Consider the following 207,500-nt stretch of genomic DNA (forward strand, 5'->3'; position numbering starts at 1 on the left):
AGTTTTGGCTTAATCTTCCCGATACTGATACACTGTACATACATTATTTCTACTTTATATAGGCTGTGTATTTATCATATCATTCCTGCTTTTACTATATGTTAGTGTTATTTAAGGTTATATGTGTTATTGCTATGATTTGGTAGGTTATTTTTCTGGGTCTGGGAATGCTCAAAAATTTTTCCCATATAAATTAATGGTAATTGCTTCTTCGCTTTACGCCATTTCGGTTTATGGAAGGTTTCATGGGAACGCTCTACCTTAGCAGGGGAAATACGGGACAAGGGCGGTCCCATATGGGACGAACCAATTTAGCCCAGTATACGGGATGTCCCGGCAAATACGGGACAGTTGGTAACCCTACTACAGGCTCGGAATCAGTTCAGCACAGAGCCGAGTAAACATCATGGAACCCGGAGGAGGCCTACAAGCTCGGAATCAGTTCAGCAAAGCGCAGGGGAAAGTCATACATTGAAGGACACGCACCCTGTGGCCGCTCTTGTGGCCGTAGTATTTACACGGTTGATTCTGTTGGCTGGGGTTTGAACAAACGTCAGTAACACAAGGAGAGAAAACATGGTGGAGCGATGTCACCTTCACAAAGGATCATCAAAGATCCCTATCATCCACGCCATGCCATTGTCCAGCTACCGTTGGGCTGGAGCTACAGAAGCCTGATGTCTCAGGCCATCAGGTTCAAGAACAGATATTTCCCTTCAACCATTCAGCTCAAGAACCAACTGCACAATCCAAATCAATAACTCAATATGGCAACGCTATGACCATCTCGATCAACACGCACAAAGTGCTGGAGAAACTCAGCAGGTCAGGCAGCATCTATGGAAGGGAATATGTGGTCAATGTTTTGGGCCGAGACCCTTGATCTAGACTAGAAAGGAAGGAGGCAGAAGCCAGAATAAAAAGCTGGATAGGGGTGGGGTGGAATACAAGCTGACAGGTGATAGGCAAACGTAGGTTCAAAGTTCAAAGTACATTTATTATCAAGTATGTATATATTATACAACCTTGAGATTTGTCTCCTTACAGGCAGCCACAAAACAAATAAACCTAAAAAAAACCATAAAAAATAATGTCAAACACCCAATGCACTGAGAAAGAGAGAATAAAAAAACAGATTGTGAGGGGTAAGGTGGGTGGGTGCAGAGGGGGATGAGGTGAGAAACAGAAGATAGTGGAAGAGATGAGTTCCCAGGCAGGACACGAGGCTGCAGTAGTGAACCTGAGCAGCCACACAGTCAAAGAGTTGGAGAGCAGTAGAGATCACAGAGGGGAAACAGTGAGAGAGAGTCTCACCAGCCTCCCCACCATCGAGGACACCTTCAAAAGGCGTTGTCTCAAAAAGACGGCATCCATCATTAAGGACCCCCGTCACCCAGGACAAGCCCCTCTCTCATTGCTACCATCATGAAGGAGGTACAGGAGCCTGAAGACACACACTCACTGATTCAGGACCAACCATTAGATTTCTGAATGATCTTTGTACCCATGAACACTATCTTGTTATTTATCTTTTTGCAATATTTATTATGTAACATAAAGATGGCGGGGTGGAGATACATCTCTACCAAAGGAGGTGTAAGGTGCTCCTTCCCTCCGCTAGCCTGTAGGTCACCCTTGGGCAAGGTGTAGCACCTGCTTAGCCCCCCCGATCAGGATCACATGAACCCACGAGAGCAGGTGGTGGACGGTCGTACGAGCAGCTGGTGCACATCACAAGTCCTGGTTACGCGACCACTGACACCAGGCAGACAATCTCTGAAGAGTATTGATAATGGCTGGGGTCACCCGTCTTGTAAAGTCACTGCCCAGAAGAAGGCAATGGCAAACCACTTCTGTGGAAAACTTTGCCAAGAACAATCATGGTCATCATGATCGCCCACGTCATACGACACAACACATAATGATGATGTCATACAACACAGTACAAAATAATGTCATATGACACAGCACATAATGATGATGTCATATGACACAGCACAAAATGGTCATACAACACAGCACAAAATGATGATCTCATACGACACAGCCTATAATGATGATGTCATATGACACACATCATGATGATTATGTAACCTAGAGCAATTTATCTGCCCTTCACTGTACTGCTACTGCAAAATGGCAAACTTCACGACATACAGTGGTAATAAACCAGATTCTGATTCTGCACACTGTTCACCTCTTGCCCTCACACTGGTCTCTGACAACACAGGACGTATTGTATTCATTTCACCGTTTGAGAAGCAACACTTGATAAACAACGACAGGGCAGGCAACCCAAATGCTCCAGTGATGGAATTCCTTTAATGGTGTGCGGAAAAATTAGAACTTTTACTGTTCAAGAGACGATGGAATCGAACTAAGTTCGGAAAAAATGCACTAAAGATAATCGAGGGATGTTAAAAAGTAAATGTTTAATGTAGACTTAAGAGTAGTGTGCACTTTTCTTTTCAAATTTTAGAGTCATAGATTACTACAACACAGAAACAAGCCCTTCAGCCTATCTAGTCCGTGCTGCAGTATTAATCTGCCCACTTCCACTGACCTGCACTGGGACCACAACCCCCCCCCATACCCCTCCATCTATGTACTTATGCAAATCTCTTTTAAATATTGAAATTGAACCTGCATCCACCCTTGCACTGGCGGCTCATTCCACGCTCCCACCACGTAGAAAGATTGCAGACAGTTGCAAGAAACATAAGCTGCACAGTATGGAGGAATTTAGGGTGGGGGGGTTATATGGGAGGCAGGGTTTAAGGGTCGGCACAACACTGTGGGCCAAAGGGCCTGTACTGTGCTGTACTGTTCTATGCTCCATGTTCTACAACGCTTTAATGTACCAGGGACCCAGGTTCAACTCCCCTCGCTGCCTGCAAGGACTGTGTACTTTGTCCCTGTGACTGTGTGGGTTTCCACCCAGAGTCCAAAGACATACCTACCGGTTGGTAGGTTAATTCACCATTGTAACTTGTCCTGTGACTCGGCCAGGGTTAATTCAACGATCGCTGGGCGGTGCAGATCAAAGGGCCAGAAGCGCCCATTCCTCGCTGACTCTCCATAAATAAATAAGGTTGTGATAGTAAGTTGTTTTATTTTTCCACATTTCTTCGTCGAGCACCTTTGCTCCATCCGCCACAAAAGTCGGGATTTCCAGGTGCCCACCCATTTCAATCCTTCTTCCCATTCCCATTCCGACATGTCAGTCCTTGACCTCCTCTGCAGCCACGATAAAGCCAGACTCAGGAACAACACCATATATTCTGTCTGGGTGGCCTTCAACCTGATAGTATGAACACCAGTTCCTCTAACCTTTGGTTATTTCTTCCCCCCTTCTCTCTTTTTCCATTCCCCATTCTGGGTTCCCTCTTACCCCTTCTCCTCATCTCCCCACCACCTCCCTCTGGTGGCCCTCCTCCTTCCCTTTCTCCTCTCCTATCAGATTCCTTCGTCTTCTGCCCTGTACCTCTCCCACATGCCGAAAGGGTTTTGGCCCAAAATGTTGACTCTACTCTTTTCTATAGATGCTGCCTGGCCTGCTGAGTTCCTCCAGCATTTTGTGTGTGTTGCTTAGATTTCCAGCATCTGCAGATTTTCCCCTGCTTGTGATTTGACCATGTATCACCATAAGCATAAGACAAAGGAGCAGGAGTCGGCCATTCGGCCCATCGAGTCTGCTCCGCCATTTTATCATGAGCTGATCCATTCTCCCATTTAGTCCCACACCCCTGCCTTCTCACCATAACCTTTGATGCCCTGGCTACTCAGATACCTATCAATCTCTGCCTTAAATACACCCAATGACTTGGCCTCCACTGCCGCCCATGGCAACAAATTCCATAGATTCACCACCCTCCGGCTAAAAAAATTTCTTCACATTTCTGTTCTGAATGGGCGCCCTTCAATCCTTAAGTCATGCCCTCTCGTACTAGACTCCCCCATCATGGGAAACAACTTTGCCACATCCACTCTGTCCATGCCTTTCAACATTCGAAATGTTTCTATGCAGTCTCCCCTCATTCTTCTAAACTCCAAGGAATACAGTCCAAGAGCGGACAAACGTTCCTCATATGTTAACCCTCTCATTCCCAGAATCATTCTAGTGAATCTTCTTCTCCTAGCCTCTCACTTCAAGCCCCTGCCCCACCCACCCACCTGGGCTTTTCACTTCCCCCTCAGCCAGTCTCGCCTATCACCTTCCCCTCCACCCCCCCCCAACCTTCTTATTCTGGTTTCTTCTCCTCCCCTGTTTCCAATCCTGATGAAGGGTCCCAGTCCGAAACGTCAACTGTTCATTCCTCTCCGTAGATGCTTCCTGACCTGCTGAGTTCCTCCAGCCTTGTGTGTGTGTGTGTGTGTGTGTGTGTGTGTGTGTGTGTGTGTTGAAGTTAGGATGAGCTGTGGGCATGGGTCTCCTTGCAAGATAGCCAAACCAGTGTCTCTGCTCTCCCGGTGAGGCAGGACAACAACAGACCCACGAACAAGGCACTGATCTGAACGGTTGGTTTCTGACAAGACATTGGAAGGACTTCAGGGGCGTTCTCCATCTCTCTGAGAGACTGTCACGTCTTCACCAATCGCTGGCTTAAAACGCCTCCGTCTTGGCGCCAAGCAGAATCAGGAGCAGGTTTAGTGTCACCGATGCGCGCTGCGAAATTGAACATCTTGTGTTGGCAGGTACGTAAAAATTGCTCAAAGTCACAAAAAAATAAGGAAGTAGCGTAGACGTGGTACAGTGACGCAGTGAATCACAAACGGAAAAAGAATCTGCAGATGCTGGAAACCCAAAGCAACACACACAAAATGCTGGAGCAACTCGGCAGGCCAGGCAGCATCTGTGGAAAGACAGTCAACTTTTCGGGCCAAGAGCCTTTTTCAGGACTGAGAAGGAAGGGGGAAGTAGTCAGAGTAATAAAGTGGGGGGGGGAGTAGGGGAGGAAGTACAAGGTGGCAGGTGACAGGTGAAACCAGGTGAGGGGGAGAGGGGGAAGTAAAGAGCTGGGAAGCTGATAGGTGAAAGAGATAAAGGGCTGGAGAAGGGGGAATCTGACAGGAGAGGACAGAAAACCATGGAAAAAAGGGAAGAGGGAGGAGCACCAGAGGGAGGTGATGGGCTGGTAAGGAGACACAGTGAGAGAGGGAAATGGGAATGGGAATGGTGAAGGGGGTGGGGAGGATTACCAGAAGTTTGAGAAATCGGTGTTCATGCCATCAGGTTGGAATGAGAGCAGAGTGTTCATCGGTTCATGGACCATTCTGATACCTTAGGGGAAGAAGATGTCATTAAAACTGTTATTAAGTGTGAGCCCAGTTTGCTGTACCTTCTTCTCAATGGTAATAATAAGAAGAGGGGATGTCCCAGGGGACTGAGGGCCCTTAAAGCTGGATGCTGCTTTGTTGAGACACAGCCTCTTGAAGGTGTCCTGGATGGTGGGAGGCTGGTGCCCATGGTGGGGCTGGCTGAGTCTACAGCCCTCTGCAGTATCTTGTGACCCTGGGCATTAGAACCTCCATAGCAGGCAAGCTTGCAACCAGCCAGACTGCTCTCCACCGTACACCTATAAAAACCGCAGTCATCCCCATTCTTCTCAAACTCCTACTGAAGTAAAGATGCTGGTGTGCCTTCTTCGAGATTGCGTCAGTATGTTGGGTCCAGGATAAGATCCTCTGAGATGTTGATGGCAAAGAACTCAATGCTGCCCATTCTTTCCAGTGTTGACCCCTCAATCTGGACTTGTGTGCGTTCTGCCGACTTCTCCCTCCTGGCATCGACGGTCACTTCCTTCACCTTGTTGGTGTTGAGTAGAGACCGTCTCAAGCCTCTACTATTGGAGATTAAAGAGATGAAGGAAATCAACTTCATTTGTCACAAAGGAATGTCAGAGAGATTTCAGATCTTCTCTCGATTCAAATTCCAGATTGGGGTAAGGTAACAAAAGTCAATACTCAACACTTGTAATGAGGAACTAACAGGAAGGATGGAGTAAGAACTGATCTCACTACGAAACAACCTTGAGCTGAAGACGAGGTTCAAACAATTATACCAAGACTTTTGGTTGCAGAAATAAATCTCTGATCGCTATCCTGCAGTGTGGAAAAAGGTCAAGATGTTCTTTATTGTCTTTAAACATTATGTTTAGTGGAGCGCGGTTTCAGTGCAGTTGTCCAACTTCTTTCAAAGCAACAGAACAGACTGCAAGTTACTGAGCGTGGGGATCTGAGACTGTCTGAGTGACATTCGGCCTGACGTTGAGCCGCTGATATCACTGTACCAAGCCCATCCATCTCATTGAGAGTTGAAAAGGCAATGAAGTAGTGAATATGTAAACACGAGGAAATCTGCAGATGCTGGAAATTCAAGCAACACACATCAAAGTTGCTGGTGAACGCAGCAGGCCAGGCAGCATCTCTAGGAAGAGGTACAGTCAACGTTTCGGGCCGAGACCCTTCCCAGGACTACTGACGGTCTCGGCCCGAAACATCAACTGTACCTCTTCCTAGAGATGCTGCCTGGCCTGCTGCGTTCACCAGCAACTTGGATGAAGTAGTGAATAGTTGGACAACTAATGTACCTTCTAAAATTGTTGATGAAAATTACTTTTCTTGTAATTAAGTAAAGAAATAATTTTGTTTGTAGCTTTAACAACATGTAGATTTGCATAATTTTTACAATTATTTGTCACTGCTTTGAATTTGCAGTTCCTGTTTCTTTCATTGTAAATCAAAATTCTTTATGGTGTTTACGTAATGGCTGAAAATGGTGAGGAGAGCGCTGGGGATGTCGTCCCCACCGATTTAAACGGTCTGATTGCACTTGCCTCTACCACTTCCCCTGGCAGCTCACTCCACTTCTCCCAAATGTTCAAATAAAAAGTTCAAAGAAAATTTATTATCCAAGAACTGTCATGGGCCTTGCTTGGCTAGGAATGTTGATCAGATGGGCCGAAGGGCCTGATCCCATGCGGATTAACACTACGACTCTTAGCTTTCTGATCACTCCCAGCCAGTAGACACTGCATCAGAATCTGATTAGATCTGTGTTACATTTGTCTATTTGAGATAAGGTGCACCACCCAGCAATCCCCCGATTAACCCCAGCCTAATCTACTAACCTTGCAGGTTAATTTACTAACCGGTACGTCTTTGGACGATGAGAGAAAACTGAGGCACCCGGAGAACATGCACGCCTTCCAAGGGGAGGACGTATGGACAGAATTGAACTCTAAACTCTGACGCCGTGAGCTGTAATCACTGCTACGGTACCGTGGCGTAGAACTCCACCGACAGCCCCAGGCCCATGTTGGATTGTACTGTCTAATTCCTGTTTCCTTCCAGTTTCACTCTCCTAGTTTTAGGCCTTTCCGGCCCTTTGAGCTACACTGCCCAGCATTCCCTCGATTTCGTTCTTTTTAAATCTCTTTATTAATTTTTCCAAAGTTATAAACAAAATAACAATGTTGATACAGAGATTGGAATAGTCTTATTGTTAATAAACATATACCGAAAAGATTTCAGATAACACAGGTATAATATGATGTAATTTGACCTTTCTGAATCCTTCTTATTAACTTAAAATATACGAATAGAGGAGCGGAGTTGACGACATTACTGAACGTGTTCGATTAAGATATTGGTCTAGCCCTGTTTTGTTCCATTTGCTTTTTTGGGTTTAGTATTTAGTTCTTTTTTTTTGTTTCTTTTTGGGGTTTTTCTTTGTTTTTTTATTCTTTTTATTTCTTTTCTCTCTATGATTAATTACATCATGAGTTTGGAAGTCCATTCCCTCGATTTAATGGGACAATTTACAATGACCAATTAACCTACCAACCAGTGGGTCTTTGGACTGTGGGAGGAAACCAGAGCGCCCGGAGGAAACCCCCGCGGTCATGGGGAGAACGTACAAACAGGCAGCAATGGGAATTGAACCCCGGTTGTCTGTACTGTGAAGCGTTGTACTAATCACTATGCTACCATGCCAAACTATGCTTTTTTGTGTTTTTATATAATTACAATTGTATAGTGTGTTTCTGGTTATTACAAGTCTTCTGTATTTTTTTGGAAACTTTGTGGGTATTGCATTATTCGAATAGGGGCTACCTGATTCGTTAACTCTTATCTTTGGAAGTTCAATGTAATTAGCAATCTGGTATAAGAAGACCACACCACGTGGGCTCTCTTTTTTTTTGTTCCTTTTCTATCATCGTTTTTAGGCTCTTCTCTCGCCACTTTCCTTTCCCAATTCAGTTGTTCTTTTTAGCGCTCAATAAACGATCATGAGTAATGAGCTTTACGCCTCGTTCTTGCCCTCTGCGAGAGCCTCGGATCAAGAGCATCAGACTCCTACAGCCGGCTGTGAAAGGAGGAGGGGTTGGCCTGAGGCTAGCAACCCCATCCCATAAAAACCCAGAGCTACAGAGCCGCCGACAGAGGCTCCAAACACCTCATTCCTGGGAGAGGAAGGACTTTCACCCAGATCCTTCGTGTGGTGAAAGCAGAGGCCACAGGACCAATCAGCCTTCGAGCCAGGACAGAGGACTCTGTCAAGCTGCAGGCGGGCAGATGGGCTGAAGAAGATGTGACTTGGAGTTTGTTATTTTCCAGCAGCAGTTCAGTGCAAAGCTATAAAATTACTATAAATTCCAAAATAATGACTAGTGCAAACAAAAAGCAAGGTAGTATTTAGGGGATTATCAAGGATCAACTTTATTTCCCAGATACATTAGGAATTTGCTCTGATGAATTGGTCAGGGCACAACATGCAGCTAAAAACAACACTCATAAACCCATAAGACCATAAGATATACTTTATACTTTATTGTCACCAAACAATTGGTACTAGAACGTACAATCATTACAGCGATATTTGATTCTGCGCTTCACACTCCCTAGATTACAAATATTAAATATATTTAAAAATAATTAAAATTAGTAAATATTAAAAATTTAAATTATAAATCATAAATAGAAAATAGAAAAATAGGAAGTAAGGTAGTGCAAAAAAACCAAGAGGCAGGTCCGGATATTTGGAGGGTACGGCCCAGATCCGGGTCAGGATCCATTCAGCAGCGTTATCACAGTTGGAAAGAAGCTGTTCCCAAAACTGGATGTAGGAGCAGAATCAGGCCATTTGGCCCATCGAGTCTGCTCTGCCATTTCATCATGGCTGATCCATTTTCCCTCTCAGCCCCAATCTCCTGCCTTCTCCCCATATCCCTTCATGCCCTGACCAATCAAGAATCTATCAACCTTAAATATAGCTAATGACTTGGCCTCCACAGCTGCCTGTGGCAACAAATTCCACAGATCCACCAGTCTCTGGCTAAAGAAATTCCTCCTCATCTCCATTCTAAATGGACACCCCTCTATATTCTGTGTCCTCTGCTCTTAGACTCCCTCACCATGGGAAAATCCTCTCCACATCCACTCTGTCGGGGCTTCTCACCATTCGATAGGTTTCAATCAGGTCTCCCCTCGTCTTTCTGAATTCCAGTGAATAGAGGACCAGAGTCGTCAAACGATAAGTCTTCCAATCCCAGAATCATTTTTATGAACCTCCTTTGAACCCTCTCCAATGTCAGCACATCCTTTCTTAGATAAGGGGCCCAAACCTGCTCATATTACTCTAAGTGAAGCCTCACCAGTGCTTTATAAAGCCTCAACGTTACATCCTTGCTTTTAGATTCTAGTCCTCTTGAAATGAATGTTAACTTTGCATTTGCCCAGGTGTTATAAAGAATAAATAATTCCATAAAAAATAAACTTAGAGGTTAAAGTAGAGATATGGAATAAAATGTACATAAATATGTACATTTGCAATGTAAACAGCATTATAACATGTATTTACAATGTAAACGGCATTATAAAAATCATGGACTGTTCAGAAACCTGATGGGGGAGTGGAAGGGAAGGATCTTAGCTCTACCAGTTCAGGGGAATTTACCAATGAAATTCCCATCGTTTTCCAGGATTCCCCAATCTGTATCAGCAGATAATGGAAAAAAATCTCAGAGCAAAATTAATTCAGTTTGCAACATAGTCCAACATTGTCTTCAGAAGAGATTACGCGTTTATCTATTTCTTCGTGGTATTGGGGCACCATTAGCAAGGATGAACATGACAGTCTGCTCCTAATTCTCCTCGGACCAAGTGGCTTTTCAGGTCACTTCAGAAGTCCCCTTAGCCAAACTTTACTGTGAGTCTACGTATCATCCATGGCAGGACCCCCAGACTCAGAAAGAGTTATTTTCCCAAGCAGTAAGGCTCATCAGCACCTCCAGCCACTAACACACCCCACCGCCGCGTCTTTATCATTTCCGGTGAGAGTCTACTTATGTACAGACACTCTGTCATTTTATAGACGTACAATCAACCTACAGTATATATATCTCTTACTAACTCTTCCTTCAGTTAGTCCTGACGAAGGGTCTCGGCCCGAAACGTCGACTGTACCTCTTCCTAGAGATGCTGCCTGGCCTGCTGCGTTCACCAGCAACTTTGATGTGTGTTGCTTGAATTTCCAGCATCTGCAGAATTCCTGTTGTTTGCATATGTATTTACATTTATTGTGTGTTTTATCATTATTGTGTTCTACAAAGATTCAATGATTCAAGTAAATTTTTTTTATCAAAGAATACATAAATTATACAACCTTGAGATTTGTTTGCTCACAGGTAGCCAGAGAGCAAAAAAACATGAAAGAACCCAATTAAAGAAGAAAAAACAAAAGACCAACACCTGATATGCAAGAGAAAGAAAAAAACACAAATCATGCAAACAACAACCTGAATCAAAAATTGAGTGGTCAGATCTGAACTCCAGAGCAGCCCAGAGTAGGCCCAAAGCTCACTTATCAGTTAGCTAATTTTATTGTGTGTGGTTTTTTTTGTGTTGCATCGGATCTGGAATAACAATTATTTTGTTTTCCTTTACACTTGTGTACAGGAAATGACATTGAGCAATCTTGAGATACGTCCTAGGACGCATTGGAACACATCATCAGTGATGTAAGCTGGATCATCGGGCATTCTGGGTCTTTCAACATCAGACACTCTTGCCCAGGTGTTGATCAGACCCCGGCTAATGTCCCAGCAGCAATGGTCCACGGGTCCCACCTGTGATGATCCATAGCCATCTGGAGGCCCACCCAGCAGCCTCTGTGACAATCCTGATGGTGTGTTTCTTTGCAGCCCCCATAATGCCAAGGAGGGAGTAGGTTCTGCACTGTGAGCAGCCAGTAAAATCTCTACACCCCACCTCTATAGGCTGGCATCGTGCCCACCACCCCTGTCTTGGGCACTGCTCTACCAGCTCCTGGTATCTGGCTCTGTTTCAATCTTGAATCTTGAGCCTGTAGTCATGTTAGACCAGAGAGTAGACTTCTCTGAGTGAAGGGCACAAGTGAAAGAGATGGTTTCTCAAAGGTCAGTTATTTCCTGGTCATCATTCTCCCACTAACTGAATACTTGCTGTGCTGGAATTAAAACACGGCAAGTGGTCGGCTCAACGTTTGAGACGGACAGCGAGGTTTGATCGGTCTAAGTGGCGGGCCGATATGGAAAGGTCGGGGACGGACCGGAACCGTGGCGGCAGGATCCAGGCCCACGGCGTACCGATGTGACAGGGTCCAGGTCTCAGATTGAGGAACGACCCGACGTTGGGACAAGTTAAAAGCCTGGCCGGATGGATTGAAAAGGCAGGGTGTCTGGACCAGGGGCAAGGCCCAGGCTATTTCTTCCTGCTACTCTGCGACGTTTGCCCTGCTCTTTGCTGCACTGAGGCTCGAGGCTGTGGGCCGCCCCCGCCTGCTCCAGCACTTTGTGTCCATGGACTCACCTTTGCTCTGAATGCTCTTTGCTTGCTTTTATTGTTTGCACAGTTCGTTTTTTCTCTCTGTCTGCGCACTGGGTGGTAGTTGGATCCTTTTTTTATTGGTTCTTTTGGTTTCTTTGTTTTGTGGCTGCCTGTAAGGAGACAAATCTCAAGGTTGTATAACGTATGCATACTTTGATAACAAATGTACTTTGAACTTTGAGATGAGCCCTGTACAACAATGCACCCTTACCCAATAGTTGGACTGCATAGAATAATGAGAAAAAAACGCTTTCCTGTCAGCAGTTCGTAATGGCCAGTTTCAAAGTTCAAAGTAAATTTACCGTCAAAGGCTATGTCCAAACTTCAGATTCATTTTCTTGTGAGAATACGCAATAAATCCATAGAATAATAACCATAATAGAATCAATGAAAGACTGCACCAACCTGGACGTTCAGCCAGAGTGCAAAACACAACAAACTGTGTGAATACAAAAAGAAAGAAATAATAATAATAAATAAGCAATAAATATTGACAACTTGAGATGAAGAGTCTGAAAGTGAGCCCATTGGTTGTGGGAACTTTCAAGTGAAGTTGAGTGAAGGCGTCCTCTTCGACAGCCTGATGGTTGAGGGGCAGTAATGGTACCGGAACCTGCTGGTGTGAGCCCTGAGGCTCCTGTACCTTCTTCCTGATGGCAGCAGCGAGACGAGAGCATGGCCTGGGTGGTGGGTCAGTTTGAAACTGTTTCCATATTTCAGTCCTGCCTGACGACTGACCTTAACTGGAATCTGAAGCAAATCACTTTAACCTAAAAGTTGCCGCTGGCTGCCTCAGGCAAGGTTGTTTTGCAGAAATTAGCATTTACATGAGACCCAAGGATCTGGACTGAGAAGTACAAAGCAGTGCCATATATAAACAGGTCAATTTTCCCTGCTTATCCTGACAAAGTTTCATCTGAAGGCTTGATGGTTCTAGGCCAATACTCAGTGGAGTTCAATAGAATGACGGGGGAGAATCTCATTGAAACCTATCGAATATTGAAAGGCCTCGACAGAATGGACATGGAGAAGATGTTTCCAATGGCAGGTGAGTCTCAGAATGGCTGGCACAGCCTCAGAACAGATGGGCGTACATTTATAACGGAGGTGAGAAGGAATTTCTTTAGCCAGAGGGTGATGACTCTGTGAAGTTCTTTGCCACAGACGGCTGTGGTGGCCAGGTCATTGGGTGCATTTAAAGTGGAGGCTGAGAGATTCTTGATTAGTCAGGGTATGAAGGGATACAGGGAGAAGGCAGGAGAATGGGGTTGAGGGGGATAATAAATCAGCCATGATGGAATGGGGCAGCAGACTCAATGGGCTGAATGGCCTAATTCTGTTCCTATGCCTTATGTTCTTATAGGCTTATAGTATATGTAGTAGAGAATGAAGTCTGAATGGTACATCGTACAATTAGTTTTTATTTCTTAAAAAAATACTGGTTAATGATTCAGAATCAGTCAGAAGTTCCCATCTACTTCAAAGGGCAACGATTGTACCAGTGCCCAAGACGAGCAGGGTGAGCTGCCTTAATGACTGTTGCCTGTAGCACTCACATCTACGGTGATGAAATGCTTTGAGAGGCTGGTCACGGACAGAATCAACTCCTGTCTCAATAAAAACCTGGACCCATTACAATTTGCAATAGGTCTACAGTGGATGTGATCTCACTGGCTCTCCACGTGGCCTTGGGTACACTGGGCAATACAAATACCCATGTCAGAAAGCTGTTTATTGATTACAACTCACTGTATAACACAATCATTCCTATAGTTCTGATTGAAAAGCTTCAAAAACTGGGCCTCTGCCTTCAGGGAGGAGATACAGGAGCCTGAAGGCCCCTCTTCTCATTTCTACCATCAGGGGGGAGGTACAGGAGCCTGAAGACCCCTCTTCTCATCACTACCATCAGAGAGGAGGTACAGGAGCCTGAAGACCCCCCACTCAGTAATTCAAGAACAGTTTCTTCTCCTGTGCCATCACATTTGAGAATAATCTCTGAACACTACCTTGTTATTCCTTTCTTTTTGCATTCGTTATTTAGTTTGTAATTAGTCGTAATTTTATTACTCTGAACTGTACTACTGCCACAAAATTTCTCATCATCTACAGTATGTCAATGAAAATCAATCTTATACTGATTCCAATGTCCGCACCAAACACGATGCTGAATTAAGTTAACCCCTTCTGCCAGCACAACCTCCATATTTAAGTTCAAAATTCAAAATATATTTATTGTCAAAGTATGTACAGTACTGTGCAAAAGTCTTGGGTATATATCTAGAATATAGCATCTACCAAAAGTCTTAGGCATATATACAGAATATAGCTTCTCGCATCTACCAATAGGCAGGAGGTACTGAACCAGCAGGTTCAGGAACAATTATTACTCTACAACCATTGGACTCCTGAACTAGTGTGGATAACTTCATTCACCTCAACACTGAACTGATTCTACAATCTATGAACTCACTTTCAAGGACTTTTCACAACTCATGTTCTCAATATTACAATTTGTATTTGCACAAGTTGTCTTCTTTTGCAGATTGGTTCTTGTAAATATTTGTTTATGCATTGTTTTCATGAATTCTACTGTATTTCTTTAGTTTCTTGTAAATGCCTGCAACAAAAAGAATTCAATGTACATTTATTATCGAAGTATATCACCATATACAACCCTGAGATTCATTTTCTTGTGGACATACTCAATAAATCTATAGCGTAATCACCATAACAGAATCAATGAAAGACCACACCAACTTGGGCATTCAACTGGGATTGGAAAATGGACGTGGACTTGGAAAAAAAGCTCGTGTTTCCCCCAGACATTGCGGCTACAACACTCCGGCCAGACATGGTCCTGTGGTCCACAACAGCCGAGCTGGCATATGTTGTGGAATTGACAGCACCATGGGAAGATGGTGTCGAAGAAGCTTGTGAGAGGAAAAAGACCAAGTACTCTGAACTGGTAACTGAAGCTGCCCAGAACAGCTGGAAGACCAAGATTTTCCCTGTAGAAGTGGGATGCAGGGGATTCGTGGCTACATCTACAACCAGTCTATTGAAGAAGATGGGGGTGAGGGGTTATTCACTCCAACAAGCGATCAAGTCCTTGTCAAATGTAGCAGAAGAAAGCAGTAATTGTATTTGGATTAAAAGGAAAGACAACAACTGGGCTGCAAGATGAAGACCGGAGGGTATAGAACTGAGGGGGGTGTACCTGGGGTGCCAGGTAGCACCTTTGAGCCATCTGGAGACATTGTGGGCTTATCAACGAAATGGAGGGTGCCCACCTGATGACCCTGATGACGTACCTACCCTCCCTCCTTGTCACCACTCCAAGCCCACTGCCAACATCAAGAGTGCTGACTTACCAAAGGGATTGAAGCATCAAGAACTAGTAGCTGTACTACATAGCATAATCACCACAACAGAATCAATGGAAGACCACACCAACTTGAGCTTTCAACCGGAGTGAAAAAGACAACAAACTGCAAATACAAAAAGAAGGAAATAACAAATAAATAAACAAACAAACAAACAAATAAGCAATAAATATTGAGAATATGAGATGAAGAGCCCTTAAAAGTGAGTCCACTGTTTGGGGGAACGGTTCAATGATGGGGCAAATGAAGTTATCCCCTTTTGATTAAAGATCCTGATGGTTGAGGGGTAATAACTGTACCTGAATCTGGAGGTGTGAATCTTGAGACTCCTGTACCTTCTTCCTGAAGGCAGCAGCGAGAAGAGGGTTTGTCCTGGGTGGTGGGGGTCCTTGATGATGGATGCTGCTTTCCTACAACAATACTTCATATAGAAGTGTTCAATGATGGGGAGAGCTTTACCCATGATGGACTGGGCAATATCCACTACTTCTTGGCGACACACACCAAACGTCGGAGGAACTCAGCAGGCCACTCAGCATCTATGGGAAAGAGTAAACAGTCGATGTTTCGGGCCGAGACCCTTCATCAAGACTCCTGAAGGGACTCGAGTCCCGGTAAAAGGATCTCTCTGCTTGAATCCTGGACTGTTTACTCTTTCCCATAGATGCTGCCTGGCCTGCTGAGTTCCTCACACGAAATGCTGGAGGAACTCAGCAGGCCAAGCAGCATCTGTGGAAAAAAAGTACAGTTGACGTTTCAGGCCGAAACCCTTCACTTGTACTTTTTTCTGTAGGTTTTGCCTGGCCCCTGAGTTCCTCCGGCATTTTGTGTGTGTTGCTTGGATTTCCAACATCAGCAGATTTTCTCTTGTTTCTGCTAAGTTCCTCCAGCACTTTGTGTGTGTTGCTTTGGATTTCCAGCGACAGCACATTCTCTTGTGTCGGTGGGTCCAGGATTTTCCATTCGAGGTAGTACATGATAACATATGTACTTTGCTTATAAATTTGACTCCACTATTTGACGTTTCAACCCCCGTGTAAAAGATTCTGACTCTCCTACCAATCCCAATGGAATAATTCGCAGCTCGTTCTCAGCGCTGGCGGGGCACGGCTGCCAGAAGCGGTGCTTGGGCCCCAGTTTACATCCAAGAACGTTAAGGTTATTACCTTCAACCATCAGGCTCCTGACCCAGTGTGGACAAATTCACTCACCACAGCACTGAACTGATCACAGAACACAGCCTATGGACGCTGGAACTCATGTTCTCAGTATTGATTGATTGATTTATCTATCTATTTATGTATTTGCACAGTTTGCTTTCTTTTGCATATTGGTTGCTCATCAGTCTTTGTGCTGGTTTTTCACTGTTTCTATTGTATTTCTTTGTGCTACTGTGAATCGTGGCACGAAAGTGTATCTCAGGGTAGTACTTGGTGACATACATGTGCCTTGATAAGAAATTTACCTTGAACTTTGAATTACAGAAGTAGCTAGGATCATGAATAGCGACGCAAAGAGACTTCAGGGGCGTGAAGGACTGGTCGAGGACACAGCCGATGGACAATCATGTTGAAAAATGCGAAGCTCTCCTCTTTACTACACACTACGGAGAGACAGAGTATTGGTAAGATAATGAGAGATTGGCTAGTGCTGATGTTCAAAGGCACTGGGTTGTCCTTCAACACAAGTCACTGAAAATCAACGCATGGCGACAGCAGGTAATTAGAAAGGCAATTAAAGTGTTGGCCTATCTTACGAGATAATATGAGTTCAGATGCGTTACTGCAATTATATCAGGCCTTGTGGAGACTGCAGCTGGAATATTGTGTACAGTTTTGGTCTCCTTGTGGAAGAGATAAGGAAGAGATAAGCTTACTGCAGAGGAATGCGGCTAAGACTTAACAAGAGGAGAGACTGAGTAGCTTAGTCTGCGCTCACCAGGGTGGGAGATCTCATTATAACTCACAAGATCCTTGCAGGAATTCTGTAAGTTTCACAAAAGGGTAGATGCAAGACCAATCCTTTAGTTGAGGGATCTAGAACCAGAGGGCCTCAGAATAAGTGGGTGGGACATTTAGGACTGAGGAAAGCAATTTCTTAACAGGGTGGGTTTTGAAATATCATAGTTCTTAAAATCACAAGGAAACCTCAAACTTTGAAAAGTAGTGTGAAATAATAAACAGTCACACCTGGTTAAATGCACCTCCTTTATTCCTAACTTCTTGCAGTAGGGTAGGTTGAGTGAGTTAGGGCTTTTCTCTTTGGAGCGAAGGAGGATGGGAGGTGACTTGATAGAGGTGTACAAGATGATAAAAAAATATTGATTGAATTGACAGCCAGAGACCTTTTCCCAAGGGTGGAAATGGCTAACATAAGGGGGCATAGTCAAAGGTGATTGGAGGAAAGTATAAAGTTCAAAGTAGATTTTATTAACAAAGTATATACATGTCACGATATACAACCCTGAGATTCATTTTTCTGTAGGCATACTTGGCAAATTTATAGAAAAGTAACCATAACAGGATCAATGAGAGATCAACTAGAGTGCAGAAGACAACAAACTGTGCAAATGCAAATGTAAATAACTAGCAATAAATAACAAGAACATGAGATAATGAGATAAGAGTCCTTAAAGTGAGATTATTGGTTATGGGAACATCTCAATGGATTGGCAAGTGAGTGTAGTTATCCCCTTTTGTTCAAAAGCCTGAAGGTTGATTAGATTATGAGGACACTCAGTCCTCGTTTATTGTCATTTAGAAATGCATACATGAATTAAGGAACGATACAATGTTCCTCCAGAGTGATATCACAAAAGAACAGGACAAACCAAAAACTAACACTGACAAGACCACATAATTATAACATATAGTTACAGCAGTGCAAAGCAATACAATAATTTGATAAAGAGTAGACCATGGGAGTGGTAATAAAAAGTCTCAAAGTTCCGATTGACTCCCAATAGTCCCCGATAGCAGGCAGCAGAAGGGAGAAACTCTCCCTGCCATAAACCTCCAGGCACCGATAACTGTCGATGCATTGGAAGCACCCAACCCTGAGTCCGTCCAAAAACTTCGAGCCTCCGACCCCCTCCGACACTGAGCACCGAGCACCATCTCTGCCGAACGCCTCGACCCCGTCCCGGCCACCGAGCAACAAGCAAAGCCGAGGATTTGGGGCCTTCGCCTCCGGAGATTCTGGATCACACAGTAGTAGCGGCAGCAAAAAAGGCATTTCAGAAGTTTCTCCAGATGTTCCTCCGTTCTCTCACATCTGTCTCCATCAAATCAGGATTGTGCACGGCACCCTACTTAACAGATTACAGATATCATTCACCAGTTAGAAACTGTTCCTGAACTTGGTGGTGCGGGTCCTGAGACTCTTGTACCTTCTACCTGATGGCAGTAGCGAGAGGAGAGCATGGCCTGGGTGGTGGGGATCTCTGATGATGGATGCTGCTTTTCTACGACACCAATTCACGACGGCGCTAGTGATCATCGGCAACATTCTGTGGGCTGCAGAAAATTGTTCTAAGTGTACGGGGAATGTCAGAGGTACACAGAGAATGGTGGGTGCCTGGAACGCCCTCCTAGGGGTGATGGAGAGCCAGGTACATTAGGCATATTTAAGAAACTCTTAGATAGGTACATGGATGGTAGAAAAATGGAGGGTTATGTGGGAGGGAAGGGTTAGATTCACCTTAAAGTATGTTAAAAGGTGAGCACAACATCGTGGGCCCGAGTGCCTATAAAGTGCACAATCAAATTTTCTCACACAGATACAGTACTGCCGTGTCTCTCAAAGTCCAACCCTACATCCCCGTCTTGAGCGATGGAAACGGGTAAGGCCGGCCAACAGGGCTCTGCCGAAACTCAACAGGCCAATGCTTATGTGCAGTGGACGCACGGATTTCAGAAACATTGATGAACGCCAACCAGCCCATCGCCTTCGGACGACGGAGGCAGGAGGTCAGAATGGCCTACGCTCCACCGGGAGCGAAGGGCCCAAGAAGAACAGCAGCATTCCTGTACCCAGGTGAAATAACAAACGGCCAAGTTGAGACTGTGGCTAGTCAGGCTCCCTCTTTTCTCTTCCGAGTTCATAAATGCTGGTTCTGGTTAACAACAGATGGTGCAATCCGGGTCGTATTACGATGGAGGAACGTGTTTGTAGACCGGATATTGAACTTTTTACTGTTGGACTTCAGCCATATTCCACCGTGATACAACACTGGGCATCATGGGAGGTCGCTCCTGCCTGTGGCCATCGAACTTGCAGCTCCTCCCGTGAAGGGTCAGACACCCTGAGCCAATAGACTGGTCCTGGACTTATTTTCCATCTGGCATAGTTTGCATATTATCGTTTGATTGTTTGTGGTTTTTGTATTGCTATATTTATGCTCTATTCTTGGTTGGTACGGCTGTAACGAAACGCAATTTCCCTCGGGATCAATAAAGTATATCTATCTATTGTTTGTATTTGCACAGATTGTCGTCTTTGCTGGCTGGTTATTTGTCTGTCTTGTTGGGTGCGGTCTTTCATTGACTCTGTGGAGTTTCTTTGTATTTACCGTGAATGCCCACAAGAAAATATATCTCAGGGTTGCGTTCGGTGACGTGTGCGTACTTTGCTTTATTTTAACTCAGAGCGGTCGGACACTGAGGAGTGCGGTAGGACAGAGGGATCTGGGAATACAGCCCCTGACGTTGAAAGCAGCATCAGCTTCTGCACATTGAACTTCATAAGTCAAAGTGTTGAGTACAGGAGGTGGGATGTTATGTCGAAGTTGTATAAGACAGTGCTGGGGCCAAATCTGAAGTATTGTGTGCAGTTCCAGTAGTGAGAGTGTTCATGGGTTCAATGTCCTTACAGAAACCGGGTGGCAGAGGGCAAGAAACTATTCCTGAATCACTGAGAGGGCAAGAAGCTGTTCCTGAATCAGGCTCCTGTATCTCCTCCGTGTTGGTAGCAATGAGAGCAGGGCATGTCCTGAGTGATGGGGGTCCTTAACGATGGACGCTGCATTTTTCAGCCATCGCTCCTTGAAGATGTCCTGGATACTATGGAGACTAGTGCCCACGATGGAGCTGACTGAGCTTACAACACTGGGCAGCTTATTCCAATCCTATGCTCTAGCAACCCTCCACACACACACACACACACACACACACACACACACCAGACGGTGCTCTCCACAGTACATCTGTAGAAATTTGTGAGTGGTCAATCATTACAAATCAGGGCATATCAAAGTGAGTGAGCACTGCACATTTAATTTAGTGAAATGAAATACAAAACTCATTAACAGAAATAAATACAACTAATTAACGAGAGCAGATGGCAGGGCAAGTGATGTTTCGTGGCTCCAGCACGTGAGAATTAGCATTGCTCCCTGTGGTAAGCGGTGCTCATATCTGCCGGCTGCGTAATGCACTTGGACTCAAGGTGAACGTGTTGGAGTCTTATCTCCAGGCACGGAGATGCCACAGGGAGGGGGGAGAATTACCCAGACATGGTGTTTCGGGAGACAATCACACCCCTTCCTCCGAACTGGAGAATATTCAAGGATGTCAAATATGTTTGTATAGAAAAGTCAGCAATCTCATAACAGATCCCACCCACCCTGCTCATGGACCGTTAGTCAGAATCAGGTTTAATATCACCAACATATGTTGTGAAATTTGTTGTCTTTGCAGCAGCAGTACAATGAAATACAGGGGTGGATGGGGTGTCAGGGAGGGAGGGGTAGCACCTCTGGTGGGGGAACATGTCACGTCCTTTTCAAGGCGGTTTGTCCACCTTTGGTCCCCACCTGGCACTCAGCTCTCACCTGTGGCTCCCTGTAGCTGTTTGCATGCGACAGCGGCCACACCCCGGGCAACGGCTTCGACAAGCCGGCTAAACCAGGTGAGGGTAGCCGACGGGTCTCAAACCCTCGGTGAGATAGGGAGTTGTCTATCCCAGCATGTGAAGGCAGACTCTGGCGGATTGAGCGGACGAGACCAATGGAAGGTCCAACGGTCAAGAAGGCGGTCTCTGCAAGCGTCGTGGAACACGTAGAGCAGGACAAGACACAGAAGACGTCCTGTCATCCACTGTGCCTAATCCCATCTCCAGCCATCTCGACTCTGTCTTGCCACTGGATCCAGATGGGAATTGGGAAGAGAGAGTGAGGCTGACGCCGCGCAACTCTCCCTCACTTAAATCCAAATCACGCGCTAGTCTCGACACCATCAAAAATGGTGTCGAGGTCCTTGTCGACGTCTACGATGGATGAACAACAACAACAATGAAATACATAATAATAGAGAAAAGAACATGAATTACTGTAAAAAAAATATATATATATATATATCTCAAAGAGTTAATTAAGTAGTGCAAAAAAGACAGATATAATAACGTAGTGAGGTAGTGCTCCCGGGTTCATTGTCCGTTCTGAAATCTGACGGCAGTACTGAAGAAGGTGTTTCTAAATGGTTGAGTGGGTGCCATCAGGCTCCTATGACTTCTCCTGGATGGTAGCAATGAGAAGAGGGCATATCCTGGGTGATGGGGGTCCTCAATGATGGACGCCGGCTTTCTGAGGCACCGCTCCTTGAAGATGTCCCGGATACGAAAGAACACCTCTCATCAGGGAGGGAGCATCCACGCCAGGAACACCAAACTCAAAACAAGCTACGTTCCCCAAGCAGGAAGGCCGACCAACACCTCCAAAGGCTAACCAACCTCCTGCACCATTGCATACACATCACCTAGCATCACTTTAAAATTCAAAGTTCAAAGTAGGTAGAAACATAGAAAACCTACAGCACAATACAGGCCCTTCGGCCCACAAAACTGTGCCAAACATGTCCTTACCTTAGAACTACCTCGGCTTACCCATACCCCTCTATTTTTCTAAGCTCCATGTATCCATCCAGGAGCCTCTTAAAAGACCCTATTGTTTCTGCCTCCACCACCGTTGCCGGCAGCCCATTCCACGCACTCACCACTCACTGCGTAAAAAAACTTACCCCTGACATCTCCTCTGTACCTACTCCCCAGCACCTTAAAACTGTGCCCTCTCGTGTTAGTGATTTCAGCCCTGGGAAAAAGCCTCTGACTATCCACACTCTATCATTATCTTGTACATAAACTTATTATCAAAGTATATATATGTCACCACATTCAACCCTGATGTTCATTTTATTGTAGACATCAATAAATCTATAGAATAATAACCATGACAGTATCAATGAACACTGTCCCAACTTGGGCGTTCAACCAGTGTTGCAAAGATAACACACTGCACAAATACAAAAGGAAAGGAATGATAATACTAAATATTGAGAACATGAGATGAAGAATGTGAGTCCATTGTCTATAGAAAGTTATAGAAAAGTACAGCACTGAAACAGGCCCTTCAGCCCATCTAGTCTGTGCCAAACCATTTAAACTGCCTACTCCCATCAATCTCTACTTTGCTGTGATGGGAACGTTTCAATGATGTTATGTACGTACAACACACATAAAAGTTGCTGGTGAACGCAGCAGGCCAGGCAGCATCTCTAGCAAGAGGTACAGTCGACGTTTCGGGCCGAGACCCTTCATCAGGACTAACTGAAGGAAGAGCTAGTAAGAGATTTGAAAGTGGGAGGGGGATGGGGAGATCCGAAATAATAGGAGAAGACGGGATGGGGAGGGATGGAGCCAAGAGCTGGACAGGTGATTGGCAAAGGGGATATGAGAGGATCATGGGACTGGAGGCCTAGGGAGAAAGAAAAGGGGGAGGGGGGAAAAGCCCAGAGGATGGGCAAGGGGTATAGTGAGAGGGACAGAGGGAGAAAAAGGAGAGAGAGAAAAAGAATGTGTGTATATAAATAAATAACGGATGGGGTACGAGGGGGAGGTGGGGCATTAGCGGAAGTTTGAGAAGTCAATGTTCATGCCATCAGGTTGGAGGCTACCCAGACGGAATATAAGGTGTTGTTCTTCCAACCTGAGTGTGGCTTCATCTTGACAGTAGAGGAGGCCGTGGATAGACATATCAGAATGGGAATGGGACGTGGAATTAAAATGTGTGGCCACTGGAAGATCCTGCTTTCTCTGGCGGACAGAGCGTAGGTACAATCAGGTTATGTATAGAATGGTTATGTTTATATTCTGTTTTATAGCTTTGCTTTTCTATTTGTACAGTATTTATTGTGTTTTTATGTTTATTGTGTTTTTTATGCTGCATTGGATCCTGAGTGGCTGTCATCTTGTTCTCCTTAACGCTCGCGTACTGAAGAAAGACGGTTATTGAATTTTGAAACTTGAATTCAGGGACTGCAGAAGAGACAGGTAGGGGGTGTCAAGAGGATAATTCCATCAATGCCTCATCCTTTTGCCTTGCCCGAGAGGAAGCAGTTCCCTACCCCCTTTGTCGAGGAGGATGGGAACCGCAGGGAGGATGTGCTAATTGTGCATAGCACCTTGACAAGTAATACCACAGAATCTAGCTTTTTTTAACATTTTTATTTTATAAATAGACATCTTCTTTCAGTGTAAATTGATCAAGCAGATAGACAATCACAAACAAGAGAAATTCTGCAGATTCTGGAAAACCAGAGCAACTCACACACAACGCTGGAGGAACTCAGCAGGTCAGGCAAGATCTATGGAAAATAATAAACATCGATGTTTCGGGCCGAGGCCCTTCTTCAGGACTGAGAAGGAAGAGAGAAGATACTGGAATAAAAAGGTGGGGGGAAGGAAAAGAGGGCTAGCTAGAAGGTGATAGCTGAGGGTGGGTGGTTGGGAAAGGTCGAGGGCTGGAGAGGGAGGAATTGAATTGGAGAGGAGAGTGGACTTTAGGAGAAAGGGAAGGAGGAGAGGTCCCAGGGGAAGGTGATAGACAGGTGAGAAGAGGTCAGAGGCCAGAGTGGCAAACAGAGGAGGTGTGCGGGCATTTGTTTAGAAGGAGAAATCGATATTCATGCCACCAGGTTGGAGGCTACCCAGATGGAATATAAGGTGTTGCTCCTCCACCCATCAAGGCACAGGAGGAGGTAGACAAACCCGTGTGGCAAAAAGTGCTGCCAGAAAGCAGGGATTGTAAACATTTACACTCAAACACGGGGAAATAAAACCTGATGGAAATGAGGCCTGAGGAAGGCTCCGGGCCTGAGCTTGTCCTAGGTGATGGTGTGGGGGAGAATCGCAGATGATGGATGCTGCTTTCCTGTGACACTGATTTGAACCCAGCCCACTGCACACTGGCATTAATCACCCAGCAATACTCCTGTAGCTGGTGCAGACCCAAATACTCCTGTAGTTGGTGCAGACCCATATTGTCCTGTAGTTGGTGCAGACCCATATAGTTCTGTAGTTGGTGGAGACTCATATAGTCCTGCTCGGACTGCATGGGGTGGGGGGAGGTCTAACAGGGAGATGTGGTGGCCACAATGGATTGCATGGTTAGGGGTACAGGGACTGCTAAATGTCTGTTGTTGGCAAGATGCTGGAGTCATTCTTCAAAGAGGAGTAACTAATAAGATCAAATTTTGTCAACATGGTAAATCACCCCCGTCATCTAGGAGATGCACTTTTCTCATTACTACCATCAGGGAGGAGGTACAGGAGCCTGAAGACCCCTCTTCTCATCACTACCATCAGGGAGGAGGTACAGGAGCCTGAAGACACACACTGAACGATTCAGGAACAGCTTCTTCCTCTCTGCCATCTGATTTCTGAATGGACATTGAACCCATGAGCACTACCTCACTACCTTTTTATTTCTATTTTTGCTTCTTAATTTAACTATATATATATTCAGTTTTTTTCTATGAATTGCATTCTACTGCCGCGGCAAGGACAACAAATTTCACGACATATGCCGGTTCTAAATCTGAATCATGTTTGGCATATTTCTTGCACAAACCAACCACTGCTGATGCTGGAGATCTGGAGAAACGGGCGGTGAGCGGGCTTGGGCTCAAATGTTAACTCTTCATTTCCCTCCTTCGACTTCGTGGCCTGTTGATTTCCTCCAGCTCTTAGTGCGTTGCTGCTGACAAACTCCCCGAAATTGTTTGACGAAGTGAAAGGGAGAGTTGGGTCATTTTTAGGATGGGTAGATACAACTACTGGGTGATAGCGGGACCGGTTCTTGGCTCTCAGTGGCTTCATTTTGCTCTAGATTTCTGCAGAATCTGTTGTTCCTCTGACAATAATCTCGATTTTTGACTCCGTCCCATTTCTTACGCCCTGCTGCCTTTAAGGATTCATAGACAGGATCTCCCCTGCTGCACTTGTTTCTGAAGACACTGTGAAACGGCGCCTTTAAGCCAGTAAATGTTTCTAATCATCTGTCAGATTGCATTTTCCTTTGCCTTGATTGCTGCCAGACCCTCCCCTGCCCATTCTGCGAGCGTAGGTCCTGTTACAACTTCAACCCCACTAAATGGTGCGGCCCCAAGTCAGGTATAAAACCAGAGTACGGGTTCTAGGAGACGCCACTTCTTGCTTAGGTGAAAGTATTTGCGGCTAATTCAGAGGTATCTTCAACTCACTCATTCACTCAGCCGGTTTATTGCCGGGAGGGCTCTGATTGGTTGCTCTGCGGGCGGTGGGCGTATCCCTTTACCCTTGTCAGCGCGGTGCACGCCGGGAGGCTGTGTTCCCTCCGGCGAGGGCTGCGCCTCTAGAGCCGCCAGGGGCACTACAACCCCCAGCTGCCTTTGCGGCCGCGGCGCACGCGCAGTGGCTGCGCGATGTGTGTCAAAAAGTTGCGTCAGCTGAGATCCCTGAGAGTCGGTGGTGGAGGTTGTTAATATTTTCTGAAGTAGATGCAGCTCGGCTGAAGGAGTCCCGTTATCGTCAGAGTGTTGGTAAAGTTTGCAAATGTTGTAATAAATCTGTGTACGGTTACTGCCAGAGAGTTAATTAAATCCTTATTCCCAATGCTAAAAGTTTCCGCCAGTGTTCAGGTGAAGTTTGCAATGTTATTGTTAATGCAGATACTTAACTTTTTCATGTAGTATTTCATTCTTGAGAGTGAACGTTTAATGCGTGGTAAGGCAACGTTTGGAGCCTTTAATGCAACACTAGGTTTCATGTTTCCGCTGCAGTTTCCGATGAGGTGTGGGCATTGATTGAGGAGCTGCGATGTCGCTGGATCGGGCGAATAATTCGGGTTGCGCCGGAGTCGCGACCGGCCTCCAGGAGTTGAGGAAGTGCAGCGAACTATTGCAGAGCCGGCGGCGAGAGAGCCGGGCAGCGGCGATGGACAACGCCGCCCATACCGTGCTCGGCTGCTTGGACTCGCGATGGCCGGAGCGGCAGGGAGGCGGGCAGTCGCCGCCGCCGCCCCTCCGGGAGCCGCCGGCCGAACTGAAGCCGCTGCTGTTGCTCTTGCTCCGGCTGTCCTGCAGTTGCCCGTTCGACGACATCCGAGAGAGAAGTGCAGGCATCCTGAAAACGGTGCAGGTAAGTGCGCCCAGCTGACCGCTGTTGGCCCAGTCTAGTCACACCAAACTTGAAGAGCTTTGTGTGCAGCTCTGGTCTTCCTACCCACTGAAAGCTTGAAAAGAGCGCAGAGAGAAAGTTGCCGGGGCTTGAGTTAGAGGGAAAGGTTGAGTAGGTTAGGACTTTATTTCCAGGAGTGTAGAAGAAATTTTGTGTACGTCCACCCTACACAAAATTTCGAAGGGTATAGATAGCATACGGGTGGTTTCGTGGAGATTCTCCTTTACCAGTGGAGGTGTAGGGCGTTCCTTCCCTCCGCTAGCCTGCAGGTCGCTCCAGCTTAGCACCCGCTTAGCCCCCAAATCAGGGTCACATTAAACCATGGGAGCAGGTGCTGGATGGTCGGACGAGCAGCTGGTGCACATCCCCAGTCTTGGTTATGTGACCACTGACACCAGGCAGACAATCGCTGAAGAGTATTGATAATGGCTGGGGGATCACCTGTCTTGTAAAGACACTGCCCAGAAGAAGGCAATGGCAAACCACTTCTGTGGAAAAATTTGCCAAGAACAATCATGGTCATGTGACTGCAATCACCTGTGTCTTATGACATGGCACATGGTGATAGAGAGAATGAATGCAAGCACGTTTTCACATTTTCCCCTCAGGTTGGGTAAAACTAGAAGGTGGAATATTTAAGGGGAAATTTCTTCACTTAAGGGGGGTTGAACTGCCAGTGGAAGAGATTTTGATTGTAACATTCAAGAGTATTTTGGCTAGGTAGATGGATGAGGTGTCCGGAGGGCCAGGGCCCAGCTGCAGGTAGGCAGGCCGGCCAAGGCAGAACGTTGGGTCCCGATGGACCAGATGGGAAGAAGTGTCTGTTTCCGTGACTCTGCACAGAAAGACGGTGGCAACCTCTTTGCACGTTGTACAGAGATGCACTGAGATAAGAAAACCACACAATGAATATAGTGTTACAAAATGGACCTGTGCAGGTAGACAAAGTGCAGAGGTGTGATGAGAAAGGTTGCAGACTCGTCTGTTCAAGAGTCTGATTGACGGGATAGAAACTTGACTTGAACCTCGTGGTACATTCACTGAGTTCTTGTATCTTCTGCTGGATTGTTTGGGGGGGGTGGGGGTAGAGAAAATGACCCGTAAGGGATTGGTCTTTGATTACGATGGCTGCATTAACCAGTCCTAATGAAGGGCCTCAGCCCGAAACATCGACTCTTTATTCCTTTCTGTGGATGTTGCTGTGACTGTCGATGAGATCCACTGGAAAGACATGCAGCTGGTGCTATGAAAGTCTTTATTCGGCACACGCAAGCTGGCAGCCTTTGGAATCACTCTGGAAAGAGTCTTCCTGACCCAACATTTTCGTATGATAAAGATCACAGTTAGCAGCAAGTTGATTCTGCTGTCACAATGCCTCCTTTGAATTATAAATAATTTTCAAACACCTAGATCTTCACACCACCCAAGGTGAATGTTAATCACTCCTTTCTGTTTTTTTTTGAGTTGCTTTCACGCATATGCAAACATCTCAGGTCAATTGGGTGTTTCCTGGTTTACAATCGCCCTCAATCTGCAGCTCCAGGAAGCTCATTGTTCTGAGCAGCATTTTGTATTCGATCTACAATCCACATTCAGATCTGTGGACTGGTTGTTGAAATTAATGTGATATTCCATAACAGGTGATGCCTGACTTGCTGAGTGCCTCCAGCATTTGTGTGTGTTGCTCAAGACTTCCAGTGTTTACAGGATCCTGTGTTTCTGAGAAGTGCTGCAAGGATCGTCTAGAGAAATAGGTGTCACTTTCTCCGGAATGGCTGACGGGAGTTCTGATAGACACTTAAGATTGAGACACGTAGATAGACGACCAGTGTCTTCTTCCCAGGGTTGCATTTAAGGTGGGGGGGGGGACAAGTTCAAAAATGTATGGGGCAAATTTTTTTTTACCCTTAGTGGATGCCCGTAAATTGCTGCCAGAGATGATGGCGGGTGAGGATCTATCAGAGATGGTCAGGGTGGAATGTTGTATAAATATCCAGAGGATGGTTTTTATAAGGCCAGGAAGAAATCTCAGATTGCAGTGACACTGTGGCAGCAAAGGGAGCAGGACTGGCAGCATCTATGGAGAGGAATAAACAATCTAGATCAGTGGTTCCCAGTCTGGGGTCCATGACATAAGGGTTGGGAGCCCCTGAAGTAGAATGATATTGATAAACATGAGGGATGCTGGAGATCCGGAGCAATGCACACACAATGCTGGAGGAACTTGTCCGGTCAGGCAGCATCTCTGGAGGGGAATGAACGGTTGACGTTTCAGGCAGAGACCCTTAAAGAATTGTGGGCTGAAATGTCAATGGCTTATTCCTTTCCATGGGTGCTGCCTGACTGAGTTCCTACAGCTTTTTATGAATGGTGTTGATGTCGGCATTGAACAACAGAGATAGCTGTAGCAATTTCAGTGATTAGGTTCCAGTGCTCTACTTCAAAGTAGTTTTTAGTCCTGGACTGGGGAACCGCATGTTAATTCTCACCTCTGTCTGATTTATTGTTTGACCCTTTAGCTAATGGAGAAGAGTCGAGATGACTTGATTCCAAGGTAGGATTGTCGAGGCTCCTGAGGGTAATGTTTATCCACTCAGCTGGAGACATTAGGAATTACAGGTGCAGGAATCTGGAACAAAGCACAAACTTGTGGAGGAACTCAGCAAGTCAGGCAGCATCTGTGGAAAGGAATAAACAGTCTAGATCAAGGGTTCACAGACCCCTGGGTAATGGTATAGGTCCATGGCATAAAGGTTGGGAACCCCTGGCCTAGATGAAGGATCTTGACCCATACCATCAACTATCCATCTCCCTCTCTGGAGGCTCTTTGATCTGCTAAGCTCCTCTAGCACAAGGGTTCCCAAACTGGGGTCCATGGACCCCTTTCTTAATGGTATTGGTCCATGGCATTTAAAAAAAAAAAGTTGGGGATCCTTGGTCTTGATGAAGTGTGTCTCAACCCAAGTCATCAACCGTCCATGCTGCTCCTTGATCTGCTAAGTTCTTCTAGCATAAGGATTCCCAACCTTTTTTATACCATGGACCAATACCATCAAGCAAAGGGTCTGTGGAACCCCTGCTCCATCGTTTTGTGTACTCATCCACCTAGTTACTGGCCTAATGTTATCCAGCTCGTCTTTGCTTCTGTCACCTTTGGTTCTGTTCCATAGAGTCACAGAGCACCACCACACAAAGAGTCCATCTGGTCCATGCCAAACCATTTAAACTGGCTGGTCCTATCAATCTGCACCGAACCATAGCCGTCCACACCCCTTCCCATCCACATACCTATCCAGACTTCTCTTAAATGTTGTGATCAAATATACACCTACCACTTGCGCTGGTAGCTTGTTCCACAGGCTTACACCCTCTGAGTGAAGAAGTTCCCCCTCGGGTTCCCTTTAAATATTTCACCTTTCACCCTTAACCCATGTCCTCAAGTTCTAGTCTGACCCAACCTCAGTGGGGGGGGGGGGACCTGTTTGTATTTGAACCCCTCAATTTTGTATATCTGTATCAAACCTCTCCTCATTCTCCTTCAGTCTAGCGAATAAAGTCCTAACCTGTTCAAACCTGCCCCAAAAATCGTCCTGGCAAAATCCTTATACATTTTCTGTATTTTTTTCAATATTATTGATAACTCTTTTGTATGTAGGTGACTAGAACTGCATACGATACTCCAAATTTGTCCTCAGCAAGATGTTATACATCTCTGCCCAATGAAGCAGTGGAGGCTACCTCAGTAAATATACTTAATACAAGGTTGGATAGATTTTTGCACAGTAGGGGAATTAAAGGTTATGGGGGGAAAAGGCAGGTAGGTGGAGATGAGTCCATGGCCCGATCAGCCATGACCTTATTGAATCGCAGAGCAGGCTCGACATGCCAGATGGCCGACTCCTGCTCCTGTTTCTAGTGTTCAACATAACACCCCAACTCCTGATTTGTGAAGACTGATATGTCAAAAATTGATTATGGCCCTATCTACTGGTGATGGCACTTTCAAAGAATTAGGGATCTGTGTACCCAGGTCCCTTTGTTTTACCACAGCAAAATTCATCAGTTAGTTTTTGAGTGGTGTCCATTTGGTTGGTTTGGTTGTTCGTCCATCGTTGACGTCGATGAGGACCTCGACACCATTATGATGGTGTTGAGACTAGCGCGTGATTTAGATTTAAGTGAGGGAGAGTTGCGCAGCGTCAGCCTCACTCTCTCTTCCCAATTCCCATCTGGATCCAGTGGCAAGACAGTCGAGATGGCTGGAGATGGGACTAGGCGCAGTGGATGACCAGGACGTCTTCTGTGTCTTGTGCTCTACGTGTTCCACGACGCTTGCAGAGACTGCCTTCTTGACCATTGGACCTTCCATTGGTCTTGTCCGCTCAATCCACCGGAGTCTGTCTTCACATGCTGGGATAGACAATCTCACCGAGGGTTTGAGACCCGTCGGCTACCCTCACCTGGTTTAGCCGGTTTGTCGAAGCCGTTGCCCGGGGTGTGGCCGCTGTCGCATGCAAACAGTTATGGGGAGCCACAGGTGAGAGCTGAGTGCCAGGTGGGGACCAAAGGTGGACTAACCGCCCTGAAAAGGATGAAAGCTATCCATTTATTGTCACAGTGAAAGTAGGAAAGTGGAAGGGGGTTTGTGTATGGGGAAAAATATTAAAATCACAACCTTGTAACGTGTATGGTAGGGGAATTGATGGCATCAGTAGAAATGGGTGGATGTGATCCTTGTCGCTGCTAGATCATGGCTGTGGAGTGATTAAAGACATGCTGTACAGTTGGTGGCCACTTTATTGGATACATATGCTCATTAATGCAAATATCTAATCAGCCAATCAAGTGGCAGCAACTCAGTGCATAAAAGCATGGTCAAGATGTTCAGTTGTTCAGACCAACCTCAGAATGGGGAAGAAATGTGATCTAAGTGACTTTGATTGTGGACTGATTGTTGGTGCCAGATGGGGTGATCTGAGTATCCTAAACTGATCTCTTGGGAGGTTAACAGTCTGTAGAGCAGGGGTAATGGTAAGGATCCATGGCATTAAAAAGTAAAGTTGTAACCCCTGCTCTAGAGTTTAGAGAATGGTGCAAGAAACAGAGTCAGAGTGGCAGTTTTGTGGGTAAAAATGCTTGTTTAATGAGACAGGTCAGAGGAGAATGGCCAGACTGGTTCAAGCTGTTAGGAAGGTGACAGTAACTCAAATAATGTGTTTGCTGCAACAGTGGTGTGTAGAAGAGCATCTCTGAATGCACAACGCGTTGAAATTTCAAGTGGATGGGCTTCAGCAGCAGAAGACCGTGAACATGCACTTAATGGCCACCTTATTAGGTACAGGAGATACCTGTAGTGTGGACACAGATTGTATATTCCATCTGACTAGTATTTGGGTGGAACAGCAAACAAGGAAACTTCTCTTAAACAAGGTAGGAGATCAGAGCAGTGCTGAGCAATTCTGTTAGCATCCGCCATTCTGAGTTTAAAAAAAAATTCTTGCCCCTCACATCCTCTTTGAACCTACCCCCTGTCACTTCAATGTATGCCCTCTGATATTAGACATTTCTACCCTGGGAAGCAGATACTGTCTGTCCACTCTATTTATGCACCTCATTCCTTATAAACCTCTGTCAGATCTCTGCACATGCTGGTACACCAGAGGAAACAACCCAAGATAATCCAGCACCTCATTGTAGCACATGCTCTCTAAACCAGGTAGCATCCTGGTAAGTCTCTCTTGCACCCTCTCCAAAGTTTGTGCCCATGATGAAGCTGGTTGAGTTTGTTTGGTTGCCTCTATAGAGGTGTGTGTAATAATTTTAGTAATTTGGAGATTTTCAAGTCACGTTTATTGTCATTTATCTATATACGTGTATACTGTCAAACAAGACCGTTGGTCTGAATCAAGGTGCATTTGCAAATGAACCAAGTTTCATTAAAGGCCAGATAAGTCTAATCTTGCTGTAACAAAGGAAATTCATGGAATGTGTGAGAGTTTTTTCTTGATTGTTGTTGAAACAATAACTGGGCAAAGTTGATCTTCATGCGCTGAGCAGACTAAACATCCTTATCAAGGGGAAGAGTGATCATAACATGATAAAATTTAGAGTTCGAAAGTATGAAGCTAAGGTTTTGCATTTGAACCCAAGTAACTAAAGGCATGAGATGCTGCCTGCCCTGTTGAGTAACCCCAGCGTTTTAATTGTTGCTCTGAATTTCCAGTATTTACACATTTCCTTGTTTGTTAAAGCTTGAGGGGAATTGGTTGGTTGTGGTTGCTGGGAAATCTACATTGAAAAGAATGCTTTGTGGGAAGTGATTTAATAATATGCAAGTTGCATTAATGTGTTCCTTTTAAGGCATGAAAATCCAGAAGGATGATTCATTTCAAGTTTACTGTCAATGAACCATGTAAATGCATACGTGAAAACTGCCACGTAAAAGAATGTTTCCCTGAGCCAAGGTGCACAATCCAGTCCATATGACTCGCACACAACAAGGTGATATTACCATACCTTAACAAATAACGTGCAAAATTTGTGCCTTTGAAATCGGAGTGTGCAGAAGTGACAATGTCTGTAAAGGAGGTGTGAGGTGCTCCTTCCCTCCACTAGCCTGCAGGTCACCCTTGGGTAAGGTGTAGCATCTGCTTAGCTTCTCTCCCCCCCCCCCCCCCAAAAAAAAAAATCAGGGTCACGTAGGGCCATGGGGGCAGGTGGCGGATGGTCGTATGAGCAGCTGGTTCACATCACAATTCCTGGTTATGTGACCACTGACACCAGGCAGATAATCTCTGAAGAGTATTGATAATGGTTGGGCTCATCCGGCTTGTAAAGACACTGCCCAGAAGAAGGCAATGGCAAATCACTTCTGTAGGGAGAGAAGATTGCCAGGAACAATTGTAGACAAACACCATGATCGCTCACGTTATATGGCACAGCGCATGATGATGATTACATAAAGAAAGAGGCTTAAAGTTACCAGAAATGGCAATTAGTCTGAGGATTGAGATAGTTTTTGAATTTGGTGTACTTCAGGAGAGCTCGCACTCCCCCTTTTTATTGGCAGCACAGCAGTGGAAGCTGTAGGCAGTTTCAAACTCCTAGGAGAGCACGTTGCACACACTCTAATGCTCCTAAAACACATCCTACACAGTCAGGAAAGGTGACCAATGCCTCTACTTTCTGAGGAGGCAGAAGAGAGCTGGACTTTGCTCATCCATACACACATCATTCTGCAGATGCACAGTAGAGAGCATCCTGACCCCTGCACAGTGGTGGCCAAGCTCTTCAAATCTCAATCTTCTGAAGGAACCAAATAAGAATGAAGGAATATTGTCTTCAAATGGATATGGGTAACCTTTTGTATACATGAGGTTTGCACAATGTTTATGAGAAGGATTCCGGGAATGAAAGGGTCAACACATGAGCTTTTGATGGCTCTGGGCCTGTACTCACTGGAGTTTAGAAGAACAAGGGAGGATCTTATTGCAACCTATTGAAGGGCCTTGATAGAGTGGATGTCGAGATGATGTTTCCCAAGTTGGAGGAATTTAAGACCAGAGGGGACAGCCTTAGAATAGAAAGACTTCCATTTAGAACAGATAGGTGGAGGAATTTCTTTAGCTAGAGGGTGGTGAATCTATGAAATTCATTGCCACAGGCAGCTGTGGAGGCCAAGTCACTGGGTATATTTAAAGTGGAGGTTGATAAATGATGATTAGTCAGGGTGTCAAAGATTATGGGGAGAAACGAGAATAGGGTTGAGAGGGAAAATAAATCTGAATGGTGGAGCAGACTCAATGATAAATGGCCTAATTCTGCTCCAATGTCTTGCAGTTTAATATAACAGAATATAAAGCTGAAAACGTGAGCTCATACAATTTTGTGCAGAGGTGTATCTGTTAAATGGTAAGAGATTGGCCGGTGGTGTAGTGGTGTCAGCACTGGACTTCGAGGCGGATGGTCCTCGGTTCAAATCTGGCTGGGCCCCAACCTGGGCAGCAACAGTATCTGTGCGCAGGAAAGGCCTGGCAATCTGCTTCTGTATCTTGCTACGAAAATCCACGGACAACTAGACAATCCAAAGGGTTGCCATGAGCCAACAATGACTTGACAGCACTCAACAAGACATTGAGGCCCACCCTTGGGCCCAAGTACCCAAAGACCACCTTGCAGGTGACTAGGAGAGCAAGTAGTATTTTAAGAATTTGGTGAAAAGGGTGGTTCCACTTCTTAGATCCTTCAAAGTTCCCACACAATTTGTTAGGGTGTTAAAAAGGCATATGGTATGTTGGTTTTAATTAGTCAGGGGACTGAGTTCAGGAGCTGTGAGATAATGTATGTAGCCCCCCTGGCCACCCTCAGGGTCGCTTGGCTTGCTGTCGTCTAGGGAAACAGCCTCGGCCCCGCCAAACTGGGTGATTCGTTTGTGTGGATGCTGTGTGAGGTACCCTACCCCGCCCAAATAACAGACAATACACCAGATGCGATTAAATGATATACAGTTTATAGATATTACTGGAACTATATAACTAAAAGAGAATAAAATATAAAAGGTGCCACACTTATCAAAGTTCAATCTCTTCGTGCACAAACAGTTGGAGCTCAAGGACCTTCTTCTTCACCCTGCGACCCCTCGGACCACCTCGACCGGCCGCCTGGGACCAACAACGGTGGTCGACCAGACGCTCCACACGAATCCGTCTCCGTCTCCTTGCCGAACGTCCCGCTCGGGGTCCGACCCCGTTAGCGGACTCACAGCACCTCGTCCATCCTCTGTCTCGCTCTCCCGCCTTCTGCCCCCAAACCCCCTCGCAAACAGTATCTTCAAATACACCAAAACCATAACAACTATCCCAATTGGTTAATAACGTATTTCTTATCACCCTCTAAACCACAACAAGCTGCTAGCGCAAACTTTCTCAGCGTTTAAGACAACAAAGCTGCATTCCCCAGATTAACATAACAAAGATGCCATTTTAATTAGCCTCCGCAGTAAGATAAAAATCAAAACCCCCTTACATGTAGCTTGAAAAATCCTGGTTAGACCACACTTGGAATATTGTCTTCAGATCTGGGCGGCTCATGATGCAGAAGCTTTAGAGGGTGTAGAGGAGATTTACCAGGATGCTGCCTGGATTAGAGAACGTCTTGCTAGGACTTTTCTCTTTAGAGTGAAGGACGATGAGAGGAGACTTGACAGATGTATCGATTTGATAGAAGTGTACAAGATGATGACAGGCATAGAGGACAGCCAGAGAATTTTTCCCAGGGTGGAAATGACTAATATGAGACCGCATAATTTTAAGGTGATTGGAGGAAAATATAGAGGGAGTGCCCTGCCAGGGGTGGTGGTAGAGTCAGATTTGATTGGGAGGTTTAAGAGACTCTTGGGCACATAGATGATAGAAAAATGGAGGGAAGGTTTAGACTGATCTTCGAGTAGGTGAAAGGGTCATGGGACAAAGAGTGTGTGCTGTCCTGAAGTGGCTTCTGCCGTCTATGAGTGAAGTTGTACTGCACTTGTGTAAGGCCTTGGTGAAGGTATGCCCAGAAGATGAGTGAAGTTGTATAAACCAGAATATATTGTGCCATTCTGAGCTGCTTGCCTGAGAAAGGACATGCCATTGAGGGGATATAGCAAAGATTCACTTAACTAGTGATGGCAGGTTCTCCAAGAGGAGAGAGTAAGTAGATAGGGTCTGTATTCTTCAATATTTTACTTTATACAGTGGGGAATCCTTAAGTGGTAGACCAAGCTGCTTTAAGTACAGCTTGAGCCTCTTCTAATCCTGGGGAGAATTAATCATGTATGCTTTGCCAAAGAGGGGCATGGCATTGGGTTTGAGAGGGATAATAAATGATTGAATTATCAAGCAAAACTCAAGGGGCCGAATGGCCAAATCCCACTGTTTTGGGGCTTTGCTTAGTCTCTGACCATTCAACTTTTGCTGAGACATGAATTGCTAGCCCAAAACTACGTGAGCTATTATCGGGGAATGGGAGGCTGTCTACCTGTGACATTGATCGAATCAGAATCGGGTTTAACATCAGCGGCCTACGTTGTGAAATTTGTTGTCTTGCGGCAGAAGTAGAAAGCAATAAATAACTAAACTACACTAAAACATTTATAATTTAAGTACAAAGTTCAAAAGTAAATTTATACTTTTGTTACCATATACAACCCTAAGATTCATTTACTTGTGGGCATACCCAGCAGACCTATAGTGTAACAACTATAATAATCAATGAAAGGTCACACAGTGCAGAAGATGCCAAACTGCAAATACGTAAAGGAGAAATAATAATAAGCAATAAATATTGAGGACACGATATGAAGAGTCCTTGAAAGCAAGACCATTGGTTGTGGGGGCATTTCAATGATTGGGCAAGTGAAGTTATCCACTCTGGTTCAGGAGCCTGATGGTTGAGGAGTATTAACTGTTCCTGAACCTGGTGGTGTGAGCCCTGAGGCTCTTGTACCTTGATGGGAGTAGTGAGAGGAGAGCATGTCCTGGGTGGTGGGGGTCCCTGATAATGGATGCTGCTTCCCTGCGATTTCCGGCAGGAGATTGGGTTTGAGAGGGATAATAAATCGGTCATGATGCAATATTGGAGAAGACCTATAAGACCATAAGATATAGGAGCAGAACTAGGCCATTTGGCCCATCGAGTCTGCTCCACCATTTCATCATGGCTGATCTAATTTTCCTCACAGCCCCAATCTCCTGCCTCCTCCCCCTATCCCTTCATGCCCTGACCAATCAAGAATCTATCAACCTCTGCCTTAAATATACATAAAGACTCATCTACAGTGATGAAATGGTTTGAGAGGTTGGTCAGGGCTAGAATCAACACCCATCTCAGGAAGGACCTGGACCTACTAAAATTGGCCTATCACCACAATAGGTCTACAGCAGATGTAATCTCAATGGCTCTCACGCAGCCTGAGATCACCTGGACACCTGTTGGGATGCGGTTTATTGACTATAGCTCAGCACTTAACACCATCGTTCCTACAGTCCTGATCGAAAAGCTACTCAACTTGGGCTTCTACCTCTCTCTGCAGCTAGATCCTCGACTTCCTAACAGGAAGACCACAATTGGAAATAACATCTCAACTTCACTGACAATTAACACTGGCGCTCCCAAGGGACGTGTGCTTGGCTCACTGCGCTACTCGTTACACCCATGGCAGTGTGACTAGGCAAGTGCAAGCAGCATCTGTAAACTTGCTGATGATGCAACCATTGTTGGCGCAATTTCAGATGGTGACGAAAGGGGGTACAGGAGTGACATGTATCAGCTAGTTGAGTGATATTGCAGCAACAGCCGTACACGCAAGACCAAAGAGCTGATTGTGGACTTCAGAAAGTGTAAGTTGAGGGAACACACTCTAGTCCTCATAGAGGGATCAGAAGTGGAGAGAGTGAGCAGTTTCAAGTTTCTGGGTGTCAATCCCTGAGGACCTGACCTGGTCCCAACATATTGATGCAGCCACAAAGAAGGCATGACAGCAGCCATATTTCATTAGGAGTTTGAAGAGATTTGGTTTGTCAACTAAAACACTCAAACTTCTACAAGTATATCGTGGGGAGCATTCTCACTGGCTGCATCAACATGATGGTTGCATGCACTGGTTGTAAAATCTCGTAGAGTTAATCAGCTCTATCAAGGGTAGCAAGACTGTAGTAATTTTACGTATTGCACTGCTCTGTTGTCACAGGAAAAAAAATTTCATGACATCTAAGTGATGAACCTGATTCTGATATGGGTCTCTATTGAGAGTGGGAAAGGGAGAGGGGAATTATGGTTGAGAAAAGGGGAAGGGAGAGGTTAGGGTGTGGCAGAGAGTTGATCTGTAATTACCAATAAACCAAATTTTTAGAATCAAATGACCTTGGCTGAGTGTGTCTGCAGCTGTGCCAAACCCTGCCCCTGGCAGTCCTCTGCCACCTGTCCCACACCCCCCCCCCCCACGGCGCTCCACCCTCACCATTCCAAACATCCTTTCCTCCCACCATATTTACAAACTCGCTGTCTGCTCCACATTGACAAATACAGTGCTGTGCAAAAGTCTTCAGCACCCTAGCGCGATATATATAAACCTTTGTACAGTACTGAGCTTTGATAAATTTACTGTGAACTTTTGAATGTTTGGGGTAAATGGAATGAGCTGCCAGATGGAATGGTAGAGGCAGGTGCAATCAATGATGTAAATCTGGTTCCCAGACTCTTGGGTTATTGCCCCCTAGGATGCCAGATCATATCTCCAGCATCCCCCTCTCCCCATACATAAATATAGCTGGAGTGACTTAAGATTTTTAGTGATAACTACTGAAGTTTGTAGAGCAGAGTGTGATAATCGTAAAGTCCTCCACTATCACCCTTGTTGTGTACTCAGACGTATTATACAGAAACTAAAGCTGCATACTCTCATTCCAGTGTGGTTTCAAGGCCTCTTAGTAACTGTAGCAAGACTTCCTCGCTCTTCTCCCCCAAAACCTTGTGTTTTTTTTGTGTAGTGAAGGCCAGTGCCACATTTGCCACCTTATCTCCTCATAGCAGATGTTGTGGCTGCTCCTAATTGATGAGTGGGTACCTCTGTAGATCAACATTTCAAACCTTATCACTCTACATAATTTTATTTTTGTCTTTTGTACCAGCTTTACATTTCAACACATTAACTAATTGGCCCAATTAAATTGCCCTGAAATCAGACTCTCCATCTTGGCATTTCACAACACCAATCAATTTTCACATTGTAGACAACAAGCATCAAAACCACGTTTACACTAGTTGTGTATTGAAAGTGTGCTAACCTGATCTTTCAAAGGAGGCTCGTCTACACTGCTCCCAAGCCTTGGCTTTGCTGCTTTTTTAAAAATTAAGAGCTAGTATACGTCTGGTAAGCCATGATAGTCACGCTTCCTTTTTAAGCTAGAGAAGTGTACAATTGTTGCATTTCTCTGTCTCGTGTGCATATAGCAGTGACATGCGCTGTTCTCATTGCTGCCACTGGGGAGCTGGTACGGGGTCTTGGAGACGGTCAATATTTCATGAATAGCTTCTACCCTCTTCACCATCAAACCTCTCTCTGAATGGGCAATGGACCCACGAACACTGCCTCACTTTTTTTTGTTCTTTTGCACCACCTAATTTTTATATTGCAATTGATAATTTTATTATTGCACTGCACTGTTGCCGCAAACAACTAATTCTACAACATATGCCAGTGATATTAAACCTGATTCTTTTAATATTGGCCCTTGCTTATCCACCTTAAATTCCTTTACGTAGCTCCCCAGTGTATCAGAGCCAGCCTGTCATTTCCCCTTTTAGAGAATCCACTAGTTTTGAAGGGGACGACTTCGCTTGATGAATCTTGTATCATGTTGGATATTTGGATTCTTCAGTTGTTTTTATTTTATTGACATCTTGCCCGTCTCCCATTGATTATTAATAGAATTGCCTTTATAATCTTTTGTTGCTGAATGTTAAGAAATATGAGTGGTCAGTATTCTGGCACCTTGTGCATTGCTGGAATCTACTGTTTTTAAAACTTTTAAAGATATTAGATAAATTAATGTAAGACTAAAGCCAAGTTTAATCATTTGTACTTTTTTAAACACTTATTTTTCAGTATGTTGGTTTATCCCCACTTACTGGCATCAAGCAGTATAGCAGTCGCACAAGTTTTTATCAGCTTTCTCATTCTTCATTGGTTAAGTGTTAGCACGCTACCCATGTGATGTAATTGTGCAACTGTTGATTTGAGGAATTTCTGTTATCTGGATTATAAAGCTAATGGATTTTTCAGAGAAACCATCTTCTTTGCTTCTCAGCTCTTCACTTAGTTTAAACTTAAAGTGATCATTAAGAATTAAAACTCCTCTCATTGTTCACCCAAGGATCTGAAAAATATCAGATGCAGCAGCACATAGTTTTCCTTTGTATAATTTTCAATTGCCAGGGTTTTGATAAAGTGGAGTGGTCGTGGTCAAAGACACCACAGTTTCCAGCTCTGCTTGCCGTTAATTGGCAAGTGCCGGTGACACAGATGACAATTGACTGGACTCTGAAAACTTGCACTCCTTCCTCAATCACACTTTACTCGTGCAAACGAGAGAAAATCTGCAGATGCTGGAAATCCGAGCAACACAGACAAAATGCTGGAGGAACTCGGCAGGCCAAGCAGCATCTATTTGGGGGGGCGGGGGGAGAGGAGGAGTACAGTTGACGTTTTGGCCCGAAACATTGACTGTACTTTTTTTTTCTTTCCCCATAGATGCTGCCTGACCTGCTGAGTTCCTCCAGCATTTTTGTGAGTTATTTACTTGTGCTCAAGGTGAAAGACATGGCCTCTGTCAACAAACTGTTTAAGTTTGAACTGCAATGCCACTTCTGTACAGAACTGACTAACAGATGGCTGGCTGGTGGTGCAATGGCATCAGCACTGGACTCCAGAACGAAGGTTCCCGAGTTCGAATCCAAGTCGGGCCACCCCCGAGCACGCTTTCCATCCCTGCCGGGTTGAGCGCCGAGCTAGCCGCTTGGCCTCTTTTGGAAAGAAAGGGTTGAGTCAGGAATGTTCATATTGTGACCTGGTTAATCCAAAAGACCGAACCTGACACTATGCGCCCAACCAGAATGGCTGACTGTCTGGTGCGACCCACTAGGAAGGAAGGACTAACAGATGTGGATATTGGCCATTTGGTAAATTATGTTCTGATTTTGTATTTGCCTGATCGAGCACCAGTCACGATCGTTTGTTTGTTTGTTATGTACTGTGTCACATGATATGGGTGATCATGGTCTTTCCGTGGCCATGATTGTTCTTGGCAAAGTTTTCTACAGAAGTGGTTTGCCATTGCCACCTTCTGGGCAGTTTTTTACAAGATGGCTGACCTCAGCCATTATCAGTATTTTCAGTGATTTACGGGGATGTTGCCAGGTCTGGAGGATCTGAGTTATAAGGAAAGATTGAATAGGTTAGGACTTTATTCCTTGGAACATAGAAGACTGAGAGGAGGTTTCATAGATGTATACAAGATTGAGGGGTATAGACAGGGTAAAGGCAAACAGAGTTTTCCACTGAGGTTGGGTGGGAGGTGAAATATTTGGAGGGAACTTGAGGAGAATCAACTTCACTCAGGATGGTGAGAGTGTGGAATGAGCTGCAAGGCAAGTGGTGCATGCGAGCTCTCTTTCAACATTTAAGAGAAGTTTGGATAGGTACATGGATGGGAGGGGTGTGGAGGGCTGTGGTCCTGGTGCAGGTCGATGGGAGTAGGCAATTTAAATGGTTTGACACAGACTAGATGGGCCAAAGAGCCTATTTCTGTATTTCTCCATGACTCTATTGTCTGCCTGGTGTTGCATGATCACCAGGACTTGTGATGTGCACCAACTGCTCATACGACCATCCACCACCTGCTTCCACGGTTTCATGTGACCCTGATCAGCTGGGGGGGTGGGGGAGAAGGGTAGCGGGTGCTACAGCTTCCCCAAGTGTGATCTGCAGGCTAGCCGAGGGAAGGAGCACCTTGCACCTCCTTTGACAGAGACGTATTTCCACCTTTGCTACCCAGACAATCAGATCGGGTCAGTGGAAACTGCAGGCTAATGACCAATGATTCTTTGAAGTTAAAGTAATCGTCCCATGTTTGGAGTCTGCCTTGCATCCATCGATTATGTCTTGTATTGTCTCTGTATACCAAATGGCTCCAGTCCCCCCGCTGTGCAAAAGGGAGCTCTGCTCTTTAAAGGCCTCCCTTGCCTGCACTGACTGCACGCTCTGAACGGTCCTTGCCTGGACCTTGTCTTACCCCTTGCCTTGCTGCAGCTTCTGCAGAACATTTCATTACCTGTTTCTCCTGTTCCCGGATGTAGCTCCAAGTAGTTCTGAGCTTGTAATTCATGTCCCAATGAAGGTTGCATGGATAGAGACGTGAGCCACATCTTTAATGCTGTGCCTTTGGGGGCCACGCATGCCGGAATGAAGAATTCTCTCCCACGTGTATTAGAGAAGGCTGAAGCTGTATTTGAACCCACTTGCTCTACTGGTTTTGTAAGGTAGCGAAGTGGTTAGCACAATGCATTACAGTGCAGGCGACTTGGGTTTAATTCCCACTGCTGCTTTGTAAGGAGCTTGTACTTTCTCCCCATGACTGTGTGGGTTTCCTCCGGGTGCTCTGGTTTCCTCCTAGAGTCTGAAGACCTACTGGTTGGTAGGTTAACTGGTCGTTGCAAATTGTCCTGTGATTAGGCTGGGATTAAATCAGGGAATTGCTGGGTGGTGCGGCTTGAAGGGCCTGTATCTCAGTAAACAAAGGTTTGCCTACTGCCTAAAGTAAAACACTATTTTAACATTCTGCATGGGTGTATTAGTTCCAATGGGATGGTTTGGAATTCTTGAGCTAATGATTCATGGTTTCTGACTGTGGGAGCAATTAGTCAAGTTTATTATCACTAGCATGTTAAATTTATTCTGTGACAACAGGAAAGTGCAAGATGAAACTGCTGTAATTTACAAGAAATGGTTTAAAAGAATAGAGGTAGTGTCTATTGCCCACAGTGAGGCTACACTCAGGTTGGAGCAACATCGTGTAGTCTGTCTGGGTAGCCTCCAACCTGATGGCATGAACATGGATTTCTTGAACGTCTGGTAATTGCCCCCGCCCCCTCACCATTCTCCATTCCCATTTCCCTCTCTCGCCTTATCTCCTTAGCTGCCCATCACCTCCCTCTGGTGCTCCTCCCCCTTCCCTTTCTTCCATGGTCTTCTACCATCTATCAGATTCCCCCTTCTCCAGCCCTTTATCTCTTTCACCAACTGACCTCCCAGCTCTTTACTTCACGCCCCCTCCTCAATTGCACGGTTTCACCCCTCACCTGCTGCCCTGTATTTCTTCATCTCCACCCCTTCACCTTCTTACTCTGACTTTTCTCCTGGTGAAGGGTCTTGACCTGAAATGTTGACTGTTTACTCTTTTCCAGAGACTCTACCTGGCTACTTAAGTTGCTCCAGCTGTTTGTGTGTGTTACTGCTGTAGTGTTTCCATGGACCGTAGAAACCTGATGGCAGGAGGGTAGCAACTGTTCCTGAAACATTGAGTATGGGTCTTCAGGCTCCTGTATCCCTCAGATAGTGGTACAGCTTGTGCCCTTTATCTGCAGTGCTTGGGGCCAGAAGTGTTTCGGATTTCTGATTTTTCCCTTTGGATTTTGGAATATATAATGAGATAGCTTGGGATCACTATCATTTCCGACTGAATTTGTGTTCTAGTGAGCAGTCTTTCTCTGCACTTGTTCATCACACGTACTTGGAAAATGAGGCCTCTATCGGTCAGGGTCGACTGTGGGTAGTGCACTCTAGCTGTCTAGATATTCAAGCAGGGCAGTACGGTATGGAGAGCAAGCTGCCCCTCCCCATGCAACTAATGAACCCAGAGGAACGGCAGAGACTGACGACAGCCAGGCAGCATCGCAGGAATTGAACCTGACGTAGGACTGCCTTGGGGGTTCCTGGTCTGGATTTTTCCCTCTGAATTTACTCCCGAAGCCTTCCCCGTGAGTGGGTATGGCTACCAGACAGTGGAGATTTGAGACCAGTTTTCCTTCTATATGACCTGCCTGTGGCTAATGACCCCATCTGCCCGAAGCGACTCGTTTTGAGGCGCCAGTAACCCACCTTTGCTCCTGTCAGTTCGTTTGGTTCTCCTGGGCTTGGTAACTAAGCCCCAGGTGAAGGCCAGGAGTTGGACTTGGTTGTCAGAAGCTAATTGAGGCACACGCCTTTGGGCGCATCTAATAGCAGAGGAAGCTTGTCCGCATTACCACCTCCAGCTATGACCTCCATGAGGAGCCATATGTACTTAACAGCAAAAATTATTGCATGCCATATACAGAATGTGTGCAGGGTAACAAAAGCTGCAGAGCAGCAGTGGGAGAATACCTGAATCAGTCTCCACCTACGATGCTGTTACAAGTTACAGTACCCTGTATTTGTATTTTACTTGGGTTTTATGTAAGGTATAAAAACAATATGCATTGCAGACATGTTCTGCTGTTAGATTTTCATCAATGAATTTCTTCACAATCTCATCAGTGAATTTCTCTGCTCCGTGATCCGCAGACGCTACAGCAGTGACTTACAAAACAAAGGAAGACTGCTGAGAGACTGAGGGGATTGACACTGGCACGCTTCCAAATAACTGAGTTCCAAGTCGGGGGAAAAATTACGGTCAATCCTTTATTACAAAACCAGCAAAGGGGAATGAACACAGATGGCAGTAACAAAATTAATATTAACAGTTTGTGGAATTAGCTTTAAGTGAAGTTAGCAAAAAAGTTCATCCCCTGCTCCATCTATCGCTAACTAAACTTATGGCAGAAATGGTGACTACGTGACTGTACTTGTTACACCTACCATGCCCTACCTAGCCTGTGTGACAAGTTACTGTCACGCATGATAAAGAGCAACACAAAATACAATAAAGACAGAAAATAAATATGTGGCTCCTACATATGCTTTTTTCTTTAAAATTGTTTAAGCCCTTAAAAAAATTAATACTGTGCCTTTTTAAAAGTTCTGCAACCAGCCCTGCTGAATATTCACAATTGCCTTCAGTTTTTGCTTGCTTCATGATCAGCACACTGTTAAGCAGCTATGGTTCACTCCGATGCTGATGAATCCACTCTTTCAATACACAATTGAGATCTTCATTTTTTGCTTGATGGAATGTTCTACTTTTCACTAACTTCTCTTCATTATTTGTCTGGAGTGACTTCTGGGAACTGATTGAGACGCGCAGGTATCGCCTGGGAATGTTCCCAGTGGCTTGTGAAATTTTGTGGTTGTGGGGGCATGTCAGTGCTCAATTACACCCTATCCTTGTTATATGCGGGGGATACGTTCCTAGAAGTCGACGCATAATGTGAATATTATTTAAATGGAGAAAATGGGGATGCATTCTTGAGGGCTTCCTAAATGTTTTATCTGTAATTTATTCACATTTTCATAGCAATACGACGCAAAAGCAGTACCACAAGGCAACATTTGTATTATATTTCATCAATTTAAGGTAATATTCAATGTAACAAATCATAGAAAGTTAGCATACTAGGGTGTACAGTACTCACCAACAGTGGTAGGCGTGTTCGCTCTGGGAGATGAGTGGTTGTTGTGGTGTCGGGCAGCTTTACATGGATGAGGTGGATGGTTGTGTGTCGTCAGGATCATCAAGGACAGCAAGGGGTGAAGGAAGACTCTCAGAACTCTCAGAACTGCTGGGAGCAGGAGATGACACCGGTTTGAAGAAAGTAGTGAGGATTGTTTGCTTGGCAGCATTTTGTTTTTCAGCATAAATTTGCTTGCAGGGAACGACTGAAATGCTGACTCCAATCTAAACCTGGGTCCATGTCCATCGCCATTTGTGCCAAGTGTTCTGCAGCCTTAAAAAAATTCTGCCAGTTGCTTCAGAGTGGAAGACCTGACCTCTTTCCAGGATTCATCAGGGTTGTTGATGGCATGTCTGATGTTGAAGGACTTCCACCATTCCCTCACCGTTGGTAAACTCCTGGGATTTTCAAAATCGTCTGTTGCTTGCAGCATCTGAGAGACTGTTCGCCGTTTATATATTAAAAAAACACGCCTTGAATGAGGATTTCACACCTTGGTCGAGTGGTTGAATCAGCGATATTGTGTTAGGCGACAGGAAATGCACTGTTAGGATGAATGCTGTCCAAATGTTTAGGATGGATTGGCGCATTGTCAAGCAACAAAAGAACTTTAAAGGCAAGATTCTGTTCTCGGCAGTAGCGTTCAGCTTCAACAGCAAAATGATTAGCAAACCAATCTTCAAAGATTTGACCAGTGACCTATGCTTTCTTGTTAGCTGCCCAGTGGACAGGAAGCATATTCCTACTCGAACCCTTAAGAGCACGGGGGTTCAGTGAATGGTAAACTGAGAGGCTTCATCAGCCCATTACTGGATGTATCAAACTCTGGAAATGAGGCCGGTAATGTTCCAGGCTGGAAACTTTGCATATTCTTCCTGTTTCTGCATGGGTTTCCTCCAGGTGCTCTGGTTTCCTCCCAAGTTACAGCTCAGTGGTCTGGAGGGTCCTGTTCTGCACTGTTTTTGCTCTCTGCACAGTGGCTGTTTGACATTTTGAATGGGTTCGACTGTTTCTTTGTTCTGTAGCTGCCTGTTGGGAGATGATCCCAAACTTGTATGTAGTATACATACTTGTACTCTGAGCGTGTCTCTTCAGGCTCCTGTACATCTTTGAAGTTGCTAATGAGAAGAGAGCATGACCATAAGACATGGGAGCAGAATTGGGCCATTTGGCCTTGCGATAAACTATACACACACACACACATACACACACATACACACACATATACACACACATACACGCACACATACACGCACACACATACGCACACACATACGCACACACATACGCACACACACACATACACACACATACACACACATACACACACACACACATACACACACACTCACTCTGTCTGGACATGCCTGGACATCTGCTGACTGTTCCTGTGGCTCCTCCCACAGGCTCCTGAATAAAGGCGATTGTGTCACTGCTCCTCCCTCAGTCCAGGACAGATACTCAGCATGGACGTTGGTCCATTTACTGTTAATAAAAACCTTTCAGTAATTACTCTACTTCCAGTCTTTTGGAGTAATTGATGGTGCATCAGGTCTATTGAGTCTGCTTCGCTGTCAGTCACGGTGACAAGAGTCCTGGTTAATAGTTGCCATGTTTTGGGGCATTGCCTTTTGACGATGTTGTCAGTGTTGGGGAGACGAGTGCCCGTGCTGGAGGCCTACCTCATACATCCCATAATAAGTGAAAATTTGAAAGACTGCAGACACTGGAAATCTGAAATAAAAAAAAAACAAAATGTTGGGAACCCTTCGGTCAGACAGTCTGAGGAAGATGTGTTTAAAATTAAGTTCCAGACTCAATCAGAGCAGGGAAACGAGGGTGGGAAGGGTGTAGAAAACATTTCTGCTAGCGAGACCAAAGTTCAATGCAAACTTATTGCCAAAGTACATGTACGTCAAGCCGGCCGGTGGTAGTGTAGCATCAGCACCGGACTACGAGGTGAGCGGTCCCGTGTTCGAATCCAGTCTCCATCCGTGCTGGGTTAAATGTCGAGTTGGAAACTCAGTATCGTTTATATATTTAAAAAAAAAGAAAGTCTGCTGCGCCTCAAGACACAAAGTGTGTAACTATAATCCAACACGGATTAATTTCTTGCAGGCATTCACAGTAAATAAATTGAGATATACAATTTTTTTTAAAAAAAGCAAGAAATAACAAGCATGTTGTAGAGTCATTGAAAGTGAGTCAGTAGGTTATGGAATCAGTTCAGAGTTGAGGTGAGTGAAATTATCCACATCTGGTGGTTGAGGTGTAACCACTTTTACTGAACCTGGTGGTGTGGGGCCTGAGGCTCATGTGCCTTCTTCCTGATGGTGGTAGTGAGAAGAGAGCATGACCTGGATGGTGGGGTCCTTGATAATGGATACTGTTTTCCCAGTGCAACTAATTTGAGTTCCTGTTTCCAAATAATGCCGTGGCTCCATCTGCTAAAAGTGGAACTCCCTAGTGGCCAAACATTTTAATTCCGATTCCCCTTTCCGTTCTGGCACGTCGGTCCATGGCTCCCTTGTGCCAAGATGAGGCCACCCTCGGTGGAGGAATAATACCTTGTATTCCGTCTGGGTGTCCTCTAGCCTTATGGCATGAATATCAATTTCTACCTCTGGTTTAAAAAAAAAACCCTCCCCCTCCCTCCTTCTATTCCCTACTCTTCGTCTTGCCTCTTCTCACCTTGCTATCACCTCCCCCTGGCTGCCCCCTCCCCTTTCTCCTATGTTCCACTCTCCTCTCCTGTCAGAATCCTTCCTCTCCAGCCCTTGACCTTTCCCACCCACCAGGCTTCACCTGGCTGTTTTCCTTCTGCACACCCCACCTTTTAGTTATGGCCTCCCCCCCCCCCCCCCTTCTCAGTCCTGACGACAGGTTTTGGCCCAAAACGCTGACTGTTTATTCAGCTCTGTAGATGTGTGTGTGTGTGTGTGTGTGTGTGTGTGTGTGTGTGTGTGTGTGTGTCCCCGTTGTGGTATTTTATCTGTATTCTGCACTGCCATGGATGTGTGATCATTAGTTGCTATCTAATCTGCTCTTGGTAACATTGAGAACTATTGCTGCTTCAGCTCAGTCCGCTTAGTGTTTATTTTGGAACATCTTACTTCTGTTAAATAGAACATCTGTGGAGTGGGTGAATTTTCATAGGGCTTTCCGACTGCAATAGTCTATCAATTGTGAAACCAGTCACAGTGTACAGTGCTCATTCCAAAAATGATTTACAGTGGATTCTAATTAACTGGCAGCCGCTTATTTGGGCCAACTCTTACTTTTATTTGTATATTAAAATCTAATTGTTGAAATGGCTGTGATTCCCTTCCTATTATTTGGGGCAATAGACTACTTTCTAACTAGTGCCGCATGTACTTATGTGGCTGCTTGACACTGCCTGTGCTTAGAGTGAATAGTTTTTAAATAGTTTCATTTGCATGTGTTTGTTCACTAATAGTTATTGAGAAATAACAGCAAGACCTTTAGAGAACTGTTTTGCTCGCTGTGTTTTCAAGCATTTGGGCTTGGAGATGCTCAGAAGCAACAAGGAGTGAAGTTGAAACTATTTCAGTACTTCAGGTTGAGAACTATGACGAGTTTGACGGTATCAACGATCATCTTGAATCTTACAATAAAATTGAAGATTTGCAGGATGCAATCACCATGGCGTGCAGTCAGTCCGTTGCCTGCACTAGATGTCTCTGCTGATTTTGTTCATTTACAGTAAGTCAAAAGAACATGGCAGCGTACACCAGATCAGTTCCCCTGATAACTGGGACTAGTACAGTTTTATCATACTGTAATATTGATGGTGCTCTAATTTGTTCTGTACTTCATTTAAATATGTGATTTGTTACTCAGTTAAATGGTAGATTGTCTGTCTTTTCATATATCTTAACTATTTCCATGACACTTATGCCAATTGGGGCAACTGCTTAATTGAGCTAGAATGTGTCCCAATTAACCAGCATCTACTGTATTTTAATATTGAAGATGCCTCCTTTGTCACTCATTTCTGATGTCCAAGTGTCAGTTTGATCAATGGTAGTGTAGTGCAGATATTTCTGGAAAATGTTTGTCTTTTTAATTAATTTCTTAATAAGATTCTACAATGCAACAACAGAAAAACCCCAGAAAGGTTTATACAATGCAAAACAAACAAATCAAATGTACAGTTCATAACAGCTAAGGAAAAGAGCACATAGTTTAAAGTTAGTTAGCACCCCACCCTCCCACTACCCAACTCCAAGCCAACCTTACGATATATAGAAAAGTTGATTAGAACACTTATCACCACAGAACTGTATTTATTTTTTTTAAAAAAAGGTATATTGCCTACTACCTGAGCTATAATATGTTTACACATCAAAAAAAACCGTGTCTTAACCGAAAGAAGCTGGAAGTAAGGGATTTAAATGCAAAAGAAAAACCAGAGGGATAAACCCTTAATCTAAACAGGAATTCTGAAAATATTCAAGAAAAGGCCCCCACACCTTTTGGAACTTTATGTCCGAATTAAGAAGTGAGTAATGAATCTTTTCAAGTTCTAAGCAGGACATAATGTCTCCCAGCCATTGAACATGAGTGGGTGGGGCAATATCTCTCCACCAAAGAATGACTGCATGTCTGGCCAGAAGAGAGGCAAAAGACTATGTACAATGTTTAGTGGGACTCAGATGCGTGTCAACTTCTCCCCAGGTGCCCGTGTTTTAAATGCAAACTTCCAAGACTTGAACTGGACTTAAAGACTGTAAAACATGGGGGCAGAATTAGGCCACTTGGCCAATCGAGTCTACTCTGCCATTTCATCATGGTTGATTTATTTTTCCCCCTTAACCCCTTTCTCCTACCTTCTACCCATAACCTTTGACACTCCTACTAATCAGGAACCTATCAACCTCTGCTTTAAATATACCCAGTGACTTGGCCTCCACAGCCTTCTGTGACAATGATTTCCACAGATTCAACACCCTCTGGTTAAAGGCACTCATCAATGTTCTAAAGGGACATCCCTCTGATCCTACACTCCCCAATAATAGAAAACATTCTCTCTGCACCCACTGAGCCGTACCAGTACCGCGGGGGGGGGGTGGGGGGGTGGGAGGGGGAGGGTTGTGGATCTCGGTTGGGGAACCCTTCGTGTATATGTTTCCTGTAGTGGCTCATACTGAGGGGCATAATTTTAAGGTGATTGGAGGGAAGTATTGGGTGGATGTAAAGAGTTATGTTCTTTACATGGAGTGTGGTAGGAGCGTGCCAGGCTGGTGGAAGAGGCAGATACATTAGGGCATGGACCAATACCATTAAGCAAGGGGTTTGTGGACCACAGGTTGGGAACCCCTGCATTAGGATCACTTAAGAGAGTCTTAGATAGGCACATGGATGATAGAAAAACGGAGGGTTCTGTGGGAGGTAAGGGTGAGATTGATCTCGGAAACAGGTTAAAATTGATCTTAGCACAACATTGTGAACTGAAGGGCCTACACTATGGGGTAGTGTTCCACATTTCCCAGTGCTTGCAATTTTGAGTTTTTTAAAAACTTTTTAACTGATGGGATGATCCTTTGATCATAGAGAAACTGTGACTGCATTAAAGTTGCGTCAATGCCAGTAAAACACCTGGGTAGTGATTGTCACATGGAAGTCTCAATGTAAGCAAGCCACCTTAATTATAAAGAGGAGAGTCTGCTTTTGTGCAGAGGTTTCATCACTAATCATGGCACTTAATGTATTGCAGTCTAATCTGAAATGGTTCAAGGTTCAGAGTAAAATTTATTAGAGTGCATGCATGTCATCACACACAAGCCTGAGATTCATTTTCCTGTGGGCATACTCAGCAAATCTATAGAATAGTAACTATAACAGGATTAATGGAAGATAGACCAGCGTGCAGAATACAAACTGTGCAAATGCAAATATAAACAAATAGCAATAAATAATGAGACCATGAAATAACAAGATAAAGTCATCATAGTGAGGTCGTTGGTTGTAGGAGTATCTCAATAAGTCAGTGTTGTTATCCCCTTTTGTTTGAGAGCCTGATGGTTGAGGGGTATTAACTGTTCTTGAACCTGGTGGTGTGAGTCCTGAGGCACCTGTACCTTCTACCTGATGGCAGTAGTGAGAAAAGAGCATGGCCTGGGTGGTGAGGATCTTTGATTGGATGCTGATTTCCTACGACAGTGTTCAGTGGTTTGGGAGGGTTTTACCTGTGATATACTGCTGAATCCAGTACCTTTTGTAGGACTTTCTGCTCAAAGGCATTGATGTTCCCGTACTCAGGCAGTAATGCAGTACTCTACACTCGATTTCCGCACCCACCTCAATGATTTCGATCCTCGGCCCTCTTAATGGGCAAGATTGGTGAGAAACGAAGTCTTTCGTGGAATTATGCCCTATTTCCTGGCCGCCTTGCCCCATGCTTTGCTTACAGCCTCATGGAACTGACCCACATTTCTGAGGCAAAAGTCCTCGACTTTCACGGTGACTTTTCCCTTGGTCAATACGGGTGGGGAAGAGGTTAACGCCTCTCTGCTTGGCTTCTAGAGGAAGAAATCTTTTTAATATAAAATGGATCGTGAACCCCAACTTCTAGGGGAGTTTACGCCGCCTCTAAGTCCTCAAGCCGTGGGTTGAAACCTCAAGTCCATGACTTTCTAAACGTACTGCACAAGGTGCTATCTTTTGGATGAGCTATTAAATGAAATTTTGTGGCACCATTTGGAAAAAGATCAGGGGTATTGTCACTATTAGCTAATTCTAATCTCTCAGCCAACATCACTTGAAAGATTTAACTTTTTTAGTAATTGTCTTATTTGTTTTTCAGTATTGACATGTGGACACTAATGCTCAATCAGTAGGACTTGTCTGAAACAGTTGATAGTTACCATTGTGTAAGACCAAAATTAATCTTCACTGAGATGGTTAAAGCTAAACTAGAATTAGTCACCATTTTGCATTGATGTGTCTACCCTCCTGTAAGGAGGGAGAGTTATTTTCTGATGTGGATTAGGTCAGAAGCAGTGGGTTTAAAGCGGATCTTGGACCATCAGACATGGGAGCAGAATTAAGCCATTCGGCCCTTCGAGTCTGTTCTGCCATTCCATCATGGCTAATTTATTATCCCTCTCAACTCCAGTCTCCTGCCTTTTCCCCATAACCTTTTACACTCTTACCAATCGAGAACCTGTCAGTCTTCGCTTTAAATATACCCAGTGGCTTGACCTCGTTGCCTGTGGCAACGACTTTCACAGATTCACCACCCTCTGGCTAAAGAAATTCCTCCTAATCTCTGTTCTAAAGGGACATCCCTCTATTCTGAGGTTGTGCCCGCTAGTCCTAGACTCTCTCACTATAGGAGACGTCTCCATGTTCACTCTAGGAGACGTCTCCATGTTCACTCTATCGGCCTTTCAATATTTAGTAGGTTTCAATGAGATCCCCTTTATTCCCCACCCATTCTTCTAAACTCCAGCAAGTACAGGCCCAGAGCCATCAAACACTTCTCATACATTAACCCATTCAATCCTGGAATCGTTCTTGTGAACCTTCTGTGTATTCTCTCCACTGTGCAGGCCCAGATCTTTCTATTCCCTTCATGCACTCCAATGTTACCGTGGCGCAGAATGTCTCATTTACAAAATACACTGCAGTTCTTCAGAATCACTGACCAAACCTTGAGACCCCAAGGTGGTGACACGGCCACGCGTGCACATCTATCCTCGCCTGCAGGTGCCTTCAAGTCACACAACCTGACTTGGGGGTATATCACCACTTCTTGAGTATTAGAGTTACAAAGCACAGAAACAGGCCAATTGATCCATGCTGATCAAGGTGTATATCTAATCTAGTCCTACTGGGACCCATCACTCTAAACTTTTTTTGTCTTGTTCTTTTTGCATTAAATTAATGTATGTGTGTGTACACACACACACCTCATTGTAATTTTATTTTGTATTGCAATATACTGCTGCTGTAAATTGGGTGACAGTGTGGAGATATGTCTCTACCAAAGGAGGTGCAAGGTGCCTCTCCCTCACTGCAGGTCACCTTTGGCTAAGGTGTAGCACCTGCTTAGCCCACCCCGATCAGGGTCACATGAAGCCATGGGAACAGGTGGTGGATGGTCGTATGAGCAGCTGGTGCACATCACAAGTCCCGGTTATGTGACCACTGACACCAGGCAGACAATCTCTGAAGAGTATTGATAATGACTGGGATCACCCGTCTTGTAAAGACACTGCCCAGAAGAAGGCAATGGCAAACCACTTCTGTAGAAAAATTTGTCCAGATCAATCATGGCCATGGGACCATGATCACCCACATCATACAATATGGCTCATGATGATGCTGCAAATCAACATGACACATGCCAGTGTTATTAAACCCAATTCTGATAGTGACCTTTCTGATCTATTTATCTATCCAAACATCTTAAATCTTAATTCAAAGTTCAAAAGTGAATTTTATTATCAAAGTGAATGTATCTTGCCATATACAACCCTGAGATTCATTTTCCTGTGGGCATACTCAGCAAATCTATAGAATAGTAACTATAACAGGATCAGTGAAAGATCAACCAGAGTGCAGAAGACGAGAAACTGTGCAAGTGCAAATATAAATAAATAGCTATAAATATCGAGAGCATGAAATAACAAGATGGTCCTTAAGGTGACTCTATTGGTTGTGCGAGCATCGCGAGGGTGGGGCGAGCGAGTGTAGTTATAAACTTTTGTTCAAGGCTGTAGGGTAGTAACTACTTGAACCTGGTGGTGTGAGTCCTGAGGCTCTTGTACCTTCTCCCTCGTGGTAACAGTGAGAAAGGAGCATAACCCGAGTGGTGGGAAGTCTCTGATAGATGCTGCTTTCCTACGACAGTGTTTCATGTAGATGTGCTAACGTTACCTCCCTCACCTATACGTGAGGCAACTCATTCCATATTCCAAAGTCCACCACTTTCCACATGAAGTTACCCCTCGAGTTCATTTAATAGTTTTTTTTTCTCCTCGCCCTAATCCTATGCCTCTAGTCTTTATTCCCTTTCATTTGGGGTGGGGAGGTGAGGGGGTTCACTCTACCCATGTCCCTCATGATTTTGGACATCCATTGGCCTCCTATGCTGAGGGAAGCCCTAGCTCGTCCCTATAACTCACATCCTTGAATCCCTTCTCATCGGTGCACCCTGTCCAGTTCAATGATGTCTGTCTTCTAACCGAAACTGTTCTCAATATTCCATCACTGGGTCCAAATCCTGGACCTTCTATGAGCAATTTTGTCAGGTTGACTCGATGGTTGGGAGATGGTTCAACGCCAGCTAAAGACACACACTCAACAATTCAGGAACGGCTTCTTCCCCCTCTGCCATCCTATTTCTGAATGAACATTGAACCCATGAACACGACCTCACTACTTTTTTTATTTCTATTTTTTGCACTAATTTAATGTGTGTGTATATCCAGTTTTCTCTTTCTCTCTGCATTGCATCGTACTGCTGCTGCAAAGACAATAAATTTTATGACCTGTGCAAGTGATGGTAAACATGATTCTGGTTTCGACAACCTGACAGCAGTTAGACTGGACCATAAATGCTTGCCTTATTTCAGCATGTACTCATTGCTTTTTGTAAGCCTGCTGACCACTGAATGGTGCCGGGGGTGGGGGGGGGGTGCAAGGTGGATTTGTTCTTGTTTGTGCAGCTATTTTAAGCAGACTGAACCCTATATCACTGTTTACACACAGATCTTTACCTGCTATCTACCCTGCCACCTCACTGGAGTAGCTGGTGATTAGATTGCTGGTAATCTGGAGCCCTGGGCTAGAAACACTCATTTCAAGGCCTTGACAACAGGGTATTGATTTAATCTGGTGCTCAATTTGCATTAGTGGTCAGGGATTACTTTTCTAACGTTACTTATGGCTGGATTTATGTCCTGTATTTCCCCGGGCAGAAACTGGGCAACAAAACATTAAACGTGAGAGTTCATTTACTTGGGGTGCACGATAACATCTGACAGTAAGGCTGGTGTTGAAATTGGAAGCATTGCTTTTGCTAAATGCCCATTTGAGCAAGATGCTAAAGAGTAACTCATTCCACAATAACCCATGGAAGCGAATGTTGGACAATATCAAAGGGAGGGAAGACTCGAAGCTGCAGAAATGTGGTTTTTGAGAAGAATGATGAAAATATTGTGGAAGGACAGGGTAACAATGAGTAAGTGTTGTGAAAAGTGGGAATAAGAGGTGATATCATCAATCAGGAAATGGCAGCTTGAATTTCTGGGACTTTTACTGAGGAAAGGAGAGCTCAAATATCTTGTAGTGACGGTAAAAATTGATAGAAGCAAAAGTCGTATGACATAAGTCGTATGACATGAGTCACATCAGGGGCTGGGCAGGCAAGCTTCCCATTCCAACATGTCAGTCAATGGCTCCTCTTCTGCCATGATGAGGCCACACTCAGGTTGGAGGAGTAACACCTTGTGTTCCATCTGGGTAGCCTCCAATTTGATGGGGTGAAAATCAATTTCTTAAACTTTCAGTAATTGTAGCCCCCCCCCTTCCCCATTCCAGTTTCCTTCTCACCTCATCTCCTTACCTGCCCATCACCTCCCCCGGTGCTCCTCCTTCCCTTTCTTTCATGGTCCTCTACGAATTCCTGTCATGTTTCCCCTTCTCCACCTCTTTATCTCTTTCATGAACCAACCTTCCAGCTCTTTCTTCACCCCCTCCTGGTTTCACCTATCATCTACCCCTTTGTACTTCCTCCTCTTCCTTCCCAGTCCTGGAGAAGGGGCTCAGCCCAAAATGTCGTCTAGCTATCCCTCTCCATAGATGCTGCCTGGGCCTGTTGAGTTCCTCCAATATTTTGTGTTGCAAAAGTTTCTAAGAGTTTACTAGAACTTCTGAGATTAAACATGGAAGATCATGATTTTGAATTTGTACAAGGCATTGGTAAGGCCAAATCTGGAGTATTGTATACAGTTCTGGTCACCGAATTATAGGAAGGATGTCAATAAAATTGAGAGAGTACAGAGGAGGTTTACTAAAATGTTGCCTAGGTTTCATCTCCTAAGTTACAGAGAAAGGTTGAACAAGTTAGGTCTTTATTCTTTGGAGCGTAGAAGGTTGAGGGGAGACTTGATAGAGGTGTTTAAAATCATGCGGGGGATTGATAGAGTTGACGTGGTTAGACTTTTTCCATTGAGAGTGGGGGAGATTCAAACAAGAGGGCATGGGTTGAGAATTAGAGGACAAAAGTTTAGGTGTAACATAAGGGGGAACTTCTTTACTCAGAGAGTGGTAGCTGTGTGGAACGAGCTTCCAGCAGAAGTGGTTGAGGCAGGTTCGATGTTGTCGTTTAAAGTTAAATTGGATAGATATATGGACAGGAAAGGAATGGGGGGTTATGGGCTGAATGCAGGTTGGTGGGAATAGGATAGGGTAAGAGTTCGGCACGGACTAGAAGGGCCGAGATGGCCTGTTTCCGTGCTGTAATTGCTATATGGTTACATGTTTGACCACATCATCCGACATGGCACGTGATAATTTTCCAGAGGAAATGATCCAGAAAGTAGAGAGCATAGGGTTAAAATGGTGGGAAAGATTTTAACGGAACCCTGGGCCGGCATTCAGGATCTTGGACCCAGTGACAGAATATTGAGAGATCTGGTTACCCTGTTAAAGGAAGAACACACTGTAAGCACCCCCACCTTTATGGAGTGACCTGCAGAAGAAGTTGAGGCAGGTTCAGTAATGACAAAGACTTGAAGAAGGATAGGAAGCGTGTTGAGGGTGTGGAACGGCCGAGTAGCGGTTAACAGAGCACTGTTATAGCACCAGTGACTACGGTTCAATTCTGCCACTGTCTATAAGGAGTTTGACATAAAACATAGAAATCTATAGCACATTACAGGCCCTTCGGCCCACAATGCTGTGCCTAGAATTTCCCTACCGCATTGCTTTCTATTTTTCTGAGCTGTATGTACCTATTTAAGAGTCTCCTAAAAGACCCTATCGTATCCATGGTGACCACATGGGTTTCCTCCAGGTGCTCGACCCACGGGTTAGTAGGTCATTGCTATATTTCTAAATAAAATGAGCTAAATGTGGGGAAAGCTTTTTTAATTATTGAGATACTGCGCGGAGTAGGCCCTCCCGGTCCTTCGAGCCATGCTGCCCGGCAAACCCCCGATTTAATCGTGTCCTAACCACAGGATTATTGACGATGATCAATTATCCTACCTACCGGCACGTGTTTGGACGGTGGAGGAAACTGGAGCACCCGGAGGAAACCTCCGCAGTCACTGGGGGAGAGCGTGCAGACTCCTTATAGACAGTGGCTGTAAGATTGGTATGAAGTATTCGCAGTTCTATTATTTGTGAGGGTTTTTTTGCATTTGTACAGGTTGACATTTGCACATTGGCTTGTCAGACTTTGTAGTTTTTCATTGATTCTATTACATTTCTTTGTAAATGCCTGCAAGAAAATGAATTTGTAGTATATGGTAACATCTACAGTATGTACTTGGGTCATTAGTTTTGAGCCAAGAACTTTGATAAGGGAATGTCAGGTAGGTTTTTTTATGGAGTGGTGGGTACATGGAACATGCTTCCAGATACATTGGGGAAGGAGTTCCTAACCCTTGTTATGCTGTGGACCGATTCCATTAAGCAAGAGGGTCTGTGACCCCAGGTTGGGCACCTTTGCACTGGTGGCATTTAAGAAACAAAAAGGCTCATGGATGTTAGAAAAATGGAGGGGCTACGTGGGAGGGAAGGATTAGATCCCGGATTTCTTTTTTTGAGTACCATGGACCATTGCCATTAAGCAAGAGGCACATGGACCCCAGGTTGTGATCCTCAGGGTTAGCTTGCTCTTGGAGTCTGTTACAAGGCCAGCACAACATTGTGGGCCAAAGGGCCTGTACTGTTCTGTTTGGTTGACATTAAAGCAACCGTCTCAGTTAGAGAGATATCATCTAGGTTCCCTGTGTGGAACTAGTCTGTTCCTGATAAATGCAACCAGGTTTCTGTGCCGACAGCAGTAAACCGTTGCCCTGCCGCTGCTGAGTAAGGATTCCTGATAGCAATTCGAGTAAAACATTTCCTTAAAACCAGTTGTTACCACATTTTGTGTAAACAGTGTCTATTCCATTCCAGTTCATTTTGTGACCTATTTACATTTGGGCTGTGGCTGCGGTGTCTAAGGACGTACTTTATTATTCCTCAGCCCCTCATTTTCTTATCAATAAACAACTTTTGGTTGTATGAAATGAAGAACTTCCAGTACTCGTATTTATTGAGAAACCGCAATAGTAAAGTTGGGGCAAGTGTTCAAAAGTCTGGTCAAAGTTTTATGGATGCTCATGAACAGACTTGGAGACGAGGGACATTGGAGCAAAGTTCCTCAGCTTGGGGAAGGACCTCAGGGTAGGGTTCTTCTCCTGCGGGAGTGGGAGGGGTTGGGTGGCGAGGAGGTATACCCCTCAACAATGGTGAACCAGTGGAGTGCCACGTGGGTGGCCGGAAGTGTGGATATGTATAGACCATAATGGAAACATCTGTTAAGGATTGACAGACGTTGAATGGTTTGTTGTACATAATTTTATCTTTGAATAAAGTATATTTTGGTGAAAAAAAATTCCTCAGCTTCAGTCTTGGCAGCTGAAGTCATGACTACCAATGCCGGTTTATTTACATTGTTGAGGTACACCGCAGAGTAGGCCTTCTGAGCTGTGCCAGATGGGCATCCACCAATTTAACCCTCACCTAAACACAGGACAATTAAGAATGACCAATTAACCTATCAGAATCAGATTTACTATCACTGGCATTTGTTTTGAAATTTGACTTTGTGGCAGCAGTACAATGCCATACATCATAATCGGGGTGGGGGGGGACAATTGTGTGTGTGTCTATATGTAAAAAAAATTAGTGAAATGAGTGTTGCAGAAAGACTGAAATAAAGTAGCGGGGTAGTGTTCAATGTCCATTCAGAAATCCAGCAGAGGGGAAGATGCTGTTTCTAAATCGTTGAGTGTGTGCCTTCAGGCTTCTGTACCTCTATCTGATGGTAGCAATGAGAGGGTGGCGTGCCCCAGGTGACGGGTGCCTAATGATGGGCACTGCCTTTTTGAGGCATTGTTCCCTGAAGATGTCCTGGATACTACGGCAGCTAGTGCCTGTGATGGAGATAACTAAGTTTACAACCAACCGGTGTGCATGCAGCCTGTTACAGCTGTTCTGACTAGTTTTCTTACTTTTTTCTTCTTTCTTTAACTTGCGTTATTTGTTGTATTTTTTTCACGGTAACACGTTGAAGCTGCACCCTCTCTCACATGCTGGTGGAGAGAGTTTTATTTGGTTTTTTAGCGCTGGAAGTAGTTACATTCAGACACGTCTCATTAGCGGGGCAGCAGTATGGTCGCATTGTTTATTCCAGGGACCAGCTGATGGCGCTTATGCCGGCCGGTTTTAGCGAACAGAGCGGTGGACACCCCTGCTGAAATCTGGAGGAAAACACTCAGAGATTGCAGAGGGGGATCAAAAAGGCGAGGAAAGAGGACCGGGTCGAGACAACAGAGACTTATGGAGAAGAGGAGTTCTCCACTTGAACTGCATGTGGACATACCCGACCAAAACTTTTCCATGGAGGGCTTCCAGACCGTTCGGGCTTTCCGGAAGTGCACTGAGAGCGGTAAGCGTAAAGGAGTTGGGGGCTTGCTGTTCTGGTTAACAACGGATGGTGCAATCCTAGTCATATTACAATCGAGGAACGTGTTTGTAGCCCGGATATTGAACTTTTTGCTGTTAGACTCAGGCCATATTCCACCGAGATACAACACTGGACGTCATCAGAGGTTGTTCCTGGCCATCGAACTTTGCAGCTCCTCCCGTGGAGGGTCAGACACCCTGAGCCAATAGGCTGGTCCTGGACTTACTTCCATCTGGCATAGTTTGCATATTGTTGTTTGATTGTTTGTGGTTTTTGTATTGCTATATTTATGCTCTATTCTTGGTTGGTGCAGCTGTGACAAAACTCAATTTCCATCGGGATCAATAAAGTATGTCTACGTCTATGTCTACATCTACAACTTTAGACTGTGGGAGGAATTGCACACAGTCACCAGGAGAGCGTACACACTCTGCACAGTCAGTGTCGGCAATCGAACCCGGGTCACCAGTACTGTAAAGTGTTGTGCTAGCCACTATGCCACTGTGCCACCTGTTGACATTACTCAAGTTGTTTGGAGAGAAGAGAATCAATATGTATATTGGTTTAATTTCATAAGAACTGAGAAGCAGTAGAAAGATTTGAGATTTAGCTATGTCACTTGTACATCAGTTTCAGGTTTGATATCATCAGCTTATGTTGTGAAATTTGACCTCTTTACAGCAGCAGTACATTACAATACAGAATAGAGGAAAATGAATTACAGTAAATATATAATAGTTAAAGTAAGTAGTGCAAAAATAGAAATAAAAAGTTAGTGAGGTAGTGTTTATGGGTTGAATGTCCATTCGGAGATGGCATGGCAGAGGGGAAGAAGCTGTTCCTGAATAGTTGGGTGTGTGTCTTCAGGCTTCTGTATCTCCTCCCTGATAATAGCGATGAGAAGAGGGCACGTCCTGCATGATAGGGGTCACTAATGATGGACGCCGCCTTTTTGAGGCATTACGCCTTGAAGATGTCCTGGATACTACGGAGGCTAGTGCCCATGATGGCGCTGACTGAGTTTACAACTCTCTGCAGCTTATTTCGATCCTGTGCAGTAGCCCCCACCCCACCCCATACCAGATGGTGATGCAACCAGTTAGAATGCTCTCCAGGGTACATCTGTAGAAATTTGCAAGTGATTTTGGTGTCAGACCAAATCTCCTCAAACTCCAAATGGAATCTAGCTGCTGTTGTACCTCCTTTGTAGCTACATCAGTATGTTGGGTCCAGGATATTGACATACAGGAATTTGAAATTGCTCACTCTCCCCACTTCTGATCACTTTCAGGACTGGTACGTGTTCCCTCCTCTTACCCTTCCGGAAGTCCACAATCAGCTCTTTGGTCTTACTGACATTGAGTGCAAAGTTGATGTGACACCACTCATCTAGCTGGTATATCTCGCTCCTGTACGCCCGCTCGCCTCTACCTGAGATTCTGCCTGCAATGGTTGTAATTGATTGAGGCCTCCGTCGGTCAGGGTCGACCATGGATGTTGTGTCCTGGCTGTCTAGATACTCAAGCCAGGGCAGTATGATATGGAGAACAAGTTGTTGCCCATGTAGCAAGCTCCCCCCTCCACACATCTGATGAACCCAAATGAACGGCAGAGACATAGTTTGGCACCAGCAGCATCTCAGGAATTGCCAGTCAGCGTTGAACGCAATGTAGGGATTCCAGCTCTGGACCTTTCCCTCTGGGTTTACTCCCGAAGCCTTCCTTACGAGTGGGTATAGCCGCAAGGCAGCGGAGGTTTGAGACTGGAAATTTCCTTCTCCCGGGTGAGCTGCTAACCTTTATGGACAGCATCTGAGCTGTGCCTAGTTGGCGTAGAGAGAGAGTAAAGCATTGGGCTAGGGGCACATCCCTGAGGTGTGCCACTGTTGGTTGTCAGCGAGGTGGAGGTGTCTCAATCCCCACAGATCGAAATGTGCACTGAAATGCGTCATTTTCATCAGTAACCAGCATAGCTCCAGGATGTGCTGGGGGCAGTTCGCCAGTACCACCAACAGAACATGCCCACAACTTGCTGTCCCTTAATAGATCTGAAAAGCCTGTCTTGCATACTGTTTAGAGGTTAATGTACTTGTTAAATGATACGGCACAGAGTGGGTCCTTTTGAGCCAGGCTGCCCCAGCAACCCTACAACCCCGATTAACCCTGACCCCACCACGGGACCATTTGCAATGACAAATTTACCTCCCCGGTACGTTTATGGTAGATGGAGCTCGTCAGCCTGGGATGGCAGTCCATCTAAGAGAGGGAAAACTCTGATTTCAAACCTCTGCTGCCTTGCACTGATGGGAAAGGCTTCGGGAGTAAACCCTGAGGACAAATCCGGAGCTGGAGTCCCTAAGGCAGTCCGACGTTGCCTTCAACCTCGTTCTGGCAACTCCTGCGACGACACCGGTGCCAAGCTGTATGGGTCCTAATGCCCTTCCCTTGGACAACACCGGTGTCGTGGAGAGGGGAGACTTGCAGCATGGGCAACTGCTGGTCTTCCATACAACCTTGCCCAGGCCTGCGCCCTGGAGAATCCAGGCACAGATCCATGGTCTCATGAGACTAACGGATGCCACCACCGTGTTTATGGGCTGTGGGAGTAAACCGGAGCACCTGAGGGGGGGGGCAGGGTGGTGGGGAATGTCTTACAGAGACTTCTCACATAACGGCCATGACATGATGGTTGGACCGGGACGGGCTACTTGTTTTGCTTATACCTAGGAACTTGAAGCTGCCACCCTCAACACCTTTGTAGTGATGGTCAAGTGCACTTCTTCCCCCCCCCCCCGAAGTGTTGGGGTTTGGGTGGGGGGGGAGGAGGAGGAAGGGGCAAGTGAGCCCATGGTGGGATCTAGGCCAGCATGTGACTCATTGAATTAAAAAGGCAGCTCAGTAAAACTTTTCTGACATATCGATCCATGGCCTCTTGTGCCAATATGAGGTCTCCCTCAAGGTGGAAGAGCAACACTTTGTATTCCATCTGGGTAGCCTCTAAGCTGATGGCATGAATGTCAATCTCTCCTGGTGAACAAAACTCCCCCAACCCACACCTTCCTCTATTCCTCACTCTGACCTTTCGCTTCTTCTCATCTGCCTATCACCTCCCCCTGCATCTCCATCTGCTCCTCCTTCCCTTTCTCCTAGGCCCACTCTCCTCTCCTGTTGATACTTTCTTCTCCAGCCCTTGACCTTCCCCACCCACCTGTCTTCACCTATCACCTTCCAGCTATCCTCCTTCCCCTCCCCCCCCCCCCACCTTTTAATTCTGGCGTCTTCCCCTTTCCTTCTTAGTCCTGAAGAAGGGTCTCAACCTGAAACATCAACTGCTTATCCATTTCTATGGATGCTGCCCGACCTACTGAGTTCCTCCAGCATTTTGTGTGTTGCATTAAAAAAAAACAGGTGAAGCTCTTTAATCTTCATGGGAATGCCTTGATTTCTCTTCCACCTTTTGTAAAGAAATTGTAATTGACTTTTCCAGAGGGTTTGTCCTTATCTAAAACTTGAGCAAATTTGAAAAGACTATCAATATTTGATACACCTAAGCATCGATGTATAATCATACAGTGTATGTCAACAGAGATAACCTGTGCAAACACTTGTTCTGGAGCAATGTTAATGTGGGAGAGGTTACTCAAGAGGACGTACTAGTCAAACTGCTTTTAAAAAGGGCCTAAAAGTGAAATATTTTAGCATTTTGAGTGGGAATATCTCTAAAGGCATTACATTTCATTTTGTGGTGGCAGGGTTCAGAAGGCCCAGCCTGACCTTTAGTTTTTGAGTACCTTGTTTGTGGACTGTTTGGATTTGGTTTTCCAATGAGTTAATTCTCTTGTCTCCCGGGTATCGATATCTCTGAGGATCGAACCTGGTCCCAGAATATCGTTGCAGCTACAAAGAAGGCAAGACGGCGGCTATATTTCATTAGGAGTTTGAGGAGATTTGGTCTGTCACCTAAGACACTCAACCTTCTGCAGATGTACCATGGAGGGCATTCTAATTGGCTGCATCACCATCTGATATGAGGGGTGGGGGTACTGCACAGGGTCAAAATAAGCTGCAAGAGAGTTGTAAACTCAATCAGCTCCATCGTGGGCACCAGCCTCTGGTGTCCAGGATATCTTTAAAGAGCGATGCCTCGGAAAGGCGGCGTCCGTCATTAAGGACCCCATCACTCAGGACAGGCCCACTTTTCATTGTTACCATCAGGGAGGAGGTACAGAAGCCTGAAGACACATACTCAGTGATTCAGGAACAGCTTCTTCCCCTCTTCCATCCAATTTATAAATGGATATTCAACGTGTGAACACTGACTCACTTTTTGTTTGTTTTACACTACTTAAATTTCAATTTAGTATACTTACTGTAATTCAGTTTTTTCCTTTATCATGTATTGCAATGATGTAAAACTTGTTCTGATTCTTGGTGGCCTTACCAGGGAAGGCTATCTGTCCACACCACCCCCCACCCCCAGTGAGGGTGCATTCTATAGGGAAAGAGGGACAAGTCTATTCTTTCATGCGCTGAGAAACGGAAAAACATGCAGATAATTTCAAAACCTGAGAGCAGTGCGGAACTACATGGGTGGCTTGGTGGCGTGGCAGTTACCACGACCCTTCACAGTCCAGGCGATCCGGGTTCAATCCCCGCAGCTGGCTGTAAGGAACTTGTATCTTCTTGTGACTGCCTTTGTTTCCTCCGGGTGCTCTGGTTTCCTCCCACAGTCCAAAGACGAACCGAATAATTGGTCATTGTAAATTGTTCCATGATTAGGCTGGGATTAAACTGCTGGGGAACGTGGCTTGAAGGGCCAGAGGTGCCTATTCCACACTGTATCTCAATAAATAAATAATTTGTTGATCTGGGAGAAATTCCTTCCAACTTTACATATTGGAAAATCAAAGCTCTGAACAGGGTTTTTTATAAACAAGAGATCCTGCAGATTTTTTTTGTTTGCTTTTGTACCTGTTCCAAACTTTATTCCCAGATGCTGCTGAAGCCCTCTCTGATGTCTGCATTGAGCTGGTGGGCTTGAATCCGTGTCAGTTCTAAGGCCCCCGTTTCCACCTGGAATATAACTTGCAAAATGGGGGGGGGGAGGTGGGGTTGCTTAACAGAGACTGAGCTGATGGGTGTTGAGACTGTAACAGAGTTGGGTCATTGATAATTGTAAAGTGCTATCACACTGAAAACAGGCCTTTCATCCTCTTCAGTCTATGCTGAACTGTTTAGTCCCAACGGCCTGCACCATAGCCCTCCAAATCTATAACCCATGTGCCTATCCAAACTTAAAAATGTTGAATCAAAATCGCATCGACCACTTCTGCTGGCAGCTCATTCCACACTCTCTCCACCTCTCCCCTTAAACATTTCACCTTTCACTCTTAACCCCTGACCTGTCATAGTCCCACCCAACCTCAGTGGGGGAGTGGGGGAAGATTGCTTGCATTTACCTTATCTATATCCCTCATAATTTTATGTACCTCTATCAAATCTCCCCTCATTCTCCCATGTTCTGACCTCCAGTAATCAGTGAATGAAGGGGAATTTTGAAGATTGACACAATCCTGTCATTTTGAGGCTGTGGAAATCTGCACCTTGAAACAGTACCTGCTTACAGATGCTGCCTGCATTACAGTATTGTGTGTAATCTTTAGTTTCATATCCATATAATACAACCACAGTGACATCAAGTTCCTGGCCTAAGCTACTAAGCCCTGCAGAATGTTCTGACCAGAGACGGGGCAAAGGTGAGTTCCTGGTAGCTTCGGGCAGATGGGGCTTGCCAGCCATGTTTGGCAGTTCATCTAGGAGAAGGAAAACTCTGATCTCAAACCTCCGCTGCCTTGTGGCTGTACCCACTCGGGGAGGGCTTTGGGAGTAAACCCTGGGGCGGGGGGTGGGTAGAAATCGAGCTGGAATCCCTAAGGCAGTCCTACCCAGAGTTCAACACTGACTGGCAACTCCAGTGAGACCGCTTATGCAGATGTGTAGTGGAGAGTATATTGACCGGTTGCATTGCAGCCCGGGATGGAAATGCCAGCGACTTTGAACAGAAAATCCTATGAAAAGTAGTGTATTCGGCCAAGTCCATCACAGGTAAAGCCACTGAGCACACCTACATGAAACACTGTGGTAGGAAAGCAGCATCCATCATCAAAAATCCTCACCACCCAGGCCATGCTCTTTTCTCGCTGCTGCCATCAGGTAGAAGGTACAGGAGCCTCAGGACTCACACCACCAGGTTCAAGAACAGTTAATTTGCATTTGCACAGTTTGTTGTCTTCTGCACTCTGGTTGATCTTTCATTGATCCTGTTATAGTCACTATTTTATAGATTTACTGAGTCTGCCCACAGGAAAATGAATTGCAGGGTTGTATATGGTGACGTATATGTACTTTGATAATAAAATTTACTTTGAACTTTTGGTGCCAAACTGCATCAGTCTCTGCCGTTCCTTTGGATTCAGCAGCCAGGAGGAGAGCGGATTGCATGGGCTACAAGTCGATCTCCATATCGTGCTGCCCTGGCTTGCATATCATGTAGGCGGTTATGGGAGTGCAGTACTGTGCAAACGTCTTTGGCACATATCTATAGGTAGGGTGCCTAAGACTTTTGCACAAAACTGTATATGACAACGTGGAGCAGAGAATGAGTTTGTAAATCTGGCGCCAGCAAAGGAGATTAGGAATGTCGAGGGTGGAGTGCCATGGGAAGAGTGTGGGACAAGTGGCAGAGAAGGAGTGCCCAGGGGCAGGGTGTCATGCGGGTGCAGACGCACCCAGCCCCAAGGCACCAGGCAAGGTCATTTGACTCCAAACAATTGGTTTATTGATCATTACAGAATGTCTCTCTGGTGCTTCCCACTCCCCCCCCCCACCCCCTTCCAAACCATGATTCCCCTCTCCCTGCCCCCTTCCCACTCTGTCCACAATAGAGACCCATATCGGAATCACATTTATCATCACTCATAGGTTGTGAAGTTAGTTTTATTTTGTGGCAGCAGTACAGTGCAATGCATAAAATTACTACAGTACAGTGCAAAAGTCTTGGGTACCCCAGCTATATATATGTGCCTAAGACTTTTGCGCAGTACTGTAATTTGATAAAATTATTTGACTTTGGATTAAAATTCCTACAGTAACATTTTCTGCTGTGTGTTCTGTTTGTGCATCTGTTGTTGGTGAGATGCTACACCAGGGATTGAACACTGTTCAGTAGACACATGCGTTTGCTTTTGCATTTGGTCACTGACTTGTTTACATACAAATAAAGTTCTGTACACCTTGTAATGTTACTGCAAGGCCGTGTATCGTTGCTCTGTTAGTAATACAAACAGTTACAGACCTGTTTTGTTACAGACCTGTTTTGATACAGACTTGTTCTGAACCAGGAATGGGTTCATTTGGTCCTTGAGATTGCTAGTAGGTTCATCCAATCTGCCGCCACCTCTATTTCCCCCGCAGATCCCTTATTTCTGTTTCATTTTGCACGGGGGGGGGGGCGGTTTAGCGTTTGATGCTCATGTTGCCATTTGCGCGATTAGTTTTGCGCGAGTGGTTTTGAAGTCTTTGAACGGGTTCCATGGCTTTCTGTGTTTCGTGGCTGTTTGTGAAGAAGATGAATCTCAGGTTGTATACTTTGATAATAATTGTACCTTAAACCTTGCTTCTGTGTCCAAAAATCCACTAATCCCAAACCTGACTTGAGAATCTCATCTTGGCCTTGTGGAGTATAAAATTTAATCCAGTGTCCAGTTCTTTCTGATGGTGTCTGAGTTGAGACTGGACCTGATTTTGGAGGCTTGGTGTACGGATTATAACGGAGGGGAGGCATCTGTGATGGACTGAGTTTTCCCAGCTTGGCGAGTTCAGTGTGCAGAATTGGAATGACGTGCAACAGAATGAAGAGCTCTACAGGCCCTTCGGCCCGCAATGCTGGGCCAAGCCATGCCAGCGGCTATATTTCATTAGGAGATTGAGGAGATTTGGTATGTCACCAAAGACTAGCCAAATTTCTACAGATGTACCGGGGAGAACATTCTGACTCACTGCCTCACTGTTGGGTATGGGGGGGGTGGGGGGGGGAGGGGTGTGCCACTGCACAGGATTGGGAGGGTTGTAAATTCAGCCAGCTCCACCATGGGAACTAACCTCCCCACCATTGAGGACATCTTCAAATGCTGCGCATCCATCAAGAACCCTCACTCTCCAGGACATTCCTCTTCTCATTACTACCATCAGGGAGGAGGTACAGGAGCCTGAAGACACACACCCAACCATTTTGGAATAGCTTCCTCTATGTAACCATATAACAATTACAGCACAGAAACAGGCCATCTCGGCCCTTCTAGTCTATGCCGAACACTTACTCTCACCTAGTCCCACCGACCTGCACTCAGCCCATAACCCTCCATTCCTTTCCTGTCCATATAGCTGTCCAATTTAACTTTAAATGAGAACATCGAACCTGCCTCAACCACTTCTGCTGGAAGCTCGTTCCACACAGCTACCACTCTCTGAGTAAAGAAGTTCCCCCTCATGTTACCCCTAAACTTTTGCCCTTTAACTCTGAACTCATGTCCTCTTGTTTGAATCTCCCCCACTCTCAATGGAAAAAGCCTATCCACGTCAACTCTATCTATCCCCCTCATAATTCTAAATACCTCTATCAAGTCTCCCCCCCCCCCCCAACCTTCTACGCTCCAAAGAATAAAGACTCAACTTGTTCAACCTTTCTCTGTAATTTAGGTGATGAAACCCAGGTAACATCCTAGTAAATCTTCTCTGTACTCTCTCTATTTTATTGAAATCTTTCCTATAATTTGGTGAGCAGAACTGTACACAATACTCCAAATTTGGATTTGCCAATGCCTTGTACAATTTCAACATTACACCCCAACTTCTATACTCAATGCTCTGATTTATAAAGACCAACATACCAAAAGCTTTCTTCACCACCCTATCCACACGAGATTCCACCTTCAGGGAACTATGCACCATTATCCCTAGATCCCTCTGTTCTACTGCATTCTTCAATGCTCTACCAATTACCATGTATGTCCTATTTTGATTAATCCTACCAAAATGTATCACCCCACACTTATCAGCATTAAACTCCATCCGCCATCTTTCAGCCCACTCTTCTAACTGGCCTAAATCTCTCTGCAAGCTTTGAAAACCTACTTCATTATCCACAACCCCACCTTAGTATCACCTGCATACTTACTAATCCAATTTACCACCCCATCATCCAGATCATTAATGTATATGACAAACAACATTGGACCCAATACAGATCCCTGAAGCACACCACTAGTCACCGGCCTCCTATCTGACAAACAGTTATCCACCACTACTTTCTGGTGTCTCCCATCCAGCCGCTGCTGAATCCATTTTACTACTTCAATATTAATACCTAACGATTGAACCTTCCTAACTAACCTTCCATGTGGAACCTTGTCAAAGGCCTTACTGAAGTCCATATGGACAACATCCACCACTTTACCCTCGTCAACTTTCCTAGTAACCTCTTCAAAAAAATTCAATAAGATTTGTCAAACATGACCTTCCATGCACAAATCCATGTTGACTGTTCCTAATCAGACCCTGTCTATCCAGATAATTATATATACCATCTCTAAGAATATTTCCATCAATTTACCCACCACTTAGGTCCAGTGTGATGAAGTGTTTTGAGAAGTTGAGAATTTATCAACTCTTGCCAGAGAAGTGTCTTGGATCTACTCCATTTTGAGGACCAGCACAAAAGGACCACGGCAGATGCAATTTCATTGGGTTTTCACTCAACCCTGGAACATTTGGACAGTAAAGAAACATACTCTTTATCAATTACAGCTCGGCATTCAATACTACCATCCCCTCAAAAATAATCAAAACCTTTAAGACATTTAAAAAAAAAACTTTGACCATAAGACATAGCAGAATTAGTCCATTTGGGGATTAAAGTCTGCTCTGCCATTCAATCATGGCTGATCCTTTTTTTTTCCCTCTGCAACCCCAATCCTCTGCCTTCTTCCCGTAACCTTTGTTGCCATGACCCTCCACCATCACATTTCTGAACAACCAGTGAACACGACCTCACTACTCCTGCTCTGTTTTTGCACTAATTTAATTTTGTATGTGTAGTTATAATACATTTTATTGTACTGTAGTGCTGCTACATAGCAAATTTCACCACGTGTCAGCAGCAGTGGGCCAGTACAGTGACGTAGTGGTTAACACAACATTTTACAGTACCAGAGACCTGGGTTCAATTCCCACTGCTCTCTGTGAGTAGTCTGTACGTTCACCCTGTGACTGTGTGGGTTTCCTCCGGGTGCTCTGGTTTCCTCCCACAGTCCAGAGAGATATCGGTTGGTGGGTTAGTTGGTTATCGTAAATTGGTCTGTGATTAGGCTCAGATTAAATTGGGAGTTAGCTGGCTGGCGTGGCTCAGTCAGAAGGGCCTACACTGCTCCGTATCTTAATAAGTAAATTAAAAAAAAAACTGGTTCTGATTCAGATTTTGACTTATTAACCAACTCCAAGATCAATATAAATCTTCCCTCCCACATAGCCTTTTTATCCATTATCCGTGTGCCTAAGAGTTTCTTAAATGTCCAAAATATATCTGCCTCTACCCGTTTTGTACACTTGCCACTTTTTTTTTAAAAAGTACCTCAAATATTCCCCTCTACATTGTCTAATGATAAAATTATGCCCTCTAGTATTGGCCATTGCCATCCTGGGGTGGAGGAAACTCTGAATGTCCACTATCTATGCCTCTTGTTATTTTGTACATCTCTATCAAGTCACCTCTTGTCTTCATTCATCCTAGCTCACTCAACCTACCCTCATAAACCATGTGCTCTATTCCAAACAGCATCCTGATAAACCTCTGCACCTTCTCTGAAGCTTCCACATTTCTGCACTGAGTTGACCAGAACCAAGTGTGGTCTGTAATATTACCTCATGGCTCTTGAACTCAATCCCCAACCAATAGATAGATAATACTTTATGATCCCAAAGGAAATAACTGTCACAGCAGCATTATAAGTGCACAGGTATAGAAATATTAGAAGAGAAGTAAGAGAGAATTAAAAAATAAGTTACCTTAAACAGTCTAATGGGGGGGGGGGTTCACACTTCCCCAACTATAGGTTGACTCATTATATAGCCTTACAGTGCGCTGGAGGAACTCAGCAGGCCAGTCAGCATCAGTCGAAAAGATTAGTCGACGTTTCGGCCCGAAACCCTTCGTCAGGACTGAAGGAAGAACTTTGGGGAGGGTTTGAAGAACGCTGGTAGTTGAAAAAAACAGTAATTTGAAAGTCAAAGGGGTGGGGGAGGGGAAGCAGGGAGGTGATTGGCAGGAGAACAATGCCTTTCTCTGTCCCTATTTCACATCACCTCCCTGCTTCCCCTCCCCCACCCCTTTGACTTTCAAATTACTGTTTTTTTCAACTACCAGCGTTCTTCAAACCCTCCCCAAAGTTCTTCTTTCAGTCCTGACGAAGGGTTTCGGCCCGAAACGTCGACTAATCTTTTCGACTGTTGCTGACTGGCCTGCTGAGTTCCTCCAGCGCACTGTGAGTGTTCCTTCGACAACAGCATCTGCAGATTATTTTGTGTTCATTATAGAGCCTAATGGCCGAGGGTAAGAATGACCTCATGTAGCGCTCTTTGGAGCAACCCAGTTGTCTCAGTCTGTTACTAAAAGTGCTCCTCTGCTAAGCCAAGGTGGCATGCAGAGGGTGAGAAACATTGTCCAGAATTGCCAGGATTTTCCGTAGGGTCCTTTTGTCTACCACAGCCTCCAGAGTGTTTTGCTTGACTCCTATAACAGAGCCAGCCTTTCTAATCAGTTTATTGAGCCTGTTGGCATCACTCGTGTTGATGCCATTACTCCAGCACACCATCACGTAGAAGATTGTGCTGGCAACAACAGATTGATAGAACATGTGAAGGAGAGACCTGCATACTCCAAAGGACCTCAGTCTCCTTGGGAAGTAGAGGTAACTCTGGCCCTTCTTGTACACTGCCTCTGTGTTGGTGCTCCACTCAAGTCTGTCATCCAGGTGCACTCCCGGGTACTTGTAGGTCCCCACCATCAGTAGTAACAGGGAGTGGTGCAGTCTTGGTCTTCCTAAAGATCATCACCATCTCCTTTGACTTGCTGATATTGAGCTGCAGATGATTCAGCTTGTACTATTTGACAAGCTCCTCCATGTATTCATCCTTCTGTACTCCTTTTATACACCCAACTATTGCTGAGTTATCAGAAAACTTCTGCAGATGACATGACTCAGTGTTGTAGCTAAAGTCTGAGGTGTACAGGGTAAACAGGAAGGGAGCCAATATAGTCCCCTGTGGGGCCCCAGTGCTGCTAATAGTCATGTCTGACACAGCTGTGAAGCCGCTCAATCTGTGATCTGCAATCAGGTAGTCCATTACCCAGGCTACAGTGGAAGTGCCAACCTGCATTGAACGGAGCTAACGAAGGCCAATACTCCATATGCCTTAACCATCCTATGAACTTGAATAGCGACTTTGAGGGATCTATAGACGTGGACCCAGTAGTTGTGACCCTTAGCGTTGAGCAGGTCCAGAGCGACAGTCTGTTGATTAATAATGAGCATCACATTGAGATACGGTGGGTTACTGGGGCTCCTTTGGCCTTGGATCCAGAGTCAGAGTGTAGTTCATGGAAGCTGCACTCGAACTGCTAAAACTGCAGGAAAATGTAGGGTAGTCAAATACCAAGCAATTGACATGCCTCCACACCCACATGATACTTGTCATCCTCCCTCCCTCCCTCAACATCTATGGAATGGAATAAACAGCTGATGTTTCAGTTCGAGATGGTCCTGATGAAGGGTTTTGGGCTGAAAAGACCACTGTTTAATCCTTTCTGTGGGTCATGGACTCCCAACCTAGGGGGTCCACAGACCCCTTGTTTAATGGTATTGGTCCATGGTATAAAAAAGGTTGAGAACCCCTGCTTGTAAGTCAAGATTATTGTCATGATTTGTATACACATACATAATGTATATAAACCATATATATATATATATATAGAGAAATGCGACAACTTTTCTCTAAACCAGGGTGTAAAGCATATTAGTACACGTAACACATAACTTATGAAAGTAAGGATAAAATCTACAGATGAGTTGCACAAGTAACAACCTAAAGTGTATAAATTAAATATTATTCAGTAAAAATTTAAGGTTCATTTATTATCAAAGTATGTATCCATATCCAACTTCTAGATTTGTCTTCTCCAAGTAGCCACAAAACAGCAAGCCCTCCCGTCCCCCCGTCCCCGCACAAAAGAACAACAACATCCCGATCATCAACACCAAAATTCCCCTCCCCCTGCATAAAATGGAACAAAAACATTGACTCCACCCCCCCCCCCAGTACAAATATTGTAAGGTGCGAAGCTGCCTGGCCTGCTGAATTCATGCAGGCTACAATCTGATAGTTCAGGTATTACTTTTGACATTGTTTCTGTTGTGGTTGACTGAACAAATCATGGCACCACACCAAGTACTGATACAAGAGATGCCAGAGAGCTGCATTCTCTTGTGTCAGTACTTGGTATGGTGTCATGATTTGCTTAGGCAACCACAACAGAAACGATGTCATAACTATCAGATTGTAGCCTGCGACGTGCAAGTGGAGAGGTCATTACCCAGGAAGGTGAACTTGTCTCCACTTGTAGGCTTTAGGCAGTTTGCATTGAAGTGGAAATTTCAATTACAGAAGTGTAAGTGATTATAAATGAGCCATAATATCTCCATCTGTAGAATGGCGCATTAAACTTTAGGCAGGCGTTCCACCCAGATACAAGGCTGGTCCTTGTGCACCATATTGAGATGTTGCTGCACTTTGATTTCCTTCTCTGACCACAACGTGGAGTTTCACGAACACACTGTTGGCTTGAAGGCCCGTGTCTTAACATTTCACTTCATGAAGATTGATGCTTCAAAGTGCATTTATTATCAAAGTATGTATTCAGTATCTAACCCTGAGATTTGTCTTCTCCAGATAGCCACAAAGCAAAGAAACACCATGGAACCTGTGCAGAGAAAACATGAACTTAGCCCCCTCCCCATTGGGGGGGGAACAAATCATGCAAATTGTAAAATAACTGAGCCAATAACACAGAATATAAAACACAAAATGAAGAATTCGGGCATGTTCAGTTCTGTTCAGTCTAGCGCTGTGTCATTCGTTATCTGCAGGCCACCCCGATCAAAATCGCCCAAAATAGCACCGAAGAAAGGAGAGACCAGAAACACATCACAATGTGAGCTACAGTGTCCAATCTACGGCAGATTCAGGTTTATTAGTACTGACTTATGGGGTGAAATTTGTTTTGTGGCAGCAGTACTTTGCAATATATAAAAAAAAATACTAAATTGTAATAAGAAATTTATTAAATTTGTGAAAAATAGTGAGGTAGTGTTGATGGACCATTCAGAAGTCTGATGGCAGATTGTTCTGTCCCTCTGTCCCTCTGTCCCTCTGTCCCTCTGTCCCTCTGTCCCTCTGTCCCTCTGTCCCTCTGTCCCTCTGTCCCTCTGTCCCTCTGTCCCTCTGTCCCTCTGTCCCTCTGTCCCTCTGTCCCTCTGTCCCTCTGTCCCTCTGTCCCTCTGTCCCTCTGTCCCTCTGTCCCTCTTCCCCGATGATAGTAACAAGAAGAGGTCATGTCCTGGGTGCTGAGGGCCCTTCATGTTGAATGCTATCTTTTGAGGTAGGAGCAGCTCTTGAATTGTTATTTTAAATCCCTGTTAGACAAGTTTGTTTACAGATGGCTTGCTTTGGAGTGAATTTCCACTTCAGAAGGTACTTCTGTCCCAGTGCTAACATTGCATGGACGGTGGTAGGTGGCAGATTGCCAGGACTGCCTGACCTCAAAGGTTTATTTATTATCAAAGTGTGTATCCAGATACAACTTGGAGATTCTTGTTCTCCAGATAGCCATGAAAGTCATTCAGAGAGAAACATTGACCCCTCCCTCCACCCCCACCCGCACAAAAAAGAGCGGCATCCTAATCATCAACCCCAAATCCACTCCCCCTGCACAAATCACAACAAGAGCTTGCCCCCGACCTCCTCTCCGCAAAAATGAACAAAAGCATGAACTCCTCCTCCACACAAAACTCGCCAAGTACGTCAACCCTCAAACAATCCCTCCCCTATACAAAGAAAACAGAAAAGGAATGGGTGATAACAAAATACAATATAAAAACCATAAACCTTAAAGTCCACAGTCCATGAACACAATAGTCCAATCCATAAATGCAGAAGCACGATACCATCCACCAATATCATTGACACCGAAAGAGAGGGACCCCACACGAGGCAGAGAGGCCTACCCACCTGTCACAGCGAGCCACACAGCGATAGGCTGCTCACAGACTCCTCTGGCAACGATTAAGAGGCAGGCAGTTGGCACGGAAACTCTTGCTCGCCTTCCACGTTCGCCTCGATGTCGCAATCTTCTTCGACCCCTTAATGGGCGATTAGTGGACGCTTTAACTGGCAAAGTAGTCAGAACACCGGCTCGCGTCCCGTTTTCAAGATTCTTCGCTGGTGGATGCGAGGTTCGTGAGGACGTGTATCTGTAATCCTTGTTAAGGTTGCAGAGCTGGGGTTCCAGCGGCTCTGTGTGCTCTCCGACAGCCTACCAAGTCCCTGCCGCTCCTGTTCCGGGTTTGACTGGAGTCTGCAGGCGCCTTCTCTGGAATTAAACTTGGGTAATTGGACTGAGATGTAGGTTAGGGTTAGTACAGTACGTTGTGGGCAGGCTATGTTAATGCTGCACTTGCAGACCACCCCTCGTGCGTATTCAGACTGTGAGTATCGATGAAGACGATGTATTTCACAGTACGTTCAAAGTAAATTTTATTATCAAAGTACATATGTCACCATATTCAACCCTGAGTTTCATTTTCCTGCGGGCATACTCAGCAAATCTATAGAACAGTATCTATAATAGCATTAATGAAAGATCAACTAGAGTGCAGAAGATGACAAACTGTGCAAATGCAAATATAAATAAACAGCAATAAATAACGAGAACATAAAATGAAGAGTCCTCAAAGTAAGATTATCGTTTATGGGAACATCTAAATGGATGGGCAAGTGAATGAAGTTATCCCCTTCTGTTCAAGAGCCTGATGGTCGATGGGTAGTAACTGTTCTTGAACCTGGTGGTGTGAGTCCTGAGGCTCTTGTACCTTCTACCTGATGACAGCAGTGAGAAAAGAGCATGGCCTGGGTGGTGAGGATCTCTGACGACGTTTCAAAGTACAGGTGACAAAGTTAATCCTGTTCACCTATCTTCACTAAAGGAAGCCTTGTGTTCCTTCCCATCAATAATTGCCAACCAGTAGTCAAGCTATAAGAAGTAGCAGAATTAGGCCATTTGACCCATCAGGTCTGTCCCACCATTGGATTGCAGCTGATTTATTTTCCCTCTCTACTTTCTGCTTCTGCTGCCTTCCCCTGACCTTTGACTCCCTGACTGTGCAAGAATTTGGCAACCTCTGTTCTGAGTATACCCAGTGACTTGGTCTCCACTGCTGCCTGTGGTAATGCATGTCACAGACCCCACAAACTCTAGCCTTGGTAGATAGCAGCTTCCCCGCTGAGCGGGTGTGTGGGGTAGTTTGTGTAACATCAAGCAGGGGTTATTGTTTTCCAAATAAGTCTTTCTCAATGCAGGGAAGACACAGTTTCATGGTTATGATTATCTGAAATTCTATCCTCAAGTTCAGTACAGAGATTTTTGGACTCTGAGAGGGTGGCAGGTTGTTCTGAGATCAACTAATTTGACTTGCAGTCAGATTTCGGACCAGGGATAGGTTTCATTTGGTTTATACTTGATGATTTCACCGGTTATCTTTGTGGGAAGTAGCCAGGAATACTTAAATACTTGTAGAAAACAACGGCACAGAAACAGGCCCTTTGGCCCATCTCGGCCGTGCTGAACCATTTACCATACCGAAGTGGTTGATTTGTTCTGTTGAGATGAGATCTCCAAGAGATGGATTAAGGGTGATGAGTGAAAAGTGAAGTATTTTAAGGGGAACCGGACAGGGAACTTTTCACTCGGGGTGGTAGGTGTGTGGAACGAGCTGTGGGAGTGGCGGATGCAGGTTCAATTGCAGCATTTAGAGTCATGGAAAAGTACAGCACAGAAACAGGCCCTTTGGCCCATCTAGCCCATGCTGAACCATTTAAACTGCCTAGTCCTATCAACCTGCACCGGGACCATAACCCTCCATACCCCTCCCACCCGTGTACCTATCCAAACTAATCGTAAACCTTGAAATCGAGCTCGCATGCACCACTTGCACTGGCAGCTCATTCCACACTCTCACCACCCTCCAAGTGAAGAGGTTTCCCCTCGTGTTCCCCTTAAACTTTTCACTTTTCACCTTTCACCCTTAACCCATGACCACGAGTTGTAGTCCCACCCAGAATGTTGAAGAGGTACATGGACGTTAAAGTGTGGTGGCTTATGGGACTAATCAGAATAATATGGCACGGCCAAGATGGGCCGAAGGGCCTGTTTCTATGCTGTAGTGTTCCATGACTCGAAGTACTTCAGGAAGTTTCATGTTGAAGATGCCACGCGAGGTGCTGCAATTACGCAGTACGTCTCCATTCACTCATTGCAGGAAATGGTCTTGGGTCTGGTCCATGTGAGTAAATAGAGACTGGACTTGCACTGTGGCCAGATTTTCCGGTCACCCCTCCATCCACCATTCAGGTGGTTCAGTGTAATAATCAGAGCAGACTACAGCATGGGGGCAGGCGACTCAGCCCACAATCTTGTGCCGAGCCAGCTAAAAGGAAAATCCAAAAACCCAAACAGTAATTCTTCCTGCACCATGTCCATAATCCCTCCATCTTCCTTACATCCATGTGCCTATCTAAACATCTCTTAAAAGCCTCTAATGTATTTGCCTCTACCACCAGACCGGGCAACATATTCCAGGCATCCACCACTGAGTAAAAAAATGTGCCCCTCGCATTTCCTTTGAACTTGCCCCCTCTCACCTTCAGTGTATGCCCTCTGGTATTAGACATTTCAACCCTGGGAAACAGATACTCTCTGTCCACTCTATCTCTGCCTCTTATCTTGTAAACCTCTCAGAACTCACCTCAGACTGCCGCTCCACAGAAAACAACCCAAGTCTGCCCAGCCTGTTTGATAGTACACTTCCTCTAAACCAGGCAGCGTCCCTGATAAACCTCTTCTGCACCCTTTCCAAAGCCTCAACGTCCGACTTATCGTGGGCCGACCAGAACTGTATGTAATACTCCAGATGTGGCCTAACCAGAGTTTTATAAAGTTGCAACATAACCTCCTGACTTTTGAACTCAGTTCCTCGACTAATAAAAGTAAGCATTTCATAAGTCTCCTTAACCACGTATCGGCCTGTGTGGCTACTTTCAAGGAGCTGTGAATTTGGATTCCAAGAGAATATCAGAGAATGCATACAATCTGAAATTCTTACTCTTCACAGACATCCATAAAACAAGAAAATCCAAAGAATGAATGATAGTAACATCAGAAACCCAAAGCCTCCCCTCTCCCTTCCCACACACAAGTACCCATTTGTCCAATGGCCCAAGTTTTGACCATATTTAAGACCAATGAAATGATGGAAAGCATTTCAAAGCTGTGCGTCTATGTTTTTGGCATGTACAATTAGAATGCATTTAATTAGCACAGCTTTCTGTAAACAGTCGTTGGAATTTTCAATCTTGATATTTTACTAGTTGTTAAATTTTCACCTACAAGAGCACTGGGGAGTGGTAGAACAAAGGGACGGGGGAATACAGGTCCATAATTCATTGAAAGTGGTGTCACAGGTAGATAGGGTCGTAAAGAAAGCTTTTGGCATATTGGTCTTCATAAATCAAAGTACTGAGTACAGGAGATGGGATGTTCTGTTGAAGTTGTATTGGGTATTGGTGAGGCCTAATTTAGAGTACTGTGTACAGTTTTGTTCACCAACCTACAGGAAAGATGTAAATAAGGTTGAAAGAGTACAGAGAAAATTTACAAGGATGTTGCTAGGTCTGGAGGACCTGAGTTATAAGGAAAGATTGGATAGGTTAGGACGTTATTCCTTGGAATTTAGAAGATTGAGGGGAGATTTGATAGAGATATACAAAATTATGAAAAGTTATAGATGGGATAAATGCAAGCAGGCTTTTTCCCCACTGAGGTTGGATGGGACCACAACCAGAGGTCATGGATTAAGGGTGAAAGGTAAAATATTTAAGGGAACATGAGAGGAAACTTCACTCAGTGGGTGATGATTGTGGAACGAGCTGCCAGCACAAGTGATGCATGTGAGCTCTATTTCAACATTTAAGAGGGGTTTGGATAGATACAGGTGTCCCCCGCTTTACGAAACCTCACTGTTACGAAAGACCTACATTAGTACCCTGTTTTCGCTTTCAGAAGGTGTTTTCACTGTTACGAAAAAAATCAGCACGCGATAAAAGGCAGAGCGCGCCCCGAGCAGCCGCTCTCCCCCGGATTGGGAACTGCTTTGCTTTAACACGTGCCTGTGAGCAGCCGTTAGCAAGATGAGTTCTATGGTATTGGAAAAGCCTGAAAGAGCTCTTAAGGGTGTTGCACTTACGGTAAAACTAGACATAATTAAGCGTTTTGATCTTGGTGAACGAAGTAAGGACAACATGAGTTTGGCTTGTGGAAGCTGACAAACATGATGTTGAAGAGGTTTTGGCATCCCATCACCAAGAACTGACAGATGAAGAGCTAATGCAATTGGAAGGAAGAAGGATAACAATCGAAACTGAATGAGTAATGATAAAGTACGACTTTAATTTTGAAAGGGTACATTGGTTTAGGAGATATTTGCAGGATGGTTTGAGTCCTTAATAAAGAACTGTGTGATAGAAAAATGCGCGAGGCTCAGCAATCAAGCAAGCCTTCCACATCAGCCGCAGCAGACGACGAACCTCGGCCTTCGACATCGAGGCGGGCAGTCATAGGAGAAGATGAGCTGCCTGCCCTGATCGACGATGAGATAACCCCCCAGTGTCCCACCACCCCAACCCCCAGGCCATGGACAGATACCGATTCGTGGAAAATGCAACAGTAGCCGGGACGCGCACAGCACATCTTTAAGAAAAAAGCCGAAATAAACATGCTAATTAATTAGGTACCGACTAGCACGTAATTGTCGGCCCAGATCAGTGCCGATGCAATCGGCAATCGCCTCTGATCTGTGCCGACATTTACGTGCTGGGCAGCACCTAATTAATTAGCATGTTTATTTTGGCTTTTTTCATAAAGATGTGCTGTGTGCCTCCCGGCTAACCCCTGTGTTCTTCACAGCAATGTATCAGTTGGCGGCCTGGAGGGTGGGGGCCACTGCACCACCCAGCCTGCGACGACTCAGCCTAACTCACCATCATCAGTGTGCTCGATGTCTTCCCAATTCTGGTAAGTGATACTACACTGTACATACATTATTTCTACTTTATATAGGCTGTGTATTTTTACATGTTATTTGGTAGATTTGGCAGCTTCATAGTTTAAAGGTTACTGGAGAGCGCATTTATGCCAACAGCGCTTGCGTGAGATTTTCGCTACGGAGATCTGTGCAGGCAATTGTTGTAGAGAAGTATTTCTACTTTATTATAGGCTGTGTATTTATCATATCATTCCTGCTTTTACTATATGTTACAGTTATTTTAGGTTTTATGTGTTATTTGGCATGATTTGGTAGGTTATTTTTGGGTCTGCGAACGCTCACAATATTTTAACATATTAAATGGTAATTGCTTCTTCGTTTTATGATGTTTCGGCTTATGAACAGTTTCATAGGAACGCTCTACCTTCGGATGGCGGGGGAAACCTGTACGTGGATGGTAGAGGTATGGGAGGTCTGTGGTTCTGGTGAAGATCAATGTGAATGGGCAGTTTAAATGGTTTTGGCATGGTCTAGATGGGCTGAATAGCCTGTTTCGGTGCTGTACTTCTCTATGACCCTGGCTCCATGAACTAGGCTTTGATTCCTGCAAATAAAATAGGCTTGGTAATATAAACACAATAGTTTCTGCAGATGCTGGAAACTCAGACTGCCACAAGAACTGGTTATTTTAGACAAGGGTGGTTTCGTGGTTGCTAGAAGACAAATCGAAACCTCATTGAAACCTGTCGAATGTTGAAAGGCCTCAATAGAGTGGATGTGAAGAGGATGTTTTCTATGGTGGGGGTGTCTAAGACCAGAGGACACAGCCTCAGAATAGAGGGGTGTCCATTCAGAATGGAGATGAGGAGGAAATTCTTTAGCTAGAGCGTGGTGAATCTATGGAATTCAAGAAGCTGTGGAGGCCAATTCCTTGGGTATATTTATGGCAGGGGTTGATAGATTCTTGATTAGTCAGAGCATGAAGGGATACGAGGAGAAGGCAGGAGATTGGGGCTGAGAGGGAAAATGGATCAGCCATGATGAAATGGCAGCAGACTTGATGGGCTGAATGGCCTGATTCTGCTCCTATGTCTCATGGGCCATTTGCTCTATTTTTAAGCCCTTGTGTACTGAATAGCTGCTTGCAAAATAGTTGATCTGTGGTAATCCACATTAAAAAGTATTGCTGTGCATCTCGGGGTGGGGGGGTTTGTACGTAAATGTTTCATTGGACCATTTACTGAAATAATAAATCAGTGCTAGCTATTACAGATTTTCTCTCCTCCCCAAGGATTTCCACATTCAGATTAAATCTTGCAATACATCCCTTTCCCAGCATTGACACTTGTTGTCTGGCAAAGTTTGTGTATGATATAATTAAGCTAATTATTGTTTGTGTTTTGGTAATGTATAATTCCTGTGACTAGCGTTTTCTTTTCAACTGTTTGCCAGTAAAATGGATCTCGTCATAATCATCATTTTGTGCCATGTCCTACAACGTGGGTGATCGTGATCTTGGCAAACTTTTGTACAGAACTGGTTTGCCATGGCCTAGTTCAGGGCAGTGTCTTTGCAAGGCAGGTGACCACAGCCATTATAAGACCATAAGATACAAGAGCAAAATCAGGACAGTCTGCTCAGCCATTTCATGGCTGATCCACTTCCCTTCTCAGCCCCAATCTCCTGCCTTTTCCCTGTATCCCTTCATGCCCTGACTAATCAAGAATCTATCAACCTCTGCCTTAAATATACCCAATGACTTGGTCTCCATAGCTGCCTGTGGCAACAAATTCCACAGATTCGCCTCTCTGGCTAAAGAAATTCCTCCTCATCTCCATTCTAAAAAGACGCCCCTCTACTCTGTGGCTATGTCTTCTGGTCTTAGATTCCCCCACCATGGGAAGCATCCTCTCCACATCCAGTCTGTTGAGGCCTTTCACAATTCAGTAGTTTTCAATGAGGCCTCCTCTCATTCTTCTGAATTCCAGTGAGTAGAGGCCCAGAGCCATCAAATGCTCGTCAGGTGACAAGCCTTTCAATCCCAGAATCATTTCTGTGAAGCTCATTTGAACCCTGTCCAATGTCTGTACATCCTTTCTCTGATAAGGGGCCCAAAACTGCTCGCAATGCTCCAAGTGAGGCCTCACCAGTGCTTTATAAAGCCTCAACATTACATCCTTGCTTTCATCAATACTCTTCAGAGATTGTCTGCCTGGTGTCAGTGGTCACATAACCGGGACTTGTGATGTGCACCAGCTGCTCGTACAACCATCCACCACCTGCTCCCATGGCTTCATAAGTCCCTGATCTGTGGGGAGGGGTGAGGTGGGGGGGGGGCTACGCAGGTGCTACACCTTGTCCAAAGGTGACCTGCAGGCTAGCGGAGGGAAGGATCACCTTGCACCTCCTTTGCTGGAGACGTATCTCCACCCCGCCACCCAAAAAAAGGATAACCTATCTTGACTTCTGTGTTCCTCCAGCATTTGGTGTGTGTTGCTCGGATTTCCGTCATCTGCATATTTTCCCTTGTTTGTGACCAATGTTCCCTCTAATTTTTAGTAGTCAGTGTGCGCAAAAAATCTTATTTTGTGCAAATTTTTTTCCTGTTACAAAAGTATGTGCGCACTGAATGCACACATGCACAGTTTATGTAGGTTTACAAAATATTTGACATGAAACTGCACAAAATAACATACATATTTAAGTCACTCAGTCATTCTTTTCTCTCTCCTGTCTTTGGCATTTACCCATTCTTTGTAAACTCTGTCTCGACTAATAGAACTTCCATCCAATTGATAGCTTTTGATTCTCATTAACATATCCAAATGACGTTCACCTAAACTGTTTCTCGGCTTGTTATTGAGTTGATTCATTAGACTAAAGCCTCACTCACAGTCCGCACTAGACGCAAGAAAGGTTCCCCCAATGTCCATCAACTGTGCAAGGTCACAAAACTGTTCATTTTGAAGTACAAATGCCACCGTTTGAGCAAAGTTTGAAATCAGCTTGGATTTAATTTTTTCTCTGCATGGAAAATTTGAAATCATTAAACTGTCTAACTATTACAGTATTTTCAGCTAGAAAATTATGATATGTTAGACCCAAGGCATTAACTTGTTCATCGGCAAATGTGAAGTCACAATTTACAATTGCGGAGAAATCAAAAGCTGACCATTCTTGTACCTCATCTTCAGGAAACCTTTCTTCTAAATGAACACAAAGACTATTTATAAAAGTCAACAGCAAACTGTGACGTTTCTTCACGTTGTTGGCTTAGCAAAACTTTAATTTTGTCACTCCACGAAACATTGTCTCCCAGATACTGCTTTCTTATCTTGTTAATTTTGCCTCGTGCAAAATGAAGTGAATCAATCAGTGACATGCATTGTGGTATTTGAAAAATCGACTAACTAGTTAATAGAAACATTTAGCTAAAAGATTATTTTCAATAAGTATTAATTTCTACGTTATTTTAGGTAACTAACCCTTTGTGCGCTGGTTGAAAAACGTGTGTGCGCATGCACACGCACACAGCTTAGAGGGAACATGACGAAGGGTCTCGGCCTGAAACGTCGACTGTACCTCTTCCTAGAGATGCTGCCTGGCCTGCTGCGTTCATCAGCAACTTTGATGTGTGTTGCTTAGAGGGAACATAGTTTGTGACCCTCCTCAGTCCTAAGATGTACTGCTTAGTAGGTTAATTGGTCATTGTAAGTTGTCGTGTGAACCTAGGCGAGGGTTAAATAGGTGGGTTGCTAGGCAATTCAACTCATTGGCCTGGACGGGCCTGTTCCCCACTACATCTCAAAAAAAAAATAAAAATAAGGCCCTTCAGCACTCAAATCTATCAGTGGTTCAATTTAATATCAGATAATGTATCCAGGACACAATCTGAAATTCTTACTCTTCACAGAAATCCATGAAACAGAGAGGGAAAAAATACCCAAAGAGTGAATGACCGAAAACATTAGAACCCCAAAGCCACCCCCCCCCGCCTTTTTTGTGTTGCATGTCAGTGATTTGGATGATGGAATTAACGGCTTTGTTGCAAAGTTTGCAGACGATGTGAAGATAGGCGGAGGGGCAAGAAGTTTTGAGGAAGTAGAGGCTGCAGAAGAACTTGGATTAGGAGAATGGGCAAAGAAATAGCAGATGGAATACAGTGTCGGGATTTGTATGGTCATGCACTTTGGTAGAAGAAATGAGAGGTTTGACTTTTTTTAAATGGAGAGAAAATACAAAAACCTGAAAGGCCTCACTAGAGTGGATATGGAAAGAATATTTCCTACAGTGGGAGAGTCTAAGACCAGAGGACAGCCTCAGAATGGAGGGTGTCCTTTTAGAACAGAGATGAGGAATTTCTTTAGCTAGAAAGCAGTGAATCTGTGGAATTCTTTGTCACAGGCATCTGTGGGGGGCCAAGTCTTTATGTATCTAAGGCAAAGGTTGATAGATTCTTGATTGGTCAGGGCATGAAGGGATACAGGGAGAAAGCAGGACATTGGGGCTGGGAGGAAAATTAGATCAGCCATGATGAAATGGCAGAGCAGACTCAATGGGCCAAATAGCCTAATTCTGCTCCTATATCTTGTGGTCTTATACTAGCCGCTTTATGCTACGGTGTCTGGGCCCAGCACATAGATGCAATGACAAGTAAGGCACATTAGCGTCTGTATTTTCCTAAGTCAGCATTTAAGTAGTTCAGCATGGACTAGATGGGCTGAAGGGCCTCTTTCTGTGCTGTACTTTTCTATGACTTTAAATATACCCAATGACTTGGCCTCCGCAGCCAGTGAGGCAACGAATTCCACAGATTCACCACTCTCTGACCAAAGAACTTACTCCTCACTCTGTTCTAAAGGGGGTGTCCTTCTGTTCAGAGGCCATTAAACCTCAAGGCCATAATTGGACAGATGGAGGGTTGTAGGGAGCACAGTTGAGTTGTGCGAGACCTTTTTTAAAACAAAACGCTGCAAGATTTTGGAGGGGTTGTTGTCGAGCAGCTGAAGGGTGATGGTAAAGGAACAAGGAATACCAGTTTGCAGTAAGTGGGTATTGAACCTGCATCTTGAAGGCTTCTATTACCTTGCAAATGAACATGAAAGTGAGTGCTGGCAAGTGATTACTCTGTCACAGTGTAGACCTGTGATCAACAATTGTCCTCCGCCTCCTAAAATTCCATGTGGATTCCCTCGTCCTTCACTTCAGCAAATGAGAAGGGAATTAAACTGGTATTCAAAAATATATTTTTTTGAAAGGTATAAACACAAGAGATTCTGCAGGCGTTGGAAATCTAGAACAGCACACACAAAATGTTGGAGGAAATCAGCAGGTCAGGCAACATCTAAGGAGAGGAATAAGGAATTGTACAGGGCCCTGGTGAGACCACACCTGGAGTATTGTGCGCAGTTTTGGTCTCCAAATTTGAGGAAAGACATTCTAGCTATGAGGGAGTGCAGCGAAGGTTCACGAGGTTAATTCCCGGGATGGCGGGGCTGTCATATGTTGAAAGATTGGAGCGACTGGGCTTGTATACACTGGAATTTAGAAGGCTGGGAGGGAATCTGATTGAAACATATAAGATTATTAAGGGATTGGACATGCTAGAGGCGGGAAACATGTTCCCGTCATGTTGGGGGAGTCCAGAACCAGAGGCCACAGTTTAAGAATAAGGGGTAGACAATTTAGAACAGAGTTGAGGAAAAACTTTTCACACAGAGGGTTGTGGTTCTGTGGAATGCTCTGCCTCAGAAGGCAGTGGAGGCCAATTCTCTGGATTCTTTCAAGAAAGAGTTAGAGCTCTTTAGATAGCGGAGTGAAGGGATATGGGGAGAAGTCAGGAACTGGATATTGATTGTGGATGATCAGCCATGATCACAGTGAATCGTGGTGCTGGCTCAAAGGGCTGAATGGCCTACTCCTGCACCTATTGTCTATTGAATAGACTGTTGATGTATCAGGACTGAAAAGGAAGAGAAGTCAGAGTAAGAAGGTGGGTGGAGGGCAGGGAAGGAGGACAAGCAAGCTAGAAGGTGATAGGTGAGACCAGGTGGGTGGGGGGGGGGGAAACGAAGTAAGAAGCTTGGGAGGTGATAGGTGGAAAAGGTAAAGGACTGGAGAAGAAGGAATCTGATGGGAGAAGAGAGTGGACCATGGGAGAAGGGGTAGGAGGAGGTGATAGGCAGGTGAAAAGATGAGTTAAGGAAACGAGGAAGGGAAGAGAGAAAAATTACCAGAAGTTGGAGAAATCAATGTTAATTTCTTCAGTTTTTATTTATTTAAACAGTGCCCGGCAATCCTCCAATTTAATCCTAGCCTAATCACAGGAAAAACCCATGTGGTCACGGGGAGAACATACAAACTCCTTACAGGCAGCGACAAGAATTGAAGCCGGGTCACCTGTACCGTAAGGCGTTGTGCCGCCCTGTCTCCCTGTTTGGAGGCTCCCTGGATGGGTTATCCATTGAGAGTTCACATCATCAGGCTGTTGAACAGTGTCTGTGTTCTAGCCCAAAAGCACATCAGTGGAAGAGAATGGTATAGTTTAAGCAGCCAGTACAGGTGTCCCCCGCTTTTTGAACGTTTGCTTTACGTAACCTCACTGTTACGAAAGACCTACATTAGTTCCCTGTTTTGGCTAACAGAAGGTGTTTTCACTGTTACGAAAAAAGGCAGTGCGCCTCGAGCAGCCGCTCTCCCCCGGATTCAGAACGGCATTCTCGCCGGCATTGCTTAAACACGTGCCTGTGAGCAGCCGTTTGCAAGATGAGTTCTAAGGTATTGGAAAAGCCTGAAAGAGCTCGAAAGGGTGTTACACTTAGCGTAAAACTAGACATAATTAAGCGTTTTGATCGTGGTGAACGAAGTAAGGACAAAGTGAGTTTGGCTTGTGGAAGTTGACCAAGATGATGTTGAAGAGATTTTGGCTTCCCATGACCAAGAACTGATAGATGAAGAGCTGATGCAATTGGAAGAGGAAAGGGTAACAATTGAAACCGAATGAGTAATGATAAAGTACTACTTTAATTTTGAAAGGGTACATCGGTTTAGGGCATATTTGCAAGATGGTTTGAATCCTTACAAAGAACTGTATGATAGAAAAATGCGCGAGGCTCAGCAGACAAGCATACTGTCGTTTTTCAAGCCTTCCACAGCAGACGATGAACTTCGACCTTCAACATCAAGGCAGGCAGAGATGGAAGATGACCTGCCTGCCCTAATGGAAACAGACGACGATGAAATGACACCCCAGTGTCCCACCACCCCAAGCCCCAGGCTGCGGACAGATAGCGATTTGTGGAGAATGCTGTAGTAGCTGGGAGGTGCACAGCATGTCTTTAAGAAAAAAGCCGAAATGAGCATGCTAATTAATTAGGTGCCGCTTGGCACGTAATTGTCGGCCCGGATCAGAGGTGATGCAATCGGCAATCGCTTCTGATCTGGGCCGATAATTACGTGCCGGGCGGCACCTAATTAATTAGCATGTCTATTTCGGCTTTTTCTTAAAGATGTGCTGTGTGCCTCCCGGCTACCGCTGTACCCCTGCATGCTTCGCGGATCGGTATCGTTCGGCAGCCCGGAGGGTGAGGGCCACTGTACCACCCCAACCTCCGACTCAGCCTAACACACCATCAGTGTGCTCGGCAAGCTGTCTTCCCGATTCTGGTAAGTGATACACTGTACATACATTATTTCTACTTTATATAGGCTGTGTATTTTTACGTGTTATTTGGTATGATTTGGCAGCTTCATAGTTTAAAGGTTACTGGCGAGCGCTTGTGCTGTGTTTTTGCCGAAAGCGTTTGCGTGAGATTTTCGCTACGGAGAACAGTTCAGTAATGATTGTGGAAAAGTATTTCTACTTTATATAGGCTGTGTATTTATCATATCATTCCTGATTTTACTATATGTTACTGTTATTTTAGGTTTTATGTGTTATTTGCAATGATTTGGTAGGTTATTTTTGGGTCTACGAATGCTCACAATATTTTCCCATATAATTAAATGGTAATTGCTTCTTCGCTTTACGACATTCCGGCTCACAAACCGTTTCATAGGAACACTCTACCTTCGGATGGCGGGGGAAACCTGTAATGACTTTGGGGATTGGCAACAATTGGTGATGTTAAAGTTGCGCTTTGAGTGAGGGGGAAGGCAGCTTGTTTCAAACAATGTCCATTGAAGTAACACTGCAGCATTGACAATATGAATCAGCTCACATTTTGTTCAAATGGCGATAAAATGTTCTACTTGAAAGATAACAGTAAACCTCTAAAAGATTATTGTGTAACTTTAAGATTAGCCAACTACATTTTCTTCCCAGGCAGTGCAGAATGACTTTTGTCATGGTGAAACCAGACGGTTTCTGATAAACACACACCCCCCCCCCCCCAAAGAAGAATCTTGGCCCCAGACCTCGACTGTTTATCCTTTTCCATGGAAGCTGCCTGACCTGCTGGGTTCCTTCAGCATTCTGTGTGTGTGTGTGTGTGTTGCTTTGGATTTTCAGCATGTGCAAAATTTTGTGCGATTATTAATAAATCAGTTATCTACGTGATGTGAGGACTGCCCCGGCTGCTGTGCTCCGTGCCTGCTAATATGATGAACTGATGAGTGAGGCTTTGGGCCTACTCCGGGTTGCTCCAAGATTTGAATCTGAGGACTCAGTTTCATTCAGAATGCTGATCTTCGCTTCAGTAGTTTGCACGATTTGTATTTTTATCCTTTCTCTTCCGCACCAAGTGATGGTATTTTAATTTTTTCTTTTAATTGGGTTCTTCTGATTTTCTTGCTTTGTGGCTACCTGTGAGCAAGTAAATCTCAAGGTTGTATAATTTATACATTCTTTAATAATAAATGAATATTGAATCTATTAATAGGCCAAGTGTTTGACTCCACCTGGTTCTCCAAGCTTCATTTTTGAAACAAGCCAAATTAAATAATCCAAACACAAGGAAATCTGCAGATGCTGGAAATTCAAGCAACACACACAAAAGTTGCTGGTGAACGCAGCAGGCCAGGCAGCATCTATAGGAAGAGGTACAGTCAATGTTTTGGGCGGAGACCCTTTGTCAGGACTAACTGAAAGAAGAGCTGGTAAGAGATTTGAAAGTGGGAGGGGGAGGGAGACAAAGGGTCTTGGCCCGAAACATCGACTGTACCTCTTCCTATAGATGCTGCCTGAACTAAATAACCGGTTGTCTTGTGCGTGGCAGGGTGGAGATACGTCTCTACCAAAGGAGGTGTCTGCCCTAGTTTGTATGTCCAAAATGTATCACTACACACTTAACTAAGATGAAATCTGTTTCCCATCTGTTCCTCAGTCCATCTCCCTAAATGATCAAATAAACTTTCAAGACCTGGTGAAGGGTCTCTGCCTGAAACATTAACTATTTATTCATTCCCATGAATGCTGCCTGACCTGCTGAGTTCCTCTAGTGTTTTGTACAAGTTGCTTTGGATTTCCATTGTCTGCAGACTTTCTGATGTTTGAGTTTCTGTGTTGAGCGGATTTACCCCCACCAGTCTTTGCTGGAGAGAGTAGACCCTGGTGTGTGTGTTATTGCTGTCCTCCTGCTTGGTTCTTGTTCAAGAGTGTGAAGTGAAATTAAACCAGTACATCTCGGACCGTTAAGACTCTATCAGTGGCTTCCTCGTGGTTTTCACTACTGTCAGCCATGTGGGGTGTACCCACACCTCAGGGACTGCAACGGTTCCAGAAGGCAGATCATCACCACCTTCTCAAGGGCAACTAGGGATGGGCAATAAATGCCAGCTCAGTGGGCGACGTCCACATCCCGTGAATGAATAAATAAAAAGTCCTGAGCGGAGACTCAGGAATACCGTTGCCCTCAGATGTAGAAGGATTCTTCATTGCTGTTTCCGTAACAATTTTGTTTGACCAGTCAGGGTTGTTAGCCCTGAGCTGAGCCACCAAACCAAAGGATTGGTGGACCACTCTTAATCTGGCCTCTACCCTTTGACCTATTTGGCATGGGTGACCCTGACACCAGCCAGCATAGCTCTCCAGGTCATTGAGGCATCCAAGCATCCAAACCCTACGTCAAGGTCGTGGTCCTCTCAGAGGCCCACAATGTTGTGCTGACCATTTAACTTCATGATCAATCTAATGCTTCCCACCCACCCCGCCCCATAGCCCTCTATTTTTCTTTCATCTATGTGCCAATCCAAGAGTCTCTCTTAATCATAAAAACAAGAGATTCTGCAGATGCTGGAAATCCAGAGCAACGCACACAAAGTGCTGGAGGAACTCAGCAGGTCGGGCAGCGTCTATAGAAATTGAGGTTTTTGGTTGAGACCATTCTTCAGAATTGGAAAGGAAGGGGGAAGATGCCAGAATATAAAGATGGGGGGGTGGGGAGAGGAGGAGGAGGATAGCTGGAAGGTGATGGGTGAAGCCAGGTGGGTGGGAAAGGTCAAGGGCTGGAGAGGATGGAATCTCATTGGAAAGGAAAGTGGACCATGGGGGAAAAGGGAAGGAGGCGCAGTGGGGGAACAGGTAGTCAGGCGAGAAGAAGACAGACTGGGGAATAGAACAAGAGAGGCGGGGGGAGTATTTTTTTACCGGAAGGAGAAATCGATATTCATGCCATCAAGTTGGAAGCTACCCAGATGGAATATAAGCTGTTGCTCCTCCACCCTGAGGGTGGCCACTTCATGGCACGAGGAGGTCATGGACCAACACGTTGGAATGGGAATGTTCGGCCGCCAGGAAGTCGCGCTTGTGCCGGATAGAGCAGAGGCGCTCGACAGAACAGTCCCCAGTTCTCAACGGGTTTCACCGATGTACGGGAGGCAGTATTGGGAGCACGGGGTGCAATAGATGACCCCAAGTAAATCTGCAGGTATAGTGTTGCCTCACCTGGAAGGACCACCTGGAGCCCTGAATGGAGGTGAGGGAGGACAAATGGGCAGGTATAGCACTTAAGGCCTCTTGCAGGGTATATCTTACAAATCCCTCACTTATCAATCTCTACTGCACCCCTGCCGGTGTGTTCCATGCACCCACCATCGTGTATAAATGTACCTCTGATATCCCTCCACCCCTCCCAATATACATTACCACAGTGTATATTAACTTAAAGTTATGCCTTCTCATATTAGCCATTTCCGCCTTGGGGAAAAGTCTCTGGCTGTCTACTCAATCTCTGCTGCTTCTACACCTCTATCAAGTCACTTCTTGTCCTCCATCACCCCAAAGAGAAAAGCCTGAGCTCACACAACCTTTCCTCATAAGACATGCTCTCTAATCCAGGCAGCATCTTGGTAAGTCTCCTCGTCACCCTCACTAAAGCTTCCCATCTCCTATAATGCTGCAAGCGGAACTGAACGCGATTTTCTCAGTGTGGTCTAACCAGGGATTTGTGGAGCTGCAACATTACCTCATAGCTTTTGAACTCAATCTCCCGACAAATGAAAGCCAACACCCTGTCACCTTGTGCAGCAACTTTGTCGTGGGCCCCAAGATCCCTGTGCTCTAACATACTGCTGAGGGCCCTGTACTCTGCCTGCCATCAGGCGCAAAATTCCAAAGTGTCTGTTCTACACTCTCCACAATTTCACCAACCTTTGTGTCTTCTGAAGACTTCGTAACCCACTCTTCCACTTCCTCATCCAAGTTGTTTATAAAAATCACAAAAAGCACAGGCCCCGGAATGGATCCCTGCAGAACATCACTAGTCACCAACTTCCAGGCAGAATGCACTCCTCCTGCTACTACTGATGCCTTCTGTGGGCAAGCTAATTCTGAAACCACGCAGCCACACTTTCCTACCTGCGATGCTTCCTGACATTCTGAATGAGCCTACCACGGGAAACCCTGTCAAATGCTTTGCTGAGTTACATACGCATTGCCCTACCCTCATCAGTCTGCTTTGTCACTTCTGAATTCCGTCAAGCTTCTGAGGCATGACCTGCCCTTCCCAAAGCTGTGCTGACCATCTCTAATCAGATTGTGCTTCTCTAAAATGCTCGTAAATCCCATTTCTCAGAATCCTCTCCGATAGCTTGCCACCACTAAAGGTCTATAATTCCAAGGTATAACCCTACTCGCTTTCTTGAACATGCTTGCCAACTTCTAATCTTCTGGTAATGCTCTTGTAGCCAGTGAGAGTGCAGAGATGATCATCAAAGCATAGCAATCTCTTCCCTCGCCTCCCGCAGCAATCTGGGACATTTAAGGTGCGTGTTTCCCGATAGTAAGGTGAGCAACGCCGTGGAGCAAGAAGTTACTAACTTGACTATTCTAGGGCAAGGGTGACACTGAAAGTTCAAAGTAAATACTATCAGCAGGGTACATGTCACCACATACAACTGAGATTCATTTTCCTGTGGGCATACCTAGCACAACTGTGGAATAGGACAAGACCCACCCAGCGCATCACACAAACCAACCTTCCGTCCGTGGACTCACTTTACACCACACGCTGTCGGAGCAGTGCTGCCAGGATAATCAAGGACAGGACCCACCCAGCCAACAGACTTTTCGTCCCTCTTCCCTCCAGGAGAAGGTTCAGGAGCTTGAAGACTCGTACGGCCAGATTTGGGAACAGCTTCTTTCCAACTGTGATAAGACTGCTGAACGGATCCCGACCCAGATCTGGGCCGTACCCTCCAAATATCCGGACCTGCCTCTCGGTTTTTTTGCACGACCTTACTTCCCATTTTTCTATTTTGTATTTATGATTTACAATTTAAATTTTTAATATTTACTAATTTTAACTATTTTTAATATTTGTAATCCAGGGAGTGGGAAGCACAGAATCAAATACCGCTGTGATGATTGTACATTCTAGTATCAATTGTTTGGCAACAATAAAGTATAAAGTATTACTATAACAGGATCAATGAAAGATCAAATCGAGCGCAGAAAACAAACTGTGCAAATGCAAATATAAATAAATAGCAATTAATAATGAGATAACAAAATTAAGACTCTTTAAAGTAATCTCATCTCAATAATGGAGCAGGTGAGTGTAGTTATCCTCTTTTGTTCAAGAGCCTGATGGTTGAGGGGTAGTAACTGTTCTTGAACTTGGTGGTGCGATCTTGAGGCTCTTGTACCTTCTACCTGATGGTAGCAGTGAGAAGAGAACATGGCCTGGGTGGTGGGGATCTCTGGATGCTTTTTTCCTATGACAGTGTTTCACGTAGATGTGCTCAAAGGTTTGGAGGGCTGTACCTGTCATACGCTGGTCCGAATCCACTACCTTCTGTAGGATTTTCCATTCAAAGGCGTTGGTGTTCCTGTACTCAGGATATGTGGCAGAGGGAATAAGAGTGGGGAATGAGTATAGAAAAACTTTGAATGGAAGATTAAACTTTTTTAAAAATCTTTGCCCCATCCATTTTAATTCCAGTCATTTCCTACTTCACCTTGTCTCCTAATCCAGTGTGATGCCGAATGACATTGTTTGGGAGCTGCAGCTGCCCCCGTGGTGTCTCATTATCTGTTGTTCTTACAGATACGGAACTCCCGCTCGGTTATGTGTCCCTGTTCTCTCTGTAGCAGCACAGACCACACTTTTCACTATCTGCTCACCGGATATATTAAAGTACACACTGTCCTCGCTGCAGTGTTTAAGTACACAAGTCTTTTTGCCCAAGTACTCCTTAATTGTACAGTGGAAGTTTGTACGAAAAGTTGTGTTTTATAAGATCATAAGACCATACAGCATAGATGCCGAATTTGGCCATGAATGTAGAATCAGAATCAGCTTGAATATCTCTGGTGTACGCCGTGGTAGGAGGCAGCGGTGCAATGCAAAACGTGATAATATAGAAAAAAGTAAATCAATTACAGTAAGTATATGTATATTAAATATTTAAATCAAAAAATAGTGCAAAAACAGAAATAATTAAAAGTAAAAGTGAGGTAGTGTTCATGGGTTCAGTGTCCATTCAGAAATTGGATGGCAGAGGGGAAGAAGCTGTTCCTGAATTGCTGAGAGCATACCTCCTTCCTCATGGTAGCAAAGAGAAGAGAGCATGGCTGGGTGGTGAGGATCCTTAATGATCGACACCACTTTTCTGAGGCATCATTTCTCGAAGATGTCTTGGATACCACGGAGACTAATACACACGGTGGAGCTGACTGATTTAGAACTTTCTGTAGCTTCTTTCGGTCCTGTGCAGTAGCCCCCACCCCACGCCCCCATTACCAGATGGTGATGCAGTCTGTCAGAATGCTCTCCATGGTACATTTGTAGAAGTTTTCGAGTGTTTTTGGTGACAAAACAAATCTCCTCAAACTCCTAATAAAAATATAGCTGTCTTACCTTTTTAGCTGCATCGATATGCTGGGACCAGGTTAGATCCTCAGGTATTGACACATAGGAACTTGAAACTGCTCACTTTCTCCACTTCTAATCCCTCTGAGGATTGGTTCATGTTCACTTGACTTGCCCTTCCTGAAGTCCACAATCACCTGGTCTTACTGATGTTGAGAGCAAGGTTGTTGCGGCAACACCACTCAACTAGCTAGTATCTCTCGCTCCTGTACGCCCCCTCGTGAGCATCTGAGATTCTGCCAACAATGGTTGACTCAATTTATAGATGGTATTTGAGCTGTACCTAGTCACACAGTCATGGGTATAGAGAGAGTAGAGCAGTGGGCTAAGCACACACCCCTGAGTTGCACCAATGTTGATCATCAGCGAGGAGGAGATATTATCACCAATCCACGCAGATTGTAGTATTCTGGTTAGGAAATTGAAGATCCAATTGCAGAAGGAGGTACAGAGGCCCAGGTTCTGTAACTTCTCAATCAGGATTGTGGGAATGATGGTGTTAAATACTGAGCTATATCATCCTGACACAAGTGTTTGTAATGCCTAGGTAATCTAAGCCATGTGAAGAGTCATTGAGATTGTGTCTGCTGTGGACCTATGTGGCGATAGGCAAATTGTAGTGGGTCCAGATCCTTGCTGAGGCAGGAGTTGATTCTAGCCATGACCAACCTCTGAAAGCACTTCATTGCTGTCGATGTGAGTGCTACTGGGTGATGGTCATTAAGGCAGCTCACACTACTCTTCTTGGGCACTGGCATAATTGTTGCCCTTTTGAAGTAGGTGGGAACTTCCAACCGTAGCAGTGAGAGGTTGAAAATGTCCTTAAATATAAAATATTACAGCACAGTACAGGCCCTTTCGCCCCTGGTATTGTGCTGACCTTTACACCTACTCTAAGATCAATCTTGGGTGACAGGGTGGAAATATGTCTTTACCAAAGGAGGTGTAAGGTGCTCCTTCCCTCCGCTAGCCTGCAGGCAACCCTTGGGCAAGGTGTAGCACCTGCTTAGCTGCCCAATCAGGGTTACATGAAGGCATGGGAGCAGGTGGTAGATGGTCGTACGAGCAGCTGGTGCACATCACAAGTCCTGGTTATGTGACCACTGACTCCAGGCAGACAATCTCTGAAGAAGATTGATAATGGCTGGGGTCACCCATCTTGTAAAGACACTGCCCAGATGGAGACAATGGCAAACTACTTCTGTAGAAAAATTTGCCAAGAGCAATCTCGGTCGTAGACCACGATGGCCTATGTCATATGACATGGCACATAATGATGTCATATGACATGGCACCTAACGATGATGAAGATCGATCTGATCTTTCCCTCCTGCAAATTCCTTCAATTTCTATCTTTATTGGTGGAGGCAGCTTTGAAACATGTGGAAAGTTTTCCTTAAGTAGATAGGACGATAAGACATTGGAGCAGAATTAGGCCAACAGCTCATCAAGTCTGCTCTGCTATTCGATCATAGAACATAGAATAGTACAGCACAGTACAGGCCCTTCAGCCCACAATGTTGTACTGACCCTTAAACCCTACCTCCCATATAAACCCCAACTTAAATTCCTCCATATACCTGTCTAGCAGTCATGGCTCATTTATTTTCCCTCTCAACCATTCTTCTGCCTTCTCCCTATAACCTTCGTTGCCCTTGGTAATCAACAAACTATCAACCTCCACTTTAAATATATCCAATGACTTGCCTTCTACAGCTGTCTGTGGCAACGAATTCCACAGATTTGCCTCCTTCTAGCTAAGGAAATTTCTTGCCTCTGTTTAGACTCCAATGGGACGTTCTTCTTCTCTGAGGCTGTGCCATCTGGTCCTAGACTCCCTCAATCTAGGAAACATTCTCTCTACATCCACTCTACCTAGGTGTTTCAATGAGATCCCCCCTCATCCTTCTAAACTCCAGCGAGTACGGGCCCAGAGCCTAGTTCCTTTCACAACGCTTACAGGTATCGCTCAACCACGGAAAAGCTTAGCAAGTGTTGTCAATACCCGTGTCCCCCGCTTTTTGAATGTTCGCTTTACGAAACCTCACTGTTACGAAAGACCTACATTAGTACACTATTTTCGCCTTCAGAAGGTGTTTTCACTGTTAAGAAAAAAATTCAGCGTGCGAAAAAATCAGCATGCGATAAGATAGCGTACGCCCCGAGCAGCCGCTCTCCCCCGGATTCGGAACTGCTTTGCTTTAACACGTGCCTGTGAGCAGCCGTTTGCAAGATGAGTTCTATGGTATTGGAAAAGCCTGAAAGAGCTCATAAGGGTGTTACACTTAAGGTAAAACTAGACATAATTAAATGTTTCGATCGTGGTGAATGAAGTAAGGACAAAGTGAGTTTGGCTTGTGGAAGCTGATGAACATGATGTTGAAGAGGTTTTGGCATCCCGTCACCAAGAACGGACAGATGAAGAGCTGATGCAATTGGAAGAAAAAAGGATAACAATCGAAACCGCACGAGTAATGATAAAGTACGACTTTAATTTTGAAAGGGTACGTCGGTTTAGGAGATATTTCAGGATGGCTTGAGTCCTAATTAAAGAACTGTGTGATAGAAAAATGCGTGAGGCTCAGAAGTCATCAGCCACAGCAGACAACGAACCTCGACCTTTGACATCGAGGCGGGCAGAGATAGGAGAAGATGAGCTTCCTGCTCTAATGGTAACAGACGACGAGATAACACCCCAGTGTCCCACCACCCCAACCCCTTCAAATCCCTTACTCACTCTTCCTTCAGTTAGTCCTGACGAAGGGTCTCGGCCTGAAACGTCGACTGCACCTCTTCCTATAGATGCTGCTTGGCCTGCTGCGTTCACCAGCAACTTTGATGTATGTTGCTTGAATTTCCAGCATCTGCAGGATTCCTGTTGTTTGACAGATACTGTACCGATTTGCGGAGAATGCAGCAGTATCCGGGAGGCACACAGCACATCTTTAAGAAAAAAGCCGAAATAAACATGCTAATTAATTAGGGGCCGCTGACACGTAATTGTCGGCCCAGATCAGAGATGACGCAATCGGAAATCGGCACTGATCTGGGCCGATAATTACCTGTCAGGTGTCACCTAATTAATTAGCTTGTTTATTTCGGCTTTTTTCTTAAAGATGTGCTGTGTACTTCCCGGCTACTGCTGCATTCCTGCATGCTTTGCGGCAATGTATTGCTCGGCGGCCTGGAGGGTGGGGGCCACTGCACCACCCAACCTGCGACGACTCAGTCTAACACACCATCATCAGTGTGCTCGGCAAGGTATCTTCCCGATTCCCGTAACTGATACTACACTGTACATACATTATTTCTACTTTATATAGGCTGTGCATTTTTACGTGTTATTTGGTATGATTTGGCAGCTTCATAGCTTAAAGGTTACTGGGGAGAGTGTTCTTGCCAACAGCGCTTGCGTGAGATTTTCTGCCGACGGCGCTTGTGTGAGATTTTCGCTTCGGCGAACAGTTCAGCAATGATTGTGGAGAAGTATTTCTATTTTACGTAGGCTGTGTATTTATCATATTCCTGCTTTTACTATATGTTACTGTTATTTTAGGTTTTGTTATTTGACATGATTTGGTAGGTTATTTTTGGGTCTGCGAACACTCACAAAATTTCCCCATATAAATGGTAATTGTTTCTTTGCTTTATGACATTTCGGCTTATGAACCATTTCATAGGAACGCTCTACCGTCGGATGGCGGGGGGAACCTGTAAATGGGAAAGATGCCGTTAATGTGGAAAGAGCATAGAGGAAATTTGCAAGGATATTGCCACTGGTGGAGAGATTGAACAGGCTGGAAATGTTTCAGCATTTGAGTATAGGAAAATGAGGGGCCCAGGTTAGATCCGCAGATGTTGACACCCAGGGACTTGAAATCGCTTACTCTTTCCACTTCTGATCCGCCTGTGAAGACTGGTGTGTGACTGTGAGCAAGGTCAGAACACTAGAGCCACAGTACCTATCTAATCTGTGATGCCTTGTTTTACACTGTCATATCCAATATCCATTCTGATTTTTTTTCTTCTATTTTGATGTAATCCATGATTCCCTCTGTTTGCTTGGTCTGGATTCTTCTTGATCTGCCCCCCCCCCAACCAGTTTTTCATTTGTTTCCTCAAGTAAATCTTTGACAAACTTACCAGTTTGATTTAGATCTTGTTAGAAGATCAGACTTGTAAAATGGGTGTTATATTCCTTTTTAATAATCAAATATAAAAGCACTTTTTAATGTCCTTGGAAAACTTGGCTCTGCACTGAGCTGAGGCTGTGGCCTCCTCTGGTGGCACCGGGCTCCGAGTCTGAGGGCTACGTGGCATTTACTCGGTTTTGTGCTGAGCTGAGGCAGGGGCTGTGGCCTGCTCTGGGTTCCATAACGTTTACCTGGCTCTGTGCTGAGCTGAGGCTGCGGCCTGCTCTGGGCTCTGTAACGTTTACCTGGCTCTGTGCTGAGCTGAGGCTGCGGCCTGCTCTGGGCTCTGTAACGTTTACCTGGCTCTGTGCTGAGCTGAGGCTGCAGCTGTGGCCTACTTCAGCTGCTCCGGACTCTGTAACATTTACTCGGATCTGCGCTAGGCTGAGGCTATGGCCTACTCTGGCTACTCCAGGCTCTGTGTATGGACTCACTTTTGTTCTAAATACTATTTGCTTACTTTAATTTTTTGCATAATTTGTTTTTTCTTTCCCCTGCACTTTGGGTGTTTGAAATCTTTTTTTATGGGTTTTTTGGGTTTCCCTGTTTTGTGGCTGTCTGGGAAACGAATCTCAAGGCCATACCATGTATATTGATAATAAATGTACTTTGAACTTTTGAACTTTGAAAATTCTGGAAAGATTGTACATGCCCAGAAAGCTGAAATTCCCCCAGAGGCTGAGTCAAAAAATGTTGGTGCAGGTTATGGTTACTGGAGTTGACATGTCCAGTCAGACAAATGCCAGCTGATTCATTGCCCATATTTAAGATTCTAAATCTGCAAACACTGCAAACTTATTCTGAAGCCAGAAGCTTTTAAACAGCCAGGTTATTTGCTGTCGAGGACATCTTCAGAAGGTGATGCCCCATGAGGGACGTGCTGTCTTCTCATCGCTGCCGTCGTGGAGGAGGTGCAGGGACCTGAGGACACTCAGTGTTTCTGGAGTGAATTCTTCCCCCGAACAGATTCCTGAATGGTCCAAGAACGCTACCTTGCTATTTTGCTTTCTTGCATTAGTCATATACACTAGATGTTTCTTATTTTAACTTGTAATGTTTTAGGAAGTAGTGTTGCAAAGAGGTATGTTTCATGACGTTTGTTATTGATAATCAACCTGATTCTAAATCTAGGTGCATGGATAAGAAGGCCGCACCATCTTCGGCATTCAGTCAGTGTGCAAAAGACAAACTGTGCAAGTATAAAAAGAGAAGAATAATGCATATCTGTGTACATACATCTACTGATGCTTCTGGACACATCTTCAGTGATGTTCCTGGAATCATCGGGTGTTTCGGGTCTTTCAATATCATACAACCTCCAGGTGACCCAGCTGGGGCTGATCAGACCCTAGCTTGTATCCAGATGGCTAGCTACTTATGACAAATAAGCAATAAATATCAAGAACGGGAGTCCTTGAAAGTGAATCCGTGGGTTGTGCGGTCATTTTATTGATGGGCCAAGTGAAACGATCCTCTTTTGTTCAAGGGCCTGATGGTTGAGGGGTAATAACTGTTGTTGAACCCGGTGGTGTGAGTCCCGAGGCTCCTGCGCCTTCCTGATGGCGGCAGCGGGAAGAGAGCCTGAGTTGGGTGGTGGGGGTCCCTGATGATGGACGCTGCTTTCCTGCGATGTTTCATGTAAATGTGCTCATTAGTGGGGAGGGCTTTACCCACAATGGACTGGGCCGTATCCCCCCCTTTCCGTAGGATTTCCCGTTCAAGGGCATTGGTGCTTCCATGCCAGGCTGTGATGCAACCAGTCAATATACTCTCCATTTCATCCATAGAAGTTTGTCAAAGTATTAGCTAACAAGCTAAATCTTTACAAACTCCTAAGGAAGGACAGGTACTTTGTAATTGCACTTGCGTGCTTGGCCAAGAACAGGTCCTCCAAAGTAATAAAATTGAGGAATTTGAAGTTGCTAACCCTTTCCACCTCTGATCCTCCAGTGAGATTGCACTTGATCAAAGACTTCACAGCAAGCTTCTTGGAGACAGATTCCAGATGCTGGAAACCTTGCGGAACAGTACTGGAGGTACCTGTGGAGGGAAATGGACAGTCAGCATTTCAGGGCGAGACCCTTCATCTGGACTGGGGTTCCTTGACCCAAAATGATACCTGTCCTGCAGAGTTCCTCCAGCACTTTGTCACAAGTTTCTTTTACCAGCGTGAAGGCAGAATCCAGCTGTGGCAGTGAAAGCTTTGTAGGTAACCCAGAGGGCACTGGTGAAAGGTTAAGTTGGTACCATAGCTGGTATAGAAGATCATTTAGTGAGCACATATGGTGACTGAAATATATTGCACAGGGAAGATTTGAAGTGTGCAAGGTTTCAAATGGCTACATTCTGTTTATCGGTGATTAAAGGTCCTGCAATGAAATTCCCTGAATGTGAACTGGTTACAAACTCTATCCTAGATAGAAAAGGATTTACAAAACCTGATCAAACTGGGCAGCTTTATTCTGTTTTGTTTAAGTGTTCCAAGAGCCATGTTTACGGCTCCCTGGTGTCAGTGATTCAAGTCTTCTGGTAAGGAGCTAGCGCATGGTAGAGGGCAGCAAGTTTTATCACTCAGTCAGAACTGTGTCATAAATGTAAGCAGTGTCTAATTATATGGAGCACTTGCAGTTAGTAGTTTCAGTAGCTTCTGAAGAATAATGGGGAGAGAACAAGTTTTAATTGATTTGGAGATGCAGTGTGGAACAGACCCTTCTGGCCCTTCGAGCCACGCTGCCCAGCAACCTCCAGTTCTGGTCCTATGTCTTGTAGGTCACGGGGAGAAGGCAGGAGAATGGGGTTGACTGGGAAATGGTGCGGCAGACTCTTGAATCTTCTCTGATGGTCTTGCACGCTTCCTCCTTTGCAGTTTGAGCTGTGCACAAGGTACTTGCAGTAAGTTATGTGCTGAGCAAAGTGGCACCTAGAAGGCCTAAGGAACTGTGTCAGGGAGTTGTGTGCTCCTTAGCTCTATCACCAAGCCAAAAAGTGTGTTTTGGCAAGACTGGAAGGCTGTTGAAGACCAGATTAGCAGAATATTGAGAACAGAATGAAGTGGGATTGCTGAACACTGCCTAAAATGCTCATGTAGACCGAGGTTTGTTGAGACCAACATCCTTGGCAAGGAGGGGAATATCTACAAGAGAAAGACTGGGGAATCACTGGAGATGCATGTGGGGGGACCTAAATGTAGGTTCTAAGAGTGTAGGGATAATTCCATTCTGAGGCCACACGTTCCTAAAGATGGTTTGACCTAACAATTGACCAGTCAGAACAAGGCCAATTAGGAAATCAGATCTAGCCAATCAGGATCAAGTATTAAGCCCCATCTATTCCCTGCTCACAGGAGAGGGTATATAAGGAGGTGCCTCTCCGGGGACGTCACTTGATTAACTTGCGCCCGAGGAAGATGGCCGGGTTTACCGGTGAAACGTTGCAATCAGTACCTGTAAGTATGTCAAATCACAAACAAGAGAAAATGTGCAGATGCTGGAAATCCGAGCAACACACACAAAATGCTGGAGGATCTCAGCTGGCCAGCCAGCATCTAAGAAAAGAGCACAGTTGACATTTCGGGCATTTGCAGGAAAAACATGTTATACCAGGGGTTCCCAACCTGGGGTCCACTGACCCCTTGGTTAACTGTAGGGGTCCATGGCATAAAAAATGTTGGGAAGCCCGCATTGTACACTTTCCACAATAAGACACAGTCAGAACAAAGTCCACTAAGTGCAGCGTTCATTGACCTGCTAAACTGATTTTTCCAGTTCGAGAACTGAATGGTTGAAGGGGAAGTAGGCATTCTTGAACCCGGTGGTGTGGGACTTCAGGCTTCTGTGCCTCCTGCCTGATGGTAGCTGTGAGAGGATGGCATTGCCTGTAACATGGTGATCTTTGATTGATGATGCTGACAGGAGACAGCACGTCCTGCAGATACCACCAAGTGGTGGGGAAGGATATGCCAGTGATGAATTGGTCACAGTCTAGGCTTAAGATGGCGCTGGTGATGCCCAGCGATTACTTATTGGCGGCAAAATACAAAACAAAGAGAACTACTAAATACCTTATTAATGACACTTCATTAATAACGATCGATGCTAACCATAGAGAGGCAAGTGGAGTTGAGAAGTGGTCGAGGCGAGTGGTGGCGGTGATGGAGGCACAGGGAAGGCCTGGTCGAGCAAGTGAAGGCGGAGTTGGGGTTGATGTCTGATGGAATTAAGCAAGCGCCAGGCCAAATTAGGAAGGTTGGGTATGAGCTGAAGCGCGGCGGCTCCGAGAGCGAGGAACGACTTGATGATTGACCGATTTAAGCGTTGGGCCAGATTGAAAAAGTCAGGGTGTCGGGACCGAAGGTGAGTTGAGGGCTGGTTCTGCTCGCTGCTCCTTGACGTTTACTCGGCTCTGCGCTGAACTGGGGCTGTGGTCTGCTCTGGCTGCAGTGATGCCTGGCTTCGTGTCTTTCAGAAAACTCCAGTTCTGCTTACTTTTATTGTTTGCATACTTTGTTTTTTTTTTCCCTCTGTGTTTTGGGTATTTGACGGTCTTTGTTTTAATGGGTCCTTTTGATGTTTCTTTGTCTTGTAGCTGCCTATAAGGAGATGAATCTCAGAGCTGTATAATGTATAGGTACTTTGATAATAAATGTTTATGGAACTCTCTACAACTTCTTGCATTCCTGCAAATTTGAGACTACTGTACCAGACTATAATGCAACCAGTCAAGTTGCTTTCAGTGGATGGTTGAAACCTGATTGGCAGTGTGTCTTTCAATGTTGGTCTCTACTTGGCAGGCTGAGCCTCAAATATCGGATATGAAGGGTTATTAGTAATTAGAGATTAATGTTTATTAATGCTTGTCACTCTACTTGGGAGTTGGGTACTCTTGGGTTCCTGCAGGGGAAATTCCAAGAACCAGGCAGGATACAGGAAGTGTTTTTTTTTAAAGTATTGATTTTGTTGACTTTAATGCCAGCATGTACAGTTTCATGAGCATGAAGAAATCTTTCAAAGCTAATTTTGGAGCAAATACTTCCTTGGCTTGAAGAAGTTCAGGATATCCTCAAGGAACGATGCTTCAAAAAGGTGGCGTCCATCGCTAAGGCCCCCCCTCCCCCACCACCCAAGACGTACCCTCTTCTCATTGCTACCATTGGGAAGGAGGTACAGGAGCCTGAAGGCACACACTCAGTGATTCAGGAACAGCTTCTTCCCCTCTGCCATCTGATTTCTGAATGGACATTGAACCCATGAATACTACCTCACTACTTAATTTCTATTTTCACACTACTTATTTAATGTATTTGGTATATAGTTACTGTAATTCAGTTTTATTTCTAATGTTGTGTTGCAGTGTACTGCTGCCACAAAGACGGCAAATTTCATGACACATGCAGGCAATATTAAACCTGATTCTGATTCTAAACTGTTAATGATATTAAGTGCTAGAGGGGGAAACTATAACCGCCTAGGTCTTGTCATTTGCTGGGGAGGTTCTTGAATGTGTGACTAAGTATTTGTTCAAAGTTGGGCTGCTTGGGGTGTGCCAGTGTGAATTTGTGAAGGGCACTTTATTATGGAATAAACCTGCTGAATGCTGAGCGAATCAGTTCACTGTTTTGGGGAGGATGATATTCACTGGAATTTTAGAGGTTTTCACAGGAAAACTATTTTTTGCTAATCAAAAGGATGGGAATAATGGATGTGTAAGACATAGCAGAATTAGGCTATTCAGCCCATCAAGTCTGCTCCACCATTCCATCATGGCTGATACATTATAGTCATAGTCATACTTTATTGATCCCGGGGGAAATTGGTTTATTATCCCTCTCTACCCTATTCTCCTGCCTTCTCTCCATAATCTTTGACACCCTGACTAATCAAGAACCTATCAACCTCCACTTTAAATATACACAATGACTTGGCCTGTACAGTCACCCATAGCAATGAGTTCCACAGATTCTCCACTCTCTAGCTAAAGATTTCCACTTTGTCCCCATTTGTGGTGTGTTTGTGACGCAAACCGAGCTGGCCCTAAAGTGGCATAGGAGATGGTAAAGTGGTGTGGGGCTGCAGATGGGCCACAGCTGTTGTACTTCTTTCAGATAATCAGATGGGCTTCGGAAAAAAGGGCTGCGGAACTTGAGATTAGTTTGAGGAAGTTACGGTTGACACAAACAAAAAATACTGGATGCCAGCCAAGAGCAATGGTGCAGGAATGGCAGGGTCAGGGAAACTGAACAAGTTGGCATTAGTATGCTAGAGAGTTCAGGAGCTGAAGTAATTTTTATAAAACTTGTACAATTTTTATAAAGCTTTATAAAACTGTGTTCAATTCTGGTCACCTCATTATAGAAAGGATGAGGAAGCTTCAAAGAGGGTTCAGAGATATACCAGGATGCTGCCTGGATTAGAGAGCATATCTTGTTATGAAAGTTTAAGCATGCCAGGGTTTCTCTCTGTGGACTAAAGGAGGTCAGAGAGGTGACTTGATTTACAGCAAGTGTAGGAGAGACACAGGTGGAGTGGACAGTCAGACTTTTTTCCCCAGAGTGGAAATGGCTAATACAAGAGGGTATAATTTTAAGGCGATTGGAGGAAAGTTCATAAATCTCTAAGGTGTATTGATAATGGCTGGGCTCACTTGTCATGGGAGCAGCTGGTGCAGACCACAAGTCCTGGTGTTGTGACCCTTGATGCCAGGCAGACAACCTCTGAAGAGTATTGATAATGGCTGGGGTCATCCATCTTGTAAAGACACTGGTCAGAGAAGGTGATGGCAAACCACTTCTGTAGAAGAATTTGCCAGGAACAGTCATGGTCATGGAAAGATCACGATTACCTATGTCACACGACACGGCACAGCAGATTCTGTGGATGTGAATGGGACACCCGGATGGTATGTTGGCTCCCAGATGCCATGATCAGGGACATCTCAGATTGCATCTTGGAATGGGAGGGAGAGCAGTGAGATGTCTTGGTACATGTTGGTACCAATGACATAGGAAGGAAAAGCAAGGGGGTCCTGAAGAAAGAATTTAGAGAGCTAGAAAGCTGAAAAGCAGGCCCTCCAGGGTAGTAATTTCTGGATCGCTACCTGTGCCACGTGCCAGTGAGGGTAGAAGCAGGATGATTTGACAGATTAATGCATGGCTGAGAAGCTGGTGCGAGGGTCTGGCTTCAGGCTCTTGGATCATAGGGATCTTCTCGTCTAGGGGAAGTATGACTGGTACAAAAGTGACAGGTTGCACCTACTCCCAATATTCTCGCAGGCAGGTTTGTTAGAGCTGTTAGGGAGGGTTGAAGCTATTTCGGTGGGGGGTGGGAACCAGAGTGAAGGGACTTAGGATAGGACGGACGGTATAAAAGCAAAGATAGCGTACAGTCAGACTGTCAGGAAGGGTAGGCAGATGATAGGGCAAAATTGCAGCCAGTAGGGTAATTATCAGTGCATTAGGGATTCAGAATCAAAAAAGGTAGCAAATACCTTTGCGAATGGGGGAGATTTAAACAAGAGGACATGAGTTGAGAGTTAAAGGGCAAAAGTTTCGGGGTAACATGAGGGGGAACTTCTTTACTCAGAGTGGTAGCTGTGTGGAACGAGCTTCCAGCTGAAGTGGTTGAGGCAGGTTCGATGTTGTCATTTAAAGTTAAATTGGATAGCTATATGGACAGGAAAGGAATGGAGGGTTATGGGCTGAGTGCAGGTCGGTGGGACTAGGTGAGAGTAAGAGTTCAGCACGGACTAGAAGGGCCAAGATGGCCTGTTTCCATGCTGTAATTGTTATATGGTTACACAGTACTCAAAGTGTTATACCTCAATAAATGGAGTATACAAAATAAGGTGGATGATCTTGTTGCACTGTTACAGATTGTCGAGTATGATGTTGTGGGATGGTTGTAGTTGGGAGCTGAATGTCCAAGGTTACACATTATGTCGGAGGGATAGGAAGGTAGGCAGAGGGGGTGGCATCACTCTGCTGGTAAAGAATAGCATCAAATCAGTAGAAAGATGTGAAGTAGGATCAGGAGATGTTGAATCCTTGTGGGTTGAGTTAAGAAACTGCAGGGGTAAAAGGATGTTGATGGCAGTTATATACAGGCTTCCAAATGGCTGGAATGTGGACGACAGATTACAATGGGAAATAGAAAAGGCGTGTCAAAAGGGCAATGTTATGATAGTCATGGGAGATTTTAACATTGTCACGTACCTCGTGATGGGTTAAAGATTCAGCAGAAGTGGAAAACAGTTTGGAGTCCAGTATTGCTATTAACTAATGGTATTTATTAGTAACTATGCAATACAGCAATATAAATCTGATATATCAAACAGGTTAGCAATGATTAGATATGTATAAGTGTGGAAATATATGAAAACCAAGCTTCAAGTCTAGGGGTAAATAGATAGTCTTACAATGATGAGTAAAGTTCAGTTCGTGGTATTGATTTGAGTAATGATGGGGACAGAGGGAGGGATTTGAGTCTTCGGGTGAGCTGACGCTGTCGGTCTTCCCGTTGTCCTCCGAAATCCTTTAGAAGTCACCGAATGGGACCACAACAAAGGGGACCGTTCTTCTGTGGTGGAATAATCAACCCAAGCAAGGGTTGGACACACGAATAACTCCCCACCGGTCATACCTTTTTCACACTGCGAGAGCCACTGTTCGATCCACCTGATCGATCCTCCAAAACCCACCTTTTCTGTGGGCACAACAAAGCTCATTCAGTGTCCAAAACCATGTGTCTGTAGGTCTAACAGCTGATCTTCTATTTATCTCACCGTGCTGAACACCAGCTGTCCATCAAGTAGCTCCTCAATTCTCTCTCTCTAAGAACTTGGAAGCTGCTAGCATCCTTGTAGAAAGTATAAACAAACTGTGAGCAGTCTTCACCTCTCTCTCTTTCTTTCTCTCTTTCCATGGCAACCCAAAAGCTGACAGCAGTAGTCAGTGTCCTTGTAAAAGTGTAATCACAAGCTGAAAGGTAGACTCTGTCCCCTCTCTCTCTCAGCAGAAATCCAAAAGTTAGTCTCAGTTCTTTCTTGTGCCTTAAAATGACAATCCACAGCAAAAAGGAACCCCAGGGGTACATAAGACTAAGCAGCTTGATTGGGGAAAAATCAGGTGGGTAATGGATCAAGAAAGCGAGTTTGTTGAATGCCTATGAGATGGTCTTTTTAAAGCAGCTTGTTGTTGAGCCTACTAGGGGATCAGCTATGCTGGATTGGGTGTTATGTAATGAACCAGAGGCAATTAGGCAGCTTAAGGTAAAGGAACCCTTAGGCAGCGATCACAATATGATTGTCAACTTTAAATTTGATGGGGTCAAGTAAAGTCTGACATAGCAGTATTTCGGTGGAGTAAAGGAAATTACAGTGATATGAGAGAGGAGTTGGCCAAAGTAAATTGGAAGGCAATACTGGCAGGGATGACAGCAGAGCAGCAATGGCGTGAGTTTCTGGGAAAAATAAGGAAGTTGGAGAACAGGTGTATTCCAACAACAACAAAAAAAAACTCATGGCAAAATAGTACAACCGTGGCTGACCAGGGAAGTCAAAGCTAATGGAAAAGCAAAAGGGAGGGCATACAACCAAGCAAAAATTAGTGGGAAGATGGAGGATTGGAAAGGTTTAAAAATCCTACAGAGAGCAACTAAAAGAATCATTAGGAGGCAAAAGATGAAATATGAAAGCAAGCTAGCAAACAATATTAAAGTGGATAGTAAAAGCTTTTTCAAGTATATATTTTAAAAAAAGAGAAATGAGAGTGTATAGGACTGCTAGAAAATGGTGCCAGAGAAATAACGGGGGGCAAGGAAATGGCAGATGAACTAAGTGATTATTTTGTATCAGTCTTCACTGTGGAAGACACTAGTAGTGTGCCAGATGTTGAAGGGTGTCAGGGACAAAACTGCACTGAAGTGACAATAATGCAAAGGTCAAAGTAAATTTATTGTCAAAGTACGTATGTCACCATATACAACCCCCGAGATTCATTTTCTTGCGGGCATACTCAATAGAACAATAACTATAACAGAGTCAATGAGATCAGCCAGTGAAGAAATACAGTTAATGGGCTTGAATGTCGTAGTACCACCAGGCAGGAGTTGGACCATATGACAATAAGACATAGGAGCAGAATTAGGCCATTCAGCCCATCGAGTCTACTCTGCCATTCCATCATGGCTGATCCCAGATCTGACTCAACCCCAGTCACCTGCCTTCTTGCCATAAACCTTTGAACTTTTCAACAATCGGTAGGTTTCAATGAGATCCCCACGCATTCTTCTAAATTCCAGTGAGTTCAGGCCCAAAGCTGCCAAACGCTCCTCACATGTTAACCCCTTCATTCCTGGAATCATCCTCATGAACCTCCTCTGGACTCTCCAATGACAACACATACTTTGAGATATGGGGCCCAAAACTGTTGCCAATACTCCAAGTGTGGCCTGACTGGTATCTTATAAAGGCTCAGCACTATATCCTTGTTTTTATATTAGATTCTGCTTGAAATAAATGCCAACATTGCATTCGCCTCCTTTACCACAGATTCGACCTGTAAATTAACCTTTTGGGAGTCTTGCACGAGGACTCCTGAGTCTCTGATGTTTGAACCTTCTCCCCATTTGGATAATAGTTTGAACTATTGTTCCTAGCGTGAAAAAGTTGTGAAAGGGGGGATTGGTTCATAAGTCTGTTAATCAGAATCAGATTTAATATTACCGGCGTATGTCGTGAAATTTGTTTGTCTTTGCAGTACAATAAAGGGGAAAAAACTAAATTATAGTGAGAAGTGTATGTATGTAAATATATATAAAATAAGGAGTGTAAATATAGAATGTTTAAAGCGTAGTGAGGTAGTGTTCAAGGGTTGAGTCCACTCAGAAATCGCATGGCAGATTGGAAGCTGTTTCTGAATTGACAAGTGTGTGTCGTCAGGCTCCTGTACCTCCTTCCTGACGGTAACAGTGAGAAGAGGGCATATCTTGGGGTATGGTGGATGCCGCCTATCTGAGGTATCGCTCCTTGAAGATGCTGGGGAGGCTGGATCCCCTGGTGGAGCTGACCATATTTACGTCTTTCTGCAGCTTATTTTGATCCTGCGCTATATCTACCACCCCCCCCCCCCCCAATACCAGACGGCTAGCAGCCAGTTAGAATGCTTTCCACGGTACATCTGCAGAAATTTGCGAGTGTTTTAGGTGACAGACGAAATAAGAGCGGGAAAAGTGTGCGGACGTTTGGTCATTCGAGGTACAATACTGTGGGAAAGGAACTAGCCATGGTGACACGCACCCTTCAGGGCACTGTTCGCCTCGCTGCTGCACCGCGCGTTTGAAGATGGGCTGGGTGGTCGTGAAATATTAAACGCCGGACACTCCGTTCTGAGTTGGGATGTAATGTTGAAATTGTACAAGGCATTGGTGAGGCCAGATTTGGAGTATTGTGCACAGTTTTGGTCACCGAATTATAGGAAAGATGTCAACAAAATTGAGAGTACAGAGAAGATTTACTAGAATGTTACCTGGGTTTCATCACCTGAGTTAGAGAAAGGTTGAACAAGTTGGGTCTTTATTCTTTAGAACGTAGAAGGTTGGGGGGGGGGGGTGACTTGATAGAGGTATTTAAAATTATGAGGGGGGATAGATAGAGTTGACGTGGATAGGCTTTTTCCATTGAGAGTGGGGGAGATTCAAACAAGAGGACATGAGTTGAGAGTTAAAGGGCAAAAGTTTAGGGGTAACATGAGGGGAACTTCTTTACTTAGAGAGTGGTAGCTGTGTGGAACGAGCTTCCAGCAGAAGTGGTTGAGGCAGGTTCGATGTTGTCATTTGAAGTTAAATTGGACAGATATATGGACAGGAAAGGAATGGAGGTTTATGGGCTGAGTGCAGGTCGGTGGGACTGGGTGAGAGTAAGAGTTCGGCACGGACTAGAAGGGCCGAGATGGCCTGTTTCCGTGCTGTAATTGTTATATGGTTATATTGTTAAACAGTACGCTTGGCAACCCTATGTGACCTCGGGTCGGCGTGAAAAGATTCAGTACGCTGTGACCTTTATGATCTCTGTCCTGGCCAGAGAAAGGTCGCTGGGAGTACAACACTGCAAGAATGGGGAGCTCGCCCCGCGGATTCCCCGCAGCATCGCCCTTCCCCTGGACTGAGACAGCAAGGATCTCAATGGAAGAGCGAGTCTCTCCGCGCTCTGCTCCTGTGAAGAGCAGGCACCTACAAGAAAAGATGTTGCCAACAGGAAATCATTGGCTGACAGCGACGCCAATGAGAAGCTTGATCGGCCTTGGCTAGCTGATGGGTTGGTTACGATGTTGACCCGCACATTATATCTATCGCCAGCCAGTCCTTATTGGCAGAAGCGGCAATGTGCTTAACCAATCAGCTGCAAGACATACAAATCGGAAGGCTTGTTGCTTGGTTGTAATTTTAACTCTTTTCGGTCTTTTAGTATTTTCCCCACCCCCTAACTAACAATAAAATATCAAACTACATTATGCCCTCTATTACAATAGTTGCGCAAAACTATTTTTAAATTGCAGTTACCAAACAAAAACTTTTTTTTTTAATTTGAAAGGCAGTAACAACCCGTTTAAGAAACCGTTCAGTAAGTTAAGTGACAAAACACGAGGAAATCTGCCACTGCTGGAAATCCCACACAAAGCACGCGCTCAATGCTGGAGGAACTCAGCGGGTCAGGCAGGGTCTATGGAAATGAATTTTCGGTCGACATTTCGGGCCGCCGAGACTCGTCAGCAGGACTCGGGGTCTCGGCCCGAAACGTCGACCGTTTATTCATTTCCACAGACCCTACCTGACCCGCTGAGTTCCTCCAGCATTTTGCGCATGTTGTAGGAAGTGAAGTGAGATCGGTGCAAGTAGTTTGGCGTTTGAAGCAAAGTCCACAGATTTCTCCTGTGAATGTTCTCAAGTGACAAAATACACCGAATAATTTCCGTTTTCGGCAGATTTATTTCTCTCTTCCCCCGCTCCACCCCTCCTCCTTCCCCCCACCGCGAGAACATCTCTGGACAAACCCGATCAGGGTCTCAAGTTCTTAAAACATCAGTTTCTGCAACTTTTTTTGCAGCTCTGCAAACATTTCAAAAATTTTTTTTTTTGGTCTGCTAATTCACTGATGTTAAATACTATCCTCTCCCACCCCCCCCCCACCCCCACACACACACGCATAGAAAAGGTTGCATTAGGAAAAAAATTTCGTTAGAAAAAAAATAATTGTGTTAAAACCACTCGTGATGTTGTTTGCCGCGACCAGCCGGGGGATGGGGGCGGGACCAGTCAGGAGAGACTGACCACGGAACGCCGATTGGCTGCTGGCGGCAGGGAGGCGTTTCCTATTGGCCGAGGGGTGGGGGGGTGGGACTTCGCTGCCCTATATCAGGCCGGCGCAGCAGCTGGAGGGTCGCCGGCTCCGGGAGTTTCCTCTGCTGCGGACAGTAGGGTTTCTCCGGCCAGCCTGCCATGAGAGTGGCGGCCGCTTCCCTGCACGGTGGCGGCATGGACTCCGTGCTGGAGGACTATCTCACCTGTGACCATTGTAAGCGGGTCCGCCTTAAGGTGAGTCGCTGGTTCGGGGCTCACCTTCTCCAGGTGAGTTTCCTCGCCCGACCCCTTTGCCGCGGCTAGTTTCCTGCTCTGCATACCCGGGTCGTCGCCAGTCCAGCTGCACACGCCAGACTAACTCAGCAAACTGAACGAGAGAGTCTGCAGATGATTGAAATCGTGATTTAAACTGTTTTTCCCCCTCTGTCAGTGCTACCTGGTGCTGACTTCCTCCAGCTTTGTGTGTGTGTGAACGCACTCGGTCTGCGGGTTGGACTCGGCCGGTCCAGCACGCAGTGGGATACGGAGACCGCAGCACCCTCCGACTCTCGTCTCCACTTCTCCCGCGGAACTTGCGCTGCTCAGTGGGGGGAAGTGAGCGAGTACCCGTGTGATGTGCTGATAAAAAAGCAGTCTACCTTCAAGATCTGTGCTCAGCCCTGTCTCGGCGGTAGGTTCGGCTGTCCACGGTGCAGTGCAGGGACTCCGCCGCCCCGACTCAAACTCTTCCTGTAGCCCGCTGGCCGCACCAGCTTCCGCCCGATTTCGGATACAAGTTCTTCTTTTTGGTTTCCGGTATTCCTGTTACTGCATCTTGACTTGTGAGTGATCCTCTGGGTCTTTCCCCGCTTCACTTCCAACATACTCTGGTCGGGGACGGGGGGAAAAACCACTTCTCTCTCGGCTGTCCGGTGAGTTGTGTTTTCTGGACGATGGGGATTACATTTCAACTGTGTTACGGGTCAGCACGGGCGTCTGTTCGCCGAAAGCTGTTACAAAGCGGAGAATTATAAAGTTGTGTTTATGTCAGTAGGCGGACACGGGTAAAAATAACAGTATAATGTATATTATTGCTATTCGGTTATATGTATTTATAAATTAAATAAGTAGTGCAAAAATACAAATAAGAAGTAGTGAGTAGTGTTGGTGGTTTCAATGTCCACTCAGAAATCGGACGGCGGGCTGAAAGAGCTGTTCCTGAATTTTAGCCCTGCGAGCAGCTTTCAAGATGCTTGCTACGCTTAACAGCGGCGCAGTTGTCAGCTTCATCCACCCTGATGTTGAACATCAGTGGGCCAGGCACCTCCGCTCCGTCCGCCGAAAGCACAATTTCCCGGTGGCTGGCCGTCTTGATTCCGGTTCCCATTTCCGATCTGATATGTCGGTCCACGGCCGCTCAGGCTGGAGGAGCAACACCTCGTATTTCGTCTCGGTAGCCTTCAGCCTGATGGCTTGAACATCGATTTCTCCTTCTTGGCAATTTTCCCCTTCCCCTTCGCTCTTCTTCAGTTCCCCACTCTGGTATCTAAACTTTTCTCCTTACCTGCCTATCACTTTAACATCCTACCCCCTCCTCCAGATTCCTCTCCTATCGGATTCATTCCTCTCCAGCTCTTTACCTCTCCCACCCACCTGGCGTCACCTATCACCAGCTATCCTCCTTCCCATCTGCCCACCTTTTCTATTCTAGTGTCTTCCTTTCCAGTCCTAATAAAGGCTCTCTGCCTGAAACGATGACTATTTATTCCCCTCCATAGATGCTGCTTGGCTTGCTGAGTTCCTCCACTTTGTGTGTGTGTGTGTTGCATTGCCCTGGGTTTCCAGCATCTGCAGGATCTCTGGTGTTAAAGATCAGTCGTGCATTTAGGCTGTGCAATCTCTGAGTAACATCACGGAGCCCCCACCACCACCCAGGGCAAGCTGTCAGGAGGTACAGGAGCCGCGCCACCAGGGTCAGGAACAGTTATAACCCCTCAGCCATCAGAACACTGAACTGATCCACAACTTTTGGCCTTGCCTTCAATGACTCTATAACTCATGTTCTCACTATTTGGATAATTTGTATTTTACACACATTGGTTGTTTGTCCATCTTTGCTTTTCATTGATTCTATTGCTTCCTTGCGTTTACTATGAATGAATCTCAGGGTAGTATATGATGATGTGTGTGTATGGTGATTTGATAAATTTACTTTGAATACTTTGAACTTTATTGTTGATCAGGAGACTCCTCCATCCTGATCAAAAAGGCTCAACAGCACCTTTATTTCCTGCAGAGCATCAAGAAAGCTCACCTCTGTCCCAGGATACTGACGGACTTTTACCGCTGTACCATTGAGAGCATACTCGCCAACTGCATCTCAGTGTGGTATGGCAATTGTCCCAAATCGGACCGCAAAGCACTCCAGTGTGTGGTGAAAACTGCCCAGTGGATTATCGGCACCCAATTGCCCACCATTGAGAACATCTACCATAAACACTGCCTGGGCAGGGCGAAAAGCATTATCAGGGATGCATCTCACCCTAACCATGGACTTTTTACTCTCCTCCCATCCGGTAGGCACTACAGGAGCCTCCGCTCCCGCACCAGCAGGCACAGGAAGAGCTTCTTCCCTGAGGCTGTTTTCCTGCTGAACCCTTCATCACAGCGCTAAGCAGTATTGCACCCATATTGTACTGTCTCAGTACTTTTATATTTGTGTGCTGTAGCACTTTTTATTTGCAGTTATTTTCTAATAACACTATTCTTTGCATTTCTGGTCAGATGCTAAATGCATTTCATTGGTTTTGTATCTGTACTCGGCACAATGACAATAAAGTTGAATCTAATCTAATCTAAATTGGCAGCATGATTAGCCTTTCAGCCTGGGGCTTCATTTTCCCAGTATCTTGTTTTCTCTGCTTGCTTCCTGGGTGATTCCTGGAACTTTGACAGCTCAGCAACTTTGAACGCAGCTAAAAGTTTGGGTTGAGACTAGACGTTGTGGGAATTGGCAAGTCCAATGCTTTCCATCTTCCTGGGAGCTACTTCAATTCTGCTTTCTTGAACCAGCTTGATCCTGGACTTTGTTATCAGTCACAATATTAGTGATGTAGCTAAGTTGCTGCTTGGCAAAACCATTGACCCAGTACTAGTGTGATCACTTTAGTCCATAAGACATGGAAGCAGAAAAAGGCCATTCGGCCTATCAAGTCTGCTCCGCCATTCCATTAAGGCTGATCCCAGATCCCACTCAACCCCATACACCCTTCTCACCGTAACCTTTGATGCCCTGACCTAATCAGGGAACTATCAATTTTAGTTCTATACACACCCAAGGTCTTGGCCTCCACAGCAGTATGTGGTGGAGCATCCCACAGATTCACTACTCTCTGGCTAAAAAAAAAATTCCTCCTTACCTCTGTTCTAAAGGGTCACCCCTCAGTTTGGAGGCTGTGCCCTTGAGTTCTGGACACCCCCACCACAGGTAACATCTTCTCCACATCCACCTTATCTAGTACTTTCAACATTAGGTAGGTTTCAATGAGATCCCCACGCATTCTTCTAAATTCCAGTGAGTACAGGCCCAAAGCTGCTAAACACTCCTCATGTTAACTCCTTCATTCCCAGAATCATCCTTGTGAACCTCCAATGACAACACACCCTTTCTGAGATATGGGGCCCAAAACTTGACAATACTCCAAGTGTGGCCTGACTGGTGTCTTATAAAGCCCTCAGTATTATCTCCCTGTTTTTACCTTCTATTCCCCTTGAAATAAATGCCAACGTTGCATTTGCTTTCTTTACCACAGACTCAACCTGTGAATTAATCTCCTTGGAGTCTTGCAGGAGGACTCCCAAGAACCTCTCCACATCTGTAATTTGAATTTTCTCCCCATTTAGGTAATAGTCTACACTGTTGTTCCTTTTACCAAAATGTATTATCATATATTTCCCAACACTGTATTCCACCTGCCACTTTTTTTGCCCATTCTTCCAATTTGTCTAAGTCCTGCTGCAATGGCTTTACCTCCCCCCCCCCCACCTATCCTCGTATCATCCACAAACTTTCCCACAAAGCTGAGTGGAGTGTGATGTTCTCCGGGGTTTGTCTTTTGACGGCTCCTCAGGTGGCTTGTAGAGGGCCATCTGGGATCCACATACTCCGGTGCAGTTGGGCAAGAGCAAGTGGTGTCTGTTGTTAGCGGCTGGGCCTTTTCGCTGTTCAGTTTTTTCCTTTCGGAGCTGCCACTTGTTCTCTGCGGCACAGTAAAGTTAATTCTTGTGTAGCGCAGCTCTCTCTCGAACAGAGTTCCTCCAGGTGTATCTACTGAGTGTGATGGCTTCCCAGTTATTCAATCTAAGAGTCTGAATCCACCACAGTTGCTGGGGAATTTAAATGGAAGTGATTTAAAATGAAAGCAGCATATATACTTTCTGCAAGTCTAGGTTGACAAAGTAATTAACTAGTAACTGCCTGAGGTAAGGACAGTTGGATGAACAATATGTCTTGGCATCTTCACAAAGGAAGAAAAATCTGTTATATCGAACGCAGAACATTACGGCACAGTATGGGCCCTTCCGCCCACGATGTTGTACCGATCTTTTAACCAATCTAACCCTTCCTTCCTACATAACCCTCCATTTTCTGGGGGTTGGGGGACTTTGGGGTTCTCAGGTTTAACTGTTTTTCATTCTTTGGGGCACTTCTGTGTTTTTGTGGATGTTTGTGAAGGAAAAAACATTTCAGGATGTATATTGTATATATTTCTCTGACATTAAATTGAACCTTTGAGCCTTTGATTTTCCTATCATCCACGTACCTGCCTAAGTCTCTTAAATGTATCTAGTGTATCTGTCTCGACCAGCACCCCTGGCAGGGCGTTCTACACACCCACCACTCTCTGTGTAAATATATTTAAAAAAAAACACTGACATCCTCCTATCCTTTTCTCCAAACATTTTAAAATTATGCTCCGGTATTAGTCATTTAATCTCTACAGTTCTTGACTTTAAGGACCTTTACCAGATCCTTTTGCAGCTTCTGTTCCTGGAAAAGAATGGTTCTGACTTTTCCAGTCTGCCCACACAACTGAAGTCTTCCTTTTTTGTTATAAAACGTAAATAAATCTCTCATCCTCAAACTTGATTTTTCCTTGGGACTTGGAACCGGATAGAATCTTCTATTTGAGTGGCTCTGTCACATCCCCAAGGGGCCCCGCTACGAGAACGCAGCATCCATCATGAAGCGCTCTCGCCAACCAGGCCACACTTGCTTCTTGCTGCTGCAGTGGGGAGAGAGACACAGAAGCCTTGGGTCCCACATCAGGTTCAGGAACAGTTACCCCTTAACCATCAGGCTCGTGAGCTAATATAGATAACCACTTGCCTCAACACTGAACTGATTCCACAAATTACAGACTTACTTTCAAGGACTCTAGAACCGCATGTTCTCAGTATTGTTTGTTTATCATGTTTTTTTAATATATATATCTGCACAGTTTATCTTTTGCACACTGGTTGTCAGTTTGTGTGTTTAGTTTTTCATTGATTCTATTGTATTGCTTTGTTCGGCTGTGAATGCCTGCAAGGAAATGAATCTCGGGGTAGTATATGGTGACATAAACGGTCCATTCTTTGATCATCTACCTTGAACAGTCTGATTTTTAAAACTTGATATGAAATGTGTTTGGTGGCAGCAGTTCAATGTAACACATAACAAATAGCTATAAAATATTAAATTCAATAAGTAATGGAAAAATTGAAAAAAAGTAGTAAGGTAGTGTACAGGGGTTCATTGTCCATTCAGAAATCGGATGGCAGAGGGGAAGACGCAGTTCCTGAATCATTGAGTGTGTGTTTTCAGGCTCCTGTATCACTTCCCTGATGGTAGCATTGAGAAGAGGGCATGTCCTGGGTGTTGGGGGTCCTTAACGGTGGATGCTACCTTTTTGGGTTATCACCTTTTGAAGGTGTCCCCAATGCAATTGGAGCAAATGGCGGTGTTGGAATTTGGGAACAAAGCAGAAGGGGAGATTCCTCAAAGTGACTGGTCTCCACCCAAAGGTTACTCAGTCAATTTTGTGGGCAGCACTTGTCGGTCAGAAGGTTGTGGGTTCAAATCTCCCCCAGGGACTGGAGCCCAAAGATACTTTATACTTTATTGTCGCCAAACAATTGATACTAGAACGTACAATCATCACAGCGATATTTGGTTCTGCGCTTCCCGCTCCCTGGATTACAAATCAATAGTAAATATTAAAAATTTAAATTATAAATCATAAATAGAAAATAGAGAAATGGAAAGTAAGGTAGTGCAAAAAAACTGAGAGGCAGGTCCGGATATTTGGAGGGTACGGCCCAGATCCTGGTCAGGATCCGTTCAGCAGTCTTATCACAGTTGGAAAGAAGCTGTTCCCAAATCTGGCCGTACAAGTCTTCAAGCTCCTGAACCTTCTCCCAGAGGGAAGAGGGATGAAAAGTGTCTTGGCTGGGTGGGTCGTGTTCTTGATTATCCTGGCAGCACTGCTCCGACAGCGTGCAGTGTAAAGTGAGTCCAAGAACAGAAGATTGGTTTGTGTGATGCGCTGCGCCGTGTTCACGATCTTCTGCAGCTTCTTCTGGTCTTGGACAGGACAACTTCCATACCAGGTTGTGATACACCCTAGAAGAATGCTTTCTACGGTGCATCTATAAAAATTAGTGAGGGTTTTAGGGGACAGGCCAGATTGAGGCTGACGAGTGCTGCTTGTTGGGGGTGTTTGGAGACAGCTTCCACAGGTGACTAAATTAGACTATCGGAAGAGATTGGGTTCCCTGGGATTGTACTTGCTGGAATTCAGAAGAATGAGAGGAGATCTTGTAGTAAGAGATAAAATTATGAAAGGGATAGATAAGAGGGAAGTTGTTACCACTGGTAGGTGAGACTAGAACTAAGAGACATGGCCTCAAGATTCGGAGGAGTAGATTTAGAACGGGGAAAAGGAGGAACTGCTTTTCTCAGAAGGTGCTGAGTCAGTGGAATTCTCTGCCCAATGAAGCAGTGGAGGCTACTTCAGTAAATATATTTAAGACAAGGTCGGATAAGTTTTTGCACAGTAGGGGAATGAAGGGTTATGGGGAAAAGGCAGGTAGGTGGAGATGAGTCCATGGCCAGATCAGCCATGATCTTATTGAATGGTGGAGCAGGCTTGACGGGCCAGATAGCCGACTCCTGCTCCTATTTCTTGTGTTCTTAAAAGATTGGAGCTGTTTTGAACAGGAGTAAGGGAAGTTCTCTGGGCCGATGCCCTCACCCTAGGGTGACATCAACAGTCTTACCATGCTGTTATTGTGCATCTGTTCCTAGCATCACAGCAGTGAAGTTCAGAATCACCGAGACCATTGTTGTTGTTTGTCATCTGGATGATCATGTGGTGAACTGGATCAGCAAATTTGAGGATGACACCAAGACTGGGCGTATTAGTGGACAGAGAGAAAGACTATCATAGCCTGCAGTGGGAGCTGGACCAGCTGGAAAAATGGGCTGAAAAATTGATGATGGCATTTAATGCAGATAAGTGTGAGGTGTTTCACTTCAGGAGGACAAACCAGGGTAGGACAAGCATGATGGATGTTAGAGCACCGACTGATGTGTTAGAACAGAGGGATCTAGAAATACAGGTCCACAATTCATTGAAAATGGCATCACAGGTTGGTGGGGTCATAAAGAGAGCTTTTGGCACATTGGCCTTCATGAATCAAAGTCCTGAGTACAGAAGATGAGATGTTATGTTGAAGTTGTTTAAGACATTGGTGAGGCCTATTTTGGAGAGTTTTCTGGGCATCTGCCTACAGGAAATATGAGAGTGCAGAGAAAATTTACAAGGATGTTGCTGGGACTTGAGGATCTGAGTTATAGGGAAAGGTGACTAGGTTAGGACGTTATTCCCCTGGAGAATGAGGGGAGATTTGGTAAAGGTATACAGAATTATGAGGGGTATAGATAGGGTAAATGCAGGCTTTTTTGGCACTGAGGCTGGGTAAGATGAGAGCTCGAGGTCGTGGGTTAAGGGTGAAATGTTTAAGGGGTACATGCGGGGGATTTTCACTCGGGTGATGTTGGTGTGAAACGAGCTGCCTCAGAGGTGGTGGATGCAGGTTCAATTTCAAAAATTACGGCAGATGTTCCCAGCCCGGTGTCCATGGACCCCTTGCTTAATGGTAAGGGTCCTTGTCGTTAAAGAGGCTTGTAAACTTCGGTGAGTACATGAATGGGGGCGGGGGGGTCATGGTCCAGGTGCAGGTGGATGGGAGTAGACGGAATAATATTTCAGCATAAACTGAATGGGCCAAAGGGATTGTTTCTATGCTGTCGTGTTGTCCGACTTGGAGGCACTCCAAAGTGGACGTGGAGGGGTGTTATAAAGCACGGTCTATTCCCGTTGTGAATTAAGCAACATCGGAATGGACAAACAAGTCACATTTAACCACAGAGCAGGGAGTTTCTCAAGTTGTGGAGAATGAACTCAAAGGGTTCCAGCAGAGCCATGCTGACATGTTTAAAGGTAACAATAACACCTAGTTCTGTCTGGGTAGCCTCCAACCTGATGGCATGAATATAGATTTCTCCTTCCGCTATTAAAACAAAGTTTTCTCTTTTTCCCCCCTCCCCACTTCTTCATTTCCCCACTCTGGCCTCTCGCCTCTTCTCACGCTCTCTATCACCTCCTCCTGGGTCCCCTTCTTCCCTTTCTCCTCTCCTATTAGAGTCCTTCCTCTCTAGCCCATTACTTTTCCTACTTGCCTGTCTTCACCTATCACCTGCTAGCTCGCCTCCTTCCCCCTCCCTCCTTTTTATTCTGGTGTCTTGCCCCTTCCTTTCCAGACCTGATGTCCTGATGAAGGGTCTTGGCCCAAAACATGGACTGTTTGTTTATTTCCATAGATGCTGCCTGACCTGCTGAGTTCCTCGGCATTGTGTGTGCGTGTGTGTTGCTCTGGATTTCCAGCATCAGCAGACTTTCTTGTGTTAGTAATCCCCAGCGTGCGTCTGAAGCTTCCTCAAATGTGCACTGACATGGGACTGCATATTCCCTGTCTTTCCCAGAATGTGGGAGAAAATCGGCCCCGAAACTGAAAGGACAGCAAGGCCACATGATCTAACCACGGTGCTGTGCTTCTGGGTCATGTATCAGCCAAACCTAATGATGATGGTTGATTTTTCTTCCTGGCATTATTAAATCAGAAACTAAGTTCTGCAATGCAGAATCGAGCTTTATGATTTATTTCTTAGATTTTTGTGTGTGGCCACCTATCACCCTCGCTGCTATATCTCAGCGTTTGCATGGTCTCTCTATCCCTTAATGCTGTTGGAGGATATTACTGAAGGTCTGCTATTTATGAATTGGACTGCACTTCTTTCTGTTTTATATCGTTTATATTCTGTGTTTTTGTGTGTCCTTGTTGCCATTTGAGAGATTTAATTTGGCGCGATTTTAAGTTTTTTGTGCGGGGGGGGGTCGGAGTTTGATGCTCTTATTTCTGTTGTAGGATTTTTTTCATGTGGGTGGGGTTGATTGTGTTGTCATTCTTTCTTGTTGCAGGTTGGGGCAATTTGTTAGGTTTTAGGGTTGGGGGGAGGTAGACATTTTTCTTTGAACAGCCTCTATGGTGTTCTTTGTTTCTTGGCTATCTTGAGAAGACAAATCTCAGAGTTGTCATACATACTTTGATAATAAATGGACCTTTGAACCTTTGCTCTGCTGCTGCTTGCTCCCACAGTAATACTTCAGTCTTCAGGTAAGAACCCGCATCAACACTCTGGTCACCTCACTACGGGAAGGATGTGGATACTATAGAGAGAGTGCAGAGGAGATTTACAAGGAGGTTGCCTGGATTGGAGGGTGTGCCTTATGAGAATAGCTTGAGTGAACTTGGCCTTTTCTCCTTGGAGCGACGGAGGATGAGAGGTGACCTGATGGAGGTGTATAAGATGATGAGGGGCATTGATCGTGTGGGTAGTCAGAGGCTCTTTCCCAGGGTTGAAATGGCTAACATGAGGGAGCATAATGTTAAGAAGCTTGGAAATAGGCACTGAGGGGAAGTCAGGGGTAAGTTTTTTCACACAGAGTGGTGGATGTGTGGAATGCACTGCCAGTGGCGGTGGTGGAAGCAGGTACAATAGGGTCTTTTAAGAGCCTCTTATATAGGTACATAGAGATTAGAAAAATAGAGGGCGATGCGCTAGGGAAATTCTAGGCATTCTCTAGAGTAGGTTACAAGGTCAACACAACATTGTGGGTTGAAGGGCCTGTAATGTGCTGTAAATTTCTATTTTCTATATGCTAGGTTCAGAATTCATGGCTAGTATCTTGACCTCAATGAGTTGGCTCCTGTAGAGGTTCTGCAGATGCTGGAAATCAGAGTAACCCTTGCAAGTGGCATCACAGTACCTGCACAAGGCCTGGAGATGTTAAAGAGTAACACATATAAAGTTCGGCAGGTCAGGCAGCATCTATGGACAGGAATAATCTCACTGGAAAGGTCTCCGTCCAAAATATCGACTGTTTATTCCTCAACATTCCATCACCATGGATGTGAGTGCTACTGGACGATAGTTGTTAAGGCTATCAGAGGTTAAGAGGGACTTAGGAGTCCTCGTGCAAGACTCCCAGAAGGTTCATTCACAGGTGTAGTCTGTGGTAAAGAAGGCAAGTGCAATGTTTGCGTTTATTTCAAGGGGAATAGAATTTTAAAACCAGGAGATAATGCTGAAGCTTTATAAGACACTAGTCAGGGTGCTCTTGGAGTATAGACAACAGTTTTGGGCCCCTTATCTCAGAAGGGATGTATTGTCACTGGAGAGAGTCCAGATGAAGTTCACGAGGATGATTCCAGGAATCAAGGGGTTAACATATGAGGAGCATTTGGCAGCTTTGGGCCTGAACTCACTGGAATTTAGAAGAATGTGAGGGGGATTTCATTGAAACCTACCAAATGTTGGAGACACACTCAGTGTTTTAGAAACAACTTCTTCCCTTCCGCCCCCAGATTTCTAAACTGACCATGAACACTACCTCATTTTTTGCATTACTTGTTATTCTGTCTGTTTATTTATTTATTGAGATACAGCGCAGGGTGGCCCTTCCAGCTCTTTGAACCACGTTGACCAGCAATCCCCCAATTTAATCCCGGCCTAATCACCAGACAATTTACAATGACCAATTAACCTACCAGTCGGTAAGTCTTTAGATTGTGGGAGGAAACCAGAGCACCCGGAGGAAACCCATGCGATCAGAGGGAGAACGTACAAACTCCTTACAGGCAGCAGCGGGAATTGAACCAGGGTCAGCAGTTCTGCAAAGCGTTGTGCTAACCACTATGCTACCCTACTGCCTTCCTTATTGTAACTTGCAGTAATTCATGTATTTTCCTACAGTGGGGGAGTCTAAGACCAAAGGGCACAGCCTCAGAATAGAGGGGCGTCCTTTTAGAACAGAGATGAGGAATTTCTTTAGACAGTGGTGAATCTGTGGAATTCATTGCCACAGGCGGCTGTGGAGGCCAAGTCATTGAGTATATTTAAGACAGAGGTTGATAGATTCTTGATTAGTCAGGGCATGAAGGCATACGAGGAGAAGGTAAGAGATTGGGACTGAGAGGGAAATGGATCAGACATGACGAGATAGCGGAGCAGACTCGATGGGCCAAATGGCCTAATTCTGCTCCTATATCTTACGGTATTGCACTGCACTGCTGCTGCATAACAACGAAACTTCACAAATATCAGGATCGTAAACCAGATTCTGATTCTAGTCCTTCCCTTCAGTGTTGCCGTGTGAATGAGTGGTTAAGTTTACCGTCTGCGTGATTTAAAATTTCTGCCTCACCGAATTAAAGTGTGGCCAAGCTGCCGGCGAAATTTTGTCAGATGTGTAATAGAACAGAAAGGCAAGTTGGAATTGGTTTCCTAGAGTTATGTGAGAGTGCAACATCCCTGTGACTGATGTCATAAGCAGGAAGGCTGATGCATTAGCTACCAGAGTAATGAACCATTGACTAATACACATTCAGGAAGTCTCAGTTCACAAAGGCACTGCAATCTGATGAAATAGTATGTGCTTCTGAAGAGTGCTTTTGGGTTTCTTAAATATGAAGGGAAAGCTGTTGGAAATGGTGAGTTCTGTAGTGCTAATATCGCTATGTATTGTGTATGTGTTCAGAAATGGGACACAGAAGACAGCTTAATTGTCAACCCTCTTGTTCCAACACTTTGTGGGGCAAATTTTCCATTAACAAAGCAAGCTTGTAACTGTGATTTATTTGCATTTAGGATCGGAAGGTGAAGATACCTCGCCCTATTGGTCTGGGTCCAAGTTCCTTCATTCCAGCCAGAGAGGTATGCGAATTAAGTTTGAATTTTGAAGTTTCATTGGAATAATCCTTTAGGCACCTCAGCAACACAGTCAAAATGCCGGAGGAACATGTCTCTGTGTCTCTTTGGATTTCCAGCATCTGGAGACTTTCTTGAGTTTTTGTCACGTACACCTCTGTGCTGATCTGTTTACAAAGTGACAGATTTTAAACGGGAGATTCTGTCACTTTTTTTTTAAAAAAGATGTAACTTTCAATAGCCCTCGATATTGGGTGGCACGGTCCTGTAGCATAATACTATTGAAGTGACCCAAGTTTAATTCCCATCACTGCCTGTAAGGAGTTTGTACATTCTCCCCGTGACCGTGTGGGTTTCCTCCGGGTGCTCCGGTTTCCTCCGGCAGTCCTAAAACGTGTGGGTTAGCAGGTTACTCGGTCGCATGTGTGTAATTGTATGGAGGCATAGGGGCTTGTTGGGACAGAGGGCCTGTGTCTCTCCATAAAATAAAGGACTGGCTGGGTGCTGCCTGTCTCACAACTACAACAGAGTTCCACTCTAGTAGCTCAGAATGAGATCACTTGGCCCTGACTACCTGCATTTGTCTTTGCGGGGTGGGGGGGTGGGGCACGGTAGCATAACTGTTAGCATAGCACTAATACGGTCCTAGAGATCAGAGTTCAATTCCTGCCATTGCCTGTAAGGAGTGTGTGTGTGTTCTTCTTGTGACAGCGTGGGTTTCCCCCGGGTGCTCAGATTTCCTCCCACAGTCCAAAGACGTACGGCTTAGAGTTAGTAATTTGTGGACATGCTGTGCGGTGACACTTGCAGGCTGCTTCAGGCACGTCCTTGGATTATGTTGGACATTAACACAGACTGTTTTTAATGTACATGCGACAAGTAAAGCTAATCTTTAGGTACAACCGCAGTGATTGTGCCACTGGACCAGCTGGTAGGGGCCTGGACTATTGATGTCAAGGTAAGGTCAAATCCTGCCTTGGAGCTGAGGAGTTGTAAGAGTTTATTAGAATCAATAAATTCAAGGTCTGTCTTTACTGAAGGAGATGTAAGGTGCTCCAACCCTTCGCTAGTCTGCAGGTCACCCTTGGGCAAGGTGTAGCACCTGCTTAGCCCACCAATCAGGGTCATGTGAAGCCATGGGAGCAGGTGGTGGATGGTCGTACGAGCAGCTGGTGCACATCACAAGTCCTGGTTATGTGACCACTGATGTCAGGCAGACAATCACTGAAGAGTATTGATAATGGCTGGGGTCACCCGTCTTGAAAAGACACTGCCCAGAAGAAGGCAATGGCAAACCACTTCTGTAGAAAATTTTGCCAAGAACAATCATGGACATGTCTTCAGCTTTCTGGTTGATTTTTCACTGATTCTGTTCCAGTTACTGTTCTTATAGGTTTGCTGAATATGCCCACAAGCAAATGAATCTCAAGGTTGTATATGGTGATGTATGTACTTTGATAATAAAATTTACTTTAACTTTGGAAACATCATGAATGCCTAATTTTTACAGCATGGCCCATAAAGGTTGAGCGATAAGAATTATGAAAAATCTTAGTAATGAAACAACCAAACAAAAAAAATTATGCTTTGGCTGCTGGTCCTATACCAGCCAGGCCAAAGGGTAGAGGCCAGACCGAGTGGTCCAGCGGTCCTCCAGGTTTGGAGGTTCAATCCGTACCCGTTCGGCACTGAAGAAGTAACTCTTAACACTTCTCCTGAGGGCCTCTATGATCTTTGTTTGAGTCTCGGGAACAATTATGAATGGACAGTAGATGTTGACATCACCAGTAACATCCACTTCCCATAAACGAGGAGCAAACAGCTACAAGCCAAGATGCTGAGGAACTCAGCAGGTCAGGCATTGGAGGGAAATGGCAGCTGCTGTTTTGAGTGCTAGTGGGTGTCCACCATGTCCGACGATGACAGGAAACCTGTGCGGGAGAGGTTTTAAAGTGGAAACGCCATTGTACTGGAGCAGCCCCAGTCTCTCGATCTCAGAAGTCCGGGTCCAGTGGTACGAACAAGTGTCACAAAGTGGGGTCTTTCTTGGTTGGAGCAACACACATCAAAGTTGCTGGTGAACGCAGCAGGCCAGGCAGCATCTCTAGGAAGAGGTGCAGTCGACATTTCAGGCCGAGACCCTTCGTCAGGACTAACTGAAGGAAGAGTGAGTAAGAGATTTGAAAGGATCATGGGACAGGAGGTCCGGGAAGAAAGACAAGGAGGGCAGGGGGAGGGGAACCCAGAGGATGGGCAAGGGGTATATTCAGAGGGACAGAGGGAGAAAAAGGAGAGTGATAGAAAGAATGTGTGTATAAAGGTAAGTAACAGATGGGGTACGAGGGGGAGGTGGGGCATTAGCAGAAGTTAGAGATCCTCTCGTATCCCTTTTGCCAATCACCTGTCCAGCTCTTGGCTCCATCTCTCCCCCTCCTGTCTTCTCCTATCATTTTGAATCTCCCCCTCCCCCTCCAACTTTCAAATCTCTTACTCACTCTTCCTTTAGTTAGTCCTGACGAAAGGTCTCGGCCTGAAACGTCAACTGCACCTCTTCCTAGAGATGCTGCCTGGCCTGCTGCATTCACCAGCAACTTTGATGTGTGTTGCTTGAATTTCCAGCATCTGCAGAATTCCTGTTGTTTCTTTCTTGGTTGGGGTTGATGACCGTGACGTCTTCTGTGCCTTGTCGTGCCCTTCGCTCTCCACGGAGCGTTGCAGAGCCACCTTCCTGGCCGTTGGATCTCACTGTAGATCTCATCACCCAGACTGCCAGAGCTGGCTTCACATGACCCTATCTCACCAGGGTGTGAGCCCGCCTGTCGTTTTGAGTCTTGCTTACTTATTGCCCTTTATGCCACTGGCATTCAGGGCAACAACGAAGGCCCTCCGTCCCTGGCAGTGTTCAGGGCTTCCTTCGTCATGTCAGTAGCTTCCTCTCACTACTGTCAGTCATACAAGTCCCGGGTGGAGACTCAGGAATACCGTCCCATTCGGATGCAGAAGGATTCTTCATAGCTGTTTCTGCCAAAGGATCTCGGCCTGAAACGTCGACTGTACTTTTTTCCGTAGATGCTGCCTGGCCTGCTGAGTTCCTCCAGCATTTTCTGTGTGTTGCTTGGATTTCCAGCATCTGCAGGTTTTCTCTTGTTTGCTGTTTCTGTACTAGTTTTGTTTTTACCAGGCAGAGTTATTAGCCCTGAGCTGAACCCCCGAACCAGGACCACTCTTCGTCTGGCCTCTACCCTTTGACCTGTCTGGCATGGGTGACCCTACCAAGAGCCAAAGCATAAAGCCCTGACTCCAGACAACATAGCTCTCCAGGATATTGAGGCACACAAGCTTCCAAATCCAATGACAAATTTGTGGTCCATTTGGAGGAAGTTGAGACCTTTCATCCAGCCCGGTTCATGCCACAGATGCTGCCTGGCCTACTGAGTTCCTCCAGAACTTTTGCTCCAGATTCCAGCATCTGTGGTTGCTTGTCTCTCGTCGAAGCAGCCGGTCACCTTCAAGCTGCAATGCAAAGCAGAAAGGTGTTTTGTTTAGTCACATCCTGTTTTGAAGAGTTGCTCAGTGTCTACCTTTTTGCCCAGCAATTGCATCATATAAGGGAGTCGTTTGGCTGACACGTACAAAATTGTGGGCATGTTATGCTGGTTGGGATGTGTTGTGACTCTTGCAGGCTGCCCCTACACATCCTTAGGGTGTGTTGCTGGTTAATGCGAACAATGCATCTCGTGCTATGTTTTAATGTGTGATTAATAACTGAATCAGAAATGCTGGAGGAGCCCAGCAGCTCAGTCAGCATCTGTGGAAGGGAATAAACAGCCGATGTTTTGGGCTGAGACCTGTCATCGGGACTTGGATAGGAAAGGGAGAAAGATGCCAGAATAAGAACTTGTGGGAAGGGAACGCTTACAAGCTGGCAGCTGATAGGTGGATGGGTTGGGGAGGGACGATGAAGTGAGAAGCTGGGAGGTGATTGCTGAGACCGTGTGAGGGGAGGAAGGTGTGTGGGATTGAGGGGTGATGAAGTGAGAAGTTGAGAGGAGATGGGTGGACCGAGTAAAGAGATAAAGAAGGAGGAATCTGATAGGAGGGGAAGTGGACCATGGGACAAAGGGAAGGCGAGCCAGAGGGAGGTGAGGAAAAGAAGGGTGAGAAGAATTGGGAATGGAAAGAGAGGGAGAGGGAAGGAATTACTGTAAGTTAGAGAAACCGATTTTCATGCCATCGGGTTGGAGGCTACATAGACAATATCAGGTGTTGCTCCTCCAGCCTGAGCTTGGCATCTTTGTGGCAGTCGAGGAGACGATGGACAGACTTGTCAGAATGCGAATGGGGAAGTCACATTGAGCTGGGTATATTATTTTGGGTGTTCCTTAAGATTTGCACCATCAGCAAAATCTCTTGCTTTTTGTGTAGCTTGGCAGACCCAGTTTAGAGCCGAGCCTTCTGCTGTGCGCTGTTTTCCTTCTGTGTTTTATCATCCGATAATGACGGAATTCTGGAATAACTATCAGATCAGAGTCTTTCAGAGGAGGGAAAACAACACTGTGTATTTACAGAGTCTCATCACTACTGTTCTCGTTCAAACTAGTGCAATACTTTGCCAAGATGAGCCACCCTCAGGGTAGAGGGGCAACAGCTTTTATTCTGTCTGGGTACCCACCAACCTGATGGCATGAATATCAATTTCTCCTTCTGGTAACAAATTAGCCCTCACCCCTCTGTTCCGCACTCTGACTTTCTCACCTGCCTATTACCTTCTCCTTGGTCCCCTCCTCCTTCCCTTTCTCCCGTGGTTCCCTCTCTTCTCCTATCACATTTCTTCTTCAGCCCTTGACCGTTCCCACACGCCTGGCTTCACCTATCACCTTCCAGCTAGCCTCCTTTCCCTCTTCTCTACTCCCCCCCCCCCCCACCTTTTTATTCTGGCATATTCCCTCTTCCTTCCCAGTCCTGAAGAAGCGTCTTGGCCCAAATCATCAACTGTTGATTCTTTTCCACAGATACTACCTGACCTGCTGAGTTCCCCCGGCAATTTGTGTGTCATGCTTTGCTTGCTTTCTTCCCACTTGCTGCAGGTGCTGATCTAATCTTAAATGCGGATGCAGCCTCTCTTGATCGCTAGCTTTGGTTGCACCCTCAACACTCCGCCTTCTACTAATGCATACAAAATGCTGGAGGAACTCAGCAGGTCAGGCAGCAAGAATACAGCCTTCATCAAGAACCCCTCCACCCAGGTCATGCTCTCTTCCTGCTGCTGCCATCAGGAAGGAGGTACAGGAGCTTCAGGACTCGCACCACCAGGTTCAGGAACAGTTATTACCCCGAGGCTATCAAGCTCTTGAACCAGAGGGGATAACTGTAGTCACCCCAACACTGAATTGTTCCCACAACCAATAGACTCACTTCAGAATCGGCTTTAATATCTCCGGCATATGTTGTGAAACTTGTTGTTGTGCAGAAGCAGAATATTGCAACACACAATAAAAAAACTAAATTATGATAAGTATTAATATATTAAGAAAAGTTAAATAAGTGCAAAAAGGAGAGCGGGGGGGGTAAAAAGCTGTGAGGTAGTGTTCAGGGTTCAATGTTCATTCAGAAATCAGATGGCAGAGGGGAAGAAGCTGTTCCTGAATTGTTGACTGTGTGTCTTCAGGCTCCTGTACCTCCTCCCTGCTGGTGGCAATGAGAAGAGGGCATCTCCTGGGTGGTGGATGCCACCTTTTTGAGGGACCGCTGCTTGACAATGCCCTGGATGCTCCGGAAGCTAGTGGCCAGGATGGAGCTGACTGAACTTACAACTCTCTGCAGCTTAGTTCGATCCTGTCTGGTAGCCCTCACCACCTGCCGCCATAGCGGACGGTAATGCAGCCAGTAGGAATGCTCTCCATGGCACATCTGTGGAAATTTGTGAATGTCTGTGGTGACATACCAAATGTGCTCAAACTCATGAAATATAGCCGCTGTCGTGCCTTTTCTGTCGCTGCATCGATCTGTTGGGTCCAGGATAGATCCTCTGATGTTGACCCCCAGGAGCTTTCAAGGATTCTTTATCTTGGGGTATGTGTCCACAGATCCCTGAAAGTTGCCTCACAGGTGGATAGGGTAGTTAAGAAAGCTTATGGGGTGTTGGCTTTCATAAGTCGAAGGATAGAGTTTAAGAGTCGTGATGTAATGATGCAGCTCTATAAAACTCTGGTTAGGCCACACTTGGAGTACCGTGTCCAGTTCTGGTCGCCTCACTATAGGAAGGATGTGGAAGCATTGGAAAGGGTACAGAGGAGATTTACCAGGATGCTGCCTGGTTTAGAAAGTATGCATTATGATCAGAGATTAAGGGAGCTAGGGCTTTACTCTTTGGAGAGAAGGAGGATGAGAGGAGACATGATAGAGGTATACAAGATATTAAGAGGAATAGATAGAGTTGATAGCCAGCGCCTCTTCCCCAGGGCACCACTGCTCAATACAAGAGGACATGGCTTTAAGGTAAGGGGTGGGAAGTTCAAGGGGGATATTAGAGGAAGGTTTTTTACTCAGAGAGTGGTTGGTGCGTGGAATGCACTGCCTGAGTCAGTGGTGGAGGCAGATACACTAGTGAAGTTTAAGAGACTACTAGACAGGTATATGGAGGAATTTAAGGTGGGGGGTTATATGGGAGGTAGGGTTTGAGGGTCGGCACAACATTGTGGGCCGAAGGGCCTGCACTGTGCTGTACTATTCTATGTTGTATCTCATGTTCTCGTTGTTTATTTATTATTTTCTGTTTTGGTTTTGAACTTGCACAGTAGGTCGTCCTTTGTACATTGGTTGTCCGCCCTGCTGAGTCTGGTCTTTCACTGGTTCTACTGTGTTTCTTGTATTTACTTCGACTGCTGACAAGGAAATGGATCTCAGGGTTTTATACGCTGCCATATATATTCTTTGATAATAAATTTACTTTGAACTTCGAGCATCAGTGGGGCAGAGTCAACAATCAATGTTTAGAGCCAAGACCTTTATCAGGACTGGAAAGGAAGAGGACAGAATCTCCTTGTGTTTTGAACCAGTGACATCCTTGGCTATTTAAAAGTCATTGCCCGACTGACTACCTTGAGATTAAAAATAAATCTCCAGGTTGTATATGGCGGCATATACATACGTTGGTAATAAGTATACTTTGGATTGTGATTGTTCTAAAGTTGCATGTAAGGCAGATTTGTCTTAACTGATTGAGTTTTATAACAAGGCAGCAATTGTTTGTTTCAGGTTTTTCATTGGATATGCCTGCCAGTGAGACCTCCCATGAGTGTCTGGTTACTGAATCATTGTATGCTTTACCATCAATCCTTACGACTTGGCTATTGACACATGAGAGGGTCCTTCAAAATTCTAACAGGCACAACTAATTGTTTATGTGTTTACAAGCTAGCTTGCCAAAGGTGTGCTTAACCCTTTAATATTTTATGGTTTTAAACTACATTCATTGCTGATAAAATGGGTCTTCCGTGGGGATCCCTGTATTTAACCACTGGCTTGCAAGGAGTTTGTACGTTTTCCCGGTGGCTGTGTGGGTTTCCTCCGGGTGCTCTGGTTTCCTCCCAAATCCAAAGACGTACGGGTTAGAGTCAGTGGACACACTATTATCACAGGAAGTTCTGCAGATACTGGGGGGGTGGGGGCAAGGGGGAAAAGCAACACACACAAAACGCTGGAGGAACTAAGCAGGTCAGACAGCATTTGTGGAAATGAATAAACAGTCAACGTTTTGGGCTGAGGCCCTTCTTCAGAACTGGAAGAGAGAGCAGAAGTGGTTATGTTTTGTAACTTCAAAACATTAAATTAATTCAAAGGATGCAAACTCCTGCCACTTGCCTGCAAAGAGTTTTTATGTTCTCCCTGTAACTGTGCGGGTTTCCTCCGAGTGCTCAGGTTTCCTCCCACAGTCCAAAGATGTACCAGCTGGTTGGTCATTGTAATTTATCCAGTGATTAGGCCAGGGTTGCTCAGTATCTCAATAAATAAATAGCAAGATGGGGAATGGAGCCTGTTTTGCCCAAGTAGGCAAGATCATGGCAGTGAAAAGACACAGCCCTCCAAAGAATTTCAAACTATTTTATTGGACCAAGTCAAATGATGTTTCAATCGTAGGGCACTACAGCACTGAAACAGGCCCTTTGGCCCATCTAGTCTGTGCAAACTGTTGTTCTCCTGGTCCCATTGGCCCACATCCTGACCATAGCCCTCCATACCTCTCTCATCCATATATTTAAATTTCTTTTCAATATTGACATTCAACCTGCATCCACCATTTCTGCTGGCAGTTCGTTCCACACACTCTACGCCAGAGTGAAGAAGCTCCACCTAAATATTTCACCTTTCACCCTTGACCTATTTGGGTGGCAGGGTGGCAAAACATCTCTACTGAAGGAGGTGGAAGGTGGTCCTTCCCTCTGCTAGCCTGCAGGTCACCCTTGGGCAAGGTGTAGCACCTGCTTAGCCCCCCGATCAGGGTCACGTGAAGCCATGGGAGCAGGTGGTGGATGGTCGTATAAGCAGCTGGTGCACATCACAAGTCCTGGTTATGTGACCACTGACACCAGGCAGACAATCTCTGAAGAGTATTGATAATAGCTGGGGCCACCTGTCTTGTAAAGACACTGCCCAGAAGAAGGCAATGGAAAACCACTTCTATAGAAAAATTTGCCAAGAACAGTCATGGTCATGGACAGAGCATGATCGCCTACATCATAGGACACGGCACATAACGAGAAAACCCTTAACCAATGACCTAACCTTCTAGTGTGAGTATGTGAGACACCTCCTAAGTACTCAGTCACTCCTCTCAACCCTGAGATTCATTTTCCTGTGGGCATACTCAGCACATCGAAAAGTAACTATAACAGGATCAATGAAAGATTAAGTAGAGCATAGAAGACAACAAACTGTGCAAATGGAAATATAAAGAAATAGCAATAAATAACGAGAACATGAAATAACAAGGTAAAGAGACCCTAAAGTGAGATCATTGGTTATGGGAATATCTCAATGGATAAGTGTGATTATCCTCTTTTGTTCAAGAGCCTAATGGTTGAGGGGTAGTAACTGTTCTTGAACCTGGTGGTGTGAGATCCTGAGGCTCCTGTACCTTCTACCTGATGGCAGCAGCGAGAAAGGTGCATGGCCTAGGTTTTGAGGATCTCTGATGGTGGATGCTTTTCTATGGCAATGTTTCATGTAGATGTGTTCAGTGGGTGGGAGGGCTTTACTGGTGATATACTGAGCCGAATCCACTACATTTTTGCAGGATTTTCCATTAAAAAGGCATTGGTGTTCCCATACCAGGCCATAATGCAGCCAGTCAGCACACTTTCCACCACCTGTCAATAGAAGTTTGCCAAGGTGTTTGATGTCATGCCAAATATCCGCAGGCTCTTGAGAAAGTAGAGGCGCTGTCATGAGGCATTTATGTGAGGCGATTACATTTACACAATTACATTTATATCCTGATCTGCCAGCTGCTGCCTGCAGGACAGAGGGGCCAGGACATCCCATTTCTACCCCCCCCCCCCACTCCCATACTGTTTGTATTGCTGGAATCTGGCATCTGCGCTCCTGAACCCTGTGCTCCTTAGTGACTGCAATTCCAGTTTTGAATTTAACCAGTGGTTTTGAGCTCGACTGCTCCCAATTCGGTTCTTCCCGGACCATTCTTGTAAATTGCCTGACAGGAGCTTTCCAACCCCTTTTCTCGAAACCCTAATGCGTTGTGACTCAGTTTTGTATTTTAAAAAAAATATCCTGCTGTTCCTGTGCTGAAGAAAGGAAGTAAATAGATGATGTAATCGTGGTTCTGGTTTGCATCAGCTGAGTGCCTAGTTACTGGTTACTTGTCAATGCTACCTAATGGAGCTCCTGGCCCTGAATAAAATCAGACACTGATTGTTATCTGGATGCTTTTGCCAGTTCTGTTCAGTTATTTTTTTACGTCGGAGGAAGCCTTAGGAAATCTGAATCGGAATGGTAAAACAAACTGGCTGTGGCGAAGTGCCGTATCATACCTCTGAATTCTGCTGATTAATGTCTCTTCCTTGTGCAGTCTGAAGGGGTGCTTATCTGCAAACCGGTTTTTCCACCGAGGTTGGGAGAGATGAGAACCGGAGGTCATGGGTTTAAGGGTGAAAGGTGAAAATTATTTAAGAGGAATCTGAGGGGGAGCTGCTTCACTCAGAGTGCGGTGAGAGCTCGGAACGAGCTGATAGAAGTGGTGAATGTATGTTTGTTTGCAACATTAAAGAGAAGTTTGGATAGGTACGTGGATGGGACAGGTGTAGAGGGCTATGGTCCAGGTGCGGGTCAATGGGACTAGGCAGAATGGTAGTTCAGCTACAAGATATTGAAAGGCCGGCGTAGAGTGGACGCGGAGAGGATGGTTCCTGTAGTGGGGGGAGTCCAGGACCGGAGAGCACAGCTTCAGAGTAGAACGAAGTCTGTTTTGACAGAGATGAGGAGGAATTTCTTTAACCTGAGGGTGGTGAATCTGTGGAATTTGTTGCCTCATGGCTGTGAAGGCCAAGTCATTCGATATATTTAAAGTGGGGTTGATAGACTCTTGATTAGTCAGTGCGTCAGAGGTTATGGGGTGAAGGCAGGAGAACAGCATTGAGAAGGATAACCAATTGGCCAAGATGGAATGATGGAGCAGACTCGTCTAGACGGAAAAGCCTAATTCTGCTCCTGTGCCTTGTGGTTTATGGAAAATTGGGGGGGGTGGGGGGGGAGATGTCAATTGTCCATGCTTATCACCTTGTACACCTCTATCAAGTCTCCTCTCCTCCTCCTTCACTCCAAAGAGAAAAGGCCTAACTCACTCAGCCTATCCTCATAAGACACGCTCTCCAATCCAGGCAGCTCTCCTGGTAAATCTCCTCTGCAACCTCTCTGAAGCCTTCCACACCTTTCCTATAATGAGGTGACCAAAACTGAACACAAGTGTTGTCTAACCAGAGTTTTATAGAGTTGAAACATTACCTTGACGTTCTTGTATACCATTTGCGATTCCAGACCCAAAGATATATTATGCTGACCCTTCAGCCTACTGCTAGATTAATCTAGCATTTCCATCCTACATAGTGCCTCTTAAATGCCCCTAATGTTCCTGCCTCTACCACCACCCCTAGCAGCACGTTCCACATAACCCCCGTTCTCTATGTAAAATTGCTACCTCTGATAATCACCCTTTGCTTTCCTCAAACACCTTAAAGTTATGAATGGGGCAGCACGGTGAAGACCATTTGGCCCACCACGTTGGACTGACCTTTCATAACCTACCCTGACAAAAATCTTTCGTCCATGTGTCTAACTAGGGTTTCTAAAATCTCCCTGATGTGTTCACCTCTACCACCACACATGGCCACACATCCACAGCTCTGTACTGCTCTGACCTTTCAACCTTCTCCAAGGTCAATCCCTGCCACACAGTGCTTTATTTTTCAATCACCCACGCACCCACGTGCCTGTCCCTTCAATGTTCCCAATAACTCTGCCTCTACCATCACCCCTAGCAGAGCAATCCACACACCCACCACTTTCTGTGTATTTAAAAAAAATAACAACTTGCCTCTGACAGCTCCCTACGCTTTCCTCCAGTCATCTCGAAATTATGGCCCCGGTATTAGTCATTCCTGCACAGGGAAAAAGTGTCCATTCGATCTCTGTCTCTTATTACTTTGTACACCTCTGTCAAGTCGTCTTCACCGTCCTTCGCTCCAAAGAGAAAAGCGCCAGTTCGCTCAACCTTTCCTCATAAGACACGCTCTCTAATCCAGGCAACATCCTGGTAAACCTCTGCACCCTCTCTAAAGCTTCCACGTCATTCTCATACTGATGTACCCCTCTGGCTCGGCCAGAATGTGTTCGTCTAGGGGGAAACAACTCCTGGCCCCGCCAAACTGAAAAATCTCGTTTGTGTGGCTGCTGCGTGATGTGTTACCCAGTTACAAATCCGCACAGCAAAATATCAAACAGTACACCATATGCAATTAAATGATTGAACTTTATAAATCTTAATCTGGATAGAGGGTTAGTAAAGAAAATAAAAAGTAAAAGGGCCCATTTTAAGGAAAACGTCTATTGCGCATCATTGGAGTTCACTGTTCGTTCATTTGTTCCCGTCAACCTCCGAGCGTAGCCGACCCTTGGACCCTCGCTCCTCAGTCCACTCAGTCCGGGGGCGGGGGGGGGGGGTCTTCCGACTCTCTCCATTCGCATCCTCTGTCTCCATTGCTCCCTGACGAAAGATCTGAAACTCTCTCTTCCAGACTCACAAGAACAACATTTCTCCCATTGGATAACATACATTCCAAAGCCCCGTTATCTCTAGTCGTAACCCAAACATTGCTGCTACAGAGAAACCATTACATTATCAGTGGAACATTATATAGAAGCCATTGCATTAGCCCTAGCAGTGAAACCTTGCAGTGTGTTACAATGAAGTGACCAGAACTTAGCAAAATAGTCCAGATTAGTTTATCATGTGCAGCAGGTTGCAATGATACTTCTTGCCCACTCAGTCCTGAGCGACTCCAGTGAATAAATGGAGACAAACTGCAGAAGCTGGAAGTATAGAGCAACGCAGGTAACACTGGACGATATTGGTCTATATTCTTGAGAAGGTGGGCCAGGCAACATCTACAGTGGGAAATGAACAGTTGATATTTTGGGCCAAGGCTCTTCAAGACTTGAAAGGAATGGGGCAGAAGCCAGAATAAAAGTATTTGTGGGGAGAGGGGAGAGCACCAGCTGACAGGTGATAGGTGAATCCAGTGGGAGATGGGGAAGGTGGTGTCAACTACTATTCAACCAGGTCTTCTAAATAGACAGTAACAAGCTCAGTGGATCAGATTATAAGCATGTTTATTACTTGCAATAGATGTCCACCTTAAGTCGTTGGTAGGTAGCTTCAATTTTGCAGCTCAAAACAGATCATTTTTATACGTTTACAGAGTCTAGTAATTCATCAACTTCATGTCTTTTAGTTCGTTCCATCCCTTAATTACATTCCCGTCTTTTCTTGCATCCATCTTGAATGAGCTACGTTTGGCTTTGAGGCTTCTCTCCCCCCCCCCCCCCATCCCAACAGCAGTGCCCTGTTTTTCTCTGCTTTCAGTTGTGCAATGCCAAAACACTCCCTGCTCCAAATCGCAAACTCTTGCAAGCTTCTTAGAACAACTACGTCAGCAAATTAGCACAGCACTCTGGGATCACACAGGTTCCGTTTTGCTGCATTGCATTTTACAGAGGTAATAAATTCATAGAGACTTCAGGGCTACAGTTGAGTGGTGGAGGGTTTACTCTTGTTCAAGGGTTTCCTATCTGGGGTCCACACAAACGAGAAAGGTAAGGGTCCACGGCATGAAAAAGGTTGGGAACTCAGGCTCTAGTACGTAAATGGTGTGGCGGCTGGTCCATGGAGTATATTTGAGGTAAAATGAGAACAGGTTTTTAGAGGGGCATTGGGTTAATGGTGCTGAAGGCAAAATATTAGCGACAAACTTGTCAAATGACGACCGTAGTGTGTTCTAACATCCTTTACTGTCTAGATTCTGAAAGATTTTGGTTTTACAGCCACACTGCTGAACACGAATATGAGTTGTTTGTTTGGACAGTGTAACGTGTTTAATTCTATTCTGTTCCAGATTCTACAGGACAGCCTAGAGGAAACGGAACGACAACTCTTTATTGAAGCCTTTGTGTCCACTGGCCGACTGGACAATGTAACTATGGTGATGGGCTTGCACCCGCAGTATCTCGAAAGCTTTTGGAAAACTCAGTACTATCTCCTGCAAATGGATGGGCCGCTGCCCTATCACTATCGGCATTACATCGGTTTAATGGTACGTTGGCCTTGCCATTCTCGTCTGTCTGTATTGGCAACGCTTTATGTGCTAACTGATAAACGTTAGAAAAATCGCCATTGTGTCTTTGTTTTTGTAATACCAAGATTAAACGTGATATGAGGTTTATGGTTGGGCAGCAAGGTAACACACACAAAATGTTGGAGAGACTCAGTAGGTCACAGCATCTATGGAAGTGAATAGATAGTCGACTTTTCGGGCCGAGACCATTCATCAGGACTGAAAAGGAATGGGGGGGGGGAAGCGAGATACCAGAATAAAAAGGTGGAGGGGTGAGGGGAAGGAGGACAGCTGGAAGATGATAGGTGAAGCCAGGTGGGTGGGAAAGGTAAAGGGTTGGAGAAGAAGGAATCTCATAGGAGAGGAGAGTGGACCATAGGGTAAAGGGAAGGAGGAGGGGACCCAGAGCAGAGGTGATGGGCAGGTGGGAAGAGGTAAGTGGATAGATTGAGGAACAAAAGAAAAGGGGAGGGGGGAGAGAATGTGTTTTTCTTTTTAAGCAGAAGGAGAAATGGGTATTCATGTCATCAGTTTGGAGGGTACAAAGAGAAAATGTACAAGGCGTTGCTCTTTCTACCCTGCGGTGGCCTCATCTTGGCACATGTCAGAACAGGAATAGGAATTGGAATTAAAATCCTTGGCGACTGGGAAGCTCCGCTTTTGGCGGTTGGAGCGGAAATGCTTAACCTAATTGATAATTGGTTTGTTAAAGATTGCATTTCATAGAATATTACAGCACCATGCAGGCCGTTCAGTTAACAATGTCGTGCCATCCTTCCAGCCTACTCCGAGATCAATCTAACTCTTCATGTTTCTATCATCCATGTGCCCATCTGCTCTGCACCCTCTAAAGCTTCCACATCCTTCCTATAATCAGGCAACCGGAACGCCAAGAACAATATTCCAATTGTGGTCTAAGGTTGTTGTAAAGCAGCAACTGTACTTGGTAGCTCTTGAACTCAAACTCGCGCAGGGGAGCGGGGATGACTGGAAGAATTGGATCAGCCCGTGATTGAATGGCAGAGCAGACTCGATGGGCCGAATGGCCTGCTTCTGCTCCTGTATCTTATGGTCTTGTATATTGGTTTCTTTTCCTAGGCAGAAGTGAGTGACAGTGGAGTTGTTGTATCTCTGATTGTTTTCTCATCCTTGTGGTTCTTCTGGGAGTCAGGGATGCCCATTCCAAGATTTCAGTTTATTTTAGAGTACAAACAACGGTACAAATGCTAAGCAAACTAAATAAAGAGCTGAGAAACGATGCTGAGACAAAAGAATAAAGATGGCACTTGTGAAAAATCTATCACTTTTATAGTAAGTAAGAGAAATTCTTTAGATAGGAATGAGCTAGTTAATAGGGCTACATAATTAAAACAATTATATCATGCGGGCAACATGCTAATAGTTAGCCAATAAAAGAATTGGGTGATAAACCGTTAGTTTAGCTGCTATACTGCCTTCTGCCAGTGAGTGTGAAAAGTACATGAGTTTGTTTTAAAAAGTACAAATCTTATAAAAAGTATTATTTTAAAAAAAATATGATTTCCAATAGAGTTGGGGGGGTGGCTTGATTTCGTGATGGTCTGAGTTGCATCTTTGTGGGTGGTGGAGGTGGGAGGGGAGGTGTGGTTTATGAAGTGATATGTTGGAAAATAGACTAGGGTTTTAGATGCAGGATTGGCACTGGTTTCAAGTTGAAACAAATTTCATATGGAATCGGGAGGCTATTCAGCCCTTCAGTCTGCTATGCCATTCGAAGTTTGTGTGTGTGCTTTTACCTCATTATTCTCCACTGGCATGGGAGCATAGTGGTTAGCACACTGGTTTCCAGTTCCAGCGACCCGGGTTCAATACCTGCTGCTGCCTGTAAGGAGTTTGTCTGTCCTCCACATGGGTTTCCTCCCACAGTCCAAAGACCTACTGGTTAATTGGTCATTGTAAATTGTCCGGCAAGTCACAGATACTGGGGGTTACTGGGCAGCATAGCTCAAAGGCCGAATCTCAATAAATAAATCTCCATGGATTCCTGAGCTATTTGGAAATCTAGTGATCCCTGGTTAGTGGATTCAATACGACCTCCAAGAAATGCTGTGTAGAATTCTGAAGTTCCTATTTCGTTATTTCACGACGCAGCACGGTAACAGCCTCGAGCCCTTGTTGCCTAGTTACACCCATGTGATCAATGAACCCTTCTGCCTGTACGTCTTTGGACTGTGGGAAGAAACCAGAGCACCCAGAGGAAACCCACATGGTCATGGGGAGAACGTGCGAACTCCTTACAGACAGCGGCAGGAATTGAACTTGGGTCACTGGAACTGTAATGGTGTTGCGCTAACCTCTGCGCTAAATTTGTTTGGTCTGTTTCGGGGTTGGTGTTGGAGATGCTGACAACTGCTTGTAGAGCCAGGGTGTGGTTTTTGTTTCTTAAATCGACGGTGAAATGTGCGGCTGACTGCCTCCTCCCCGCGTCTCACTGCAGGCCGCCGCCCGACATCAGTGCTCCTACCTCGTCAGCCTTCACATCAATGAGTTCCTCCAAGTCGGTGGCAGTCCCGAGTGGCTGAACGGGTTGAACTTCGTGCCGCAGAAGATGAGGAACCTCAACGAAATCAACAAGATCTTGGCGCACAGACCCTGGCTGATCACAAAAGAACATATAGAGGCAAGTCACCAGCAACATATTCAAGTTAGTGTATACTAATGAACAACTGTCTGTTGAGTCCTGATTAAATGTGGAGGTTAGTAATTAGCAAGTGGTTTCATATTTGGAACAATTCTGGAAGATGTTGCTGTTCCCACCTTGCTCGTACATGCTCCAGACTAATTGGAAGCAGCACACACAAAAAAATGCTGGTGAATGCAGCATCTTTAGGAAGAGGTACAGGTTTAGTATCACTGGCGTATAGGACTGGAGGACACAGACTCAGAAAAGAAGGGTGTCCTTTCAGAATGGAGATGAGAAGGAATTTCTTCAACCAGGGGGTGGTGAATCTGTGGAATTCATTGTCACAGGAGGCTTGGAGGCTAATTTGTTGGCTATATTACAGGCGGAGGTTAATAGGTTCTTGACTAGTCAGGGAGAAGACAGGAGATTGGAGCTGAGAGGGAAATGGATCAGCTACGATGAAATGGCGGAGCAGACTCGATGGGCCAAATGGCCTAATTCTGCTCCCGTATCTTATGGTACGTCGTGAAATTTGTTGTTATGGCAGCGGTACATTGCAGTACCTAATAAAAACTGAAATCACAGAAAGAAGTATGTATATATATTTTTTTTAAATGTTAAATTAAGTAAGAGGGCAAAAAGAGAAGGGGGGAACCAAGTAGTGAGGTAGTGTTCAAAGGTTCAATGTCCCATTCAGAAATTAGATGGCAGAGGGGAAGAAGCTGTTCCTGAATCACTGAGTGTGTGCCTTCAGGCTCCTGTACCTCCTTCCCAATGGTAGCAATGAGAAGAGGGCATGTCTTGGGTGATGGGGGTCCTTAATGAATGGATGCCACCCTTTGGAGGCATCGCCCCTTGACGTCCTGGATGCAGGGGAGGCCAGTGCCCATGATGGTGCTGAGTGAGCTCACAACTTTCTGCAGCTTACTTTGATCCTGTGCAATGCCCCCCACCCCCCATACCAGCCCATTAGAATAATCTGTCATGTAACAGACCATACTTCTTGATAGCATTAACGGAATGCCTGCAGTGTCCTCCTTGTGCTGCTTTGCCTATTTGAGGGAGTAAATGCGGCTCCCACTAAACGGAGAGCACACTGAATGGTGTCTGCGACTCTTCGTGCAGTCCCTTGCGGTCACGGGCCGAGCTGTTGACGTACCAACTTGTGATGCATCCAGATCAGATGCTTTCCACAGTGGATCAATCGGAAATCAAGGGTCAAGGCAGCTTGCCAAATTTCTTTAGACGTACTTAGCATTTCACAGACACACCGTCCGATAAGCAAAAATAAACGAGATTCTCCAGATGCTGGATACCCAAGCAAAGTGCTGGAGGAACTCAGCAGGTCAGGCAGCATCTGTGGAAATGAATAAAGAGTCGACGTTTTGGGCCGAGCCCCTTCTTCAGGACTGAGAATGAAGGGGGCAGAAGCCAGAAATAAGAAGGTGTGGGGAGAGAGGAAGTAGTACAATCTGGCAGGTGAGGTGTGGGCGAAGGTGGTTGGGTGGTAGAGAAGCTGGAAGGTGATAGGTTGAAAAGGTTAATGGGCTGAAAAAGGAATCTGACAGAAGAGGACAGTGGACCATGGGAGAAAGGGAAGGAGGAATGGTGCCATAGGGAGGTGATGGGTATGTGAGGAGAAGAAGGGGTAAGGGAGGAACAGGAATGGGGAAAATAGGAAAAAAAAGAGGATGAGGGGAGAAATTACCACAGCCGCCCCTTAATGGTATTGGTCCATGGCATAAAGTTGGGAACCCCTGAACTAAATGTTGAGCAAACTAAGGCTGTTTTCTCTGCAGTGCCCAAGGTTGAGAAGAGACTGAAGTTTATAAAATCAGGCATAAAAGTAGGTAGCTGGTGTCTTCTCTCAGGGTCAGTGTCAAAGACTGGAGGGTGTACATTTAAGGTGAGGGGTGGAAATTTCAAAGTTGTGCCGGGCAAGTGATTGTCTTTCGTGACGGATGCCTGGAATGCAGTGCCGAGAGGGCTGGTGGAGGCAGATTTGACAAAGCTGCTTGTTATGAGGAAGCAGGTTCTCGGGTTTGGTGAGCGAGGCAGAAGACACAGATTACAAATAAGCAGATTAATCACTTATTTACGATCAGTAAAACATTCGAGCAAACGTTCAAGCCGGGAGTTTGAGAAACCGATGTTTATGCCGTCGGGTTGGCGGCCACCCAGATGGAATATGAAGTGTTGCTCCTCCATCCTGAGTGTTGGGGTTTTTTTTTGCTCCAGATTCCGGCATCCTTGTGACAACAATCTGCTTTGTGTCCCTCCAGAACCTGCTGAAGACCGGCGAGAGCAGTTGGTCACTCGCTGAGCTGATCCACGCTGTGGTCCTCCTCTCACACTACCACTCACTGGCCTCCTTCGTCCTGGGCTGTGGCATCAGGCCGGAACCGGACCAGGATGGCGGCTACACGTTCAGACCTCCCTCTCCAGGCAGCTGTCACTCAGACAGCCCCTCCAGCAGCAGCTCAGAGGAGGCTATAAACTACACCGTAGTAAGTGAACCTCTACATACAACTACACTCTACCCCGAGCCCTGTGTAGACCAGATTCCCAGCACCAGTGTTCTCCGACACTTTGCAATGGGCTTGAATTTGGTTCAAGATTGGCAACAGATTCTCTTGGAGAATATTGGACATATTTTGAGATAATTTTAATGTACATTTAAGAAACTCTTAGCTAAGCACATGGATGATAGAAAAAAAAATGGAAGATTTTGTGTTGGAAATAACTTGTAGCTTGGGTGGCGGACGGTTTGAGTTGGTCTCTGATCTTGACAATCCATTTGCAAATGTTTCGTCTCCACCATACGAGGAGGCGATCATCAGTGCGCTGTTCGCTTGTGGTGTGCCCTCCGAATGCCTGGCCTTTATATACTTACCTATCAGCTGATTGGTCGTCACTACTCAATTGTGACCTAGGGAGGCGGTCTCTTTGCTGATTGGTTGCGTGGCTACGTCTGTCACTGTGGCCTGGAATTCTGCCTGCATTGGCTTATAAGTAGGATCGAGGCCTGCATGTCTGTTACAGGACTGTTCGCGGGAAAACAGCGCTTCCAGGAATTCTTTTGCGCGTGTTTGCTTGTGCCATAACTTTCACTGAGGGCGACGTGGGAGGGAAGGGCTAGGCTGACCTTGGGGTAGGTTAAAAAGCCGGCACAACTTTGTGAACTGAGAGGCCTGCACTAAGGTGTAGCATTCCATGTTCTGTCCCATCTCTTAACCAAAACTAACCTTACCTGGAGGCATAATTTTAAAGTGATTTGAGGAAATTAATTGGTGGGGGGAATGTCAGAGCCAAGTTCTTTTACACAGAACGAAGCAAGTGGTTGGAATACCCTGCCGGGGTGGAGGTAGAGGAACTTAAATGAGAGACACTTTAAGAGACGATAGGAATAGGCATGTGGATGATAGGAAAGTGGTTGGATTGATCTTGGAAGGGGTTAAAAGTTCAGCACAACTTTGTAGGCCGGAGGACCTGCACTGTTCTGTCTTCTGAATTTGCACAAGTCACTTAGTGAATTGTGAAGCTCAGCCTTTGCTTAAAGGAGAGGTTGAACTAGATGGGTTCCCAGTCAGGGGTCCACAGCCTCTGTGCTTAATGGTCCATGGCATAGAGTTAAGGACCCCTGGATTAGATGTTGAACAGACTAGGGCTGTTTTCTCTTGTTACGTACCCCGTAACTGGGTTGCCAAACCAGCAGAAATGGATCACTCAGTTGGAGTCTGGAGTACTAGAACTAAGAAAGTTTTATTAAAGAAACAAGCAACACAGTAATCGAAAGGATAATAAATGCAACAGTTCAGTGATGATAAACACACATGTGCACAGAATTAAGATAACAGCATCAATCAAGCTCTATCGTTGTCTAGGGGTAAATGACCAATTTCAAAATGACTCAAAGTTCAGTCCAGTTTAGTAGTTCAGTTCGCAGTAATCGTTGCCATGGCGGTGGACAACGTGGGGGAAGAGAGAGATAGAATAGGAACAACTCATCATTCAGAACGGCTTCACTCACAGACCAGCAAGATGGCTCACCGACCAGCGAGATGGCTCACAAACAGCTTTTGGGCAGGTCCTTGGTGATGTCACCTGAGGTCACCGACTGTGACCCCTCCTCCAGATGCGGTCGATCCTCTGCAGTGAACCCGGCACCCAGGCAAGGGCGGACACACACCGGGTTCCCGCTGATCGTACCTTTCCACCCTTGTCGTTGTCTGGGACTTCTCACCCACTCGTGAGAAGCGCACCGCTTCCAGGGTCTCGTTACCTCGGGTGGCGTGTGTGACTGTCTTAGCGAACCTGTCCCTTTTTATCCCCCTGCTGGGGTATCGCCTGTCCATCACTTCAAACAGTTCAGGGCTCAAAGGGGGGAGCCGCTCCAGACAGCTCTTCCTCCCACATCCCTTCATTACACATCTCCAGACGCTGCTCCATTGTTCCTTATCTCTCCTTCCCCTGAGGGCAGGTGGCAGACCAACTGCTGATGCCACTGATGCTAGCCCAGGCCAGCAAACATCTTAATTTTATGTGTATTCTCGTAACACTCTGCAGTGGCCAAAGTTGAAAAGAGACTGAAGTTTACAAAATCAGGCATGAAAATCTACAGCTGGTGTCTTTTCCCATGGTCAGTGTCAAAAGATTGGAGGGTGTACATTTAAGGTGAGGGGTGGAAATTTCAAAGTCATGCCGGGCAAGTGATTTTCTTTCGTGACGGATGCCTGGAATGCAGTGCCGAGAGTGGTGGTGGAGGCAGATTTGACAAGGCTGCTTGTTATGAGGAAGCAGGTTCTTGGGTTTGGTGAGCAAAGCAGAAGACACAGATTACAAATAAGCAGATTAATCACTTATTTACAATCAGTAAAACATTTGAGCAAACTTCCAAGTCCCCCCAAGTGACACGAGCTACAAAACTAAACATTCAACGACCAGATAGGGTCTTTTAAGAGCCTCTTAGATGGAATTTAGTAAAATGAGGGCCATGCACTAGGGAAATTCTAGGTGGTTTCTAGAGTAGACATTGTGGGCCAAAGGGTCTGTAATGTGCTGTGAATTTCTATGTTCAGACACCTGGCTAAGAGCACACGTCAGCTACATCTGCGACATACTTTCCCAATGGTCCTTCAGCACTGGCCGTGACCTCTGCCTAAAGCAGGCCTGGGGATGGAGAAGAGGCTGAGCCTCCCACACGTGCTATTCTTGTGCCCCTGCGGTGCCTGAAACTGGACACCGGTTCCATAACAACCGAGGCAACCAATGAGAAACAGCTTTGGCTTCCTTCAAACAGGCCAATCGATGACTAGCTTGGTGGAAACTGCTTTTGACTGACAACTAAACTCACCCCGTATGTGACACTGTTTGAGGCTGTTAATTAGATGAATATTTAAAAGATGAAAAGATTGGTTCATGTTCAGATAGAGTGGATGTGGGTTAGTTTAATCGGGTGCCAATTACTGTAATGGCACCACATGGGACAAAGGCTTTGTTCTTACTGTTCTGAGGAAAAGCACATTGAGACAAGATGGCAGCAACCTGAACTTTGTTTAAAATTCACATGATTCAAAGGTTCATTTATTATCGAAGTATCTATACAGTATGCGACTCTGAGACTCGTCTTCTCCAGATAGCCATGAAACAAACAAAACCATGGAAGTTGTTCACAGAAAAACATCAAGGCCCCCCCCCCGCACGTACAAAAAATCTTACAAATTGACCCAAATTTAAATCACGCAGTGGCAGCAAAAGCATCAAACCTGTTCTCCACCCCCCCCCCCACACACACACACACACACGCGCGCGCAAATTGGGTGAACTGTGAGAACACCAAACCCCCAACCCCCCCCCTCAGATTAGATCGTTCTGATGGCAACAAGAAAGAACGGGTGAAAGCACAGAATGTAAAACCCATAAAACCGAAAGAATCCAGACCAGTCTATTAATCATAGAACTCCGGGAACATCCTCTGGCAGCCTCGAGGGAGAGGGAGACCACTTAAACGCAGAGGCAGAGAAGGGAGGAGGTAGGCAGCCATACACAGCCGCCTTATCAGGCAACAGTGAACGACAGTAAAGTGGGATGAATTGTTCAGTTTATCATTGTGATTTAATTTCATGTTATAAAAAGAACTTATTTATAGAGCACTTTTCATCCAGATGACGTAGTTCAAAGTGCTTTTCAATGAGATAAAGTGCAAACATTAAAAAATAACTTCAATTGCCCCGTCATTGAACTGTTCCCACAACCTGCAGACTCATTTTCAAGGACTCTTCGTCGCATGTTCTCAATATTTGTTGTTTACTTATCGTTATTTCATTCTTTTTGTATTTGCACAGTTTGTTTTTGCAGTTCGGTTGAATGACCTAATTGGACAGTCTTTCATTGATTTTGTTATGATTATTATTCTATAGATCTATTGACTATGCCCGGAAGAAAATTGATCTTGGGGTTGTATATGGTGACATATATGTACTTTGATAATAAAATTTACTTTGAAGAGACAAAAAAAAGTTAGTTAAAAGCAAGGTTAAATAGATAGACACAAAATGCTGGGAGGAACTCAGCAGGCCAGGCAGCATCTATGGAAAAGAGTAAACAGTTGACGTTTCTGCCGAAGGCTTTCAGCCTCTGTGGCCTGTGTGTGTGTGTGTGTGTGTGTGTGTGTGTGTGTGTGTGTGTCTCAGATTTCCAGCACCTGCAGATTTTCTCTTGTTTGTTAAATAGGTTTTGAACTGGCGTTTATTAGTGTCATCTCAATCCACATCCCTTATAGTTTTAGGTGTTGGATTCCACAGTTTAGGAGCTTTGGCTATTCCCAAAGGTACTGAAGGAATTAAATTGCGCCTATAGCATAGACACCGTAAGATATAGGAGCAAAATTTGGCCATTTGGCTCATCGAGTCTGCTCCACCATTTCATCATGTCTGATCCATTTCCCTCTCAGCCCAAGTCTCCTACCTTCTTCCTCTATCCCTTCACGTCCTGACCAATCAAGAAGTATCAACCACAGCCTTAAATATACATGTAGACTTGGTCTCCACAGCTGCCTGTGGCAATGAATAGCACAGATTCACCACTCTCTGGCTAAAGAAATTCCTCCTCATCTCTGTTCAAAAAGGGTGCCCCTCTATTTTGAGTCTGTGCCCTCTGGTCTTAGAATCTCCTACCGTAGGAAATATCCTCTCCACATCCACTCTATCAATGGCCTTTCAATATCCAATAGGTTTCAAAGAGATCACCCCTCATTCTTCAGAATTCCAGTGAGTAGAGGCCCAGAGCCATCAAACACGTCTCGTATGAGAGACCTTTCAATCCCGGAATCATTCTCGTGAACCTCCTTTGAGACCTCTCCAATGTCAGCACATCCTTCCTTAGATAAGGGGCCCAAAACTGTTCTCAGTACTCCAAGTGAGGCCTCACCAGTGCTTTATAAAACCTCAACATTACATCTGCGGTCAGTTATAAATTACGGCAAAACTTCCAAAAACTGAAATAAAGAAAATAAGCTAACAGCGATGGACAAACAAGTTCGTGTACCTAGAGTTAATCTGACCTTCTTTTCGGCTACGTCGATCAAGATCAGGTCATCTAACAGGTCTCCATAGTTAGCTTCAATCTAGTTAACTGGTCTCTGTGTTTATCGATAGAGAGAGAGAAGGAGTCTGAGATCTCAAGTGCCGAGTTGTGGACTGTAGTTTGGGGAATTTCGCTATTTTTATATGGTAGGGGTAGAGGGGGAGGGGGTCGGTGCTGGTGCGACTGGGGGGAGGAGGAGAGGGGAGTCAATGCTCATGCGTGGGAGGGGGAGAGGTTTTTGGGGTTCTGGTGCTATATTTCATTCTAGGGGTTACTTGTTTTGTGGATATCCCTGTAAAGCAAGAATTTCAGGCTGTATACCGCATACATTCTCTGATATTAGATGGAATCACTGAAACACAACCGCACAGTGTTGCCCCGTTTCCTGGTCTTCCCTAATGCGTGCTTTCTGAACCCCTCTTAGAGCAGGGAAGACCTGCGCGAGCTGGAGGCTCTCATCGAGAGAATGAAGTTGCTGCAGGAGGGCCGCCAAAGTGAAGAAGCGAGCCAGGAGGAGAAGGCAACGCGCTTTGAAAACGAGAAGCGGGAAAGTTCGTTTGTAGCACCTGCAGGTAAAACCTTGGTGCAGCTGCACGGCCGATGACCGCAGGGTGGGCCGGCTCGGCCAGTACTGCGGCTGCTTCTCAGCGCTGGTGAGCCGCCTCACCGCTGACCTGTGCCCCCCTGTCTGTCTGGAGTGTGCACGTTCCCCTCGAGACTGCCTGGGTCCTATGTGGATGGAGCAGGCTCAATGGGCCGAGTGGCCTCATTCTGCTCCTACGTCTATGCCTTGTGGTCTGTGATTCCTCCCAGTTTCTCTGGATCTCCCCCCAGATCCCAAACACGTCAATCATCTTCTCACTTCTCTGTCCAATCGTCTCAATGCCTCAGTAAAGCAGCCGGCATAATCAAAGACCCCACCTACCCCAGACATTTTCACTTCTCCCCTCTCCCATTAGGCAGAAGCCTTTTTTTTTAAAAAACACACATACCACCAGGCTCAAGGACAGCTTCTACCCACTGTTAACTGACTCTTGTGTGATAAAATGGGCTCTTACCTTCGCAATCTACCTCATTACGGTCTTGCTCTTTCCCGGTAGCTTTCGCGCTTTATTTTGCGTTGTTATTGTTATACCTTATTCCAGCTTAATGCCCTGTGAAATGATTTGATCTGCATGAACGGTGCTGCAAGGCGAGCTTTTCACTGTATCCTGGTACACAGGACAATAATTAATTCCAGCTGAACGTTGTAAATTGCTCCCAGTGTGTGAGTGAGTGGAATCTGGAAGGTGCATTGAACAATACAGCACAGTACAGACCCTTCAGCCCACATTTGTTGTGCTGACCCTTTAACCCACCCATGATTAACCTGATCCTCCCCTCCCACATAGCCCTCCATTTTTCCATCATTCTTGTGTAACCCCACCCCCCCCCCCCGGCCAGCCTCAGGGTCGCTCGGCCCACTGTCGTCTAGGTAACCAGCCCTCGGCCCCGCCAAACTGGGTAATTAGTTTGTGTGGATACTGTGTGATGTACCCCACCCCGCCCAAATAACAGACAACACACCAGATACGATTAAATGATATACCGTTTGTAGATATTACTGGAACTATATAATTAATAGAGAAAATATAAAAGGAAAATCAAAGACGCCACACTTACCAAAGTTCAATCTCTTCATGCACAAGCAGTTGGAGCTCAGGACCCTTCTTCACCCTGTGACCCCTCGGACCACCTCGACCGGCCGCCTGGGACCAACAACGGTGGTCGACCTGACGCTCCACACGAGTCTGTCTCCGTCTCCTTTCCTCGCTGAACGCCCTGCTCAGGGTCTGACCCCATTAACGGACATCACAGCACCTGGTCCATCCTCTGTCTCTCTCTCTCTCCCGCCTTCTGCCCCAAAACCCTGCACGTACAATATCTTCAAATACACCAAAAATATAACTATCCCTATTGGTTCGTAACATATTCTTATCACACTCTAACCCAAAACAAGCTGCTAGCGCAAGAACTTTCTCAGCGTTTAACATAACAAAGAAGCATTCCCAAGTATAACATAACAAAGAAGCCATTTTAATTAGCCTACGCCGTAACATAAAAAACAAAACCCCCTTATGCTTGTGCTTATTTGAGATTCATTAATGCCCCTGATCTAGCTATCTCTAATATCACCCTGGGCATCCTAGAAACCAAATCCCTGCTGTGTTTCTATCAGTTTAAAATAATACTCCCTCATATTAGCCACGTCCGCCCTTGCGCGGGGGAACTGTCTCTGGCTGTCTACTTGATGTATGTCTATCAAGTTATCTCTCATCCTACTTCACTCCAAAGAGAAAAGCCCCAGCTCACTCAACCTTCTCTTCATAGTGCATGCTCTCCAAACTAGGCAGCATCCTGATAATTCTCCTTTTTTTTTGTCGGTGCTATACAATATTTACAAAACCAGTAACTAACATATTTACTACACTACAAACAGACAATACATGTTAAACCAATATATTGCCATCCTCATCAATGATGGCATTTACACCCCGCGGAGCCCAACGGTCCCGGAACACCTCTACGGTCGCCGTGGACTGTGCGTATTCCTTTTCAATGTTCACCCGGGCACGAACATACCCCCTAAACATAGCCTGATAATTCTCCTGTGCACCCTCTCTAAAGCTTCCACATTTGGCATGGACCAGATGGGCTGAAAGGCCTGTTTCAGTGCTTGTAGTGCTCCTTCCTTCCTACGAGGAGGTGACCAGAACCGAACACAATATTCCAGGTGTGGTCTATCTCTAGTTTTATGGAGTCACAGCATTACCCTGCAACGGTAGTAGGGGGGATATAGGGAGTTGGTGTAAGGTCAGTGTGATGAGCGCTGGGCGGTTAGCACAGACGCGAGGGGCCGAAGAGCCTGTTTTGTTCCTGTATGTCTGATTTTTCCTAATGGCCGCCATTCTTCCTCAGCGGATGATAATGAGTTGCTGCCATCGACCAACTTGTCGTGCTTTGTGGAAGATGCGGACTTCGGGTACAAGGATTTCAGCAGGCGTGGGGAGCAGCCACCTCCAACGTTGCGTGCCCAGGTAACCTCCGTCTGAATGGGGGGAGACAGACACCTCTGATCCCGCTGGGATTGGTGAAGGTCCGGGATGGTAGAGGGATTGTGCGCGCGTTTTCCCCCCAACTAGGAACTGCGCGTTGAGGATAATTATTTCAGAACATCGAGTGAGGGAGGATCTCATTGAAACCTTTGCAATTCTGAAAGGCCCAGACAGAGGGGATGTTTGCTATAGGAGGGAGAGTCAAGACCCAGAGGGCACAGCCTCAGAATTGAGGGTGTTCCTTTAGAACAGAGGTGAGGAGGAATTTCTTCAGCCAGGGGGTGGCAAATCTGAGGAATTCATTGCCACAAATAGCTGTGGAGATGAAATGATTGGGTATATTTAAAGTAGAGCTTGATGGTTTTCATTAATAATGGCAGTAAAGGATACAGGGAGAAGGCAGGAGAATGGGGCTGAGAGGGAAATTAAATCAGCCCTGATGGAATTCACAGAGTCATAGTCATACTTTATTGATCCCGGGGGAAATTGGTTTTCGTTACAGTTGCACCATACGTAATAAATAGTAATAAAACCATAAGTGGTTAAATAGTAATATGTAAATTATGCCAGGAGCTAAGTCCAGGACCAGCCTATTGGCTCAAGGTGTCTGACCCTCCAAGGGAGGAATTGTAAAGTTTGATGGCCACAGGCAGGAATGACTTCCTATGACGCTCTGTGTTGCATCTCGGTGGAATGAGTCTCTGGCTGAATGTACTCCTGTGCCCAACCAGTACATTATGTAGTGGATGGGAGACATTGTCCAAGATGGCATGCAACTTGGACAGCATCCTCTCTTCAGACACCACTGTCAGAGAGTCCAGTTCCATCCCCACATCATCACTGGCCTTACGAATGAGTTTGTTGATTCTGTTGGTGTCTGCTACCCTCAACCATGCAGACACAATGGTCCGAATGGCCGAAATCTGCCCCAGTGTCTTGTTGTGGAGTCCAACTCTTCGTGACCTCATGGAGCACGGGTCCATAGGGTCTTTATGGCAAGATACGGAAGTAGATTGCCCGGCCTTCCGCACGGATACTGCTGCTGCCCAGGTTGGGACCTGGCTGGGTTTGAACTCAGGAGCGTCTGCCTCGAAGTCCAGTGTTGATGCCACTATACCACCAGCCGGCCCAATGTCTTGTGGTCTTGATATTGGTTATAATATAAGATTATTAATCCTGTGATCATTTTTGAGGATTAAAGATTAGTTTTATTTGTCACATGTACATCAGAACATACAGTGAAAAGCATTGTGTGTCAACAGTCAACGCAGTGTGAGGACGTGCTGGGGGCAGCGCGCAAGTGTGGCCACGCTTCCGGCACCAACGTAGCGTGTCCACAACTTACCAACTCTACCCCGTGTGTGTATTTTGAGCATGGGAGAGAAAACCTACGTGGTCTCGAGTAAACCATCCAAACTTGTAGAGCATACGATGGGGAATTTCACTCCAGTCACTGGTGCTGTGTAGACAGAAAGGACTGCGTCAGGAACGAGATTCTGCAGGCGCAGGAAATGCAGAGGAACACACAATGGCGGGGGGAGTTCAGCAGGTCAGGCAGCCTCTATGAAAAGGAAAAAAGGTCATTCTTGCAGTCAAGACTGTTCATCAGAATGATGTTGTAAGGGTTACATAATATATAAGGATTTCATAAACATTATGTTAGTTCAGTATAACTCTGTGGGCTGAAGAGACAGTTCCTGTTCTGTTATGTATATGTACACCTGTCTATTATATTGAAATAGCATTCTTCTGTTCTTCAGGATTACTCCTGGGAGGACCATGGATACTCCTTAATTAATCGGCTGTACCCCGAAGTTGGACAACTCTTGGATGAGAAGTTTCAGGTTGTGTACAATTTAACGTACAACACCATGGCGATGCACAATGGCGTTGACACCTCCATGTTGAGAAGAGCCATCTGGAACTACATCCACTGTGTGTTCGGCATCAGGTTTGTCACTTCACAGTTGGAATCGCTTTTCCGGATGAGAGACACTCCAGCTGCATTTAGAGCAAATGTGTCTAATGGCTTTCCCTCCCTCTGGAACAGATACGACGATTACGATTATGGAGAGGTCAATCAGCTCCTAGAACGTAGCTTGAAGATCTACATCAAGACCGTAGCTTGTTATCCAGAGAAGACGACCAAGAGGATGTATGTAGGCTTCTGGCGACACTTCAAACATTCAGAAAAGGTATGTCCGAGATGCGGATTTCACGGGTTTTAGTCATTATATTCAGAATCTGGTTTAATATCCCCGGCATATGTTGTGAAATTTGTTGCCTTTGCAGTAGTACAATGCAATACATAATAATAGAGAAAAAAAATTGTGAATCACAGTTGTGTGTAATAGTTAAATAAGTGGTGCAAAAACAGAAATAAAAATAGTGAGGTGTGTTCATGGGCTCAATGTCCATTCAGAAATCCGATGGCAGAGGGGAAGAAGCTGTTCCTGAATCGTTGACTGTGTGTCTTCAGGCTCCTGTACCTCCTCCCTGATGATAACAATGAGAACAAGGCATGACTTGGGTGATGAGGGTCCTTACTTATGGACGCTGCTTTGAAGATGTCCTGGACACTACGGATGGAGCTGATTAAGTTTAAAACTCTCTGCAGTTTATTTTGATCCGGTATCGCGCCCCCCAACTCCCCCGTACCAGACGGTGATGCAGCCAGTTCGAATGCTCTCCACGGTACACTTGTAGAAACTTGTGAGTGTCTTTGGTGACATACCAAATCTTTTTAAACTCCTAACGAAATCTAGCCACTGCTGTGCCGCCTTTGTGGCTGCATCGATATATTGAGTCTAGGATAGACCCTCAGAGATGTTGGCAACCAGGAACTTGAAATTGCTCACCCTTTCCACTTCTGATCCTGGTCTCAGCTTTGAGTTGAGATGAAAAATGAAAATAATTCGATTTGCTTTGTGTAATGACTTGGATTTTGGAGTGTCTGAGACACCTGGAGATAAAGTGTACTCTGTTGCCATATATCCAATGGTCACTGTGGAGAGAGGTGTTACTCGTCCCTGCACACCCCAGGGAATGTGTCCATTCTGGGGCAGCTCACTCACCTTTGGTCCCAACCGGACACTCGGCTCTCACCCGTGGCTCCCAGTAGCTCTCTGCCTGCGACAGCGGCCGCACCGCGGTACACCGCTTTGGCGGGTGGGCTAAACCAGGTGAGGGTAGCCGGCAGGCTTTGTACTCCAGTGAGATGGGTCATCCCTGTCCCAGCATGTGAAGTCAGCTCTGGTGGACTGGGTGATGAGATCTACAGTGAGATCCAATGGCCAGGAAGGTGGTTCTGCAACGCTCCGTGGAGAGCGAAGGTCATGACAAGGCACAGAGGACGTCACGGTCATCCACCGCAACCAAGGAAGACCCCAGTTTGTGACGCTTGTTCGTGCCACTGGACCCGGACTTCTGAGGTCAAGGGAGAGTGGAACTGCCCCCGTGTACTTCTTAAAAACTCTCCCACACAGGTTTCCTGTCATTGTCAGATTCGGTGAACAGCCACCACCCTGGTGAGAAGCTGCCTCTGCATCTCTAAGGTCAGGAGATCAGATCAACCCTGGTGTCCAACAACCCTGAAGTCATCTGGTTGGCTGAACAGCGGATCACACGTGGATTTTCATAAACATAAATCAGAAGGGGGAGAGGATTTTTAGCATTAAAGATTTGAGATAACTCATACACCAAATACTGTATATTTCAAAAAATGTAAAGCAGTTACCATGCATGTTTTGTGACCAAAGTTTCCAGACCAGTAGTTAATGATTGCAAGCATTTTTTTGGTTTTTTGAAAAGACTTAAACCACCATAACACAAAACTTTTCGGCAAATGATAAACTGGGACTCTTTCATCAGTACCTAGAGAAGGTTTCAATTTAACTAATTTGCCTTGGCTACAATGACAAAGTAGGTGGTTGGAGATAGAGATGCGTCTCTGCCAAAGGAGGTGTAAGGCGCTCCTTCCCTCCGCTAGCCTGCAGGTCACCCTTGGGCAAGGTGTAGCACCTGCTTAGCCCCCCCGATCAGGGTCACGTGAAGCCATGGCAGCAGGTGGCAGATGGTTGTACGAGCAGCCGGTGCAGACCACAAGTCCTGGTTATGTGACCACTGACGCCAGGCAGCCAATCTCTGAAGAGTATTGATAATGGCTGGGATCACCCACCTTGTAAAGACACTGCCCAGAAGAAGGTAATGGCAAACAATTTCTGTAGCAAAATTTGCCAAGAACAATCATGGTCATAGAAAGACCATGATCGCCCACGTCATATGACACGGCACATAATGATGATGTCATATAACATGGCACATAATGATGATCATGACAGTGACAAAGGGTTCAAACACCACAACTGGGGTTTGCTGCAAATTAAAGTTTAACAATATGAAGTTAAATATAGCATTTGCTTTCTGCCGCTTTGAATTGGTCGTCGTGTAATTTATTTTCCAAATAAGCACAAGTAAAATTGTTTAACTGTTCCCAGCTCCTGACTTTCTTCCCATTATTTATCTTTGAACACAGAGTGTTACATCACAGCCCAGTCCTCTCAGCCCAAAGTGTTGTGCTCCCCTTTTGTGCTTGTGATTTATTTTCCCTCTCCACCCCATTCTCCCCCTGACCTTAGGTTCCTTATCTACAAGGGTGTCAATCAGCCTCCACTTTAAATATACCCACAATGTCTTGCCCTCCTCGCCCAACTGCGGCAATGAATTCCACAGATTTGCCACTCTCTGGCCAAAGACATTCCTCCTCCAGAAGTTTATTGATCTGCTTTGAGCCTCTACGGCTCCCTAGGGTTGAAAATTGGAAAGGTTTGTCCCCTCTAGTGAAGGTATTTCTCCTTTCTAAATGGCTGGACCCTTGTTTTTATTCTAGCGGACTATCACCGTGGTAACAAACGTTTTTCTTTTCCTGCCACCCTTAGGTGCACATAAACCTGCTCCTACTCGAAGCTCGGATGCAAGCCGCCTTACTGTACGCGCTGAGGGCCATCACGCGATACATGACGTGACCGAACCAAACTGCTGGATGTCAGCGGCTCCACCAGGTTGTCCTTGCCTCCGGGATCACTGCGCTGGAGTGTGAAGCCCTGTACCATCCAGCCAATAGCTAACGTTTGAAATATATTTTAGGGAATAAAGTTGTCTGAACTCTTGTGAGCTGGTGGTAAGGAGGGGTGGGGGGGGGGAAATCGGGGAATAACTTCAGTATTTCTTTGCTGTGTTCTGTGCGTGCTGAATGGTGCTGAGGGTTTGAGTTGTAAAATCTCCCTATACCCAGTGGCCCCCAAGAACACAGCAGTCTTGAATGTATTCTATAGAACTTAGTACTGTGAAACCAGGGCGTTGTGACGCAGGCTATCTGTATCAATACTGCCCACTGGTCTTGTATTTATTTATATTGTTGCTATTTGATTATTCAGTTTTTTTTTCATTTCATACTTTGAATTACCAAAGCTGACTTTAGCATGTCATATCTGGGTGGCGGGGGTGGGGGGGGAGTGTTGTGACCAAAAGTGGGGTGAGGGTTAGAGAGGACTTGCATCAGATTACAGGTGACAATTGTCCAGTTTGAACTCGATTCCCTCCCAAATGGATTCCCCTGTCACCAGGGTCATATCATTGTGCAGAAAGCTGGTCTTCTCTCCCCCCCCCCCCCCCCAAGGGCAACTTTCCAACTCTTGTCCTGGCCCAGTAGGTCAAAAGGTGACCAGTTATGGAATATTGAGCTGTTAACAGATTATGGTACTGTTTCCCCCTACCCCACCCATACCCCCGAAGATGCTAGCAGCTGTTTTTTTCAGTACTTTGCAGTGATAGAAAAGGCATCGCAGCGAAAGTAAAGCCCTGCTTTCAGACCAAAGCTACACAAAAGCATTATAGTTGGCATTCTCTCATTTATATCTGGGGGTTTTTAAAAATGAACAAAATATTTTTACTCAAATGTAAATGAAGAAAATGTTTAAGCCATTCCCAAAAATCCTGACTTCTGTGAAGAATTGTTGATGCCTTGATTTGCACACTTTGTCCTGTTTCTAATATTATTTTGCACATATGGATATCTGGATGGGTATTGTTACTGCACTGAACAGTGTTCCTACTTAAAATTCTGTACTTTAACAATGACCTTTATTTCTGTGTAGTAGGATTTCTTGGCCAACATCAGCATAAGTTTTTTTTCCCTTTTTCTTTAAAACAAAATGTTTGTCTTATTTGAGGGTACGGGGAAGAGTCTTGTGCTGAAGGCACAATCGTATTTTTCCCCTGCAATATTGTGTGTCCTTAAAGCAGTGCAGATTAGTAAAAGGTTGTTCTGAATCCTTGTATCAGTGGGTTTCTCAGATGGTAGTCTGAGGGAATATCACTGGAGAGAGGCAAGAAGTTTGTGCTGTCATTTCTAGACTTAAGTTCCTCTGAAATTTAAGATCAGCTTTGCTTTGAACGTTGAAGCCTAAAGCGAGTGTAAGAGAACTTGGCTTTTGGTGATATGAAAAACGCCGATAAGAAACTTTGCAGGCAGTGAAGGGTTAACAATCTGATATGTGAGATCAAAATCTGGATTGTTCAACATTTTAAAAAAACCTGTAAAATGATGGCGACAAACTAAATAATAGAACAATTTTTGACTATTTGCCAATAATTTAACACTAAAGTTATTAGCTGGCCCAGTACCCCTTTTTTTAAGCGAAAGAATTTGTTGAGAGGTTTCTTAGTTCTGTTATCAGTTTTAGCATCTCCCTGTACAGAATTATTCATCACTGGAAATAGTACCAGCTTGGGATATTTGTAGGTGCTGGGGCACAGTTTCCAACCGAAAGCTTCCTCCAAGTCCTCGAGCAGCATGGAAACCACCTCGATGACTGCCACTTATGAGGAAGAGGTGGACGTTCCTTACAGTTTGTCTGGTGTTGAACACCAATCTCTGCCTTTTCGCAACTCAGTGGGCGCTAGTCTCATCCAGTGTAGTGTTAGGCAATGAGAAACCCTCAAGCATTGGTCTTGCACATAAACAGATTTTTGCTCCTTAATTGAAGGCGTCCCCTTGCCTTAGGTGATTGAGAGAAGAGAAGCAATTTGTGTGTCAGTGAAGTGAGCACAGATCCGGTCTGTATATTGAAGACAGACTTTCAGGTTCTACCATTTGATAGTGTGGAAGTTATTTTCTGTCTGTGAACATCAAATTGTGCTGTGTGATTCTCCTATCTTTTGTAAAGATGTTTAAAGATGCACTGGGCTTTAATGCACTCCCGTCATGAGAAAGCTGCTTTAAATTGAATAAATCACTTTCCAAAGTGCAGGCATTGAGATGCAATCAGCATAGATGCACTGAACTCATTCCATCTAAGTTTTTCTTCTCCCCATACTTTATGCTGTTTTTTTAAAAACTTGATCAGTTAATTTTTTGAGCAGTAGATTACTTTTTTTAATAGATTAATGTATATCAACAGCAAATCGACCAATTGGGAGTCTTGTGGAAATGCTGTGACCCAGGTATCACTGGGGAAGCTGTATATGTTTTCTCTTGCTGTACACTGACCAGAATGGACTGTGTTAACCAGCTGGCATTGCTGAACACACACTTCATGTGGTTTTGGCTGCCCTTTAAGAAACATTGAACCTACCAAGCATTATTGTCTTGATTTCATGTGTGTGTTTTTTTTTTGGTTGAGACCTTTAGAAGTTGCAACCTACTTTTGACTTTGATTTCTTAAATAAAGATACTTTTTTTTCCAAAATAGTTTGGCTGTTGTCTTTTCTACATCGTCACACTTGCCGCAACGCTGGAGTCGATGTTCAATCCTGGTGCCCTCTGTAAGGAATCCAAATCAGGTTTAATATCACCGGCATATGTTATGGAATTTGTTGTTATGCAGCAGCAGTACAATGCCGTGCATAATAAAAAGTGTAAATTACAGTAAGTGTGTATATATTACTTAAATAAAAAGAGAGGAAAAAAAGTTGAGGTAGTGTTCATGGGCTCAATGTCCATTGAGAAATCAGATGGTAGAGGGGAAGAAGCTGTTCCTGAATCGTTGAGTGTGTGCCTTCAGGTTCCTGTACCTCCTCCCTGATGGTAGTAATGAGAAGAGGGGCCTTCAGGCTCCTGTACCTCCTCCCTGATGGTAGTGATGAGAAGAGGGGTCTTCAGGCTCCTGTACCTCCTCCCTGATGGTAGTGATGAGAAGAGGGGTCTTCAGGCTCCTGTACCTCCTCCCTGATGGTAGTGATGAGAAGAGGGGTCTTCAGGCTCCTGTACCTCCTCCCTGATGGTAGTGATGAGAAGAGGGGTCTTCAGGCTCCTGTACCTCCTCCCTGATGGTAGTAATGAGAAGAGGGGTCTTCAGGCTCCTGTACCTCCTCCCTGATGGTAGTGATGAGAAGAGGGGTCTTCAGGCTCCTGTACCTCCTCCCTGATGGTAGTGATGAGAAGAGGGGTCTTCAGGCTCCTGTACCTCCTCCCTGATGGTAGTAATGAGAAGAGGGGTCTTCAGGCTCCTGTACCTCCTCCCTGATGGTAGTGATGAGAAGAGGGGTCTTCAGGCTCCTGTACCTCCTCCCTGATGGTAGTGATGAGAAGAGGGGTCTTCAGGCTCCTGTACCTCCTCCCTGATGGTAGTGATGAGAAGAGGGGTCTTCAGGTTCCTGTACCTCCTCCCTGATGGTAGTAATGAGAAGAGGGGTCTTTAGGCTCCTGTACCTCCTCCCTGATGGTAGCAATGAGAAGAGGGCATGTCCTGGGTGATGGGGGCCCTTAATGATGGATGCTGCTGCCTTTTTGAGGGATTGCTCATTGAAGATGTTCTAGATACCATGGATACCAGTGCCCATGGTGGAAATGACCAGGTTTACAACACTGCAGTTTATTTTGATGCCTTGCAGAGCACCTTCCCCATATAATGCAGCCAGTCTGGTAGTTGGGGGGCTGGTGCCGGTGGGCACTGTGCAGGATCAAAATAAGCTGCAGAGAGTTGTACAGCCACCGTGTGGAATGCGTGGGTTTCCTCCGGGTGCTCCGGTTTCCTCCCTCAGTCCAAAGACCTACCGGTTGGTAGGTTAATTAGTCATTGTAAGTTGCCCTGTGATTAGACTAGGGTTGAGTCGGGGGTTACTGGATGCTGCGGCTCAAAGGGTAGATCTCTACATAAATAGACGTACCACACAGTAACAGGTCCTTCAGCCTCCCTGGTTCCTGTCAACCAAGATTCCCATCTGAGCTACACCTGTTTGGCCCATTTCCTTCCAAACCTTTCCCATCCATTTGTAGCTAACTTTGCGCGTAGCACCTAATTGGTTTAACCCCCCCCCCACCCCAAGATGTTGCAAAGGTGTTTGGGGGAGTGGGGAGGCTTTAAACAGTACTAATTTCCACATGGCCATTCAGAAGCAGTATTAGTGGAAGCTGCTTTCTAACGTGTAAAATATTCCATGAGGCACAGGGAAGAATTAGGCCATTTGGCCCATCGAGTCTGTTCTGCCACTTGGTTATGGCTGATTTATTATCCCTCTCGATCCTTATCTCCTTCCTCCTCCTCATAACCTTTGACACTGTTACTAATCAAGAAACGATCAGCTTCCACTTTGAATGTATCCAATGACTTGCCTCCACAGCCATCTGTGGTAATGAATTCCAGAGATTCAGCACCCTCTGACTAAAGACATACCTTCCCATCTTTGTTCTAAAGGGATGTTCTCGTATTCTGGGATTCTGTCCTCTGGTCCTAGACTCCCTCACTACTGGAAGCTCAATGTCTATTGAAGTATTTCAATATTTAATAGGTTTCTATGAGACCCTTCCTCATACTTCTAAAAACCAGCAAGCACAGGCCTAAATGCTCCTCATATGTTAACCTTTCATTCTGAGGATCATTCTCGTAAACATCTGGGTCCTCTTCCAAAGACAGCATGTCCTTCCTTGGATATGGAATCCAAAACTGGTGACAAGACACCAAATGTGGCCTGACCAGTGCCTTATAAAGCCTCAGCATTACGTCCCTTGTGTTCTAGTCCTCTCAAAATGAATCTGTAGAAAACAAAGTTAAGGTCCTGGGGGGGGAGGGGAGAAGGGGGGTGAAATTCTCCATCGGTCTCAAATGGGACAACACTCACAGTGAGTTCCTTCAAGTGCTATTTGTTCCCACTGAGAATTCCTTTGAGTTTGCTGCCTTTCAGAAGCCCTTGCATTTATAGAAAGCAGCGGGCAATATGCACCTGTCCCTGGATATGTCAGCGTTCTCTCTACTTGCTGGAGTTTAGAAGAATGGATGAGGCTGGGGGTGGGGTGGGATTTCATTGAAACTTACTGAATATTGGAAAGGCCTAGATAAAATGGAGTTGGAGAGGGTGTTTCCCACAGTGGGAGAGTCCAGGACCAGAAGGCACAGCCTCTTAATACAAGGACGTCCCTTTAGAACGGAGTGGAGGAGAAATTTCCTTAGCCGGAGGCTGGTGAATTTGTGGAATTCACTGCTATCAACGGCTGTGGAGACCAAGTCATTGGGTATACAGTGGACTCTGGTTAATTGGGTCACATTGGTATTAGCACATTTTGACCCAATTAAGCGGTTGCCCCAATTAGGTGAAGTTTCATGGAAAAAGTTTTTAAAAAGTATAAAAAAGACAAGCTACCATTTAACTGAGTAATGAAGTATGGACTTAAATGAAATACAGAAAAAACTATTACGCTACCAATACTGGTGGTAGTTGGTATCCGTCTGTCTCGAAGGACAATGGGTGACGATCATCATCACAAGCCTGGGTGGAAGGTATGGAGATCCTGAGATGCCCAGTCGTTGAGATCTCCTAGGTCTCACCAGTGTAGTCCAAAGGAAAGCTTATGAAGAAACATGGTTGGCACCAGCTTGGCTGCAGGAGCTGCCGGAAGGATGTTCAGTGACGTCCAGCAGCCTGAGGGGATTTGCTGTCTGGGTTTACTCCCGTAGCCTTCATCTCTCCCGAGGCTGCCCACAAGGCAGTGTGGCTATTTACCCATAGCTGGGGGTCTGGTTCACGAGCATCCCACATGCCGGTGGGCCTGCATGGTAGGTTTGCAGGGGCCAGACCTCTGCAGTTCAGCCTGAGTCCGAAAGGAGCTCAGTTTCCATGTGCCGCCAGCGAGGAGGCACTACACGAGGCTTGCTGTTGGAGAGGCAGGGAGAGACTTACACATTCAGCTCTTTTCACGAGACAGCTAGCCAGCGGTGGAAGCTGAAAGTGAGAGCGGCAAGCACTGCCCACTACACTACCACACTAGACACATCACAACAACCATTTTAACACCATACTACTCCTGATCATCATCATCAGGGGCCGTGCCCAGTTTGAGCTTTGACTGCCATGGCCCACACACTCCTGTTTCGGGTCAAGTGGATCAATTCATTGGTATCCATTTCCAGTTCTCTGGCTGCTGTCTCCATCATCATTTGTTTTTGCCTTCCTCTTGCTTTCTTCCCTTCAATCTTTCCCATAATTACCGTGCATTCTAACTCCTCTTTCCTAATCGCATGTCCAATGAAGTCACGTTGCCTTTTCATGATCTCATACATTATTTCTCTTTTTGTGTTTGAGCTGTTCATGACATCCTCGTTAGATATCATTTCATCTATGATATTCTTTGCATCTCCTCAAAAACCACATCTCTGCTGCTTCAGTTCGTTTCCTCATGTTACTAGATATTGTCCAACATTTTGAGCCATATAACATAACTGGAGAAACGTAACATTTCAGTACTCTGAGGAGGGTTGTCATGCCTAGTTTCGTGTTGGTCAGTATACTCTTCATTCTCGTAAAGGTGTCTTTTGCCATCCCTATTCTTCTTTTGATGTCCATGTCGCACCTGCCATCTGATGTCACCCAGCTTCCTAAGTAGCAAAAGTTCTGTACTTGTTTTGTGTCTTCCCCGCTTATTCTCAGCCTGCAGATAAGATTCTCCTTTTTGGATATCACCATACATTCTGTCTTTTTGCAATTGATATATAGACCCATTTTTGCACTTTCTTCAACAACTATATCAATTAAGTTTTGTAGTTCTTCCTCCGTACTTGCAATTAACACAGTGTCATCTGCATATCTAAAATTGATGTTTTCACCACCAACTTTGATTCCCAAGATGTCTCTTATTTTTTTGTATTATTGTTTCACTGTACACATTAAACAAATCAGGGGAGAAAACACACCCGTGTCTAACGCCTCTCTTGATTTTTGTAAACTGACTCACTTCTCCATCTATTCTTACAGCGGCAGTTTGTTCCCAGTACAGATTTCTGATCAGGTGGAGATCTTTCGAATCCAGATCTGGAGTTTTCTGTAATATTTCGAATAACTTATTGTGCTTCACTTTATCAAATGCTTTTGTGTAGTCGATAAACAAGCAAATCTTTTTGCACTTGAATAGCTTGTTCTGATTGTATCCTTAACATCAATATCGCATTTCTTGTACCTTTGTCTTTCACAAAACCATATTGTTCTTTACCTGTTCCAGTTTGTACCTTACTTTTAGCTCTTGTCATCAAAATCCTTAGAAGAATCTTGGTGATATGACTCATTAAACTTATGGTCCTATGTAACTCACATTCTGTTGCTCCAGCTTGCTTAGGAAGAGTGATAAATGCTGGTCCTGGACCCCCTCACTACTGGAAACTCAATATCTAAGTATTTATCACTCTTCCTAAGAAAGCTGAAGCGATAGAATGTGAATTGCCATACTACTGAAGTACTATAAAACTACATTTGTTCCTAAAATTTATTGATGGAGGAATTGGTCCAATGTATCCCGTCATGTTGTTTTGATTGACTGTGAATGAAGAAAATTGTGCAGACACCTGGTATCTGTTATGCGATCCATTGTTTTTTTTGGACCTGATAGTGTTGCATGTGTGTGGCCAAAGGAACCATTGGGCGTGGCACGATTTTAAAAAAAGCCCTATTTCATCGGAATTGTAGATAGCATCTACACAAAATTTTTGAAGCATGTTGTTAGCTCTATCTTGCTCACCTTCTGCTTCCTTAAATTTAATGTGCCAACATTTCTAATGAAACAAACAACAATCTGTTACTAAGTTAACTCTTCACAAAATGCTGGAGGAACTCAGCAGGACGGGCAGCTGTTATGGAAATGAATAAACAGTTGACATTTTGGGTCGAGACCCTTCTTCAGGACTGAAAAGGAAGGGAGAAGATGCCAGAATAAAAAGTTGGGGGGGAGGGAAAGGCAAGGCAGTTAGCTAGAAGGTGGCAGGTGAAGCCAGGTGGGTGGGGAAGGTCGAGGGCTGGAGAGGAAGGAATCTGATAGGAGAGGAGAGTGGACCATAGGAGAAAGGGAAAGAGGAGGAGACCGGGGGGGGGAGGTGATAGGCAGGTGAGAAGAAGTAAAAGGCCAGAGTGGGGAATAGAAGAGGAGGGACGGAGAGGGAATATTTTTTACCAGAGGAAGAAATTAATATTCATGCCATCAGGTTGGAGGCTACCCAGATGGAATATAAGGTCTTGCTCCCCTACCCTGAGGGTGGCCTCATCACAGCACAAGAGGAAGCCACAAGTCGGAATGGGAATGGGAATTGGAATTAAAATGTTTGGCCACCAGGAAGTTCCGGTTTTGGCTGACGGAGTAGAGGTGCTCGACGAAGCGGTTCCCCCAGTTTAGGATGGGTCTCACCAATGTCTGCTTCCGGAGCACCGGACACAATAGGTGACTCCAGCAGACGTGCAGGTGAAATGTTACCTCAGCTGGGAGGACTGTTTGGGGCCCTGAACACAGGTGAGTGGGCAGGTGTAGCATTTAGGCCACTTTCGGGGACATGGGGCAGGATGACTGGACAAGGGAACTGGAATCACAGAGTGAGTGATCGCTGTGGAAAGCAGAGGGGAGAGGGAATGTAAAAATATGTTTGGTGATATCTCTTTGGAGATGGCAGAAGTTATGGCGAGGGATGTAGAGGCTCATGAGGTGGTAGGTAAGGACAAGAGGAGCTCCTTATGACCAGAAGATACAGGAGCAGAATTAGGCCACTGAGTCTGCTCCATCATTTCATCATGGCTGATCCATTTTCCCTCTCAGCCCCAATCTCCCGCCTTCTCCCCATAACCCTTCAAGCCCTGACCAATCAAGAATCTCTCAACCTCTGCCTTAAATATACCCAATGACTTGGCCTCCACAGCCATCTGTGGCAATGAATTCCACAGATTCACCACTGAAGAAATTCCTTCTCATTTCTGTTCTAAATAGACATCTCTCTGATCAGCGGCTGTGTCCTCTGGCCTTGAACTGCCCCACCAAAGGAGCAAGGATCTTGGGCCAAAACGACAACTGTTTATTCCTTTCCATGGACGCTGCCTGACCTGCTGAGTTCCTCCAGCATTGTGTGTGTGTGTTACTCTGGATTGTTACTCCACGTGATGTGTGGGTTTTCCATGGGTGATCTAGCTTCCTCCAAAGGTCACGCAGCTGGGTTGGCTAGTTGCCTCTGGTGTGAAAATGAGTGCTAGTGTCTCTGGTGGGGGAGCGGGGTGGGAGTTGTCCAGCATGTGGAGAGAAGAAGCGTAGGAGTTCTGTAATGGGTGGTTGATGGTGAGCACAGAGTCAATGTGTTGAAGGGCCCTGTGCTATGTTGTATCTCTCTGTCAACATGGTGTCTCTTCTATCCACTCCCTATCCTCCAGTGAATACTTTTACGTGTGGGTAAGAAAGAGATTTTTGTATTTGCTATTTTTCAATCTTTATTCCTTATTTTCTCAATGGTTCAATTTAATATCAGCGAATGCATACAGTATGCAACCTGAAATTCTTACTCTTCACAGACGTCCACAAAATGAAGAAAAACCCCAAAGAATGAACGACAGTAAGCATTTAAACCTCCCACAAGCAGTAGACAAAGTATCAACCCTCCCCCACCCTACTTGCTCCAGCAAAAAGCATCAACCTCCCACCCACTACCAACCATGCAAGCAATAGCAAAGCCCCTCCACTCCCAGAGACCATGATCTGGAGTCCTTCAAACACTACTTGTCCATCCCAACACTTCGACATTTCAGACAGGCTCTCTCTCTCTCACTAGTGGGGGAGAGAGAAGCTATCGCTTCTGTAGCAGTGAGGAGGGAGGCCAACAACTCGCTGTTTCGAAGTTACAATCCGCAGTGTTGCTTATTTGAATTCCCTGTCTCAAGGACCAGCAGAGAGAGAGAGATCGCTCGAGTGCTGGGGCCTTTTATCGATAGCAGTGTGCACTGTTGTCTCGATTTTTCAATCTCCTGCAACACTTCAGCTGGCGACATTGGTGAGGGATCAGTGCTGTGACCCAAAGGCGCACATCCTCCAGGCTGCACAAGGAGATAGCAGAACAGCAGGCCGCTGGGCAAGTGCCAAGAGCGGGCACCCACTGCCCATGAGGTACCATTGTTTGAGTGCAGCTGTAGATCACAGACTCTGAGGGCACCTCGGCCACCTTGTAAAGGAAAGAAGGAGACACGAGAAGAGAAGAAATTAAACTGGAAAAAGTTGCTCAAGTCCGCAAAATCCTCTGACACCATCTTTACCACCTTTTTTCCTCAGACCGCTAAGTTTCCTCACCCGTCAGAAGCAGTTTCAGTTCAATAGGACGTTGTGCGCCACAGCAGCGTAACGGTTAGCACAACACTATTGTAGCCCGGGGCTTCGGAACGCAGAGTTCAATTCCAGCACCCCCTGCAAGCAAGCTTGTACTTTCCTTCCTGCGTGTGTGTGGGTTTCCTCCCACAGTCCAAAGACATACCGGTTAGTAGGGCCGTTGATCATTGTACATGGTCCCGTGATCTTGGTAAGGCTAAATCAACTGGGCACTGGCTGAAGGAGCAGAACGACCATATCTTTAAATGAAATAAATAAAGTGCTTAAAGGCACCATCATATCATCTGTCGTGATTTATACCCCTCTGAATTCTGTGGGAGAATTTGAATAAAATTCAATGACTAAACACATTGATGACGATAGAGCCATAGATGTAGTGTATATGGATTTCAGCAAGGCATTTGATAAGGTACCGCATGCAAGGCTTATTGAGAAAGTAAGGAGGCATGGGATTCAAGGGAACATTGCCTTGTGAATCCAGAACTGGCTTGCCCACAGAAGACAAAGAATGGTTGTAGGTAGGTCATGTTCTGCATGGAGGTTGGTGACCAGTGATGTGCCTCAGGGATCTGTTCTGGGACCTTTACCCTTCGTGATTTTAACAAATGACCTGGATGAGGAAGTGGAGGGATGGGTTAGTAAGTTTGCTGATGCCACAAAGGTTGGGGGTGTTGTGGATAGTGTGGAGGGCTGTCAGAGGTTACAGCGGGACAATAATAGGATGCAAAACTGGGCTGAGAAGTGGCAGATGGAGTTCAACCCAGATAAGTGTGAAGTGGTTCATTTTGGTAGGTCAAATATGATGGCAGAATATAGTATTAATGGTAAGACTCCTGGCAGTGCGGAGGATCAGAGGGATCTTGGGGTCAGAGTCCATAGGACACTCAAAGCTGCTGCGCAGGTTGACTCTGTGATTAAGAAAGCTTACCGTGCATTGGCCTCCATCAATCGTGGGATTGAGTTTAGGAGCCGAGAGGTAATATTGCAGCTGTATAGGACCCTGATCAGACCCCACTTGGAGTACTGTGCTCAGTTCTGGTTGCCTCACTACAGGAAGGATGTGGAAACCATAGAAAGGGTGCAGAGGAGATTTACAAGGATGTTGCCTGGATTGGGGAGCATGCCTTATGAGAATAGGTTGAGTGAACTTGGCCTTTTCTCCTTGGAGCGATGGAGGATGAGAGGTGACCTGATAGATGTGTATAAGATGATGAGAGGCGTTAATCATGTGGATAGTCAGAAGCTTTTTCCCAGGGCTGAAATAGTTGCCACAAGAGAATGCAGGTTTAAGGTGCTGGGGAGTAGGCATAGAGGAGATGTCAGGGGTAAGTTTTTACGCAGAGAGTGGTGAGTGTGTGGAATGGGCTACCGGCGGCAGTGGTGGAGGAGGATACGATAGGGTCTTTTAAGAGACTTTTGGATAGGTACATGGAGCTTAGAAAAATAGAGGGCTAAGGGTAAGCCTAGTAATTTCTAAGGTAGGGACATGTTCAGCAGAACTTTGTGGGCCGAAGGGCCTGTATTGTGCTGTAGGCTTTCTATGTTTCTGTTTCTATGTAAAATCTCTTTTTACTCCCTTGGTAAAGTTTCTCTCCAACAACTGTTTATTAGTTAGTGCCGTGACCATGTCTAGGAACCTGCTACATCAATCTAAATGTTTTCCTTTTGGACTGTTGCCCAGCATAATACATCTGCCAAACTCTGGCACATCAGCGGTTATCATGGAGCAAGCATCCATGCTTCCTGTTAGCTCTGTAACACTTGAATGACCTTCTAAACAATGGAGATAGACTTAAGCTGCCAGTAACCTGAACATTCTCTGGGAATAGTTAGCGGCTGCCTTCAGATTTATATTAGGGCTCTGTTTAGCCAGGCACATCGGCATCAAGTTTAAAAAACATTGGTTTTTGCTCAATATTTTAGGGATCATTGTATAAGATTAGAGGACATAGGAGCAGAATTAGGCCATTTGGCCCATCGAGTCTGCTCCACCATTTCATCATGGCTGATCCATTTCCCTCTCATCCCCAGGCTTCTGCCTTCTCCCCGTATCCCTTCATGCCCTGTCCAATCAAGAATCTATCAACCACTGCCTTCCGGTTAAGAGGGTGCCACTGAACATGTACGACAGCTCTCTGGTAGTTAAAAATCTGAGAAACCCGACTGAAAACTTCACTAGAAATAACTCTCCTGAGGTAATCTGTGTTAAATTATGGCTGCCAACAGCAAAGGGGCGAGTTCGGGGGACGAGCCGAGATGGTGTGTTGGAGAATGGTGTGAGGTTGGGTTTCTCTGGGCACTGGAAGAAGTCAGGGCCTGGGAGAGGAGATTTAGTCCCCTTACATCTGGACATGTGCATGGCTGGATAGCTCTGGGTGCTGAGAGGGGAAGTTGGGGCCCAGAAAGAGGAGATCTGGTGCCCATACAACTGTCCCAGCTGCACAGTTGGATCACTCTGATCTTGAAAGTGGTTTCGGGCTGGGTGGCGAAATTTGACCCTGGAGCGGGTCACTGATTGGTGTGGTCTAGGCCTGGAGCCTTTTGCTGCAGCAGACCCTGGGTCCCAGTGCGATTCGCTGCTTAGACAGTTTAAATGCCGGCCCAGATTAGAGACAAGTGCCAATTTCACTTGCTCTCCGAGATGTTTCACTTGTGCTCTGTGATGTTCACTCCAGGGCTCCAGAGCCTTTTGCTGTTCCGTTGTTTTGTCAATTTAAACACCAGCCCAGACAGACTGAAAAGACAGGGTGTTGGAATCCGGTGCAAGAGCTGATTTCACTCATTCTCCGCGATGGCCACTTCTCTCTCCATGATGCAGAAGCTATGAAGACTGTCCCAGTTGCTGTGCTCCGTGCCTGCTAATATGATGGACTGATAAGTGAGGCCTTGGCCTACTCTGGGCTGCTCTGCGATTCAGATCTGAGGACTCAATTTTGGTCCGGAATGTTGTTTGTTTCAATTGTTTGCATGTTTCATGTTTTCTTTTCTTTCTCTTGCGCATCCGGTGTTGGTCTTTCATTTATTTATTTTCTTTAATTGGGTTCTTTCGGGGTTCTCGCTTTGTGGCTACCTGTGAGCAGACAAATCTCAAGGTTGTATAATTTGTAGGTGGACACATGGCCAAGTGGTTAAGGCATTGGACTAGTGACCTGAAGGTTGTGAGTTCGAGCCCCAGCTGAGGCAACTTGTTGTGTCCTTGAGCGAGGCACTTAATCACACATTGATCTGTGACGACACCGGTGCCCAGCTGTATGGGTCCTAATGCCCTTCCCTTGGACAACATCGGTGTCGTGGAGAAGGAAGACTTGCAGCATGGGCAACTGCTGGTCTTCCATACAACCTTGCCCAGGCCTGTGCCCTGGAGAGTGAAGTCTCGCAAGACTAACGGATGCCTTAATAATTTGTACATTCTTTAATAACAAATGTACTTGAAACTTGAATCTTGACTTGGCCTCCTGTGGCAACAAATTCCACAGATTCATCTCTCTGGCTAAAGAAATTCCTCCTCATCTCCGTTCTAAATGGACACCCCTCTATTCTGAGGCTGTGTCCTCTGGTCTCAGACTCTCCCACCACAGGGAACATCCACACTATCGGGGCCTTTCAACATTCTTCTAAAGTTGTTTCCACCAGCCAAGGGGTATTGGTCAAAAAGGAATGCGCTATAATATTTTTTCCTAACTGTCTCTTAAAGTGGCTATACGCCTTATGAGCGGCGACCCTCACGCCAAATTTTGTCCCATTTTTTGGTGGGGTAGATGATGGTGGTGACATAGTTTCAAAGGGCAAGTCTATGTCCCTTTTGAACAAGTATATCTCCAATACTTTTCTTTAAAGTTATCGGAAGAAAATAGCGCCGGTGAGCAACACGGCATCCTTCAGACGGTTAAAGAAATGACTTCTTTCACTTCTTTTACATCGTCATTTTCTTTCAAAGGTGGTTTTGCTACTGCTGGAGCCTGTGATCTACATCTTGGCGGCGTGTTTTCGGGCCGATTGAGCACACCGGCGCTTTGCTGTCTCCGAGGGTATTCCGTGGGGCTTCGAGTGAAGTGTGCGGCCTAGAGGCCAAGAAAGCATGGAGCTTACGATTGACTCAATTTCTTGCTGACTAAAGTGCCGAGGAACTTTGAAATCATCGAGGCGAGTGCAGAAGGCAAGCAGGTTTTCATCACCGTCTGCCGGCCTCTGGCCTCCTGCCTCGTTGCTGCCAGAGCATAGTTTGAGCGTGTGACAGTTCTCTTCTCCCTTTCGCTGGCTGCTGCTGGAGGAAGGTCCCTGCATTCGAGTGGTCTCTCTCTCCTTCGATGATGTTGCATGACGGTGCTGGAGTCTGGGGTCTTCTGCAAGGTTTAATCGATGCGTTTGTAGATTGGACTCTGTAGCACACATTATGATGTGTTTCTTGTTTCTGGTAGCTCCTTTTTGGTGCTATTTTGGGTGACTTTGAATCGGGGTGGTCTGCAGATAATGAACACTGAGCTGAACTGAAATATGGCTGGACTCTTTCAATTTCAAAGGTTCAAAGGTACAATTTAAAGCCTGAAAAATTTATACAATTATACATCCTGAAATGCTTTTTCTTCACAACCATCCGTGAAAGCAGAGGAGTGCCCCAAAGAACGAATGGCAGTTAAATGTTAGAACCCCAAAGTCCCCCCCCCAGCTCCCCCCCCCGTGCGTAAGCGGCAGCAAGCAACAATCCCCCCTCCCCCCACCAACCAAAAAAAGCATCGGCACCCACCGCCAAGCACTCAAACGTGAGCAAGGCAATAGCAAAGACACAGACTTGCAGTTATCCCAAAGACTTCACGTTTCACCTGGTATTCAACATACCACAGGTTCTCTCTCTCTCTAATAAGGGAGAACGAGATGTCTCCATTTTCACAGCGAGCAGGGAGACATAACAAACAACTCACTGGTTTACAGTGTTAGAAGTCCGCCACACCACTTTTCTCGAGCTCTGTGCCTGAAGTTCACAAAGGTCCCGGGTCTCCAGGACACACAGCATATATCCCGACTCTCTCTCTCTCAGAGAGAATGAGAGGGAGAGAGAGAGAGGAAACTAGCAGATGGCTGTTTCGATGTTGTAGTCTGAAGTGACATTTATTCAAGCTCACCCGACCCAAAAAACAGAATCTCCCCACAACCCAGCGAGAGAGACAGAACAAGAACGATCTCCCAAGTTCAGAGGACTCCAATAGCCGCACCCGGTGTCTCGATGTCCGATCTTGTTGCACTTATACTCTCTGGTCTCTCTGTTCCGCAACACTTGTCAGTGTCCTACCCTGGTTTGAATGTCCCAAATCTATCACCTCACTCTTATCTAACATGAATTCCTTTTGCCATCTATTCTTCAGCCCGAACTGATCAAGTACTCTTTACAATTCCCTGCAAACTTCATCAAGACTCGGTGGAGGGTCTTGGCCTGAAACGTTGACTGCTTACTCGCTTCCACAGATGCTGCCTGGCTTGCTGTGTTTCTCCAGCACTTTGTGTGTGTTTTACAGAGGATTTCCAGCATCTATGGAATCTCTTGTGAATCTCATTTGCACTAAGTTGCTTTATGTCTCCCTGCACCCGGCTACGTCCTCACTGGACAGGATAAATCTGTAACCGAAGCTTTTTCTCTTCATGTTGACCCTCCGTCCACACTGAAACGGTGTTTTCCTCCCCCGAAAATGGAAATTTTCTAAAACACTCTCCAGGGTGTTTAAATCTGAAAACGCTGGTTGGCTGTTGTAGTGTGTACGGGGTAACCGGCTAATTTTAAAAGCGCTGTCATGACGTGCCGGAACAAATGGTGACAGCAGCGCAACATTTCATTGTTTTCTTGAACGCAACCTCCAACACCACAACAACAATATCTGACGAAAGATGTGTAACAGCCTAATGTAACATTGTATGGAAATACAAGATAACACTGATGCAGACATGTTTCATACATTTAACAAGGTGTATTGCTTGTGCAAACATTCAATAGATGCAATTGTCACTTTTGCCCAGTAACTCATTTTATTGCACGTGTTAAATACAGCAAAATAATACAGAAAGACATAGCAAAAGTAAAGGCAAACAAATGAGGTAACAGCAAATTTCACTTTTGCCCAGTAACAAGCCTTATTGCGTTTAGTTGTAGCTGTCGTCCCTTTCATCGGTGAAGAGACTATGGCTGTAGGAAATGTTTCTGGACAAATGCGCACCAAGTCTTTTGTTTGGCAATTTTCTTTTAAGTTTTCCTAGTCTGTAACTGGACAAACGCGCATCAAGTATACCGTTTCCTCTTCACTTGTTTTCTGTGTGTCCTGCACATGCCCAGTAGGAGGAGATTCGCCCAACTACCCGTTTTAATGTGGACGGAGGTATTTTCAAAACTGCCTGGTGTGGATGCCTCTCGTTTTTACGCGAAACCAGCGTTTTCAGAATTATCCGGTCTAGTGTGGACGTAGCCTAACTTTGTTCAGTGCCCTCATGTTCCTGCTAAGCAGTTGGAATTGCACTCAATGGCCACTTTATTAGCTACCTTCTGTACATAACAAAATGGCCACTCGCTGTATGTTCGCGGTCATCTTCTGCTTTACCCTATTCACTTCAAGATTCTACATGTTGTGCGATTCAGAGATGCTCTTCTGCACACCACTGTTGTAATGAGTGGTTATTTGAGTTACTGTCACCTTCCTGTCAGCTTGAACCAGTCTGTCCATTCTCCTCTGACCTCACTCACTAACAAGGCCTTTTCACCCACAGAACTGCTGTTCACTGGGTATTGTTTTCCTGCTTTCTCACACCATTCTATGTAAAGCCTAGAGCGCATGAACATCCCAGGAAATCGGGAGTTTCTGAGAAACTCAAACCACCCCGGCTGGCACCAACAATCATTCCACAGCCGACGGCCCGAAACATCGACTGTACTTTTTTCCACAGATGCTACCTGGCCTGCTGAGTTCCTCCAGCAGTTTGTGTGTGTTGGTTAAAGAATCTTAATTTAGAGTTCTTAAAAAATTATTATGTACTGTATTGCATTGTACTGCCTCATAACAAAAAATGTCATGACGTGTGCCATGATTCTGATTCTAACTAAAACTTATCATTACAGGTGTAGGTATTATTTTAGAATGTTGTCATTTGCCTTTTGGAGAAGCAAATACTGTTGATTATAAGGACCAGTTCAATGGGTTCAGTTATGGAACAAAAGCTGGAACAAAATCTGTTTAAAATAGCACAAGCTGATAAAAACTTGTCCGTGTGGCAGCCAGTGTTTTGATTTTTTACATGTGACGGACTGGTTCTAAGGCCGTGAGTGGGCTTACCTCCTGGTGGTGTGAATACACAGGGCAGCTGGGCAGATACGGTCTGGGAGTCTTCTGGGTTTCACGCATTCTACGTCAACATTCTGAAGGCCAAAGTAGTCAGTTTGTAATATAATCAGAATGGGAGCTGATAACGTATCTTTCAACTGTGCAACATTCTGAATTACCGTGGCTAATGAGAACATCGCTCAGCAAAACTGACTGAGATTATCTGTGAGGCCAAAGAAGCTGCAAGTTCGAAGGTCGCGGAGGATTCTGTAACAGAGCCTGGAGACTGGGCCTGGGCCTCCTCTGCTGGGTCCACTACATTCTAAGGGGGAGGGAAAAAAAACACCTCGAGCGCTCCTTCCCCGCTGGGGACAGAGTCTGCAGATCCAGCGGAGACTTTAAACAGAAGAGATTGGGTAGATGCTGGATATCCAGAGGGAAATATACAAAAGGCTGGAGGAACTCAAAAGTGTACAGGAATGAACAGTCGACATTTCGGGCCAAGTTTCTTCATCAGTGTGGTGTATTTAATATGTCAGTAAAATTTGAGTAATCTTGTGTGTGTATAGCGATCAGGTACTAATAAGACCATAAGATATAGGAGCAGAATCAGGCCATTTGGCCCATCCAGTCTGGTCCGCCATTTCATCACGGCTGATCCATTTCCCTTTCAGCCCCAGTGCCCCACCTTCTCCCAGCAATCAAGAACCTATCAACCTCTGCTTTAAATATACCCAATGGCTTGGTCTCCACAGATTCACCACTCTCTGGCCAGAAAAGTCAACTGTCTATTCCTCTCCATAGATGCTGTGGACTAGCTGAGTTCCTCCAGCATTTTGTGTGTTCCGCCAGAGACTTTGTCAGGCACTGTATAATCCACAGAGCAGCTGTAGAAGCTTCAGGGGCTGTCTTAGGAGATCTGAGCACAAGTTTGAAGGTTTCATTCATCAAGGCAACCATCCCAACTAGATTTTAAGCAAATTCTTAAAAGTGAGACTACTTAAGTTCTTTTCCTTAGGGGTTACAGTATTTGCCATTATTCCAATTTTACACTGCTCAATGTCCACCATCAAAAATCCTCACTATCCAAGCCTTGCCATCTCACAGCTTCCTTCAGGCAGGACTTACAGAAGCCTGAAGTCTTACACCAGCTGGTACAAGAACAGCTCCTTCCCTTCAACCATTTGCTTCTTGAAGTAACTAACAGAACCTGAATAGACTCATGGAGTCATAGAAAAGTACAGCACAGAAACAGGCCCTTCAGCCCAACTAGTCTGGGCTGCACCATTTAAACTGCCTACTCCCATCAACCTTCACTGGGACCATAGCCCTCATTCCCCTACCATCCATGTACCTATTCAAACTTCTCTTAAATGTTGAAATCGAGCTCGAATGCACCATTTACATTAGCAGCTCATTCCACACTCTCACCACCGTCTGAGTGAAGAAGTTTCCCCTCATGTTCCCCTTAAACTTTTCATCTTTGACTCTTAACCCATGAACTCTAGTTGTAGTCCCACCCAACCTCAGTGGAAAAAGTCTGCTTGCATTTACCCTATCTACACCCTTCATAATTTTGTATACCTCTATCAAATCTCCTTTCATTCTTTTATGTTCCAAGGAATCAAGTCCTAACCTATTCAACCAATTCATGTCCTCCAGACCCAGCAATATCCTTGTAGATTTTCTCTGTACTCTTTCAACCTTACATCTCTTCCCTGTAGGCAGGTGACCAAAATTGCACACAATACTCCAAATTAGGCCTTGCCAATGTCTTATACAACTTCAACATAACATCCCATCTCCTGTACTCAATACTTTGGTTTATGAAAGCCAATGCACCAGAAGTTTTCTTTTAATCCTATCCCTCTGTGATGCCACTTTCAATGATTTATGGACCTGTATTCCCAGACCCCTTTGTTCTATCACACTCTTCAGTGCCCTGCTGTTCACTGAGTAAGACCTACTCTGGTTAGCCCTACCGAGGTGCAAACCTCACACTTGTCTGCATTAAATTCCATCTGCCACTTTTCAGCCCATTTTTCCAGCTGATGCAGATCCCCCTGCAAGCCATGATAGCCTTCCTTGCTGTCCACTACATCCCCAACCTTAGTGTCATCTACAAATTTGCTCATCTTGTTAACTACATGAACATCCAGATTGTTGAAACAGATGAGAAACAACAGACCCAGCCCTGATTCCTGTGGCACTCCACCAGTCACAGGCTTCCAGTCAGAGGAGTAACCATCTACTGCCACTCTCTGCCTTCTCCCACAAAGCCAACGTCTAATCCAATTTACTACATCTTGAATGCCGAGCGACTGAACCTAATTGTCCAACTTCCCATGCAGGACCTTGTCAAATGCCTTGATAAAGTTCATGTAGACAACATCCACTGCTTTGCCTTCATCAACTTTCCTGGTAACTTCCTCAAAGAACTCTGCAAGATTGGTTAGATAGGACCTACCACGCACGAAGCCATGCTGATTATCTTAATCAGTCCATGTCTATCCAAATACATATATATCTGGTCCCGTAGAATACCTTCCAATAAGTTTCACACAACTGATGTCAGGGTCACTGGTGTCAGGGTCACTGGCCTATAGTTTCCTGGTTTTTGAAAAATTTTCATAGCCTTTCTTCAACAGTGTTGGGCATGTGGCCAAGTGGTTAAGGCGTTCGTCTAGTTACCTCAAGGTCACTAGTTCGAGCCTCAGCTGTGGCAGTGTGTTTGTGTCCTTGAGCAAGGCACTTAACCACACATTGCTCTGGTGTCTGTGCGAGGAGTGGTGCCCCACACAGACGTCCAATCTGCGCCTTGTAAGGCATGAAACTGCCCGACGCAGGCTTCTCATGGTCTGAGTCGATGTTCCCCACCCCCTCTTCAACAGTGGAACAACATTAGCTATCCTCCAGTCCTCTGGTAGCTCACCTGTTGCTAAGGATGATTTAAATATCTCTGCTAGGGCCCTGCAATTTCTGCACTTGCCTCTCACGGGTCCAAGGGAACACCTGTCAAGCCCTGGGGATTTATCCACCCTAATTTACCTCAGGACAGCAAACACCTCCTCCTCTGTAATCTGTACAGGGTCCATGAAGTTGATGCCATTTTGCCTCACTTCTATAGATTCTGTGTCCATCTTCTGAGTAAATACAGATGCAAAAATTCATTTAAGATCTCCCCCATCTTTCTTTGCTCCACACATGGATTACCATTCTGATCTTCCAGAGGACCAATTTTGCTCCTTGCAATCCTTTTGTCTTTAGGATTCTCCTTCATCTTGTCTGCTAGGGCAATCTCATGCCTTCTTTTAGCCCTCACTATTTCTTTCTTAAATGATCTCTTACATTTCTTATACTCCATAAGCACCCTATTTGTTCCTACCTGCCTCTACCTGCAATGTACCTCCTTTTTTTTTCCTAGCCAGGACTTCAACATCTCTTGAAAACCAAGGTTCTCTAAACGTGCACATGTGACAAATAAATGAGAATCTGAATCTGAATCTGCCTGAGGAACTCCTACTTCGTTGCCGGGATAATTGACCTCTAACTCCAACCATCTTCCTTTACGTGAGGTCACACTTTAGCCACACTTCTACGTGAACCATTTTTCTTAAATTTCCCCTTGACTTTACTTTCATAAGGAGTTCATTGGTGCTAACGTCATTTTACTCGTGTGCACGTTAATTTCTTATCACCTTCCATCCAGGTGCAAGTTAAACAAGCTACAGATTAATGGACTTTGAGCCGTCATGGTACCATGAGCAGGTCTTTGATTGATGAAATAAGAATCACCAGTTACCGTTCATGATTAGAGTTCAAGGGAATTCTTTTGCAAACAATAAAATGCTTAGGTTGACAGGACTCATTTTAATGTGCAGTTAACTGGTGTCTTCAAACCCACAGCAGAAATCTCTGAGGTCATGTATCTGTACGATAAATCACAGACAAACCACTGCCATTTCACAGAATCACTTCCCCTGCTGATACTGGGGTCACTGACATGCTTTCAATGTGAACTGCCCTGACTCACCCTAATTCCTCAACATAATCAACACAGAATGTCTAGAAACCTTCTGGTTCTGTTTTCAGAAAGAGATATGCACCTGGACCTCCAGCCTTCTTGGGACCATGGGTCACTGAGGGGGTTATGTTCTGAGTTACTGCCTCCTATGCATTTCACATACTGTAGGTGAGTGGTATCACAGCAACAACCTTGCACCCAATGTCAGTAAGACCAAAGAACTGATTGTGGACTTCAGGGAGGGTAAGATGAGGGAGCTCACACCAATTCTCATCGAGGGGTCAGAAATGGAAAGAATGGGCAATTTCAAGTTCTTGGCTGTCACTATCTCTGAGGATCTATCCTGTGACCAATATATCGAGGCAGCTACAAAGAAGGCAAGACAGCGGCTATATTTCATTAGGAGTTTGGGGAGATTTAGTATGTTTCTAAAGACACTCCCAAATTTCCACAGATGTACCGTGGACAGCATTCTAACTGGCTGCATCATCTTTTGGTATGGGGGGGTGGTGGTGGAACTACCACGCAGAATCGAAATAAGCAGCAGAGAGTTGTAAACTTAGTCAGCTCCATCATGGGCACTAGCCTCCATAGCATCTAGGACATCTTCAAGGAGCAATGCCTCAGAAAGGCAGCTTCCATCATTAAGGACTCCCATTACCCAGGACATGCCCTCTTCTTATTGCTACCATCAGGGAGGAGGTACAGAAGCCTGAAAGCACACACTCAACGATTCAGGAACAGCTTCTTCCCCTCTGCCATCCGATTTCTGAATGGACATTGAACCCTTGAAGACTGCCTCACTTATTATCTCTTACTAGCTCTTCTTTCAGTTAGTCCTGACGAAGGGTCTCGGCCCGAAACGTCGACTGTACCTCTTCCTATAGATGCTGCCTGGCCTGCTGCGTTCACCAGCAACTTTTATGTGTGTTGCTTGAAATTCCAGCGTCTAAAGATTTCCTCGTGTTTGCGTTTTTAAATACACTACCTCACTACTTTTTTATTTCTATTTTTGCATTACTTATTTAACTATTACATACTGTACTGTATGTGTGTGTATTTATACTTACTGTAATTCACAGTGCTTTTTCTCACTATTATTACGTATTGCATTGTACAAATTTCACAACCTGTGCTAGTGATATTAAACCTGATTCTGATTCTGAAATGTAAATATAAAAAATAGCAATAAAATAACAAGAACATGAGATAATGAGATAAGGAGTCCTTAAAGTGAGATCATTGGCTGTGAGAACATCTCAATAGATGAGAGTAGTTATCCCCTTTTGTTCAGGAACCTGATGGTTGAGGGGTGGTAACTGTTCCTGAACCTGGTGAAGTCTTGAGGTTCTTGTACCTTCTTCCTGATGGCAGCAGCAAGAAGAGAGCATGGCCTGGGTGGTGGGGATCTCTGACGATGGATGCTGCTTTCCTACAGCAATGCTTCATGTAGATGTGCTCAATGGTTGAGAGGGCTTTACCCATGATGTACTGGGCTGAATCCAATACCTTTTTTTAAGATCATTGGTTGTGGGAACATTTCTGTGACGGGGCAAACGTGCATATTTATCCTTTTCTATTTAAGAGCCTGATGGTTGAAGGGTAGTAACTATTCTTGAATCTTCTGAAAGTACTCCTTCTGAATCCAATCACCCATTTGGTTATGAGGAACAGGTTCGATAGGATGGCAGGTTAAAGTTCTACTGAATATTTTACGAGAGTTTCCTTCTATCGATGTTCATTTTCTGTTGCACCCAATTCTGTAAAAAAAGTCAGATATGAGACCATAGCTCTAGACTCAAAGGTCCACAATTAAGTATAAATTAAAAGCAGCTTATCTAGGAGATTGGGCAAACAAAGGTTACTTTTGTAGCTTTTCATAAAGAGAAACCAAATGAGTCAAAGGTCACGAGTGGTTAGACGGTGCAATTGAATGAGTGCATATTTTGCATAATTTGTACAGCTCTGTCAGTATTCGGACCCACTGACTTCCTGGGTTTGACAAACCTCCCCCCCCCCTCAGTAAACAATGACCCAAAGCAAGGATGTAATGCTGAGGCTTTATAAGGTATTGGCCATCTGCATTTGGAGTGTTGTGAGCAGTTTTCAAAGTTCAAAGTACATTTATTATCAAAATATGTGTAGTCTGAGATTCATCCTCACGTCGGCAAGCACAATACAAAGTAACACCATGGACCCTGTTTCCTATCGAACACTCAATGAGCAAAAAACTGAACAAGTAGAGCAAACAGCGAAAGGCTAACTGACAACAGCTAGAATATCAACATAAAACCAAGGAGTCCAGTATTCAGTTTAGTTCGGTTCAGTTCAGCACCACTAGTCAACTACAGGCCGTAGAGCCAACATGCCCCAGTCTGCACCAATGGCTCCGATCAAACCACAGCCAAAAAAGTAACCAGAACCCAGAGACACATACAATATTGAACCTCAAAGTTCCGCAAACTGAGTTTCGGGCCCCTCGTGTAAGAAAGGATGTGCTGGCATTGGAGAGGGTCCAGAGGAGCCTCACAGAAATTATCCTGGGAATAATGGGGAGAGTTTGATGGTTCTGGGCCTAATCTCGCTGGAATTTAGAAGAGCGAGCAGGGATCTCATTGAAGCCGACTGAATATTGAAAGGCCTGCATAGAGTGGACGTGAAGAGGATGTTTCCTGTAGTGGGGGAGTCTAGGAATACAGGGCACAGCCTCGGGATAGAAGGACGTCACTTTAGAACAGAGATGAGGAAGAATTTCTTTAGCTAGAGGGTGGTGAATCTGTGGAATCCATTGCCACAGACGGCTGTGGAGTCCAAGTCATTGGGTATATTTAAAGTGGAGGTTCTTGATTAGTAAGTGTGTCAAAGATTATATGGAGAAGGCAGGAGAAGGGGATTGAGGGAGAAAATAAATCAGCCATGATGGAATGTCAGTGCAGACTCAATGGGAAGATTGGCCTAATTCTGCTCCTGTGTCTTATGGTCTTACAGTATATATGTTTGTTCCTGAAGGATGCATATGAGTTTTTCAATATCTCCAGTTTTTTTTGTAATCTGGAAAGTGGAGGCCAATTAGATATGCCATTGAGTCATTGAGTCAGAGAAAACTGCAGCAGAGCAACAGGCCGTTCAGCCCATCTAGTCCATGCTGAACCATTTAAACTGCCTACTCCCATTGACCTGAACCAGGACCATAGCCCTCCATACCCCTCCCATCCATGTATTTCCAAATTTCCTTTAAACGTTGAAATCAAGCTCGCATGCACCACTGGTGCTGGCAGCCCATTCCACAGTCTCATCACCCGCTGAGTGAAGAAGTTTTCCCTCATCTTCTCCTTAAACTTTTCACCTTTCACCCTTAACCCATGACCTCTGGTTGTAGTCCCACCCAACCTCAGTGGAAGAATCCTGCTTGCACTTACCCACATCTGAAGCCCTTATAATTTTGTATACCTCAATCAAATCTCCTCTCAATTTTCTACGTTCTAGAGAATAAAGTCCTAACCTATTCAACCTTTCCTTATAACTCAGGTCCTCCAGTCCCATCTCCTTTGGCTAATGCATACAGGAAGCTAACCGTTTTCAGAATTTACCAAGTCTTAGAAATGCGTATGAGGTCAATTTCAAACTGTGGTGAAGAAAGACTCACCCAGGCTGGAAATGGCAGAGTCAAGGGGGCATAATTTGAAGGTGATTGGAGGAAAGTATAAGCGGGGGATGTCACAGGTAGGTTTTTTACACGGAGTGGTAGGTGTGTGGAACGTGTTGCCAGTGGTTGTGGTACAAGCAGATACATTACCGACATTTAAGAGACTCCTAGATAGGCACGAGCAGCTGGTGCACATCACAAGTCCTGGTTAAGAGACCACTGACGCCAGGCAGACAATCCTCTGAAGAGTATTGATAATGGCTGGGGTCACCTGTCTTGGAAAGACACTGCCCAGAAGGCGGCAATGGCAAATCACTTCTGTAGGAAAATTTGCCAAGAACAATCACGGTCAAGACTATGATCGCCCACGTCATACAATACGGCACATAATGATGATGACGATAGGCCCATAGATGATTGAAAAATGGAGGGTTATGTGGGAGGGAAGGGTTAGATTGATCTTGGAGTGGGTTACAAGGTCAGCACAACATTGTAGGCCAAACGGCCTGTACTGTGCTGTACTGTTCTGCGTGCTGTGTTTACAGAATTAAACAGCATGGAAATAGGCCTTTCGGCCCAACTCGTTCACGCTAAACAAAGTGCCCATGACAGCTAGTCCCATTCGTATGTGTTTGTCTCATACCCCTCTGATTCCTTCCCATCCATATTCTTATCCAAAAGCATTTTTTTGCGTTTTGGTACTAAATGTCTTTCGTACCTGCGTCAGTCACTTTCTCTGGCAACTCATTCTATATAGCGTGGCACGGTAGTGCAGTGGTTAGCACAACGCTAGACAATACAGGCGACCTGGGTTCAATTCCCGCCACTGCCAGTAAGGAGTTTGTATGTTCTCCCCGTGACCGCGTGGGTTTCCTCCGGGTGTTCCAGTTTAGTCCCACAGTCCAAAGATGGACCGGTTTGTAGGTTAATTGGTCATTGCAAGTTGTCCTGTGATTAGGCAAGGGTTAAATCCAGGGATTGCCGGGCGGTGGGGCTCAAAGGGACAGAAGGGCCCAGTCCGTGCGTATCTCAATAAATAAATAAATGCATCAGGTCCTTTTTAAATCTTTCCCCTCTATGCCCTCTGGTCTTTGGTTCCCTTTCCCTGTGGGAAGACTGTGCATTCGGGAATGCGACACCCCCTCGTGATATACACCTCTACAAGATCAACCCTCATTCTCCTATGCTTCAAGGAATTAAGTCCCAACCTGGCCAACCTCTCCCATGAACTCAGGAACTCAAGTAACATTCTTCTAAATCTTCTCCGCACTCTTTCCAATTTAAAATTTATTTTACTTATCGAGATACTGCCTGGAACAGGCCTTCCCGGTCCTTCGAGCCACGCTTCACAGCAAACCCTTGACTTAACCCTACCCTAATCACTGGACACTTTACAAAGACCAAGTAACCTACCACATCCTGACTGGTTAAAAAGAATATATTGTCACAGGAATAGCAGTGAAGAATCCTCTTTATCTGTGTGAAACGGTATGGACAGACAGAGATGGAGGATCTTCATTGCTGCCCTAATCATCAACAGCGTAACAAGACATAAGCAAGTAACTAATCTACCAGCCAGTATGCCTTTGGACTGTGGGAGGAAACCGGAGCACCCAGAGAAAACCCAAGCGGTCACAGGGAGAATGTACAAACTCCATTTCCAGAAAAGTTGGGATATTTGCCAAAATGCAGAAAAAACAAAAATCTGTGGTATGTTAATTCACATGAACTTTTATTTAACTGACAAAAGTACAAAGAAAAGATTTTCGATAGTTTTACTGACCAACTTAATTGTATTTTGTAAATATACACAAATTTTGAATTTGATGGCTGCAACACACTCAACAAAAGTCGGGACAGAGGCATGTTTACCATTGTGTTACATCACCTTTCCTTTTAATAACACTTTTTAATTGTTTTGGAACTGAGGATACTAATTGTAGTAGATTTGCAATTGGAAATTTTGTCCATTCTTGCTTGATATAAGACTTCAGCTGCTCCACAGTCTGTGGTCTCCGTTGTCTGATTCTCCTCTTCATGATGCGCCATACATTTTCAATAGCAGATGGATCTGGACTGGCAGCAGGCCAGTCAAGCACACACACTCTGTGTCTACAAAGCCACGCTGTTGTAGCCCGTGCAGAATGTGGTCTGGCATTGTCCTGCTGAAATAAGCATGGACGTCCCGGGAAGAGACATCGCCTTGATGGCAACATATGTCTCTCTAAAATCCTAATATACGCCTCAGAGTCAATGGTACCTTCACATACATGCAACTCACCCATGCCATGGGCAATGATGCACCCCCATACCATCACAGATGCTGGCTTTTGCACCTTTCGCTGATAATGATCTGGATGGTCATTTTCATCTTTGGTACGGAGAACTCGACGCCCGTTTTTTCTGAAAACTAGCTGAAATGTGGACTCACCTGACCACAGCACACGGTTCCACAGTCTTTCAGTCCATCTGAGATGAGCTCGGGCCCAGAGAACTCGCTGGCGTTTCTGCATAGAGTTGATGTATGGCTTCCTCCTTGCGTAATACAGTTTCAAGTTGCATTTCTGGATGCAGCGACGGACTGTGTTGAGTGACAATGGTTTTCCGAAGTACTCCCGAGCCCAGGTGGCTATAATTGTCACAGTAGCATGACGGTTTCTTAGGCAGTTCCACCTGAGGGCTCGAAGATCACGTGCATTCAACAGTGGTTTCTGACCTTGCCCTTTACGCACTGAGATGTCTCTGAATTCTCTGAATCTTTTCACAATATTATGTACTGTAGATGTTGAAAGACCTAAATTCTCTGCAGTCTTGTGTTGAGAGATGTTCCTTTTGAACTGACTAACAATTCTCTTACGAATTTTGGCACAAAGGGGTGAGCCACAACCCATCCTTGCTTGCAAAGACTGAGCCTTTGATGGACGCTACTTTTATACCCAGTCATGATACCTCACCTGCTACCAATTAGCCTGCTTAATGTGGAGTCTTCCAAACCGGTGTTACTTGAATATTCTGTGCACTTTTCAATCTTATTTTAACTCTGTCCCAACTTTTGTTGATTGTGTTGCAGCCATCAAATTCTAAATTTGTGTATAATTTACAAAATACAATTACGTTGGTCAGTAGAACTATTGAAAGTCTTTTCTTTGTACTTTTGTCAGTTAAATAAAGGTTCACATGAATTAACATATCACAGATTTTTGTTTTTATTGCATCTTGGAAAATATCCCAACTTTTCTGGAAATGGGGTTTGTACAAACTCCTTACAGGCAGTGGCGGGAGTTGAACCCAGTACTGCAAAGCATTGTGTTAACCATTACACTTACTTTTTTCCCTCTAGCAGAGTTACTTAAACTGTACATGGTGCTAAGCTGCACCTAGGATGCACTGGGACACATCACCAGTGATGTGACCTGGGGGGGGGGGTCATCTGGCGTTCCGGGTCTTTCAGCATCAGACACCCTCGCCCAGGCGACCCGGCCAAGTTCGATCAAGTCCTGGCTTGTGTCTCAGCAACCGGTCACACCTTTCCATCCATATATCACTCAGCAGCCTCTGTGACAGTCCTGGTGGCTCTCTGCAGCCTCCGTAAAGCCAAAGAGAGAGAAGGTTCTGCAAGGCGAGCAGCAAAACCTCTACACCCCTCCTTTATAGGCTCGCATCGTTCCCTCCATGCCTGTCTCTGGACCTGCTCTCCCAGCTCCTGGTATTTGGCATTGCTGCACACTACTCCAAGTGAAATTCAGATACTGGTTTTTAAAGGACTATGAAATTTCCTAGGAGATGTATCAACAGTTTTGTTGCAATGCACAATTCCCTTATAAACAGTTATTATCTTCAGCAGGTTTGCAGTGACCTTTGGGCACTTTTTTTTCACATCTGTTGATAGATACCGGCACAGCAGTTAACATTTATTGACGATTGCTGAGTCGCCCTGAACTTAATGGCTTGCTGGGTTACATCGGAGGGTGATTAAAAACCTTAATCATCTCTAGCTCAGGAGACGCATGTGCGTTATAGAAGAAGGAATAAATTGCCACCCAATCCCGTGCTTATCTGTGTTGGTGGATGAGGAAAGAGAAAGTTGGTTCAAGTGGTTCAATTTAATAATGTAAATAGTATACAGCCTGAAATTCTTATTCTTCACAGACAACCGCAAAACAAGAAACCCCAAAGAATGAATGATAGAAACAACATAACCTCAAAGCCCCCCCCATTTCACAAGCAGCAGAAGAAGCATTGTTCCCCCCACCTCCTCCTTCACTTGCACCAACAGAAGACCCACCCCCAAAATGCCCCACCAGGCAAGCAATAGCAAAAGCCCCCAAAGAGAGAGAGAGAGGTCTCTCCTGCAACAAGAGTGGAGACCAACAGTTGCTGTTTCAAAGTACCATGTGGCTTCAGCAAGCACCCCCCTAACTTGGGGACCAACAGGCCCTCGCTCACCATTAAAAGAGGGAGAGAGAGAGAGAGAGATTGTTCGAGTACAGGGTGCTTCATCCAATAGCAGCACTCACTGCCTGTTGTCCCAATGCTTCAGACTCCCACGACGCTTCGGTCGGTAACATCGGCGAGGAACCCAGTTGTCTACAGGCTGCTCCCCGAAGGCGCACGTCCTTCAGGCTGTTCTTGAAGCTGTCAAAACGCCAGGCCGCACAGCCAGTCCAAGATCCCACTGCTTGTGGAGAACCATAGTTTGAGCCTTAGCTGTAGATCACGGACTCTGACAGAATCCCAGCCACCTTGAAAGGGAAAGAAAGGCATAAAGCAAAGGTTTCCTCCCTTTCTCCCAATGTCTGAGGCCCTCTGTTGGCCAGGGTCGACCGTGGATATTGTGTTCTAGCTATCTATGTAATATACAAGACAGTACACAAGCCAGAGCAGTACAATATGGAGAGCGAGCTGTTGCCCATGTAGATGGCTCCCCCTCTCCACACAACTGATGAATCCAAAGGAAGAGCAGAGACCGATACAGTTTGGTATCAGCAGTGTTGCAGAAGTTGGCAGTCAGTATTGAACTTAATGTAGGACAGCCCTGGGAACTCCAGTTCTGGATTTTTCTCTCGGGGTTCACTCCCGAAGCCTTTCCCATGAGTGGGTACAGCCGCAAGGCAGCGGTGGTTTGAGATCAGAGTTTGCCTTCTCCTAGATGAGCTGCCAACCACGACTGATGAGCCCCATCTGCCCAAAGCGACTGGTTTTAAGGTGCCAGTAACCTACTTTTGCCCCTTCTCCTGTCAATAGGAACGGTCCCGCTGGGTTTAGTAGCTCAGCCACACGTGAAGGCCGGGAGATGGACTTGGTTGACAGAGGCTATTTGAGGCACATGCCATTGGCAGCATTTAATAGGTAGTGAGAGCTTGTTCTCTGGTGATGACAACCTTAAGAAACCTCTCTCAATGTGGGGACAAGGCCTAGATCTATAGCTCACCTTTGTAACTACCACCTAATGCAAGGCAGTTGATTTAGAGAATTGCTTTAGGAGTCTCACTTTAGTTGGATAACCTGCATGGGAGATCAATATGTTTGCAGATTGCTATTAGGTTTGAGATCAGAACTTTTGACATACTTAGCAAAGGAGAAAAGATCAATCTTTAATTTACAGATAAGTGTTTTAGAAACATCAGCCAAGGTCAACTAAAGATTGTCAGTGATTGTCTGCAAATGCAAATGGCCAGTTGTAGTAGCTTACTAAAGTCAAGGTTAATTCTGCTTTTCCACTCACCTCCTTAGAGTCACAGAGCACTATGTCACAGAAACAGGCCCTTCAGCCCATTCTGAACTGATATGCCGCCTTGTCCCGCTGACCCACACCGGGACCATAGGCTTCCATACCCCTTCCATCCATGCACTTATCCAAACTTCTCTTAATGGGGGGGGGTGATCAATGTGGCTGGGGCGCTTCAGCGAAGAGTGGTTCTGCGTGCAACCTGCAGAGGGCTGGCAGTGTGGGGCTGAACCAAACTAAACTGAATTTTACTAGCCTCCTGGTTTGATGTTTGACCTGCTATGTGTTGTCCGCTCGCGTTTTGCCGTTTGCGCAATTTGCGCGTTGGGTTCCACGGTGTTTCTTTGCTTCGTGGCTGCCTGCGGGAAGATGAACCTCAGAGCTGTACTCTGTAAACCTACTTTGATAATAAATGTACTTTGAATCTTTGAAATGTTGAAGTCATCACCATTTCCACTGGCAGCTCATTCCACACTCGCACCACCCTCTGAGTGAAGAAGTTTCCCCTCAGGTTCCCCTTGAATTTTTCACGTTTCACCTTTAACCCATGACCCTAGTCCTAGTCTCACCCAACCCCTGTTTGCATTTACCCTATCTACACCCCTCATATCTCCAAGAGGACCTAGTCTTGTGTTCCTCAATAACACAGAGAGCTATGTTAGCTGGAATCTGGACTTTAGGCTCTGACTCTTGGTAGGGTCACCCATGCCAAACAGGTCAAAGGGTAGAGGCCAGACCTCTAGGTTCAGGGGTTCAGCTCAGGGCTAACTACCCTTTCTGGTCAAACAAAACTGTTACGGAAACAGCAATAAAGAATCCTTCTACACCTGAGTGTGACGGTATTCCTGAGTCTCCACCTGGGACTTGCATGGCTGACAGTAGTGAAAACCCAGAGGAAGCTACTGACATGATGAAGGAAGCAGCCTAGGAGATTAGCTTGCCCTCAGAGTTCCAGGATCTCGTGGCTTTGGAGACAGGCGGACTGAAGGCTGGTGCCTCTGCAGAAATCCAGTGTGTTGTAGGAGGTGGAACATTGAAAGCAGTGAGCTGGCTGCTGGCTGTGTGCCCAGAGACCCAAGTTCTTTGGGCACAGAGCTTGGAAAAAGCGACTCAATGGAGTATTAACATCGTAAATCAGCGAGTTGTTTGTTATATCTCCCCTCTTGCTGTGAAACGGAGACACCTCTTTTTCCCATAATAGGGAGCAAGAGAGCCTGTGGTATATCAAATTACTGGGTGAACGAACAGTCTTTGGGGTGCTGCAAGTCTGTGTCGTTGCTGATGCTTTTCTGCATGCTTGAGTGCTCGGTGGTGGGTGCCAACAATTTTTTTAGCTGGTGGGGGAGGGGGAGTTGTTGCTTTGCTTCTGTTTACACTTTGGAGGGGGGAGCATGGGGGTGGTTTAGGGTTCTAACATTTAACTGTCATTCATTCTTTAGGGGCACTCCTCTGTTTTTTGTGGATGTATATTGTATACATTTCTCTGACATTAAATGGACCTTTGAAACCTTGAAACCTTTGAAGCCCTGAACATCACCAGAGATGGAGGACCTTCATCGCTGCCCTAGATGCCAGTGGTGTAATGGGCAGTAACACGTATCCCTCATAATTTAGTATACTCTATCAAATCTTTCCTCATTCTCCTACGCTCCGGGGAATACGGTCCAGGGAATGAGTATTCACACCCTGTGGCGCGGCTGCTAGATCCACTGCCTCACAGATCTAGCGACTGGGCTCCATCCTGACTCCTGGCATTGTCTGTGTGCGGTCTGCACGTTCTTCCTGTTGCCATGTGGGCTTCCCCATGTCCTCCAGTTCCCTTCCACATTGAGGTATTAGCTGGTATGGTGGGTTAAGATAAAAACATTAAGGATTAGTTTTCCAATAGCCCCAGTCTCTCCTCAGGGTGGAGGAGAAACATTATACTTTATACTTCATACTTTATTGTAGCCAAACAATTGATACGAGAATGTACAATCATCACAACGATATTTGATTCCACGCTTCCCGCTCCCTGGATTACAAATATTAAATATTAAAATATTTAAAATAGTAAAAATTAGTAAATATTAAAAATTTAAATTATAAATCATAAATAGAAAATAGAAAAATGGAAAGTAAGGTAGTGCAAAAAAAACGAGAGGCAGGTCCGGATATTTGGAGGGTACGGCCCAGATCCGGGTCAGGATCCGTTCAGCAGTCTTATCACAGTTGGAAAGAAGCTGTTCCCAAATCTGTCCGTACGAGTCTTCAAGCTCTTGAGCCTTCTCCTGGAGGGAAGAGGGACGAAAAGTGTGTTGGCTGGGTGGGTCGTGTCCTTGATTATCCTGGCAGCACTGCTCCGACAGCGTGCGGTGTAAAGTGAGTCCAAGGACGGAAGATTGGTTTGTGTGATGTCCTGCGCCGTGTTCATGAACTTCTGCAGCTTCTTTCGCTTTTGGACAGGACAACTTCCATACCAGGTTATGATGCACTCTAGAAGAATGCTTTCTACCATGCATCTATAAAAAATAGTGAGGGTTTTAGGGTTTAGGCCAAATTTCTTTAGCTTTCTCAGGAAGTAAAGGCGCTGGTGGGCCTTCTTGGCAGTGAACTCTGCTTGGTTGGACCAAGTCAGGTCATTTGTGATATTGACCCTGAGGAACTTAAAACTTTTGACCTGTTCTACTTGCGCACCACCGATGTAAATTGGGTCGTGCGGTCCGCTACTCCTTATAGTCTGTCTGGGTGCCTTCTAACTTGATGGTATGAATATCGATATCTCCTTCCAGTGAACCAAACCCCCTTCCTTCCTCTATTCCCCACTCTGACCTTTTACTTCTTCTCTCCTGCTGATTACTTACCACTGGGCCGCATCCTCCTTCCCTTTCCCCCCATGCTCCACTCCCCTCTCCTATCAGATTTCTTCCTCTCCAGCCCTTGACCTTTCCCACCCACCTGGCTTCACCCATCACCTTCCAGCTATCCTCCTTCCCCTCCCACCAACCTTTAAATTCAGGCACCTCCTCCCCTTCCTTCTCAGTCCTGAAGAAGGGTCTTGGTCAGAAACGCCAACTGTATATTCATTTCCATAGATGCTGCCTGACATGCTGAGTTCCTCCAACAGTTTGCGTGTGTCTCTGTTATGCTGGAGGGCTTGTGTGGGTGGCACGGTAGTGTAGCGGTTAGCACAATGTTTTATCAGTACGAGCAACCTGGGCTCAATTTCCGTCGCTGTCTCTAAGGGTTTTTTTATGTTCTCCGTGTGAGCACATAGATTTCCTCCGGGTGCTCCAGTTTCCTCCCACATTCCAAAGCGATATGGGTTAGGGTTACTAAGTTAGGCGTAAGGGTTAGTTAATCAGCCCATGAGTGTCACCATGTTTCTGGCGCCAACATAACGTGCCACGTTGGAGCCAGGAACGTGACCACACTTGCGTGCTGCCCCAGCACATCTTTGTACTGCATTGATTATTGGCACAAATGACACATTTCACTGAATGCTGTGATGTTTCAATTTCCTGTGGCAAATAAAGCTCTTCCAAGAGGACCACAGACTTGTCGTGGTTTGGAGGCTTGCGTGCCTCAGTGACCCGGAGGGCTACGTTGGCTGGAGTCAGGGCCTTGTGCTTTGACTCTTGGTAGGGTCACCCATGCCAAACAGGTCAAAGGGTAGAGGACAGACTAAGAGTGGTCCTCTGGTCCTCCAGGTTCAGGGTTCAGCTCAGGGCTAACAACCTTGACTGGTCAAACAAAATTGTTACGGAAACAGTAATGAAGAATCCTTCTGCATCTGAGTGTGACGGTATTCCTGAGTCTCCACCCGGGACTTGCATGGCTGACAGTAGTGAAAACCGAGAGGAAGCTACTGACAAGGTGAAGGAATCCCTGAACACCACCAGAGATGGAGGACATTCATTGTTGCCCTAAATGCCAGCAGCATGACGGGCAGTAAGCAAGCAAGATTAAATAAAGCTGATCTTTGAAGTCAGTGTATTTTTTACTCAATAGCAGAATGATGACTCTGTTAAATGTTTGCCAGTCTTCAACCAAGAGCTGTAAGCAGGGATTGGATAAACTTTCCTGCAGTTATTCCTTCCCTAGTACACATTCCATAATCTGTTTCCTGAGGGAGTGCGGCAAAAGGTTGTCTTGCTGCCTTATCTCTTGTGTTTGTCCCCTCACTGCTGGATGGCCCAGGCACACTGTTTCCAAGCTGTACCAGTTCACTTGGAGATAAAGGCATTTCCATAACATGAGTGGGATCATTTGGCAAAGGTCCCCATGACATAATTACAAGGACAGTCTTATAACACCAAGCGATTTTCAAGAACTTTCTTTGCTTTTTTTTCCCAATTAGTTTGGATTTCAGCCAAGGAGCTGTCAGGAGGAAAGATACAATGAATATCCACCTTACACAGAGAGGGGTGAGTGCAAGGAATGTGACGAGAGGTGACTTGATTGAGGTGTACAAGAGGCCAAGAATGGGTGGAGAGCTGGGGATTTGTTTTGGCTGCTCCAGACTTCATGTCTGAGGACTCACTTTCTTTCTAAATTCTATTTGCTTACTTTTATTGTTTGCATAATTTGATTTTTTTCTCTCTCTCTGCACATTGGATGTTAGTCACTTATCTTTAAGGGTTCCCTTGGGTTTCTTTGTTTTGTGGCTGCCTGTAAGAAGACAAACCTCACGGTTGTATAATGTATACATACTTCGATAATAAATGTACTTTGAACTTTTTCTCAGGGTGGAAATGGTTAATATGGGAGAGCCTCATTCTAAGGAGCTTGGAGTAAGGTACAGGTAGGATATCAGAGTAGGATTTTTACACAGAGAGTGGTGGGTGTGGAACACCCTCCCGGGGGTGGTGATTTTTGCACAGAGAGTGGTGGGTGTGGAACACCCCCCCAGGGGTGGTGATTTTTGCACAGAGAGTGGTGGGTGCGGAACACCCTCCCGGGGTGGTGATTTTTACACAGAGAGTGGTGGGTGCGGAAAACCCTCCCAGGGGTGGTGGTGGAGGCAGATACATGCGGTACATTTAAGAAACTCTCAGATAGGCACATGGATGATAGAAAAATGGAGGCTATGTGGGACGGAAGGGTTAGGTTCATCTTGGAGTAGATCAAAATGTCAGCACATCATCGTGGGCCCGAGGGCCTGTGAAGGAACATAGCAGAAATAGTGTCCGACATTCTCTGTTTACCAGCTGAGCTAATGAAGTATTTTCTGTAATAAAAACTCCAACTACCCATGGACGAGATACACATCAGGTCTGTCACTTTTAAAGTTGAGCAACTCACACAAAATACTGGAAGAACTCAGCAAATCAGGCAGCATCTGCTGAAATGAATAAACAGTTGAACTTCTGGGTCAAGACCCTTCTTTAGGAGTGTTTAGAAGGGGGGAGACACAAGAATAAAAAGGTGGGGGCAGGGGGAGAAGGCGTAGATGAAGTCAGGTGGGTGGGAGAGGCCAAGGGTTAGAGATGAAGGAATCTGGTAGGAAAGGAGAGTAGGCCATGAGAGAAAGCGAAGGACAAAGGGACAGGCAGGTGAAGATGATGGGCGGGCGAGAAGAGGCAAGAAGTCAGAGTGTGGAAAAGAAGAAGAGGGGAGGGGGAGGGAAGAAGACAGAATAAGAATGCGGTGGGAGGGGTGGGAGTACCTGGCTGGGTGAGTCCAGGTGAGAGGGGAGATGAAGTTAGAAGCTGGGAGCTGGAAGAAGTAAGGGGCTGAAGAAGAATTGTTCAATCTTCTCTACAGATAGTTTGAGTTGAGACCCTACTTTGGGACTGGGACAGAGGACAGGATAAGAAGGTGAAGGAGTACAAATTGGCAGGTGATAAGTGAGACCAGGTGAGGGGGAACGGGATGAAGTGGACTGCTAGGTGAGGAAGCTTGGAAGAGGTAATGAGCAGAGGGAGAAGGAATCTGACACGAGAGGACAGTAGACCTTGGGAGCAAGGAAGGAGGAGGGGATCCAGAGGGAGGTGATGGGGAGGTGAGAAGAAAAGGGTGAGATGGGAATCACAATGGGGAACAAAGAAAGACAGAAAGGAGAGTGGAGAGGGTAGGTTACCAGAAGTTAGAGAAGCGTACATTCACGTGAGGAGGAAGGTGGGTGGGAGGGGAAGTGGGGTGAAGTAAAAAGGGAGATGATAGGTGGATATGGGTCACCCTTGGGCAAGGTGTAGCACCTGCTTAGCCCCTTGATCAGGGTCATGTGAAGCCAGGTGGTGGATGGTCGTACGAGCAGCCGGTGCACATCACAAGTCCTGGTTATGCGACCACTAACGCCAGGAAGCCAATCCCTGAAGAGTATTGATAATGGCTGGGGTCACCCGTCTTGTAAAGACGCTGCCCAGTAGAAGGCAATGGCAAAGCACTTCTGCAGAAAAATTTGCCAAGAGCAATCATGGTCATGTGACCACAATCGTCCATGTCACATGATGGGGCACATAATGACGTTGATAGATAAGATACTGTAGGTGGAAGAGGGTAAAGGGCTGAAGAAGAATGAGTTTGAAAGGTTGGAGAGTGGACCGTGGGAGAAAGGGAAGGAGGAGGGGAACCAAAGGGGGAGAGGAAGAGGGGCATCAGAACGAGGAATGGAAAACAGAGAAGGGGGAGGAGAGGTAAATTACCAGGTTACAGAGATCAATATCCATGCCACCACTTTAAAGCTGATCGTTTACGAACAGAAAAAAAATGCTGTTTAACTTAGGTAGGATTGTTAACTGGCCTGATGATAGTTATTTTGTGTGCTTGATTTCGGATAGGCTGACTTCCCAACAAGAAACACGAGTCAGCAGCGGCGATCTTCAAAGCACCAGCAGAAATATTGGCGTGAAAACCTGTTGAAGGCATCGTTGATAGCAAACACCTAATGCATCATAAATGTTATCAGCCGGGGCTGTAATTTGCTGTCTGTAATCAGTCAAAATGAGCCTTTTATTACTGTTCGAATGGAAAATTTGACAACATGATCTAGACAGCTGCTAATCCATAAATCATTATCTCATGGCAATAAACCTTTGAGGGGACGTTGTTGCCACAAGAGAATAATGATAAACATAAAAGTTCTGAATTTAGTTTTTCAGTAATCTTGTGTGTGTGTGTATATATATATATATATATATACTGAATTAAATTGATTTTATTTCTTACATCCTTGGCATACATGAGGAGTAAAAATCTTTACGTTATGTCTCTGTATAGATATATAACTATACATGTAACTATATAGATAGTTTGATTAAGCATTCTTGTTCATTTAATTAATCAATTATGGGTTAAATGTAAAAATCTCCAATGGGACCACAACCTTGTCATGGTTTGGAGGCCTGCGTCTCTCAATGACTCGGAGAGCTACGTTGGCTGGAGTCAGGGCTTTCTGCTTTGGCTCCTGGTAGGGTCACCCATGTCAAACAGGTCAAAGGGTAGAAGCTAGACTAAGGGTGGCCCACCAGCCCTCCAAGTTTGGGGGTTCAGCTCAGGGTAACAACCCTGAATGGTCAAAACAAAAAATTGTTTTGTATACAGAAATGAAGAATTCTTGAAGATGGCTAAGGACAGACGGAGATGGAGGATCTTTGTTGCCGCCCTTAAACACCAACAGCGTAGCAGGCAGGAACTATATGTAAAAATACGTGAATTGCATGCATCATCACGCTACCACGTGATAAGTGCGCACTTCGCTTAAAGTAAGCACGAAGTTAGACTTGCATTTCCAGACTTCCACGTCTTCCATTGAATTAGCTTAATGCTTTGAAGTTACAAAACAAAATGACAAAAGGGTCTGCAGATGCTGGAAATCTTGTGACATCATGCACAAGATGCTGGAGGAACTCAGCAGGTCGGGCAGTTTCTGTGGAGAGAGGGCTGAAGCCAGAATAAGAAGGTGGGGGGAGGGGAAGGACTAAGTACAAGCTGGGCGGTGATGGGCAAATTTCTACAGATGTACCAATGAGAGCATCCTGGCATCTTCCCCTTTCTTCCTTTCTTCTCAGTAGTGAAGAAGGGTCTCGGTCCAAAACATTGACTGTTTATTCATCTCCATAGATGCTGCCTGACCTGCTGAGATCCCCCAGCATTTTGTGTGTGCTTTTACAGGGAGAGGTTGGCAGACTAATACTCTATTCCTTGGAGTGTCGGAGACTGAGAAGTGACCATCTGGAGATGTATAAAATCGTCTGGGGTATTTCAATAGAATGAATCCACACCGTCCTTTTCCCAGGGAAAGTGTGTCCCTTTCCCCCATATCCTGGCTTCTTCCCTCTTCCTTTCCAGTCCTGATGAAGTGTCTCAGTCCAAAACTTTTTCTTTTTGCACATGGGAGGGGTGGGGTTAATGTTCTTGTTGCCATTTGCACAATTTTTATGTGTGTGTGTGTGTGTGTGTGTGACACGCATGTGGCGGGGGGTTGATATTATCCTTGCCATTCGCGCGATTTTTTTGCATGGGGGGAGTTTGATGCTCTTGTTGCTGTTAGCGCAATTTGTTTATTTTTTGCGCGTTGGGGCTTTGATGTTCCAAGGTGTTTCTTTGTTTCGTGGCTGTCTGCGGGAAGATGAATCTCTGGGTTGTACTCTGCACACATACCTCGATAATAAATGTACTTTGAGAACGTCGACCGTTTATTCCCCTCCATAGATGCTGCCTGACCTGATGTGTAGCTCCAGATTTCCAGCATCTGCAGAATCGCATCTGCTTAGATAAAATACAAACTTAGCAAATGAAGAAATAGCATCAAGTATGAGAAAGACCAAACCAGTCCCTACTGAGGGAAAGAGATAGGTGGTGAAATCTAACCTGCATTGCAAGTGAATTATAAGGAAACAAGGGTTCCCAAGAAAATTTCAGCCAGTGAGGCACTTTGAACTCCAGTCATTGCTGTCATGTCAGCCCTGCACAGCGGTGTTTTGCACACAGCAGTTTGATAATTACCTGTTGCATTGGAAATAATTGGGTCAGCATGCTCCTCTTGTTTTTTTTTTGCCAAATAACCTCATCAGGCTTTGGTTCACCGGAAAAAGCAAATTAATCTCCCAAAAAACAGACCTGGGAAGAAAGCTCCCAGAAAACTCATTTGTGAGTCAAATGAGCTTTTGTAGAGGTCTGATAGTTTCACAGCCATTGTTACAGCCTCGACCTTTGTATCCCAGATTGCTTTAGTTATGGAATTTGAACTGTGTCTGGATCAATGCAGCAAGCCTCTGGGTTGTCAGGTTATAGAGGGACTCTCCACACCTCTAATTATACAGAACCACTCTGTGTCGGTATATAAACATCAGCGAATGAATGGTGTATTGTCTGAGAAAATGCAGAGTAATTCATTCTGCACCAGAGGCATTAATAATGATTGCCTGGTGAAACAGCTGTAATTAGAAACAGCGTCCTGTTTATACATGTGACGGAAGAACTGCCGAGCCAGATTTCAAAGCCTCAGCATGGCTCAAACCTGTAACTTACTTGGTGCCGCCGGCCACAGTTGTAAGGCAAAGTTGTACTGAGCCTTTCTATTGTGAAGCCCTGGGGGCCGACCTTGCGCTTGTCTAGACCAAAGGAAATTGAAAGCTTGCAAACAGCATGGCAGGTATCTGCAACGTGCACAGAATGATGGAAGAACTCAGCAGGTCAGGCGGCGTCCATGGAAAGAAATGCAATGCCAGAATCAGGTTTAATATCACCGGCGTGTGTCGCGAAGTTCATTGTCTTTGCGGCATGAATACAATGTAATACATAATAATAGTGTAGCCCCCTCAATGGGCTCATACGTTAGCCAGCCGTACTAACAGCCACGGTACCCAGCGGTGAGAAGGCCAGCTTTCATAAACAATAGGCGTCTAGGGTGGGTATGACTTGGGGTTAACCACACAGGAACGCCGATTAAAGAAACCTCCATTTGAGTGAATGATGCGTAAATGCTGCCCGTACACGGTAATCGGTCGGCAAGAGGTAACAAATTGTACACCAGGTAAAATTATAAAGAAAGTATATTTACAAATGTCTGCTTTATCGAACTGTTAGAAGGAAAAAGGAAAGAAAAAAAAATAAAAGAGCCCATTACAGTTAACCCAGTCCAAATGTGTACATCAAGTTGGAGCTCATCCTGAAGTTGTCTTTTTACTCACGTGCTGGACTCATGCTGTGTGAAAGCACACACCACATTCCAAATGTCACTCCAAATGCACCTCGAATAAATGGGCGCTCATTGGGAGTATTGGCCCTGCCTCCTTAGAGCCTCCTCATCTGCACAAAGCGCCTCGTGCGAAAGAGGCGCTCCATCCCATGGCAACCTCAGCTATCTTCCCCCCGTCCTCTCCACAGCTCCCCCTCAAAATGACCCACGAACCACACTGTCCGTCACAGATCTCGCTCTGCCCAGTACTCTCAAGAACCTTCTCCAAACTCCACCATCCTGATTGGCTGACACAACATTCCTAAGTTGAACATCATAGCCCCTTATCTTTCAGCCGAAACCAAAGTATTCTAAAAGCAGAACTCACTGCTTTTACAGAACTGCTAAAATGAAATGCCTACAGCACAGCAGTAAGAATCTGAAACAGGGCATTACAATAAGAACAAAATGTGAATTGCAGTAAGTATATATATTAAACAGTTAAATTAAGTAAATAATGTAAAAATAAAAAAAGTAGTGAGGAAGTGTTCATGGGTTCAATCTCCATTCAGAAATCTGATGACAGAGGGGAAGAAGCTGTTCCTGAATCGTTGAGTGTGTGTCTTCAGGCTTCTGTACCTCCTCCCTGATGGTAGCAATGAGAAGACGGCATGTCCTGGGTGATGGGGGTTCTTAATGATGGATGCTGCCTTTTTGAGGTATCCATTATTAAGCATCATTAATGGTTGCTACACTTCAACCATTAGGCTCTTGAACCAGAGTGAATAACTTCACTCACCACAACATAGAACTGATGCCACAACCTACAAGGCTTCTGCAACTCTTGCTCTCAGTATTATTTATTAAATTTTTAAAATTTATTTTTGGCACTATTTGTCCTCTTTTGCACATTGGACGTTTGTCAGTCTTTGTTATGTATAGTTTTTCATAAATTCCGTGGTATTTCTTCATTTTCCTTTCAATGCTTGCAAGAAAATGCATCTGGTATATTGTGACATATATGTATTTTGATAATAAATTTACTTTGAAGTTCAAGCAATCTGACTGATGCAGCATTGCTCGGCTTTGTGTTGTCTGAGAATTCCTCCACCCGCAATTGACTCCAGGACTAGCTCTGCCAGCCTGGGTAACAGCTTCTGCCCTCAGGCTGTGAGACTAATGAATACCCTGCCACCACCGAGGTCTCGTCACTAGTTCAAGTTCAAGTTTATTGCCATATATACAACCAAATGAAACAACGTTCCTCTGGACCACAGTGTTCCCACAAAATATATATCACACACAGCACATAAAAGAAAATATTACCTCAAGTTGATAAAATAGAATTTAAAATGCGTGTAGTGCACAACACAGGGGAACAGAGTACAGCTCGCTGTCACAGTGACGGGACCTCGGTGGTGGCAGGCTGTTTATTAGTCTCACAGCCTGAGGGAAGAAGCTGTTACCCAGTCTGGCAGTCCTAATCCTGAAGTTAGTTGAGTGTGGAGGAACTGTCAGACACCACAAAATTTACTAATCCCGCACAAAGCACTTAAGCAGTGACAGAGCTGACGGTTATGGTCTGAGGTGGTGGTTGTCCATTATGTCCAACGATGACAGGAAATCTCCGCAGGAGAGTTTTTAAAGTGGAAAAGTCAGTTCTACTCCTTCAACCTCAGGTCCAAGTCCAGTGGTACGAACAAGCTTCACAAACTGGGGTCTTCCTTGGTTGCAGTGGATGACCGTGATGCCTTCTGTACCTTGTCACGCCCTTCGCTCTCCACGGAGCATTGCAGAAACAACTTCCTGGCCGTTGGATCTCACTCTAGATCTCATCAACCAGTCTGCCAGAGCTGACTTCACATTCTGGGACAGGCATGACCCTATGTCACCAGGGCATGAGGCCCAACTGGTTTAGCTTGGCTGTCAAAGCGATGTACCGGGGTGTGGCCACTATTGCACGCAAACAGCTACCTGGAGCCACAGGTGAGAGCTGAGTGTCTGGTGGGGACCAAAGGTGAGTGAGCTGCCCCAGAATGGACACGACAAGCCCCTTCACCAGAGGTGTTGCCCCTCCCTGGACACCCCATACAGCCCAGTCTGAGGAACTGTGCGATGATAATACTTAAGTACACTCAGTGACCGCTTTATTAGGTAAACCTGTACTCCTTGTTAATGCAAATACCTAATCAGCCAATCATGTGAAAGCAGCTCAATGCATAAAAGCATGCAGACATGGTCACGAGGTTCAGTTGTTGTTCAGACCAAACATCAGAATGGGGACAAAATGTGATCCAAGTGACTTTGATTGTGGAATGATTGTTGGTGCCAGATGGAGTGGTTTGAGTATCTCAGAAACTGCCGATTTCTTGGGATTTTCATGCACACCAGTCTCTAGAGTTTAGAGAGAATGATGCAAAAAAATTAAAAAAAAACATCTTGTGAGAGGCAGTTCTGTGGGCAAAAATGCCTTGTTAGTGAGAAAGATCAGAGGAGAATGGCCAGACTGGTTCAGGCTGACAGGAAGGCAGCAGTAACTCAAATAACCACACGTTACAACAGTGGTGTGCAGAAGAGCATCTCTGAAAACAAACACATCAAACCTTGAAGTGCAAACAACAGGAATTCTGCAGACTCTGGAAATTCAAGCAACACACGTCAAAGTTGCTGGTGAACACAGCAGGCCAGGCAGCATCTCTAGGAAGAGGTACAGTCGACATTTCAGGCCGAGACCCTTCGTCAGGACCAACTGAAGGAAGAGCTAGTAAGGGATGGGCTACAGCAACAGAAGACCACACTGGGTTCCATTCCTATACCTAATAAAGTGACCTCTGAGTGTGATCCGATCAATACTCCGCTCCATTGAGTAACTGGGCACATGACTCCCTGTGCCACTGGACAAGCCTGCAAGGAGTGACGTGCTCCCACACAGATCCCAGTTTTCTGCCTCACTGCACAGTTGGTAAGCCATTTAACTGAATGTTTTTTTTCAGTGTTTTATGCAACTGAAGGTTATTTTTATCCCCCTCTGGAACGAAACATCACACTGACCATTCTCAGTCCTGTTGCAACATTGTAGGGGGAGCTGGACTGTGTCGTCGTGGAAACGCATATCATATAGTTACACAACAGGCCATTCAGTCCAACTCTTCCATGCCAACCAAGTTGGACACCTGATCTCTTCCTTTTTTGTTTGTACATCTCTCTAAAAAGCCGAGGCTTTAAAAGGCATTGGTCAGACCGTATTTGGAGTATTGTGACCAGTTCTGGGTCCCTTATCTAAATGGGTGGTGGGGTGGAGATACGTTTTTACCAAAGGAGGTGGAAGGTGTTCCTTCCCTCCACTAGCCTGCAGGTTATCCTTGGGCAAAGTGTAGCACCTGTTTAGCCAACCCTCCCCCCCACCCCACCCGCGATCAGTGTCACAGTTATTTTTTGACCTGTCAGGGTGGTTAGCCCTGAGCTGAAAATCCACCCCTGGAGGACCGGTGGGCTACTCTTAGTCTGGCCACTACCTTTGGATCTGATTGGCATGGGTGATCCCACCAAGAGCCAAAGCATAAAGCCCTGACCCATAAGACCATAAGATATAGGAGCAGAAGTAGGCCATTCGGCCCATCGAGTCTGCTCTGCCATTCAGTCATGGCTGATCCAACTCTTCCAGTCATCCCCACTCCCCTGCCTTCTCCCTGTACCCTTTGATGCCCTGGCTAATCAAGAATCTATCGATCACTACCTTAAATTCACCCATTGACTTGGCCTCCACAGTTGCTCCTGGCAATAAATTCCACAGAATTACCACCATCTGACTAAAGTAATTTCTCCGCATCTCTGTTCTAAATGGACGTCCTTCAATCCTGAAGTCATGCCCTCTTGTCCTAGACTCCCCTACCATGGGAAACAACTTTGCCATATCTAATCTGTTCGGGCCTTTTAACATTCAGAATGTTTCTATGAGATCCCCCCTCATTCTCCTGAACTCCAGGGAACACAGCCCAAGAGCTGCTAGACATTCCTCATACGGTAACCCTTTCATTCCTGGAATCATTCTCGTGAATCTTCTCTGAACCCTCTCCGACGTCAGTATATCCTTTCTAAAATAAGGAGCCCAAAACTGCACACAATACTCCAAATGTGGTCTCATGAGTGCCTTTTAGAGCCTCAACATCACATCCCTGCTCTTATATTCTATACCTCTAGAAATGAATGCCAACTTTGCATTCACCTTTAGGGTATCCTGCACAAGGAATCCCAAGTCCCTTTGCATCTCTGCATTTTGAATTCTCTCCCCATCTAAATAACAGTCTGCCCATTTATTTCTTCCACGAAAGTGCATGACCATACACTTTCCAACATTGCATTTCATTTGCCTATTCTTTGCCCATTCCCCTAAACTATCTAAGCCAGCATAGCTCTCCGGGTCAATGAGGCACGCAAGCCTCCAAACCCTACGACAAGATTGAGGTCCTCTTGGAGGGTCAGTTTCTTGAGGGAGAGTCAAATAAGTCATTTTAGAACCTCAGCGGTGAGAAAGGTAACTTGTCACTTCTCATCATGAAAATACGGTTTCAGAAAACGTCATAAACATTTGCTGAGTTGCGTCTAAAATTGAGAGGTGCTTCATAATAAATACATAAATTAATAAATGTTAAACTAACATCACCTCACACTGTGGAACCACTTAGGCAAGCGCAATAATTCCCAGGCATGACCCGGAGCTGATCACATAAAGGATCATTTTCCATCTGCTCCCACCCTCATCTCACCTCACCCAGACCATAACCTGACCGACTGTCCGAAAGAAGGCTCGTTAGTAATGCAGATGGAGTAACAACCTCCATTTTTGCACAATTACATTGTAAAATGCCCATCCCAAAGGAATAGGCAATTGGCCAAATTATATCTTTTATATATAGTACTTGGCAAAAAGTCTTAGGCACATTTATATATAGCGAGGGTGTCTAAGATGTTTTGCACAGTACTGTAGTAATTTTATGTATTGCACTGTACTGCTGCCACACACAAAAACAAATTTCATGACATATGTGAGTGATGATAAACCTGATTCTGGTGTGGGTCTCTATTGTGGACTGAGAGTGGGAAGGAGGCAGGGAGAGGGAAGGGGGAAGGGAGAGGCGAGGGAGCGGGAAGCACCAGAGGGACATTCTGCAGTGATGAATAAACCTATTGTTTGGAATCAAATTACCTTGCCTGGCACCTCAGGGCTGGGTGTGTCTGCAAACCGTACCACCCTCTGCCCCCGGCACTCCTTCTCGGCCACCTGCCCCACACCCTCCACCTTCACCATTCGTAACATCCTTTGCTCCCACCAGATTTACAAACTCGTTCTTCATTCCACGTTGACAAATACAGTACAGTGTATAAGTCTTAGGCATCTTAATGTGTGTATATATATATATATATATATGTATGTGTGTGTGTGTGTGTGTGTGTGTGTGTGTGTGTGTGTGTGTGTGTGTGTGTGTGTGTGTGTGTGTGTGTGTGTGTGTGTGTGTGTGTGTGTGTGCTTTAGACTTTTACACAGTTCTGTATATATATTTCTTATAATTTATGGTATATACTTTATAGTTTATTGTCACCAAACAATTGATACTAGAACATTTATTTAATGTACTGCACTATACTGCTGTCATGAAACAACAAATTTCATGACATATGTCAGTGATATTAAAGCTGATTATAAGTCTGATGGGAATATGTCAAGCCTATTTGAATATTCATAATTAAGATTGAAATTCCCTCCTGATTCTATTTTGTAAATGTTATTGATTTGCTTCAAATCAAATCACATCACAGAGTAAATGTCACAAAGCAGCAAGCAGAACTGGCCCGACCCCTCACCCTGCCTTTTCGATGCAACTGGCTCGGTGTTTAGATCGCCTAAACATCAGGCCATTCCTCACTCCAGGACCCGGGCCTCATCGCATCGATAGGGGCCTGGACCCCACCGCCATATTTTGACCCGTACCCGACCTATCCAAATCAGCCTGGCGCTTCGATCGATCAATTCTCACTCTCGGTTTAGGTGGATAGGCCTCGAATCTGCCTCTCCTCCGCACTGCTCACCCTGACTTTGCCTCAAATATGCCTTGATCTTGCCTCACACCCGCTTGCTTTGACTCACGACTCAGTGTTGCCCTCACTCATCGTTTGCAGTGATTGTTTACCATAAATTCTACAAGTAAAAGTGATATTAATGAAGTATTTAGTTGTATTCTTCGTCTTGTCTGCCGCTGGTAAGTAGGCCCTAGGCTTCACCACTGCCATCTTAAACTGGAAGATTTCTAGCATCTGCATTTTAAATTTTATTTTCATTTGTATTTAGTTACCTTCAAAGTTCAAAGTATGTATACCATATACAACCTTGAGATTCATCTTTTTGCAGGCAGCCACAAAACAAAGAAACACAATAGAATTCACAAAAAAACCTACATAACAAATTCAAATTCAAGTTTAATTATCATTCAACCATACATGAATACAGCCAAATGTAACCAAAGTGCGAAACATATACAGCACATTCAAAACAGGGAGCCAAAAAAAAAAACCTCGGTCACTCAGAAACACACATTTATAGTCCAAGACCTTGAGCGACATGTCCCGGAAGTTGATGGTACAGTTCCTGGCAATCTAGCCTGTCATTCCACTGCTTGAACACAGAAGGCAGCACTGATGGGAGAGGCCAGCCCCCAACTGAGCACGGATGCCATGCTGCACTGCCTCTGGCATCCCCTCACCTGGAGTGCAGCAGCAGGCAAGCCCACGGCTTGAGGCTTAGACTGCGTTACAGCTGAGGTCATGCTGCTGCCTCACCGTCTGTCGCACCAACATAACTTACTAGCATAATGTCAGACACAAACGTCCAATACTAAAATTTAAATTATTATTGTTATCATGATGTTAACTGATTGTTTCATGTCAATATTTACCATTGATAAACATGTTAACACTTATCCTGTCAATTTTGCTATATCAAATCTTACTGAAAAATTATTTATGTTTTATTATTGAGCTACAGCACAGAATGCAGCAGGCCGGTTCTGCTCCCTGCTCCATGATGGTTACTCCGCTCTTCGCTGCACTGAGGCTGAGGCTGTGGGCCTGCTCCGGGCCTCGTGTCTGAGGCCGTGGGCCTGCTCCGGACCTTGTGCCTGAGGCTGTGGGCCTGCTCTGGGCCTCGTGTCTGAGGCTGTGGGCCTGCTCCAGACCTTGTGCCTGAGGCTGTGGGCCTGCTCTGGGCCTCGTGTCTGAGGCTGTGGGCCTGCTCCAGACCTCATGCCTGAGGCTGTGGGCCTGCTCTGGGCCTCGTGTCTGAGGCTGTGGGCCTGCTCCAGACCTCATGCCTGAGGCTGTGGGCCTGCTCTGGGCTTCGTGCCTGAGGACTCACTTTCATTTTAACGGCTATTTGTTTACTTATATTGTTTGCGCAATTTGTTTTTTCTCTCTCTCACTGCATACTGGATATTTGTCGGGGATTTCCTTTATGAATTCTTTCGGGTTTCTTGTTTTGTGGCTGCCTGTATCAAGGTTATATAATGTATACATACTTTGATAATAAATGTACTTTGAAATTTGAATAGGCTCTTCTGGCCCTTTGAGCCGTGCCACCCAGCAATCCCCTGATTTAACCCTAGCCTAATCACCGGACAATTTACACTGACCAATTAACCTACCAACCAGTACGTTTTTGGACTGTGGCAACAGACTCCTTATTGGCAGCAGCGGGAATTGAACCCGGGTCGCTGGTACCATAAAGTGTTGTGCTAACTACTATGCTATTGCGCTGACACCCTCCACTCCTTCCACTATCGTCATTGGGACAAAGTTCTTAAGTGTTTCTCTCCCACTTTGTGACAATTCTTCACATAAGCACATGAACAGGAACTGTGCTATCTACTGCTGCAAAACATTTGATACTTAGTTATATCACACTAATTATTATTCATTAGAAAAACACTTCTGTTTTATTTGCACATCAAATTATTATAATTTAATGCATTTGCTTCATTTTTATTGTTTCTAGTGGTTTCAGTTTTGGTTGTTTAAGCAAATAATTAATTTAGTTTTAACTTACTTTAGGTCTATGTTTGGGGAGTCAAAATTATTCCTTATCAATAACCAGCACTTCACCTCAATGCTGGAAGACTTTAGTTACAAAACTCACACACAAAATGCTGGAGGAACTCAGCAGGTCAGGCAGCATCCATGGAAATGAATAAACATTTGACATTTGGTAGTGTAGTGGTTAGCATAACGCTTTACAGTACCAGCGACCCAGGTTCAATTCCCATCGCTGCCTGTAAGGAGTTTGTACGTTCTCTCCCCATGACTGTGTGGGTTTCCTCCGGGTGCTCAGGTTTCCTCCCGCAGTCCAAAGACCTATCAGTTGGTAGTTTAATTGGTCATTGTGAATTGTCCTGTGATTAGGCTAGGGTTAAATTGGGGGATTGTTGGGTGTTACGGCTCGAAGGGCTCGAAGGACCTATTCTGAGCTGTATC

At 45.3% G+C, this 207,500-nt stretch overlaps 1 protein-coding gene across 2 annotated transcripts; it reads left to right on the forward strand.

Annotated features, from left to right (window-relative positions):
- Positions 1–25,995: 25,995 nt before the first annotated feature.
- LOC134338935 (sestrin-1-like) lies at positions 25,996–160,318 on the forward strand. Of its 2 annotated transcripts, XM_063035140.1 has the most exons (11): positions 25,996–26,104; positions 26,345–26,702; positions 125,268–125,333; positions 139,013–139,210; positions 141,708–141,890; positions 144,176–144,400; positions 149,902–150,049; positions 152,436–152,554; positions 154,333–154,523; positions 154,623–154,767; positions 157,510–160,318. In XM_063035140.1, exons 2-11 carry the CDS (start codon positions 26,382–26,384, stop codon positions 157,594–157,596), a joined length of 1,683 nt encoding a protein of 560 aa, XP_062891210.1. In that variant the 5' UTR covers positions 25,996–26,104; positions 26,345–26,381; the 3' UTR covers positions 157,597–160,318. The 2 variants fall into 2 exon arrangements, with proteins under 2 accessions (XP_062891210.1, XP_062891211.1); XM_063035141.1 differs by lacking the exons at positions 25,996–26,104; positions 26,345–26,702 and adding an exon at positions 113,070–113,209 and having other exon boundaries at positions 157,510–160,317.
- Positions 160,319–207,500: the final 47,182 nt, after the last annotated feature.

This window comes from Mobula hypostoma, chromosome 28 (genome assembly GCF_963921235.1).
Source record: "Mobula hypostoma chromosome 28, sMobHyp1.1, whole genome shotgun sequence".
NCBI lineage: Eukaryota > Metazoa > Chordata > Chondrichthyes > Myliobatiformes > Myliobatidae > Mobula > Mobula hypostoma.

Coding starts and splice junctions, on each gene's coding strand:
- LOC134338935 (XM_063035140.1), top strand. CDS start 26,382: ATGTCGCTGGATCGGGCGAATAATTCGGGTTGCGCCGGAGTCGCGACC. Junction 141,891..144,175: donor TCACAAAAGAACATATAGAG/GCAAGTCACCAG, acceptor GTGTCCCTCCAG/AACCTGCTGAAGACCGGCGA. Junction 150,050..152,435: donor TTCGTTTGTAGCACCTGCAG/GTAAAACCTTGG, acceptor ATTCTTCCTCAG/CGGATGATAATGAGTTGCTG.